Source organism: Homo sapiens, chromosome 22 (genome assembly GCF_000001405.40).
Source record: "Homo sapiens chromosome 22, GRCh38.p14 Primary Assembly".
Lineage (NCBI taxonomy): Eukaryota > Metazoa > Chordata > Mammalia > Primates > Hominidae > Homo > Homo sapiens.
This window is the reverse complement of record NC_000022.11, coordinates 35232409-35508124: the sequence shown is the minus strand read 5'-3', so window position 1 is coordinate 35508124 and position 275716 is coordinate 35232409. Positions and strand designations below refer to the sequence as shown.

Here is a 275716-nt window from a genome sequence, read left to right as displayed (position 1 = left end):
CTAGTGAAATGCACCAGGTTTTATAGATGAGCTTGAGGAGACAGTGTCTGATTTACATAGGGCCCAGAAGATTGAGCAAACCAAGTGTTCCATTTACATAGCTCACGAAGAAGCTGGCTTCCCGCCCTAATCTTTTTTTGAGGCAGAGTCTCGCTCTGTCGCCCAGGCTGGAGTGCAATGGTGTGATCCCAGCTCACTGCAACCTCCGCCTCCTGGGTTCAAGTGATTCTCCTGTCTCAACCTCCCAAGTAGCTGGGACTACAGGCACACACCACCATGCCTGGCTAAGTTTTGTATTTTCAGCAGAGACGGGTTTCGCCATGTTGGCCAGGTTGGTCTCCAACTCCTGACCTCAACTGATCCTCCCTCCTCGGCCTCCCAAAGTGCTGGGATTACAGGCGTGAGCCACTGCGCCCGCCCCCTAATCTTTTATTACACAGATGGGTCCTCTACCTGGCTGGCTCCATGTTCCCTGTTTCTTTCTGTACATGTGGTGACAAAGAAAAGGGAAAATGGAGCCTCCATGTTGAAGATACCTGGCTTCCAGATAGCCTTTTCCTATTGGCACAGCTGCCAGCATTCACCTGTGCAAGCTTCCAGCTTGCTTATCTATGTCTGCAGCTCAATTTTACAGGCTGCTCTTTGTTAGAAAAGAAATGATTTGGGGACTGCTTTTTGTTAAAAGGGAAGGCTTACCAAGGACTATCTTACCCTCACTAGCTGCCTAAATCATTTCTTTTTAGCTCCTGTATCAATGGGAGGCCTACACTGTGGGGGTATAGAGAAGCAGATGGAGTCAAACACATTCATGAGCTGGGCACGGTGGTTCACGCCTGTAACCTCAGCACTTTGAAAGACCGAGGCAGGCGGATCACCCGAGGTCAGGAGTTTGAGAACAGCCTGACCAATATGGTGAAATCCCATCTCTACTAAAAATACAAAAATTAGCCGGGTGTGTTGGCGGGTGACTGTAATCACAGCTACTCAGGAGGCTGAGGCATGAGAATCACTTGAGCCCCAGAGACGGAGGTTGCAGTGATCTGAGATTGTGCCACTGCACTCCAGCCAGGGCAACAGGGTGAGACTTCGTCTCGAAAAAGAAAAAAGAAAAAAAAAAGACATTCATGAAGTAAAACTGAGTTCTCTGGATAGCCCCTTCTGCTCTGATTCTGTCCTCGTCTTAAAGGAAGCATCTGAGACAGGAAAGAGATTTCCCTGGGGACCTTTCATCCAACGCTCCTTTGTCTCTAAAAGATGCTTGCTTTGCACTGGTGACAGAAAAAGTGGAGTCTAAAGAAAGTACGCGGGACCTGAGCAAAAATGGCAAGGGGCAGTGTTAGAGGACTCCGGCAACCTCTTCTCTCCAGAGCCGTTTCCTCTGCCTGGCAGAATCCTGGATGTGGGAGTACTCAGGGGATTCATCTACCTATAGTTGCAGGCACACGTACGGTTCACTGGTACCCATATGGCATTCCAAACGCACCCTGTCTAAGGCAACAAGAACCTCCTGCCTGCTAGCTCATAGGAAACCTCTCCCATGGAGAATGAAGCCAATTCTATGACTTGAAGTTTGGGGCAGTGTTTGTTGAACAGAATAGTTGACTTCTGTTTAAAATGCAAATACCTTTAGGAGAGACAACATATGCAGCTGAAATTCGTCCAACAAGAGTACAAAGCAACCCTTATAAACCTGTGAGCCACATGGCTCAGTTTCACAATAGGGTCATAGTCAGAGAAACACAGTTCACCAACCAAAGTAATTCCAGTTTGTCAGTTTCTCATAAACAGACACATCACCTGACCCAACAATTGCACTCAGATATTTATGCAAGAAAAATGAAAACGTATGTCCACACAAAGACTTTTACATGAATGTTCATAGCAGCCCTATTCAAAACAACCCCAAACTGAAAACGACCGCAGCATCCATCAACTAGTAAATGCATAAACAAATTGTGGTGTGCCTAGTATATTACTCAGCAATAAACAGGAACAAAGATGGACGCATGCAGCAACACGGATGACTCTCAAGTGAAAGAAGCCAGACACAAAAGGTTAATCCTTGTATGATTACATGTATGTGACATTCTGGAAAAGGACAAAACCATAGGGACAGAAATTAAATTGAGATAGGTTGAATTATCTTTAATGCAAATCAGTGGTTGCCAGGAGCAGGGGCTGGAAGAGGAACTGGAAGGAACTACAACCTATGAAATCTTTGTATAGGTTAATGGCATAACTTTGGTATGTAATTGGCTTTGTGGCTTGCTCATCTGTATCTCTCTGTATTTACATCTGTGAGTGTATATAAAGATGAATATTGCAGGTTTGTTTTTTACTGGCTCGAGTAGAGAGAGGGTGCCCTGGGCACCTCTACACCCAGCTCTCTCTCCTCTCTATTACTTGATCTCAGATAAGGATGGATTCTTCAACACTGTTACAGGAAACAGCAAACATCCTTCTAAGTAAAAGGGCATGGGGGAATTTTCAAGGTAATGGAAATGTTCTGTATCTTGACTGTGACGGTGGTTGCATGGCTGTAGGCGGTCATCAAAATTCACTGAACTGTACACCTCCAAAAGTGAATTGTACTGCATGTAAATTACACCTTGATAGACCTGACTTGGAAAAAAAAGCCCTCATGTTCCTTGCTTGTTTTTCTCACTCTGTGAAGTATGCAGTCTTTAGCCACACTTCTTTAAAGTCCCTTTTGTCTCCCACATGCTGCTTTTGTCGCCTGTCATTTTGTCCCTGCAAAAAAGGAAACTCCTCCCCCAGGTGGAGTCCACTCTCCCCACGCTCTCTGCCCTTCCCCAACCCCTGCAGTTCTGAGTCTCCCAATCCTGCACCATAAAAACCCCAAAGACAACATCTGGGTGGGAAGGCTGGAAGTCTTTTTTTTTTTTTTAAAGAACATGCTCTCTTTCTTGCTTTTATTATTATTTTTAATTGACACATAATTGTGCATATTTATGCAGCACAGTGTGATATTTCAATACACGTATATGACGCATAGTCATCAAATAAGGATAATTAGCATATACATCACCTCAAACATTTATCATTTCTTTGTGCTGGGAACATGCAAAATCTGCCTTTCTGACGAATTGGAAATATACAATAAGTTGTTAATTGCAGTCGCTCCACAGTGCTGTAGAATACTAGAACTTATTCCTCCTATCTGGATACACTTTTGTATCTGTTAACCAACCTCTGGCTGTCCTCCCATCCTACCCTTCCCTGACTCTAGTAACCATTATTCTACTCTCTACTCCTACGAGATCAACTTTTTCATCTAACACATAGCAGTAAGAACATGCAGTATTTATCTTTCTGTGCCTGGCTTATTTCACTTAACATCATGTCCTCCAAACTCATTCACATTACCGTGAATGACAAAATTTCATTATTTTTGATGGCTGAATAATATTGTGCATATATACCACGTTTTCTATTGAGGAACACTTAGTTTGAGTTCACGTCTTGGCTATTGTGAATAGTGCTGCAATAAACATGGGTGTACAGATATATCAGCAAACTGATTTCATTTCCTTTGGATAGCCACCCAATAGTGGGACTTCTGGATCATATGGCAATTCTATTTTTAGTTTTTTAAGGAACCTCCATGGTGTTTCTATAATGGCTATACTAATTTACCTTCCCACCAACAGTGTATAGAGTTTCTCTTTCTCCGCCTCCTTGCTGGTATTTGTTAATTTTGTCTTTTTAGTAATAGCCATTTTAATTGGGGTGAGATGATACCTCATTATCGTTTTGATTTGCATTTCCCTGATGATTAATGACATTAAGCATTTCTCTGATATGCTCATTGGCCATGCATATGTCTTCTTTTGAAAAATGTCTATTCAGGTTATTTGCCCTTTTTAAAATTAGATGATTTGGCTTTGTTGTTGTTATTGTTTTGCTGTTGGGTTGTTTGCATTCCTTATATATTCTGGTCTCAAACTCCTGGCCTCAAGCCATCCTCCCGTGGCCTCCCAAAGCACTGAGATTACAGGTGTGAGCCACTGCACCCAGCTTTTATATATTCTGTTTATTAATTCCTTATCAGATGAATAGTTGCAAATATTTTCTCCCATTCTGTAGGTTGTCTCTTCACTCTGTTGACTGCTTCCTTTACGTGTAGAAGCATTTTAGCTTGAGGTAATCCCATTTATCTATTTTTGCTTTTGTTGCCAGTGCCAAAAAACCTTTGCCCAGAGCGAAGTCCTCCCGAAGTGTTCCCCCAATGTTTTCTTCTAGTAGTTTTGTGGTTTCAATTCCTGCATTTAAGTCTTTAATCCATTCTGATTTGATGTTTTCTATATGGTGAGCGATCAAAGTCTAGTTTCATTTTTCTGTATATGTGTATCCAATTTTTCCAGCAGCATTCATTGAAAAGACTGTTCTTTCACCATTGAATGTTCTTGGTGCCTTTGTTGAAAATCAGCTGGCTGGTCTCAGTGGAGACTCTGCTCTGGGAGGGAGAAAGAGGTGGGACCTCATGCAAGCCGTGAAGGTGCACGGTAGGCAGCTGCAATGGTGCTGCTGTGCACCCTAAACAGGTATCTGCTGCTCATGGTCAAGGAGCACCTGGAGTTCCACCTACCAAACACTGAATGGTAATTGTCTGATGTTGAAGCTTAAATGCCTCAGGAAATAAAGTCTTTGCTTTCGTTTTTTGGAGGTCAGTTCGCCAGCAGTCAAGAAACATGGAAAGTCACCATTTTAAATTCTTGGCATTCCCTCTGAAGATATTGCAAGAGATTTAATGAAATGGACAGTCTGTGTGTGAACTATGGGATCATGCACAATCTCCCGAGGAGCTGTACAGTTCTCTTAAAAATTACCCTGTGGACAAGATGGTTCCATTTCTACATTCAGACTCTACATATAAAATAAAGATTCACACTTTTAATAAGACATTGACACAAGAAGGGAAAAATCAAGCGAATAGATGCAATTGAATGTCTGCCATCTGAAGAAAAAGTGAATTTAAAGAAACCACAACATACATTCTCTGTTTTGGAGGATCATGGTTTGGACCCAAACTGCATCCCTGAGAATCCACATAATAATTATTTTGGCAGATGGATTGCAGATGGACAGAGAGAGCTTATTGAGTCATACAGTGTCAAAAAGAGGCACTTTGTTGGAAATACAAGTATGGATGCTGGTTTGTCATTCATCATGGCTAACCACGGGAAAGTGAAAGAAAATGATATTGTCTTTGATCTGTTTGTTGAAACAGCAGTGTACTGTAAACTGGGTCTTCTCGAAACTCACTCCAACCGAATGGATAAGCTTCTGTTTAAGAAAGCAAAGGAAAGCTTTTCTGTTCCTCTTGACAACTAGTTCTTCTAGGTGGTCTCCTGATAGCATGTGCCCATTTTGGTATATATGTTTATGGGACAGACATAGACCACAACATAGTTCATGGCTTGGGAATGGCCAGTAGGAAAAAACAGATATGGAGAGCACCAGATGAAAATATTAGGGCCAATCTTTGTCAATATGGTTTACAGAAGTATGACCTTGAAGTTCTGGTTCCAGATGCATATAAACCTTCCTGGAGAAAGGGCATATATATATATATATATATATATATATATATATATATATATATATATATATATATTTTTTTTTTTTTTTTTTTTTTTTTTTTTTTGAGACAGAGTCTCACTCTTTCACCCAGGCTGGAGTGCAGTGGTGGGATCTTGGCTCACTGCAAGCTCTGCCTCCTGGGTTCACGCCATTCTCCTGCCTCAGCCTCCCGAGTAGCTGGGACTACAGGCGCCCGTATTTTGATCCTCCATATGGTATCGGAGAATCTACGAGAAGAACAGTTTCACCAAAGGAAATACCAAATGAGATAGAAAAATGTCCAGAAAGCCACATTCCTGTTTCCTTGAGTTATCATCTGAGTGATATGTTTTTTGACTTGTTAAACTTCTCAGCTGAGACCCTTGTGGTAGGTGGAAGACTGGTCTATGGGTTGCTAATGTATATACCAGAATACACTGAAGAGATGGTGCCCTGGCATCCTTGCCTGAAACTCATTAGCAACTGCGAGCAGAAGCTTTCCAGTCACACATCAAGGTGCTTGATAACAATGGAAATGGTGAAGAAATTTGAGAACTGCGACCGGTATTCACATCTGCAAAGTGATCATTTTCTGCCAATACCAAGGTCATAATTCCTTCCGTGAGAAATATTTTAGTGGGGTAACAGAAAGAATTGCCAAGGAAAAACAATCCAGCTAGGAATGAAAATTAAGATTTTGACAATGAAGAAAGGATGAGAATTTGATAGAAAAGACATGTGGATGTGAACTTTCATGTATGATCCAGACAATATGTCCTGTTTTTAAATATTTTATATAAAAAAGGTACAAAGTAAATTGAGCAATGGTTTTAAAGTTATCTTTGTTTTATAGAATTTTTTGTTGTATGTGTTACAATTCTTTTTTTTTTTTTTTTTCTTTTTTGAGATGGAGTCTCACTCTGTCGCCCAGGCTGGAGCGCAGTGGTACGATCTTAGCTCACTGCAACCTCCACCTCCCAGGTTCAAGCGATTCTCCTGCCTCAGCCTCCTGAGTAGCTGGAATTACAGGTGCATGCCACCACGCCCAGCTAATTTTTGTATTTTTAGTAGAGACGGGGTTTCCCCATGTTGGTCAGGCTGGTCTCAAACTCCTGACCTTGTGATCCACCCGCCTCAGCCTCCCAGAGTGTTGGGATTACAGGCGCGAACCACCACGCCATGTTACAGTCTTTTGGATCTTATTTAATTTATATTTGTACTTTCAAGTATTCACAGCGATTGACTCAAAACAGTTTTTTTAAACAATCTACAAAGGGAATTAATATTATTGACTTTTAAAACATATCTGCTGGATACTATAAGCAATTAATTAATAGTAGTTAAGAATTTATTCACTAAGACTGGGCACAGGGGCTCACGCCTGTAATCCCAGCACTTTGAGAGGCCAAGGCAGGCAGTTCATTTGAGATCAGGAGTTCAAGACCACCCTGGCCAAGAGGGTAAAACCCCTTCTCTACTAAAAATACAAAAACTAGCAGGGCGTGGTGGCAGGTGCCAATAGTCCCAGCTACTCAGGAGGCTGACACGCGAGAATCGCCTGAACCCGGGAGGCAGAGGTTGCAGTGGGCCGAGATCATGGCGCTGCACTCCAGCCTGGGCAACATAGTGGGACTCCATCTCAAAACAAAAAAAAAAAAAAAAAAAAAGAAAGAATTTATTCATGGGGTAGATTTGTTTAATTTGGTTTATGATTATCATCGATTTACATTGCCACTAATAAACCATACCGAGAATTTCTAAGAAAACAAAAATGAAAGAAAAAAAATCAGTTGGCTGTAAATACATGGATTTATTTCTGGGTTTTCTATTCTGTTCCATTCATCTATATATATTTTTTTATGCCAGTACCATGGTTATTTTGGTTAAGATAGCTTTGCAGTATATTTTAAAGTCAGATAGTGAGATGATTCCAACTTGCTCTTTTTGCTCAGAATTGCTTTGGCTATTTGGGATCCCCATATGAATTCTAGGATAATTTGTATATTTCTGTGAAGAATTTCATTGGTATTTTGATAGGGATAACAATTGAATCTGTAGATCACTTTTGGTAGTATGACCATTTTCACAATATTAAGTCTTCCAATTCATGAACATGTGATATGTTTCCATTTTTTGTGACCTCTTCAATTGCTTTCATCAGTGTTTTATCATTTTCCTTCTAAAGGTCTTTCACCTCCTTGGTTACTTTTATTCTTAGGTGTTTTAGGGTTTTTTGTATTAATGGTCATTGTAGTCACGTGAGATTGCTTCCTCAATTTCTTTTTTTGCTAGTTCATTGTTGGTGCATAGAAACACTACTGGTTTTTATATGCTGATTTTGTATCCTGCAATTTTACTGTATTTGCTTATCAGTTCTAAGAGTTTTTTGATGCAGCTTTTAGGGTTTTCTGTATAAAATCATGTCATCTGCAAACAAGGACAATTTGACTTCCTTCTTGCCAGTTTTGATGGCATTTATTTCTTTTTCTTGCCTAATTACTCTGGCTAAGACAAGACTAGAAGTCTTCTTGGGAGGAAGAGCCTTTGAGGAAGGGGATGATGGAGGAGCTGAGTGGGCAGAGCTGTAAGTCCTGTCTCCGACAGAACAGTACCCCCACCCCACTGAAAAAAAAAATGGTTGTGCTTACCTTTTTAAAAGTTTGGGAAACACTGGATCTGACTGATATTGCTAAAGTCCCTTTCCGTTCTGACATTCTATAGTGCAATATTGGGCTAGGGAAATGCAAAAGAGTGAATATTCATTACTTGTTCTAATTTAATTTAATCCTCACAACAGCCCTATGAAGTGAGGGTTATTTATTTTTATTTTTTGTATTTTTAGTAGAGGCTGGTTTTCGCCATGTTGGCCAGGCTGGTCTCGAACTCCTGACCTCAAGTGATCCACCTGCCTCGGCCTCCCAAAGTGATGGAATTGGAATTAAAGGAGTGAACCACCATGCCCAGCCGATTTCCATTTTTTTTTTTTTTTTTTTGACAGAGTCTCGCTCTGTTGCCCAGGCTGGAGTGCAGTAGCACGATCTTGGCTCACTGCAACCTCCGCCTCCCAGGTTCAAGTGATTCTCCTGCCTCAGCCTCCCTAGTAGCTGGGATTACAGGTATGCACCACCATGCCTGGTTAATTTTTTGTATTTTTAGTAGAGACGGGGTTTCACCGTGTTAGCCAGGATGGTCTCGATCTCCTGACCTCGTGATCTGCCCACCTGGGCCTCCCAAAGTGCTGGAATTACAGGTGTGAGCCACCGCGAGCGGCCGAAGTGAGGGTTATTTAACTCAGTTCTTCCACATGTGAAATGCAAACTCCACCATCCATGTGCTATTTAGGTCAATCAGTGGCACCCTCAGTACCTTAAGAGCGGTGCAGATAAAGTAACAGAGGGGCAGCGATTGGGGATGGTGATTTCTGGCTGGAATAAAAGCCTCCCCTTCTGGCTGGAATAAAAACATCCCCTTCCTCAAAGGCTACGGAAGAGTTCCCTTCGAGCTGAGCTTTGAAGGCTGGACAGGGAACCCACCAGGAATGGTTGTGAACAAAAGCACAAGACAGGGAAAGCCCAGGGTGAGTTCTGGGCAGCCCACGATGGCTGGTGTGTGAGTGGGGAGCTAGGGAAGGGAGAGGAGAGAGGTGAGCCTGGAGAGGCAGGTCAGAGAGGGGCTTACCTTAACCATTAAGTCCCCCTGGCAAAGAGGTGGTACAGATTCTCCGCATAAGCAGAGAGAAAGAAAGAGCACCAGCTTTCTGAAGGCAAAAGTCTGCAGAATGTCGGGCTCAGGGAGAGAAGACAGGTTTTGCCTTCTTTCCGTGTTCGCCAGGAGCAATGGCTCCAAGCCATAAGGGAGGAGGAATGAATGAATTCATGAATGAATTAAACCAGTATTTATTCACCACCTCTCAACCCCAGGGTCTGCGCCAGATGCTTTCACTCATACTAACTTATTTAATTTTCGTAATAAGCCCGTAAAGTAAGTGTTATTATTCTCAAACTCTCACTTGGCAAACATATACAGAGTGCTTATCATGCCAGAAACTTTGCTTAGCCCTGGAGAGACAGAGACGAGCAAGACCGTGGAAAGAAACGATTTAAAGCCCAAGGTTTGAATCACAATTCTGTGTTTTACTGGTTCCATGTCATTGGCTAAGATACCTCTCTGTGCCTCAGTTTTCTCATCTATAAAATGAACATCATAACAGCACCTGCCAGGGACTCTTCTAAACCCTGTTAGAAAGCTTGGCTGCCGGAATATCATGTGAACCCTCAGTTGCATCTGACTGGGTAAGGGGCGGGTGCTCTACACGTAGGCAGCCAGCCCATTGGCCACGGGCTTATGACATAGCCTATGGAAAAAGGGGTGGAGCATAACAAATTCTCTCAGTGAACTGGAAAATGCAGGGAATGAAGTCCAAGCAGAACAAAAAACAGTAATTTATTCACATGCATCCACAAAGGTTGGAAAGATAAAGCTGGGCATGGTAGCTCACGCCTGTAATCCCAATACCGTGAGAGGCTGAGGTGGGAGGATGGCTTGAGGCCAGGAGTTTTAGACCAGCCTGGGCAACATAGTGAGACCCTGTCTCTACAGAAATAAAAATAATTAGCCAGATGTGGTGGCACACACCTGTGGTCTCAGCTACTTGGGAGGCCAAGGTGGGAGGATGGCTTGTGCTCCAGAGGCTGAGGCTGCAGCGAGCGGTGATCGTGCCATCCGCTCCAGCCTGGGTGACACAGGGAGACGGTGTCTCGGGGGAATAAAGAGGTTGGAAAGAGTTACGAATGCTTCCATTTTCTAGCTTTTGAAACCCACATGGTTTGACTAGTGAAGCTGCACCTCCTACGATGTATCTGGTGCTGGACAGTGTTTAATACAGGTTCGCACCCAACGTCCCCACCATAAAGCTGCAAGCTGAATAGGCAGAAATTACTTGCCTCACTTTACAGATAAGAAAACTGAGATGCACAGAGAAAAGTGACTTTGAAGGGTCCCCAAAACCTCCCATAGTGAAGCTGGTGTGCAGATTCCAGTCTGGCTCAGCTCTGGGTCTGGGCTGTCTCCATTACTCAGGCTTCTAGTTTTTGTTTGTTTGTTTCTTTGTTTGTTTGTTTTTTGAGACTGAGTCTCACTCTGTCGCCCAGGCTGGAGTGCGGTGGTGTGATCTCGGCTCACTGCAATCTCCACCTCCTGGGTTCAAGGATTCTCCTGCCTCAGCCTCCCAGGTAGCTGGAACTGCAGGCATGCACTATCATGCCTGGCTAATTTTTTTTTTTTTTTTTTTTGTATTTTTAGTAGAGATGGGGTTTCACCATGTTAGTCAGGCTGGTCTCAAACTCCTGACCTCAGGTGATCCACCCTCCTCAGCCTCCCGAAGTGCTGGGATTACAGGCATGAGGCACCGTGCCCAGCCAGGCTTCTAGTTTCGACTGGCTCACCAGGAGTTCAAGAGGAAAGCTCGTTCACTTTGTAGTTTAATAGAAATAAAAAATCATACCTACTATAGAAAACGTTTGAGATACATTCAGGGTTGGAAATGTGGTACATTTTGTTCCAGCTTTTATTTGGTACATGGTTGAGATCCAGGCCCTGTGAACAAAACAGCCAGGGCTGCATGTCAATTCCTTGTGCCCATAGAGAGCAGATGAGATGGATGAGTAATTCGGAAAAATGGGCAGCCCCTGAGCCCTGCCAGCTTTCCTCTGGGACACCTGAGGGTCTTTTTCAGCCTGTTAACTATTTTAGAAATCCTAAGAATCATTTTTCTGTGGCTATTCCTCAAAGTGGATGTTGAGGAGTTAGGACAACTATCCAAACTGCTAAACTTGGCCTCTGAGCTCTACAAATTGGCACCTTTTTCCAACCAATCTTACATCCTATCATCCAAGTGCTGCTGAAACTCCAGCCAGGAATACGCATTCACTCTTTCAACATTTATTGAGCACCTACTATGTGCCAGGGACTGTCCTAGACGCTAGGGATAAAATGGTATCCCAGTGATATCTTGATACCATCATGGTGTCTCTATGTTCATTGAGCTTATAATTTAGAGTGAGATATAGACATTAATCAAATAATCATGCACATAAATATAAAACTGCAAACTGTAGTCTGTGAAATGAAGGTAAACTCCAGAGTGAGATGATTGATTATTAGTGAGAAACTTGGCATAATTTGTGGGTGAGTAGGTCTGGGAAGGATCGTCTGAGGAAACCATGGCTCCTTCTGAGGCCTGACACCCAGTCTCATATCCCCATCCCACTCCCACCGGACCCTGATCAAATCCCCACTGCTGAGCCTTCCCTGCAGCTGGTATTTTTGGGTTTTTTTTGTTTGTTTGTTTTATGTTTTATGTTTTTTGTTGTTTTTTTTTTCTGAGACGGAGTTTCGCTCTTGTCGCCCAGGCTGGAGTGCAATGGCAAGATCTCGGATCACTGCAACCTCCGCCTCCTGGGTTCAAGTGATTCTCCTACCTCAGCCTCCCGAGTAGCTGGGATTACAGACATGTGCCACCACGCCTGGCTATTTTTTGTATTTTTAGTAGAGACGGTGTTTCACCATGTTGGCCAGGATGGTCTCAATCTCCTGACCTCGTGATCGGCCCGCCTCAGCCTCCCGAAGCGCTGGGATTCCAGGCGTGAGCCACCGCACCCAGCCTGGAACTGGTATTTCTAACAGCCGCATCTGACCACACACTCCCCTGCTTGGAAACTGCAAAGAGTTATAACATCTTCACATGGCCCGTAAAGCCAGGGACTTCCAGACAGGATGTATAGCCTGTGCAAAACCTGGGAGTGTGACAGCCAGAGGGTGATCCCTGGGGAAGTTCCAGGAGGTGAGGCACCATCTCCAGAGAGGAGACATCCCTACCCCCATGCCCACTCCATCACTTAAGTCCAAAGAAGCTATGTCTTGAGCACGCCTCTAATCCACCCACTGTAACTCACCTCCATGGTCATGGACTCAGTCCAGGCCTCCTCATACTGGGGCTGGGTCACTGAGACAGCCTGCTCCCTTCTCTCCCTGCCTCTGGCCTTGACCTTCTCCCTGCAGTGGCCAGAGCACTCTGGACCACACTGAAGCTCTGTGGCCGCATCACTCCCCCGCATTTAAAACCCTTTGGTGGCTCCCATCACTGCCTACCACACACTGGCCTGCATTCACAGTCCTACACCCCTGGCTTTGGCTGCCCCTCTAGCCTCATCTTTGGAATCCTGACTTCCGCCATAGGAATATTCACAGCTTCCCCGTGTGCCACCATCTCGCTGGGGCCAAGCCTTTGCACTTGCTCTTCTCTTTTTGGGGATGCTCCTCTCTTTGCACCCACTCCCCTTCGGGACTCAGACCTGAGCACCCAGCCTGGGCCAGGTGCCTCCACCATTCTCCTACAGCACCCGGGGACCTTCACAACATGTATCACGATGGCTTCTCATTGCCTGGATACATGTTGGTCTTTCTAACTGGACTGTGACCTGCAGAAGGGCAGGACTGTGGCCATTGCAACATTGGATGCAATGTAGTGGCCAAAAAGGGAAGCTCTGATGGAGGGTGGTGACTGATAGGTGGGTAAATGGGTGGATGAATCTATGCCCACCTGGGAAGAAGTGTCTGATCACAGGTAGGTGATCAGACAGATAATAGATGTGTGGCGGGAAGCTGGGGTAGTATGGGTTGGTGGTAGCCTGTGTGTGCTTAGATTTGAATCTTTTCTTTTCTTTTTTTTTTTCTTTGAGACAGTCTCGCTCTGTTGCCAGGCTGGAGTGCAGTGGCACCATCTCAGCTCACTGCAACCTCCGCCTCCTGGGTTCAAGTGATTCTCCAGCGTCAGCCTCCTGAGTAGCTGAGATTACAGGCACATGCCACTACACCCAGCTCACTTTTGTCTTTTTAGTAAAGACGGGGTTTCACCATGTTGGCCAGGATGGTCTCGATCTCCTGACTTCATGAGGATTTGAATCTTAGTTCTCCCTCTTACTAATTATGTGACCTGAGGCAAGCTAGTTTACATCTCTATGCTTTAGTTTTTTTCATCTGCAAATGGAGATGATGATAATAATATCTTCCTTGTGTGGCTGCAAGGAGGATTAGATGGGTTGCTATCAACATGGTAGATGGTGCCTGGCCCTTCATACACACTCCATAAGTATGAGCTATAGCGATAATGATGAAGGATGGAGGGACGGCAAGTAAACAGGTGGGTGGGCAGAGGGGTGATGAAAGGTGCATGGGCAGGTAGATGGAGGCACATGTAACTAGGGAGTTATGGCATTGGGGGCCTTCCCCTGAGGAACTTGGAGACAGCACTGGAAAGCCAGTGGAAGTGGTTATACAGACAGGGCCTAGGGCAGCCAGAGAGGACTGGGCCAGGATGGGGCCTCCCCAACGGAGAATAGGGCTGCCAAATTCAGCACAGGAGTAGCCAAAAGAGAAGAAAGTGCTGTGCTGGGTACGTTCATCCACAAATGTGCCAAGTTGTGGTTCTGGTACCCATTCAAAAGGAGGCAGAGTGACTGGCCTGGTTGTGCAGCTGGGGAGGAGGAGAAGTGGGGTTCACACTCCAGTCTGTCTGCCTGCATAGCAGCTCCCCCTCTGCCACATCGCTGCCCCTATGTGAGATGCCATCCATTGCTGGAGCACAGACTGGTCCAGCTGTGGTCCATAGAATGTGCCTTCTCCTTCTCCCAGGGATGTCCAGGGTGGGGAGGGGGGTGCTTCTGAGAGAGAGGGAAGAAGGGGACCATTTGTCTGTGGATTGGGGAGGAGGGTGACCTGATCTTCAATGAACAGAGTTTCTGAGCTGGAAGGGACTTGAGAGATGGTACAGGTGCCAGTGTAATGGAGAAGGTGAGGAAACCAGAGCTAGACCTTGGCAGAAAATACCTATAGTTGCATTGATTAGAACCTCCTAGGAGGATCCAATAGCTCCCTTCCATAGATAAGCTGTGTGGGGGTAGGATCAGGTATTGGCTGATTGGACTGGGCCAGCTGAGAGGGGAAAACAGCCAACTTCTCAATAAAGAGGGTGGAAAGGAAGCTGAGCGGGAAACAGGTGGTCTGGTTCTCCCCGCTCCCTCACCCCGATCTGCCACTAATGTGCAAGGCTCTGGGCAAAGAGGAAAGAACTTACCTTCTGGGGAGGCCTGGTGCATGCGAGACACTGTCCATGCTCTTTCCCTGATGCAATCTCACTTTACCCCCACAGCAACCTTCATGATTGGCCCCATTTTACAGATGGGAAAACTGAGGCTAAGAGAAACAAATGACTTGCCCAAGGTTCCACTGCCAGGAAGTTGAAGAACTGCATCCAAACCCAGATGGGTCTCCAAAGTTGGTGCTATACTATACACTCAGCATGCCCCTCCCCTTTTCTGAGTCTCAGTTTCCCCGTCCATACAATAACAAGGTTTTTGATGAAACGACCTCTAAGGCTTCATCCTAGGCTGGAGTGTGCTCCTAGAGCCAACTGCACCAGCTCTTTAGTTCTAGGAGCAAGAGCAGAACACCTGCCCTGTGCCCTGTGCTGAGGATGGGAAGATCAAAAAGACCTGGTCCCTGATATCAAAGAGGGTGCAGTCCGTAGGGGACAGACAGTTACAGGGATGGTCCCAGTACCACACTGTGAGTACATGCTGAGTCTTCCCAGGGACCTAGCCCAGGACTCTCAAGAAGACAATGAAGAATGCGTGCGTACCGCAGCTCCTGAGCCCCAGGAGTGGTTAACCCTCACACGTGCACCATCCTGCACCACCCACATCGCCCTTTCACTCAGCCCCATGAGTTAGCTGAGGTGGAATCCTTCACCAGCCTCATCTTCTAGATGAGGACAAAACTGGGGCTCAGAGCAGCTTAGTAGCTGATCCAAGGTCACAGAGCTTTGGAGGAACAGAGGAATATAAGCCTATTGATTGCCTGGCCTCCTTCCACGTAACCTCCCCTCCAAATCACCTGAAACTCAGAGAAGATCTGGAAACACACAATACTCGAAACCCTGTGAGTCAAGGCTGGCAGACTCAACCACAGGGTAGACTCAAAAGACCTCCTGGAGGAGGTGGGGACTCCTGCTGGTTCCTAAAAATGGTGGGACAATTGGCTAGAGCAGAGCAGGCACCCTGGCAAAGGAATTGCATGTACAAAGACCCAGGGGCCAGAGTGAGCTTTTGAGCAGTGGTGGGAGCAGAGAATACACCTGGAGCAGGGAGCACACCAGACACAGGGAGCACACCTGGGGGAGGGAGCACACCTGAGGCAGGGAACACACCTGGGGTAGGGAGCACACCTGAGACAAAGAGCACACCTGGGGGAGGGAGCACACCTGAGACAGGGAGCACACCTGAGGGAGGGAGTACACCTGGGGGAGGGGGCACACCTGGGACAGGGAGCACACCTGAGGCAGGGAGCACACCTGGGGCAGGGAGCATTCTAGGACAGGGAGTACACTTGAGGCAGGGAGCATACCTGAGACTGGGAGCACACTAGGACAGGGAGCACACCTGGGGCAGGGAGCACACTAGGACAAGGAGCACACTTGAGACAGGGAGCACCTCTGGGGCAGGGAGCACATCCGGGGCAGGGAACACATCCGGGGCAGGGAGCACATCCGGGGCAGGGGACACATCTGGGGCAGGGGACACATCCGGGGCAGGGGACACATCCGGGGCAGGGAGCACATCCGGGGCAGGGAGCACATCCGGGGCAGGGGACACATCCGGGGCAGGGAGCACATCCGGGGCAGGGGACACATCCGGGGCAGGGAGCACATCCGGGGCAGGGGACACATCCGGGGCAGGGAGCACATCCGGGGCAGGGAGCACATCCGGGGCAGGGGACACATCCGGGGCAGGGAGCACATCCGGGGCAGGGGACACATCCGGGGCAGGGAGCACATCCGGGGCAGGGAGCACATCCGGGGCAGGGGACACATCCGGGGCAGGGGGCACATCCGGGGCAGGGAGCACATCTGGGGCAGGGAGCACATCTGGGGCAGGGGGCACGCTAGGACAGGGAGTACACTTGAGACAGGGAGCACAGCGGGGAAGAGGGAGCAGAGAACACACCTGGGGCAGAGATGACACCTGAAGCAGACACAGAGTATGCCTGGAGCAGGGAAGGTCGACCGACTGGGGATAGGGGTGGAGGGCACCTGGCTTGCCCAGGGACTTGAAAGCCAGGCTGGATTTCTAGAATATGGGAGCTGGGGGGGAGATGCAAAGGAGGGTGTGGGGGTGTACCAGGACTTTCCCTCCACTGAGTCTGGGACAGGATTTGGCAGACCTTGCTGTTTGACCTGAACGGTCACTTTTCCTTTCTGAGCTCACTCTCTCCTCAGGGGATCAGAGTCTCCAAGAGTCATGAAGTTCTGATACTTATGACTCCGAATTGGAATGACCTTCTTTTTTTTTTTTTTTTTTTTTTTTCCCAGAAGGAGTTTCACTCTAGTTACCCAGGCTGGAGTGCTGTGGTGCAGTCTTGGTTCACTGCAACCTCCGCCTCCCGGGTTCAAGCGATTATCCTGCCTCAGCTTCCCAAGTAGCTGGGATTACAGGCATGCACCACCACGCCTGGCTAATTTTGTATTTTTAATAGAGATGGGCTTTCTCCATGTTGCTCAGGCTGGTCTCGAACTCCGCCCTGAGGTGATCCCCCCGCCTCGGCCTCCCAAAGTGCTAGGATTACAGGGGTGAACCACCACGCCTGGCCTGCAATGATCTTTCTAAATCAGAAGCAGACTGAGAAGCTTGTGAGTGCCCAACCTGGGCTGAATGAGCATGAGGCAGGCAGAGGACCTGGTGTGGGGGCAACAGGGCCCTGGCTAGACAGCCTGAGGCCTCGGGACCCCTGGGAAAGGAGGGGACAGCAGGTGTGCTGGGGGATGGAGGGGACACACTCTGGACGTAGCTGTTCCAGGCTGATGGACCCTCTGCACCCAGGGGGAATTGAAATCTGGAATGGCACCCCCCAACCCTGGAAAAGTCCATCTCTCCCATGCCTGGGTTCACTCCCTGCCCATCCTCCTGGCCCAGAGTCAACGTGTTTTCTTTCCCCTTCCGTGAATACGTCCTTCCCAGCCCCTCTGGCCCTGCCTAGCCCTGACAGCTAAATCTCACCCCCAATCCTCCTGTTTCTAAGAGGTCCCTGAAAAGGGGGAATAGAACACCCATCCGTGTACTCATTCCCTCTGACAATGCTCAGGAACCACTCACCCTGGGGCTGCTCCAGGCTCCCAGACTGCTCAGAAAAAATCGGCAGGACCCTGGCCTCCCTGCAGCAGAGATGGGTGATAAATGGCAATGGAGAAGAGGTGATACGCGACCTGAAAGACAGGACAGAGCAGACGGCGGGGGGAGCAGGGCTGCTGCAACCTTAACCAGGCCTTGCCGAGACAGCGATGTCTGAGCCAAGGCTGGAAGGATATTTTTCGGGCTGGCTCTGAGTAGCAGTCATTTACTCAAGGCTCACTGTCACCCTGGGAAGCAGCTATTGTACAGAGGAGGAAACTGAGGCTCAGAGGGGGATGACATAGCCCAAGCTGAAGTGGAATGCAAGTCCATGGTTCTGAACACACACAGGGAAACACAGGGGTTGGGGCTGGAGTGAGGATGCCAGAACCCGAGTGCCTGAGCTGAATCTTGCCTTGGCCACATCTGAGCAGAGCCTCAGGTGGGCTACTTATCACCTGGGCCTCAGTTTCTCCACCCATAAAGTGCGAGGCGTGGCAGAGCCTTACTCATAGGGTAGTTGAGAAGATTGGATAATGCAATGTACATGAAGTGCCTTCACAGCACCTGGCACCAAGCAAGGGCTCCAGAAGAATGGCAGGTCCTTGTCCCCATTATCACTATTTCCACAGCACCTCATCTGCCTGACCCACATCCTAGAGCCTCCCAGTAGGGTGCCTGGCTGTGGCCTGGGCCAGCTGACAGAGCCTGTGTTGAGGGGCTGGCTGGGGGGCAGCCACTGTTGTTGATGGGCCCGTTCCCCTAGGCTCCATCTTTCCTCCTCTGCTCTCTCGCTTCTTTCTCACAGGCTGATGAAATATGGATGAGCTGGCAGTGGTACTGCTGCCAGCAGGCACCTGGCCCTTAGGGAGGGTGATGGATAGCCCTGATTACACCGGCCTGGTGGTGGAGGGTGGAGATGGAGGCAGGGAGGGAGGGCAGCCGCAGTCGATGCTTCTCAGAGCCCCGCCCCACCTCCTTCCAGGCTCCTCCAGCTGGCCTTGTCTGGCATCACCTGCCCTCCCAGGTACTGCCAGGGGTTCCAGCCCAAAGGAGATGTTGCCTGTGACACTCCTCAGTGCCTCACAGCAGCCCGTGGGGGAGAAGGGGCAGGAGTCTGTTTCCAGATGACAGACAGATGGACATGAGCCCTTAAGAGGGACGTGAGCCCTGCAGAGCCATTGGCTGTGTTGGGACCAGAAGATTTCCATTCCCCAGTGCAGTCAGTGCTCATTCCCTGCCTGTCAAAGCCTGTCCAGCTCTCAGGGGTACTGGCAATGACTTGGGATGCAACATAGCTTGGAGGATCTGAGTTCTACCTCTGGAGTCAGAGAGTCTGAGTTTGAATCCCAGCTCTGCCACTCAGGCGCCCTTGGGAAAATTAGCTAACCTCTCTCTGAGGCTCAGTTTCCCCATCTGTTAAATGGAAATGATGATCCTAGCCTACTCCTGTGAAGTGGGAGAAGCCCACCTCCCAGATCTCTGCCTGAGGCTGAGTCAGGTCTCTGAAGGATTCAGGTCATCCTCACCCACCTCTCTTTCCTCTCTCCTTCTTCCTGGAGTGCCTTTCCCCACTCTGCACCTGGTGAGCCCTGGGCTCCTGTTCAAATATCACCTCTGCTGGGAAGCTTTCCCCGCCCACCACGTTTCTCTATGGGGCTGGTCACTCCCAGTTTGGAAACACCACTAGGTCTCAGCCATCTCTGCACCACAGTCCAGGCCCACTGTGCAGCAGTCACTGGCTTGTCTGCTTCTCCCTCACAGTGGGCCCCTGGAGAGCAAGAATCCAACTCGGTCCTCCTCCTGGAGCCGCAGTGCTGGGCAGAGTGGCTGAGCAGAGCTGGGGCTCACTTGTGATGAAGAAGAAGCTTCCATGGAGGAAGCCAGGCTTTATACCTCCCACAGGTGTGGGACTTTCCTCAGGAGACTGGACATCGCGAATTGCTTTTCACAGCCTTGAGGACAGAGCAGTAATGGGGAACTCTCAGGACATATGACACAATGTGAAGAAGAGATGATTAGGCCGGCAGAGGCTCTAGGAGCCCCCTAAATCCCATCCCGCCAGCAGCTGCCTGTGTCCCCCAGGCATCAACCCTTCCGCCCTCGCCCAGTGTCCTTTACTTTCCACCATGCACATATTCCTTATTTTATTTTTGAGCCAGAGTCTCACTCTGTCACCCAGGCTGCAGTGGTGCGATCTTGGTTCACTGCAACCTCCGCTTCCCGGGTTCAAGCAATTCTCCTGCCACAGCCTCCCGAGTAGCTGGGATTACAGGCGCCCGCCACCACATCTGGCTAATCTTTTGTATTTTTAGTAGAGTCAGGGTTTCACCATGTTGGCTAGGCTGGTCTCGAACTCCTGACCTCAAGTGATCTGCCCACTTCAGCCTCCCAAAGTGCTAGAATTACAGGTGTGAGCCACTGCACCCAGCCCCTCACTTTATTTTTGCTAGACTGCTATGAGGGACCTCTCTGTGCTGAACTTTCCTGCCTCAGGGCCTTTGCACAGGCCCTTTCTTTTTCCTGGGATGCCCTTGTTTCAACTCTTTGCCTGGGCTATGTCTACTCATCCTGAGTCTTCACTGAAATATCACTTCCTCAGAGATGTCCTCCCTAGCTTTTTGGACTAGGTTGAACCTCCTCTCTGCTCCTCCAGCACCCCAAGATTTTTTCCATAGCACTTATCACAGTTTGCAATTACACATTTTATTTATCTCATTGTTGGCATCTTGACAGAATCGCAGCCAAGAGCATGGCCTTTGCAGTCAGACGGCCTGGATTACAGAGGTTTTGCCTGGCAGGAGCTGTGCGGCCCCAGCCCCATTATATCCTCTCTCCATGCTGCAGTTTCCTTATCTGTAAAATGGGTCAATAGATGTACCCACTCGAGGCACCGCTGTGAGAGTTAAATGGGCTTATACCATAAAGCACCTAGAAAAGTGCACAGCCTCTAGTGGGAGTTTTTGTTTTTGTTTTTGTTTTTTTTGAGATGGAGTCTCACTCTGTTGCCCTGGCAGGAGTGCAGTGGCATGATCTCGGCTCACTGCAACCTCCGCCTCCCGGGTTCAAGTGGTTCTCCTGCCTCAGCTTCCCAAGTAGCTGGGACTACAGGCATGTGCCACCACACCTGGCTAATTTTTTGTATTTTTAGTAGAGATGGGGTTTCACCGAGTTAGCCAGGATAGTCTCAATCTTCTGACCTCATGATCTGCCTGCCTTGGCCTCCCAAAGTGCTGGGATTACAGGCGTGAGCCACTGCGCTGGGCAGTGGGAGCTTTATATATGTCCATTTGGATTGTTACTGTCTGTCTCCTGCCTGGGGAAGCCCCATAGGGGCAGGCACTGGGCCAGTTGTGTTCACCAACTTATCCCTGACCCCTATCTTGGCACATGGCAGGAACCCAACAGTTACTGAATGAATGAATGAATCTATGAGTGGTGTAGTTAAGTACTTCCCCTAGTTTTCAGTTTTAGAATGTTTTATAATTTTAAGGGATTTTGTGGACTCCCACAGGATACTGGTTTCACTTCAAGCCTTTATTAATGGAGAAGAATAATATCATCAGGTCCCTGGGAGTTTGTGGATGAGTTTAATTACCTTTTTACTATTAGTCTCAATAGTCTTGATAGAGGCTTGAAAAAGAGTCTCCTGGAGGAGACTTGAGGATGACAGGCATATTCCTGCCAAGTTTAGAGGCTCTGGTTGGCACACACGTGGCTTCACTGGGAAAGTAGGAGTCTCGGGGTGCACACATTGGGTTTGAGGTGCCTGCAGGACATTTGGGGAGGGGTATCAAGGAGGCAGCTGGAAGCCAGGAGGGCTGGCACTAGGAATGTGGAGAACATCAGCTCAGATATGGACTTAAAGGCATGACATCACCAAGGAAGAGAGTGTGGAGGTAAGGAGGGGAGAGGGCAATGGAGAAGGCGCCTGGGTTGGTACCACTGAAACTTCAACTCTCAGAGCGGCCAGAAGCGGTGGCCCTGGAGAGACTGAGGAGTGACCCACGCAGCAGGAAGAAAACCAGGGGACTGGAGTGCCACCAAGTCAGGGTTCAGGGTCTGAGGACGGAAGGAGGAATTATCTGTGCGGCGCTGCCTCAACAGCTCTGCTAGAATTCAGCAACAGGAGGGTGGGCAGTGACTCCACCAAACAATATTAGCCACACAGGCACGGGTTGGAGACGGAAGAGGAGGGAAAGAAGTGGGGTCATTTGGCCGGCACAATGGCTCACGCCTGTAATCCCAACACTTTGGGAGGCTGAGGCAGGTGGATCACCTGAGGTCGGGAGTTCAAGACCAGCCTGACCAACATGGAGAAACCCCGTCTCTACTAAAAACACAAAATTAGCCAGGTGTGGTAGTGCATGCCTGTAATCCCAGCTACTTGGGAGGCTGAAGCAGGAGAAACACTTGAACCCTGGAGGCGGAGGTTGCAGTGAGCCAAGGTCATGCCACTGCACTCCAGCCTGGGCAACAAGAACAAAACTCCATCTCAAAAAAAAAAAGAAAGAAAAGAAAAGAAATAGGGTCATTGAGCTGCTGAGCAGTTCTGCTGAAAAAATGGGCAGTCTTTGGATGACCAGGAGGTCTCTCTTTCTCTATCTCTCTGTCCATCTCTGCCTCTCTGTCTCTTTGTGTGTCTCTCTCCAGTTGGGGGAGGTCGGATCTCCTCTGTGCACTCATGGGAACGATCCCATGAAAGAGGAGAGGTGGAGGATGCAGGAACCAGAGGCTGATGCCTTTGGAAGGCAGATGGGAGGAACTGCCCTCCTATGCCAGCCCAGGCTGTTTTGGGTATGGCAGTGGTACACAGCTGCCCTTGAAATGGGAGGGTGAATTAAGAGGATCAATGCCTGTGAAGGACCTAGCCCTGTGCTGGCATGTAGAAGATTCCCAATTAGCATCTATTCTCTTCCTTCTGCTGCCTGGGAGGCTTGGGAGTGGCTTCTCACTGGGAACTCACAGTTGCTTCATGGCTCCAGGCCTCCCGTTGGGCCCAGGGAGATGAAGGTAAGGAATGAGACCGCAGCATGCTGGCCGCTCCTGCCATCTCCCAGCCCTCCCTGTTTACTCTGGGCCTCTCTCTCCTCCCATCCATTTTGTTACCCATAGAGCAGCAACCCCACATCAGTCACTGCCGGGCCCGCTCCCCGTGGGGAAGCGCTAGTTGGAGTCTGGTTGGAACCTCCATGATGCTGACATCCCCACCATAACATTGTTATGAAACTTGATCGACTGCCAGCAGCCAGTTCCAGGATGGGCGGCCGGGCCTGCAGGCAGAGGGACAGGGCCAAGGGAACAAAGACCTCCAAAGAAGCAGATAAATTATAATTAAAGCAAGTCTAAAGGCAGATCAGAAGAAGGACCTTGCTGGCACTCCAAAACTCAGGGTAGCATCATGGGCTGTCAGAATCGCAGAGAATCCGAGTGTCTTAGAAGGCCAGAATCGGCTCTGAGTCATAGATTCTTACAGAAATACATTCTGACAGTGCTACAAGTCACTATTCTTCAAATCACAGAGCCTTGGATCTCTAAGGGATGTGAAGAGGCGGTGTGGTCTAAGGGCTAAGAAAGGTGAGTGGGGCCAGGCACGGTGGCTCATGCCTGTAAATCCCAGAACTTTGGGAGGCCAAGGTGGGCAGATCACTTGAGGTCAGGAGTTCGAGACCAGCCTGGCCAACATGGCAAAACCCCGTCTCTACTAAAAATGTAAAAATTAGTCAGGCATGGTGGCGGGCACCTGTAGTCTCAGCTACTCAGGAGGCTGAGGCAGAATTGCTTGAACCCAGGAGGTGGACATTGCAGTGAGCTGAGATCACACCATTGCACTCCAGCCTGGGTGACAAGAGCGAGACTCCATCTCAAAAAAAATAAAAAAATAAAAAATAAAGGTGAGCAGGGTACTTCCATGCCTGGATTCAATCCTGTCTTTGCCACAGATGAGCTGTGTGACCTTGGGCAAATTACTTACCTTCTCTGTGTTTCACTTCCCCCTACTGTAAAATCAAAATAAGGCAGTTGTGAGAATTCTGCAAATGCTGTTTTTGCAGACTCTTAAGCCAATATATCGCAAAATCAGTCTTCCAGTGGTCTTCAATTCTAACTTCTCATGGCAAGCATCACCTCTAGAACACTCCCAAGAGATGCCTATCACCTCTGAAAGCAGAGTTTACTGCCTCACAAGACAGCCAATTCCTCTGTACCCATCGTGGGGATTGGCTGTGCTCCCCATATTCACTCACTCCCTTCCTCAAGGCAGCACCTCAGTAAAACGTATCAGCAGTGCTACCCACCTGCACCAGCTAAGGGCTGCAGGACTCCGCCCAAGTGCTTGCTGACAGGGCATGGGTACAGAAGACCTCAATTACATACACTTAAGAATCCTCCCTTCCTCCCTCCCTCCTTTCCTCCCTTCCTCCCTCTCTCCCTCCCTCCCTCCTTTCCTCTCTCCCTCCCTTCCTCCCTTCCTTCCTCCCTTTGTTCCTTCCTTTTTCTTTCTTCCTCCCTCCCTTCCTTCCTCTCTTCTTCCCCTCCCCTCCCTCCCTCCCTCCCTTCCTTCCTTCTTTCCTTCCTTTCTTCCTCTCTCCCTCCCTTCCTCCCTTCCTTCCTCCCTCTTTCTTCCCTCCTTCCTTTTTCCTTCTTCCTCCCGTCCTTCCTCCCTCTGTCCCTCCCCTCCCCTCCCTCCATCCCTCCCTCCCTTCCTTCCTTCCTTTCTCCCTCCGTCCCTCCCTCCCTTCTTTCCTCCCCTTCCTTCCTTCCTTCCTTCCTTCCTTGCTCAGAACCAGGCTCTGTTCTAGGTACTGGGGAAAGACCATGGGCAGATCCAAAGTCCCTGTGCTTAGGGAGCTTACAGTCTCTTGGGAAAGACGTGGGTTAAATAAGCAACAGCATGGAAGGGTGAGAAGGGACGGGGGTGGGGACAAGACAGCATGCCCAGGGGCACCCCAAGTTCTGGGGTGAGGGTAGTGATTGATGAGGGGCTAAGTTCTATTCCCTTCTAGTTTTCTGTGTGACCTTGAGCACATTTCTTAGTTTCTCTGAGCCTTGCATTCTCAAATGACTGGGGGTGGGGGGAGCAGAGGCGAAGCCACAGACACTAAGAAAAGTAGCCCTGCCTACCCCACAGGAGAGTGGGAGGCCCCCAAGAGACAGTGGGGCACGCTCGGCATTGTCTGCCCTCTTCCCCACTAATCGCCTTCCTGGGTTGAATTGCACACAACGTAGGAGGCGCATCTCAATTAGCCTGAGGTGATCATGGCAGCCCTTTTCTACTCTTTTCTACTCTAGCCCTTTTCACTCATTGGTCTTGAGTGAGCCAGTTCAGAGTGATAATCACATAAAGCAGAATCTCTGGAGGGTGTGAGGAGTGGCAGTATGTTTCCAGGTGAAGATTTTCACCTCTGATGAAAGAGAAAAATCACATGAAGATTCCTTTGCTCCCTTTCCTCTCATCCTATTTTGTTTTTCTGTGCTTTTTTTTGAGACAGGGTCTCACTTTGTTGCCCAGACTGGAGTGCAGTGGCATGATCTCGGCTCACTGCAATCTCCACTCCCAGGGCTCAAGTGATTCTCCAGCCTCAGTTTCCCAAGTAGCTGGGGCTACAGGCGCCAGCCACCAATGCCCGGCTAAGTTTTGTATTGTTAAATAGACAGAGTTTCCCCATGTTGCCCAAGCTGGTCTTGAACTCCTGAGCTCAAAGCTATCTGCCCTCCTTGGCCTCTCAAAGTGCTGGGATTACAGGCATGAGCCACCATGCCTGGCCACTCTCTTCCTATTTTGGACACAGTCGTGTGAGGACGTGATGCCTGGAGCTATGGCAGCCATCTTGTGACCATAAGGTGCGAAGCCTGAGGATAAATGCCAACATGCTGAGGGTGCCAGTGTGCAAAAATTGAAAGCAGCAGGGAGGCCAATGACACTGTTAAGCTGCAGAATCAACATGAGGACAATCTAGATCCGGACATCTTCCCAAGTCAACAATAGATATCCTTAGAAGTTAAGCTACTGATAGTTGAGTTTTCGGATATTACAGCTAAGCACATCCTTCTTTGCTTTCCCTGTTCCTACTCAGCCTTCCAAAGCCAGGTAAAACCATTATCTCCTTCATACAGTCATTCAATAAATGTTTGCTGACTAACAACAAATATTTATAGAGCACGCATATGGCCTCTGCTCGGTTTTAGGTGACAGTCTAGTGGGAGAGAGACAAAAACAATAAATAAATTGATTACAAATTGCGATGAGCTTCATACATATACATTAAACAGTGGGGTGCTGGCTGGGCGCAGCGGCTCATGCCTACAATCCCAGCACTTTGGGGGGCCCAGGTGGGCAGATCACCTGAAGTCAGGAGTTCGAGACCAGCCTGGCCAACACGGTGAAACCCCGTCTACTAAAAGTACAAAATTAGCCACTTGTGGTGGTGCGCATGTGTAATCCCAGCTACTCAGGAGGCTGAGGCAGGAGAATCGCTTGAACCTGGGAGGCAGAGGTTGCAGTGAGCTGAGATCGCTCCACTGTACTCCAGCCTGGGCGACAGAGCAAGGCTCTGACTTAAATAAATAAATTAAATTAAATAAATGAGGGGGTGCTGAAATAGAGAATGACTCCTTTAGGTAGAGCAACCCCAAGCTTCCAAAGCCAGGTAAGCCATTTTCTCCTTCATACAGTCATTCAATAAATGTTTGCTGACTAACAAGAGATATTTATAGAAGACCTATATGGCCCCTGCTCGGTTTTAGGTGATAATCTAGTGGGAGAGAGACAAAATACGGTAGGAAGCCCTCTCTGAGGAGGTAACATTTAAGCAGGCACCTGAATGAGTGCAAAGTGCAGGGCGGGGCGATGTCCAGGAAGTAGGAATGAGTTGGGCCAAGCCCCAAGGGTGGACATGGCTTAGTGTGTTCGAGGAACTGGAAGAAACCCGTGTGGCGGGACAGTGGACAGCAGGGAGGAGACGATAACATTAGAGGAGGTGGAGAGAAAGCAGAGCCAGATGGCACAGCAGGACAGAGTATGGAATCTATTTTAGGGCAACGCCACCAGGAAGTGGCACGGTCTGATTTCTGTTTTAAGAAAATCCCTCCGCCTCCCACGTGGGAAACAGGCTTCCTGAATCCTTCCCGGTCTCTCCTGCCTCCCTCTGCCCTCACCTCTGTTTTAAGCCTCTGCATTTTTGCTCTCACCCCCTCCAGACCACAGTCTCCTCCCAGGATGAGATCGGGTGTAACTCGTCTCCAGCTCAGCACCCTCACTGTGGCCAGTGGGCCCCTCTTCTCCCCACGGCAGTCGACATCCGGGAAGAACTTCCAGGCACTGGGCTGGGTACCGAGGGTAATAAACTGACAATTCCATTTATGGACAGTGGCCTCATGCACCTCACAGGCCTCACACAGCAGGCAGGGGTGGGCCAGGGCCACCAGGAACCAGCCCCAGGCCTGGGGTTGCTCAAAGTTTCATAACTGTGCCCGTGTCCAAAAACAGAAGAGCCAGGCAATTCTGTCCTCCCATTAATGTCACCAAGCTGGACTTCTTCCTACCCCAGCTGCCCCCTGGCTCCCCCACCTCCTTCTTTGACGCAGTCAGGCTGTCCAGGGACAGAAGAAGAAGGACAGAAAAAGAACTCATTCCTTATCTTGGAAAGCAACGTTGAAACACCCTCACATCTCTACCAGCCCTCAGGCTTTGCGGGGAGCAGGAACTCCACCACCTCCCATAAGCTCTCTGTCCTGGGTGGCAGCTGGCAGCCTCTGCCATCAGAGCATGGCTTGTGTCATGGCTCCAGGATGTTCCAGGTGAATCAGCTCTTGGGGTCCCAAGAGAAAGAGAGATTTGGCTCAAAGTGTCTTGGTCTCTTCCCTGTGCAGCCTAGTCACATCCTTCCTCCCGACATTTATTACTCCAGACTGTGTTTCAGACACCAAGCCATAGCTTCCTGGAACACCGAGAGCCCTTGGAGATCAACTGGGGCCTGGCCAACACCCAAGGGATCCGAGCCATACCCCAGCCAGTCACGGTGGCTGAGCACAGCCACAGTTCTCAGTCGGGGGGCGGGGGCAGTAGGCGCCACAGAGCTGCATCAGCACCTCGGAGAATCTGAATCACAGCCCCCACACCCCCACTCTGTGGTCAAGACCCTCCGGCAGGATCGCTGGGCAGCGTGTGGTGAAGAGCTCAAACTCCAAGCCAAACTGCCTGGACTGGAATCTCAGTCCCCCCACTCACTAGATACGGCATCTTAGGCACGGGCCTCAGTTTCCACATCTGTAAAATGGAGATAACCTTCCAGGGTTGGATAACCCTGACCTGTGATGTGCTTAGGACAGGGCCTGGCACATAGCAAATGCTCTAAAAGAGTTGACTGTGTTGCCAATTTGTAAAATTCTGTGAGATCCTGTCTCCTTTGCCATGCCGCTGCAAGGTTATACGCAGATAAAACTTAAGTTACAATTCCGGTTTTCTTCAAGATCTGAGACATGTTAATTGTCTTTGTTTCTCGCTCTGGTAACATCTTCCCGCCGCACATATTTCCCGCCTTAAAGAGTTTAAAAGGTGATCAAAAAATCTAACACTGGCTACCCGCTTGGGACTCCTTCCACGCTGTGGAAGCTTTATACTGTCACTCTGCTTAATAAAGCATACAGCTTTTTTTTCTCTAGGAAAAAAAAAAAAAAAGAGTTGGCTGTGTTGCTATTTGCCATTGAGGCTCCTCAAGTCAAGGAAAGGTAGTGGCTCGCCCAAGGCTGCCAAGTGAGCCTGTAGCAGATCCAAAGCTGGAACCCACGTCTCCTAACTTCCAGACCAGTGCTCAGCCGCTGAGCTCACCAAGGCTTTGGATGGTCACAGGGACTTTTCTTTGCTACCTTGGAGGAAACATTTTCAAGGCATTGCGCTGCCACCCATCACCATAAACAGAGACTCACACTAGGCCAGGCGCCGTGGCCCACGCCTGTAATCCCCATACTTTGGGAGGCCAAGGAAGGCAGATCACCTGAGGTCAGGAGTTCGAGACTAGCCTGGCCAACATGGCGAAACCCCGTCTCTACTAAAAAATACAAAAACTAGCCAGGGCGTGGTAGCATGCACCTGTAATCCCAGCTACTCAGGAGGCTGAGGCAGGAGAATTGCTTGAACCCGGGAGGCGGAGGTTGCAGTGAGCCGAGATCGCACCACTGCACTCCAGCCGGGGTGACAGAGCAAGACTCCGTCTCAAAAAAAAAAAAAAAAACAAACAAACAAAAACAGAGACGCACACTGTCTCCCTGGGGACACACAGAGATTGAATCACAGAGACACAGCGTAAGTGTACACACAGTCACAGAAACACTGACATACTGAGGATCACAGAAGCACATGTGCGCACACACGCTGCACCCCACGATCCAGACCTCACCATCTTCTCTGCTCTCTTTCCTTCCTCTCCCCCTCCTTTCCCTCCGAACACGCTTATTGTGGCTGTTTTCCCAAAGTCCCCAGCCTGTCATTTGAAGGAGAGATGATGTTGGCAGCTGCTGCTGCTGCCAGCTAAAAGCCAAAACTTCTTGTTTCCAGCCTCTGATCTTGGTGTCCCAGCTCACCTGGGGAGCCAGCGGAGGCTGTGGGGTGGAGGCCTTAGCTCTGAGCCGCAAGCCTCCAACTGCAGCTGCCTTTTTCTACCCTCATTCACCCCCAGGATGTCCCAACTCAAGGGCAGCTGGGGGCTCTCGCCAAGGCCGTCTAGAGTGGGAAAGCCGGGGGTCTGCATGATCCCCACTATCAGAGCAGCTCAGCAAGACCCTCCCTCCAGAGCCCTCCAAGTTGTATAAAAGATCAATCCTCAGACTCCGACAACATCAGGGCCGCAAGGACCACTCCCAGCCATCTAATCCGGGTCCCTCCTGTTACAAATGGGGAGATGGAGGCTCAGAGAGGGGGTGAGATTTGTCCAGAGTCACACAGCAGAACCCAACTGGTGGCCAGGGCTCTAGACTCCCCACCTGGGCTTCTCCTCAGCCTCACTCTGAAGGTCGCAGCGTTGATGAAAGCCTGCCTGGGCACCAGCCTGCTGCTGACCCCATATCACTGCTCCTATAACCCCTTCTACACAGCCTCGCTGCAACTCCCAAGGCGGAGGCCGGCCAGCTCTTCTGTGACGGTCTCCAGAGTCAGAAACCTTCCCAGAGCCTGTCTTGGTGATTTATTTGCCCCTTCCTTCCTGTTTATTCAGCCCCTTGGCAAAAAGCCCAGAGGGAGAATTTATGAGAGGAGAAGGAGGGAAGTGGGGAGAGAAAGAGAGGTGGGGGGAGCAGGGGCGGGGCAGCTGGGGGAAGATGAGTATGGGCTGATAAAAGGAGGAAGAGAGTGGCTGTGTGCAGTGGCTAACACCTGTAATCCCAGCACTTTGGGAAGCTGAGGCGGGTGGATCACCTGAGGTCAGGAGTTCGAGACCAGCCTGACCAATGTGGTGAAACCCCGTCTCTACTAAAAATACAGAAATTGGCTGGCTTGGTGGTGGGTGCCTGTAATCCCAGCTACTCGGGAGGCTGAGGCAGGAGAATCACTTGAACCCAGGAGGCGGAGGTTGCGGTGAGCCAAGATCGCGTCACTGCACTCCAGCCTGGGTGACAGAGTGAGACTCCATCTCAAAAAAAAAAAAAAAAAAAGAGGGAGAGAGGAGGGAGAAGTTCAGGAAAGAACAACACAGCGTATGTTCGTGTGAGAGGAAGAGAAGACAAAACAGCACGTGAAGCCAGCGCTGGCTTTGGATGAGGGATCCGTTTGACATGGATCTACCTGCCAAGGGAAGATCCTCCTGGAGTATCCCTCAGCTGGGCTGCCAAGTGCTCCATGGGATGCCTGGAGTTGGAGAGGAGGTCCTGGGTGCCCAGGCCACTCCCAGGCAGATAGGCAGCTGGGGACACTGCACCAAGGAAGCTCCTGCCTTCCTCAAGATCCCAGTGTATTCCTTCCTTGGGCTGGTGTTCTCTGCCTCCTTCCAGGTATTCAGCAATGCTCTGGGAAGGACACAGGGTGCCTGATAGCGATTGACTGCAGCGGGGGCTCTAAAACGCTGGTTGGACACCAGGCAGGAAACAGCCAGGTCCTTGGGTTCTGACTGATTTGATGCATGGCCTTGAGCAAGATGCCCCCACTCTCTGGGCCTCAGTTTCCTCCTCTGTCCAGTGAGGGGATAGACTGGAGATAGCTAAGATGCCACCAGCTCTGACAGTCCAGGGGTTTGTGACTCTAAAGGTCATCAGCTAAATAGCATCACAGTGCAGTAGCCCCTCCTCCTGCCCAATCCCACTTCCATGCTCCGGGAATTGCAAAAGCACCCCAACATTTCATGTTCCCATGGTCTCCCCTGCTTCTGGGGGCCTGATGTCCAGGGCAGCACCAACCTCCAGCTGAAATCGGCTGCTTCTTCAAGGTTGACCTCCATCCACCCACAGAAAGCCTCATGAACACAGCAGCCTTAAGTGAAGTTTTCAAGGAGACGAAAATGGGGGGACAGGCATCTCTGTGCTCAAATGCCTTCCGATGTATGGGAGAAACGACATAATACCTAGGATAGAAATGAAGGGGGGAAGAGATGAAACCCAACTCCCCTGAGTCGATCATCATCGGACTCATGATGGGCACACGGAGGTTTATTATCCTGCTCTCGCTACCTTTGGGTATGTTTGGTAATTTCCATAATAAAACTCCAAATAACAACAAAAACTAAAAATGCGTCTTTCTGAGTCACCTATGGAATGCACAGTAGGGGAGACAAAGAAGCAACTCTTGCTCTGAAGAAACAATAATGTGATACGGTCGGTGCATTTTGAAATCTGAGGAGGCTTAGAAGAGCCTATTTCCTGGTGGTTTGCAGAGGCGGAAGCAGCGATCCAGTGGAAAACCAAATACACGGTTGCTTTCCACCCTGTTGACAAAATCATGCTTCATAGTCAAGTTAAGCTCCTTAGACCCATTCTCTAGTCTAAACTTACCCGCCCTACGCTAATGGTGCATCTTGACCAGTGTTCTTCGTCCTTTTGTTGTATACACAGCTTTTCTTTTCTTTTTTTTTTTTTTGAGACGGAATTTCACTCTTGTTGCCCAGGCTGGAGTACAATGGCGCACAATCTTGGCTCACTCCAACCTCTGCCTCCCGGGTTCAAGTGATTCTCCTGCCTGAACCTCCTGAGTAGCTGGGATTATAGACATGCACCACTACGCACAGGTAATTTTTGTATTTTTTGTAGAGACGGGGTTTCACCATGTTGGCCAGGCTGGTCTCGAACTCCTGAACTCTGGTGACCCGTCCGCCTTGGCCTCCCAAAGTGCTGGGATTACAGGCGTGAGCCACTGCACCTGGCCTCTTATTTTCAATTAAGTGTGTCCACAGAACTACTAACATAGTTTCTGAAAGGGCAAAAAAAAAAAAAGGGTAATTTTAGTCAAACAAATATTTTCATGAAGTTAAAAAAAAAAAAAGCGCACCAGTCCCCCAGTCTCCCCTCGGCTCCTGCTTCCTTTCCCCCGTCTTCTCCCCCAGTGCCTCCCCACCTGGCGCTATGCCCGGACTCTCCCCCTTGCCTTCTACACAGTGGTTTTGCCCCCTGCACAGCGGTTTCTCCCCCTTCCCTCATGCTTTGCAGCCCTTTCACACACCCAGGCCTATGACCCACACACTCGACAAGGACCCCACAAAGACTTCCCTCCCCAAGAAGAGCCGTGGGGCTACAGGATCGACACAGGCCCAGTGAGGCCAAAGTGTGGCTGGGAACAAAGGAGGCACGTCAAGGTGAGGTCCAGGCCATCTAAGCATCTATAGGGAAACATCTTGCCTTGTGGGACCAATTGCACTGGGAGCAATTTGAGGCCCAGGGCCCTCCCATGCCCAAAAGTTACCCCCAAAGTGGCTCTGCTGAGCCCACGCCTTGTTCTGCATCCTAATCCGGCACCAGAACTATATGGGAGCTAAGGACTGCCAAGGCTGGGTGCCTCATCCTGCAGAGGAGGAGTTCCCACCTAGAAAGGAAGACCCCTTGTTCAAGCTCACAGGGCAGGGTTTGTGGGGATTAGACACAAATCTGACCAGCCTCTCTCCTGCATAGAACCTTGTAGTAACTCCCACTGCCCATGGGACAAGGTCAGACGTCCTGACACACAGGCTGGCAGGACCTGCTCCTGCCACCCCATCCACCCACCTCCCACTGACCTTGCCAGCCTTGCACTGTCCCTTTTCCCCTCCGTCTTTATTCAGATGACTGTAACTCCCCCTTCTTGACTCTGCCCACGTCCTCTCTGGGCAGCGTTTCCTGACACTTGTCCACTAGCCCAAGTGGACTCCCGGGTTCCACTTGGGCAGAGCTGGGATTAAAAGTGAGACTCGGCCAGGCATAGTGGCTCATGCCTGTAATCCCAGCACTCTGGGAAGCCGAGGCAGATCACTTGAGATCAGGAGTTCGAGACCAGACTGACCAATATGGTGAAACCCCATCTCTACTAAAAATACAAAAATTAGCCAGGCATGGTGGCATGCACCTGTAGTCCCAGCTACTCGGGAGGCTGAGGCAGGAGAATTGCTTGAACCCAGGAGGCGGAGGTTGCAGTGAGCTAAGATCATGCCACCACACTCCAGTCTGGAAGACAGAGTGAGACTCTGTCTCAAAAAAAAAAAAAAAAAAATAATAATAATAATAATAATAATAAATAAAAGTGAGACTGTCCACCTCCAGAACCCACGGCCCCATCCGCTGAGCTCTGCCGCTCCAGCCAGGGAGGGAGAGCTGGCTGGAGACCCAGTTTCCTGATTCCCAAGCCCGTGCCTTCCCTCACTCCCCTGTGCTTCAGGGCAGAGGTGGGCTGCAGGTTGGATGGCGGCCACAGGGCCAGAGGAGGTTCTCCAGGAGCAGGCAGGGGTGGTCTTCCCGGTGCTCTTTGCAGAGTCCCCTAACACTCTGGTTCTTGAAAACCTCAAAGAGAAGGAAAGTCCAGAGTAGGGCTTGGGCCCGGTGGAAAGGAAGATTCTTCCCCTCCCTTCTCACCCAATACCTTTGCTTTCATGGAGCCCAGGCTGAGACCAAGTGAGGAAAGATACTTGCCCAGAGCTCCAAGGGCAGGACGGAGGCTCTGTCCCACCCTGGGTCTCAGTCCCCGCCCAGCCCTTCACTCACTCCCCTTGCCTCTGACCCATAAGGCTGACAACCCCCCTCCCCTCTCACCACCAGCCTGTCCAGGGCCCCCCTCAGCATCGCTGCTGGATGCCAGCAGGGAGAGGGCTGGAGAATGTTGTGGATCAGGACATGGACTCTGCAGCCAGCCCCAGGTCTGAAATCTGCCTTTGTCACCTATGACCTGTGTGATCTCAGGCAAGAAACATGACCTCTCTCTGCCTCTGTCTCCTTGTGTGGGAAATGGGATGATACAGTTCTGGCACATCATCAGAACACCAAACTGTTCATTGTGATCACCGGGCACCAGCACCAGCTCAGTTTTCATTCTCAGCTCAACTAGCTCATAACCTGAGTCTCTGTTTTCTCGGCTGCTAAATGGGCACAGTAACCATACTGCAAATAGCGCTGAACACGGGGACTACTGCAAATGGTACTAGACACTGGGTAGACCTTCTTAAGATGGTACTAGTGACAGGAATGCCCTTGCCCTCAGGATGCTTACAATCAAGCAAGGGCAACAGAAGAGTAACTGGCTTCTCCCTCTGCAGCCTAGTAGCTGCTTTCCTGGAGTCTCTGAGACAGTGGGGAGGAAGGCCACCAACCTGCTTGGCAGGCTTAGTAGGAACCACGTGAGCAAAGGTCTGGAAGAGAGAGGACATAACACAGTGAAAGAATAACGAAGGACATGCCTTTCTGGAGCATCTGCCCCCACAGGCCTCCTACCCTCTCCAGGTTTCTGCTAGGTGAGCTGGGAAGGACCAGAGGCAGCAGCTGTGGGTCACTGGGAGAATAAAGAAGAGGCTCATGTCCTCGTCATCTCCAAGGAGAGGCCATTAAGGAGATACTCTTGGGTAAGCAGGAGGCAAAACACACACACACACACACACACACACACACACACACACACAGAGAGAGAGAGAGAGAGAGAAAATGTAAAAGTGGGCCATGAATCTGGAGGTCTGGGACTAGCTGCTGTGTGAGCGTGGACAAGTCACCTGACCTGTCTGGATCTTGGCTTCATCTCTGTCCTGTGTGTGGTTTATGGGGAGCTGATCCATCTGCACATGTCCAGCCGGCCTGGGAGACCTCACCTTGTGGTCTGGGGCAGTTGTCCTAGGTCTCGGCAGACGTCACTTCCCAGATTTTTCCCTGTCCCCTGGGATTTGCTGCATGGGAATGCCAAGCCCTACTTCTTCAAAGCCACCGGGTCTTCCACACTGCCTGATGTTCGCCCATCCCCATCACCCAGCACCATCCTCCAGCTCGAGCAGAGGCTGGCAGGGCCCTACCCGCAGCCCCACTAGTTGGAGCGAGAACTGAAGGTGGCGGCACTCCCACTATGCACCAGGTTATTGGCAGGTATTAACTCCTTCAATCACCCCATGAGGTCACTGTTCATGTTTCCATTTTACAAATAAGGAAACAGGTTCAGAGAGGTTAAGTCACTGGCTCAAGGACACCCAGTCGGTATGTGGCTGAGCAAGCATTCCTGTTTCTGCTAAGTCAGCTGCTTGTCCTGTGCTGTGACACTCTGGGTACCAGAAGCTCACCAGGCTCCTGACCCTGCAGCTCTGAGCTGGGGAGCGAGGAGAAGGCTTGAGGCCAAGAGCATGGAGACTGTCCCAGCAGAGGCTAATGCCATGAGCATGAGCCTTACCTCCAGAAATGCCCTTCCTCCCGGTTCTTCTGAGAACCACCTCTGTAACTGCCCATTCATAGAGGAAAGAGCAAAAAACCGAGCACCCACCATTTGTCAGCTCTGTTCTGAGCACAACCTTGATGACCAACATGCATCCCTGCCTTCATGGGGATCACGGTCCAGGGTAGGAGACAAAGAAACTCAGGTCAGGAGTGCATGGAGTGTTATAGAAGAGGGGCATGGGGACTGTGGGAGCCAGAAAAGGAGTTCCTAGGCCAATCCAGAAATCAGGGAAAGCTTCCTGGAGGAAGAAATACATGTACAAATGGCTCCTCAGTGGGCTCGGACCAAGGAAGGTCTGCTTTGTTCCTTGTTATCTACCCAGGACTGAGGACAATGCCTGACAAAAGTGAACTCTCAGGAAAGAATGGCTGAAATGATTTGCTTAATTTGAAGTGATACAGTTTGGCTGTGTCCCCACCCAAATCTCATCTTGAATTGTAACTCCCACAATTCCTACGTTTAGTGGGAGGAACCTGGTGAGAGGTAATTGAATCATGGGGGTGGGTCTTTCCCATGCTGTTCTCCTGATAGTGAGTAAGTCTCACGAGATCTGATGGTTTTAAGAACGGGAGTTCCCCTGCACAAACTCTCTCTTTGCCTACTACCATCCATGTAAGATGTGACTTGCTCCTCCTTGCCTTCTGGCATGATTGTGAGGCGTCCCCAGCCATGTGGAACTGTAAGTCCATTAAACTTCTTTATTTTGTAAATTGCCCAGTCTCAGGTATGTATTTATCAGCAGTGTGAGAACAGACTAATACAGGAAGCTCCATGACAAATGACTGATGCCTTTAAGAATGTCAGGAAAATGTCTGGGATATTCGGGAACTGAGAAGGCAGTGGGGGTGGGGGTGTGTGGGTGAGCTCTGTCTTCAAAACCTGCAGGCACCACCAGCAAGAGAAAACCCACTGGACCTGGGGGACCCCAAGGGGCAAAGCCAGGACTGGTGGGAAGAGGCATATTTGGCTCCATCTCTAAGCAAGAGCATTTCAACAATCCAGCAGTTAGAAAGGCCGGGAGCTGTCTGTGAAGTTCTGAGTCCTCCGTTAGAGGGGTTTGAGCTGAGGCTGGATGGCTATCTATTAAGGATGCTGGAAAAATAAATAGATCAAAGGTCTTGGTGGGAGGCGGAGTCCGCTGAGTTTTCCAGGTCTCGTCTGTGGCTGAGTCTGAGATGTGCCTGCCCAACGGGCGACTCACTTTGTCCCCGCTAGCAGAACTCCCATTCAGGGTAGAACATCATGGCGCCCACTACAGGAGCTGAAAAGGATTGTTCTAAGCCTTTATGACTGTCCTCCTTTGTCAAAGCCTTCCCAGCCTGCTCTGCAACAGCAGCAGTCATGTGACCCAGTTCTGGCCAATGGTGTGTCTGTTGAGCAACTTCTAGAAAAGATCTTGTGTCCTCCCCACACAAGGGAGGCTGTCACCTAACCACTGTGGGGCAGCCCTTTCATCTTCCTTATGGGGATGAGGGTGAGAGTATAGGATGCCTGGCAGCCACCTTGAGACCATGAGGCAACAAACCGTAAGCTGAAAAGCACACACTCAGGACAGCAAAGGAGTGAAGTTTGGGGCAGCAAAGCTTAGCAATTCTGAGATACACCATCTTTTGATATTTGACATCTTTGAAATCAAGATGTATCTTATGATCATCATTAGGTGTTAGGGTGTACTTGGCTATTTTTTTTTAATCAATAGAGACATGGCATAGTTTAGGGATTTGTGCAATACCATGTAAATAATACATAGTGTAACCAAGAGCCCGACCAGACCTTTTCCAACTCAGCATGTGAGACATGGTCTGAGGGAAGGAAGGGAGATGAGCTCAAACATACTGAGCACCTACTATGTGCTCAGGCACTTCACAGGTGCCACCTCTCCCAATGTTCACACGCCCTGCACTTGCCCAGAGTCACTCACCCAGGAAGTGGCAGAAACAGGATGAAACGTAGATTTATTTGACTCTGAAGCTAAGGCTCCCACAGTTTGTTTGTCTCTGTCCTTGGGGCTGTGTCCTCTTCCAGTTCCGCAGCCGAGGGGCTGAGTGCAGGAGTTGTTGCCTCCTCCCCAGGCACCAGTGTCCAGATGGTTTGCAAACTGCTTGCCCCTCCGTCTCTCCTCTTCATCCTGGGGCCATGAGGAGCTGCCACAGGGCTTTTAAGAAGGGACTGACGGCTGGGCACGGTGGGTCACACCTGTAATCCCAGCATTTTGGGAGACCGAGGTGGGTGGATCACGATGTCAGGAGTTCGAGACCAGCCTGGCCAATATGGCGAAACCTCGTCTCTACTGAAAATACAAAAATTAGCTGGGTGTGGTGGCACGTGCCTGTAGTCCCAGCTACTCGGGAGGCTGAGGCAGAAGAATCGCTTGAACCCGGGAGGCGGAGGTTGCAGTGAGCCGAGATCATGCCACTGCACTCCAGCCTGGGCAAGACTCTGTCTCAAAAAAAAAAAAAAAAAAAGGAGAATGACATGGCACTAGTGACTTATTTCTCTGGGTTAAGCATGGCCCTCTCCAGCTCTCTTGCTTAAAAGACAAGGTGCTGATGCAGGGAAGTCTAACAACCCTACCCTCAGGCACAAGCATGTATCTTGTTGGGCTCCTCGAGTAGAGGAAGGATGAGGGACATGTCCCAGGGAAGGCCCCCAGGTCAGCCTCACTGGCTTCTCCAGGAGGTCAAGGGCTGGCAGAGGCCCTGCCCATCCCTCTGCCTTTACACTGACCTCCCCGCTCTGTCTTCTGCTGCTGTCACCCATGCCTTGGGCAGACCACACAGCCAGCCTGGCTACCCTGAGTCCATTCCCCTGACTTCACCTGAACAGCGGACAGCAGGAGTTGAACCTCTGAGCCTTGGATTCAGGACCGTCTGGGTTCAACTTCTGTCTCCCCCAGCTGTAGACAGGTGACCCTGGGGAGTTATTTATTCTCTCTAAACCTCAGTTTGTTTATCTGTAAAATGTGGGTAATGACACTTTACTATACAGACTTCTCGAGAGAATCAAATAAGACAAAAATATAATTGACAGAGCACCATGCTAGAGCAGAAAACTCTATAAACATCACTCTTATTTCTATTGTTGAAATTGTCCAGCAATGGTATCTGTGGAACATAAGGCTCAGAGAGGGGACATGAATTGCCCAGCACCATACAGCCAGTTGATGGCACAGCTGGAATCAGAATGTGAGTTTTTTTTCCCACTTAATAATAATAACAATAAAAATAACATTAATGGGGGCCATGTGCGGTGGCTCATGCCTGTAATCCCAGCACTTTGGGAGGCCAAGGTGGGTGGATCACCTGAGGTCAGGAGTTTGAGACCAGCCTGGCCAACATGGTGAAATCCCATCTCTACTAAAAATACAAAAATTAGCCCAGCATGATGGCGGGTGCCTGTAATCCCAGCTACTCGGGAGGCTGAGTCTGGAGAACTGCTTGAGTCTGAGAGGCAGAGGTTGCAGTGAGCCAAGATTGCGCCACTGCACTCCAGCCTGGGCGACAAAGCCAAACTCTGTCTCAAAAACAAAACAAAACAAATCATGCTGGGCGTGGTGGCTCACGCTTGTAATCCCAGCACTCTGGGAAACTGAGGTGGGTGGAGCATGAGGTCAGGAGATGGAGACCATCCTGGCTAACATGGTGAAACTCCATCTCTACTAAAAATACAAAAAATTAGCCGGGCATGGTGGCAGGCACCTGTAATTCCAGCTACTCGGGAGGCTGAGGCAGGAGAATAGCTTGAACCTGGAAGGCAGAGGTTGCAGTGAGCCAAGATTGTGCCACTGCACTCTAGCCTGGGTGACAAAGTGAGACTGTGTCTCAAAAAAAAAAAAAAAAAAAAAAAACACCACACACACACAAACAAAAACAAAACAACCGAAACAAAATAACATTAATGCCAGCTAACACTTACCAAGGGACATTCTACGTGTTTTAAGTGTGTTTTTTCATTTAATCCTTACGACTCTCTGAGATAGGTATTAGTCTTATTATAGCCATTTCATATATGAGAAAACTGAGGCACACTAAATAATTTTCCCAAAGCCACAGAGCCTCAGTGGTAAGCCCAGGATTTGAACCCAGGGAGTTCTGGCCCCAGAGTCCAGCAAGTGCTTGTTGCACATGCAACCAATTCACTAGTACATTTCCCCTGAAGACGCAAAGATGACTCTGGCAGTGTTCAGGCTCCAGACAGTGGTCTCAGACCAACCTAGCAGAGCTCATCAAAGCACACTGTGATGAGGAGGTGTCTTATCATCTCCTGCCTTCCTCATGAAAAAAAAAAAAAATGGAGTTCGCTGGGCCGTTCCAGGGCCCAGTGTCAGGCAGGACACTGGTTTCCTGAGCCTGGCATTGTGGCCCAGCACCCCAGGGCCATGCCTGGCTCTGCAGTTTCGTTTGGTGCCTACATGGAAGCTGGCCCAGGCCATGGCTCCTGTGAAAGCTGCAGGCCCGGGCATTCCCCGCAGGCAGCTGGAGAGCTGGCTGTCCAAGACAAAGGCAGCCTCTAAAGGTCAGAAGCTGCTCTGGGGCCTGGGATCTTTGCTTCCTGCTCCCAGCACAGCCTGTCCTCAGCCTGCAGGCTCCTCCTCCCAGTGCTCTCAGCCAGAAGGAAGGAGCAGGCAGATGGCACAGCCCCAGCCCTGCCTACAGCCCCCAGACGCGGAGCCCGACCCTGCCCTCCTTCTGCCAGGGGAAGGAAGTCCACTTCTTAAGCCTGGCATCCAGGGATGCTGAGGGGCTGAGATTAGAGAATTTCGGGGGGGTGATGGAACTGCTCCGTGTCTTGATTGTGGCAGTGTTTGCGTGACTTTGTTTTTCAAAACTTGTAAAACTGTGCACTGAAAAGAGGCAAATCACACCTCAAAAAAACCTAAAAGTCATATTTATAAATATAAATAAGCATAAGACTTGAAAAAAAGGAGATGGGGAAACTCTCCAGGACGTTGTTCTGGGCGGATTTCTTGAAAAATACCTCACAAGCACAGGCAACCAAAGCAAAAATGGACAAATGGGATCCCATCAAGTTAAAAAGCTTCTGCACAGCAAAGGAAACAATCAGCAAGGCGAAGAGACAGCCCACAGAAGGGGAGAAAATATTTGCAAACTATACATCTGACAAGGGATTAATAATCGAATAGATAAGGAACTCAAACAACCCTATAGGAAAAATCCTAATAACCCAGTTTTAAAATGGGCAAAAGGCTGGGCACAGTGGCTCACGCCTGTAATCCTAGCACTTTGGGAGGCCAAGGCGGGCAGAACACAAGGGCAGGAGATAGAGGCCACCCTGGCCAACACGGTGAAACCCTGTCTCTCCTAAAAATACAAAAATTAGCTGGGCATGGTGGCGCACGCCTGTAATCCCAGCTACTTGGGAGGCTGAGGCAGGAGAGTCGCTTGAACCAGGGAGTTGGAGGTTGCAGTGAGCCGAGATCGTGCCACTGCACTCCAGCCTGGCGACAGAGGGAGACTCCGTCTCAAAAAAAAAAAAAAAAAAAAAGAATGAAATCCTGTCATTTGCAACAACATGGATGAAACTGGAGGTCATTATGTTAAGTGAAGCAAGCCGGGCACAGAAAGACGAACTTCACATGTTCTCACTTATTTGTGGGAGCTAAAAATTAAAACAATTGAACCATGGAGATAGAGAGTAGAATGATGGTTATACGCTGGGAAGGGTAGTTGGGGGGCAGGGGAAAGTAGGGATGGTTAATGGGTCCAAAAATATAGTAGAAAGAATGAATAAGGCCAGGCATGGTGGCTCACACCTATAATAGCAACACTTTGGGAGGCTGAGGCAGGAGGAATTTGTGAACCCAGGAGTTCAACACCAGCCTGGGAAACATAGTAAGACCCTGTCTCTGTAAAAAATAAACAAAATTAGCCGGACATGGTGGTGCACACCTATAGTCCCAGCTACTTGGGAGGCTGAAGTGGGAGGATTGCTTGGGCCCAGGAGGTCAAGGCTGCAGTGAGCCATGATCACAGCACTGTACTCCAGCCTACGTGACAGAACAAGACCCTGTCTCAGAAAAAAAGGAATGAATAAGATCTAGTATTTGATAGCACAGCAGGGTAATTATAGCCAATAATAATTTAATTGTACATTTCAAAATAACTAACAGTATAATTGGGTTGTTTGTAACACAAAGGATAAATGCTTGAGGTAATGGATATCTCATCTACCCAGTAAATATATACACCTACTATGTACCCATAAAAATTTTTTAATTTTTTTCAATAAATAATTTAAAAAGAAAGAGCGGCCAGATGGATGGCTCATGCCTGTAATCCCAGCACTTTGGGAAGCCGAGGCAGGAGGATCACTTGAGCCCAGAAGTTTGAGACCAGCCTGGGAAACATAGCAAGAACTTGTCCCTATAAAAATAAATATATTTTTAAATTAGCCAGGCATGACTTTGGGAGGCTGAGATGGATGGATCACTTGAGGTTGGGAGTTTGAGACCAGCCTGGCCAACACAGTGAAACCTCATCTCTACAAAAAATACAAAAATTAACCTGGCATGGTGGTGTGCGCCTGTAATCCTCAGCTACTTGGGAGGCTGAGGCAGAAGAATCACTTGAACCCGGGAGGTGGAGGTTGCAGTGAGCTGAGATCGCGCCACTGCACTCCAGCCTGGACATCAGAGCGAGACTCCATCTCAAAAACAAACAAACAAAAAAACTAGCCAGATGTGGTGGCACATGTCTGTAGGCCCAGCTACTGGAATCTGTAGTCCTAGGATCACTTGAGCCCAGGAGTTCAAGGTCGCAGTGAGCTACGATGGTCCCACTGCACTCTACCCTGGGCAACAGAGCAAGACCTTGTCTCAAATAAATAAATAAAAATAAAAGGAGAAAGACCTAACACACTGAGGAGGCCGAGAGGAGCCCTGGCCACCTCGGCACTCATAGGCCCAGAAGGTCAAACACCAGCCCTGGGCTCCTGGCCACAGCCCTGCAGTGCTACTCAGGACCGCAGGGAGGACACTGAACCATAGGAATTTGAACACCTGAAGCCAGTGTTCAAAGAGGCAGCAAGACCAGGCCCCAGAATGCACGGATGCTGGCCCCAGCCACGGCCCCTGTGAAAGCTGCAGGCCCTGGCATTCACCCCAGGCAGCTGGGGAGCAGGCTTCCCAGGACAGCCTGTCCACTGTCGATTGCCTCATCCAACCCAGCCACGCATCCAAATACTCCTAGGACCCAGTCCCTTTGCCCTGCAACCAGACATCCCTCTCATCTGCTTGGGACTCTCCACCTCACTGAGCCTTTGTCATGTGTGAGGTCCCAGCTGGGTTTCTTTTCATCCCAGATAAGAGGAAAGTGGGGTCTAGAAAGGCTGAGTACCTGCCCACAGTCCCCCAGCTGATACAGAAATAAGACCGAGGCCAAGCTCCTGACCGCCATTATCCCATTAATCTTCACATCAACCTTGACGGAAACACTGTGAGTGGTCTTATTTTATAGATGAGAAAAATGACACACAGAGAGGGTAAGTTGCCCAAAGTCACACGGTAGTAAAAGGCAGAGTTGGGACTCAAACCCAGGAGACTGGCTCCAGGATACCACTCTCAGCCACTATCCTCTTATCCCCCTGAAGAGGGCAAGCTGCCACTACCTCATGCCACTGCCTAAAGAGTGTGCTTGGAGACTTTTACTGTCCTTGGTGGTCCACTGTTACCCCAGGCACCATTCTGCTAATAGTTGAGTTGGCAGAGTGGAGTAGTTGAGGCAGTCCGTGGAAGAGTGTGACTCTCCAGTGTAACCCCAGCTACAAGGGCCTCGCTTGGTTTTGCCACAGCTGAGTGAGTTTAGGAAGTTACTTCACAGCCCTGTGCCTCCAGGGGCCACACCTGTTTAAGGGATGCTGGCAGCAGCCCTACCTCTAATTAGTCATAGGTATCCAGGGCACATAACTGCACCTGGTACAGGGCAAACCTCCCCCGCAGAAGTGTTAACCAGTGTTGTCCTCACTGGCATCATCATTACTGTGTGAGGGTGGGAACAAAATACAAAACAATATGGTCTCCCTACTGCCAGAATCCAAAATAATGATCACTCAACTTCCAGGTCTCAGCAATAGCTTCCTGCCACACATGGGGCAGCTGCTCTTGTCTTGTCAACTTGATCCCAACCAAGGGACAGGGCCTCACAGCTAGACCCTGGGCCTTGCCTTCTGCAATGACCATCAAGCATCTTTCTTGGAGCCCCTTCTTTGTCCTCTGTCTGTCCCTCTATTTCCTCTGCTGTTGAAAGGGTTGGGGCAGGAGAGCACTGGAAGATTTCAGACACTGCAGGTAGGGAAGGGGAGATGGTGAGACCAGCACCGAGATCTGGTCCCAGGGTGGACTTCCCCAAAGACAGCCAGACTTGCTGTTCTACCACTTGGTGTGCTAAAATAGAGTCTGTCTTCTTCTTGACCTAGAGCACTATTACAAAAGGCTACCTTCACCGGAGCAGGACACTGTCCTATAGCATTTTGTTTAAAGCAATTATTTAATTGTTGTCTTCCAGATGGATGAGAAGAGGGCCTGTGTTTCTCTTATTCATGGCTGTGCCTTCAGGGCCTGGCACACAGCAAAAGTGAGGATAGATGAATGGATGGATGGATGAGTAAGTAAGTAGATGAATGGGTGGATGAATGGATGGGTGGATGAGCAGATGAATGGATGGATGGATGGCTGGATGGATGAGTGGATGAATGGGTAGATGGATGGATGAGTGAATGGATGGGTGGATGGGTGGATGGATAGATAACTGAGTGGGCAAATGGATAGATGGGTGGATGGGTGGATGGATGGATGAATGGATGAGTGGATGAATGGGTAGATGGATGGATGAGTGAATGGATAGGTGGATGGGTGGGTGGATAGATAACTGAGTGGGAAAATGGATAGATAGGTGGATGGGTGGATGGATGGATGGATGGATGGTGGGTGGATGGGTGGGTAGATGGATGGATGGATGGATGGATAGTGGGTGGATGGGTGGGTAGATAGATGGATGAGTGGATGGGTGGATGGATGAATCATGGGTGGATGGGTGGGTAGATCGATGGATGGATGGTGGGTGGATGGATGGATGGATGGATGGTGGGTCGATGGGTGGGTAGATGGATGGATGGTGGGTGGATGGATGGATGGATGGATGGATAGGGTAAATGATGCCCTGGAAAGGCTGGGTCTGGGGCCTCAGGGGGACCACTTGCCTTCTCTCCACCTGCTGCTCAGAACTGCAGACTTGTGACATCACCTCTACAAATCCTCTGTTGGAGGCCTTGGTTCTTATGATCCGTGGGCTAGTCCCTGAGCCCCTCAAGCAGGGCCAGAGTGGCAAACTAAAAAACCAGATCTGACAAAGGATAAAGATAGAAGGAAGGAGAAACTGGGGGTAGGGGTTGGTGGTGGGGGCAGGACAGCCCAGAACAAAGGGCTGGGAAGGCAGAGAAAGTAGTAGGTGGAGGAGAAGGGAAGGAGGGCAGGAGAGGGAGGCAAAACAGAAGCTGAAGGCAGACAGGGGGACTTGATCAAAGGAGAGGCAAATAGGGCAATCACCCGCTCCCTGTGTCCCTCTCAGGACTTTAATGAGCCTGCGCGTGGGTAAGAGCTCCACTTGGCTGACTTTCAAAGCCCTTCCTCTCCATTAGCACATCTCAGTCTCACAACATCTTTGTGGGTCGGTTTTATTATTATCCTCCCACCAGCATGGCCCCGAGGAAGGAAGACGTCAGAAGCAGCTGGCCTGGGCTCAGATTCCAGGCCTCACTCCTGGCTGGGGGACCCTGGCAGTTGTGTGGCCCCTGAGTCTCATCTTCCTTGCCTGTGAAATGGGGGGTGACAATGATGCCGTCTGGCAGGAATGTCACGAGAAGCAAACAAGAGCATGTGAGAGGGTCTGGTACCCAGGCAGGGCTGCCCATCCTCTGTCCTCCCTTCTTCCTCACTGAGCTTGGGTGCAGGCAGATGTGTGTGTGCCTGCACATCCGAACTGCCAGGAGGCTTCGGCGTGGCCCAGTGCCTGGGCCTGCCCCCACAGACTCTGGTTCCATTGATGTGGAGTAGGGCCTTGATATCAGGACTTTGTAAAACTCCCCAGGAGATTCTCGTGTGCAGCCAGAATTGGGAGGCTCTGGTCTAAGTATGTACACGTGGGTAAGACAGGAACTCTACCAGGAGACCCAAAGAACTAGTCCCATGGACGGTCTCTGGGGAGAGCAGCCAGTGGCCAGGGCCCGAGGCGGGCAGTGTGGGAAGGAGGAAGATGTTTCTCTGGATACCCTTGGGCCTTGTGAATTGAATTTTGTTCCATCTGCACGTATGACCTATCCAAAGAGTAAATTTGAATGTTTATAATCAGAAGCAAATGGGGCCGGGTACAGTGGCTCATGCTTGTAATCCCAGTACTTTGGGAGGCCAAGGCGGGTGGATCACTTGAGGTCAAGAGTTCGAGACCAGCCTGGCCAACATGGCAAAACCCCATCTCTAGTAAAAAATACAAAAATTAGCCGAGTGTGGTGGCACATGCCTGTAGTCCCCAGTACTCGGGAGGCTGAGGCAGGAGAATCACTTGAATCCAGGAGGTGGAGGCTGCAGTGAGCCGAGATCTCACCACTGCACTCCAGCCTGGGTGATACAGCGAGACTCCATCTCAAAAAATAATAAGAATAAGAATAAGCAAATGGGATTAAATTCAGCTCAACTCACTCCCAAGATTGGCAGGAAGTCCTTGATAGAAGTATTTTCAGGCCAGGTGTGGTTGGCTGTTGCCTGTAATCCCAGCACTTTGGGAGGCCAAGGCGGGTGGATCTCTTGAGCCGAGGAGTTTGAGACCAGCCTGAGCAACATAACAAAACCCCGTCTCTACTAAAAATACAAAAATTAGCCGGCTGTGGTGGTGCATGCCTGTGATCCTAGCTGCATGGGAGGCTGAGGTGGGAGGATCGCCTGAGCCTGGGAGGTCAAGGCTGCAGTGAGTTGTGATGGCACCACCCACTCTCACCTGGGTGACAGAGTGAGACCCTGTCTCAAAAAAAAAAAAGAGAGAAAGAAAAGAAAAAGAAAGAGAGAGAGGGAAGCATTTTTAGTTCCTTCCTCTTGGGTCCACGGGTCTTACAAGAACCCCAAGGTTCCCTGGTCCCTGGGAAATGGAGGTGACACTGGCCTCAGCTGTTAGGGGCTGAATTGTGTCCTGCAAAATTTCATCTGTTGAAGACCTAGGCCCCAGTACCTGAAAATAGGACTTTATTTGGAAATGGGGTCTTTAAAGTGGTAATTAAAGTCAAATGAGGTCCTTAAGGTGGGCCCTAATCCCGTAAGCCTGGTGTCCTCCTAAGAAGAGATTAGGACACAGACACACACAGAGGGACAACCAAGTGAGGACACAGGGAGAAGACGACCACCTACAAGACAAAGGCAGAGGCCTCAGAAGAAACCAACTTCGCCAACACCTTGATCTCAGACTCCTACACTCCAGAATTGTGAGACAAGAAATTCTGTTGTCTAAGCCACCGCATCCGCCTAGGCTTTCAGACAACAGTGTCTTCAGAGCATCCACCCTGTGTGCCAATTTCTCCTTTTCAGCTCTTCAAAACACAAAGTCTTGGCTAATGCCCTTCCTTCCCCGAGCAGCTGTAGGGCTAGACACCACGTAAGGACGTTTCTCAGTCTTCTTGTCTTTCTTCCTCCTTCTTCCCGCCCTCCCTTCCTTCCTTCCTAACCTTCTGCAGCCTCAGGACCCTTGCAGTTGCAACCAACCTCATTTTTGCTTGTTTCTTTTCTTTTCTTTTTTCTTTTTTTTTTTTTGAGATAGAGTCTCACTCTGTTTTTGTTTTTGTTGTTGTTGTTTTTCGAGACAGAGTCTTGCTCTGTTGCCCAGGCTGGAGTGCAGTGGTACATTCTCAACTCACTGCAACTTCTGCCTCCCGAGTTCAAGCAATTCTCCTGCCTCAGCCTCCCAAGTAGCTGGGACTACAGATGTGCACCACCACACCTGGCTAATTTTTGTATTTTTAGTAGAGACAGGGTTTCACCATGTTGGCCAGGCTGGTCTCGAACTCCTGACCTCAGGTGATCCTCCCGCCTCAGCCTCCCACAATGCTGGGATTACAGGCATGAGCCACCGTCTCCAGCAGGCTCATTAACTTTTTTACATTTTTTTTTCCTGAGACAGAGTCATGCTCTGTTGCCCAGACTGGAGTGCAGTGGCATAATCTCGGCTCACTGCAGCCTCTGCCTCCAGGGTGCAAGGGATTCCCCTGCCTCAGCCTCTCAAGTAGCTGGGACTACAGGCACGCGCCACCATGCCCGACCCTGTCACCCAGGCTGCAGTACAGTGGTGCAATCTCGGCTCACTGTAACCTCTGCCTCCCGAGTTCAAGTGATTCTTGTGCCTTGGCCTCCCGCATAGCTGGGATTACATGCGTGCGACACCACACTCAGCTAATTTTTGTATTTTTAGTAGAAATGGAGTTTCACCATGTTGGCCAGGCTGATCTTGAACTCCTGACCTCAGGTGATCCACCCACCTCAGCCTCCCAAAGTGCGCAACTAACCTCAGTTTATTTTATTTCATTATTATTATTTTGAGACTGAGTCTCTCTGTCGCCCAGGCTAGAGTGCGGCGGCATGATCCCGGGAAGAAAATAGCGGCTGAACGATCCGGCACAATAGGATGGGCAGAGCCCACTGGAGTTCCCTTAGAGTGAGCAGGAGCATAAAGCCCAGTGGCCAGAGATCTTGGGCAGAGCCCGCTGCAGGAACACAGAGATCAAAAGGAAGATAAACAGAGGACAGAACTCAGACCCAGAGTCAGACAGCACTCTGCCCAGGTCTGCGGCCACCAGCTGCAGGAGCCTGAGCACCTTCCTTAACCTCTCAGAGCCTCTTTGCTCATCCATAAAATGAGGAATAAATTATTCCTCCCTCGCAGGCGGTGCGGTGAGGATGAAATGAGAGAGGAGTTTGAGGCATGTGGCTCTGTGCACAGTTTTGTATAGAATACCTCACTTAGCCTTCCTCCGAACCTCAGTTTCCCCATCTTCGAACTGGGGGTCGCCATATTCCCTCCTCAGAGGATTGGGGTTTGATTGGAGAAGCAATGCGCAAACCACTGGAACATTTAAGACACACACACCAGAGCACCGGCATTGGTGTTCCCCACCCACCGGGAGGCATATCCCACGGGCTCTGGGACTCAGAAAGGAAATTCTCTCAGGGCCTGCAGGCTGAGGCTGAGTCTAGAAGAGCATGAGTGGCCTGGGGAAGGAATCCATTATCTGCCCAGGGTGGCCAGTGCTCAGGTGCACCCTGCACCCCCATCTCTGCACCCCACCCACACTCAGTGACATGCTGGGCGGACGGAGCAGAGTGGAGACGTCAACCTGCCTGAACATGCCAAGTGCCCACGTGAGCAGGGGGTGCTGTTATGCAGCAAGAGCCTCTTGGTCTTCCCGTCTCTTCTTTCTCTCCAGATGTTTGACCCTCAGGGACTCCTGTCTCCTACCCGGCCTGAGGTCCCAGACGGTGTGATGTGGAGTGTGGACAGGCACTCAGCCTCAGGGGTGGTGCAGACCTGGGCGTGGGGCCTTGCCCTGTCCCTTCCTGGTGGTGTGACCCCACTGGGACTCCCTCTCCTCTTCTAGGGGCTCTACTGAGTGAGGAAGGATGCTCGTCTCTGTCTGCAGGAGGCCGGGAGAGACTCCAAGGGGACCTCTCACTAAGCAATCTGAGTATAATTGAATCCTATTTTCCGCACCCTGGGAGACTGACAGTCAATGGGAACCCAGCGAGGGCCTGCTGAGATAATGAACAAGGAAGTCCTTGGAAAACTGCAGTGTGCATGCAAATGGGCCCCTATGCCAGCCTCATTCACACAGATTTTTAAACTCCTGAAAGCCGGGGCAGTCATGCTTGCTTAAAGTGAAGTAGACCCATGCATTGGGGAAGATCCTTTCCCTTCCTGGGGGCTGGAGAGGGCGACAGTGACAGGCACCCATCAGGCTCCTGGAATGCTGCAAAATAATCTGAGCATCTTCTGTGGCCTGCCCCCGCCGGCACCTGCACCCCCATCTCTGCACCCCACCCACACTCAGTGACATGCTGGGCGGAAGGAGCAGAGTGGAGATGTCAACCTGCCTGAACATGCCAAGTGCCCACGTGAGCAGGGGGTGCTGTTATGCAGCAGGAAAAGGACAGGAGTGGATGCTTCTGCCCAGAAGGGGTTCTCTTCCTCGCTGCCTCCATTTCCAAAAAGACACTGAGGTTCAGAAACTGAAGCTCAGCAAGCCCCATATACACACACAGCTTGGAAGCAGCAGAACGGTGATTCCAGCCTGAGTCACCACAATGTCCTGGCTTTGTCCCATGACAGCATGAAGCCTCCAAGTCCTCCATTTGTCCCCTCCCTCTGTCCCCCACCTCTCCCTAATCCCAGTCCCCTCACCTAGGTGGCTCTCCTACCTCCAGGCTCCCTCCACTTGGCTCCAGCCTGGACCCATCTGTGGAGGTGCCTTTTCCACAAAAAGCTTGCTTTACGTTTCTGTCCTAACTTCGCTCAAGAACCTGCTATGACTCCCTATTACTTCTAAGAATCAAGCCTGAAATTCCTAGCCAGGCACAAAAGGCTTCTTGAGCATCTGGTTCCATCTCACCTATATAGTCCCACCTGTCCTTGCCCTGCTTACAGACCCTCCTCTCCAAGTGGGCTGATCTGTCAGCCCCTCCTCTAAGAAGCCTCCCCAGCTGCACAGACCCACAATAGTTTCATCTCCTCTGAAACATATATATAGTGGGGAGAATAATGGCTCCTCAAGAAGTTCATGTCCTAATCCCTGGAGCCTGTGGATATGTTAGGTTACACAGCAAAGAGAAATTCGGGTTGCAGAGGGAATTCAGGTTGCTAATCAGCTGGCTTTATTTTTATTTTATTTTATTTTATTTTTTGAGACAGAGTCTCACTCTGTTGCCCAGGCTGGAGTGCAGTGGTGCGATCTCGGCTCACTGCAAACTCCGCCTCCTGGGTTCACGCCATTCTCCTGCCTCAGCCTCCCCAGTAGCTGGGACTACAGGTGCCCGTCACCACGCCTGGCTAATTTTTTTTGTATTTTTAGTAGAGACAAGGTTTCACCACGCTGGCCAGGTTGGTCTCGATCTCCTGACCTCGTGATCTGCCCACCTCAGCCTCCCAAAGTGGTGGGATTACAGGCGTGAGCCACCGTGTCTGGCCTCAGCTGGCTTTAAAATAGGGAGGGTATCCTGGATTCCCCTGGACCCAGTGGAAGCACAAGGCCTTTTAAAAGTGGAAGAGGGAGGCAGACAGGTCAGAGTGACGTGATGTGAGAAGGATTTGACAGGCCATCGCTGGCTCTGAAGATGGCAGGCAGCCACAACTCAAGGAGCACGGGCAGCTGGAAAGACAAGAAAACGGATTCTCAGCTAGGCACGGTGGCTCATGCCTAGAATCCCAGCACTTTGGGAGGCCAAGGCAGGAGAATCGTTTGAGCTCAGAAGTTTGAGACCAGCCTGGGCAACACAGTGAGACCCCATCTCTACAAAAAATACAAAAATTAGCCTGGCGTGGTGGCACATGCCTGTGGGCCCAGCTACTGCAGAGGCTGAGGTGAGAGGATCACTTGAGTCTGGAGGGTCCAGCCTGCAGTAAGCCGTGTTGATGCCACTGCACTCCAGCCTGGGCGACGTATAGGAACCTGTCTCAAAAAAAAAAAAAAATAGCCAGGAGCGGTGGCTCACGCCTGTACTCCCAGCATTTTGGGAGGCCGAGGCGGGTGGATCACCTGAGGTCAGGAGTTCAGGACCAGCCTGGCGAACATTTGTACTAGAAACTACAAACATTAGCTGGGCGTGGTGCTGCGCGCCTATAATCCCAGTTACCCGGGAGGCTGAGACAGGAGAATTTCTTGAACCCAGGAGGCGGAGCCAAGATCGCGCCATTGCACTCCAGCCTGGGCAACAAGAGCAAAACTCTGTCTCAAAAAAAAAAATTAAAAAAAGAAAATAAAATGGCTGGGTGCGGTGGCTCACACCTGTAATCCCAAAACTTTGGGAGGCTGAGGCAGACAGATCACTTGAGGTCAGGAGTTCGAGACCAGCCTGACCAACATGATAAAACTCAGTCACTGCAAAAAATACAAAAATTAGCCAGGCATGGTGGTGCGTGCCTGTAATCCCAGTTACTCAGGAGGCTGAGGCAGGAGAATGGCTTGAACCCAGGAGGCGGAGGTTGCAGTGAGCCAAGATAGTGCCACTGCATTCCAGCCTAGATGACAGAGTGAGGCTGTCTCAAAATTAAAAAAAAAAAAAAGAAAAAAGGAAGAAACATAAACATAAAATAAAGAAAATGGATTCTCCTCAAGAGCTCCAGAGGCACCACACCCCTGCAGACACCTTGATTCTAGCCCAACTGTATCTGTGTGAGATTTCTGATCTATAGAATTGTAAAATAATAAATTCATTTTTTTTAAGCCAATAGGTGGTAATTTGTTAAAGCAGCGATAAGAAGCTAATACACCCACCCAGAGGAAACCATACCAGCTGCCAAAATAATCTGGGGCCTGAGTCCTTTGATGAGCCACCTAACTCATTAGCCTTGATTTCTTCATCTGTAAAAGCCGAATGGCAACGTGACCTCTTAGGTCTGTCGGGAGGGCTGAGGGATGCTGAGGACGATGTAAGCCCCATGGTTCTCATTGCTGCTGAGGTGGCGCAATCACTCTGAAGACAGATATTAATGACCCCCAGGTTCTCCCTTCTGCAGATTAAAAATCCCAACTCACACCTAGTGTCATTCCTTGCATTTCTAATCACTTATAGGAAGGGCCTTGTCTTCATAAATAAGTTACCAGCATCCCAGGGCTCAGACTGTCTTCATTAAGGACTTAAAAAAAAATTATTCTTCTGGGTATATAGGTAGCTCATGTCTGTAGTCCCAGAACTTTGGGAGGCCAAGGTGGGTGGATCACTTGAGCCCAGCAGTTTGAAATCAGCCTGGGCAACATGGCAAAACACTGTCTGTACCAAAAAAAAAAAAAAAAAAAAAAAAAAAATATATATATATATATATATATATATATATATATATATTTTCACAAAATTAGCCAGGCATGGTGGTGCACACCTATAGTCCCAGCTACTCAGGAGGCTGAGGTGGGAGGATCACTTGAACCCAGGAGGTCAAGGCTGCAGTAAGCCATGATTGCACCACTGCACTCCAGCCTGGATGGCAGAGCAAGACCGTCTCAAAAAAATCATTCTTACTATTAATAATAATAGATTATTATAAATAATTATTATAAATAATCTGTTATTTTTTGTGTCTTTTGTCTCTATCTTTTATCTTTTGTCTCTATCTCTGTCTGTCTCTGTCTCTGATGCTTTTGCTTGTCCTGACAGGAGGGAGAGCTGAGGAGGGAAGAGGAGATTATTATAAATAATCTATTATTATTATAAACTATTATTATAAACTATGATTATTCCAGTAGTTCTCGACCAGGGCCAATTTTGTCTCTGGGGACATCTGTCAATGTCTGGAGACATGTTTGGTGGTCACAACTGAAGGATGCTACTGGCATCTAGTGGGTGGAGACCAGGGGTGCTACTCCACATTTTGCAAGCACAGGGAAGCCCCTTACAACGGAGACTTATCCAGGCCCAAATGTCCACAGTGCAGAGGCCGAGAAGCCAGATGTTCAGCACGTGCTAGGCTAGTTGGAGACATTTTGCATCCATGATCTCCAAACCTTACAACAACTCTGCAAGTCAGCACTGTCCGGCAGAAGGTCAGAGGCTCAGAGAGGTCAAGGAAGGTGTCCAAAATCACACAGTGGGGAAGAGGCTAAGCCAAGATTTCCTCACGGGACTCTGCCGTCTGCTCTCAAAGCCAGGGGGGCCCTCCTGACTGTGTCCACCTTCTGCAGGCTGTGGGGTGTCATGTCTGTGTCACAGGAACCTCTTGCCGATGAAGACCTTGGTGTCCAGTCTTGTCCATCCCATCAGAGCCCCTGGAAAGCTCCTACTGCCCCCGCCTGCTGCAGCCCAAAGAAGAGAGAGGGGAGGGGAGAAGGGAGGTGCTCGGAGGATGCTCTTTTCTTCAGTGGCATGTGTTTGTTTAATAGAGGGCAACAAATTTCCCCAGGACGCCCCTGTGGTGTAAATATTTACCCATCAGGAGCTCCAGGAGGACCCTGTCCTGGAGACAACGTGAAGCCTTAGAGAACGTGCAGACTTGGAAGGGGAGCAGAGGGAGCCAGGAAGGTGGTGAAGGGGAAGGCGTTGGGGAGAGGAGGAGGGAAGCAGAAAGAAGGGGAGAAACCCCTCTCCCAGCACCGACCTCACACATGCTGCCGTCTCTCTCTCATTCACTCTATCGCCGTCTCCAACTCTGTCTGTCTTTCATCTCTATCTCTGTCTGTCTCTGTCTCTGATGCTTTTGCTTGTCCTGACAGGAGGGAGAGCTGAGGAGGGAAGAGGAGAGCGGGCTGGTGGCAGCCAGGTGGAGACTTGTCCCCCGAAGTCTCCAGACACCCCTTCCTAAGTATCTCTGTCTCTGCATCCATCTCTGATTCTGCCTCTTTCCCAGGACCCACTCCCTCTCCCTCTCCCTATCTCTCTCTCTCTCTCTCTCTCTCTCTCTATATATATATATATATATATCTTTTGTCTCTATCTCTGTCTTCCTATATTTGTCCCTCTCTGTCTGTCTGTCTCTGATTCACTCTGTCATTCTCTCCTTCCCTGTCTGCCTTTTGTCTCTCTCTCTCTCCCTGTCTTTCTGTCTCTGATGCTCTGCCCTGTCTCTGTTTCTGTATATCTGTCCCTCTGTCTCTGTCTTTATCTCTCTGTCTCTATTTATGTCTCTATCTCTGTCTGTCTCTCTGATTCACTCTGTCATTCTCTCCTCTGCCTTGTCTCTATCTCTGCCCCTTTCTGTCTCTGATGCTCTACCCCATCTCTGTCTCTCTGTATCTGTCCCTCTGTCTCTTTCTCTGTCTCTGTTTCTATCTCTCTGTCCCTGTCTCTGTCTCTGTGTCTCTCTGAATCACTCTGTCAGTGTCTCCTTCTCTGTCTTTTGTCTCCATTTCTGTCCCTGTCTCTGACGCGCTTGCTCAGCCCCGTTGTCTCTGTCTCTCTATCTCTGTCCCTCTGTCTCTCTGATGTCCTGTCTGGAAACACAGACTTGTGACATAAAACAGGTGACAGCACTCAGGTCCAGGCTCTGTGAGGCCCAGTGTCTGTGCCTGGACCCAGGGAGGCTGCGTGTCTGCAGGGAGGGCAGGCCCGTGTCGTGTCAGGATGGACAGGCAGGCTGAGGTCTTCAGGGAACAGAGGGGCAGAAGCCAGGAGGGAGGAAGTGGCCAGTGAGAGCCCCTTCCCCAGACAGCAAGAGGCCGTCACCCTCCCCCTGCCCCTGAGCTGCACAGATAGCATCTCAGCCCTCAGCTTCACCCTGAGCAGCCCTCTCCATGCCTCCCAGCCTCAGTTTCCTCATCTGCAAAGCAGGGATAGCGGCACTTTCCTCTCGGGGTGGGTGAGAGTGCTCCAGAGTGACATGAAGGAAGCCGCTGGTGAGACCCACATGCAAGGCGGACGGGACACACAGGATCCTGTCCCTCTCTCTCAGGGCTGAACTCTACAGCACGTAGAGTGCTGTACAAGTGGCAGAACTATCTTGAAAATGTTCTATTTGCACAAGAACTGGCCACACTGGCACCACCACCCCAGCGGAGGAGTCGGACTGATTATTTAACACAAACTCACACACAGGGCTAACCAGGAGCTGCAGAGTCAACGAAAAGCCAGGCTTCCAGTGCCAAGGGCTTCTTTCTCACTTTACAGCTAGTACAGAAAGTGAAGTGCCCTGCCCTGCCCTGCCCGCTGCCAGACGTTTCCGCATGGTATTTCATGTAGCCCAGAGGTGACTATGATCCTTAGCGTCACTTTACCGTGGAGGAACGTGAGGCGGCCACCCACCTGTTTATTCAACACACATCTGCCGGGCACCTGCCCGGCTCCATGCTCCAGACACAAAGTGGCCGACCAGGAAGCCAGAGTCCCTGTGGCGTGGAGCCTACGTCCTACTGTAGGCAGACAACAGAAACACCACACGGTTCCAGGGTGTGACATCTGCCATAAAGAGGGTGGAGAAAAGTGGTGTGGTCGAGGCCTGCGTGGGGGTGGGGAGGGGTGGAGTGATCCAGGCAGGGGGTTCCACAGGTGCAAAGGGCTGGGTGCTGGACGAAGCTGAAGGCTGTTGGAGGACCAGGGAGGAGGGCAGAGTCTTGGAGGCCTAGGTCAAGTGATGCCCAAGCCCCCTGCAGGTAAAGGCAGGCACCAAGTTTCACCCTACTCGTTTTCTGGGTGCCTGGTTTTTACACATGGATGAGGGGAGCAGGAGAGGGAAGAAAAAAGGGCAGAAGCCAGGGGCTGAGATAGCACAGGGCAGGTGGGGGCCCAGGTGCGTCTAAGACCCTCCCACCCCATCACCCTGCAGGATCAGGCACCTGAAAGGGGATCTTGCCCCAGGGGGTCTCAGTCCCCTGCAGAAGCCACAGGGCCTGGATTCCCTGGAATCAGCCTTGTCTGTCAGATCCCAGCTGCTTTCCTTACCACCCGCAGGCCTCAGGGCTTCCCCGCCTCTCATGCTCCCTTCCTTCTCCCTAGAGAGAGGGGCTCATCCTTTTTACCCACTCAGGAACCGCTGCTAACAAAGCTGGGCGCCAGAGCCGCTGACATCATATGCTGAGGGCCCATGTCTGCTTCTGCAGGGGGACAAAGGACAGACGAGTTAACAAAGACAGGGGCAAAGTGAGGCAGTAACTGAGAGAAACCCAACCCCTGGGTCCGGCACAGAGATAAATGAGGGCACAAAGCCCCCTCTCGAGTCACCTGGTCGACCTGGAGACACTGCCAGGCTCGAGGCCCGTCTGGGGCTTGTCATGAGTCAGAGAACTCTGGAGATGGCAGATCAATAATTGTCAGAAACAACCGGCCGGCTGAGGTTAGGCTGGGGGCCTCCCCCATCTCCATGAACGCGCAGCTTGCGTTGGCAGAGCCGCCTGGCAAGGGGGCCGATCTCTTCGCCTTGCTGAGGATAATCTCCCCACACTGAGACCCGCAAAGTTTGACTTAAATGTTCCCGTTGCCTGGGCAACCTTCTCTGCTGGTTCTCCCGTCATTCTTCATCGAAAACCCTGGTAGGAACTTTTTGCTTCAATTGGAAACTTACAGTTGCCAAGGCAACCCCATCAAAGCATCCTGAGGTTGCAAGTGGGCTGTAGGTGATGGGAGGAGTCCCATCTATTGTTGGCCCAAGGTGGCTGCAGAGAGGGGAGGATGGATGGGGCAATGGTGGGTGAGGTGAACACCATTTGGGGTAGAGCATGGAGGGGAAAGAGGGAGTTTCCGGGAAAGAAAGGACAGCAGGACTCCACAAGTGCATTCATTCATTCACTTGCTTGTCCATCATTCATTCCCTTGCTCATCTACAACCACTTGAGCACTTGTTATGTGCTGGACTCTCTTTGTTTCCTGAGGGCTTGGGGGATGAAGGAGTGGGTAGACCCCTCCTCAACACACACAGCCCTCTGACATGGAAAAGCGTGAGCGGACAGAGTGCTGGTTTTGGAGTCAGATGGACCCGGGTTTTTCTCTGGATTCCCAACTCTTTCCTCATTGACAAATGGGGCATAAAAGTAGAACCACTTCTGAAGATGTAGGGAGCCCCAGACGAGGCCTCAGGTGGAGAGGACCAGTGTCAACGTGTTGCCGTGGGGACCGGGTTGTTGGTTGGATCTTCTCATTCGATGCTCCTCCTGTCTTCAGAAGTCCCTGGTCAGTGACTGTGGCTCCGGTTGGATTCTCCAGTGGGAGTGAAAGGGCCAACCCTGAAGGTGGCCATTTGGTGGCAAAAGGGTGGCAACGTAGAAACCAGGCGGAGTCAGGCGGGCGAGTCTGGGCGAGTCCTCACCCACTTAGAGACAGCGCTTCCTCCCCTGGAGTCTGTCCCAGGAGGGGAGAGGGAAAGGGACAGGGGAGGGAAAGAGAGAGGTGTGTGACCCTGGAGGGGGTCTTCCTGCGAGGGCTTTCTAGGCACGATCTCATTTAATGCCAGCAGTCCCGGGGGCAGTTTTCCTTCCCCCTGTTCTGCAGATTGGGAAACTCAAGATCAGAGAAGTGGAATAAGGTCGCCCAGAGAGGAAGCAGCCTCTCCGGAACTCAACCGTGGGCCATGTTCTTTCCAAAATCCCTCATCTAATTCTCGTGACAGTCCCAGGAGGCAGATTCCATTATCCCCATTCTGTTGATGAGAACAAATCTGAGAGGTCAGACAGCTCACCTAGGATCACACAGCTCCTATAGCACCCTTCCCTGTCTCCTTCTCAGCCCAAGGCCCAACCATCCCAGTACTGTGGGAGGCTGAGGCAGGAGGATTGCTTGAGGCCAGAAGTTTGAGACCAGCCTGGGCAACATAGCAGGACCCCATCTTTACAAAAAAAGATTTTTAATTAGCTGGGCATGGTGGTGCACACCTGTAGCCCCAGCTACTCCAGTGGCTGAGGCAGGAGGTCCACTTCAGCCCAAGAGGTTGAGGCTGCAGTGAACAGTGATTGTGTCACTGAACTCCAGCCTGGGAGACAGAGTGAGACCCTGTCTCTAAAAAAAATAAGAATAAAAATATAAATCTTAGGATGAGTAGGATTTGGCCCAAGAAAGAGGAAGGGCTTTCCAGGCAGAGCATAGAGCATAGCCAAAGCCAGTAATAGGACAGAGCAAGGTGCCGGAAAACTGCCACATGTCAGCATGGGCGGGGGCACAGAGGCCACAGCAGGGGCAGAAAGACCACGGCTGGGACAGAGGGGCCACGGCTGGGACAGAGAGGCCACAGCTGGGACAAAGAGGCCACGGTTGGGACACAGCGGCCACAATCAGGACAGAGAAGCCACGGCTGGGCAGAGAGGCCACAGCTGGAACAGAGAAGCCGCAACTGGGAAAAAGAGGCCATGGCTGGGGCAGAGAAGCCACAGCAGGGACAGAGAGGCCATGGCTGGGACAGAGAGGCCATAGCTGGGGTACTCAGCATGGACTTAAGTGCAGAGACACGATAGGGGCAAGGAGCCTGGGCCTCTGTCAGTTCCAAAGACACAGCGATTCATTTCTGCTTCGTTTCTGTGCTTGCCTAGAACGTTCTTCCCTGACTGTATGGCTGGCTCTCCTCCTCCTTCAGTTCTAGGCCTGAGTGACAGCGGCTCAGAGAAGCCAACCCTGACCAGCCCTGAGAAGCAGACGCCTCAGGGAGTCCTCATCTCAGTACCCTCGGTTTCCTGCAAAGCCCATACGGGTTGCTTTCCTGCTCCTAGTTCTTCAACCTGCCCTGCTGACAACCCCCCTTTCCTCCTGTGGCTTTGCCTCATCTCCCACCAGAGGCAGGGTGTCCTTTCCCACCACACTGATGCTGGACTTGACCATGAGGCTTGCTTTGGCCAATGGAATGTGGGCAGAAGTGAGTGTCCCAGTGCTGGGCATTACAGGTCCCCATTCACTTCTTGCCCGTCTGCCACCACCATGGGACAAACAAGTCCCAGGTGGCCCAGTGGTCCATGGATGAGAGGCCCAGGAAGCAGCCCTGGAGCTAAGCCCGGTCTAGTCACTCCATCTGTTGATCCCCACTCAACAGACAGCCTTCAGAGTGAGAATAATGCGTGTTGTTTGAAGCCACTAAACCTGGAGGGTGTTCGTTTGTGGCATTATTATGATAATAGATGACCAATGCCCAGCACTTAACACCTCCCTCAGTTCCCTCTGTCTCCTCATCGCTGTCTTCTCCCACACCAGGCTGGATGCATGCTCCTGGAGAGCCAGGACCCTTGTCTGTCTCATTCCCCATTGCATCCTCGGGGTCTGATGCCCGGCCTGGGGCACTGCGGAACTTCAGATGTGTGCTGAGTGAGTGAATGACGAATACGATGATGTTTTGTGGGGCGTTTAGCAGGAGTGGAGGGTCTGGCATGTGGTTGGGAAGATGACTCCAGCTGCTGGAAGAGGGGAGGGATGGCAGTGGGGAGGACTCTGCAGAGGGGGCCAGTGGGGAAGCTCCCACCACGGTCCAGAGGGAGACAAAGGAGGCTGGGACCCCAGAATGAGCAGAGACGAAGACATAGCTAAAGCCAACTTCGCCTTCCCGTAGGCCAGGCTCTCCACATAGCTCTCTTCGTTCGATCCTCATGACCACTGTACGAGGCAGGCGCTTTGATCATTCTTATTTTCTAGAAGAGGAAACTGAGACATAGAGAGTCCGGCCCTGAGGTCCTCATGCTGACTCCTCCCCCAAGCCCTTGTTTCCGGTCTCATTTTCAGAGTAAACATCAGCAGACATGAGACACCGCATGTGTGGGAGGAGGGGACAGTTCCCCACCTGGGGAGAAACCAGGGAAAGGGCGTTGTTGTTTCTTGTAGTTTTATCAAACCTGCTGGGTCATTCCCCTGGATTTTTTTGGGCACAATGCCAGGCCCCAGGGGCCCCGTTTCCCTGAGTGGACTCGGGGAGGCAGGATCTGTGAAGACTGAGGGGGCTAAGGGCATAAAGCAGCTTCACAAGAGCACGCTGCTGCCCGGTCTCTCCCAGCCCCGCTCCTTGCCTGCCCCAACCCGAAGGCTGTGGACGGTTTCCTCCTTAAGAGTTAATGAGCTGGCCAGGTGTGGTGGCTCACACCTGTAATCCCAGCACTTTGGGAGGCGGAGACAGGCCGATCACTTGAGGTCAGGAGTCCGAGACCAGCCCGGCCAACATGGTGACACCCTGTCTCTACTAAAAATAGATTACGGGCATGGTGATGTGTGTGCATAGTCCCAGCTACTCGGGAGGCTGAGGCAGGAGAATCCCTTGCACCCTGGAGGCAGAGGCTGCAGTGAGCCAAGATCGTGCCACTGCACTCCAGCCTGGGCAACAGAATACGACTCTGTCTCAAAAATAAATAAATAAATAAATACATAAATACATAAATAAAATAACAACAACAAAAAGTCCATAAGCCCCACACCCTTCTCCCAGGAATGAGAGAGGACTCCTTACAGATACAATCTCGGGCATCGCTAAGCCATGTGTCACTCAAACCCAGAAGGAACAAGGGGCTCTTGTGCAGGCAGCAGAACCCTCATGTGGGCTGGGAACCCCCAAACCCGTCGGGGAAGGAGCGCAGAGAGTAACACTCCCATCTGTTCCACCCTTTGCAGTTTACAAAGCACTTTCCCACACAGCTTCATGTCGAATCCTCACAGCAACACCGAGAGGGACGCAGGTTTCCCACCCAGAGCCGGGAAGCCCGAGGCTGATGCTGCACGCCCTCGGCCAGGAAGGGCCAGCAGGACCAGCCTTGGGGCTGAACCCCTGGTCTTCTAGCTGCCGTCCCTGAGCTGGTTCTGTCCTAGAGAAGCGCGGACCGCTGCCCGGAGTCGGGGCAGAGCAGACTGATGCCTTAGGGTACAGGTGATGCTGAGGCCCCCGGAGGGCTTGGCTCATGCAGGGGCCTCGTGACCCACCTGGGCAGTTGGGGCAGGACACTGGTGACCGGAGCACTTGTCTCTGCGGAGGGAACTAGAATCTCTAGAACAAACCCCCCCATTCAGAAAAGACTCTCAGAAAGGATTTGGGTGATGAAGATGCTCAGGGAACCGAGATGAGAGAAATATGAAGGTGAGGGGGTGCGGTGAGTCCAGGACTAGAGGAGAAGCCAATCTGGAAAATTCTGCGGGCAGAGTTGAGGGAGGCTTCCATTCCTCACTCCTTCCTCCCACTGCGGACGGGCAGCCACTCCCTCCTGCAGGCGCCCCGGTTGTTCCCCTCCACATGCCGTAGTGCTCACTGGGGGCATTCTGCTTGGTTGTTTCTTGTCTGCCTCGCCCACGAGACTGTGAGCTGGCCTCTGAGTCATCTGCTCGTCCACTCGCTCATTCACTTCCAGGGTGCGCAGCAGCTCTGTGTGCTGGAGGTACAGCGATGGGGGTACTAGACAAAGTCTTACATATGGCTGGTGTGAGAGACAGTGCTAGAGTCAGGAGAGAGGGCTTCCCTTTCATTTACACCTGGACACTTGGCTTCCTCTGTGGGGAATCCCAGTGCTAGAATGTTCCAGCCAGGGCCTTGTTCTAATGACCCACTTTCATAGGATCATGGCAGGGACACCTCTCCCCGCAACACCCTGACATACCCTTATTAGGGCTGCTTTGTTCCTTCTGCTCAAGACGTTACTTCCTGTTAAATTCGGATATGCCTACCAGAGGAGAACACACAGAGCCTCATCCATCATTATGCTGAGTTTTTTCATTGGGATGATTTGTTCCAGCACTCAGTACAGAGCCTGGCACAGAGAAGCACTTGCTGAACAGATAGAGACCAATCCACTCACTCTGTAAATATGGGCGCAAATGCCCACTATGTGTCAAGCACTGGGCTAAGCAGAAAGATGTGGAGATAAACCAGATGCAGTGTTGCTGACCTCAAAGAACACAGGTTGCAGTATGACCCGACTGAGAAGTACCATCTGGGAGGTCACTCCAATTTTCTGAGTATCGGGTATCAGGAAAAGTTATCTACTCAGCTGAATTGGACCAAATGCTAAAACATCTTCAAAGCATAGTCAAATGCAGGGCCGAGTGTGGTGGCTCATGCCTGTAATCCCAGCACTTTTGGAGGCCAAGGAGGGCCGATCACCTGAGGTCAGGAGATCAAGACCATCCTGGCCAACATGGTGAAACCCTATCTCTACTAAAAATACAAAAAATTAGCCAGGCATGGTGGTGGGTGCCTGTAGTCCCAGCTACTCAGGAGGCTGAGGCATGAGAATGGCGTGAACCCAGGAGGCAGAGCTTGCAGTGAGCTGAGATCGCGCCACTGCACTCCAGCCTGAGCAACAGAGTGAAACTCCATCTCAAAAAAAAAAAAAAAATACAAAAATACAAAAATTAGCTGGGTGTGGTGGTGCATGCCTATAATTCCAGCTACTCAGGAGGCTGAGACAGGAGAATCACTTGAACCCAGGAGGTAGAGGTTGTAGTGAGCCGAGATCGAGCCACTGCACTCCAGTCTGGGCAACAGAATGAGACTCCGTCTCAAAAAAAAAAAAAAAAAAAAAGCATAGTCAAATGCATCTAACACAGGTTACACTTTCCCTTAATGGCCCAGAAAGCCCATTAGGATTCTGAAACATGCCAGGGTCCGTGTCAGGAGCAGCTGCCCTCAGGTGTGTCCACCTGTGAGGTCACGCTTATTCCCATTTCACAGATGAGACAACTGAGACTCAGGAAGTTCCCATGGCTAGGAAATGGCAGAGCTGGGGAGCAACCCCAGGCTGGTGTGACCCCACAGTCTATGTTCTTTCTGGACAGCCCAGCTCTCGGTTTCCAAATAGAATGTCCACCTGGTGAGCTTCCACCTCCATCTCATTGGCCAGAAGCAGGTCACAGGGTCGCTCTGGCCGCAGAGGAGTCTGGGAGGTGAGTGCGTTCACTGGGCTGCATGAGCATAACTGGCATTCTTTAGAGAGGAAGAAGGAGAGGGGAGCATGCGTGGGCAACTTTGCTGCATCTGCCTCATTTTCTAAATTTTTTCTATAGACAGGGTCTTGCTACATCGCCCAGGCTGGTCTCAAATGCCTGGCCTCAAGCAATCCTCCCACCTCCGCCTCCCAAAGCAGTGGAATTATAGGCATGAGCCCCTGTGCCTGGCCTCTGCCTCATTTTGGATGATGATGCTTATCACTGCCATAAACGTCATCATTATTATCACGGCCATTACCTGCCTGTCTTCAGCATACTCCCAGACCCAGGCCAGCAGGGCAGCTTCCCCTACCCCTGCCCACCACGCACACAGACCCCACAGGAGGGACCTCCAAATCCCCATCTCAACCACGAGTCACAGGCCACAGGGGCTCCTCGCCAAGCTCTGGGCCGCGACAGCCCAGGAGGGATCCAGGATGTGCCCAGATGGGGTTCCCTGCCCTGCTCCTCCATCAGCCCCAGCCCCAGCAGGGCAGCTATTTTGAGAGCAGCTGGCTGCAGACAGCACCTGGTGATGGAACAGCTCTCACTCAAGTCCACAGACCCTGCCTAACGCCCTCTGCTCTCTCTCTGCTTCCCCCTTGAATTACCTGGCAGCCTTCACTCCTCAGCCTCAAGCCCCCCTCTCTCCACCTCTCTCACCCATTAATTCCTCCCCACTTCCTCTCCTCTCCCTCTCTCCCTCCTCCCCTTTCCTCTCTCTTTTCTCTGTTCTCTTCTCTCTCTCTCTCTCTCCTGCCTGTCAGTTCTAATAAATTCAGTCAACCTTTCCTGAGTCCCTCATATGACCACAGCACCAATGCTAACATGGATTGAGCCTTTACTGTCTGCCAGGCACAAGGCTCTTCCTTTGTAGCATCATCTCACTTAATCATCAAAGCCATGACAAAAGGCAGGAACTATCCCTGCTCCCATTTTACAGATAAGGAAACTGAGGCATAGAGAGGCCAAGTAAATTGCCCAAGATCACAGACCCAGTAACAGCAGGGCAGGGATTCAAACCATGTGTTCTGGCTCCTTACCCTCCAAGTCTACGGCCCACGGCCCCCTCCGAGGCCTGCACTGGGCTCAAGGGGCACCATCCTGAAGGAGGAATTCACATGCAGTGCGGGAGGCAGAGCCACAAACAAGTGCAAGCACCTGGCAGACTGGAATACACAAGAGCATCCCCTCTGGGCCCCCACTGTGCAGGAGGCTGCAGGGCTGGAAGTGGAGGAACTGTTACCAGAAGGTGGTCCAAGCAGGCTGCATTTGGAAAGGTGGAAAGGTGAGGGAGAAGTCCAGGCAGAAGGCACAGCCCAAGGGTGTGAGCAGGTTCAGGCAGGAAAAGATTCACAGGCCAGACCAGGGTGAGGCAGGCGCAGCACTGGCGTGGCCCTGAGAGGAAACCCTTGCACAAATTTTGCACCTTGACGCCAGACATGTTGGCTCATGTCTGTAATCCCAGCACTTTAGGAGGCCGAGGGGGAAGGATCGCTTGAGGCCAGGAGTTTGAGACCAGCCTGGCCAACATGGCAAAATGCTGTCTCTACTAAAAATTAAAAAAAATTAGCCAGGCGTGGTGGTGCACATCTGTATTCCCAGCTACTGGGGAGGGTGAGGTAGGAGAATCACTTGAACCTGGGAGGCGGAAGTTGCAGTGAGCTGAGATCACGCCACTGCACTCCAGCCTGGGTGACAGATCGAGATTCCATGTAAAAAAAATTTTTTTGCACCTTGGGCACCTTGCTCGCCTCACTCATGCTCATGTGGCAATCGAATGAGTGGCAGTTTAATGAGGAATGGCGAGGAAGGTGCGGGGCTGGGCTCAGGAGTGCTGAGAGGGAGAGTGTGGTCCTCAGGCTGAAAAGCAAAAGCCATCTCCATGGCTGCCCAGAGGAGGATGCAGTTTCCAGAGCTGTGAAGGGGGACCCAAAGGCCAGGGCAGGAGCTAGGACCCCGTGAGAAGGGGGCCAAGGACACGTACCCTCACTTTATCCTCCTGCCACTGTCCAATCTCCAATGTTTCCATGGCAAACCCAATGGGAAACAAACAGAGCCCACTGATGCCTCCTGTCAGGGGCAGAGTAGTGGCCTGGAAAGATGTTCATGGACAAATCCCTGAAACCTGTGAACACGGCGCCTTCCATGGCAAAGGTGCAGATGAGATCAAATTAAGATGGGGAGATTATTTGGGGATTATCAGGATGAGCCCAATGTAATCACAGTCATTAAAGAAGGAGGCAGGAGGCAGAGCCAGAGAAAGGAGAGATGGTGACAGGTCCAGAGGGTGGGAGGGAATCGGAGGGTGCTGGCTTTGAAGACGGGCTTAGAGGCCCCGAGCTAAGCAATGTGGCAGCCTCTGGAAGCTGGCAAAGGCGAGGAAACTGATTCTCCCCAGAGCTTCCAGGAAGAACCAGCCCTGCCTGCACTTTCATACTTTGACTGTAGCCCGGTGAGGCTGATTTTGAACTTCTGACCTCCAGAACCGTAAGAGAATAGAAACATAAGAGAATAAATGTGTGCTATTTTAAGCCACTGAGTTTGTGATGTTTTTTTTTTTTTCTTTTTTAGTAGCCACACTTCTCCATCCATGGATGTCGGCCCCCTAGGCCGAAGAGCAGAGAGAGAAGCGCAGACGGAGGAACCCACCACGCAAGCAGGCAGGCAGCAAGTGAGTGGTGTGTCTGGGGGTGGTGGGCCTTCCGCTGGCACTGGAGTATAATATACACGGGTGGCATGGGGTGTCAGGTGGGGCCAGGGGGTGAAGGACAGGACAGCCGGGAAACAACGCCAAGCAGGGGAGCGTGGACTTTCTCCTTGGGCAATGGGGAGCCACGGGAGTTTCCTGAGCAGGGAGTAGCTCGATCAGATTTAGATTCGACCAGATTGGTGAGGAGCTGAAAGGGAACAGGGGAGACTGGAAGGACAGAGGGAGGGACCCGTGGGATGCTGTTGCAACACGCAGGCTGGCCAATGGGAAGGGGCCTCTGAACCGGATCAAGAGGCCCGGCTTGTGGCTTTGGATCTCCTTTAGGCAGTTCTAGCCATGCCAACTCGTCCTGGCCTCACCTTCACACCCATGCCACATTCCACCTCTAGGCCTTTTGTGCTTTTTCCTTCCCTGGCCTGGGACACCCTTGCTGCTCCTCTCCATCGATCCTTCCCAGCCTTCAAGGTTCAGCTGAAGGGCACCTCTTCCAGGGAGCCTTCCCTGATAAGCCACTGAAGCCACAGGGCCTCAGGAATCACCTTGCCCAGTCCTCCTCTGCCCTTCCATCCCTCACCTCTGCCCATATACCCCCACTGCCAGGACACCCACTGCCTGGGTTCCAATCCCACTCACTCCACTTCCCAATATGTGACTTAGCCTGTGCCTGTTTCCACACCTGTAAAATAAGCACAAGGGAATCACCTACTCTATGGGGCTGTGTGAGGGATAATAGGTACTGACATAGAAGAGTACTCAGCACAGCGCCTGTAGAGGTGGTGGGGGGGCACCCAGAGAGCCTGCAAGCATCTGCTGTTCTGGTCCCCAAACCAAGAGCCCATGAGTGCGAGATTGTCCTCCCTGAGCTGAGCCCACCCTTAGCTCACTCCTCCCTCTGGCCCCAGCCCTGCCCCTAGGGCCACCAGCACACATCTAATCCATCTTCCATATAGCATCCTGTAACTCTGATGGAGACAGTGGTCATGTCCCCTGGGCTTTGCAGCCCAGTCCCTTCTCCAGCCTCTCCCAGAGGAAGCTTTCCAGACTCTTCTGCACAAACCCCTTTCCCCGCACATTCCTGCGCAGGGCCCACCTTGGACGCAAGGTCCCTTCACCATACGGTCACTGGGATCTTACTTTTTTTTTTTTTTTTTTTTGACAGAGTTTCACTCTTATTGCCCAGGCTGTAGTGCAATGGTGTGATCTCAGCTCACCGCAACCTCCGCCTCCCGGGTTCAAGCGATTCTCCTGCCTCAGACTCCCGAGTAGCTGGGACTACAGGCATGCGCCACCACACCCGGCTAATTTTGTTTTTTTAGTAAAGACGGGGTTTCTCCATGTTGGTCAGGTTGGTCTTGAACTCCTGACCTCAGGTGATTGGCCCTCCTTGGCCTCACAAAGTGCTGGGATTACAAGTGCGAGCCACCACACCCAGGCAGGATCTTACTTTTTACTGGACTCTGGGGACACTGAGGCAAAGAAGATGCATGCCTGCCTCCAGACCAGCCCCTGCCTTCCTCGGATCCTCTGGAAGCACAAGTTCCACTCTGGCCAACTGGGCCAGGATTAGGGTCAAATGGAGTTTGCATTGCTGCAGTAGAATGCTATACTGTTCTTCCTTATATCCTGTCCTTGAATGGGTTTTCTGGCCTGAATTTATGGCCCCAAGATGACTGTAAGGACATGGAAGGCAGGGTCCGTACCTCCTCCCCTCTCAACCCCTGTAGCACCTGGCATACCTAAGATATTCCAGGCAGTTCAGGGGTCACATACTCCCTAGAACCCCAGAGCCTCAAGGGGCTTCAGGGATCAGCCAGTTCAATGCTCCCATTTCAGAGATGGGTGACCTGAGGTCCAGAGAAATAACGTGGCTGGCCCAAGGCCATTTCCAACATCACTTCCTAAGGGACCTTCTGCATGCTTCCACAGCCCCAGGGGGGCCTACTGATCTGACGCAGGCTTCTTTCTCTAAGCCAAGTCCCTGTTTCTCATTATTTTTTTCACTAACATCCTTTATCACAGGGCCTACTCAAGGGTTCTTTTAAAGTCTAAGTATCATGAGATGATGTTAGGGGAAGTGCTAGGACCCCAGACTCCGCCTACAATTGATTACAAGTGTGTAAAAATGATGTCTCCATGTGAATTTGGACGAGAGAAATGGAAAATTGACAGTAGGCAACTTAAGGAAACTGCTGGGATTCTAGATGATTTTTTTTATTTCTTCCTTTCTTTTCAGGTTCACTTTCACGTTCTTCTCAGGTTCATTTCTATGTTCTGCAATCAATGTATAAGGAAGGTGGGTGCAGCCAACACTGCGTGTGCCCACTCTGCTTTGGGCACCATGCCAGGCCTGCACACTATTTGGTTGCATCTCTACAACAGTCTTGCAAAGTATTAGCATTCCCACTTTTCAGATGGGGAAAATGGGGTTCAGAGATGTTTAGAAAAATTAAATGCCCAACTTCACAGAGTTAGTAAGTGATAGAGGAAGCATTAGAACATAAGACTTCCAATTCCAAGTTTAGTGTTCTTCCCTAAAAGACAGAGTGGGGGTGGAAGGAGTGTTCTTCCCTAAAAGGCAGGGAGGGAGGAAAGGAGGGAAGAAGATAACCTAAGTATGTTACATTAACTAGTTTGTCCCTGCTACACATTGTGTTCAGTATTTGTTGGATGGATGGATGGACATGTGGGTGGATGAATGGATGAATATGTGGGCGGGTGGATGGATGGATGAATATGTGGGTGAGTGGATGGATGGGTGAATGGATTAATATGTGGGTGGATGGATGAATGAATATGTGGGTGGGTGGGTGGGTGGGTGGATGTATGGATAGATGGATGAATATGTGGGTGAATGGATGGATGAATGAATATGTGGGTAGATGGATGGATGGGTGGGTGGTTGGATGGATGAATATGCAGGTAGATGGATGGATGGATGATTGGATGGATAAATATGTGGGTGGGTGGATGGATGGATGAATATTTGGATGGATGGATGAATGGATGGATGAATTTGTGGGTGGATGGGCGGGTGAGTGGATGGATGAATGGATGGATGGATGAATATGTGAGTGGATGGATGGATGGATATGTGGGTGGATGGGTGAATGGATGAATATGTGGATGGATGGATGGATGGATGGATGAATATGTGGGTGGGTGGACGGATGAATGGATGGATGAATATGTGGATGGATGGATGGATGGATGGATGAATATGTGGGTAGATGGATGGATGAATATGTGGGTGGGTGGATGCATGGATGGATGAATGGATGGATGGATGGATGAATATGTGAGTGGATGGATGGATATGTAGATGGATGGATGGATGGATGGATGGATGGATGGATATGTGGGTGGATGGGTGAATGGATGAATATGTGGATGGACGGATGGATGGATGGATGGATGGATGGATGGATGAATATGTGGGTGGGTAGATGGATGAATGGATGGGTGAATGGATGAATATGTGGATGGATGGATGGATGGATGGATGAATATGTGGGTGGGTGGATGGATGGATGGATGGGTGAATATGTGGATGGACGGATGGATGGATGGATGAATATGTGGGTGGATGGATGGATGAATATGTGGGTGGGTGGATGCATGGATGGATGGATGGATGGATGGATGGATGGATGAATATGTGAGTGGATGGATGGATGAATATGTAGATGGATGGATGCATAGATGGATGGATGGATGGATGGATGGATGGATGGATATGTGGATGGATGGATGAATATGTGGATGGATGGATGAATATGTGGATGGATGGATGGATGGATGAATATGTGGGTGGGTGGATGGATGGATGGATGAATGGATGGATAAATATGTGGGTGGGTGAGTGGATGGATGGATGGATGGATAGATGGACGGATGAACGGATGAATAGGTGAGTGGGTGGATGGACGGATGAATATGTGGGTGGGTGGGTGGGTGGGTGGATGAATATGTGGGTGGGTGGGTGGATGGATGGATATGCATGTGGGTGGATGGATGAATGGATGGAAGTCAGACAAGCAGCAGTTCCCAGGCTAAGAGCAGGGTTATTTACACATACCCCTTTGGCATCTGTCTGAAAGGTAGGGATGGGGTTTCCTAAGAGACAATGGTCCGTGCCTGGGTCCTTCTGCCTGGAAGATCTTTACCCTTTCCCTTCCTTGCCCTCGCTTGGTGAATAGGGAGATGAAGAGGACAAGGGGAAACGACAGGCCAAACATTACCACTAACTTGCTGTGTGTCCTGGGACTAGTCACTCCCCTTCTCCTCTGGGCCTGTCTCCCTCACTAAAATGTGAAAAAATAGGACTAGATTGACACTTTCCAACCTGGCTGGTATCAGAATCCTCTGGGAAGCTTGTGAAAATGCAGATGCCCAGGCCTCAGACCCATTAAACCAGCATCAGTTTTTAACAGGCTACCCAGGTGACTCTCACAATTGGTCAGATTTGGAGATAAGGGACTAAAAGGTCCCCAGGGCCTCAGTTGTGACACCCCGACTCATGGCTAGGTATGGCCCTTTCTGTAACCCGTCTTCTTTCCCTCTTTCATCTCCTCTCTGATAGTCAGGAACCTTTCAGTTACAAGGTCAGGAGCCCGACCCACCCTAACTGAAAGGAAATCTATTTGCAGACATACAAAGAAATTCACAAAGCAGAACTGCCTTCAGGCTTAGCTGGATCCAGGGGTTCAAAGATTCTCAAGGCTGTCATTCCATCTCTCAGCTGTTTCCTCAGTGTATCAGTTTCATTCCCACGTAGGCTCTGTCTACATGGCATGATGATGGCTGCTGGCCCACCCAACTCTTGTTATGCCACCCCACAATCCTGTAGAAAGTGAGAGAACCTCTCTCTTTTGGTGTCCATGAATCAAATCTCAAAGACTGATTGGCCCAGCCTGAGTCACCTGCCCACCAGGAGCCAATCCTTAGGCCAGGGGATGGGGCATTCTGATTGGCCAGTCCAGTCACATGACCAAAGAAACCCAGTATGTTCGGGGCACTGCCCATTCCCTAGGCCTAAGCCCTGGTCAATTCCCAGCCATGGGCACTTCCTGTAAGGGGGAGGGGAGGAGAGCCCAGCATCCTCCTGGGGCTGTTCTGCATGCAGGTGTCAACTGATCACCTGCCCAGAAGTCAGAAGTTTGTGGCTGTGTTCAGAGAAATTTCTGGAGGATCCAGGCCAATGGCCTCCTCATGTCCTCTGAAGGAGGTGGCCCTAGTGACGCGAGGCTGAGTCTTGGGACCCCTCTCCATCTGGCTTTGTGAAGTCACCCTTCCATCCTCATCTGCGAACTGACTCTCCCCCTGGCAAAGCTTGGGTTTCTAGGCCCACAGATAAACGTCTTTTCTACCCACCCCATAATCCCAAGGGCACTTTGCCAGCCCCTTCTCATTTGTTTGTGAAGGTCGGGTGGGGATATGATTACAGCCAGGCTGCCTTCCTAGGACAGGGTCCTGACCCAGAATGGCCTGTGGCCCTGCCCCAATGGGTTTGGACATGGGAAGGTGATGCAGGGGCAGAAAGCCAGGGCTGGGGAGAGCTGAGCAGCTCTGCACAAGAGTGAAGGGGGGAATTGAGGGGGAGAGGGCACGAAGCCAGGGAGATGGAAAAAGGCCAGAAGCCCCGGCCCATGAGATGTGCAGGGTGCAGTGGGCGCTGGCAAAGGAGTAGAAACAGCAGGGCCCCCTCATAGAAAACGTGAAGCCCCCAGGTGCCCCTTCTGCCCAGCTTTCAATAAAGCCTTGCACATAAGAGAGGGCTTTGGTGGAAACTGAGGAAGGGGCTGAACTCCAAGCCTGGATGCTGTCACATGTAACAGCGTGTGGAGGTAGTGGCGAGGCCTGGAAGCTGCGGAAGGTCAGAGAAGCAGGAGCATGAAGCCTCTGGGGCCCATGCGGTCTGTGGGTGGGGAGGCTGTTAAGAGCTGGATCCAGGCCGGGGAGGGCAGGGGTCCCAAACACCATCTTGGACCCATCGGGGCTAGCCATTTTCCCTCCATTTTCTTTTTTTCTTTTTTTTTTTTTTTTTTTGAGACTGAGTTTTGCTCTTGTTGCCCAGGCTGGAGTGCAGTGGTGCGATCTCAGTTCACAACCTCTGCTTCCCAGGTTCAAGCGATTCTCCTGCCTCAGCCTCCCGAGTAGCTGGGATTACAGGCATGCACCACCATGCCCAGCTAATTTTTGTATTGTTAGTAGAGATGGGGTTTCTCCATGTTGATCAGGCTGGTCTTGAACTCCCGACCTCAGGTGATCCGCCCGCCTCGGCCTCCCAAAGTGCTGGGATTACAGGCGTGAGCCACCGCGCCCGGCCATTTCCTTCCATTTTCATTCAACTGGGGGAAGCACAGCAAAAAATACCCTCTCCTTTTCCCTCTCAAGCAGACATGCCCGAGAGGTTGCCCAGCAGGCCTGCAGCAGATGCAGGACTAGAACCCAGGCCTCCGCCTCCAAGGCCAAGTTAGGGAGGCTGGCAGGGGGTGCCTACTGGGTCTCCCCCTCCCTCTGCCTGCCCCTCCTGGCCAGGGTTGTGTCCCACTCAGACCCACTGTGCCAAGGCTTCAGGCGACAAGCCCACAGGACAAAGGCTGCAGCAGGAAGACCCGGGAACAAAGCTGCTGCTGTGTAGACCAAGTTCAAAAATAAGCCAGACTCCCCGAGAGTCTGGTCACCATAGCAACGGGGGAGTTGTTCTGCAGAAGCCTCCTCACTGAAAGGCCCGGTGGCCACCACCTTCTTCCTCCCCTCCCTGAGGAATCAAGTCCCACCAGCACCAGGAGGAGCCTCTGGTGTCTTCACACATGCACATGCTGTCCCACCAAGTCCCCATCGAGGCCCCACCGCGGCCCTGAGAGACAGCCAGGGTCATTGTCACTCTGCACACTGGACCCCTGGGGTTCTGAGACAGAGGTCCTCACCAGGGTCACACACAGCTCAGGTCTGTCTGCCTCCAGGTCCAGCAATGCACAGCAAATTGGGAGGCCTGTATTCAAACTCCCATCTCTCTCCCTGCCTCCCAGCCTCCTCCTCATTCCTTTTTGTTTGTTTGAGATGGAGTCTTGCTCTGTCGCCCAGGCTGGAGTGTAGTGGTGCTATCCCAGCTCACTGCAACCTCCACCTCCCGGGTTCAAGCAATTCTCCTGCCTCAGCCTCCTGAGTAACTGGGACTACAGGCACCTGCCACCATACCCAGCTAATTTTTGTATTTTAGTAGAGATGGGGTTTTGCCACGTTGGCCAGGCTGGTCTTGAACTCCTGACCTCAAGTGATCCACCCACCTCGACCTTCCAAAGTGCTGGGATTACAGGCGTGAGCCACCGCGCCCTGCCTCCTCATTCCTCTGTGCCTCAGTTTCCCCCTCCCACCCAAAGCATTGTCGGGGTAAAGATGGGGACAGTTGTGCGTCCTTCCCAGGCTATTAGTGGTGAACAGGCATGATCACCCATGAGCAGGAACTGTGGGACTCTTGTCATAATCTCCTGTCCTCAGTGTTTCATTACAGCAGTGTCCCGTGTGGCATTCACTAATAGTTCCTCCTTGTGGGGTAAAGGTGTTGTCAGACAGGCTGTGGTAGGAATGCCCAAGCTTTCTCATCCCACTTCTGGAGATAGGCCCTTTCCCGCCTGGTCACAAAAGCAGGAAATGATCTGGACCTGACCAATTGATCTTGGCATCTCATCTCTCTGGCCACTGTGATTGGTCCAGGAGATAATGACTGGCCCAAGCACAGCCAATCAGAGAGCTCCCCTGGGACCGATAAATGGATACTGAGAGAAAAAAGCTCTTTCTTGGCAGAGAGGGTGGGGAGTTCAGGTTACTGACTTGGGACTTCCATGGGGCCTTGTCCCACACAGTGTGTAGAAGATGTATCATCAGGGTTCAGTGACAGACAACGGAATCCATTCCAGCTAGTAGGGAAAAAAAGGGCTTTTTTTTTTCAAGCATATTATTACTAAGTGTCTGAGCATCCAGGAAAGCTGCCTAAAACGCTGCTGAACTGGGCTAAGATGCCAGGGCTCCTGCCTCCATCAAGAAGCTGTGGAATTCAGAAGCCACCATTACAACTGCCAGCTCCAGCATTAGGCCTGCACTCTACCACCATCCACACAGCAAAATGGATGCTTGGATGCTCCATGCCCTGCCTCTCTCCCCACGAAACTCAGTTCCAAATTCTAGTCTTGTGCGTTTGCATTCAATGGCAGGATTTCCATGCCATCAGAAACACTAGCTGCAAGAGAGTCTGGAAATGTGGTTAAGTTTCCCAGCCTCTGCAGCACGGGAAGGGATGCCACATGGAATCCCTTGAGTCCATGGGATCTTGGGGCCATTTAGTGGCTGCCCCCGACAGGGCTTGAGGGGAAGGACCTCACCACAGGCTCCAGTCCCCGGCCCAGTGCCTCTGAGGAGGGATGGGGAGGGTGGGGTAGGGGAGAATATTTCCAGCCTGTTGCACCAAATGTGCCCAGCCCTGGGTCCTGCAGATGGAAAAGTAGAAATGAAGCCTTGCTTGGCTGCTTCCCCCTCTCCTGCAGGATCCACCCCCAAGAAGGGGCAGGACGACAGAGTGGGGATATGAGGACAGAAGAGCGACTTACATACACCAACAATGGCAACACGTGGCAACCAATGCCATTAGGCATTCCCAATGAAATGAGAGACCCCCCCAAGGTCCCCAAAGGCAACCTGGGTTAGGAGAGGAGCATTGGACTAAGAGCCGAGGGGTCTGAGTTCTGACCCAGGGGAAGCCCCTAACAGACTGTTTGTGAGCATGCCACATGCCCTCTCTGAGCTGTGGTCAGAGAGGTTGCAGTCAGGGCTGTGATCTCATCTGAAGGCTGGATGGTGGTGTTAAAGATGGTGATGTTATACATGGTCTCATCTATAACATGGATGGTGACTTGATACTGCCTGGATCCTCTGGGGCTCCAAGGGTTGAAGTTCTATCATGCAAAGGGAATCAAGGGGCCAGGCCCAGTGGCTCATACCTATAGTCTCAACACTTAGGAGGTGGAGGCAGGAAGATCACTTTGAGCCCTCAAGCTTGAGGCTAGCCTGGGCAATATAGCAAGACCCTGTCTCTACAAGAAAATTAAGAAATAAGCCAGACATGGTGGTGCATGCCTGTAGTCCCAGCTACTCCAGGAGCTGAGGTGAGAGGATCCCTTGAGCCCACAAGGTTGAGGGTGCAATGGGCCATGACTGCACTACTGCACTCCAGCCTGAGCAACATTGTGAGACCCTGTCTCAAAAAACAAAGAGGATCAAGGATGATGGGACAGAGACAACCTAGGGGGTTCACCTGGGCTCCACCATCTGCCCCCGAGACACCTGCCCCCAGCAACTTTTACCCTCCCAGCTCTCCTGAGTGCCTGATTTCCTGGTCTCCCTCTAGGACCTCCCATCTCTAGCCTCACACAGCGCTGCCTGGCCCCAATCCCCAACCCCCTCCACTCTCCTCCAGCCTCTCACCCACCACCCCCCCGCACACACACACACAGAGCCAGATGAGGCTGGACCAGGCTGGAGTTGCCGAAGGGGCTGAGCAGATGGCCAGGGCCAGGGACTAGATAGTGACTGGGAATTATTCACCTGACTACATGGGCTGGTGTTAAGAGTCTGGGCCCTTGCTTTCCTCCCCAAGGAAGTTGGAGGAGATACTTCCAGACTCCACGCAGCAGCTCTCTGGTGCTTCTCCTCCCTGCTCTGCTCTACTGACAAGGAGCACGTTCTGTGTGGGGGCCGTGAACAGAACCGTCACACAGTACTTGAGCTCCCAGGGTGAGGCGCTTATGTAACTGATGCCTGCCTGCCACCTGTACTCCCCGCTAGACCCCCTGGCTTCATCTCAAAGCACAAGGCCACCCCGGTACCCACACACCAGGCCTCCATGGGGTCCCATCTCTTGAAATATCACAGAGCACTTGTTCTTTCTCACAAGGCTCTTCATGCTGGCGCTGACGTTCTTTCTGGATCTTTCTCCCCCAAGCAGGAAGAAACATGCTTTGTTCTCTGTATTCCCAGTGTCCCGGAAACCTGTGAATGCTTGGTAAATTTAGCTGAATGAACTAAAAGTATCAATAATAATAGAAACCCATAGAGAATGTAACAGGCACTAGTCTAAGAGCTCTGCATACATTCATGCATTTAATGCTCACCTCGCCCTTTATTGTAGGTACGGTCATTATCTCCATGACACAAACGGATGAATCAACAAATGCCACCACGTTCCTTCTGGGGAAAGGCACTGACCCGACAGATCAGGCCCATCACCAGGCATAAAGTGAGAGGGTGCCATGCTGAGTGTCCTCTATTATACCACCAGAAGCAGGCAGGGTGTTTCTGGAAGGAGGGCCCCCTGGAGGAGGAGAGGCACAGAGGGAACTGAAGTCTGGGTCGCTGGAGAAAACAGCCCCTTCAACTCTAAAGGAGTAGCTGGGCCTGAAGCTGGGGGGTTCCAGGAGCCAAGATCCTCAAACTCACCCATGAGTTTGAGTTTGACAGGGATGGCAGTGGGAACCTTAGGGCTGCGTGCTAGAAGCTGATGGGTTCCAGAGACCGAGTCACCCAGAAATCCCATCTAATTCTAAGATTTGATGAGTCCTATATCAGGAGGAGACAAGACCCGAGAAACTATCACTGTGGTCACCTCCAGGGTGGCTGGGGACGGTCAGAGAGAAGGGGGACTGGTTTTACTTTTGTCTTTTCACCCATGCGCTACCCATACAAAAAATAATACACGTGTATATTTGAACTGAATATTTCTAAGAGTCTAGCCTTCTAAGCCTCCAAGATTATTACAATCATTCTGAGATCCAGACTGATTCTCAGAGACTGCTGGCAAAGATTCGGGGGTTGGGCATCCGTGGGTTTGGACCCCGGCTCCGTGCATTTCTGTGCCTCAGTTTCCTGGTGTGTAACCCAGGACGAGGATACCCACTTCCGCTGGAGCATGATAACGATAACTCAGGCATCCCCCAGGATCTGTCACGCAGCAGAGCCTTTGTCCAAACAAAGCCAGTGGTGAATGCCCAGAACCAGAGGATCCTCCAGGCAGCGTCTGGGCTGCTGAGTCTGAGCCAGGGAGTTTCCAGATTCCCAGGGTAGGAGGCCGGGAAGTCCCTGGGAGCGCCTGGAGAGCTGGCCCTGCAGGCCAGGCCGGGTGGGTGCGGGAGGCTGCAGCCCCGGGCCTGGTGCTCTGGCGCCCCCTCATGGACACTGTTCTCCTCGCACCCCTGGGACAGCTGGAGAGGAGTGCCCTCATTCATCAAAAAAATTCTCCTGATTATTCAGGGTTATTTTTTTTAAAAAGACCAAAGCTAGAGACAAGGTAAGAGTCCCCACTGGTCCTTCTGTGTCCTGCATGGAAATACGACTGAAAAAAAAAAAAAAGGCTGGGTACAGTGGCTCACGCCTGTAATCCCAGGACTTTGGGAGGCCGAGGCAGGTGGATCAGGAGGTCAGGAGTTCCAGACCAGACTGGCTAGCATGGTGAAACCCCATCTCTACTAAAAATACAAAACAAAACAAAATTAGCCAGGCATGGTGGCACGCGCCTGTAGTCCCAGCTACTCGGGAGGCTGAGGCAGAAGAATTGCTTGAAACTGGCAGGCGGAGGTTGCAGTGAGCTGAGGTCGCACCACTGCACACTCTAGCCTGGGCGACAGAGCGAGACTCCATCTCAAAAAAAAAAAAAAAAGTCCCCACTGGCTGGTTTTGGGGCTCCAGGCCCAAAACACAGCATTAAGTGTTCAGAAGCTTTTGACACCTTTTGAGACACATAATGATTAACTACAGGCACTCCTGCCCAGCGGGCACCAGGTGCCCACTTCCTGGCAAAGCTCTTGTTATTTCACTGTATCTTCCTATACTCTCACTATACTCAGCCCACACTATTATCAATCCTCTTAACATCTGGGGGAACAGAGACCCAGGAAGATAAACTGAACTCAGGGCACACAGCTGGAAGTGGTGGCATTAGGTGTCACACTCAGGCCATGGACTCCGTCACCCTGTGTAAGGAGCAGTAATTTTCTCTCCCATTCTCTGCAGGCCCCTGAAAGGTACCATGCTCAATACCAGTGAACGCTGTTCAGCCCAACCTGACCACAACTCTTCCAGATGGGCTTTTATTCCCCCCATTTTTAGGGTGACCAACGGGTGTGCCTAGGGCTGAAGGGGCTCCTGGGATGCAAGACTTTCGGTGTTAACACCAGAAAAGCCCGACCCATTTTACAGACACGGAAACTGAGATTTGGAGAGGGTAATATATTCCACAGCTATTGAGCATGGAGCCCAGAAGTCTTGCTCTAGAATGAGGCCTACTGGCTGAGAAGCACTAGGCTGAGCTGGTTCTCTAAGGAAGAACAAAAAATGGCTGGGCACGGTGGCACAGGCCTGCACTTTTTGAGGCTGAGGTGGGCGGATCACCTGAGGCCAGGAGTTTGACACCAGCCTAGCCAACATGGTGAAACCCCATCTCTACTAAAAATACAAAAATTAGCCAGCTACAGTGGCGCGCGCCTGTAGTCCCAGCTACTCGGGAGCCTGGGGCAGGAGAATTGCTTGAACCAGGAGGTGGAGGTTGCAGTGAGCCAAGAGAGCAAGCCACTGCACTCCAGCCTGGGTGACAGAGCAAGACTCCATCTTAAAAAAAAAAGGAAGAACAAAAAACAAGGGCAGGAGGGGTGAGGAGGAATGGCAGGAGAGAATTCTAGAATCTCAGAGCCCGGAACAATCAATCTTGAAATCTTGAAGGCAATAATATCTCCTAAGAAGACGACCCTTGGTGGCTCACCCAGATCCTTCACTTCTGCCTCTGAGACATTGAGTCATTTCCTCAAAGTCTTGTAGCCTCAATTTCTCATCTGTAATTTGGAGATAATAACCTTAGGACCTAGCATTTCAAAAAGATTTGGCCGGGCACGGTGGCTCATGCCTATAATCCCAGAACTTTGGGAGGCCGAGGCAGGTGGATCACCTGAGGTCAGGAGATCAAGACCAGCCTGGCCAACATGGTGAAATCTTGTCTCTACTAAAAATACAAAAATTAGCCAAGCATGGTGGCAGGCACCTGTAATCCCAGCTACTTGGGAGGCTGAGGCAGGAGAATTGCTTGAACCTGGGAGGCGGAGGTTGCAGGGAGCTGAGATCATGATACTACACTCCAGCCTGGGAACAGAGCAAAATTCCGCCTCAAAAAAGAAAAAAAAAAAAAAAAAAAAAAAAAAAGGTCAAAGAAAAGAACTGGGAATACTGGCATGCGCCTGTAGTCCCAGCTACTTGGGAGGTCGAGGCAGTAGGATCGCTTGAGGTCAGGAGTTCAAGGCTGTAGTGCACTGTGACTATGCCTGTGAATAACCAGAGCTGGAGGATTCCAGACCAGACAATACAGAGAAACCCTGTCTCTAAAACAACTAGTAAGTATGAAATAGGTGGTGGTGAGCCCTGAGTAGGAGCCGGGGAGAAGTCTCCCTGACCTGGAAGACCAAGCCCGCCAACAGATGCTGGGTTGCCTCTACCTGACCACGTGCAGAAACAGGGAGCTTACTACCTTACAACACAGCCCTTCTGTTAGAGCAAGCCAATGTGTGTAGGTTTACATACGTCAATAGTAGGTTTTTTACGTATGTAAAAAACTATCTACATATGTAGATAGTTTACATATGGAACACTGAAAAAGCCTTTACCCTGGGCCTGGTGGTGTTCTGAGTGCTTTGGGGCTGTTAACTCCTTTAATCCTGGCTGGTGCAGTGGCTCACACCTGTAATCTAAGAACTTTGGGAGGCCGAGGCAGGAGGATCGATTGAGCCCAGGAGTTCCAGACCAGCATGGGCAACACAGTGAGAACCACCCCCATCTCTAAAAAAATAATAAAATAGGCCAGGTGCAGTGGCTCACACCTGTAATCCCACCACTTTGGGAGGCCAAGGTGGGCAGATCACTTGAGTTCAGGAGTTTGAAACCAGCCTAGCCAACATGGTGAAACCCCATCTCTACTAAAAATACAAAAAATTAGCTGGGTGTGGTGGTGGGCACCTGTAATCCCAGCTACTCAGGAGGCTGAGGCAGGAGAATCGCTTGATCCTGGGAGGCGGAGGTTGCAGTGAGCCGAGATCGCGCCAATGCACTCCAGCCTGGACAACAGAGTGAGACTTGGTCTCAAAAAAAAAAAAAAAAAGAGAGAGAGAGAGCGATGGGGGTCTCACTATGTTGCCCAGGCTAGTCTTGAACTCCTGGCCTCAAGTGATTCTCCTGCCTCAGCCTCCTAAAGTGCTGGGATTACAGGAATGAGCTACCACACCTGGCCCCAAGTCCATGTTCTTAACCACTGTGCTTTACTGCCTCATATTTTTAATAAAAAATGCTTGTTTTTGATCTATAAAAACAAATTAAAACCATTTTAATGTACTCTTTGGCCTCACCATAATGTCTTAAAATAAATATCTACCTTGGTTCATCCAGACTTGACACTCCTAATTAAACATTTGTGGGGGGTGGGGGGCTAGGGAGGGATAACATTAGAAGAAATACCTAATGTAGATGACGGGTTGATGGGTGCAGCAAACCACCATGGCATGTGTATACCCATGTAACAAAACTTTACGTTCTGCACATGTACCCCAAAAACAAGTATAATAAATTAAAAAAGGGAAAAAAATAAAAATAAAAAAATAAAGGCCTTGAAAGCCAAAAAAAAAAAAAATGTGTTAAATACCAAACAGACGTATTCATGTTTAAATACATATGGATAATAGTTACAACACCCAAAAACATAAAACCTTCTTCCATGAGCTGGTCTCTGGAATGCTTAACTTTCGCATTTTAGAAATTCAACATTTTTGTAATTTTGTTGCTTACAGGCAAGAGAATGGGACTTTAGGCTGCTCTTTATAAGCATTCTCTAAATAACATATTTGAAGTATGGGCCATCTTTATTTCCAATAAAGAGAAACCTAAATTGGATATAGCCTTTGCTATGTTTTCCAGCACTGGGTTTGTAAGTCCCTGTGCTCTGTGACTTTGGATCTGGTGGCTGGAAGCTCACAGGTCTGGTGAAGATCGTGTAGTTAGCATGTGTATCCTCCTCAGTGATACCTGCGCTTAGGCTTCCTGTCTGACACCAGTGGCCCACAATGGGTGCAAATTAAGTCATATGTGACTAAGGACAAGCAACATGGTCTTAGTTCCCAGATCAACAGAGGTGGTATCTGTGAACAGAGAGAGAAACCAGGTAAAAGGACTCCATCATGAGCAAGCTTGTCTGCTCTCTCCTTCCCAGACCTGGAACTGGAGAAGGGGTGGAGCGGCTCTCATAGTGGTGAGCGAAGTTGAGAGACCCATGCAGCCAGGAGTAGAGTGGGGCAGGGAACACAGCAGCAGAGGCTCGGCCTCTGCTCACACAAAAGCATGAAAAGGTGAAATCCGAGATGGCAGAGGCTGTGAGGCAGGGAAAACCACAGGCACCCAGCCCTTCCTGGGAGCACCTCCCCGGGGCCAGGCCCAGCTGCTCTGATGTCTACCCCCTCAGTTAATCCTCACAGCCACCCCTGGGTGAAAGGGCTACTGTACTGCTGTGCCCTTTCTACAGATGAAAGGAGGCTGAGGGGTGAAGTGATTTGCTCAGCAGAGAGAAATGTCCGCTGGGTCGCGGCCTGTAGCTGGTGAGGGTAGGGACAGATCTGAGAAGACAAGCCTAAGGGAGCCAGGTCACAGGTGAGTGAAGAGCTCAGCCACCCTGAGTGGCAGCACCAGCTCGGGAATCCAGCTCCCCCCCTTGCCCCACCTCCCTGCCTCTCTAGGTGTCACTGAGGCCTGACTGGAGATTCCACTAAGCCGAGCCCCAACTATTACTCAGCCTGAATGCTCCCCTCTCCTGGCCTCCCTTCAGGCTCTCTCCTCAGCCTTTGCTTTCCCCAACAAGCAGGTGTTTCCCTGGCTCAGGGGCCTCTCTTCATGCTGCTGCCCCGATCTGGAAGGAGACTGGCATGCTCTGAGCACAGCTGCTCCTCCTATGAGCCCTACCCCAACTACCACGGAAAAGCCAGTCGGACCCCCTTTGGCCTCTCAGTCCTGTGCCTGCCAGTCAGGCCACCTACCCCTGGGAACCTACCCCAGGGTCAGTCTCCCCCACCTGACTGGCACCTGCCTCCCCCAGGCCAGGACTGTCTCTGCCCAGCATCCCACTCAGGCCGAGGTCAGGGACTGCCAAGAGAGAATCTGGCAGAAAAGGTGACATGGGTGGAGTTCGGAGCCACCAGGTTTGAAGCCTGCCCTGCACTCCCTCACTGTGACACTTGACTCTCTGAGCCTCAGTTTCTCCACCTGTAAAACAGAGGTGACCACAGCAGCACCACCCACCACAGGGGTGGAGAAAAGGCCACCAGCAAAGTTGCCACTGCAGGGTGAACCTCATGAGAGTTCCACACTCCATGAACAAGCAGGACGGGAGGACCTTGGGCCTGAGATGCACGCGAGTCCCCACCTGAGCAAGATGAAAGGCTAGCAGGAACCGGAGATGCAGCCTTGGATGCAAAACCCACAGCGCGCCCAGTAAGGTTGCCACCCCACCAAGAAAACAAAAGCTGTTCCAGACACTCTCAAAATTATCAGAAAAGAAATGAGCTTTGAACGGGAGTGAGTCAGAGGAAAGCTGATTTAGCTCCTCTCATCTCTCCATTTCCCCGAACAGTATGGAATCAGAAAGGGCTTTGAGCTGCAGGAATCTTCTGCACAAAAATACATTTGTGATTCAACAATGACCAGGCGGATGCACCAAGCTTTCTTGTATTTTTAGAAAAATCAAATAATCTTACTTCAAGTTCGTGTCATTTTTACATGGCAATTACTTTTAAATACCTTATCTAATGTTCCATAGATTTCCAAATTCACGTTTTGCTTGACACTTTGTATTTCTAAATGTATTTTAAATATCAAATATTTTATTTCACTGATTTCTATTTAATTTTATGAATCCTAGCTTTTTTAAAAACACAAAACATACCAACTCAGAGTGACTTTCTGAAATTAGGCAAAGTGACCGAGGCACTTGGCAACACTCCTTCCTCCAGCATCACTGTCACTAGTGCCTTCTGTCATTCAATCCTCACAACTCAGGGTGAGGAATCCCCCCATCTCCAGTTTACTGATAAACTCAGGCACAGAAAAGTGAAATGTCTCGCCCAAGGCCACACAGTTACACGTGGCCCACCAGGAAAGAACTGGCTGGAGTCCTAGTTCCTGCCTGGTGGCCACTACATTCCCCTCACTAACAGCTGCTCACTGACCCTAAGCACAACCCTGTGAAGCAGGTTCTAGTATCAGCCTGCTTACAGATAAGGAAACTAAGGCATGGAGAGGGTCCATGAATCCAGGCAGTCTGACCGCCGCACCACGGCTCGCAGCCCCCCAATAAGTTACTGGGGAACAGGTGAGGCGGATCAAAATCACACACTTTGAGAAGCGCTTCCCCACTCCCTGGTCTCACTGGATTCCCAGCATCAAGGGAGTGGCTTTATGAGCCCCGCTAAACAGATGAAGAAACCGGAGCACTCAAGTCACGTGACTTACCCAGAAGTCTGAGTGGCAGATCCAAGTCAGAAACCCTGGCCAGTCTGCCTCCAGACCCTGTTCCCTCACACTTACCCTGCCATGAGGGCACGATGGAGGTGACAGGTCACCGAGTGCACAAACCCACAGATACCTGAACACACCGTGGCTTTATTATTAACGGATGCCAAAAGCACACTTCCCAGAACCGCGCTAGAGGCGGGCGCCCAGAGGCAGCAGGACACTACAGCTCCTTCCTCTGGGGCAGAAAGGAGGGTGCCTGGGAAGTTCGAGGGCTGCAGTGGGGAGGCAGAGGTCCCAGCAACATTGTCAATGGCAGGCAGCGGCAGGAGGGGCGAGGCGTGGGCGAGTCCATGAGTCCAGTGAGGCGGCGCGACTCACTTGAGGCGGTAGAGAACCTTGCGCTGCATGCGATGCTGGATCTCGCCGCGCCGCAGCATGAGCTGCAGCACCTTGTGGATGGCGTGCTCCGGGTATTTCTGTGGGAGCACATGGCTGGCTAACGGCACGTGCTGCCCGAGGGGACTCCGACAGAGCCCAGACATCCCCAGGCTCACGGGGAACTTTGTACTCAGGCTCCTTTGACCTAAAGGGCCCACACTTCCTGAGTGCCCACTGTGTACCAGACACTGAGGCACACGGAGGCTAAGCCACTTGCTCAAGGTCACAGCAATTAAGAGGTAGAGCTGGGACTTAAGTCCCATCTGACTCTAGAACCGAAGCTCTAAACCTTTCTCTAAGCCTCAGTCTGCGCACCTATAGAATAGACACGATACCACCCATTAAACTGCCCTGAATCAAAATGAGATGATGTACAAGGAGCGGAGACCAGAAACTAGGATTAATCCTGAGATTTTAAAGGTGACAGGTTTTCCAGAGCATCTGGGAAATCCCATCTTCTCTCTATGGGGCCAACAGTACCCTCCTCAGTGAGCCAGAAAGCTCACTCTCATGGCTCTGCCCCTTCCCACTCCATGAAACGCCCGCCAACGGGGAAAGGCACAGACGGGAAGGGCTGCGGGGAACTTGTATGGGGTTTCACCAGAATCCAACCACCTCTGCTCTCCCCTCCCCTTCGTGGGACAGAAAAAATACCCCCATCCCTGCTCCTGATGAAGATGTCCCTAGGGAAGGAATGATGGCTAGAAAAGGTCTGAGAAAGGGACAGTTGTCCATCCTACCCCCGTTCAGGGCCTGTCTGCTGAGTAAGATGCCAGTGCTGAGTGGGTGGGAACCAGCAGAAGACCTGCACCCCGTGCCGGCTCACACCCCCACTCCAAGGCAGGCTCACCTGCTTGGTGAAGTCCTTGATGATGCTGTGCTCAGACACCTGGGAGCCAATGGCAAAGCGGCGCTTGAGCTGCTTCTCGATGCGGCTCAGCATCTCCTGGTCCTCCTGGCTGGTGAAGCCCTCCACCCCTGTGGGCATGGAGAAGTGAGGCAGCCGGGGAGCTGGGACAATGGGAGTTCTTGGACAGAGACAGCCTCTAGCCCAAGGAAGAACAGCCTGAGCCAGGCCCCGAAGAGTAAGTCAGAAAAGGGCACCGAGTGTGCCAGGGTGGTGCAGGCCTGATTGAGGAGACAGGATATGGCACATGTGGGGACACTCCAGGCCAAGCACAAAGTCACAGAGGCAGGAACACACCTGTCTCATTCAAAAAGCAGCCCGGGGCCCAGCGCAGCAGAGACATGGCCAGAGTGTCACTAGGGACCAAGTCCTGCGGGCCCTTGGAGGCCACAGCAGGACTCCTTTTGTTGCTGGAGCAGATAGATTAGAGAGAGAGTTGGAAGGGGCCCATCAGTGACCCAGGAGGGAAGCCAGCCTGCCCTGGACACATCTACGAGGTGCCCTGAGGAGCCCTCGGCAACCAGGAGGCTCGTGACTTCCAATTACTGCCACAGAGGCCTTGGTGTTTCAGCTAAGGAGATGGTGGGCTCATGGTCAAGAAGTCATTGAGAGGGGAGTCTGTGAGGCAAACTCCTACATAGCCCATAAGACCCAACTCAAATTATCACCACTCCATATCACCCCTGCCCTCTGTGCCTGCAGCATCCCAGAGGCCTCCACCTGCAATGTCTCATGTGACAGCAAGTGTCTCCAGGGTAGAGGCTGAGTCTTCACCAAGGGGGACAGGAGGAACAGGCCCCACCCACCCCATTCCTCACCCAAGTGCCTCCCCATTCAAATGCACCAAACCTGCTCCCTCCTGGGGAAACTGACACTTAGCGCTGCCTCCACCTGAGCAGCTCTTCCCCCAAGGAGCCACACTGTCCCCTTCATGCAGCTCCCTGCTTGGCATCACCTCCTTGCAGAGGCCATGCCCACTCACTCCATGGGAAAGAGCACGTCCTCCTTTTCCAACACACCTGGCCCTGCCATCATCTCCCTCACTGCCTTTTTCACTACCTACACTACCTGCATTTGTTTCTCTACTGTCTATCTCTCCCCAACTAGAACGAGAATGAGAACCCAGGAGGGCCGGGACCCTGTGATTGATTGCTCTTATACTCCCAGCACCTAGAACAGTGCCTGGCAAACAGTAACACTAATGAAGTATCTGCTGGGTGAAGGAACAGATTTTCCCCAGCGTAGGTAGCCTGGCTCATGATCGGTGCCTGGGACAGTCTGTTGAAAGGCTGACCGAAACCAGACAGTATGGCTTATGGTGTGGAAAACGCTGGCCTAGGGGCCAGGAGACTTGCATTCCAGCCAAGCGACTGTGATCTTGGGCACCAGGGAAAGGCCCCTTCGAGTGTCAGCTGTCTCATTTCTAACATGGGCAGGACTGACTGCTCACCTGGCTTCCAGGGGGCAGCTGTAAGGCAAAATGCAAGAAATAACTCTGGAAGCACTGAAAATGCTGACAAGCTCTAGGAAGCAGAGCATCAACTGTTGTTCCTAGCCAGTGAGAAGGGTTATCATCAATGACCTGGGTCAAGAGGATTGTGTTCAAGGGTCTGGAGAGAAGCTGCTTCTTCCCATCTTGGAGGAAACAGCGGTGGGGAGAAAGGAGGAGAGGGGTCTTATGGCAAAAAGAAACTCAGAGAAGCTCAGCAAACTCAGAGAAGCAAGACACACACTGCAGGCCCCCAGCAGGCCAGAGCCCTGCCCACAGAGCTCCGAGCCAGGGAACCCAGATCAATTGAGACCATGGCCCCTGCATCTGCTCACCTGACAGGGTACCGGACAAGGCAGCATCCAACGTGGACACTTGGAAGAGCCGCAGGGCCTCCTCCACATCTGCCTCTGTGGCGAAGGGCTGCAGCTTCATCTTGCTGAGGGCTTCCGCGATGCGCACAATGGCCTCCAGCTGCCTGTGGGGGCAACAGCGTGCTCAGGGTAGCCTCGGTCCGCTATTCCCTTCCTCCCCAGCCAGCCCGTTACCAGGGAGGTGCTTGCCCAAAGTGGTAAGACTGTGGTGGAGACTGCTAGGTGTCCCCATAATCCATCTCCCTTTTGATCTTAGTCATAGAACTGCAATTTTTTTTTTTTTTTTTTTTTTTTGAGACAAAGTCTCGCTCTGTGGACCAGGCTGGAATGTAGTGGCATGATCATAGCTCACTGCAGCCTCGAACTCCTGGGCTCCAGTGATCCTTCCACCTCAGCCACCTGAGGAGCTGGGTCTACAGGCATGCACCACAATGCCTGGCTAATTTTTTATTTTTTGTAGAAATGGGAGTCTTGCTATGTTGCCCAGGCTGGTCTCAAACTCCTGGCCTCAAGTAATCCTCCTGCCTCAGCCTCCCAAAGTGCTAGGATCACAATGTAGGCCACTGCACCTAGCTTGGAACCCCAGTTTTTAGTCTGGCACACAGCGATCCACTAAAACACATCCCAGACATCTTTTGTACCAGGTTGTATTTGTGTGACCAATCTATGGCAGTAAGTTGTAAGTCCAAGCATTGTGTGGGACTTCATGAAGTGTCCTTTAAAAGGGAAGCTCTCTTTCCTTCCTGTCCTGCTGCCTGGAGGTGATGGCTGAAGTTCTAGCGGCCATCTCGGACTAAGAGTAAGGGGGAGCTTGAGGAGTCCTCACACCAGTCCCCATACCATCTTCCTCCAGACAGTGCTACAGAAAAGAGAAATGAACTTCCTATTTCTTTAAGCTACTTTATCTGGATTTACCATTACTTATAGCCAAATCCATTTCCAACCAGTCAGTGCTGGAGACAGGATTCAAACCAGGTAAATCCCAACTCTTACCCACTGTATTGTCTACAAAGTCACAAGAATGAACAGAGTTAGGAGCTAAAAGCACTGAGGGCCAGAGAAGGAATGTAATTTCCCTACAGTCACACAGTGGGCTAGAGGCTGGGACCCAAGACTCTTGACTCCCAGGCCTGGGTCCTTCCCTCCCTTCGGGCTTCCTACAATGGGAGAAGCCAGGCCAAATTCAGACAAGAGGGGTCTAGGTTTGCCCGGCCTTAAATCAAGAAACATGGATCATCATTGAGATCAAGGAGGCCATAGTTTATGCTCCAAAGGGACTCTTCCTGCCCAGAGCTACTATGGGCCTGTGCCAAGTGAAAAGCCTGGACCACTGCCCCTGGTTGCCAAGCACACCCTGCTGTGTAAAGCAAGCCCCATCTGCCATGGCCCAGCCCTGCCCGCCTGCTCACCGCACAGTGATGGGGATGCTGGAGCGGCGGTCACTGTCCCTCTCGTGCTGACGGGCCCCGCTCCGCATGATGATGTAGCGGTTCTTCAGTTTCTCTGCAGCCTCTGCTGACAGCCGGGGGCCACACTTCCTGCAGGACAGTGGGGAGAGGCTGGTGTGAGGCCAGGAGGGACTCTTAGGGCACCTACCCTTTCCCCCAGCCCCCTGCCAGCTTACAGACATGCACTTTCCCACCACACCACAGCTGCCCACTCATATGGGCTGGGGGACAACAATCGGAAAAGATTTAAGTGAAATCTGGCTGTGGGCAGCTGCCACAAACATCAACACTGGGGAGAAATATGGGTGCCTCTCTTAAAAAACAGGTGAAGAAAAGCCAGGCACGTCTGCAGGGTGAAAACCGCCTCTTCCCCACTGTTAGACGCTGTGTGGTGTCTTGCCACAAGGTCCCCCATACATGTAATGAACAATGGCACAATCACAGCGGCATGGAGGCCCACTGGGTGGTGGGCTTTGCAGCAGTCTCAAACTCCTCCACCCAACACATCTGAAGACACGACAAGCTGATGACACCCACAGGAGGCTTGGCGGTGACTGCAGTCCAGGGGCTGGGAGCACCTCAGACTCTCCTGGGACGGTAGGTGTGGGGAAGTCTGATCAGCATCTACCCTATCCCATCCCCTCCCCTCTAGCCCCCAGGCCAACTGACAGTCACTGATGTAGGGAAAGCCTTAGCTCAACCATCCTAAGGATGTGGAGACTGAGACCCAGAGGGAGGGAGGGAACTCCCCAAGGCTACCTGGGGACTTAGTGCAGAGGGAAGATTAGAATCCAGGGCTCCCTGACTCACAGCTGTGGGCCCAAGCCTCTCAAGACTGGGCCACACAGAGCTCAGACTTGGATGAAGACCCAGGGACTACCCACTCACCCTGGCAGAGGTGCTGAATCAGGGACCCACCAGCCCCCCACTGGTAGTGCATTCAAAGAGCCCTCAACCCCTGGGTTTTAGCTCCTTCAAAAGATCACCAAAGCGCTGTACGACAAGAATCGAAGCACTGTGGTTAAGAGCACAGCCTCTGGAGGCAAGCAGCTGGGTTCACATCCTGGCTCCACTACCTCTGGCATGTGACCTTGGGCAAGTTACTTAACTTCCTTTGCCTCAGCTTCCCCATCCATAAAGGGAAGGGAATAATAGCACACCTTACCTGGTAGGTTTTGGGGGAGGGTTATAATTTATTCATATAGAAAATACTGAATAGTAATTCAGAATGCCTGGCACAAAGAAAGTAGTGTGTAAGAGTGAGTGTGTGTGTGTGTGTGTGTGTGTACACATATATATATATTTTTTTTTTTTGAGACAGAGTCTCACTCTGTTGCCCAGGCTGAAGTGCAATGGCACGATCTCAGCTCACTGCAATCTCTGCCTCCTGGGTTCAAGCAATTCTCCTGCCTCAGCCTCCTGAGTAGCTGGGACTATAGGTGTGCACCACCACACCCGGCTAATTTTTGTATTTTTAGTAGACATGGGGTTTCGCCACGTTGGCCAGGCTGGTCTCGCACTCCTGACCTCAAGTGATCCACCTGCCTCCGCCTCCCAAAGTGCTGGGATTACAGCGTGAGCCACTGCAACCAGCCAGTACTATGTATATAATTATTATTATTGAAAATCTGTGAGAACAATCAAATTGCAGCTGCGACTCACTGAGTATTTACCCAGGGCAGGGCTATGCCAAGCACTTACTCATCATCTTGTGCAATCCTTACAAAAATCCTAGCAAACATCGATAGGCCTGGGGAAATCAAGGCTCAGAGAGGCCAACCAACTTGCCCAAAGTCATAGAGTGAAGGCAGGTATGACCCAGAGCCCATGTCTACCATGTCTACACTTCACTGCCTCCCTGCATGTCAGACTCGAGGAGGTCTTCAAGACCATCTAAATCCCACCTCCTTGGTGTGGAGGTGGGAAAACTGAAGCCAAGAGCCAGTGAGCTACGCAAGGTTAGAAGGGAGCAGAGCAGATTCAGTAGAGCTGAGAACCTCAGAACAGCAACATCTGGGCTGTTCTTCATGAGGAGGAGCAGGACCAGGGGACTGGGTTCTCTCCCACCCAGGGAAGCTGGGCAACCTCACCCCCGTGGGCCTGCGTCCAGGACTCACACTCGGCAGTAGGCAATAAACTTCTTCAGCTTGGCCAGGTCAATCTCGCCCTCCACAGCCTGTGTCTGTGTCAGTGCGCTCACGTGCAGAGTGATGACATGCTTGGCCAGCATCTGGAGAGCAGAGGGGATAATGGGTCATCCCACAGGCCGTCCCAAGCCTGAGTCCCAGCACTGAGGTGGAACAGCCAGAAAGAGCTGATGGGGCCCTGGCATCAAGGAGCCGGAAAGGGTGCTGAGATCTCAGGCGTGCTCAGCCTGTTTGCTCAGCACCAGGCCCTCGTTCTGATGGGAGCATCTGGATTCTCCTTTAGAGAGAACTTAATGCTCCTTGCTCCTCTGCCCTGGTCCATAAAGGGGTGGGTTCAGCTTGTCCACCCCGACTTGGGGCATGTATCTTGTCCACCCCAACTTGGGCATGGACATAGGATCTACCCAAGCCAATAGGAGTCTATCCTGGGACTTTTGATAGAAGTACTGGAAAAGACGGGGCCTCCTCTTTCCTGGGGGCTGTTAAGCTACAAGCTAACAGGACAAAATCTTATTTTGTCTTTGCCACCACAAGAGGAACAGCTGCCCAAGTACAAAGATTCCACCAAGGGAAGCAGAACAGAAAGGCAGAGACAGTTGTTTGAGAATCCAGATCTACCTGGGCCTTAAGCCGCCGGACTTACCAATTCTATAAACCACTATGTTTTTTTCTTTGAAAAATTTACTAACCAGAACTGAGGTTCTATTACTCATAACCCAATGTCAACTCCTCTGTTTCATATATAAGGGACTGAGGCCCAGGGAGAAACTGATTTAGCCCAAATCACACAGCTTATCACTCACGGCAGAGGCAGAGCAGGCCACAGGACTCCAGACCCTGCTTCAATCCTCTGCAGTCCACAACAACCGCCCTCTCACGTGCTCCCCAATTTCACAGCCTGACAGTCAGGACTTTGCCAGCCAAGGCCCTTGTTCTCCATTCTCCTTCCCACACAATCACAAGCCTGCCTGGAGGCAGGTCCCATGGCCACCAGCCCTGCCCCTGGACGTACCACATCCCTCTCCTCATTGTGCTCATCCTTGACGATGAAGATCATGTCGAAGCGCGACAAGATGGTGGGCATGAAGTCAATGTTGTCCTCCCCCTTCGTCTCATCCCAGCGGCCGAACACTGAGTTGGCAGCAGCCAGGACGGAGCAGCGGGAGTTCAGGGTGGTGGTGATCCCAGCCTAACAGGCGACAGACGACGAAAAGGGGGAGGAGATGGCAAAGATGCCTTCTTATATACACGTTTACACACACACACACACACACACACACACACACACACACACACACACACACACACACACACAGATTCTAGGCCTGGGCAAAGAGAACTTGGTCCCAATCAGGGCAGCCTGAGGACGGTTGGGCCACGCTGGGCTGCTGCAGGCTGGGCTCTCCATGGAGGGCCACTCACCTTGGCGATAGAGATGGTCTGCTGCTCCATGGCTTCGTGGATTGCCACACGGTCATCTTCTCGCATCTAAGTGGGGAAGAGAGAAATATCATCAGACCTACTGAAGTGAGGGAGCAGGGAGCAGTAGAAACAGGAAAACTAACAGCAGCCCTCACTCCTGAATACCAGCTCCACGCAAGGCCAATGGCAGCAACCAGGTCACCTCTAATCATGGGAACAACTGTGTGGGCTTGCCTTTCTTCTCCCCACTCTTCAGATATGGGAACTGAGGCTTGAAGAGGTTAAGCAGCTTCCCACAGTTACTAGAGTGACCGGCCCAGGGATTGAAAACATGTCTCCCAAGTCAGAGGTGATTTCTGCTGGCTGAGCACAGGAAGTCACATACCCTGGTGCCACCCACCTTTTGGCTACTACCCACCTCATCAGACTCACCTTGTCAAACTCGTCAATACAGACGACCCCACCATCGGCCAGGACCATGGCTCCGCCCTCCATGATGAAATTCCGGGACGAAGGGTCCCTCATCACCGAGGCTGTCAGTCCAGCTGCGCTGCTGCCTTTCCCAGACGTGTATACCTGGGGCAGTGGGGTGGTGTCAGGGCCCAATAACAACTCCATGCTTTGACCCCCATAAGACAAAAAGACCCACTGAGGTTGTGATTTGCCCAAGGTCACACATCAAAGCTGGCTGCAGGGTACAGAATAGGACTCAAGGCTCCAACTCAGTGCGTCTCCCTCTGGAAGGGGATGCTGCCCTGGGCCTCGGTGTGCCCAGATGTTCTCCCCGCTGAGGGCATCACATCCATGGCTCACCTAAGCCTCACCACAGCCCTGTGACACAGTCTTGTGAGGCCCAACTCACAGATGAGCAAACTGAGGCCCAGAGAAGAGGAGTTAGCCTCAGGGCTAGGATGAGGACTCCTGACTCCCAGGGAAAGCCTGCCCCCATCGTGAGTCCCTTGTCGTCTCTATATAGACCTACACGCCACATACTGCCATAGAGCCCCTGAAATTGGGAAAGTCCTAACTGAGATGTCCTTAATCGTGCAAAATACGCACGATTTCAAAGACTCAGAGCTCCTAAGAATGTAAAGTATCTCAATAATCTACATATCAAACAACATGTTGAAATGAGATTTTAGATATAGCGAGTTAAACAGAAGTAACTTCACCTGTTTTTCCTTTTTTCTTTCCCCTTCTTCCTTTTAAATTGAAACGGGGTCTTGCTATGTTGCCCAAGCTGGTCTCAAACTCCTGGGCTCAAGTGATCCTCCCACCTCAGCCTCCCAAGTAGCTGGGACTACAGGTATGCACACAACCGCACCCAGCTACTTTTTAATGTGGCTGTTAGACAATCTGAGAAGACATACATGGGTCGCATGTGCAGTTCACTATTTCTACTGGACAGTGCCAGTGTGGCAAATTTGGCACACTTCCTATCTATCCAAAGACCACCATCTCGCCCTATACAACCCCGCCACTCGGATCATGTCAGACCTTCTCTGGCTCTGATCCCCGCAGACCCATTCAACAACGCAGCAGAGGACCCAGCTCATCAGACACTTGGGTTCAATCACATCCTGCTCTAATGCTTACCAGCAGTGAGACCTGGGCCAAGACACTTACCCATTCTGTACCTGAGTTTTCTCACCCCTAACACAGGGGTAATAGTACCTGCCACACAGTTGAGGTGAAGACTAAGTAAATATATGCAAAGTACTTCAAGCAGTGTCTGGCCCTTCATTTTAGCTATTATTATTATTATTATTATTTATTATTATTATTTGAAACATGGTCTCACTCTGTCACCCAGGCTGGAGTGCAGTGGCACAATCTTGGCTCACTGCAACCTCCCCGTTCTGGGCTTAAGTGATCCTCCCACCTCAGCCTCCCAAGCAGCTGGGACCACAGGTGCATATCACGCCTGGCTAGTTATTTTGTATTTTTGGTAAAGACAGGGTTTCACCATGTTGTCCAGGCTGGTCTCAAACTCCTGAGCTCAAGCAATCCGCCCACCTCGGCCTCCCAAAGCGCTGGTATTACAGGGATGAACCACCATGCCCAGCCAGATTTTAGCTATTAATGATAACAATATCATTATTTAGCAAATGGATAAACTGACGCTCAGGGAGATTGGGTGACTTACTCAAAGCCCACAGCCAATTTCTGGCCAGGGTGAGACCCAAACCCCATCCTGACTCTCAGTACAGTGTACTCGCCCCCTGCCCCAAACCTACATACACCTGTTGGCTCCCTTCTTCCTCCCATCTCCTCGGCCATCCTGACCGCAGCCAAGAGAAAGGAGGAAGAGATTCCGGGTGAGCCAGCCCACCACAGGTGTCCTGAGGACCCAGAGGCCCTGCCCTGCAGCCTTCCTCCCTGCAAGCCAAGGTGGCAAAGGTATCCCAGGCCACTCACCCCAATGGGAGAACACTTCTCCACAAACTTCAGAAGCTGGGACTTGGCTGTCCCAGGGTCCCCTAGCATCAGCAGGTTGATGTCTCCTCGGCGAGTAAGTCCATCAGGGAGCCTGGGGGACGAAGGGTAGATGGACAAGGTGAGAATCCATGAGGGCATCGCATGTGACATCCAGTCACCAGATTGGTGGGCTGGCAGTTGACTCCCCCAACTATCATGGGCCTCAGAGTTGGTAAGAAGGTAGTGGCTGTGGCCTGAGACCCATGTTCCTACCCAGCTCTGTAGTTCCCAAACCATGGTAGGTCTTGCCTAGCAATGAGGACAGAGCTTGCCTCCCAGAAGAGGAGGGTTAAAGGAAATGGCTCTTATGGCTGTGCTCGGGTACACCCAGCATCTGAGCAACGTTCCTCCCAGCTTGAAAGAAAAGGACAGAGAGCTGCCTGTGGGCTGTGCACGGTGCGGCAGAACAAGCACCATGACAGCAGGCTCCTGGCTCCCCTGCATGTGCTGGGGAGCAAGTCCCTTTAACTCTCTATGCCTCAATTCCCTCATCTATAAAATGGGCACAACAGCTGCGTTAACAGGTTACTGTGAGGAATGACTGGGCTTCAGACACATAAAGCACTTAGAAGAATGCCTGTGCGGCCGGGTGCGGTGGCTCACGCCTGTAATCCCAGCACTTTGGGAGGCCGAGGCGGGCGGATCACGAGGTCAGGAGATCGAGACCATCCTGGCTAACACGGTGAAACCCTGTCTCTACTAAAAATACAAAAAAAATTAGCTGGGCATGGTGGCAGGCGCCTGTAGTCCCAGCTACTCGGGAGGCTGAGGCAGGAGAATGGTGTGAACCCAAGAGGCGGAGCTTGCAGTGAGCCGAGATCACACCACTGCACTCCAGCCTGGGCAACAGAGTGAGACTGTCTCAAAAAAAAAAAACAAAGAATGGCTGTGCATAGGAAGAACACAGTAAATGGCAGCTGCTAATAATATCCCTGCTACTGACCCCAAGCTCAGTGCTGAGATTTAAGTCCTGGTACCTACACGACCCTAAGCTCAGTGCTCTCCCACTGCACTTGCCAGGCCCCCAGTCTCCCCCTTGCCAGGGTCAGGGCATCGCTGAGACAGGTGCGCAGATCAGCCACTAGCCAGCTGATGGCAAGCTTGGGGGCTGGCAAAGGTGCCTGGCAGACTGAGGGGCCCAGGAAATACAAAAAAGAGTGCCCAGTCCTGATTATCCAGTAATTATCCTACTGTGAGCCCCATCATCAGCCGCCTCCCCAAACCCAAGGGAACTCAAGCCCCTACCTCTTTCGGGAGCCCCCAAAGAGCAGGCAGGCAATGGCCTTCTTCATGTCTGTGCCCCCAAAGATGGAGGGGGCGATGCTCTTGGAGATGACCTCATAGACATTTGGGAGGGCAGCCAGGCGACGGAACTCCTCCTCCTCCTGGGGGCTCACGGCCCCAGCAAAGCTGCGGCCTTGGTAGGCAAAGCAGGCGCATGAGTGAGTACAAGGGAGCTCTTCCAGCCCACTGCCCATCCTGGCACCAGCTCAGGGACCTCCCAGAAGGCAGAGCCCTTAGGGCCCTTAGGGCCAGGACAGCACAACCTATCTGAGTAAACAGAGATCCCAGCTCTCAAGCCCTCAGGAATGGGCCTGGTGTGTTCCAGGGTCCAAAGGGTGAGGGGAAGTGGGGAGAAGGGTTCTGAGCAAACAGAGGGCCAGATGGCATAGGACCTTGGAAACCACTGGAAGGTCTCCCCTTTCAGCCGAGGAGTGATATAGTGTCTTGGTCATGACAGCATCGCTCACTGGCTGCTGCAGAACAGAGAAGGTAGGGCAAGGTGGAGACGAACACTGGGGAGGATCAACGGTGATCCAGGGAGGGCTGACAAGGGCTCAGAGCAGGTGGGGAGGATGAGAAGTGGTCAGATCCTGGACACGTTTTAAAGGTGGAGCTGGCCAGAGTTCCTGAGTGATTAGATGTGGGGGATGAGAGAAAAGAGCACCAAGGGTGACTTGGGGGTTTTTGTCTGAGCAACTGAAAGGGTGAAGATGGGAAGACTGAGAGGAGCCAGTCTGAGGGTGGGGAAAGGGGAGCTTAGCTTCAGCCATGTAAAGTTCGAGATGCCTTTCAGATATGTAAGTGAACATGTCAAATCAGCAGTTGGTTATTAAAGTCTGGAACGTGGGGAGAAGCCCAGGCTAGAAATGGAAATGTGAGAGCTACTTACCTGTCAGTGGTTTTAAAGTTGTAATAATCTAGGTAGTTTGTGTAAATGTGGGGTGGGCCATGGACTGAGCCCTGGGGAAGCCACCCCTCTGAATCAATTCACTGCAGCCAGAGGGCTGAAACAAACCTGAAAACCCTCAGTGGCCCCTGCTGCCCTCAGGTGTAAGCAGGAGCTCCCCATCTCGGCACTCAAGGCCTCTTACACCACCTGGCCCCTCATCCCCTAGACTCCCACTCGGCCCTCCAGCCACTCAGTACCTTGCCCAGGCCGGGGTTTTCACCTGCTCCTGCCATCCCCTCCCGCCTGGAAGTTCTTCCACATCCACCACTCTTCAAAGCCCAGCTCAGATTAACCTCCTCCCAGAAAACCTTCCCCAAGGCCCAGCCCCGACCTCCTCCTTCTCAGACCTCCTTTAGCACCTCCTTGGAACTGCGTGACCCACAACAGCCACCACTTTACCCACATGTCCCCAGCGGTCTCACAGTTTTCTTATTTCTCCAACTAGACACTAGGCGGCTGCCTGCCTGGAACCCTGCGTTTCACTTCTCTTGTATTTCCTGTCACAGAAGTGAAGACTTGGCTTTCAGTAATTCCCCAGTGATTTGACCTCAGTCCTTCTGCCTTAATCCTGCACTTAGGCAAACACCCTCAGCCCAGGAGCCACAGCTAGGACCAATGTGTGGAAGTTCCAGGGATCACTTAATATAAAAATGAACGTTCTAATGATATGAGCAACACAAGGACATCCTGGGCTACCTCATGAAGTAACGAGCTGCCTGTTACCAGAAGTATGCAAGCACAGCCTTTTAGCAGGGCTAAGCCAGGACCCCAAAGCCAACTCACCAGAGCCATCTGTGTCCACCTGGATGCCCAGGACACGGATGTAGGAGCTTCGGATGCCCACGCCCACCCTGTCACGGCCCCTGCTGGTAGTCAGGCCAAACTTCTTGATGGAGTAGATGCCCATGATGGTAACCCTGTTCCCAGGGACGACCTTGTCACACAGGTACCTGAGAGGAGGGTAGAGGAGAAAGGAGAAAAGCTGAGATTCTGACTTGGACAGCAAGTCTCTGATTCCACCCATGCCCAGGACACGCAGGGTCCACTGCAGCATTTTTGCCACAGGCACCACATGCTGAGCTGGCTCCAGCCCCACGGAGCCCAGAGAACGGCCTCTCTCCCCACGTCACTCAGCCCATGCTCAGCTGCTTGGAGGATGGTGTTGCCCACAGTGACAGCCAAACAGAAAGGCAGGTGGTGGCCTGACTCTCGCTGAACTCGCTAACTCATTTGTACGCTGGTTTAGGAGGCTTAGTGCCAGCCCACAGAGCCCTCCAAAAGCCCCATCTCCACGTGTCTGCTGTCAGCTCACTGTGTGGTGCCCTTTAGCCTCTCAGGGCAAGACTTCCTCTTCACGCCCCCCAGCCTCCTTGAGGGGCCACTCGCCCTTTTTGCCTCTTCATGGCTCTGTGAGCTCATTTTGCCTCTGGGTTTTCATTTCCTGTTTTCAAAATGAGATGTTGAAACAGGGAAGTCTCCAAGTCCCCCAGTCAGAGACAGGGTGGTGTGGAGGGACACTTAGTCGCTGTGTGACCTCAACGAAGTCATTGCACCTCTGAGCCTAGGGGGATGACGAAGTGGCCTGCCTCTCATGTTGTGGAGTCAGGTGAGGCAGCAGACATAGAAGTGCTTTATACCATCAGGCATCACAGCTCCAGAAAAGACCATCACCGTCACTCCATGAGCCTCCAACTCCCCTCTTCCCATACCCACTTCGTAAGTTTTCAGGATTCATGAACTGCTTGGAAAATCATACATCCTGATTACGTAATCTGCATGAAGGAATTGTGCTAAACACCACATGCATTTTCAAGCAGCCCTCTGAGAGATTAAGGACTGTCCTTATCCCCATTTTACTGATGAGGAAACTGAAGCTTGACAAAGTCACATAACTTGCCCAGGGAGCAAGAGCCTGACCCCTACATACTCTGTTGCCACTAATGAAGTTAACAGAAGCTACAGATCCGCTCTCCTCAGAACATCTGCATGCAATTTCAGGATATGCAAGCCCAGGTTAGAACCCTAATCAAAGATCTCAAAACCTTCCACCCAGGTTACTATGAGGGGCCCAAGCTCAGTACCCTCTCCCCCTCAGTAGAATCTTTTTTGTTTTCCTTTTTGAGACAGGGTCTCGCTCTGTCACCCAGGCTAGAGTGGAGTGGTGTAATCACAGCTCACTGCAACCTCAACCTTCTGGGGTCAAGTGATTCTCCCACCTCAGCCTCCCAAGTAGCTGGGATTATAGGTGTCTGCCCCAACACCCAGCTAATAAATTTTTTTTTTTTAGATACAGGGTCTCAGTATGTTGCCCAGGCTGGTCTTGAACTCCTGGCCTCAAGCAATCCTCCTGTCTCAGCCGCTCCAAGTGCTGGGATTACAGGCATGAGCCACCGTGGCTGTTCAGCAGGATCTTAACAGAAAGCCTGGGGTACGCTGGGCGCAGTAGCTCACGCCTGTAATCCACGCACTCTGGGAGGCCAAGGCGGGCGGATCATGAGGTCAGGAGATCGAGACCATCCTGGCTAACAAGGTGAAACCTCATCTCTACTAAAAAATACAAAAAATTAGCTGGGCATGGTGGAGGGCGCCTGTAGTCCCAGCTACTCGGGAGGCTGAGGCCGGAGAATGGCATTAACCCAGGAGGTGGAGCTTGCAGTGAGCCGAGATCGCGCCACTGCACTCCAGCCTGGGCTACAGAGCCAGACTCCGTCTCAAAAAAAAAAAGAAAGCCTGGGGTAGGAGGTGGGGTGTCAGGCTGGGAAGAGGCTTTGCCAGCTATTGGTTATCTAGCTGTGCATCCTGGGCCTCTTATCCTAAGAAGAACACAGACTTTGGAAAGCAATGCACATAGGCTGAAAGCCCGGCTCTCCTCCACACAGGAAGTCATTTAATCTCTCCAAGTTACATTTCCTCATCTGCAAAATGGGGCTGACATGCCCCTGCAGATTATGGAAAGACGAGATGAGAGGAACTTATGGAAGCATTAGGCACAGAGCAGGTGCTCTGCAACTGGCCACCTTCTCCACCCTACTCACCCTGCTCCAGATGACCCACTCCCAACACTCGGGTTAGGGCCACAGCTGGGACATCCACCGTCGTAGATGCCCACCTCCCAGCCCGTCTGCCTCACCTGTCGCAGTAGAGCTGCATGTGTCTGGGCATCTCCCCGTGGGGGACTGCATCAGGCAGCTCCTGCAGCTTCAGGGTCTGGAAGTCCACGCATTTGCATTTGTCGGGCATGATGAAGTACGGGTCCAATGGGCATTTGGGGCGCCCAGCCTGATCTCTGTACAAGGTAAGGGAAAAGAGTCACCAAAGCTACCTGGAGAATCCAAAGGCAGGGCTCATTCATCCCAGGAGCCAGCAAGGAGACGTTGCCAGCGGCAATTTATGGGGGTCTCCAGAATAAGCTGGAGATAAGCCAGGCAGGCAACGCTGCCTGGAGGTAAGAAAGGAAGGCAACACTGACGGACCTAGCACTGGATTAAGAGTCAAGGGAACTGCTTGAGGCTGGGTCCTTCCATTAACTTGCTGAGAGGAGGCAGACAGGTCACACTCGGTCTTCTTGCAGGATCATGGTGTCCTCATGGGTGAAGAGCTAGTTCATCAATTCTCTTACTAAAGCCCCACTCAAATCCCAAGATCTTTTCCAGTGGGATTCTAGGCAGTTCTAGACCATTCTGAGGGTCTAAGCCTCTACGTATCCCTAGGTAATTATGTCATTATTCAATAGATATTATAGCAACATAAAGAAGTAAACATCATAGCAAAACCTACTATGTGTCTGACACTATTCCAGGTGCAGGGGGCACAGCACTGAACAAAAAGGTCCCTGCTCTTGTGGAGCCTAAGTTCCTATCAAGGGAGGCTGAAAAGACATACAAGCAAACAATCATATTAAAGAGTGACAGCTACATGCTGTGAAGAAAAGTAAAAAAGTAGGCAGGTGTGGGAGAGACGAGGTACGTGCACACCAAACTGAAGATGAAGGGTTGGGCAAGATGCCCCTGGTAAGGGGACATGTGAAGAGAAGCCTGAAGAAGTGAGGACACAGACTATGGTAGCTTGAGGAACAGCACTCCCAGTAGAGGAAACAGCAAGGTCAAAGGCAGTGAGACTGGGGGTAGTCAGTGTATTCCAGAAACAGGAAGGAGGCAGTGAGGCCGGGCCTGGAGAGAGGAGGGGCAGCGAGGCCTGGGGAAGCCAGGAGCAGATCGTGGTGGGCTGTGCAGGACTTGACTAAGAAGTAAATGACTGGACCACCTGAGTGTCAAGGGACACCTGGCTGCTGGGTGGAAAACAGACTGAGGGGGTGGAGGGTGGACGCGGGGGATCAGGGAGGAGGTAGCGTGCCTCTCCAAGTGAGAGATGTCAACAGCATGGAATGAGGCAGCTGTGCCACAGGTGGATGGGAAGCTGAGGAGGCACCAGCGAAGGAGCCAAGAAAGAGCAGCCAGTGAAGAGGGTGGGGTTCCTTCAGACTGGGGGCAGCAAACATTTTCTAGAAAGGGCCGGAGGATGTGCATTCCAGGTTCTGCCAGCCAAGAGGCCACATACCCTGCCTTTGTAGTGCGAAACCAGCTGTGGGCAATACTTAAATGAACGAACGTGTTCCTGGGCCATAGGGTCAGCAGGCTAGATCTGGCCTAGTGAGCAAACCATAGTTTGCTTCAGAAGATTCCAAGTAGACTCATTACCCTGGACTGCTTTTCCCTCCCAACCCTGGGTTCCCTACAACGCTGTCTGGGTATCCTGGTGAGACAGAAGTCACCAATGTAGAGGGACCCTGTTCATGGTGTCTCAGAGCCACAGGGCATCAGATCTGTGCCAATCCTAAGGGCACACCCCTGCCCAGCCCATCCCAGTGGATCTCTAGAAGCAGCTGCAGGCAGTGCTTGCTACTTGTTCTCATCCTTTCTGATCTTCACTCAGGTCACCTCCCACAGTCCCTCTGGGCCACAGACTCACGTGTTGCACTTCCTGGGCAGGGCATAGCCCTCGAGGCCAGGGCGCATGGCAATGTTGGTGAGGGTGTTGCGGCAGCTGCGGCACTGGATAGAGATGCGGGTGGCCTTGGCACGGACCGCAGAGGCCGCGATGATGATGCCAGGGATCTTCACCAGGTGTGACATCATGTCCGACTGTAATAGAGCCATCGGGAAGCTTGTTGGTTAAGGGGAGCCAGGACGCATCTGAGATATGCCAGTAAATATCCTGGGCAGGAGCCTGGAGGAGGTGGGCACAGAGCTGCAGGGAGGGCCACAGCTCTTCTGTTCCGCTCAAAAAATGCTTCCAGAGCATCCACCCAGTGCCAGGCTATCTGGACCCTGGGGTTCAGAGGAGCCTCAGGCACAGCTCCTGCTTTTAAAGACCTCGCAGCACAATTGGGGGGGGAGGTGGCAGGGCAAGAGATACACTAAGCACATTTCACTACAAAGTGGCAGGTGCCAGGAGAGAGACCTGACCCCAGCTCTGATGGCGACATCCTTGGACCTGTAGAGTACAACACAGAACAAACCTGGGAGGCAGGGGCCCACATTCTAGTTCAAGTTCTGTCAAAACCTGCTGTGTGGTCTTCTGTCTGGGTCACTTCTCTTTGAGCCTCAGTTTCCCCATCTTAATGACTATTCCCACACCGGACAATAAGGCAGTAATATTTTTTCTTTTTTCTTTTTTTTTTTTTGAGACAGAGTCTTGCTGTGTCGCCAAGGCTGGAGTGCAATGGCAGGATCTCGGCTTACTGCAACCTCCGCCTCCCGGGTTCAAGCGATTCTCCTGCCTCAGCCTCCCAAGTAGCTGGGATTACAGGTAACTGCCACCATGTCCAGCTAACTTTTTGTATTTTTAGTAGAGACGGGGTTTCACTATGTTGGCCAGGCTGGTCTCGAACTCTTGACCTCAGGCAATTCACTGGCCTCGGCCTCCCAAAATGCTGGGATTACAGGCATGAGCCACCGCGCCCGGCCGTAATGTTAATTTTTAAGTGTGATGTTATTGTAGCTATGCCTTTAAAAATGACTCTTCAAAGGCTGGGTGCAGTGGATCACGCCTGTAATACCGACACTTTGGAAGGCCGAGGCGGACGGATCACTTGAGATCGGGAGTTCGAGACCAGCCTGGCCAACATGGTGAATCCCCGTCTCTACTAAAAATACAAAAATTAGCCAGGTGTGATGGCATATGCCTGTAATCCCAGCTACTCGGGAGGCTGAGGCCGGAGAATTGCTTGAACCGGGGAAGCAGGGGTTACAGTGAGCTGAGATCATGCCACTGCACTCCATCCTGGGCGACAGAGTCAAACTCCGTCTCAAAAAAAAAGAGATTCATCTTTTAGAGATACATGGAGAAATAGTTCCAGATCAAATTATATGATGTATGGGACTTGTTTCAAAAGAACTCCAGGGCCACAGATGAAACAAGATTTGGCATCTATGGATCACCTGAGGTCAGGAGTTCGAGACCAGCCTGGCCAACATGGTGAAACCCCATCTCTACTAAAAATTAGCCGGGCGTGGTGGTGTGTGCCTGTAATTCCAACCACTTGGGGGGCTGAGGCAGGAGAATCACTTGAACCCATGAGGCGGAAGTTGCAGTGAGCTGAGATCGTGCCACTGCACTCCAGCCTGGGCAACAAGAGCAAAAACTCCATCTCAAAAAAAAAAAAAAAAAAAAATTGGCCTCTAGTTGCTAATTATTAAGCTGGGTGATGAGTACAAGAGGATTCGTTATACGATTCTCTTTATATTCTAATGTTTGAATTATCCATAATAAAAAGTAAAACATAAATTCTCAGCCGATCCACTCCTTCCTATGGCCAGCCCTTGCCCTTCACAAAGCTCCTGAGCCACTAGTGTACAGGACTGGGACAATCTCTCTCCACCTTGTCTCCGTTTCTCAATGCCCTCCTCCGGCTGAACGAGAGAACCAGACATGAGCAGAAGTTTTGCTGGGGCTCTCAAAGAAAGCAGGAAGAGGCTGTGGGAAGCAGAAGCGAGGCTGGGGAGGCGGAATTCAAGACTCCATGCCTGCATCATTACAATAAAGTGACCATCACCACCTCAACCTAGCACCTGGTCAGTCTCAGCATAGTGGATGGAGGGATGCAATGAGGGATCCAATACCACCCATAAGCGTTCTTGCCCGGTATGTGAAATCGAAACACAGTCAGGCCTTTGCATCTAACTTCCAGCTTCCAAAAATCACGGGGGGGAAGGGGTATGTTGTAACCACCCCAAGGAGGCCTTCAGATAAATCTAAAAGGCAGCACATTCTACAGGATAATGGCTCCTGCTTCTTTAGCAAATCAATAATGTATCTGTGAAAGAACTTACACCCAGAGTAAAGGAAGCTGTCCTGGATTAAAAGAGATTTAAACAACAATCCAGTACAATGCCTGGTCCTGGCTGAGACACACGAGCTGTAAGAGTCATGTGAGGTAATTTGGTCAATCTGAATCTAGACTGTATATTCAATGATACTAAGAGATCTTTGATGTTTCAGTTGAGGTGCTAATGAGACTATGTAAGAAAACTTTTTTTTTTCGGGATAAAGTGTCATGTCTGTAATTTATTTTTTATTTTTAGAGACAGGGTCTTGCTCTGTCACCCAGGCTAAAGTGCTGAGAGGCACAATCAGAGCTCACTGTAACCTCAAATTCCTAGGCCCCTTGATCCTCCCACTTCAGCCTTCCAAGTAGCCTGGACTATAGGCATATGCCAGCATACCTAGCTTTGTTTTTTTTGTTTTTTTTTTGTTTTGTTTTTTGGAGAGCCAGGGTCTCAAACTCCCGGTATCAAGCAATCTTCCTCCCTCGGCCTCCCAAAGTGCTAAGATTAGAGGCATGAGCCACTGTGCATGAATTTACTTTAAAATTCTTTAGCAAAAAAGAAAAAGGACAAAATAGGAAACAACACAAAATGTTAATTATTAAATCTGGGTGAAGCTTTATGGGATTCATTATACTACTCTCTGCTTTTGGGTGTGTAATTTTTCATAACAAAAAGCAAAAAACAACAAACGATCCTTTTGTCTCCAGGAGGAGACAGGTTCAGAAAGGTCAAGTGCCTCACTCAAGGCCACACAGCTAGCACTCAGGTCTGGCTGCATCCAAAGCCCTCTGCACCATGCAGCAGCCACTGCCCTCCGACCCACCTTCAGGCTACGAATGCTGGAAGGGCTGGCGTCCGACTTGAGCATGACCTGGATGTCCTGGAGCACCTCCTCCCCAGAAGGCCGGGGCCGGGTCACCTCATCAGCTACCTCCTTGGCAGCTTCCTCCAGCTGGAGAAAGGGAAGGGCACAGGCTATTAGTAACTGGGGCAGAGCAGCCCTGGGAAGCTCAGGGATGGGGTCCCACTCACCAGCTGCAGGTGCTCGGCTGGCTGCTTGTACAAGTAGTCGGCCAGGTCCTCATCAAAGCTGGCCAGATCCTCCATCTCCACCTCAATCCAGTACTCCCCCAGGTTGTAATGCCGCTTGAGTTCATCCCTGGAGTGGGCACATAGCAGGGTGGGGCAGGAAGGGTGCAAAGAAGAGGAAACCAACACTGGCTGAGGTGTGCCTGCACCCCTGAATCTGCCCACACCACAGCCACCATGACCTCACCATTCCTCTTCCCAAACACACATCTAATTCCAGATCATTCCATTATTTAACCCTGCAGAGGCTACTCACTGCTGGCACAGGCATGCCCTAAAGAAAGCTCCATGGAAGGGGTCCACAAGACAGTCAAAGGATGTTTCAACACCCAGGCCAGCGTGCACAAAACAACAAACCAGTTCTGTCACTGAAGGACTCCGCAGAGCCTTTAACTTCTCTTGGAAAAGAACAATGCACACAGCTCAAACTTGGGGCCCAGTGAGGTGGCTCATGCCTGTAATCCCAACACTTTAGGAAGCTGAGGAGGGTGGATTACTTGAGGCCAGGAGTTCAACACCAGCCTGGGCCACATGGCAACACCCAGTCTCTACTAAAAATACGAAGATTAGCCGGGCATGGTAGCATACGCCTGTAGTCCCAGCTACTGAGGCATGAGAATGCCTGAACCCCAGAGGTGGAGGCTGCAGTGACCAGAGATCTCGCCAGGGCACTCCAGCCTGGGCGACAGACTGAGACTCTGTCTCAAAAAAAAAAACCAAAAAGGTACCAGCCTCACCAACATGGAGAAACCCCATCTCTACTAAAAATACAAAAAAAAAAACCTAGCCGGGTGTGGTGGCGGATGCCTGTAATCCTAGCTACTTGGGGGACTGAGGCAGGAGAATCACTTGAACCCGGCAGGCAGCAGTTGCAGTGAGCCAAGATCACGCCACTGTACTCAAACCTGGGTGACAGAGCGAGACTCCATCTCAAAAAAAAAAAAACAAAAAACAAAACAACAAAAAAACTGGAGGCACCAAGGCAGCAGAAAACACATCTGCCTTATCAACCTCTAGTCAGACTGTTTTTTTTTAAATAGAGCCTGGGTTTCACTATGTTGCCCAGCCAGGTCTTGAACTCCTGGGGTCAAATGATCCATTGGCATCAGCCTCCCAAAGCGTCGGAATTACAAGCATGAGCCACTGCGTCCAGCCCAGATGCTTAGCAGAGCATCCCATGTGACTGCTGTGGCAAGAACATATTTGGGGACCACTGACCAACGCACAGGCTGTTCCCCAGCCTCGCAGTATCACAGGCCTGAGCCCCGTCTCCCTTATGTCCAGGAGCCAGTAAAATGGCCAGACTGCTACTGAAAGCCACTTGCTGTGAGGACACCCCACACCTCTACACAAGCAATTGCTCCTACCTAGACAGAAAGCTTTCTACACCTGCAACTCTGACCTTAGCTCAAAGGTCCCCTCAAACTTCAGCCCCCCGGAAAACTTCCCTAAGTCCTTTCACCTTCCTCTGTGGAGGAAATGACCACCGTGGAAGTTATCTGTTGGTCTTCACGACTCACTCCTCTGACTTAGGAGCTTCTCTAGGACAAGAAGCACGTCTTTTCATCTTTGTAGCGCAGTGCCTGGCACACAGGTGGGCAATATCAGCTGCTGCATGAGTAAGTGAAAGCAGGAATGGCTTTACCCATTTCTGGCCTGGTGAGGCCCAGAGACACTGACACCTGGAAGTCACTCAGCTAATAATGGGCCAGTGCTGAACCTGCAACCTCATGTTCTCTGCATTTTAACATTTCAGGGATAGAGGCCGGGCCTATGAGAATTCTCATGATGTCACAGGTCGTACAATCACCTAGAAGCAGGAGCCAGGTCCAGCTTCAGTGCTGCAGCCCAGCACCCAGAACAGTATCTGGCAGGCAGCAGGTGCTCAATCAATGAAGGTGCAAGACTGGTATAAATAAATGAATGAGCGAAGTGAAGTGAATCCTAACTGCCATCTTCACCTTTTACACCTACAGGGAACTTGAGTTTGTAAGGTCTCAGACATGACATGGAAGGATGATAGGAAGCAGATGAACAGGAACAAGATCTGGATAAAGAACTAAACGGTCCAAGTGGCGCTAGCTGGTTGCTGGTGGCCCACTCAACAGGTGACTCACCCAGAAGTTAACTCCAGGTACAGATAAAATACACAAAGCAGGCCGGGCACGGTGGCTCACGCCTGTAATCCCAGCACTTTGGGAGACTGAGGCGGGTGGATCACTTGAGGTCAGGAGTTCGAGAGCAGCCTGGCGAACATGGCGAAACCCCATCTCTACTAAAATTACAAAAAATTATCCGGGCGTGGTGATGGCGGGGGTAGTCCCACCTACTCGGGAGGCTGAGGCACAAGAATCGCTTGAACCCGGGAAGCGGAGGTTGCAGTGAGCCGAGATCGTGCCACTGCACTCCAGCCTGGCGACAGAGCGAGACTCCGTCTCAAAATAATAAACAAATACGTTAATAATAAAATAAAATAAAATAAAGTAAAACAAAATACACAAAGCCTTATACCAAGGCGTGAGGCTGCCGGGATGAGCCCTGTGACCCAGGACCGGCTCTTTCCCCCGTCTGGGCCCATCTGTGCCCTGACTGTCCAGGACTCTAGCAGGCTGGTAGAGGCGTGTGAGCGGCCACACTGGAACTCGAGCCCCCGGCCCCGCAGGAGCCGCACCTGTATTTGAAGGTGAAGCCCGTGCGGTCGGTGCCCACTCGGTACTGCCGCAGGAACTCCTTGAAGCGCCTCTGCAGCTGCGATTTGCGGGCCTGCCCCTCGTCGGCCTGGGCGTCGCCCCCGAAGCTGTCGCTGTAGAAAATGCCAGGATCGTCGAATCCCGACATGACTGCGCCTGGGGTGGGAACAAACGGCCAGAACAGGCTGGGGGCAGCGCCTGGCACCTCCTCCCCTCCGACGCCTGGGTCCCTGCCCTGAGTCCGGAGCAGGGGGACCCCCGGCCGCGCTCCCGGACTCCAACCCCAGTTCCCGAGAAACTCCTGTCCCACTCCAACTACACCCGGAAATCCAGATGCCTGCTGGCTCCCAGTCCCAGTCCCACTCCCACTAGCCTCACCTCTGGTTTTCCGCACTTCACAAACCAGGGGAGACAAGAACCTCCACGCTCAGCCGCCGAGTTTCGCGGGAAAAACAAGAGGCGGTGTTCGGACGCCGCAGCCGCTGCGCTCCCATTGGTTCGCCGGAGCCTCGCGGCCAGCGATTGGACCGTTCTGAGCCCTCCAGCCCCGCCGCCCGGACTGTCTGCCGAAGATGATTGGCTGCAAAGTGCATGACCTCGCCTCCTTCCGGGCTCCATTTTGTGTGCGGAACAATTTGGCGCGAAACTTCTGGCTGGGAAGGAAGTGGCGGCGCAGGACGGGGCGGACGCAAAGATGGCGGAGGGGCGGGCGCGCGGAGGACGCCTTTAGGTGGTTTCTTTTTTATTTTCTTGGTTTTTTTTTTTTTTTCCTGACGCATGGTCTCGTTGTGTTGCCGGGGATGGAGTGCAGTGGCTGGATCACGGCTTACTGTAGCCTCAACCTCTTGGGCTCAAGCAATCCTTCCGCCTCAGCCTCCCTTGTAGCGGGGACCACAGGTGTACGTGATTTTCTTAAAATATTTCATAAAGACGGAGTCTCACCATCTTGCCCAGGTCTCGAAACTCTACTCTCAAGCGACCCGCCTGCCTTGACGTCCCAAAGCACTGGGATTACTGGCGTGAGCTACCCGGCCAGGCCTGCGTGCTTTTCTTAAGCCTTCTTTTAAAGTCCTATGAAAAAAAATGACCCTTTTCATAGCCATAGGGAGAAAAAACTAGAAGTTCAGAAATGATTGGGTCCAGGTGCCCATTTTGCATTGGGAGACTGTGCCCTGTGGAGTATTCGCTTCCCGGTCGTGGGGCCCGTTCTCTGGGCCTGAGGCTCTGAGGAGCCCCTGTCCTCCAGCTGGTGGCAGGACAGGGCGATTACCGCGCGGCTCACCCGCGTCCCCGACCCGGGTTCTCGCACCCTAACACACTGCTTTTATTTGTTTATTTATTTGTTGAGAGGGAGTCTCACTCTGTCCCCCAGGATGGAGTGCAGTGGCTCAATCTCGGCTCACTGCAACTTCTGCCTCCCCGGTTCAAGCGATTCTCCTGCCTCAGCCTCCCAACTAGCTGGGACTACAGGCAGGCGCCACCATGCTCAGCTAATTTTTGTATTTTTAGTGGAGACAGGGTTTCACCATGTTGCCCACACTGGTCTCGAACTTCTGGCCTCAAGTGATCCACTCGCTTCGGCCTCCCAAAGTGCTGGAATTACAGGCGTGAGCCACCATGCCCAGACCGGCCTCATTCTGTTTAACAGCTGCTTAATTTTCTGTAGTATGGTGACAAAGACTCTCCTTGACCAAACTCTAGCCAGGTTCCTCTGGGCTCCCTTCACTTCTAAGCCTCAACCTTGATCTATAGGCACTGTGGCTCATGCCTGTAATCCTAGCACTTCAGGAGACCAAGATGAGAGGATCCCTTGAGTCCAGGAGTTGAGGCCAGCCTGGGCAACATAGCAAGATCCCGCTTCTCTAGAAATTTTTTTATAATTTTTTTTGTTTTGAGACAGAGTCTCACTCTGTTGCCCAGGCTGGAGTGCAGTGTCACGATCTCGGCTCACTGCAACTTCCACCTCCTGGGTTCAAGCAATTCTCCTGCCTCAGCTTCCCAAGTAGCTGGAATTACAGGTGTGTGCCACCACGCCTGGCTAATTTTTTGTATTTTTAGTAGAGACAGGGTTTCACCATGTTGGCCAGCCTTGAACTCCTGACCTCAGGTGATCCACCCGCCTGAGCCTTCCAAGATGCTGGGATTACAGGCATGAGCCACTGCGCCCGGCTTGAAATTTTTTTTTAATTAGCTGGGCATGGTGGAGCACACCTGTTGTCCTAGCTACTCAAGAGGCCAAGGTGGGAGGATGGCCTGAGCCCAGGAGTTTGAGACTGCAGTGAGTTTTGATTGCACCACTGCACTTCAGCCTGAGCGACAGAGCGAGACTCATCTCTAAAAAGAAAAAAAAGACAGTCCAGGCGCCGTGGCTCACACCTGTAATCCCAGCATTTTGGGAGGCTGAGGCGGGAGTTCAAGACCAGCCTGGCCAACATGGTGAAACCCTGTGTCTACTAAAAATACAAAACTTAGCCGGGCGTGGTGGCAGGCGCTTGTAATCCCAGCTACTTGGAAGCCTGAGGCAGGAGAATCGCTTGAACCTGGGAGGCGGAGGTTGCAGTGAGCCGAGATCGTGCCACTACACTCCAGTCTGGGCGACAAGAGTGAAACTTAATCTCAAAAAAAAAAAAAAAGAAAAGAAAAAAAGACTTAAACAAACACTAACAGTTTCTAACAGCTGCTAACATCTCTAAAATGACTCTAGCCAGCCCCCGCTAAGGTGCCTGCCTGAGAAAACTCAAGGCTGCTGGTAAATGTTTACCGTTTATTCCAGGCAACAACCGAGGATGTGACCTCTGTCTCCCAGGCTCTGTGGGAGGCAAAAATTCTAACTTTGATCATTGCCAACTGGCAGACACAGCTAGCCTCACTGCATTTACACTGACTTAACCTTTTGTAATATTTCACTTCCCTGACTCTACTAATCACTTGCCCACCCCTTCCTCCCTCAATCTTCCTTTATTTTTTTTATTTATTTTTTTGAGACAGGGTCTCTGTTGCCAATGCTAGAGTGCGGTGGTGCAATCACAGCTCACTGCAGCCTTGACCTCCCAGGCTCGTGCAATCCTCCCACCTCAACCTCACCACCATGCCCGGCGAATTTATTTATTCATTTGTAGAGATGGGGTTTTACCATATTGCCCAGGCTGGTCAACCTCCCTTTAAAATACCTCTATACAAATTAAAGCTGAGTTCAGTTCATACTGAACTCTCTTCCCTGTTGCAATAATCATTACTGATTAAAATCTGTCCTTACCACTTTTTTTTTTTGAGACGGATTCTCGCTTTATCACCCAGGCTGGAGTGCAGTGGCATAATTTCAGCTCACTGCAACCTCCGTTTCCCAAGTTCAAGCAGTTCTCCTGCCTCAGCCTCCTGGTAGCTGGGATTACAGGCACGCGCCACCATGCCCGGTTAATTTTTGTATTTTTAGTAGAGACAGAGTTTCACCATGTTGGTCAGGCCAGTCTCAAACTCCTGACCTCATGATCTGCCCTCCTCGGCCTCCCAAAGTGCTGGGATTACAGGCATGAGCCACCGTGCCCGGTCGTCCTTACCACTTTAACTAGTGTCTGGCTTTGTTCGACAATTGATAGGAAAAAATTATTCAGCCATTCTCCTATTAGTAAAATTCAAGATAGTTTCTCTCTCTCCCCTCCCCTCTTCCTTCCTTTCTTTGTCAGTACAATGAATATCTATTCCCCTTTCACAAATGAGGAAACTGGGCCCAGGGCAGGAGAGTCCCAGCTGCTATTGGGTTTTTGTTTTGTTTTTTTGAGACAGAGTCTTGCTCTGTTGCTAAGGCTGGAGTGCATTGGTGCGATCTCGGCTCACTGCAACCTCAGCCTCCCGGATTCAAGTGATTCTCCTGCCTCAGCCCCCGGAGTAGCTGGGATTACAGGCATGCGCCACCACTTCCAGCTAATTTTGTGGTTTTAGTAGAGGCAGGTTTTCACTGTGTTGGCCGGGCTGGTCTCAAACTCCTGGCCTCAAGAAATCCGCCTGTCTCAGCCTCCCAAAAGTGTTGGGATTATAGTCGTGAGCCACCGTGCCCAGCTCCAGCTGCTATTTGAATGCCTATGCTTTGCATACGTGACCATACGTGCTCCTGGACCTGGGTGCGCGTTGGACTCTCCTAAGGTACTTTTCAAAAATACTGATTCTAGGCTGGGTGCGGTGGCTCGCGCCTGTAATCCCAGCACTTTGGGAGTCCAAGGCGGGCGGATCACGAGGTCAGGAGATCGAGACCATCCTGGCTAACACGGTGAAACCTGTGACCTCCGTCTCCACTAAAAATACAAAAAATTAGCCGGGCATGGTGGTGGGTGCCTATAGTCCCAGCTACTCAGGAGGCTGAGGCAGGAGAATAGCGTGAACCCGGGAGGCGGAGCTTCCAGTGAGTCAAGATCGCGCCACTGCACTCCAGCCTGGGTGACAGAGCAAGACTCCGTCTCAAAAAAAAAAAAAAAAAAAAAAAAATTCTAGAGCCCCATCCCAGGTGGAGCCCTGGATTCTGTGGTTAAGTATCTCCAAGTAATTCTGATGCCACCATGCACAGACTGGTGTTTGGACACCACTGGATCCTCCCACCAGCTGTGAGAGGTATGTGTATTGTTCTCATTTTACCAGTGAACAAAATGAGCCTTGAAGTGGCATAGTCAGACTAGTGACAAAGGTCTCCTGACTTCCAGTCCTTAGGTACTGGTCCTATAAAGAAACACCTTGGCTGGGCACAGTGGCTCACACCTGTAATCCCAGCACTTTGGGAGGCCGAGGCAGGTGGATCACGAGGTCAGGAGTTCAAGACCAGCCTGGCCAACATGGTAAAACCCTGTCTCTACTAAAACTAAAAAAATTAGCCGAGTGCGGTGTCATGTGCTTATAATCCCAGCTACTTGGGAGGCTGAGGCAGGAGAATTGCTTGAACCTGGGCAGCAGAGGATGCAGCGAGCTGAAATCGCACCACTGCACTCCAGCCTGGGCAACAGAATGAGACTCCATCTCAAAAAAAAAAAAAAAAAAAAAAATACACCTTGGCCAGGCACAGTGACTCACGCCTGTAATCCCAGCACTTTGTGAAGCCAAGGTGGGAGGATCACTTTAGTTCAAGAGTTTGAGACCAGCCTGGGCAACATAGCGAAACCCCATCTCTAAAAAAAAAATACAAAAATTAACTGGGCATGGTGGTGTGCACTTGTAGCCGCAGCTACTCAGGAGGCTGAGGCCAGAGGATGGCTTAAGCCCAAGAGGTGGAGGTTGCAGTGAGCCAAGATCACACCACTGCACTCCAGTGTGGAGGACAAAGCCAGACCCTGTCTCAAAAAAAAAAAAAAAAAAAAAAAAAAAATCTTGTCCCATGCTCTGCCCAGGACACTTTCAGCAAAAGGTTTTTCACTTTCCCAGATTGGGAGGCTACATATTTAGTATTTTCTTGACTTAGGGCCATAGAAAGGGCTTGGGTTTTAGAGCTGGACAGACCTCAGTGAAATCCATCCTGACCCTCAGATAGTGGAAACACCCCCTCAACACAGGGATGACATAGATGAGGTGACTCGACAGTACAAGAATCACAAAACACTGGTCTCCTTCTTTGCATAATAGGTGCTAACTGTGTATGGCGTTGGCATTTCACTTGCATCTTGTTTGCTTCTCAGGACACATAGGTGAGTTAGGTATCACTATATTCATGTCACCAGTGATAAAATGGAGCCTCAGAGAGGTTAAGTGACTAACCTCAAAGTGGTGTAGCAGGAATTTGAACCTAAGAATTTCACTCCAGTCCCTAATAGTCACTGGACAGAAAATACAAATTTTGCCCCAGAATCTGCTCATTTCCACCAAACAGGGCAACCCCATCTTCCATAAAGTCGAGAATTGCATCAAGCAGGGTTCAACACAAATATTCGCCCACCAGCTACTTAAAGCTCACCTCCTGGGCCAGGCACGGTGGCTCACGCCTGTAATCCCAGCACCTTGGGAAGCTGAGGCAGGTGGACCAGCTGAGGTCGGGAGTTCGAGACCAGCCTGGCCAACATGGGGAAACCCCATCTCTACTAAAAATACAAAAATTAGCTGGGCATGGTGATGAACTTCTGTAATCCCAGCTACTCAGGAGGCTGAGGCAGGAGAATTGATTGAACCTGGGAGGTGGAGCTTGCAGTGAACCAAGATCACGCCACTGCACTCCAGCCTGGGTGACAGAGTGAGACTCCATCTCAAAAAAAAAAAAAAAGAAAAGAAAAGCTCACCTTCTGTATTCTCAAACAGACCAGCTCCTGCCAACCCCCTATCACCACTTCTCCTACCGAGCACGCAAGAAACCAGGGAGGAAAAGGTCAGTTCCCCAAGAATAACAAAGCCCATGAAAACTACTTCAAGCTACTATCAGACAATGTTGTTTATTATTTCACACAAAAGTTAGACCAAGGCCACAGTGCCGTTAAACACCTCCCTCCCCACCCACGCATGGCTCAAAAACCACCCCAACCCTGCTATAAAAACAACAGAACACAACAAAAATACTGCATTTGAGGCTGAGCCAGGAACAGAGTGGCTCCAACAAAAATAAGACAAAAACACAAGACACAACATCTTTTCAGGTTTGTGTAAAAATTGCCATGGCCCACGGGGAAAGTGGTCATGGCCGTGTCAACAAGGATACTTGAAACTCAGGGCTTTTGGAGGTTTGAGACAGCTGCCACATTAGGGTGTCTTCCAGGCTCTGCTGCAGGAACTGAGGATGCTGAAGGGCAGGGCTGATCCCTTCGCCCCCTCTGAAGTTTAGGCCATTGCCTGGATGTGCTTTTCGTTGGGGAAGATGCCATAGGCTCCTTCCTCCTTTCCAGAGAGAGGGACACAGTGAGAGGGCTGGAGGCCCTGAAAGCCTTCAGTGCCCACGGTAAGGAAGCCAGCCAAGAGAATTCCCTCTCTAGAAAGAAGGCCTTCCACCGGACAAAGTTCATGGCCCTGGGAGCCAGCATGCCTGCATTCACATGGCATAAAGCCCTACAGCAACTGTCGCCACCAGAAAGCTGAGTGTAAGGACCCATCGGAGAAGCGGAGCCTGGGAGCGGGTGTTGAGTGGGGGCTTCCCTCTGGGAGTCTCCACGGGGGCAGAATCTGAAAGAGAAAATGGGGCAAGGTCATTAACAGGTGGGCGTGCATCAGGGTGTCTGATGTCATAGGAAAGCAAAGCAGAGCGGCCTCAGGGTCTGTGGTACAGTCACTGCCCAACGCCAGGATTCTGCAAGACCACAGACAGGTGTCCCTCTAGCCACTGCTTGAATACCTTCAAAGACGGGCAGCTCACTACTTCTTCAAGCTGTCTGTTCTTCCCTGTGCAGCCAGGCCACATTGTGAAAACATTCTTGGGCCCAGGCGTGGTTTTCAGACTTCTGCCTGCTCCCTGTCCTCTCCTTAAACTTTGCCAGCAATTAGGTCTGAGCTGTAAATCTTCCTCTCAAACTCACACGTTTGCTAAGCATGGTGATGATGGGGCAGGAGCTAGAAAGCAGGAGCTCTGAGGTCAAAATTCAAGTTCAGTCCCATCCCTGGTTATTAAAATGTGATAGGGCCGGGCGCAGTGGCTCACGCCTGTAATCCCAGCACTTTGGGAGGCCAAGGCAGGTGGATCACGAGGTCAGGAGTTCAAGACCAGCCTGGCCAATATGGTGAAACCCCGTCTCTACTAAAAATACAAAAAATTAGCCGGGTATGGTTGCGAGTGCCAGTAATCCCAGCTACTCGGGAGGCTGAGGCAGAGAATTGCTTGAACCCAGGAGGCAGAGGTTGCAGTGAGCCAAGATTGCGCCACTGTACTCCAGCCTGGGCAACAGAGTGAGACTCCATTTCAAAAAAAAAAAAAAAAAAGATTTAAAACATGATAGGCCAGAGCCAACCATGCAACCTGGGTAGATGTGCCACCTGCCTCCTCAGGCACAGAGTGGGTGCTCCCTAGGTCTTTAGAAGCAGGACAGAGTCCAGGGCAGGTCTCTGGAGCCAGACCAGCTGGGTTTCAATCCTAGCCCCGCCCTGGGCTATGAGAAGGGCTTCCCCAGAGAAAACAGGGCCTTAGGTCTGGTGGCCCAGGGCTGCGGTCACAGGAAGTACAAGCAAGCAAGCAAGCAAGCAGGTACACTGTGACATTTACATGTGTGTTGTTCATATTAAAGGCTCCTGCTCCTTCTGATGCATTAGGGGTGCAGTTCTCAAATGTTTTGGTTCCAAAACTCCTTTATACTCAAATGCAACCAAGGATCCAAAAGAGCTTTTGTTTGTGTGAGTATAGCTATCACTATTTACAAAATTAGATATTAAAACTGAGAAATTCTTTTTCTTTTCTTTTCTTTCTTTTTTTTTTTTTTTTGAGATGGAGTCTCGCTGTCGCCCAGGATGGAGTACAGTGGTGCAATCTCGGCTCACTGCAACCTCTGCCTCCCGGACTTAGGAGATTCTCCTGCCTCAGCCTCCCGAGTAGCTGGGATTACAGGTGTGCACCATCACACCCAGCTAATTTTTATATTTTAGTAGAGATGGGGTCTCACCACATTGGCCAGGTTGGTCTCAAACTCCTTACCTCAAGTGATCCCCGTGCCTCAGCCTCCCAAAGTGCTGGGATTACAGGCATGAGCCATCGTGCCCGGCCAAAACTGAGAAATTCTTAACATACAAGAACATACAGGCACACATTCCATGAGCCATCAAATCCATGAGAGAGCATCACATGTCACATAACCTTTGGAAAATGCCAACACACATTCATGAGAAAGTGAAACTCTAATTTTCTCATTTATTTTTGGCTTTTTTAAAAAAAGCCAAAAAAAAAAAAAATCTGGGTGTGGTGGCACGTGCCTATAGTCCCAGTTACTCAGGAGGCTGAGGTGGGAGAATCCCTTGAACCTGGGAGGTTGAAGCTGCAGTGAGCTGTGATTGTGCCACTACACTCCAGACTGGGTGAAAGAGCGAGACCCTGTCTCAAAAAAAAAAAAAAAAAAAAAAAAAGGCCGGGCGCGGTGGCTCACACCTGTAATTACAGCACTTTGGGAGGCCGAGGCGGGCGGATCACAAGGTCAGGAGATCGAGACCATCCTGGCTAACACAGTGAAACCCCGTCTCTACTAAAAATACAAAAAATTAGCCAGGCATGGTGGCGGGCACCTGTAGTCCCAGCTACTCGGGAGGCTGAGGCAGGAGAATGGCGTGAACCTGGGAGGCGGAGCTTGCAGTGAGCCGAGATCATGCCACTGCACTCCAGCCTGGGTGACAGCAAGACTGTCTCAAACGAAAAAAAAAAAACCAAAAAAATAGTAGTAGTGTTATAAAAATGCTTTGTCCTCACAGACCCCGTTGAGGGGATACTAGGATTACCACCTCCCACAGCCAGGGTACCACACTTTGAGAACTGCTTCATTAGGGTGACGTCTCCCTACCCCACCAAATAGCCAAGCCCTCCGGGGTTACAAACCCCTAGCAGAGGGGTCCGTGTGGTCTGGCACAAGTGAGAAAGCCACAAGCCAGGTAGGTTAGGGTGGCACAGGAGGGGAGGCCTAATATAACCTGCCAGGAGGTAGCTAAGCCTTACCTCTTTATTGCTACCCATCCCAAAGCCACACTCCCTCCCTCAGTGTTTTAGGCTTAGTGAGGGTACATTTTGTGGAGCACTTTGGTCTTTTTGGAAGTTTCCAAGATGTTTCAGTACAGCCAGCCTTGATCGTTCTTAGGCACATGAGGGAGGGGCTCACACACAACAAGACTCAGAAGGGACATCTTCCTGTGGTGGGTTCATAGCTGGATACAGGTCCCCAACTCCCTGGCCCACATCAGGGGACCAAAGGCCTAAAAAGGAGTCTAAATTAAGGAGGCAGGAGTTTCCCATGATTTCTGAGGGGTTCTTGTGCACTTCTGAGCCAATAAGCTAGAAGTAGCTGAACCTCACTGGATTTTACGGGTGGGGAAACTGAGGTAGGGAGAAGTCTCATGGCTTGCCCAGAGCCACACGCTGAAGGTTGACCCCAGGTCCTTTTGCCTGCACTCCACTTCTCATACAAAAACACGCAGGTGGCCGGGCACAGTGACTCACGCCTGTAATCTCAGCACTTTGGGAGGCCAAGGTGGGCGGATCACCTGAGGTCAGGAGTTCGAGACCAGCCTGGCCAACATGGTGAAACCCCATCTCTACTAAACATACAAAAAAAAAATTAGCCAGGCATGGTGGTGGGCGCCTGTAATCCCAGCTACTCGGGGGGCTGAGGCAGGATAATTGCTTGAACCCGGGAGGCAGAGGTTGCAGTGAGCTGAGATCGCGCCACTGCACTCCAGCCTGGGTGAGACTCCATCTCAAACAACAACAACAACAAACATTCAGGCTGGCATGGTGGCTCGCGCCTGTAACTGCAGCATGTGGGGAGGCAGAGGCAAGAGGATTGCTTGAAGTCAGGTGTTCAAGACTGGCCTGGGCAATATAGCGAGAACCTGTCCTTACAGGGGCAGTGGGGTGGGGCAGCAGGAAACAACACCCACCACCACCAAACATTCAGAAAACAGAGGAATAGAGATACTACAGTCAGACAGCCAAGTCCCTCCATGTGTAGCCCAGAGGAAGTGCCCCTTCCTGGATGCTCTCACCTTGCACTTTGTTGCTGGCCCGCTGGCGAAGCCCTGGTGCCCGTGAGGGGCTCTGGTCCTTGGTGTCATGGGTCAGCAGCTCCTGCAACTCCTCAAAGAGCTAAAAGACAAAAGACACACATGCCTATCTCAGTGAGAGATGCTACCAGGTCCCAGCTGAAGGTAGGACCTTAAGTTGTGTTAGGAAATACTTTGGAAATAACAAGATGGTAAGAAAAATATTGGCCGGACACGGTGGTGCGCCCCTGTAATCCCAGCACTTTGGGAGGCCAAGATGGGCACATCACGGGTCAGAAGTTTGAGACCAGCCTAGCCAACATAGTGAAACCCCATCTCTAGTAAAGATACAAAAAATTAGCCGGGCGTGGTGGTGCATGCCTGTAATCCCAGCTACTCGGGAGGCTGAGGCAGGAGAAATGCTTGAACCTGGGAAGCTGAGGTTGCAGTGAGCCAAGATCGCCCCATTGCACTCCAGCCCGGGTGACAGGGCGAGACTCTGCAAGAAAGAAAGAAAAGAAAGAAAGAAAGAAAGATAGAAAGAAAGAAAGAAAGAAAGAAAGAAAGAAAGGAAGGAAGGAAGGAAGGAAGGAAGGAAGGAAGGAAGGAAGGAAGGAAGGAAGGAGAAGAAAGAAAGAAAGAAAGAAGAAAGAAAGAAAGAAAGAAAGAAGAAAGAAGAGAGAGAGAGAGAGGAGAGAGAGAGAGAGAGAGAGAGAAAAGAAAGAAAAAGAAAGAAAGAAAGAAAGAAAGAGAGAAAGAAAGAAAGAAAGAAAGAAAATTCATATCCCTTTCATCCACCTTAAGAGATAAGATGTTCCAAGCCCAATTGGCTCCCCTGCCTGCTCTTGCCCTCCCAACCGATAACAATGATCCTGGATTTAGAGTTCACTGTGGCCGCCCATGTCCTTAGCCTGTGTCTCCATGCAAAAGGCTGCGTTGCTTGTTTTGAAATAATATTAAGTGGTATCCTAGTACATGCACTCTTCTGCCGCTGCTTTCTTCTCTTGAGTTTAGATTTGTGAAATTCAGCCTTGGTGAGGTGTGCTGAATGGTATTTGTTAGCCTTGCAGATGAGGAAACTGTAGCTCCTACAGGTTAAGTGCTTTGCCCAAGGACTGATCCAGAGGTCAGGCACTAAGAGCCGTTTTTTTTTGTTTGTTTTTTGTTTTTAATACGGAGTCTCACTCTGTCTCCCAGGCTGGAGTGCAGTGGCGCGATCTCTGCTCACTGCAAGCTCCGCCTCCCGGGTTCACGCCATTCTCCTGCCTCAGCCTCCTGAGTAGCTGGGACTACAGGTGCCCACCACCATGCCCAGCTAATTTTTTTTGTATTTTCTTTTTTTTAGTAGAGATGGGGTTTCACCGTGTTAGTCAGGATGGTCTCGATCTCCTGACTTCGTGATCCACCCGCCTCGGCCTCCCAAAGTGCTGGAATTACAGGCGTGACCCACCACGCCCGGCCAGCCAAGAGCCGTTTTTTTTTGTTTTTGTTTTTGTTTTTTTGGTTTTTGAGACAGAGTCTTGCTCTGTTGCCGTTGCCCAGGCTGGAGTGCAGTAGCATAATCATGGCTTACTGCAGCCTTGACCTCCTGGGCTCAAGCAATCCTCCCACCTCAGCCTCCCAAGTAGCTGGGACTACAGGTGCACGCTACTATGTCTGGCTAATTTTTTCATGTTTTTGTAGAGATGGGGTCTCACTGTGTTGCCAGGGCTGGTCTCAAACTCCTGGGCTCAAGCCATTTTCCTGCTTTGGCCTCCCAAAGTGTTGGTATTATAGGCACGAGCCTGAGAGCCAGTTCTGATTCCAAATCCCTTTTCTTTTAAAAACATTTTTTTCCTTTAAATTTTTTTTTATTTTTTATTTTTGATAGAGACAGGGTCTCACCATGTTGCTCAGGCTGGTCTGAAACTCCTGAGCTCAAGCAATCCGCCCACCTCGGCTTCCCAAAGTGCTGGGATTACAGGCGCGAGCCACTGCACCTGGCCCTTTTCTTTTGCCTACACTTCTCTGAAAGACACAGATTTTCTTCCTCCAAGACGGACTGGATTTTCTGAAGGGGGAGGGTGGAAGGGAAAGGCCTTGTTCCGTAACAGGGGCCAGGACCAGAATCTTCTGCAATCCACGGCTGGGAGTAGGGAGCCAGGAGGGCATGACCCCGAGCCCCAGGCCCCATGGCACCTCCAGGGGGTGGCAGAGAGAGAAGGCTCTATGACATCTGGTTAGAAGGAGCCCCTCACCCCTCCACCTCTGCCCAAGAATTCATCCTTCCAGGCTTTGCGCAAACCCCACCTTCCCCCTGGATTTGAGACACTTGTAGAAAGAGGTAAACCTCTCTGGCTAGGCTGAGAGTCCCTGGAAGGCAGAGGCCACCTGTAACCCTGGGAGTGCCAACCTGGCTATACACTAGTGCACACACAACTTATACATTGCCACAGACTGTTGTCACAGAGAGCTACAACTGATTCTCATGTCCCATTATGACAGTAGTGAATGTTTGAGGGCTTCCTCTGTGCCAGACACTGCTGTGGGGACTTTACTGCTGTAAATTCACTCAAGCCTTATAAGTCTAAGATATAGGTACCATTATTATCCCTATTTTACAGATAGGGAAACTGAGGTACAGAGAGATGAAGGCATTTGCCCAAGATCACCCAGCTAGTAAGTGGCAGTGCTGGAACTCTGGTTCCCTGTGTTAACCATGACCTATAGCACCCTCCCCTACAATGAGAAGGGTCCCTTGGAGGAACAACGGGGGGAGGCAGAGGCTGCCCCAGGCTGCCCGACCCTCACCTGGATGTTGAGCAGGAACGCAGTCTTGGCCTCTTCTATCACCCTCTGCCTGACTGCGGGAGTCATCTCCAGGGAGTTCATGCGGGAGCGGTAGAGCTGCTTGAACTTGGTGGCACTGGCAATGTTGGGGAAGGTGAAGAAGGCCAGGCCCTCGCCAGAGCTGGGCAGGTCCAGGGCTTTCTGGGCAATCTTTTTGAGCACCTGGCCCCCAGACAGGTCACCCAGGTAGCGGGTGTAGGCGTGGGCCACCAGCAGCTCGGGCTCTGTGCGCCCCACCTCGTGGAGCCGCTTCACATAGCGCTGCATGGCTGGTGTGTAGGGGATGACCTCCTGCCAGCGGGGCCCGTACCAGAAGGCCAGGTCCTGCTCCAGGGCAGCCTTGCGGTGCAGCTCTTCTGGGAAGTAGACAGGGGCGAAGACTGGGCTCTCCTTGTTGCGCTCAATCTCCTCCTCCAGGGCCACATAGATGTGGTACAGGGAGGCCATCACCAGCTGAAAGCAGAGTGAGCAGGTCAGGCCGCCAGCCACATAGAAGACCCCCACCTCTGTCCGTCCCGTCCACTACTGCCTTTGGAAAGGCCCTCCTCACTTCGCAGCTGGGCTCTGACTCCTTCTGCCACCCCTCGCTACAATCCTCTTCACACAGCAGCCAGAGGGGTTTTTACAAGAGGAAAAGACGATCATGCACTTTCTCAGCCTAAAAACCTTTTACCCCACTGGGCAAAACAAGCAGCCTAATTGAATCCTTATATAAAGATCTAACAAACTGGCCCAGTGTGGTGGCTCAAACCCCTGTAATCCCTGCACTTTGGGAGGCTAAGGCTGGAGGATTGCTTAAAGCCAGGAGTCTGAGACCAGCCTGGGCAACATAGCCCAAAACCCACCTCTACAAAAAATTATTTTAAAAAACTAGCTGGCTGGGGCCAGGTGCGGTGGCTCACGCCTGTAATCCCAGCACTTTGGGAGGCCGAGGCGGGAGGATCACAAGGTCAGGACATCAAGACCATCCTGGCTAACAAGGTGAAACCCCGTCTCTATTAAAAATACAAAAAAATTAGCCGGGCGTGGTGGCGGGCGCCTGTAGTTCCAGCTACTCAGGAGGCTGAGGCAGGAGAATGGCGTGAACCCGGGAGGTGGAGCTTGCAGTGAGCTGAGATCTCGCCACTGCACTCCAGCCTGGGCAACACAGCGAAATTCTGTCTCAAAAAAATAAATAAAAATAAATAAATAAATAAATAAACTAGCCAGCTGGACGCGGTGGCTCACGCCTGTAATCCCAGCACTTTGGGAGGCTGAGGCAGGCGGATCACGAGATCAGGAGTTCGAGACCAGCCTGGCCAAGAGACCAGCCTGGGCAATATGGTGAAACCCTATCTCTACTAAAAACACAAAAATTGGCCAGGCATGGTGGCAGGCACCTATAATCCCAGCTACTCGGGAGGCTGAGTCAGGAGAATTGCTTGAACCCAGGAGGCAGTGGTTGCAGTGAGCCGAGATCACGCCATTGCGCTCCAGCCTGGGCGACAGAGCAAGACTTTGACTCAGAAAAAAAAAAAAAAAAAAAAAAGCCAGGTATGGCTGTGGGGGTGCATGCCTATAGTCCCAGCTACTCCAGAGGCGGAGGCAGGGGTATCACTTGAGCCCAGGATTTCAAGGTTGCAGTGAGCTGTGATCATATCACTGTACTCCAGCTTGGGGAACAGAGTGAGCAAGACCCTGTCTCAGAAAAAAAAAAAAAAAAAATCCAACAAAGGAATTGCTATTCCCATTTTACAGAAAAGGAAACTAAGGCTCAGAGAGGGTATGAGACATGGAGGTTGCACAGCTAGTAAGAAATGAAACTAGATTGAAGACCGGGCATTGCCAGGGACCCACCATGGCTCAGGAGAGGGGAACAGCTGAAATGAAAGTGCTTAAAGGAGATTGGCCATGTGCTTCTGGCTTTTGACCTCTGCGTAACCAACTACAGGGCACAATTCTCCTTCCTGGAGGCCTATTCTGAACCCCACCACCTCTGCATGCTGGGCTGAGGCAACAGGTCTTGAGTGTACCTTGGCTTGGGGCACTAACTCCCGTTACACATTAATACGCCCGTTTAAATTTGAAGGAGAACAAAGTTAAGACATTTAGGTTGGAGTTTCTGAGTTATTTCTGAGCCACAAACATTCAAAGCAGCTCTATTCCTTGAGGGGACAGAAAGCCAGGCAGTCTGGTACAAAAGAGCCTGGGTTTTTGAGTGTGACGGACCTGGTTCTTACCCAACTCTGCCAGTCCTTAACTGTGTGACCATGGGTGAGCCACTTGCTTTCTCTGGTCCCAGCTTCCTATCCTATCCTAGAGCAGATGATCTGAGGTCCGTGTGACTGTGCTAGCCAACTGTGCTAGTCAGTTCCCTCACCTGCCACATACTAGATGGGGCTGGTGTGAGGATTAAGTGAGAGGATCTGGGCCAGCACAGAGGGCAGCCTGGCACTTAGCGCTCACATGAGAAGGGCTGTGATAAGTGCCACGTCCACCAGCTTAATGTAAGTGAGCACTGGATTCTCTCATGGATCTTGGCGCCTCCTTAGAACCCTGTGACTTAGAGGCAAAATCCAAAGTCTAAGCTGGCTGGGGATGGGATATTCCAGCATTCACCTCCCTGCACCCACTGTCTCCAGTCACACTGCAGCAACTGGGTGTACCTCATCTTTTTAAGGGAGAGGGGAGGAGGATGAGGAAGACCCATTACAGGCCCAAGGACCCCACCCAGCCTGGAACCACAGATTAAATCTCTCCTCATTAAAGCATGTCTCGGCCGGGTGGTGGCTCACACCTCTAATCCCAGCACTTTGGGAGACCAAGACGGGTGGATCATCTGAGGTCAGGAGTTCGAGACCAGCCTGGCCAACATGGTAAAACCCTGTCTCTACTAAAAAAATACAAAAATTGGCCAGGTGTGGTGGTGGGCACCTGTAGTCCCAGCTACTTGGGAGGCTGAGGCAGGAGAATCGCTTGAACTTAGGATGCGGAGGTTTCAGGGCACCGAGATCTTGCCATTGCACTCCAGCCCGGACAACAGAGTGAGACTCTGTCTCAGATAAAATAAAATAAATAAAGCATGTCTCATGTTGGAAGTAGGGGGTGGCAGAGGGTGCAGATTGCAAAAGGGACTGGGATGAAGGTGGTGGGATATAGCTCCCTACTCCCCACCCCCACACCCTCTGTTCAACCTGAACAAGCTCTTCCCCACGCTGATGTTTTAACACCCAGTATCTTCCCGGTTCTTCATCAAGTGCTTTCCTTCTATTTGCATGAATTTCACAACAGTGCTGGGAAACAGCAAAATCAGTACCTGGCATATAGTGGGTGCTTAAGAAAACCCTGCTGTTGAAATACTCTTTTACAGATGGGGAAAACGTGGCTTAGGGAGATTAGATGAGGCACCCTCAGTCTCACTGTTAGAAAAGGGTTCTGTTAAGACTCCAACCTATATTATTCCTTATCTTCAGAGGCAAATTCGAGTTAGATCAGGAGTACAAGCTCTGAAATACAAGGAGTACAAGGCTGAAATCGGTCTTGGTTGATTTCAGCCTTTTCCACTTACTGGCTGTGTGACCTTCTGTTAGTCACTGAACCTCTCTGAGCCTTCCAGTCCTCATCTTTCTCGTCAGGGTTGAAGCACAGATTAGAAACCACGTGTACAAAATGCCCAACATGGAACCGGTGCTCAGTCAACGGCACTGCTGCCCCAGCCCCTCCACAACATTACAGAGCAGGCTGAACTTGCTGTGTGACCTTGGGTAACTCACCTTCCCTCTCTGAGCCTCAGTGTCATCATTTTTAAGATGATTCTATTGGACATGCCCATCTGGTCCCTCAGCATCCCCACTTAAACCACTGGTCTGAGCCTTGGGTCCACCCACACCTGCCACACCCTCCACCAGGGCTAGTCCCACCAAGCCACATACCTTGAAGCCGTCTCGGGTCACCTGGCCCTTCTGAAAGTTCCTCATGAACTCAGCATTCTCTGCCTGGGTGTGCACCTCCTTGGTGGCCTCCTTCAGGGCCTCTGACAAATCCTGGGGCATGCTGAGGAGGAAATGGGAAAGGTGAACACAAAGCTGGCTGGGGGTGGGGTCCTTCCCAACTGCTGAGCCTCCCACCTGTGGGCAGGCCTTCAAGAGACTCCCATCCTCATTCAGGCCACGTTCTCAATCGCTTTAAGATGCAGCCTTGTGGCTGGGCACGGTGGCTCACGCCTGTAATCCCAGCGCTTTGGGAGGCCAAGGCAGGTGGATCACCTGAGGTCAGGAGTTCGAGACCAGCCTGGCAAACATGGTGAAACCCCGTCTCTACTAAAAATACAAAAATTAGCCGGGCATGGTGGCAGGTGCCTGTAATCCCAGCAATTATGCCTGTAATTGCTTGAATCCCGGAGGCAGAGGTTGCAGTGAGCTGAGATCACACCACTGCACTCCAGACTTGGTGACAGAGAGACTCCATCTCAAAAAAAGAAAAAAAAAGAAAAAAAGGGCCAGGCATGGTGGCTCACGCCTGTAATCCTAGCACTTTGGGAGGCTGAGGCGGGCAGATCACCTGAGGCCAGGAGTTTGAGCCCAGCCTGGCCAACATGGTGAAACCCTATCTCTACTAAAAATACAAAAAAAAAAAAAAAAATAGCCGGGCATGGTAGTGGGCGCCTGTAATCCCAACTACTTGGGAGGCTGAGGCAGGAGAATCGCTTGAACCCAGGAGGCAGAGGTTGCAGTGAGCCGAGATCGCGCCACTGCACTCCAGCCTGGGCAACAGAGCAACACTCCATCTCAAAAAAAGAAAAGCAAAAAAGCAAAAAAACAAAAAAACAAAAAACAAAAAACAAATTCAGGCTGGGCATGGTGGCTCTCGCAGCTTTGTAAACACTCTTCAGTCATTAAAACACTAAATAATACAGTCCCCCAAACCAAGGGGGAAATCCTGGTACAGGTAGTTCGCAGTGGAGAGGAGGAGGAGGTACAGCATAACCCAGGAAGAAGCAGCAGCCCCATGAACCGGCATCTCCAAGTTTGTAATTGCTTTGATTGGCTTTTAGACCCAATATTTAATTCAGTTATTTTGTTAAAGTTCCAGATGCAAATCTCATGACCCCCTATCATGTTATGCTCATCATGAAGGCGTCAGGGTTAAAAAGCCTGAGAAAGTCTGCTTTAGTCAAAGAAAAAGTCTTTCTGGGAGTATTTCTGTCATGGGTCCGTATCCCTGCCTCCCCACAGAATTGTCATTTTTCCCTTTTCTCCTGCCCTGCTTCCCTGTTCTACAACACAGCTGGTCAAAGTCTCAGGAGAAATGGCACATGTCTGTAAGTCCCAGCTACTCTGGAGGCTGAGGTGGGAGGATGCTTAAGCCCAGGAGTTAAAAAAAAAAATACTAACAAATTATTGAAAGAAGGGAATGAGTGAGACCTGGAGGTGGGCAGACCAAGGTTCAAGGCCCAGTTCTGACACCAGCTAACTGAGCACTCTTGGGCATGTCGCCTCCCTGAACTGGGCTATCTGTGAGACATGGAACACCGCAGCCAGGGTGATGTCTGGCTCAGGTCCTCCGTAGCTAGTGAGGGACAGATGCCACCAAGAGAACCAAGCATGCTCCCCCAGGCTGGCAGAGCCCCAGAGATCTAGATTCAGCAGAGAGCAACTCCAAACACACCTCGAAAGTAGGATTAAAAAAAAAATTGGCTACCTCAAAGACTGGATACTCTAGGGACACTCCCATCTTGGTCACCAACCGCATACCAGGGTGCCAGGCATGTAAATTACCGTTCCTCCCTCCAACTACCCTACGGGCACAGGCAGGATCAGAACCCCGCACCTCCTGACTCCAGAGCCCAAGTTTCTGGCTCCTGGGCTCTGTCGCTGTGTGGCAGTGTCCCGGGGTGGGGCTAGGACGCAAGCAGGGTTGGGAGAGAAAGGCGCCCGTCCCGCGTCCCGCGCCCCGCGCTTGCCTGTCGGGTTGCGGACGCTCCATCCGGCCGGTGCTGGGCTCGTTCGTGCTGGCTCCGCGGGCGGCGGCTGCGCTGAGGACGCTCGAGAGGAGGCAGGCGTTGACTGCCGGAGCCGCGGCCGGTCACATTTATGCTCGGCGGGTCACGTGGGCCAGGCGGAACAGCTGATGCCCACTTTCTGGCCGGGCGTTGCAACACCCGCAGGGGCCCGCGCCCAGCCCGCCCCGGGCCAGTGTGGGGTGGAGAGGAGCAGTCATATGACCCTTGGGAAACAAAGTCTGGCCATAGGACTTTTAGAGAAAACACACACACACACACACACACACACACATACACACACACACACACACACACACACACACAAAACCTTTAAGGAAATCTGAGAAGCTGCAGGCTCTGGGTGTGATTTTGCTCCTTCCAGAGCCCCCCCTTCTGCTCCCTGTCCCCTTGGGACTTGATGCACCCCAGGCGTCCCAGAAGGTTCCAGAAAGCTGGGAGGCAGCGCTGCTCAGAGCAATAGCCTGGTGGGCAACATCAGGAACTTAGCAACCCCAGGCTCTGCTGTCTCCAGCTCCCTAAAATGTCACCTGCTGGAATCCTCTGCTGACTGCTTGCCTCCTCACACCCTCTTTAAATGTACATTTAGGATCTGTTTTTTGAGTTCCTGTCAAAAAACAGAGACTCTAGTATTTTCATGGTTCATCCCTACAACTGACCTGTGAGGGTAGATCGCTTCTATTTTACAGATGGGGAAACCGAGGCTCAGAGGGGTGCAGTGGTGTCACACATAAAGCAGGATGCCAGTGTCCAAACCCAGGGAGGAGACTAAGTCCCCGCCTGCCTCCTCCACACTCTGGCAGCACCTGGTATCCGCCTGGACTGGGACACCTGTCATACAAACTGCTTCCCTGCTGGAATGCGTGGGACACTCTTCCAGGCACATTCAGGTCTGACTTATACTCAGTGCCTGCTCAGGGCCCAGAGCAGAGCTGGCCCTTGCTGATCGCCTATTGAATCAATTCTGCATGAGGTGGACTCCTTAGAACTCGGGGGAAATAGGGTCACTGGGTGAACCCAGAGGACAAAACGAATGGACCAGATGATTCATACAGTCCTTTCCCAATACTGTGATTCTCATTCTAAGATTTTTTTTTTAAGATGGCTTTCAGGCCTGGCATGGTAGCTCACACCTGTAGTCCCAGTACTTTGGGAGGTTGAGGTGGGAAGAGCGCTTTGAGCCCAGTCGAGGTGGGAAGATTGCTTTGAGTTCGAGACTGGCCTGGGCAACATAGGGAGACCCTGTCTCTACAAAATATAAAATAAATTAGCTGGGCATGGTGGCACATGCCTGTGGTCCCAGCTACTTGGGAGGCTGAGGCTGGAGGTTCACTTGAGCCTGGGATGTAGAGGCTGGAGTGAGCTGTGACCACGCTACTGTATTCTAACCTGGGCAACAGAACAAGACGCTGTCCCTCAAAAAAAAAAAAAAACAAAAAAAAAAAAAAAAAACTTCCTGGAATTCAGCCTAGGGCCACTACAGCCCAGAGGCACTTCTGAGATTGTATTGGAAAGGATCATCCTCCCAAGGGTGAGCTAAGGGGCCTTGAAAAAAATTCCCCTTCTTCCTCTGAAGGTTCCCCGAAAACCAACCGACAAAAGTCAGGTTAAGAGGAGAAAAGACATACAAAAATGTATTGTAATGGGGTAATCACGGAAGAATGGTGACCCTGTAACCCAGTGGAGTACAGAGGCTACCCAGCCTTTTTTATAGGGGAGAAGGGAGATAGGGAATGCAGACAATTCTTTTGAAAGACAGTAAATCATTAGCAAGAAGGAATGGCCCTGGAGGTGAAAGGCCGACTTTAAGGGAAGGTGGAGGTGGAGCCGCACAGGGACAAAGGTTGTCCTAGGCAGATAAAGTCCCCCAGGTAATCTCTTGGCACTGTCCTCAGAAGAACAGGTAAATCTGTCTGGGTCTGGTGATGACTCCCAGTCTCTTTCTCTCTCCAGTGGTTGATCTTTCCTGGATATTTGATGAGATTACTAGAAAAAGGGCTTAACACTGGCCGGGCGCGGTGGCTCACACCTGTAATCCCAGCACTTTGGGAGGCTGAGGCAGGAGAATCGCTTGAACCCGGGAGGAGGAGGAGGTTGCAGTGAGCCAAGATAGTGCCACTGCACTCCAGCCTGGGTGACAAGAGCGAGACTCTGTCTCAAAGGAAAAAAAGACTTAACACAATTGCATTTCTTTTGTAAAGAAGTGTTCTTGGTCAGATAAGGAAATTCCAGAGAGCGTCTCTCCCTGTGCTTGTCGGGGGAACAAGACAAGCTTACAGGGACCTTGACTCTGAGGCAGCTCCTAAGGCCTCTCATCATGTCAAAGCACCAGTTGTCCTGGTATCACTTTCTGAGCCCCAACAGTGGCATGTAAAGCACAAAGGTGGAGACCTTGCCTACTACTTTGCTTTGTAAATTCCCAGTTCCTGGAATAGTGCCTGGTAGGTCACAGTTAATACTGAATGCATGCCTGAATGAATAGATGCTTCAAGGTCTCTTTCTGGGAAAAAATAATAATATTGTTAGGCTGTAATATTGCTGGGCTGATAGAATGGGCTGGAACCAAGCCACAATTCCAAACTGTCATTCTAACCAGCCTTTATTGAGAATTTACTATGTGCAGAGACTTCACGCGCGTGATTGCAGCCCATCCTGACAACAGCCTTGCAAGCTATTTTCATCTCTATTTTGCCCACATGAGCACTGAGGGACAAAGAGGATAAGTCATTTTCCCAAGTCATACAGTTAATGATGGAAGAGCCAGGATTCAAACTACAGCACTTTGAAGCCAGTCCCCACAGTCCTGACCACCACACTCCAACCCTTCTCACAGAGGGTCCAGGAGTTTAGGGGAGATGAGTTTGCGTGTATAGATCCAGAGTCTGTCCATTCAGCGACCCTAGAGGGTAAAACTCATGAGATCTGAACCCTTTTTATTTAACACAGGGAAGCAGGGACCCCAAGAGCAGGAGGGACTTGGCCAGGCTATGCCCCCCATTGGAAAGAGAACCTCCAGTGACCCAGGGTTCCTGGCTGCCGGTCTGGGCTTGCTTTCTTTTCTAACTGTTCTCTGGGAGCCCCAGACTTCGTTAGAACAGCCCCCCACACAGTGGGTTGCTGGGGTGCAAGAGGCCAGGCCAGAGTTGTTCTGGTCCTCTAGGCTGTCCCAGGGCTGAATTTGTGGCCCTTTCGCATGCTGATTCAGCCTCCTGACTTCCCCTTCTTTTTAGTCAAGCAACAGGATGATCCAAATGCTATTCTCTCTCCTCCTGCTGGGCCAAATAAAAGCCCCTTAAAGGTGTCCACATTCTAATCACCAGAACCTGTGAATAGGTTACCTTTTTGCTACCTTACATAGCAAAAGGATCTTGCAGAAGTGATTAAGTCAAGGATGTTGAGATGGGGAATTATCTTGGATTATCCTCTTGGGCCTTATAAGAGGGAGGCTGGATGGTTGCACATACAGAAGGTGACAAAGAAAGCAGAGGACAGAGAGAGAGACTGGGAGATGCCATGCTGCTAGCTTTGAAGATGGAGGATGAGGCTGGGCACGGTGGCTCATACCTATAATCCCAGCACTTTGGGAGGCTGAGGTGGGCTGATCACCTGAGGTCAGGAGTTCAAGACCAGCCTGACCAACATGGTGAAACCCCCATCTCTACTAAAAATACAATAATTATCCAGGCAAAAAAAGTAGAGAACTTTCTCCTGCTGGAGGCAGAAGAGATGAGGCAGATGCAGAAGTCAGAGAGATGTGAAGCATAAGAAGGCCTCGGTGGATTGCAACATTAAATCAGGGGCAGATTGAGGTGGACTTCACAGGGTGGGAGCTGGGGGACCCAGCAGGGGAAAGGCACAGACTTAGAAAAGACAAACAAGAGGCTTCTGCCGTTTTCTAGAAGTTTCACTTCCTCCTGCCTACCATTAAAGCTGCCCTTTCACCTCCCACCTAAAGAGAAGCTGAGGAGGCACTGGTGACTCAGCAAAATCTAGCAAAATCCGCCTTCCCTTTGTTTCCGCGAGTCCCCCCTCCCAAACATGACGCAGCAGAAATGCAGCTGCACGAGGGGATGAGGAAATCGCGACTCAGCATTCCCAAGGCGCCTTCAGGAAACAGAAGTGGTTTGGGCAGCAGGGAGGGGGGCGGGTCAGTGACTCGCCAGCCCCTAACAGTGAAAAACAAAGGCGAGGCCCTGGCGTGGGAGGAATCATGGGGAGGCCTCTTGGCCAAGCTGGATGGTGGCTAAGGAGAGTGAGGAGACCTTGCCTGGATATTCTCCTCAAGCAGGGGACGTCCCCAGTAAATAAGGTCACAGACGGTGTCCTGACCACACCCACACCCCACACAGACCCAGAAAGAACATGTGCTCGATTCTGCAGGGCAGGGGCTCCAGTGAGGGTCTACAGCCTAACTGCTGTGTGACAGGCTGGAAAACAGCCTTCTTCAGCAAGGAAGACAAGCCCAAGTTATTTTTTAAAAATCCATAGACTGGGCCAATTGTGGTGGCTCACGCCTGTAATCCTAGCACTCTGGGAGCTGAGGTGGGTGGATCACCTGAGGTCAGGAGTTCAAGACCAGCCTGGCCAACATGGTGAAACCCCATCTCTACTAAAAATACAAAAATTAGCCGGGCGTAGTGGCAGGTGCCCGTAATCCCAGCTACTCGGGGGAGCTGAGGCAGGAGAATCGCTTGAACCCGGGAGGTGGAGGTTGCAGTGAGCTGAGATTGCACCACTGCATTCCAGCCTGGGTGAAAGAGCAAGACTCCATCTCAAAAAAAAAAAAAAGAAAAAGAAAAAAATCCATAGGCTGAAGTGCAAAACACCGAACCCTTCTGATGCCAAAACACCCCATAAATAAGGTTGAAACCCTACCAACAGACTGGAAGGAAGTGTTTGCCACACATATAACAGACAAAAGATGAACATTCCTAATAAAAGAGCTCGCCAAAGCAATACACACACACATACGCATAATGTATATAGAATTATATAAAATTCTAGAAAATTATGCAAGCTAGTCTAATTGGATCACTGGTTACCTAGTTGAAGTGAGGGGATTACCAAGGAGTACTAGGAAACTTGAGAGTGATGAATACACCCTTTATCTTGATTGTGGAGATGCTTTCACAGGTTATAAGTTGTGTCAAAATTCATCAAATTGTATACTTTAAATATGTGCAGTTTATTGTATGCCAATTATATCTTCATGAAGCTGTAAAACAGATTCTACACAGGCTTTCCTGAAGCTCTTCTCCTCACATTATGGACCCCTCCAGGGGCCCCAGTTGCCCCCACCTCCGTCCTGACTGTGAGCTCCTTGAAGTCAGCAAGGGCCATGTCAGATTCACCTTCTTATGCCCTTAGCACAAGCCAGGCTTTCACTACATATTTAATCAACGAGGCTTAGCAAGCAGGGTGAAATTCCCTGCCTAATATCACACAGCTCACCCGGGATTTGAGGCCAAGTGTGTCTGGCTCACTCAGATTCCACAGCATCGCTGCCCTAGGAGCCCCTGGGCCCGAGGCAGCAAAGGGCATAGAATGGCAACATCTTTTCCAAACATCGTGCAGCCTCTATTAGCACGTACCCAGTGACCGAAGACCCACAGCCAGACAAGAAGGCATTCTAGCCTTTGAAGGATGCAGACTACCAGGCCAGTCTTGCCAAAATGGAGCCTGACTATACCTCCCAGATCTGGTATGCCCTGGTTCAACCTGATCAAGGTACCATTAGGATAGTATAGACTAGCTAAAGCAATAAACTCTAGGCAAAAGGACTGCAGTCAAATCCAGGATCCATGACTTCCCATCTGTGTACACTGGAACACCCTAAGCTTTTATTTCCTCATCTGACAAAATGAGGAATAATAACAGCATTGACTCAAGGGGATGTGGTGAGCATGAAATCAGTTTGATGCATGTAAGAAGCTTACAGTGAGGCTTGGCAGAGGAGGCACACGGTAAATGTTAACCGTTATGTTGGTCAGAGAGGCATCCAGCTCCCCTTTCATGATTCAGCCAGAGCCTTTTTCCTATCTAGAAATTTCTGGATGATTCTGCAGTAGGGCGGGGGTCACTAACATCCAACAAACCTTGATTTCAGTCAGGAGTTTTGAATCTCAGGTTCTTCATATTTACCTTTTTTTTTTTTAGATGGAATTTCGCTCTTGTTGCCCAGGCTGGAGTGCAATGGCACTATCTCGGCTCATTGCAACCTCTGCCTCCTGGGTTCAAGCGATTCTCCTCCCTCAGCCTCTGAGTAGTTGGGATTACAGGCATGCACCACCATGCCCAGCTAATTTGTACATTTTTAGTAGAGATAGGGTTTCACCATGTTGGCCAGGCTGGTCTCGAACTCCTGACCTTAGGTGATCCACCTGCCTTGGCCTCCCAAAGTGCTGAGATTACAGGCGTGAGCCACTGCGCTCGGCCTGTATTTACCTTTTCCTCAAAAAGTAAACTTCTCCGAAATAATTTCAAATGTCCAGAAAAGTCGCAAGCATAGTACAGAGAATTTCTATACACCTTCATCCAGATTCACCAGTTGTTAGCATTTTGTCACATTTGCTTTATCGTATTCTCTCTTGATATACTATGCATATATATTTTTGAATATATACAGATATATATATCTCCTCCTGCCTCCATCTCCTGAGTATCTAGGACTATAGGCTCATGCCGCCACACCTGGATAATTTTTTTCATTTTTAGTAGAGATGGGGTCTTGCTATTTTGCCCAGGCTGGACTCCAACTCCTGACGTCAGGGGCAGTCCTTCTGCCTTGGTGTCTCAGAGTGCTGGGATTACAGGTGTGAGCCACCATGCCTATCTACCCCCAAATTATTTAGCATGTATTATATCTGGAGTGCAGTCCCTGACATATGGTTATAAAAATCAGGAAATCTGGCTTCGATATAAATTCATTATATTGTAGAGGAGGCAAAATTTTACCTATACCCTTTTAGAGTTTTCTGCTGGGCCTGAGAATTAAACTGACATGAGACAGATTAGTAGGAGAAAAGCATACACATTTATTTAACGTACATTTACATAACACGTGAGCCGTCCTAAGGAAAAGAAGACTCAAGGAAACAGAGCCAAACACTTACATGCAGATTTGGACACAGAGTAGTAAACTGTGAAAACGTGACAAGGCAAAGTGGCGTGGGTGTGGGTTAGGGTGGTTAACTGGGTAGAGAAGAGACTAGGAAGAGCTGGCTTTAACAAGCTTTGTTTGTACAGATTTATTTTGGCTTCAACTTCCTGCCATGGATGAAAGGAATGCTAATTTTCTCCTCGTATAGAGAAAAGTCTTCCATATGGAATTTCATCTCTTGCTTTCAGGAAGAAAAAAAGAAGGTCAGAGGCTCACTGCAACCTCTGCCTCCCAGGTTCACGCAATTCTCCTACCTCAGCCTCCCTAGTAGCTGGGATTACAGGCATGCGCCACCACGCCCGGATAATTTTGTATTTTTAGTAGAGATGAGGTTTCTCCAAGTTGGTCAGGCTGGTCTCGAACTCCTGACCTCAGGTGGTCTGCCTGCCTTTGCCTCCCAAAGTGCTGGGATGACAGGCCTGAGCGACCATGCCCAACCCACAGCAACCTTTTTGCACCTGATTTTGTTTGTTTGTTTTTAAAGTGCCTTTATCCCAAAATAATCCTTTTTTTTGAGACAGAGTCTCACTCTGTTTCCCAGGCTGGAGTGTAGTGGTCTGCAACCTCAATCTCCTGGGCTCAAGCAATCCTCCTGCCTCAGCCTCCCAAGTAGCTGGGATTATAGACATGCACCACCATGCCTGGCAAATTTTTTATATTTTGTATTTTTTGTAGAGACAAGGTTTCACCACGTTGCCCAAGCTGGTCTGGAACTCCTGAGCTCAAGCAATCCCCCCACAGTGGCCTCCCCAAGTGCTGGGATTACAGGCATGTGCCACCACGCCTGGCCAGCTCAAAATAATCCTTAATCAATGAATGGGGAGTGGTGGCACACACCTGTAATCGCAGCTACTTGGGAGGCTGAGGCACGAGAATCGCTTGAACCTAGGAGGCAGAGGTTGCAGTGAGCCGAGATTGTGCCACTGCACTGCAGCTTGGGTGACAGAGACCCTGTCTCAAAATAATAATAATAATAATAATAATGATCCTTAATCCAAAGTGGCACATTTTGGGTGGCATATCCTGAACTCCTTCAATATAAAGCCTATATTCAAATGTCCCCTATTGCCCCAATAACCTCCTCTTTAGCCGTTTTACCAGTCCAGGTTCCAGCCCAAGAGGTTGCATTGCATTCACTTGTCCTGCCTCTTTGGGTTCCTCAGCCTTTGAAGTTTTTTTTTTTTTTTTTTTTTGAGGCGGAGTCTTGCTCTTTCGCCCAGGCCGGACTGCAGTGGCGCGATTTCGGCTCACTGCAAGCTCCGCCTCCCGGGTTCATGCCATTCTCCTGCCTCAGCCTCCTGAGTAGCTGGGATTACAGGCGCCCGCCACCACGCCCGGCTAATTTTTTCTATTTTTAGTAGAGATGAAGTTTCACCGTGTTAGACAAGATGATCTCGATCTCCTGACCTCGTGATCCGCCCGCCTCGGCCTCCCAAAGTGCTGGGATTACAGGCGTGAGCCACCGCGCCCGGCCTTGAAGTTTTTGAAAATGACAGGCCGGCCATTTTAACAGATGCCCCTCCATTTGAGTAGCTCCCACCTTTAGGTTGCAGCGCCCCCGCGCCCCGCTCAACAGCGATTTAAAGTGTGAAGCCCCCAGCACAGCGCCTGGCCCGTGGCAGGCCGTCGGGAGATAGAGGTTCCCTAAAACAGTGGTGCGGGGAGTAGCAAGAGGCTAGAGGAGGAGTGAGAGGAAGGGTGGAGGAGCTGCTATGGCTTCCCTAGGATTCAGGCCCCAGACGAGGCCGAGGACGTGCTGGCTGAGGCATGTCCCGACTCCAGACTCCAGCCGGACAGTCCGGACTTTGCCCCAGGGGATTAAACCTGGAGCAGCTGGAACTCTGAGGAAAACAAATCTCTAGACCGTGACTCAGCGAAAACAGACACCGGGACCGTGACTCAGCGAAAACAGATCTCGGGGCGGTGACTTAGCGAAAATAGACCTCGGGACCGTGACTCAGCAGGAAAAACACGGCCACGTGGCTCGGGAAAGGATTACTCAGCAGGGGCAGAGCGGCGCCAGATGGGCTGGGCGCGGCGAGCGGGTGGGGGGCGGGGTAAGGGGGGGTACGCCTGGGCGGGGGGGGGGGGGGCGGGTGGCATCGCGCCCCAGGCTCTGGGGACAGTGTGCCTTTCTTTAGGACCTGGCCCCTGCCTCTTCGACTCTCTAAGCTCTAAAGGGTGGTTAACAGCCTTCAGGGCTGCTGGTAGGCTTAAGTGAGCCCAGAAGTGAGCAGAAGTGAGAACTGCCTAGTAGTTGATACTCACCGGGTCCCTTAACAAAAAACCTTGAACGAATAAACAATGCCTCTGCCAATCACAGGCTCGGCAGCACCGTGGGAACTTTTTTTTTTTTTTTTTTTTGAGATGGAGTCTTGCTCTGTCACCCAGGCTGGAGTGCAGTGGCACGATCTTGGCTCACTGCAACCTCTGCCTCCTGGGTTCAAGCAATTCTCTGCCTCAGCCTCCCGAGTAGCTGGGATTACAGGCACCCATCACCATGCCCAGCTAATTTTTGTATTTTTAGTACAGATGGGGGTTTCACCATTTTGGCCAGGCAGGTCTTGAACTCCTGACCTCGTGATCCACCTGCCTCAGCCTCCCAAAGTGCTGTGATTACAGGTGTGAGCCACCGCACCCGGCCTTTTTTTTTTTTTTTTTTTTGACGAGTCTTGCTCTGTCGCCCAGGCTGGAGTGCAGTGGCGTGATTTCGGCTCACTGCAACCTGTCTCCCAGGTTCAAGCAATTTTCCTGCCTCATCCTCCCTAGTAGCTGGGATTACAGCTGTAATTATACCACATCCGGCTAATTTTTGTATTTTTTTAGTAGAGATGGGGTTTTATCATGTTGGCCAGGCTGGTCTCGAACTCCTGACCCCAGGTGATCCATCTGCCCATTATGGGAACTTCGATAGCTGCCTGGGAAGGTGGTGGTCGCTATTGAGTGATTTGAGATCTCCCTCAGCTCAATTCAGCCAATACTTGGTTGTCTTCCTGGGGCCTCAGTTTCCCCATGTTAAAAGTGGGGAATAAAGATAATTTCTCGTTCACTTAATGATATTCCCTGAGTCTATATCATCATCATCCTTGACTTATTTTTTTTTTTTTTTGCGATGGGGTCTCACTCTGTCACTCAGGCTGGAGTGCAGTGGCACGATCTCGGCTCACTGCAGCCTCCATCACCCGGGCTCAAGCGATCCTCCCACCCTAGCCTCCCAAGTAGCTAGGACCACAGGCCTGTGCCACCACGTCCACCTGGCTAATTTTTTTGTGTTTCTGATGGAGACAGGGTCTCACTATGTTGCCCAGGCTGGTCTCAAACTCCTTGGTCCCTTAAGTAATATAAAGATTTTTTTCTTTTGGAGAAAGAAGGTGCCATTTTCCCCCATTACCCAACAGGATTTGGAAGAGAGTTGCTCAGATAAGGAGATTAGCACAGAGTAGGCAGCTCTTGAACTCAAGAGGGAAATTTATAATTTTACTTGCCGCCTCCAAAGTTACCCTTGGCTTTGTCCTGTTAATGACAATGTCTGATTTGGAAGCCAGCCAGGGCAGAGAACCCCTTCAGCTCATGGCCATCAGGGGTTGGGATTCTGTCCTGGGGGGGTTCCTATGACCCTCAGGGCAGTCCCGTTTCCAGTGGCTGAGCTTGTGGCAAAGGGAACAAGCTATGTGGGGCTTTTCCCCATTTATCCCATGGGGGCAGTTTATCTGCCAGTGGCCTGGCTTCTGGCGCTGATGGCAGTTACCTAGGAGGGGATTCTGAGGGCAACCTGGGTGGGGCTGGAGGGCTTATAAAACAGCCAATAGTTGAGCCTCTCTCTGTTCCCTGCATTTCTCTGTCTCTTTATCCCTGTCCTCCTCATTCTGCTGTTGATTATAAAAGACCTGAGAAGGCTAATTTGAGGATTTCCTGCATAGAGGCACTGGATTCTTTTGGAGAAAGAAAGGCTGACTTTTGTAATTTTCTCCCAGTTCATTTTTAGGCCAAACAGTATTCAAAAGGAAAAGTGGCTTTTTGTTCCAAGATTTGGGTGATCAAACTTCCCAGTTTTTGAGAATGCAGGGGCATGTCCTGACATACGGTGACGTGATTACCCACCTGCAAAGAGAGAACAAAGCAGAAAAAAAAAACAGAAAAGAAGGCATCCTCTTATTTTCCTGTTATCCTTTCCTGAACAGGGCGTTCCTCATTCATCCTTAGGGTTTCGGAATGAACCAGTCTTACTGTGTACCCTTAACCTTGGCCCCATCTCATCATAATTACCCACTGAGAACAGAGGAGATACTGAAGTGAACCGGGGGCTCCCTCTTCATCCTTGGGGTTCCAGAATAAACCAGTTTAACCTGGCCTTCATCTGTGTTCTAATGGTCATCTGTTAGCCTGGGATCAGCCTTCATCTCTGTCCTGCGGGTATTTTTGTCTCCTGTGCCTGTGGCCTTGGGCCAGCCTATGTCCTTGTCTCCATCACCTTATAATGACCCTAGCTTGGAGCATGCTAGCAACAAAATGATTATCCATTTCTGATTCCCATTTCCCAAGTTCTTTTAGTATATGAGAAACCTGTTTTTCAGCCAGCTGCCTCAAGGGGGCTGGACTTCCTTCCCTTTGAATATGACCTTGAGGGTCTTTTTTTTTCTTTTTTTCTTTTTTCTTTTTTTTTTTTGTGACGGGGTTTCGCTCTGTTGCCCAGGCTGGAGTGCGGTGGCGCGATCTTGGGTGACTGCAAGCTCCGCCTCCCGGGTTCACACCATTCTCCTGCCTCAGCCTCCCGAGTAGCTGGGACTACAGGTGCCCGCGACCACGCCCGGCTAATTTTTTGTGTTTTTAGTAGAGACCAGGTTTCACTGTGTTAGCCAGGATGGTCTTGATCTCCTGACCTCGTGATCCGCCCTCCTCAGCCTCCCAAAGTGCTGGGATTCCAGGCTTGAGCCACCGTGCCCGGCCTGACCTTGAGGGTCTTGATGCATCTTGAGAAGGGCATGGAAGTGATTAGAGGAATAGAGGAAAATTTGTATTTGGGGTTCCTGGTCCTGCTGGGGTAACATGCAGAATGAATGCTTAAGGAGGACAGGACAATCCTTCAGTTACAGGAGGAGGTGGGAGGAAGCAAGAGGAATACTCAGGGAAAGCCTTCATCCACTTGCAAAAACAGCAGCCCTTGGATTCGAAAGGGCAACTTTTTTTTTTTTTTTTTTTTTTTTTTTGAGATGGAGCTTTGCTCTTGTTGCCCACACTGGAGTGCAATGGCCTGATCTTGGCTCATTGCAACTTCCGCCTCCCGGGAGGTGTTTGGTTGGGAGTGACCACAATGCAGGAGGTCAGGGACCCACCTGCCAAGGAAGGCAGGAAGGACCCTGGGCTCCAGGAAGAAGCCTGTTCCTTGGAGACCAGGGCAGGGAGAAGCCTCCTTGCAGGAGAGCTGGCAGGACGGGGCCCCTGGGCAGCTGGGCGTGGTCGGGGGAGTTGGCTAGGAATGGATGAGGAGAAGGTTGAGGGCAGGTTCTCCCTTTCTCTCCCTCCCAGCCGATGCCTGTAGCAGGGTCCTTCTGCCCAGAGCTCAGCCTCAGACCTGTGCAGGAAAGAGAAATGGAATTGGCTGGGAAAGCCCTCTCTGTGCCCCTGTGGAATATGGGGGAGGGATGAAGCTCAAGGTGGCTTTAGAGGCTGTTATGGGAATAACTGAATCCCCTCAAATTCATATGTTGAAACCCTAACCTGGAGTAACTCAGACTATTTGGAGATTGTATTAGGGCATTTATTTATTAATTTTATTCTTTTTTGAGATGGAGTCTCGCTCTGTCACCCAGGCTGGAGTGCAGTGGTGTGATCTCGGCTCACTGCAACCGCCGCCGAGTATCAAGTGATTCTCCTGCCTCAACCTCCCGAGTAGCTGGGATTACGGGCGCCCGCCACCATGCCTCGCTGATTTTTGTATTTTTAGGAAAGACTGGGTTTCACCATGTTGGCCAGGCTGGTCTCAAACTCCTGACCTCAGGTGATCTACCCACCTCGACCTCCCAAAGTGTTGGGATTACAGGCATGAACCACCACACCCCGCCCGTATTAGGGCCTTTAAAGAGATAATTAAATTAAAATGGGGCTGTTAGGGTGAACCCTAATCCAATATGACTGGTGTTCTTATAAGAAAAGATTAGGACACAGACAGGTACAGAAGGGAGGCCTTGTGAGGTCACAGGGAGAAGGTGGCCATCTGCAGGCTGGGGAGGGAGGCTTCTAAAGAAACCAACTGCTTGGCAAGGTGTTAGAGTGCTGGCAGCAGAGAATGGTTGGCTCATGGGTAGTAAGGGGAATTTACCAACAACAGTATAGGTTTGAAAAGGGAAGTTGTATTAGACAGAAAGAACGCTGCAGCAGAGTTCAGCGGGGCGCTTCAGCGAGAGGACTGGGCGTGCCAGGGTAGATTTTCCTTAGAGCCATTTATGGACCTTAAAGCGGGAACTTAAGGGTAATTTGGACCATGTTAGCCGCGTAGGTCACGGTACATGATTACATTTGTAAACATTTCAGTGCCTTGATGTCAGCAAGGGTTGCATGATGAGTTTCTATATGCATGCATTCCAGAGATGTAGAGAAATTCTAATTACTTATACATTTTTAAGAAAGAAGCCTGGCACCAGATGGCTGGCTTCAGATAACAGGAAAGTCTAATTACTTCTCCATTCCTCAGATAAGGAGTTCTGCCTCTGGATGGTTTGTTTGATGGCCACCAGGTGATCTTTGCTCTCATTACCAACCCTGCTAACACCTTGATCTCGGACTTCCAGTCTCCAAAAGTGTGAGAAATAAATTTCCATTATCCAAGCCCCTAGTCTGTGGTACTGTGTTACGGCGGCCCAAGCCAACTAGCACAGGGTCCCAGACTCTAAGACTGGGATTGGCTTTGAATAGAGGGGCTCATTCCAACTCTTCTTTCCTCTCTTCTCTCTTTCTCCCTTTTTATTTTGAAAAAATTTCAGACATACCAATGAGCTGAAAAGAATAGCACCATGAGGCCGGGCGCGGTGGCTCACGCCTGTAATCCCAGCACTTTGGGAGGCCGAGGCGGGCGGATCACGAGGTCAGGAGATGGAGACCATCCTGGCTAACACGGTGAAACCCCGTCTCTACTAAAAATACAAAAAATTAGCCAGGTGTGGTGGTGGGCACCTGTAGCCCCAGCTACTCAGGAGGCTGAGGCAGGAGAATGGCGTGAACCCGGGAGGCAGAGCTTGCAGTGAGCCAAGATTGCGCCACTGCACTCCAGCCTGGGTGACAGAGCGAGACTCTGGCTCAAAAAAAAAAAAAAAAAAAAAAAAAAAATTTAGCCGGGCGTGTTGGCGGGCGCCTGTAGTCCCAGCTACTCAGGAGGCTGAGGCAGGAGAATGGCATGAACCCAGGAGGCGGAGCTTGCAGTGAGCAGAGATCACGCCACTGCACTCCAGCCTGGACGACAGAGCAAGACTCCGTCTCAAAAAAAAAAAAAAAAAAAAAGAATAGAACCATGAACACACCAGTACACCCTCCACCCACATTGCCCATGGTCAGCAGTTTGCTATTTGGTTTTTCTCTTTCTCTCTTTTTTTTTCTTTTTTGTAGCATGTGTTAGAATTTCCTTAATTTGTAAGGCTGAATAATGTTTCCATGTGTGTATGTGTGTGTGTATTCATTTGTATACACACAACACATTTTGTTTATCCTTTCATCCATCAATGGACACGGGTTGCTTTTACCTTTTGGTCATTGTAAATAACGTTGCTATGCATATGGGTTCACAAATATCTGTTCATGTTCCTGTTTTCGATTCTTTTGGATGTATACCCAGAAGTGAAATTGCTTTTTTTTTTTTTGAGACAGGGTCTCACTCTGTCACCCAGGCTGGAGTGCAGTGGCACGATCTCGGCTCACTGCAATCTCCGCCTCCTGGGTTCAAGTGATTCTCCCTCCTCAACCTCCCACATAGCTGAGATTACAGGTGCCCGCCATCACACCCAGCTAATTTCGGAATTTTTAGTAGAGACAAGGTTTCACCATGTTGGCCAGGCTGGTCTCAAACCCCTGGCCTCGAGTGATCCACCCACCTTAGCCTCCCAGAGTCCTGGGATGACAGGCATGAGCCACCACGCCCAGCCTCTCACTTTCACGTTTATGTATTAATTTTTTCAGAGCCATTTGAGAGTAGGTTGTGGACATCATGACACTTCGCTCCTAAGAGCAAGGACATCAATCTATCTTATTATTTGCACATTAAGAAGATCACACAATATTCGTTACTCTCAGTCCAGTCACAATTCCTCAGTTATCTCCAAAACTGTTCTTTAGAGGTCTGCTCTCCCTTCACCCACCATCCAGTCATGTCTTTTGGGTGTGTTTCATGACTTTGACTTGAAGATTGTTTTACAGAGACAGATCAGCTGTCTTAAAAATGTCCCATATTCTAAATTTGTCTTTTTCCTCAAATTAGATTCTAGTTAACCATTTTTGGCAAGAATGCTCTATGGTGATATTAAAGCCCCTCAGTCCGGGCATGGCAGCTCACGCCTGTAATTCCAGCATTTTGGGAGGGTGAGGCGGGCGGATCATGAGGTCAGGAGTTCGAGACCAGCCTGGCCAACATGGTGAAACCCTGTCTCTACTAAAAATACAAAAAGTTAACTGGATGTGGTGGCATGTGCCTATAATCCCAGCTACTCAGGAGGCTGAGGTAGGAGAATCGCTTGAACCCAGGAGGCAGAGGTTGCAGTGAGCCAAGATTGAGCCACTGCACTCCAATCTGGGTAACAGAGCAAGACTCTATCTCAGGAAAAACAAAACCTCTCATAACGGAGGTGATGAAACCAAGGTCCAGCAAGTTGGTGGCAGAGTTTTGATGCATTTTGATACCAGATTATTATTTATTATTATTGGGCTGGGCTTGATGGCTTATGTCTGTAATCCCAGCGCTTTGGGATGCTGAGAGGGGGCAGAACGCTTTAGGCCAGGAGTTCGAGACCAGCCTGGCCAACATGGTGAAAACTCGTCTCTACTAAAAATACAAAAATTAGCTGGGTACGGGGGCATGGTGGTGCACAACTATAATCCCAACTATTCAGGAGGCTGAGGCATGAGGATTGCTTGAACCCGGGAGGCAGAGGTAGCAGTGAGCAGAGCTCGGAGCACTGTACTGCAGCCTGGGAGACAGGGAGACCCTGTTTCAAAAAAAAAAAAAAATATATATATATATATATATATATTATTTGATACAGGGTCAGCCAGGCTGTCACTCTTGTCACCCAGGCTGGGGTGCAGTAGTGCGATCTTGGCTCACTGCAACCTCCACTTCCTGGGCTCAGGTGATCCTCCCACCTCAGCCTCCTGAGTAGCTAGGACTACAGGCACGCACCACCATGCCTGGCTAATTTTTGTAATTTTTGTAGCGACGGTGTCTCACTATGTTGCCATGGCTCATCTTGAACTCCTGGGCTCAAGTGATCTGCCTGCCTTGGCCTCACAAAGTGCTAGGATTACAGGCATGACATAACGTTCCCAGACACTAGATTATTTGCTTGGATTCATGACTCACTGTTTATGTAGTAAAGGAGAAGTGCCTTTGTGTACAGCGGGAGACCCTTGCTAAACAAAGGGAAATGGGATCTTTTTTTTTTTTTGAGACAGAGTTTCGCTCTTGTCACCCAGGCTGGAGTGCAGTGGCACGATCTCTGCTCACTGCAACTTCCACCTCCCAGGTTCAATAGATTCTCCTGCCTCAGCCTCCCAAGTGGCTGTGATTATAGGCTCCTGCCACCACACCCAGCTAATTTTTGTATTTTTAGTAGAGAAGAGGTTTCATCATGTAGGCCAGGCTGGTCTCAAACTCCTGACCTCAGATGATCCACCCACCTCGGCCTCCCAAAGTGCTGGGATGACAGGCATGAGCCACCACACCTGGCTGGGATCTATTGATAGAAATGATACAGTTCCTTTCTTATAAGGCCTGGTGGCTAAAAACATCCCTAGACCTGGTTTTGAATCTCATTAATAACGGGCTGTGTGACCTGAGCAAGTCTTTCAATGTCTCTGGGGCCTCAGTTTTCTTATCTGTAAAATAGGAATAATAACAGTGAAGCTGTCTTCACAGGGTTAAGAAGAACTGAAGCTGTCCTCATAGTGTTAACAAAGATTCTGGACAGAAATATCGTTATAATTAATCAGGCTGCTCTTTGACCCACTTCCTCGTAACCGAAAGTCACGTAGCACTGGATACTGGCTGTTTGCATCTCCACTGTTCCTATTAGGATCGCTGACACTGGAATCATAAGGCTTTTTGATTAAGAATTGCTTAATGGCCAGGCGCAGTGGCTCAGGCCTGTAATCCTAGCATTTTGGGAGGCCAAGGCGCGCGGATCACCTGAGGTGGGGAGTTCGAGACCAGTCTGGCCAACATGGAGAAATCCGTCTCTACTAAAAATACAAAATTAGCTGGGCATGGTGGCGCATGCCTGTAATCCCACTACTCGGGAGGCTGAGGCAGGAGAATCACTTGAACCCGGGAGGCAGAGGTTGCGGTGAGCTGAGATCGCACCATTGCACTCCAGCCTGAGCAACAAAAGCGAAACTCCGTCTCAAAAAAAAAAAAAAAAAAAAAAAAAAAAGAATTGCTTAAGGCCAGGTGCAGAAGCTCATGCTTGTAATCCCAGCACTTTGAGAGCCCGAGGCAGGCAGATTGCTCGAGCCCAGGAGTCGGAGACCAGCCTGGGTAAGATGGCGAAACCTGGTCTCTACAAAACAATTAAAAACTTAGCCAGGCACTGTGGCACACCTGTGGTGGCAGCTACTCAGGAGACTGTGGTGGGAGGATCACTTGAGCCCAGGAAATTCAGGCTGCAGTGAGCCGAGATCACATCACTGCACTCCAGCCTGGGCAACAGAGCGAGACTCTGTCTTAAACAAACAGAAACAAATTGCTTAAGATGGCTCAATGCAGTGGCTCACGCCTGTAATCCCAGTACTTTGGAAGGCCAAGGCAGGCAGATCACTTGATCCCAGGAGTTTGAGATCAGCCTGGGCTATGTGGTGAAACCCTGACTCTACAAAAAGTACAAAAATTAGCTGGGTATGGTGGTGCCTGCCTGTAGTCTCAGCTACTAGGGAGGCTGATGCAGGAGGATCACCTCGGCTCAGGAAGGTCAAGGCTGCAGTGAGCCAAGATTGCACCACTGCACTCCAGCCAGAGATACAGTGTGAGACAGTGAGTATCTCAAAAAATAAAAAATAAAATAAAAAAGAATTAAGATGTTTTTCAGATCCCAAATTCCAGCAAAATAGCTTATGCCAAGTTAGAAGATCTTCACAGAGAAACGATGTCAGCATGAGAATACTGCTTCTTCATCTCCCTGTCTCATGATGACTTCACCCTGCACCCAGCCTAAGAGCCAATTTTAATTAGCTCCAATTTAGAGGAGGAAACAGAGGCTCAGCCGAGTACTCCATCTGGGACAGAGCCCCTTCTGTTCCCCGCAGTGGAAATTGGCAGGGCAGGAGACGTGGGTTGTGGTCCCACCTCTGCCACTCACGCTCACACCATTGGCAAGTCCCCTTTCTCTCTGACTTCAGTTTCCACACCTGCATAACAAGGAAGGGGGTGCTACGGTACCCTTAGGATAGATCCATCCCGCCCTGCTGGGCCACCTGTCACCTGGAGCACCATGCAGGCTCTGCACTGCCCAGCCAGGGCCCATTCACATGGTCCGAGTGTGGACGGCGCCCCTGCAGTTATATAACCCAGTGTCCTGAGTCCTGTGCTCCTCAGAGAGGCCTGGGATATCCATGTCTTTCCTCCTTTGTGGGGCTTGGCTCAAGTTCAAGCTCTGGGCCTGTCCCTCTCTTCCCCACCTCCACTACCTCACTCTGCCCATTCACTTTGGGGAACAGGGAAGGAGGCAGGTAGCAGAGCCAGGGCACTTTTATTTGTCAATAATTGTAAGTATAACTTTTTTTTTTTTTTTGAAATGGAGTCTCGCTCTGTCACCCAGGTTGGAGTGCAGTGGCGCAATCTCAGTTCACAGTAGCCTCTGCCTCGGGGGTTCATGTGATTCTCCTACCTCAGCCTCCTGAGTAGCTGGGATTACAGGTGCCCGCCATCACGCCCAGCTAATTTTTGTATTTTTAGTAGAGACAGAGTTTCACCATGTTGGCCAGGGTGATCTCCAACTCCTGCACTCAGAGGATCTGCCCACCTCAGCCTCCCAAAGTGCCGGGATCTAAAAATACAAAAATTAGCCAAGTGTGATGGCATGCACCTGTAGTCCCAACTACTTGGGAGGCTGAGGCAGGAGAATCACTTGAACCTGGGAGGCAGAGGTTGCAGAGAGCCAAGATTATGCTATTACACTCCAGCGTGGGTGACAGAGTGAGACTCCGTCTCAAAAAAAAAAAAAAAAAACCCCAAGAAACACAAAAAACAAAAAATTGGCTCTTGACCATCATGAGGGCCACCTGTGACAGTGTCTGTGGACCCACTGTGTCACCTGTCCAATGCTGGGAAGTGTTTGCTTCTCAAGGGCTCCCCAGCAGGCAGCTGTGAGAAAGGATCTCTATGAGGGTCCAAGGTCCTCTCTGAAGAAATTCCAGAATGTGCCCTGGACTTCTGGCGAGGCGGCATCCCCTGGGAAGGTGGCATGGGGGCGTGGTGGAAAGCCCCTGGCCTTTGGCATCAGACGGAGCTGGGTGCTGGACTCTGTACTTAACCCATATTGTGACCTCTTCACCCTGCAAAATCTCCATTTCTTTATCAGGAAAATGGGACTAATAATCCCGGCTTACCAGGGCCAGCTGAGATCAGGGGTGTAGGAGCTTCGTGTACCCAGTGTGTGGTACACAACAGGTGTTCAGCTGGGGACTCTTCTTCTCTTTTCAAGGAGAGGGCTGACTCTTGCTGAAAAATCAGTAACCACAGCTGGGCATGGTGGCTCATGCCTGAAATCCCAGCTATTTCTTGGGAGGCTGAGGCAGGAGGATTGTTTGAGGTCAGGAGTTGGAGACCAGCCTGGACAACAAAGCAAGACCCCTGTCTCGAAAAATGAATAATAATTGGGTGGGAGGGGATTGAGGGATGAGGAATTACCTACAGGGTACAATTTACGTTATTTGGGTGAAGGTTAAACTAAAAGCCCAGGCAATATATCCATGTAACAAAAATGCACTTGTGGCCGGGCGCGATGGCTCATGCCTGTAATCCCAGCACTTTGGGAGGTCGAGGCAGGCGGATCACCTGAGGTCAGGAGTGTAAGACTAGCCTGACCAACGTGGCAAAACCCCATCTCTACTAAAAATACAAAAATTAGCAGGGCGTGATGGCAGGTGCCTGTCGTCCCAGCTACTCAGGAGGCTGAGGCAGGAGAATTGCTTGAACCTGGGAGGCAGAGGCTGCAGTGAGGCGAGATTGTGCCACTGCACTCCAGCCTGGGTGACAGCGTGAGACTCTGTCTCAAGGAAAAAAAAAAAAAAGAAATGTTCAGTTTTTTAAACATTGACAATAGACTCAGTTAAAAAAAGAAAAAAAGAGCTGGGCACGGTGGCTCACGGCTGTAATCCCAGCACTTTGGGAGGCTGAGGGGGGCAGATCACGAGGTCAGATGATCGAGACCAGCCTGGCTAACACGGTGAAACCCCGTCTCTACTAAAAATACAAAAAACTAGCCAGGCGTGGTGGTGGGCGCCTGTAGTCTCAGCTACTCGGGAGGCTGAGGCAGGAGAATGGCGTGAACGCGGGAGGCAGAGCTTGCAGTGAGCGGAGATCAGGCCACTGCACTCCAGCCTGGGTGACAGAGCGAGACTCTGTCTCAAAACAAAACAAAACAAAACAAAAAAAACAAAAAACAACAACCACCCTCCACAAGACCTGACATGGCCCTGGGGCCACCACTTTGACTGCTCTGGGTTAGCTGGGTTCTCCGATCCCAGATTGCTTGGTTCCTCTGCAATTCCCGGGGCAGAGTGAGCCTCAGAGATGAGAATTCCTGCCTCCTCTTCCTGGACACATGATCACCGGTGTCAGTGGACATTCCCAGGTCACAGGCTCCCCACACACATTCTGTTCATGCCAAGAGCTCAGGGACCAGTGTCATCCTGTGCTGTGGACATTCCTAGGTCACAGGCTCCCCACACACATTCTGTTCATGCCAAGAGCTCAGGGACCAGTGTCATCCTGTGCTGTGGTCATTCCCACCTAAATGAGGGCATCTGGGGACACAGGACATCAGGGACCAGTCCTCAGGAGTTTCACAGCTGGGCTGGGGTTCATGGAGACTGGAGTCTGGCAGGTTTCCACTACCTCCCTACCTACCTACCTATCTATCCAACTAACTAACCCCTTTTCCCCTGACTATTCCCTGTGGCTGGGAGGACAAGGGCTATGACTCATTTCTCGCTACGTACATCCTCAGAGCCTAGCACACAGTAGGCCCCTAGCAAGCGAGGATGACCGCGGCTACAGCCTCTACAGAGAAAAGAGGCAGGATTTGAAGCTCTAAAAATGGAGCCCAAATTTCTGAGCTTGGGAGATGAGGCTGAACCAAAGCAAATCGGGATCAAAGGAGAGAGTGGGCCTAAGTGTTTGCCTTAACTGCCAATCAGATTTTTAAAAAAGTAACCTGCTCAAAACCACACAGCTGGTAAGTTGTGAAGCCTGAGAGATGGTGCTTGTGTGTGTGTGGTTTTTTAAATTAATTGTAGTAAAATATACATAACATTTACCATTTTGATCACTTCTTTTTTTTTTGAGACGGAGTTTCGCTCTTGTCACCCAGGCTGGAGTGCAATGGCATGATCTCAGCTCACTGCAACCTCCACCTCCCGGGTTCAAGTGATTCTCCTGCCTCAGCCTCCTGAGTAGCTGGGACTACAGGCACGCACCACCATGACCAGCTAATTTTTTGTATTTTTAGTAGAGACAGTGTTTCGCCATGTTGGCCAGGCTGGTCTCAAACTCCTGACCTCAGGTGACCCACCTGCCTCAGCCTCCCAAAGTGCTGGGATTACAGGAGTAAGCTATCACGCCTGGCCCATTTTGACCACTTCTAAGTGTAAAGTTCAGTGGCATTAAGTACATTCCCACTGTACAACCATCACCACCATCCATCTCCAGAACTTTTCCATCATCCCAGACTAAACCTCTGTACCCATTAAACAATATGCCAACTAGATTTTATAGCTTAATTTATGGATCAGTGTCGGGGGGCTGGCCAGGTGAGATGGCTCCTATTGAAGGTGGTGAGTGCCCTGTCACTGGAGGTATGCAAGCATGGGATACGGGTTGGCTGAAACAGCACCATCAGTCTGACTCTACGTGAGTCTTTATGAGGTTTTTGTTGGAGGGGGAGACAAAAAGCCTTACATATTGCTAACTAAGCTGGGAGGTTTTCCTGTGTATTTTTTTTTTTTTTTAGTATGTGTGTGTCCCAGAGGTCATGATATGACTGGCAGTTACCTGTATCAAAAACAAACTGTCCAATAGTGAGGCTTCATCATACATCACACAACCTCCCATCTTGTCAGGCCAGTCTGAGACCAGTGCCCAGGCAGGGCAACTTCCTTCTCACTCGTGCTCCTGCCATCACCTTCCAGAAACGTCTACGAGCCCCCTTCCTCCTCTGCAAGTGAGGTTGGGTTGGGGAGTGCAGTGTATGGCAATGTGGTGGACACTGTTGATTGTCTACTCAACAGCCATCTCCTCTTCCCCTAGGTAACAGAACCCCAATTTGTTTGGGATCCAGATGGAATCATAGATTTAGGGAGGGTGTGCCCAGTGCCAGAGGTGAGTCATGGTTACTCTGAGGCAGAGATTCTAAGCCATCCTGTGGTCATCCCATTCCTCTTTGCCAGCGTAATTGTGCAGGTGGATTCCATTGTGCCGGATGAATGACCAGTCAGGAAGTTAGAGTAGCTTGTCTGAGGAGGTGACACAGTAGCTGAGCCCTGAAGGATGAATGAGTTAAGTCAGGTGGCCTGTTTTAGAGGAAATAGCACATACAAAGGCCCTGTGGTCAGGGCATGAAACTTTTTTTTTTTTTTTTTGAGATGGAGTCTCACTCTGTCGCCCAGGCTGGAGTACAGTGGTGCGATCTCAGCTCAGTGCAACATCCACCTCCCAGGTTCAAGTGATTCTCCTGCCTCAGCCTCCCGAGTAGCTGGGATTACAGGCATGCACTACCACGCCCTACTAATTTTTGTATTTTTAATAGAGATAGGATTTTACCATGTTGGCCAGGCTGGTCTCGATCTCCTGACCTCGTGATCCACATGCCTCAGGCTCCCAAAATGCTGGAATTACAGGCGTGAGCCACTGTGCCCAGCCCAGCATGAAACTTTTGAGGTGGGAAAGACAGCCTGTCTGGAGTGCAGAGAACCTGAAGAATGTGGCAGGGGACAGACTCCAGGGGCCCTGGAGGCCAGGCCAGGAGGTGGGTCTTTAGCCTGAGAGCAAGTGAAAGGTTTTAGGTGTGTGTGTTGGGTTTTGGGGGTGTGGGTATTGTAAAACATGGTCGGATTTGCCCTTTGAAATATATTTTCGGCTGGGTGCAGTGGCTCATGCCTGTAATTCCAGCACTTCGGGAGGCTGAGGTGGGAGGACCACTTGAACCCAGGAGTTGGAGACCAGCCTGGGCAACACAGTGAGACCCCATCTCTGCAAAAATATTTTTTAAAAAAATGACAGCTGGGCGTGGTGGGTCACGCCTGTAATCCCAACACTTTGGGAGGCCGAGGCAGGTGGATCACCTGAGGTCAGGACTTCGAGACCATCCTGACCTCAATATGGTGAAACCCTGTCTCTACTAAAAATACAAAAATTAGCTGGGTGTGGTGGCACGCGCCTGTAGTCCCAGCTACTCGGGAGGCTGAGACAGGAGAACTGCTTGAACCCGGGAAGTGGAGGTTGCAGTGAGCCGAGATCACACCACTGCACTCCAGCCTGGGTGACAGAGCAAGACTCCCTCTAAAAAAATAATAATAAATAAAATAAATAAATAAAAATAAAAATTAGCTGGGCGTGGTGGTATGTGCCTGTAGTCCTAGGTACTCAGGAGGCTGGGTGGGAGGACCGCTTGAGCAGGGGGTAGGGGAGAGGGGACGGGGGAAGCCGAGGTTGCAGTGAGCTGCAATCATGCCGCGGCATTCCAATCTGGGCAACAGAGCACGACCCCATTTCTTTAAAAAAAAAAATGAAATGTATTTGGCAGCATGTGAAGAAGTCACTGAGGGAAGGGCAGAGTCCTCCCCTAACTTCACGTCCAGTAAAAGCCCAAAGTCCTCCTGAAGGTTCCGGCAATCCCTGGTACTTGTGTTTTCACCACTTCCCCCACCCTGCTGTCCCAGCTTCTTCCTATTTCTGCTCTGAACTGTGCTGACTCAGACATGAAACTTGCTCCTTCCCCAGTTCCCCAAAACCCTACTCTTTTTTTATTTTTTTTGAGACGGAGTCTCACTCTGTCGCCCAGGCTGGGGTGCAATGGCGCCATCTCTGCTCACTGCAACTCCACCTCCCGGGTTTGGGCAATTCTCTTGTCTCAGCCTCCCAAGTAGCTGGGATTACATGCGCCCGCCTCCACGTCTGGCTAATTTTTTGTATTTTTAGTAGAGATGAGGTTTCACCATGTTGGCCAGGCTAGTCTCGAACTCCTGACCTCAGGTGATCCATCCGTCTCTGCCGCCCAAAGTGCTGGGATTACAGGGGTGAGTCACCATGCCTGGCCCAAAACCCTACTCTTGACAAATACTTATGAGCAGAGCATTTACTAAAGATCTCAGGGCCACAGAGAGGGGTGACATTAGACAGAACCTAGAGAACAATCTAATACAGCATCTGTTCTTCCGAATCTTTTTTGGCTACTCCTCTCCCTTCCCTCCCTCTACCCCAGTAGTTGACCTCTGATCCTCCCCCAACTCTTTGCCTGGGGCCCAGTAGCTCACCCTCTCCTGCCTTCTCTCTCTTCCCTTTCCCCGTTCTTGTCTCTGTGCTCTCAGGCCCTCTTCCAGATGGCCCGGTAGGATTCACCTCCCTCTTAAGAGCAGAGCAGTCCAGCTGTCTCCAGCTCCCTCCCCAAGCTTGCAGATCCAAAGTCCCTGTGCACAAACATGGACATGAGAGAGCTTCCTTTTCTCCAACCATTGTCTTCAACCATGCCCAGCCTCCACCAGGGTCCTTTGTGACATCTTGGGTGGTTTTGCTAACTTTCTTGTCATTTTCAAGTACAAAAAAGTCCAATCTTGGCGCAGTGGCTCACACATGTAATCCCAGCACTTTGGGAGGCCGAGGTGGGTGGATTGCTTGAGCTCAGGAGTTTCAGACCAGCCTGGCCAACATGATGAAACCCTATCTCTGCTACAAACACAAAAATTAGCCAGACATAGTGGCACACGCCTGTAATCCCAGCTACTTGGGTGGCTGAGGCAGGAGAATCACTTGAACCCAGGAGGCAGAGGCTGCAGTGAGCCGAAATAGCGCCACTACACTCCAGCGTGGGTGACAGAATGAGATCCCATCTCAAAAAAAAAAAAAAAAGTCCAGTCTTGAAGTTTAATCTCACATCGAATTTGATATCCCCTCCTCCCTCCCCTTAGCACTTCAGGAGGGTATGGCCAGCTCCTTCACTCTCCCTTCCTTGCCTCTGTCTCCTGGGTCCCTGTGTTGCAGAGTTGAGGTGAGGGGATGGGAGGGCAGAGCCATGTTTACGTGGGGACGGTGCAGAAGCCAGGGTGGCCGTCGATGGAGATGCCCAATGCGTGTGAAGGCCAAGGCTGGCAGGAGCCGTGGGGGAGCCCCTGGCCAGCAGTGAGCATGGCTATCTTCAGCTCCTGCCCTTTTGGGTTGGGGTTCTGCTCCAAACAGTGGGTGGGCCCAGAGGGGCTGGGCAAACAGAGGCTGTGCTGTTAGTTCCCTCAGATGAGGCTGCCCAGGCAACTGGAGCACTTTTGGATGGAACGAGATACTGCATTGGTGTATTAAAAGTCTGATTACTGCCGGGCGCAGTGCCTCGCACCTGTAATCCCAGCACTTTGGGAGGTCGAGGTGGGTGGATCACTTGAGGTCAGGAGCTCGAGACCAGCCTAGCCAACATGGTGAGACCCCATCTCTACTAAAAATACAAAAATTAGCCAGGCGTGGTGGCATGTGTCTGTAATCCCAGCTACTTGGGAGGCTGAGGCAGGAGAATCACTTGAACCCGGGAGGCGGAGGTTGCAGTAAGCCGATATTGCGCCACTGCACTCCAGCCTGGGGGACACAGCGGGACTCTGTCTCAAAAAAAAAAAAAAAAAAAAGTCTTGATTACTGATGCCCAAAAGGGAAAAATATTAACAACTCAATGCATTGTGGAATGTTTTGTGGCCAAAAATCAAAACAAACAAAACTCTTCTAAATCCATAGTCTTGGGGAGAGACCATGATAGAAGATTTCCTTGGGGAGAGAAGGTTTTAGAACCCACTGGCCTAGTTGGTCTCTGAGGCTGAAAGTTCTGTGGGAGCCCAGAGCACGGTGCAGGGTGCTGGGGAGGGCCTTCTGAAGACAGACTTCCCAGCTGTCCTCCATTCGCCCACCTCCTGCGGGGCAGGTGCTATGGAGGACCGGGATTCTAGTTTCAGTTCTTTTACAAATTTGCTGTGTGGCCTTGGGCAAGTCTCTGCACTGGTCTGGGCCTGAGAAGGGATCCTGAGGGAGGGCCCCATCTCAGCAGCCAGCCTTCTCCCTGCAGGGGTCCAGTGGCCTCTGCAGCCTAAGTGGCTTGCAGGGCTCAGGGCTACTCATACAGATAATGTACACAGTGACTTTTCTAGCCCCAAGGCAGACCTAGGCGCAGCCCCAGGCCCAGAATAGAGTGCACTTCATCCTGATCCCCCAGGGACCTTTTCTCCCCAGAAAAGAGGACTCAATGTTTCCACTTGCCGGCTGTGTGGCTTTGGATTAGCTAGTTGACTTTTCTGACCTCACCCCCTCCTTTGTAAAATGAAGATTCTTTTTTTTTTTTTTAATTTGTATATTTTTTGAGATGGAGTCTCACTCTTGTTGCCCAGGCTGGAGTACAGTGGCGCGATTTCGGCTCACTGCAGCCTCCGCCTCCCGGGTTCAAGCGATTCTTCTGCCTCAGCCTCCCTGGTAGCTGGGATTACAGACACCCACAACCACGCCTGGCTAATTTTTGCATTTTTAGTAGAGACAGGGTTTCGCCATGTTAGCCAGGCTGGTCTTGAACTCCTGACCTCGGGTGATCCACCCACCTCGGCCTCCCAAAGTGCTGCGATTACAGGCGTGAGCCACTGCGCCTGGCTGAAGATTCATTTTTAACAGAGCTTCCAAGGGCTCCAGTGAGGGCAGGGTCCTGTGGGGAGCATGGGCAGCACCCCCATTCCTCAGTTCACCCACTTGCTTTTCCCTTTCCTAGGGGTACCCCAGGGCAGGTGCAAGGATGTCCCCGGCTTGGGTTTCGCTTCCCTCCTGCCCCTAGGCGGTCAGCTTCCTGTGCGGGCATTCAGCAGGGTGTGTGGGTGGCCGCCTCCACCCATTGGTCCCACTGAAGCTTGGGCAGTTGTTTCCCTATCGCCGCTGGTCCTGGAGGGGAGATAAACCCGGGGTCCTGCTTCCCTCTCTTGTAGATATTTGAGTTTCTTTCCTCGTATTTCTTTCCTTTTTGGAAGGAGGATTATGGAATTTGGGGGTTGATAGGGCAGAAAAGCAGAGTGCAAAGGGGCCTTACGCTCTCTTAAATCAAGCCGATTAACAGATGGGGAAACTGAGGCCCAGAGAGAGGAGAAGGCTTGCTCCAAATCAAACAGGAAGTCAGTGTCTGTGCACCGCTGGAAGCTCGGTTGGCTGACTCCTGGGCCGTGCTTGGACCTGACACAGGGGGCCCCAGGAGTCCCCACCCTCCACCCTGCACTGACTTCCCTGTGCTTGTGCGTGGGTGGGGGCTGCTTCCTCCCCGGGCAGGCTGGGCTGGCACACAGAGCCTCCTGGGCCCCTGCACCAGGTAGGGAGGCAGTACACTGGTCAGGGCAGGCCCCTCCCCTCCCTGGGCCTCCACTTCCCTGTCTGCACATTTCTCACCCGCCTCAAGAGGTCCAAGTGCCCTGCCAACCTGACTCTGACCCACTGGGGATTTGGGGCCCTGGTCAGCTTGGGTTCCTTCCCTCTGCTGGCCAGCCTGGTCCACGGTGCACAGAGGGTGCAGGGCCAGCCTGCAGCAGGGGCAGGAAGACGTCACGGGAGTCCTGAGTCAGAGGCAAGGGGTGAGGATTCGGCCCGGCGAAGCTGCTTCCTCCAGTCTCGCCCTGTACCAGGGTGGGTGGAAGTGAAACCTGCCAGCTTACCCGCTTGGGTCTGCTCTGAAAAAACAAGCGGACATGGGGACCAGGAGAGCAGCCCCAGCCCAGCTCCCAGCACCTGTATCTCCCTCCACTCTGCCGGCACCCCTGCTCGCTCCTGGTCCCATGGCTAATCCTTGGATCTAAGGCTAGGCTGCCCTAGGATGAATCTAGCCACCCTCAAACTCCCACTAGGGCAGGGGGCAGGGGGCAGGGAGTGGAGGCGGGTGTTTCATGTGGCAGCCCCTCTGAAGACACTGTGGCCACCTGCGAAAGAGCAGTGTGTCTGGGAGAATGGACCCAGGGCCTAGAGGGCAGCAGAGGGCAATACAGGGCTGCTTCGTCCCTTTGAATTCATACGTTGAATCTCTAATCCCTAGTATATCAGAATGCGATTGTATTTGGAGGTAGGACCTTTAAAGAAGTGCCAGGCACTGTGGCTCACACCTGTAATCCCAGCACTTTGGGAGGCCGAGGCGGGTGAATCACACGAGGTTGGGAGTTCGAGACCAGCCTGGCCAACATGGAGAAAACCCGTCTCTACTAAAAATACAAAATTAGCCAGGTGTGATGGCGCATGCCTGTAATCTCAGCTACTCAGGAGGCTGAGGCAGGATAATTGCTTGAACTGGGAGGCGGAGGTTGCAGTAAGCCGAGATCGCGCCATTGCACTCCAGCCTGGGCAACAAGAGTGAAACTCTGTCTCAAAAAAAAAAAAAAAAAAAGTGATTAAGGTACAATAGGTACAATAGATCATTAGGTGGACTCTAATCCTTGATGAATGCTGTCCTTATAAAAATGGGACTTTTGAACATAGAGAGATGCAGAGGGGATATGATGTGAGGCCCCAGGGAGAAGATGACCATATACAGCCACGGAGGGGCCGGAAGGAACCAACTGAACAGATGGAGTCCACGTCCTTGATGTTGAACTTCAGCCTCTAGAACTGTGAGAAAGAAGATTTCTGTGTCTAGGGGCCTGTCTGTGGGGCAGGGTGGTGGCGGTCCACGCGGAGAGGGTGGGAGGCACTGGCAGGACGGGGCAGTGGTGGCAACAGAGATTGGTTTCTGCGGGGATGGGGGGAGAGAAGGAATGAAGGACGGCGGGAAGCAGGTTTCTCACTGCTGGAGAAGGGAATTAGACATAGGGGAAGGGCGGAAAAGAGAAGGAATCTGTGGTAGAGCTGGAGTTACTGGGCGAGCTCATGATTTGTCTACACGTGGAGACAGAAACGGCAATGCACACGGATCTGAGCGTGTCGGCTGAGAAGGCGCGGGAGCAGGGGGCCCCAGCAACGGCACACCGGGGCTCTGTAAAGAGAGGGAGGGGACCGGGCTCACTTTTGCCCACCCAAAGCTCCCGTAGCTGAGCTCCCAGCTTGTCTCACCAAATCCTCCCCACAACCCTGTGAATCGGGACGTTTAAGAAGATCTGAGGCTTCCAGAGATGAAATCCCTTGTGTAGTCCCACAGCAGAGCCCGGCGGTGAAGCCAGACCCTCGGACTCCAGCTCCCAGCCCCATCACCATTGTTACTCAGCCCCACCAGTCAGAGGGCGTGTGCGCGTGTGTGTGTGCACGCGCGCGCCTGTGAGCTCGCGCGGGGCAGGAGCGGGCAGGAGCCGGCAGCACCCGCCCCTTTCTCCCGGTGTCTGTACCCGGGAGGGGCTGATTTGGCCGCGGTGGACTCCACCCTAGTGCCCCGGCAAGCCCTGTACATGCAGTGCTACTGCCATCTCGTGGTCGCCTTGAAACACTGACCCTGAGCAGGGGCCGTAGACCGTGCTCAGGACTCAGAACTGGGCCTACCTCCAGCCACCTTGGAGCGGGCAAAGGCTTCCTAAAGCGCCTACCGAGAGCCCGCAGAGCCCAATCCAGGAACGCCAGGGGGACCCTGCCGTGTTGCCAGGATCAAGACAGCCCTGACCCTCTTAGGGTTAGCAGCCCAGACCAGGAGGAAAGACAGACACAGTCCTTTGGTTCTCTCCCAGTGGGGAGTAGGGACAGACGTTATTCTGGAGCTGGGAAGGCAATACCAGAGGCAGAGCAGGGGTCCCTAGAATTACTGAGGAGTCTGAGGGGCAGGGCTCTGAGCCAGGTGTCTGGAGCAGAGGCCATTCTGGAAGGGAGCAGGGAACCATCCGTGACAATAACAACATGTACAGAGCATTGTCTACATGGCAGGTGCTGAGTTACTTGTTGGCTCAGTCAACCCTAACAACCCTATGAGGCAACGAGTGTTATCTGCCCATTTTACCAGTGAGAAAACAGAAGCACAGAAAGGTTAAGTAATTTGCCTAAGGTCACACAGCCCAGAAGTGGCCGGTCTGGGAGGTGGGTACTGACACTAGGGCAGGAGGTGGAGGGGTCGGTGTCCAGGCCCAGGGTGGGATCGTGGTGGCCCAGGGGAGCCAGGAGGGAGAGGGCTTGGTGGAGGCTCTGCAAAAGGCTTCCTCAAAGGCAGGCCTGGGGCTGCCCCCCAGGCGCCCTTTCCCCTGCCCACCAGCCCCTCCCAGCTCCACTCAACCCCTCCCCTCCATGCCCCCGGCCCAGCGCCTTCCGATGTAGCTGGGCCCAGCGGGAGCGGCGGCACCTCGTTAATCCTGCCCTGTGGTGCCAGGTGGAGGCCCTGCTCCTACCCAAGGCTCCCACCAGACAGCTGGCCCTCATTTTCTTGGGGCCAAGACTTCCTGCAGCTGTAAAGTGATCCCGCCCAGGCCTGCAGCCTCAGACAGAGCCTGCTGCCAGGGAACCCAGCCTGACTGCACTGATGAATTCCCGCCAGCGCCCCCCCCCCCAGCCCCCATGCAGCCCCAGCAGCCTTCTCTCTGAAGGAGGCCTTCAGGCAGCCTGGAACTGTTCCAGCCAGCCAAGCCGAGACCTCTGCAGGGGCCACCTCCTGCCTGGCATTCAAGGCCCTTCATGGCCCAGCCCACCCCATCTTACCTCAGCAGCCTTAGGCCGTCCTCACAGAGAGCCTCCTGGCCCTGGGCGTCCCGTCCCATCTTCTTCTTTTCACAGCGTGAAACAATGATTGAGTTTATGTCTGTCTTTCTCGTCCCTTTCCCTCCCACGTGACCCCACAGGGCTGGCACCTGGCCGCTTCACTTCTGTCTGGCGGGCACCTAGCGCTATGCTGTGTGCAGCTGGCTCCCAGGGGATGCACCCACAGGGAGGAATGAACAACCTGGCAGTTTTCACCCTTAGCACCTGAGGCCCTCCCAGCCCTGGGGGCCTTCTGTGGAAGTTTCCTTGGGTTTCCCAGCTAACACAGGGGAGAGGAGGCCTTGGCTTTGATCCTTGTAAAATCACAACTCCCCTCTAAGAGGTCCCCAGTTAAGTAGGGAGAGAATGAGGGAAGCAGGCAGTGGGGTGTGGGTGGGGCAGGCAGGTGAGGCAGCAGTGAGGAAGGTTGGGGGTCCCAGTCTTCCATTACTTAGTGTATGACCAGGCAAGTCCCTTCCTCCCTCAGCCTCAGTTTCCCCATTTGTAACTGGTGGCCAACACCATTGACCCCCTGGGGCTGTTGTGAGGTACTGAAAGGGCTGGGCCAGGGTAGGGCACCTGGCAGGAGCTCACAGATGCCCTGGATGTGGCAGAGGGAGCTTGGCCTGGACCATGAGCATCCTGATGGCGGCAGGGCCTCCCCCTCCCCTGCCTGGCACCAGTGTGCCTGCCCCCAGCTGCTTTCCTTGCCCCAACTCCATCTTGAGGGCTGGGCTGGGCCTGGTCTCCTGTATGCCCAGCTCCAGACCATACCTCAGATGGCAGGTGCTGCCTGCCCACTGCCCATGGGAATCAGTGGCTGCTCACACAGACCTCGGCCCTCTCCCAGGAGCCCAGGACCCTGTGGACCCAATTGCTTTGGCCTCACACCGTTCCCCGACCGTGTCCTGGGCCAGGAGGCTCCAACATGCCTCAGCAGTGACTCCCAGGGAGTCTGGCCTAGAGATCCCACACCTGAAAAGGTGGCACCCTAAGACCTGGGGCTCTTGAGCTGCCATGGAGGGAAGAGCTGACCCCCTGCACCTGACCTGGGGCCCAGCGTCTGGAACTGTGTGCCATGTCTTCCCAACTTAGCTTTGGTGCCTGGAAAATGGGGAGGATGCGCTTCTGCATGAGGAAATGCTGGCACATGACAACTGCATGAGCTTCCTCCTCTGAGCTGGGCGGCTCATGGAGTCCTAGTCTCCGCATCTATACATCGAGGACGCTCACTTTGCTTCTCCCAGGCTGTTGTGATGCTACGAGCCAGTGCGTAGCCCCAGGCTGTGCCTGGCACCCAGCCTCGGAAGGCCAGCATCCTCCTGTGGCCTGTGCACCCCACATGCGCACACAGTCCACACAGGTCCCCGCCCTTGTGATTAGTGTGCTCTGTGCAGGGCAGGAGCTGGCCTCATGGAACAGCAGCACGAAGGTGCCTTGAGGAGGGAGGGGTGTCAGCTGGGGAGGGCATGCATCCTCCGGGCAGGGGCGGTGGCTGGAGCCTGCCATGTGAGGTGGGAGGAGGCGGCACCTGCGTAGTGTAGCTGGGTGTTTGCTCCTGTCCTTCCGCCTGCACCATCTACAGATGCTCACCTCTCGGATGGCCCCCAGCCCTGCCCAAAGTAGTCGCTGCCTCTGTGAGGCCAAGAAGTCATTTCTGACCAGGAGACTTGACAATGCTGCTAGCAGGGTGGTTTTCTACCTTTAATTGGGGATACAAAAGGCACCTCTCCCAGTACAAGAGGATCAACCAAGAGGTGAGCCCCAGTGCTGTGGTGCCCGGCCAGAAGGAACAGAGGAAGGATGGAGGGCAAGGCAGCGGAGGGGCAGTGGGGCCCCAGCATCCCCTGAAGCCTCACCTGCAGCCTGGGGCTGATGAGATCTCGCCCACTGCGCGCAGAGTTGCAGCTTCGTACCTGGGCCGCCGCAGCTCCTCAGGGGGCCTCCACACCTCCACACCCTACCCTCAGTGGCCAGCCAAAGCCATGGGGCCCCATGCAGCAGAGCAGGGAAGGGACAAGAGGCTCGGCAGAATTTCCACTGTGGCCAGCCTCCAGCCAGGCCTCGACTGGCAGTGTGGGCTCTGAAGGGCTCCTTGGGGCATGGGCCCGGAGCAGGGTATCACTCAGTGAAGGAGAGTCACACTGGGTCAAGCAGCCAGCCAGCCAGCCAGCCTGTCCTGGGGCCTCCACTTCTCAGCAAAGTCTCATGGTCAGCTGGGGTGGGAAAGGAGGCAGAGCAGCCAGATCCCACTGCAGCGCAGACCTGTCCCCCAGTTCATCCCACTGCCTCCACACCCCCAGCCACAGCTGGGGCAGCTCCGTCTTCAAAGAGGAGGAAAAGGGGGTAACAAGCCACCCCCAAAGCAGCCTTAACACCAGAGGAGGGAGGGAGGTCCCAGCCTAAGGGTGTGAGAGCAGTGGGGACCTGGGCTGCAGGGTGCCAGACCCCACACTCATAAGGCAAACAGCATGTCATCATCTTTCTCCTGGGTCTTCTTCCGGGGCGCTGGGCCAGATGGGGGACCCGGGGGCCCCTCAGCTGAGGGGCTGGAGAGGTTGGGCAATCGGTCCGCGGCTTTGGCCCGTTCTTCCAGGAATTTGTCAAATTCTAGAGGAAGGGGAGAGGGTGAGGGTAGGCCCTGAGGCCAGAGCCCTGGGGAAAGGAGAGGGCGGGCAGGGGCGGGGACTACTACCTTCGCTGGTGACCCCCTTAGGCTCTTCCGCATCATTACCCTGGGAAGGTAGAAGGAAAGGAGGCAGAGGTTAGCCGGGCCCCCAGTACGGTCAGCCTGGGGCAGTGGTGCTGCAGCTCGGGCCCCGCTGAACCTCAGCACTGGGTCCCAGCTCAGGCTCTGCACGCCCCCACCACCCAGGTCCCAGGACCTGGACCTGGGCTCCTCCCTGAGCCGTAGGACCTTCCTTGGGTGGCACCTGACTTCCTGAGCCTTGTGTTTTCCTTCTGTAAAATGGGGGCGGGGTGGGGGCTGAAGCTAACTTGGAGGGTTGCTGGGAAGCTGAAATGGGATAACACACAGCACGCCAAGCCCAGCACCTGGTGCCCAGTGGGACCTTGATGAGTGCTGGTTCCTTTCCTTGGAGGGTCACAAGGGGTGGGTGGTCCTCACCCCTGGGGGGGAAAGGCTGACATCCAGAGGCTGAGGGCCATTCATGCTAACACTGCAAACTAGGGAGGGGGTGAGGCTTCTGCCACCAGACAGAAAGCCTGAGTCCTTGGTCTGTGGCTTAGTCCTGGGCAGAAATGGTCTCTTCACCTGCAGAAGGCGGCTTCTGGGCCTGAAGTGCCCATGTGGGCCTTGGTGCCCAGAGACGGGGTGGCAGATGCTGCGGTAGGAGCCCTGGACGGAGAAGCTGAGTCTGGCCCTGCCCCTTCTGCTCCCTGGGAGGGTGGCAGGGCTTGGGGTCCCCATGACTGGCACCCGCCCTCCTCCTCCTGGGTGCTTCCCCTTAGAGGACAGCTGCTTATCGGTCTTCTGATCTGTAAACAGGGTGGTGATGGGTTCCCTCTGCAAGTGGCTGGAGTCTTCTGAGCTACTGCAGGTAAGAGCCTGGCGCTGTTATGCTTCCTCGGTTAGCCTCTCTAGCCTGGCCTGATGTCCCTAAGGTGGGCTGACACCCACTGGGACCTCACCTTGGGAGCAGGCTCTGGGAAGCAGCCGAGAGGCTACTGTGCCCAGGACTTCTCTGGGGGGCGTGCCAAACACAAGGTGGGCAGGTGGCAGGAGATGGGGACTTTAAGTGTGCCCCTCTGCTCTCAGGGTGCTATATGCTATATAAGTCTACCCTGGCCCCATGGGTCATTTCTTGGTGAGAACAACGGGTCCTCCTGCTGTGTGGGTGAGGAGTGGGCCCCAACATACCACGTCAGTGGACAGCCACTGCTCGATGTCCTCCATGAGGCAGGCCTGGGTGACTGGGATCTGGAAGGAAGGGCAGAGGGTAAGGCAGTGCCCTAGGTGACAAGGTGGAAGACGTGCCAGCTCAGCACCCTGCAGCTGGGTGGCCCTGGGCAGCCTCCCACCCCAGCCTCAGCTGCCTAGCTGCCCGGACCCACCACTGGGCCCGCTGTGCCAGGCTGTGGGTGATGGAGGTGCAGAGCCAGGAGACTAAGCAGGGGACCAGGCTCCCAGCAGCTGGAGCAGGGCCAGGGGTCAGAGGGAGCTCCTTCCCCTTGAAGAGAAGAACCCCAGTTCCGACACACCCTTCGGGTAGGATTCTAGGCTGGAGGAGGGGCTTTGGGCAATGGCCTGGGGCAGGGGCTATGCTGCAGGTGCTCAGGAGCATCTGACAAAAGACACGCCAAGCCCAGGGTCAGACCCCAGGCATTTTCTCCAGCCGTGAAGGCTGGGATGGGGACATGGTTAGTGGGCCAGGGGTCCCCAGGTTCCATCCCCTGGTGTCTCTGCAGACGCAGATTTCATGATAGAAGGGGGCATAGCAGGGCCTGAGAGCAGAGGCGCGAAGTTAACCAGACAAGGCCAGGTGGGTAGACCCAGAGGGGCGGTGCTACAGATGGGGACATTTCACTTTCGGCCACAAAGACATGGGCTGTGCCACGATGGCTCCCACACAGGGGCAGGAGTTGGAGGCTTTCCTCTCTAACGGCTTCTGCAGGGGCAGACTCCAGTTGGAGGTCATGGGCACAGACTTCAGAGTGAGAAAGAGCTGGACCTAGCTCACCCCTTAACACAGTGTGACTCTGAGTGGGTTACTTAACTTCTCTGCGCCTGATTTCCCTCGTCCTTAGGGTGAGGCTAGCAGCAGTACTTACCGTCCAGGTGGCTGTGAGGATGAAATGGGATGTCAAAAGCTTAGCACAGGGCCTGGCATGGAGGAGATGCTCAAGAAACCAATAGGCCAGTTCCTATTTACTATTAATCAGTAATGGCACTAATAGCACTAGTTACTAGTGAGCTACTTTGGAAAAGACAGACAGAGTCTTTCCCCAACCAGGCCAGTTTGGTTTCCAAGCTCTGTCACCCAGCACCTGAGGACCCCCCAGGCAGGAGCAGAGCCCAGAGAGAAGGCAGGAGCCGACTTCCCAGCAGCAGTGGCAACAGCAAGTGCCCAGCTGTGCACACCGGCTCCGTCTCCCGCTCCGCTATCCCCATCGCCTCTTAGCTGCCAGACGGGCTACCTTGTCCTTGCCCGAGACTCAAGAGCAGGAACCGGGCACAGAGGAGCTGCGGAAGCTGGGCTGGCCGGGCCAACCCGGAAACAGCCTGAGCCCTGGGGTCCCGCAAGACCCTCAGCTGCCCCTCCTTGCTCCTCTGGGCCTTCTCCTGGGTCCCACTCCCTTGGAGAGCAGCACGGTGCCCCACGCCCATGCCTGGCAGGAGCCCTGCGAGCACCCCCAGCTTTCCGGGTGGCCGGGCCTGGCCCCTGCTCACCATGCCTTGTCTCACCATCCAGTCACTGAGGCTTTTCCCGCAGCCGCCTCCCATCTGGGTGAGAGAGAGTCACGCTGATGGCGGAGGGACGGCAGCGCCAGGGCCACTGGAGGGCGCGGCTTCTAACAGGGGTGCGCCTTTCGGGTCAGGAGGCCTGCTGCCACTTTGGGAGGCGTGTGTGTGTAGGGGTGTGTGTAGGTGTGTAAGGGTGTGTATGTAGGTGTATGAGTGTAGGTGTGTGTGTAGGTGTATGAGTGTAGGTTTGTATGTGTAGGTGTAGGTTGTGTAGGTATAGATGTATGTGGTGTGTGTAGGTGGTGTGTGTAGATGTGTGTGGTGTGTGTAGGGGTGTGTGTGCAGGTGTGTAGGTGTATGAGTGTGTAGGGGTGGTATATGCAGGGGTGTGTATGTAGGTGTATGAATGTAGGTGTGTATGTGTAGGTGTAGGTGTGGGTAGGTGTAGGTGTGTGGTGTGTGTAGGTGTGTATGTGTAGGTGTAGGGGTGTGTGTGTAGGTGTGGTGGGTGTAGATGTGTGTGTGGTGTGTGTGTAGGTGTATGAGTGTGTAGGTGTGGTGTGTGTAAGGGTGTGTGTAGGTGTATGAGTATAGGTGTGGTGTGTGTAGGTGTGGGTGTAGATGTGTGTGTGGTGTGTGTAGGGGTGTGTGTAGGTGTATGAGTGTAGGTGTGGTGTGTGTAGGTGTGTGTGGTGGGTGTAGATGTGTGTGTGGTGTGTGTAGGTGTATGAGTGTGTAGGTGTGATGTGTGTAGGGGTGTGTGTAGGTGTATGAATGTGTGTGTGTAGGTGTGTGTGGTGGGTGTAGATATGTGTGTGTGGTGTGTGTAGGGCTGTGTGTGTAGGTTTATGAGTGGAGGTGTGTGTGGAGGTGTGTGGTGGGTGTAGATGTGTGTGGTGTGTGTGTGGGGGTGTGTAGGTGTATGGGTGTGTAGGTGTGGTGTGTAGGGCTGTGTGTGTAGGTGTATGAGTGGAGGTGTGTGGAGGTGTGTGTGGTGGGTGTAGATGTGTGTGTGGTGTGTGTAGGGGTGTGTGTGTAGGCGTATGAGTGGAGGTGTGGTGTGTGTAGGTGTGGTGTGTGGAGGTGTGTGTGGTGGGTGTAGATGTGTGTGTGTGGTGTGTGTGGGTGTGTGTGGTGTATGGGTGTGTAGGTGTGGTGTGTGTAGGGCTGTGTGTAGGTGTATGAGTGGAGGTGTGGTGTGTGGAGGTGTGTGTGGTGGGTGTAGATGTGTGTGTGGTGTGGGGGTGTGTAGGTGTATGAGTGTGTAGGTGTGGTGTGTGTAGGGGTGTGTGTAGGTGTATGAGTGGAGGTATGACGTGTGGAGGTGTGTGTGGTGGGTGTAGATGTGTGTGTGGTGTGTGTAGGGGTGTGTGTAGGTGCATGAGTGTGTAGGTGTGGTGTGTGTGTAGGGGTGTCTGTGTAGGTGTATGAGTGTAGGTGTGTGTGGAGGTGTGTGTGGTGGGTGTAGATGTGTGTGTGGTGTGTGTGTAGGTCTATGGGTGGAGGTGTGGTGTGTGGAGGTGTGTGTGGTGGATGTGGCGGCTGGTGTAGAGGGATGAGGCAGGTATTGTGGTACCCACCGGGGGGTGAGCCACAACAGCTCTGGGATGCCAGCGCCCTGGGTAGGCTGAGGCAGAGCTGACAGCAAACTAAACAAAGCTTCTCAACTCTCTCCACAAGGATCCCAGAGGCTGGGCCTCAGCAACCCCAGGATAGCAGGGCAGGCGGCTGTCAGATGGTCTGGGGGCTCCCAGTAGGGTCTGACAGGCACCCAGGTTTTAGAAACATCAGTTTATCCAACCTTCTCACATTCATCCATGGCACACATGCAGTTTCCTAGGGCCCCAGAGTGGAGGGAGACGAGAGTCCTGCTCCCAGCCCGTCACCCTGTGCCTGGCTGGTTCACCCTACTCAGACCAGCATGGGGCCTGGCACATGGCACAGGGCACACAGCAGGCATGTCAGGGAGTGAAGGAACTAAAACCTGGCACACAGCATGCAATACCACCTCGTCACACGACTTGTGAGTCCTGCTCTGAATCCCAGGGCGCAAACCTGGGCTGCGCACAATTGGCACTTGATTCTGTTTCTTTTTTTTTGAGATACAGTCTTACTATGTTGCCCAGGCTGGAGTGCAGTGGTACAGTCATAGCTCACGATAACCTCAAACTCCTGGGTTTAAGTGATCCTCCCGCTTCAGCCTCCCAAGTAGCTGGCACTACAGGTACCTGCCACCGCGCCTGGTTTTGATGCTGTTTTGTACTCTGCTCTTGGGAATCATGTTCTCACGGTTTAGTGGGTGAAGGCCTTACCACCAGCCAAACTCCAGCACCCCAGGAGCAGGCATTTGCTCACAGAGTTTTAAGAAATCATACCCTGATTTGGCAGAAGTGGCTTAAATCTCCCAGGTTATCGGAGATAAATCAGTGATAACCGGTTTATCAGCTTCTCTTTGCTGCCAGTGGAGTTGTGTGGTGCGTTTCCTCCCTGTGGGCGGGCTGCAAGGTAGTGTGGGAGCCAGGACACCTGGGCTCTAGTTTTAGTCACGCCTGAATTGCTGTGTGCCCCTAGGGAAGTGAACCCTGTCTCTGGGCTGCAGCAGGAGCAGATTGGCTGGGATTGCTGCCCACTGGGTGGTGGAGTCAACCTCTGACCACGAGAGGCCAGGTGGCCTGAGAGGGGAGCTCCTACAGCAGGCTCGCGGTGTGTTGGTTCCGATGAATCCCGACACACTGGAAGCCTGAGGCTGAGGAGGGAGACACACACCTCCACTCACTCTCCTTTGCACCTTAGGGCTTTTCACAGCTCTAAGGTTACCAGCATGGCTTAGAAGCCAGGCAGAACAATACCTACGAGACCCTAGGCAGGGTATCTCCCTGTCCTCAGCCTCAGTTTTCTCATCTGTAAATGGGATGAGGACATGGCGGTACTGCGAAGCGTAAGTGCCGTAATACCGTAGTGTGTGCCAGGCACCATACCGAGGACAGTACACCTGTGGTTTCACTTAAGCTCTTCCTGGAACTCAGTTTTCTCATCTGTAAAACGGGATAATAACATACCCTAAGGGTTTCTGTGATGACTCACTAAGAGAGGGGATGCAAAGTGCTTAGTGCAGGCCTGGCCCGGAGCACAGGCTCAGCAAATGATGGCTTACACCCGAAAAAGGACTGGAGTCTCTGACTGGTGTGTGCGGTGGATGTGACACGGGTGTGCAATGTGCTGTGCTTGGTGGCAGGTCACACACCACACATGGGAGGTACTGGATTCTCTTGTTGCCCACTGGGTGGTAGAGTCAACCTCTGTCCACGAGAGGCCCAGATGGCCCACCCCAGCGTCCTCCACCTTGCCCTGTTCTGACTTGGGAATGGCTCCTGAGATGCTGGGAGACCCAGGAGCGGAGAGAGTGCCCTTGGGGGTCACGAAGACTTTGCCCACAGTGGACTGGCCTGGACGGTTTCCACAACTCGTCCCTCCCTGCTTTCCTTCTTTTCTTGAGACAGGGTCTTACTCCATTGCCCAGGCTGGAGTGTCGTAGTGCAATCTCAGCTCACCACAACCTCCACCTCCTGTGCTCAAGCGATCCTCCCACCTCAGCCTCCTGAGTAGCTGGGACTAAAGGTGTGCGCCACCATGCCCGGATAATTTTTAAATATTTTGTAGAGATGGGGTTTCCCCATGTTGCCCAGGTTGGTCTTGAACTCCTGACCTCAAGTGATCTGCCCACCTCGGCCTCCTAAAGTGCTGGGATTCCAGGTGTGAGCCACTGTGCCCGGCCCTCCCTGCTTTCCTAGCTCCATCCTGATCTTTCAGATTGGAAGTCAAGTCCCTCCTGTGCTCAAGACTTCCCCGCGGCCTCCACCTCACTTAGGATGCAATCTGCAGCGCTCCTAGCCGCGCTGAGGTCCTCTGGTCCCTGCTATATACCCATAGAGCTTCACTTCCTACCCCCAACCCCATGCTAGCCTCAGAAGTCCCCATGCTGCCTTGAGCCTCCTCTAGCCTCCTCGGCCCCAGGTCCACCACCCTCACTCCCCCGGACTCCCTGGACTCCCAGGTCCGGCTGTTTCTAACTGTCTCCCATGGGACCTGCTCTGTCTGCTCACTTGCTGGAGCAGAAATTCTCACACTGCCTGAAAAGCATCCAGATACACGTTGACATGCATGAGAGAATGGTGCTTGGAGGTCTTGCCAAAGCGTGTGGGGGTCACCCACAAAATGTGCTCGGTGCTGGACAAGTGGCTGTCACTCAACACACAGTCAAGGAACTAAACGGAATTCAAAGAGCACCCTCGCATTTCTCCCCGCTGCTTTAGGGTCCGCTCTTTTTTTTTTTTTTGAGACGGAGTCTCGCTCTGTCGCCCAGGTTGGAGTGCAGTGGCGGGATCTCGGCTCACTGCAAGCTCCGCCTCCTGGGTTCACGCCATTCTCCTGCCTCAGCCTCCCAAGTAGCTGGGACTACAGGCGCCCGCCACCACGCCCGGCTAATTTTTTGTATTTTTAGTAGAGACGGGGTTTCACCGTTTTAGCCGGGATGGTCTCGATCTCCTGACCTCGTGATCCGCCCGCCTCGGCCTCCCAAAGTGCTGGGATTACAGGCGTGAGCCACTGCGCCTGGCCAGGGTCCGCTCTTTTATTCCTCTCTGCCCACACTCCTGCAGATTAAAAGTCTCTAGAGAGGCAGAGAGGAATACTATTGAACGGGCTCTAACTCCATGTAAAGCTCCCTAAATATATCCTCTCACACTTCTATTATAAACAAGTATAGGTGCTAGGATAAGCCCCAATGTACAGATAAAGAGACTGAGGGTCAGAAAGGCCAGTCATTTGCTTAAGGACACATAGCTGGTAACTGGTAGAGCTGGAATGTGAAGCCCGGGCCACTGGTCTCCAGTTTCTTTCTTTTTTTTTTGAGATGGAGTCTTGCTCTGTCACCTAGGCTGGAGTGCAGTAGCACAATCTCTGCTCCCTGCAACTTCCACCATCTGGGTTCAAGCGATTCTCCTGCTTTAGCCTCCCGAGTAGCTGGGATTACAGGCATGTGCCACCACGCCCAGCTAATTTTTGTATTTTTAGTAGATACGGGGTTTCACCATGTTGGCCAGGCTGGTCTTGAACTCCTGACCTCAGGTGATCCACCCGCCTCAGCCTCCCGAAGTGCTGGGATTACAGGTGTGAGCCACCACGCCCGGCCTGGTCTCCAGTTTCAAGTCAGGCTCAGGTCTGAATCCTTGCTTGTGGGCTTGGGCAAATGGCCTGGCCTCTCTAGCAGTTTCCATAGCTATAAACTGGGAATAACCACACTAGCCAAAAAGAACCGACCTGACGGCCAAACGAGGAAGGGCCTGTGGACGTGCTGGGCCAGTGCTTGGCCCACAACGGCACCCAGTGGGTGAGCATTCCCTCACCTCCTTCAGGAGGGCCCCAGGGTGGCAGGATGGCCCCTCTGCTTACCGCGCCAGTGCTCTGCTGCCGGGCGTCCAGGGCTCCAGCCAGGCCGTCTGTTGCTTGGGGGGCTTCGTATTTTACCCTGAAAGAGAGACCACCAAGCCATTGGATGCTGCCCTTACCGATGGCTGATGCAAGAACGGAGCGGGCTGGGGGGCACAGATTGACGGCTCCCATCCTCCAGGCCTGCCTGGAAATGGTAAAAAGGGTCTCATTTCCTGCCTCTGGAAATTAGGATCTGACAAGTGACCTACATGACAGACAGCAGCAAAGGCTGGAGAGGTTAGGGAGGGTGTTGCTGGCCAAAGACTGAGACCAAGACCACCAATGGCTATGACCAGGATTGGCCAAACTCAGGAGACTGATAAATAGCTCCAGTGCCCGTAGGCTCATGGAGAATTCCCAGCAGACCCTTTCTTGAGCAGATCTTGTTTCCTATTTTATAGACTGTGGTTGTGTATGAGGTCGTATTTGAATGGGGGATTCCATTCTGCTGCTGAAAACACATCTATAAACTGCTGGGTGAGGTGCCATCTTGTCTTGCACTGGCTCACCAGCACAAAGATGACTCTGCCCCCACCTTGTCTCAGCAGCATGGGAGGTGGCTTGGTTACAGCTCTTCTAAATGTCCTCTGGGGGGTGCCAGCCAGCTAGGCAGGGTGGGGAGGCAGGAACTGGGAGGGCACGCAAGGCTGATGGGCTGGGAGCGGCAGAGGCTGACCCCACAGTTGCTGGGCAGATGAGGAGAGGCAAGGAAGGGTATGTTGTGTGTGAGGTTAAGTCTCCTGGGGAGCAAGAGAATAACCTGAGTGAGAGGAGAAGCTGGCTAAGGAGGAGAGGCGGCTATGGTGTCTTTCCCAGCTGCCGCAGTGGGGGTGCCCAGGGCAGGTGTTGGGGACCCAGCCCTGTTGCAGGGAAAGAGCCCTGTTATTCTCGCCCTGAACTGCCGGCAGACAGGACTTCAGCACTGGCTCAGTGCAGCTTTGAGGCAAAGAAGTAAGCCACAGAATTCTGGTCACAAAGGGAAAGGCCTGCGATTCCTGTTAGGAACAAGGCCACCTGACACGCTAGTGAAGCGGGGCTGGTCTAACTGTAGGCTTCAGGAACTGGGACTGCATCACATTTAACTCTTGCAATACCAGCTTGCTTTCTGAGGAATGGAGTAGGCTGGCACTGAAAGGGGCTTCTTGAATATGACCCCCAGTTCCCACGCAGTCATTTTGAAGAGTGCTGCTGTCTGTTCCTTCCCACCAGGGGCAGAGTTTGCTGGTGGAGTGTGACCACTAGCTGGGGCATTCCCTGGTTACACGGCTCCCATCCATGGCAAGTGGGCCAGTGACTACGGCAGGGCCCTGCTGGAGCCAACCTTAAAGCCAGTGGCGGGGGAGGTGGGGCGTCAGGTTGCTGACTTCTGACCCAGAGAAGGCCTGCTAATTGAGGGTCTGGAGGTGCTTGTTGCTGTCTCTAAGACATGCTTGGCGCATTGTGGGCAAGGCTGAAGAAGCCATGCCCAGCCCCAGAACACGCAGAAACCCATGATTTCCCTTCACTCAAAACAACTATCTGGGCCAGGTGCAGTGGCTGAAATCCCAGCACTTTGGGAGGCCAAGGCGCGCGGATCACGAGGTCAGGAGATCGAGACCATGCTGGCTAACATGGTGAAACCCCGTCTCTACTAAAAATACAAAAAATTAGCCAGGTGTGGTGGTGGGCGCCTGTAGTCCCCAGCTACTCGGGAGGCTGAGGCAGGAGAATGGCGTGAACCCAGGAGGTGGAGCTTGCACTCTGCAAGCGCCACTGCACTCCAGCCTGAGAGACAGAGCGAGACTCCGGCTCAAAAAAAAAAAAAAAAGAACTATCTGCCCTTCCTAAGCTTAGCTCCTCGCCACCCCTGCCCACACATGGCCCTGAAGCCCAGCTGTCCCTGAAGGCCATGCCTGTGGTGGTGGAGGGCCAAGCACTTCCCTGGAGGAAGCCCGCACCTCCTGCACTGGGTGGTGACCCCTGGGCTAGGGCCTGCTGCCCCCTGCCCAGTGCAGGAGGGTGGAGGGTCACTCCTTAGGTGGTCCCAGTGGGGCTGGTGGGCAGGGGCTGCACCTGGGCCACTGGGGTGACACTTGTCTAAGTGCTCCTTGTAGAGAAGGCCTCTGTGTACAGCAGCACTGACGAAGATGCGGACAAAGCGGGGGAAGGACACCCCTGCCTTTGTGAAGGCCTAGCCGAGGCGTCTCTGCTGTGGCTCGCCCAGAAGCCCTGCTACTCCTTGGCATTGAGTGGATAGGACTGGCTGCAGGAAGGCTGTGACGGTGCCAGCTGTGGTCAAGGCTGGAGCAGAAACAGCGGCTGATAAGGAGCTGGTTTCCCTGCCAGCCAGGGCAGAGCTGGTTGCAGGCTGGTGTGAAGTGGGGAGCCAGGCAGGTACAGGGAGGAGCGGGCTGGACACCAAGCTGGCAGAAAAGGCCAGTCAGGTGACCAGAGCTGGAAGATCCACCAGAAGCATTTAAGGGGGCCAGCCAGGCAGGAGAACAAAGGGAAGACGAAATGGATGCTCAGGTCCACGCCTGACCTTGCTGGATGTTTTCTGCCAGGGTGGAAACCAAGCCCTGGGGAGGGCCTGCAGGAGAACCAATGGCCTGAGAAGGTGCATGATGTCATTTCAGCTGTGCTCAGCTGAAGGCAGTTTCAAAGATGAAAATCTGATAAGAAAAAAGATCCTTCCTGTGCTCCCTCCTGCTCATGTTAGAATAAAATCAACTGCCTCTCTGTAGCCCAGTGGGCCCCACCACCCTCTCAGCATCCTGCCCCCTTCCCTGTGTGAAGAGCATCTTTCCCAGCTGCTGTGCGGGAGCCAGGGCACCTCTCTCCCGCCCTGCCTCTGAGACTTTGCACATGCTGTTCCTAGTGCCTGAAATGGCCTTCCTATCACCCAGCACCTGGTCCAGCTCTGAGTACCCTCCGCAGAGTTGCATGCTCCCTCCTCTGTGTCCACAGAGCCTGGTGCCCCCTCCAGGACAGCACTTAGCCCTTCACAGCGGTGGTCCTGGTGCATGTCACTCTCCCATGAGACTGCAGGCCCTAGAGGACAAGTTCCTTGTGTGCTTTTCCCTGTCCCCCGGAGCCTGCTCCCCAGAGGAAGGACAGCGCAACAGCATACCTCAGCCAGGCTGGTGACCAGGGCAGGCGCCAGGGTTCTCCAGTATGGCCAGCAGTGTTGCCTGCTGGGGCCTCTGTGGATGGGCGTGTCTGGCTGCAAGTCCCATCACACTCATTAGCTTGCCTTTGCAGGGTAGCCTCGGCAGCACCCCTAACTCCATGGCAACAGCTGCTGGTCCCAGGGTACCTGGGCTTAAAAGTACAGACTCTGCCCAGACTAAAGAAAGATACAGCTAACAGCCAGGGCAGCCCTAAGGACCTAGCAGGCTACAGCCTGGACCTGGATTTGTGGGTGTGGAGAGGTTATCCCTGGGCTCTCTGGAGGCCCATTGACAAAGTTCCAAAAGACACCAGAATGACCTCTAAGGAGCTGAGTGGGGTCAGTGGGAAGATCCCATAATCTAGAACTTTCCTTAGCTATAAGAATCCTGGCTGCCCACAGCTCAGCCCTGGGGGTCACAGTGGGCAAAAGGCTGAAGAAAACATCAAGCAGACTGTTCCTCTTACAAGCCTGTACGGGGCCAGTTCTCCCGCAGGTCCCGGCAAGGGGTCAGACCCTGGTGGACACACTCAGGCCACGTGCCTATGCTGCTGAAAGTACCCCCTGAAAATGCACGGTGCACAGGGAAGGGCAGAGCCCCAGCTCTGGGGCAAGGCTGACAGAACCTGCTTAATCTTCTCTGGAAATTAACGGTGGCTATGGAACAACAGAAAAAGACTTGACTTGAAAGTCCCTGAGGATTTATCAGGAAACTTCCCTGCTCCTGGAGGGCTTACTATGCGGTACACAGTGCAGGGAGGGGGGCGGGGGGTGGAGACACTGTGTTTTGGAACCAGACAGCCCTAGGCTCCTAACCTAGTGCTGCCAAATATTAGCTCCTTGACCTGGGGCAAATGAGCCTGCCCCTCTCTGTGCCTCAGTTTCCCCCTCTGATCAGACTATGTAAGATTCTGGCATACAGTGGGTCATTAGGCTCCCCCTCCCCCACCCAGCATGGCCTGTGGGGAGCGCAGTCTGTCAACTGACCACAGGGCTCCCAGGCCATGCTGGACTGACTTAGGGGATACTAAGGGCGTGCTTACTAAGCAGGGTCCGTGTGCCCTTCCTCATGGTGTGCCACCATAAAACCGGGTTCCAGAACCCCGAGAGCCACCCGAACTGCAGGGGACCAGGGCAGGGCCAGGCCACTCACTCTTTCCGTTGGTCAGCCAGTGAGCTGCCCCGTGTCAGCGCAAACATGTCAAACTCATCTTCCAGTCGACCAGAGGCCTCCAGAGACTGCAGGCCAGCTCTCACACTGCTGGAGCCCAGGTCTGCAGGGACAGAAAGGCCACGTGAAAGACCCATCCACAAGCTTGTGTGTGAGCTGCTGCTGAGCTACCTGCTGCCAGACCCAGGGCTTGGTGCTGGGGAAGTGGCACGTGTGGGTGGGGGAATGCGCGAGGCAGGCCACCTGCTGCTGGCTGTGGGGCCTTGGGCAAGCGGCTTCCTCTTCCCAGCTTTAGTTTACTCACCCCTCTTGGGGCTGCTGTGAGCGTTAGAGAACAGTCAAAACGCTATCCATTGATTCTGCTGGGGAAGTGGCTGGGCAGGAGGACAGTAATCAGATGGGTAGTCGATTTTTTCAAAAAGTATAGCATTAGTGATGCAAAATGGGGTGCTAATGATTTCCTAGGGCTTGGCATGAAGCAGACAGTAAATTATATTAAAACCTATCACAGTGATAACAGTGACAATGGCCAACTACTCAGCCAGAGTGCAACCTGGGCCTGGCATGGTCTAAGCGCTTCTCATACACGAGCTCCCTACTCCTGTTAAAGAGGAGGAAAGAGAGGCTCAGGAGGTTTAAGGAACTTGCCCAAGCTCACGCAGATGATTGAAGCCATGGAGAATTCAGTGTAGAGGGCCAATCCTAGGATGGTAGGATTTCTGAGATCCAAGGCGGCTCAGGACTTGTGGGGCTGCCAGGGGCAGTGACCCCGAGTGCCCCACCTTGCAGCAAGATTCAGCCTGGGACCCCAGCAAGGTGGGGTCCAGACTGACACTCTGCTGTGGGTATATAACAAGGGCACCCCGAAAATCTGCAGGGGTGCCCACAGTACCATAATGTACCCTCAGCTGGAGCCCTCCAAACCACACTTACTCATTCCTGCCAGCTGGGATGAGAGGTTGCCGGTGGCTGCTGGGTCAGGGCCCATGTCGATCAGGTCAGCTGCCGGCTCGGCCTCACTTGGGGCCTGGTGGGAAGGGAGATGCCCTGATCATCCCCGCTGTCTGCAGCTTCGTTCCTTTCTGCCCCAAGCACTGTGGCTTGCAGGCTTTGCCCAGGGATCTGTCACCAGGGCCCCAGGAGCTAGGACTGGGCATCAGGGAATTTCCTTCCTCCCCTCTGGCTCCAGCTCAACTGGACTCCCTGGGAGGTTGGGGAGACCCTGGGGCATCAGGTGGTGGCACAGCCTTATTTACCTTAAAGGGACAGGGACATAAAAAGTTAGAAGGGGATTTCTCTATGGGCCTGGATAAGACAGCACCACCCTGTCCAGTTTACTAGGGGAGGGAGGTGAGAATGGCACTCCTTCTTCCCATGAACAGGGCCTGATCTAGTCACAGAAAAGAAGACTTTTACCTTGGTGGTCTGGCCTGTTCGGAACCGTTCAAACCTACAAGACAGAAAAGACACGAGTTATGGAGACAGACTGAGACAGGCCCCCACACACGGCCAGGCAGAGCTTTTCAAACTGTGGGTCTCAACATCAACACGGTGGGTTATGATCAGGGTGATGACACGTCTGGTGTGCCCTGGACAGATCCAGTTCATGCCTGCTGTCCCTGGGTAACTAGCAGTGCTCCTCTTTCCCTTGCAAAAGTGTCCCAATTTGGATGATCAATTATAAGGCAACCTTAGTCATGAGTAGCATGAAACAAATAAACAGGAATAGGTTAGAACAGCAAAGAAAATAGGAATGCATGGCACGCAGTAAAGGTAAGGACTGTCTTATGAAACTTGTTTCAATTACATATTTGTGTGTGTGTATGTGTGTGTGTGTGTGTGTGTTAGTGCTCTCTTCAGTGCTGTAAGAAAGATACATGTATCTCTAATCTTGTTTTATGGAGCTACTTAGGGGCCGGTGTGATAGATCGAGAAGACTTTAGTGTGGGGTCTGTTCAAGTCGTGGCCTTGTCACTTATCACATGACCTCGGGTAAATTATGTTCCTTCTGAACTTTAGTCTGCTTGTCTAGTATCTGTAGGCACCTGCCTCCCTGAAGTGCTGAAGCCCAAATTAGGACATGGGTATAAGTGACTGCGAGCTTGAAAGCACAGTCAGATATTAAGCCTAATGACTGTGGATATCTGAGGGTACCAGCTGCTACCAGATGGGGCCCCTCAGTCACCTCACAGCCCATACCCCAAAATGGCAGGGAAGAGGCCTTTCATTCCACTGGGCCAACGAGCAGGAGAAGCTAGGCAGACGTGACCTGCAGGGTACCCCCCACTTTCCACTGATTTAGAATCAATCAGTGAGTGTCTTTTGATGGAGAAAGACACAAAAAATGAACAAGGGGCTGGAGGAGGCTGGAATAACTCATGTCAGTTATCAGACACCCTGGACTGCTAAGCGCTTTACAGACACTGTTTCATGGACTCTCACTTATGCCACAAGCCTCATTTTACAGATACAGAGGAGGTGTGATGGGCACACAATTTCTGCAGACCCAGCAATCCTTCTCCTTCTCTTTCCTTTTTTTTTTTGAGATGGAGTCTTGCTCTGTCGCCTAGGCTGGAGTGCAGTGGTGCGATCTCGGCTCATTGCAACCTCTGCCTCCTGGGTTCAAGCAATTCTCCTGCCTCAGCCTCCCAAGTAAGCTGGGATTACAGGCACCCACCACCACCTCCGGCTAATTTTTTTGTATTTTTTAGTAGAGACGGGGTTTCACCATGTTGGCCTGGCTGGTTGCAAACTCCTGGCCTCAAGTGATCCTCCCGGCTCAGCCTCCCAAAGTGCTAGGATTACAGGTGTGAGCCACTGCGCCCAGCCCTTCTCCTTCTTTTGTAATAGCACCTAAGTACTCTTTAGAGGAACTGCTCCTCCCCCATTTCACATCATCCCGGTGGGGCTGCCATCAAAGGGCCCTCTCCCATACCCCAGCTGGTAGGCACAATGAAGCTCAGCCAATCCAAGTCTCTCTTGGGGATGTGACTCTTGAACAGAATGATACAAGGTGGGCAGGTGGGTGTGGTGGCTCATGCCTGTAATACCAATGCTTTCGGAGGCCAAGGAGGGAGGACTGCTTGAGGCCAAGAGTTTGAGACTAGCCTGGGCAACACAGTGAGACCCCTGTCTCTGCAAAAAGAAAAAAAAAAAAAGAAAAGAAAATTAGCTGGGTGTGGTGGTGCATGCCTGTAGTCCCGGCTACCTGGCAGGCTGAGGTGGGAGGACTGCTTGAGCCCAGGAGGTTGAGGCTGCAGTGAGCTGTGATCATGCCACTATACTCCAGCCTGGGTGACAGAGCAAGATCGTGCCTCAAAAAAAAAAAAAAAAAAAAGGTGGACAGGTGTTTGTGGACAAGTGTTTGAGCTGATGTATTTATTGATGGCAGCACCCTGGGGAGATGGTCCAGGAATTTCTGCTCCTGAGACATCTGAGCTGCCCTGGGATCCATCTTTCTTGTTCTGTTGGGAGACATCAGTTTCACTTTTCTCTGGATTCTGAAAGCTACCCATTTAATAAAGATTATTATCCTAACAAATTCTTTTTCTGCCTAAGTTAGCCAGAAATGTTTTGTGTAGCTTGCAGCAGTGAAGTCACTTGTCTAAGGCCCCAGAACCAGGAAGTGGTGGAGTGGGCGAGGACACACCAGGCCAGTCTGGTTGCAGGGCCGTGCTCTCAGCTGTGACCTGTGACCATCTCCCAGGGCTGGACTTGGGCACAGGCAGCAGCGCTAACCCTGGAAAGGAGATACAGGGCGGCTGGAAGGAGGGGCCCTCATAAACATCCTGGAAGAAGACAGCTGAGGGCACAGGCCCTTAGGAGCCTGCCTTGTGTTTGAGAGGAGGACGAGAGAAGGCTCAGATGGCATGAGACCAGGAGAACAGGGAGGAAGGGAAGGGAGAGGGTTGGGGCAGTAGGCCAGAGGCCAGGGGAGGTGCTGGGGCTACCGTTCATGGCGCAGGAACACATTGTTGAGATTGTCATTGACGATGAGCAGCTCCTCTGTCAGCTGCTCATTGGCGATCTGAGGGATGAGCTCCAGGACCCGCTGCTGCATGGCTCGGCACGTGCGGTTGAGCTCCTGCCAGGAAAGGAAGTGAGGCAACCACAGTCACATGACTCAGAGTGAGGCCGTCTCTTTTTTTTTTTGTGAGACGGAGCTCTGTCGCCCAGGCTGGAGTGCAGTGGTGCGATCTTGGCTCACTGCAAGCTGTGTCCTGGGTTCATGCCATTCTCCTGCCTCAGCCTCCCAAGTAGCTGGGACTACAGGCGTCTGCCACCACGCCTGGCTAATTTTTTTTTTTGTAGTTTTAGTAGAGACGGGGTTTCGCCATATTAGCCAGGGTGGTCTCGATCTCCTGACCTCACGATCTGCCTGCCTCGGCCTCCCAAAGTGCTGGGATTACAGGCGTGAGCCACCGCGCCTGGCCAAGTGAGGCCATCTCTAATGCACGGGCCTCCAGCCCCTGCACAAGCCTTGGAGGAGGGTGAGGTGCCCAAACTGGACTTCAAGGTTCCACGGAACAGCTTTTTGGGTTCTACAAACATGAACTTGAACTTCACTTCCAAGTGTTAGATGCTAAAATTTAATCCACAGGAAACCATCAACATGTCCAACTGTGCTGCCGGTTTAACTTGGCTTCGTGCAGATTCCAGAATAAAGGTTGTGCCACCATCTTTGCTTAGTCAAAAAAAAACTGAGTCTGCAAAGGGGGCTGGCTGAACAAACCACAACTTCTGGGGGTATGCTGTGATTTTTGCAACCAAAGCATACAGAATGAACTAGATGACTGCAACCATTAGCCACAAACCTCGATTTCGAGTTTTTGCCTCACTTTTCTCACTGCCTGATTTTTTGTCTTTTTAAACAAACTTTTAGCTTTGGAATAATTTTAGATTTACAGAAGAGATGCAAAGATAGTACCACAAGTTCCCATATACCCTTGACCCTGGCTTCCCCTTAGTCTGGCATTTGTCAAAACTGGTAAACTACCATTAAACATTAAAACTGGTAAAATACTATTAACTAAACTGCGGACTTTATTCAGGTTTCACTAGTTTTTCCTCTAATGTCCTTTGTTTGTTCTAGGATCCTACACTGCATTTAGTTATCACGTCACCGACTTTTAACCACTAGGTGTCATATTTAAACTTATGAAAAATAAAAAAAATGGCTACACCCGGTGGCTCGTGCCTATAATCCCAGCACTTGGGGAGGCCGAGGCGGGTGGATCACCTGAGGTCAGGAGTTCAAGACCAGCCTGGCCAACAAGGTGAAACCCTGTGTCTACTAATAATACAAAAATTAGCCGGGCATGGTGGTGTATGCCTATAATCCCAGCTGCTTGGAAGGCTGAGGCAGGAGAATAGCTTGAACCCAAGAGGCAGAGGCTGCGGTGAGCCGAGATCGCGCCACTGCACTCCAGCCTGGGTGACAGAGCAAGACTCCGTCTCAAAAAAAATAAAAAAATAAAAAACCATAGCCATATGGGTTTTCATTTTTAAGATTGGTCAATTATTTCTTCAGGTACCTGCCACCAGGTGAAGGTTCCTGGGTCACGGCAGGTGCCTGGGTCCTGAGGTCCAGGGAGCTGCCCGGCATTGCCGACTGTGGCCTCACGCCAGCACGCCTTTCTCCTGGAGGCAACGCTGAGGCTCGGCACTGCCCAGTGTTTATTTTGGCTGTCATGTGGACCCTGTCCCCTGCCCCCTCCAAGGTCAGGCCTCCGGGATTTCCTCATCGCCCTTAGCACGGGGACAGGGCGGGTGCCTTTCAACATCCTGTGGGCTCCCCTCCTGCTCTTATGACCAAGCACACGGTGGCTTTGCTTCTGCTTCCCTGCTGGCCCCTCTCAAGAGCAGAAGAGCAGCACTTGGAGCCAGGCCCCCGGGTTCAAATCGCAGCTCTGCTACTTACCAGCCATATAACCCTGGACGTGTTATCTGATCTCCCTATGCCTATTTCCTGACCTGGAAAATGGGGGTGGTCAGGATTACGTGAGCGATGTGAACCAAGTGTCCACATATAGCCCGGGACACGGGAAGTGCCCAGTGCATGGGAGCTGTCCCTGCATCCACCTTGCTCAGCCTTCTGAGTCCCCAGACTGCTCACATCTCATGGCCTTGGCTTGGGGCGTGCGAGGCTGCCTGCGCAGTCTTCTCTCTTTCGGAGCCCTTACTGGGTTTCAAGTTTGTGTATTCACTGGACTCTGAGGCTACTCCTTTTCTCCCCACCCTGCACCACCAAGTGAGGACCCCTGCAGAGTCAGCTCGGTCAGGCACACAGACACGGTGGCGAGGAAGACACAGCGCTGCCCTCAAGGAGCCTGAGGCCTGGTGGACGAGCAGTAGGAACTCGAACAGTTACACGAAGCGCTCTGTCTCCTCATGGATTCTGGTGACTCCTGGGCCTTGGGGATTCCTAGCTCTCTTGGTGCCTCTATGACTGGCCTCCATGGGGAGGGTGCTTTTTGCCAAATTCAGTGTCCCTTCTGCTCCAGTGACCCCCAATCTGGGCTGGGGCCGTGGGAATACCATGTGACACCCGGGAGCAGGAACCACTAGCTCCACCTGCCTTGGCTCCCCAAGATCAGTGGCTGGCGCATCTCAAGGCTGGCACCACCCTCTCACACCTGCCTGCTGAGTCTCGGATTCTGAATGGTGTAAATCTCACCTTCCAGCTTTTTCTCAGGACCCCTTACTGGGTGCTTTACTCTGTACCAGGCACAAGCCTGCGTGTTTTTCATGCAATACCTTATTTAACTCACATCAAACTTGTGCCATGAAGGCTATTGTTAGAGCAATCTTACAGATGAGGAAACTGAGGCCAGGGGGGCTACTTTGTTCAAACCAGAAAGTGGTAGAGCTGCGATCTGATTCCAATCTGATGGCGTCCAAAGTCCCTGGTGGTAACATGTCCCCAACTGTGACCAAGGAGTATGGAGTAAGCCATGAAGACTGTCATGAGGATTGGGAAAGAATGCATGTGGGCAGCTGGGCAGGAGTCATCTGAGCCCCAGGGGGTGGTGCCACCTGCTCACCTGCAGCAGCTCCAGGTCTGCGGGCTCGGCCTGGGTGGGCACCAGCTCCGTCAGCATCTCCGACATCACCCTCACGTTCCCACTCACCATCTCCAGCTCACTGCGCAGCTTCCCAATCTGAAACACACAGTTGATCGTGGTGAGAGAAGCCAGGGTTCTGGGGCCCATGTTACTCACAGCGACAGAACCCAGTACCACCAACCCTGGGTGCAGCACCAGGGAGCCGACCTCCCAGCAGCCTCTCTAGGCAGCCTCCCTCCTGGCTCCCAAAGTGACAGCTCTGCACTAGAGGCCTGCCCCACCCCTTCTACAGACCCCTCACAGAGGCGCTACCAACCGTTACCATCTCCACACCGGAATGAGCCACCACGTGTGGCTGGAAGACTCCAGCATCTCCTGGGTCTAACACAGCAGCTAACAAGGCCCTGGAGGGTGGCTCCCCACAAGGCGGGGAGGGACGCTGCAGGCCCTCTCTCTCTCTCCCACTAGAGGACTGGGATTCTGCCCTCTCTCTCTCCTCCTAGAGGACTGGGATTCCGCCCTCTCTCCTAGAAGACTGGGATCCCCCCCTCTCTCTCCTCCTAGAGGACTGGGATCCCACCCTCTCTCCTCCTAGAGGACTGGGATCCCGCCGTCTCTCTCCTCCTAGAGGACTGGGATCCCGCCCTCTCTCCTCCTAGAGGACTGGGATTCCGTCCTCTCTCTCTCCTCCTAGAGGACTGGGATTCCACCCTCTCTCTCCTCCTAGTGGACTGGGCTTCTGCCCTCTTTCTCCTCCTAGTGGACTGGGATTTTGTCCTGTTTCTGGTCTATTTTGGTGTCCCAGGCTCATCTAAGGATAGTCCTTGCCCTGTACCCCACCTTGAATATGAAACTCAGATTTAGCACTTGTTCCAAGGGATGTGGGCAGGTTTTCAATGGTCAAAGGGTTCCAAGGAGTTGGGCTTGGGGAAACATTTTCAATAAAGCTGCAGTCTCCTCAAAGAGGTTAGCTTGTGAAAGGCCATTGGTATAAGGATCTTATGCTGTGGGACCTTGTAGGGTGTTTAATGCCCTCATGCACACTGGGAATGCCTGGGAAAAGATCAGTCTGAAAGCTTCTAAGATTTATTTGACTGAAGAACCTTTTTATGTTTTGAGAAATGCTGGTACATTCTAAATCATGTGGCTGAGTTATAGTTGATTTCAGAGTGTCACTATATACATTCATGATTGTGACAGCAGCTACCATTTATAGACTACCTAATAAGTGCCAAGCATTGAACATATATTGCTAACTTAATTTTTTACCATGGTAGACATCAATATCCCTGCTTTTATAGATGAAGAAATGGAGTGTAGAGACTAGTAGTATATCCACTATGGTTCACTGACACCTTCCAAAACCTGCAAAATGTTTGATCTATTTGGCTTACTTAATGAACACTCTTGGTATGAGTGAGTGGAAAAACTACTGATCACAAACCCCATGTATCCAAATCAGATGGGACTTAATTACAGAGGAGTCTGGGAGTAACATCACTGCACACCTGATGTCTTAACATGTCCCAAGAGACAAAAGGGGACTCTCGAATTAAACAAAGATTAGTTTTGTTTAGCAAGCACCTTCTTGCATTGGAAGTAATTAGCGTCTTAATCCACACAGATGCTAGACTTCAGAAAATTGGTTAAAATCATAACTGAGTTAGACAATCACAAGGTGGTTTTACAATTTTTTACACACCTTTAACCCACTCAGAAAAAAAAAGTGCAGCTCGCTGTCAGCACTCATTTAATTTTACATAAACATGCTCTTTGAGGCTGAAGTAAACCTGACTGATTTTCAACATGAAAATAAAACATAAAAACTGTTCTTGGAGTTATTTCTAAACAGAACTTGTCTCCAATCCTAACGTAACAGAAATGTATATGAGGTTACATTAGGATTAGAGACAAGAGTATTCTTGGGGCAAACGGGCAGTGCGTTAATAATTTTGTCCAGTTAGCAAAATTTTCTAGTAATATCTGTAACTCTGAGGGGTGATTTCATAACTTGCTATGAGAAAACAAATCATGGAAGTTTCTCTTCAAATAGGTTAGGGTGAGAATGAGTTCAAATGATACAAAAAGTGGGCAGTGGGGACGCTTATTGGGAAAGTTAAGCTTCACTTTTCTTTCCATCACACATCCGTGTCTAACTCACCAGCACACTCAGCAGCTCCACCTTTACGCTCCGCGGATGTGATGGGCCTGATGTGTGTACAACACCTTTAACGTGGGTGTCTCCACAGTGTGCAGGCCTCTGCCCCCACCCCAGCAGCCAAAAGTCTAGAATGACAAGCCCCCAGCTCTACGAGCTGGTCATGGCTGTAGAAGTCACTCAGCAGATACAGCAGCCATGGCACTCCACAAGCAGCTCATGGCCCAGTGGGCCATGAGGAGGAAGGAAGTGACATGCCCAGGGTGCCACCTGCTCTGAGGTGGGTAATCCTTCAAAGCTAGTCAGAGGGCTGGGAAAACCTGTCCCCTAGAATCTCATACTAAGCCTCAAACCTTCTTGGCTGGGTGTGGTGGCTCATGCCTGTAATCCCAGCACTTTAGGAGGCCAAGACGAGTAGATCACTTGAGCTCAGGAGTTCGAGACTAGCCTGGCCAACATGATGAAACTCCATCTCTACTAAAAATACAAAAAATTAGCTGGGCATGGTGGCTCATGCCTGTAGTCCCAGCTACTCAGGAGGCTGAGGCAGGAGAATTGCTTGAACCTGGGAGAGAGAGGTTGCAGTGAGCCTAGATGGTGCCACTGCACTCCAGCCTGGGTGACAGAGCAAGACTGTTTCAGAACAAACAAAAAAGCTTCAGACCTTCTTGAGACTTCATGGGAAGCAGCATGGTACAATGTACATATGTTTTTTATTTTTTGCACAGATGTTTGAAAACTTTTCAGGCAGAACCTCTCTTCAAATGAAGCCTTTTTTTTTTTTTTTTTTTTTTTTGAAACAGGTCTCTCTATGTTGCCCAGCCTGGTCTCAAACTCCTGGGCTCAAGCCATCCTCCTGCCTGAACCTTTGAGAAGCTAAGATCACAGACGCACGTGACCATGCCCAGCTCAAATGAAAGCTGTGAGTGTGTAAGAAACCACACAGGTGGAGCTGGCCTGAAGGGGCTGCGTACAGGACACCTCTCCATGGTGCTGTTGGAGGGCCCCGCAGAAAACACAGGTTGGAAAATGGCCAAGGTACAGGGCAGTGCCTGCCAGGAGTCAGACAGACGTGAGCTTGGATCCCAACTGTCTCTGATGACTGTGTGCTCTGGGCAAGTGAATGGACCTCTCTGAGTCTCATCGCTCAAACAGGAAGAACCACACATACCCTGTGGGCTGCTGTGAGGAAGAAGTGGAGGCTCCGTGGATGGTAAATTCTGACAGGGGGCCCTCCCTGACGTGTGTGGCCCACCTGCCTGGACCTGACGGTTCTGACCCCAGGCTCGTTTACCTGTTCCGGGGTTGGTGCTATGGGCGTGTCACCGGAGAGTATGGGCGGGGCGGGCAGAGGGGCAGCATGCTGGCCAGAGTCCTCTTGCTGGCTGGAGTCAGTGCCCACAGAATCCTGTCCTGATTGTGTCTCTGAGTTGAACACGGTCTAGTGGGAGGAAAACAGGATCAGTGAGGGCTCCTGGGAACATCAAGAGCCCAGGAAGTCAGGGGCCAGCCTGGTGATGTCTCTGGGGATGAGTCCTGCCTCCCTTCCCTTGGTTCCCGGTACGGCAGTTCTCTCACCCTCTGGGGTGTGTGGATGGGTGACAGCATGTCCAGGTCAGTCATGGGGAACTCCAGGCCTTTCCTCCGCAGGTCCTCATAGATGGTGACCACACCTGTCAGATCGGGCGAGCTGCGGAACGCGTCAGCCCAGGACTGAGAGGGGACAAGGGGACACAGCCGGTAACCACAGCTCACCTGTGAGCCTGCCCACCTGGCACTCAGACAGAGAACAGACATTCTTTCCCTGCTTTTTTTTTTTTTTTAACTACATCTGCCCTGCCCACTCCACAGCAAAGCACGCAGTTGGCAAGCCTCCCTCCCCACAGAACATCCCACCAGCCGACAACCGAGACGCCCCGAAATGAGAAGCGGAGCCTGGGACAAACACGATGGCCTCGACTCTCCACTGGGCAGGAAGCTCCTGCACTGACAGCTCTTCCTGGCCGTGCCCTGCCCTGTCCTGGCACTCACCTGGATGAGGTTGAGCACTTTGTCATGCACGATGGTGGGTGGGTTGTTCTTGGGCAGGATGGTCCTCACCAGCACACTCTCCACGAAGTCCTGGCTGGCCACCAGCACGTGGAAGCGGTGCCCGCAGTTCTTGACACAGGTTTCTAAGACCTGGAGGGCCGAGAGGTGCCGTCGAGCACCTTGGTCAGAGGAGAGGAGGTGCTCAGAACCCCCACCCTCGTGGCTCCTCCTGTGTCCCAGAGAGGAGGCCCGGGAGAGGAGATGGGACTTCCTGGAGTGAGACCCTTGAATGTGGAGGACTGGGACAATGCCAGGACTGGGGGACTTGTTTACTGGAGGGCACGGCCTAGGGTGGGCAGAGGTATGGTGTGTGGGCTGGACTTCCTTCCCTGACTGGCGTCAGTGCACGCAGAATCCCAATGCTGTCTCTGAGCTAAACATGGTCTAGAGAGAAGGGGCTCTCCAAGAGGAAATCAAGGAGCATCTGAGATGTCAATCGACTGGTGAGCCTGTGGCCCAGGGAAAAGGCACTGAACTTCCCTCCCCACTCTCCACTTCCCACTGCAGGAATTGCCTTTGCTTTTTGCTTAAGCCAATTCACCTGGATATAAATGCTGCTTGTGGAGGAGGGTGGGACAGCATTTATATCTTCCCCAGCCAAACCCATGCTGACGGCTAGGAGGCCCACGTGTGTCTGGCCGCCCTGAGATCTGGGCTGGTTCAGTGGTGTGGGCAAGACTGTTCTCAGCCACTGGTATTTATTTTACATTCATTTGCCAGAGCACCAAAGTGCCGAGCAGCACCCAACTCAGTCAGCCGGCCTCCCTGCCCCCGCGGAGGCCTGGGTTTACTGAGCTTCAATGTCACCCACAGGTCCTTTGGCCCAGGCTCTCCCTGCCAGTGGTTCTGGAGTGATGTAAGCGTCTGTTCCCATGCTGGGGGATTGGGGAGAACCTTTCCAAATGGCCTCTTGCCATTCTGCATCCGCCTGCAGTGTAGACAGGACAGTGCGTTGCCTACAGACCTTTCCAGCTCTCAAATGAGGAGCTCAGAGGAGGCTGGGAGTCCTGCTGGGTCTGAGGGGAGGTGACTTTCAGTGGACCGTAGTCCTGCCACAGGACAGACAGATGGGGCACTCACTGTGAGAGCCAGCATCACCTCGTGGAAGTTCTTATTCCCCACGATTCTCTTCTTTACTGCTCGGAGGGCATCTTTGGGACTAAGGAGGACAAGAAAAAGGGTGGGCTTAGGAATAGAGCCCCCTTACCTAACACCAGAGACCCTGGAGAGTTGGAACAGTTCTTATTGGCCCATCCTCCCTGTGCCCCACCTGTTTTGTGTATCCAGCCAGGTTCTGATCACATCAGAATCTTCCTAGCCCATTGCTTAGCAGGGACTCACAACCTGTGGCCCCTGGACCTCCAGCAGCAGAGTCACTTTGAGAAAAGATGAGAGCGTTTTGTTAAAAGTGCAGAACCTGGCCGGGCGCGGTGGCTCATGCCTGTAATCCCAGGACTTTGGGAGGCTGAGGCAGGTGGATCACTTGAGGCCAGGAGTTCAAGACCAGCCTGGCCAACATGGTGAAACCCTGTCTCTACTAAAAATACAAAAATTTGCCGGGCGTGGTGGTATGACCCTGTAATCCCAGCTACTTGGGAGGTTGAGGCGGGAGAATCGCTTGAACCCAGGAGGCAGAGGTTGCAGTGAGCCGAGATTACGCCACTGTACTCCAGCCTGGGCAACAGAGTGAGAGCCGAGATTGCGCCACTGTACTCCAGCCTGGGCGACAGAGTGAGACCCTGTCTCAAAAAAACAAAGGACATTCAAAAAAAAAAAGCAGAACCCTAGGTCCCCACCCTAGACCACCTGAACCAAATTCTCAGGGAGTGGGGCCCCTGAATCTGAATGCTTCTCATGCTCCCCAAGGGTTTCTTATGCATGCTCAAGTTTAAGAACAAATAACCTGGAGGCATAATGTTTTCATTACAAAAATAGAGATGGGGTCTTGCTATGTTGCCCAGGCTGGTCTCAAACTCCTGGGCTCAAATGATTCTCCCACCTCGGCCTCCCAATATGTTGTGATTACAGGCATGAGTCCCTGAGCCCAGCTAGCATAGTGTTCTGATGCCCCGTCCTGGCCAGCTGCTCTATCTGTCCATTTACCCTTCCATTCAAGTTTTTTTTTTTTTTCCTTCTGAGACAGAGTCTCACTCTGTCGCCCAGGCTGGAGTGCAGTGGTGCAATCACAGCTCGCTGTAGCCCGGAACTCCTGGGCTCAAGTGATCCTCCTGCCTCAGCCTCCCAAAACGCTGAGACTACCAGTGTGAGCCACCATGTCTGGCCCATTCAACTCTTATTAAGCACCCAATATGTATGTAGCACCATGCTAGGTGCTGGGGACACAGTGGCAAACAAGACCATATGGCCCTGCCTCCTCCCCACCTTGCGGGGAGATCCAAAGAAGAGCAAGGAATAAGCAGGTCCTGGAAAAAGAGCAGAGGTGAGGATGGGGGTGGTCAGAAAAGACCTCCGAGGGGGTGGTCTTGTAGTTGGGCCTTGAAAGATGGGAAGGACCACCTGGGGGGAGTGGGGGCAGAGCAGTTTGGGTCAAGGTCAGAGCCTGGACCAAGGTCTTGGGTGCAGAGGAGCTTGATGCCTTGGAGGAACTAAGAGGAGGCCACACTGAGTGTGGGGGAGGTCGGGGAGGGCTGAAGAAGCCTAGGGGTCACGGTGTTGGGAGGCCCCTGGAAGCTGGGGTGCCAGCCTGCTCTCCCTGTCCCCTCTGTGATTCCCACCATCCTCCACCCTCGGCCCTATACAGGTATACTCAGTGCTGCCCTGACTGCTCTTGTCTAAAAGCCTTTGTGCAGGGCCCCCACTTGCACCCTGAAGGCTCCTGACCTCCACATCCATGAGGTGAAGCCTCAGCTAAAATCCACCCCTTCCACAACACTTTCCCAGGTCCTCCAGTCTCCCTGGCCTGTTCTGCCATGCCACATTGAACTGGGGGCCCACCCTGGGTAGAGAAGAAGCTTGCTAGAGGGCAGGGATGGTGTTCTCTTTGGACAGCTTCCCTTCCTAGAGCCCATCACACTACTGAAGCACAAGTAACATTTCTCAGCCTGGCCAGTGGCCACTGGGACCCATCCGGCTGTCTGCCTGGCTGTCAGTGCTGACCCCATCCAGGACTAAGGCAGGAGAGCCTGGAACCCTGGCACTGGTTCTCAGCAGGAGTGAAGGCAGAGGCAAGGCTTCCTAGGGACAGAGCCTGCCTGGGGGCTAGAGCTATGGAGGCGGTCAGGCCTGCGGTGGAAGGGACACGGTGGGGAAAGGGATGGTGGCCCACCAAGGGGGGTCCTGGCCCAGAAGCCTGAGAGCAGTTTCCAACCCTTGCCTCCCTGGGCAGCCCCTCGCCCGTCCCTGGCTCCTGGTCTTGGCCTGGCCACTGACCCACGGGCTACTTCAGCGCTTTATAGTGACTTCTTTCCACCTCTTCTAGGGTGGCCTAGACACAAGGGAATCAGAATCATTCCCTGGCATGTTCCGCCATGCGCCACTGACCTGGGGGCCCACCCTGGGAGAGAAGAAGCCTCCTAGAGCGCAGGGACAGCGTCCTTGTTGGACGCCTTCTCTCCCTAGAGGGAAGCACTGGGAATCGGAAGTTCTGGCCTTGCCACTGCTGTGGGCCCATGATGTCCGGTACTCTGCTGGGAGCACAAAGTGTATGACAAGGAGGCCACAACCCAGTGGGGGAGACACTTTAGCAACGAGGCTAAGTTTAGGTGCCATGCTTGGTGAGGTCAAGGGTCATGCCTGCCTTTGATCACTGCTGGGTCCCTAGTGCCTCCTGTGTTGCCTGGAACACACAAAGTGCTCAAATAAATAGCAATGCACCTGACCGACGCCGAGCCTGTTCCTCCCATGTTTATAAGGGACATGGGGGCTTGCTGTCCCCAAGGATACTGCAGTGACTTGCAGCTGCGACGTCCATGAAGCTCCCAGGCCTGTCTAGAGGCTTGGTGAGGTTTTCTGCCTCCTGCTTTCTTTCTTCTGACCTCTGCCCACCACTCCTTCCCTCACCCTCACTCTCATGAGTCCTTGGCAAGATCAGGGAGCAGGGCTGAGGAAGACACCGGCAGGTTCCTGGCAGCCACTGCCCTCTCCTGACTGGGCCTTGACTGTGTGACTCAGATGCCCACAGCCTCCCTCCAGCTCAGAGCTGGGCACTCCCTGCCCTCCACCTGCATCCAGCCTGCGCCTCTCCACGCAAAGCCCTCCCGGGCTGAGAGGAACCCTGCACTGGCCGCGGGAGAGCTGGATGATCCCAGTGAGAACTGGAGAGGGAAAGGAGGGTCCACACTGATTTCTCAGGATGGAGGCCTCGTCTGGCAGCACTTCCTGCTGCCCACGGCTCCCACACCTCTGCCCAGCCTTCGCTGGGTTTTCCTGAGAGGACAGGGACCCTCGCATCCCCTTTCTGCTCCCTCCAGGGACTCGGGCTTATTGCTGGAAGGATCTAACAGAGCACCTTCGAGGACAAAGACCTAGAGAGGTAAAGTGACTTCCGAAGGTCACACGGCTGGTCAGTGACAACGAGTCAGACATTGGAGGCCAAGACCCCAATCCTTCCCCCACACCATGTGCCTTGGCAGGGCTCCTTGGCACTGAGCAAGACGATACCGTGACCCCAACACCAGAAACGCCCGGCAAACGCCAGTGCTGTTCAGGCTCACGGTTCAGCTTCACTTTCCCTGCCATCCTTGTGATCTCCCTTACCCTCCAGGCTGGTTTCAAATCTTAAGGAAATGGAAGTCTGTTTTTGCTCGCAGAAAAGCCGGAGTCTCTCTAGTACACACTCCCGCCTGCAGAATGCAGATGGCGCTTGGGGTCAACTTCTGATTAAGAGTCTCCAGCTTGCCTCATCCTAGGCAGATGCTGCACACAAGGCTGGGCTTCCAGATCCGTGTGGAATCTGGGCTGCCACTAAGAGAGGCGGGGTGGGGTGGCAGCCCCCAGGGGCCAGCTGTGAATTCCTACCTTGGATGGGGCTCAGGTACTAGGGGCTCAGATGGCCTCTGCAGCCAAGCGGGTTGGGTCAGACTTGGTGGCTATGGCAGCAATGGGGCTGGGGCAGGGGCTCCCTGGAAGGGTGCAGGAGTGTGCTGCGTGGTGGGATGGCCGTCTCTGCCCCCAACCTCTCCTTGGGGGGCCCTTACCCTTCCTCCGTCTCGTTGATGATGTCGCAGATCTCCATGTTGAGGGCCCAGTCCTCGCTCTGCAGGGAGCCATCTGTGGCTTTCTCTGAGAAGAAACCAGGAGTCATAAAGTCATGAGGGGGTCCTGAATGGGTAAACTCAAACCGTGGGTGGGAGAGGAGGGGGGTGCAGGGCCGGATGAGATGGGGAGGAGGAAGATGACAGACACTTCCTGGGCACAGGGCCTGGCCCTGTGTGAGACTGCTCTATACACATTGTCCCATCGTCACTAGATTCTTGTAGCCACTGAGGCCGGAGTACCTCTGCTCTTCAATGGATGAGGAAACCATGACTCTGAGTGCACCAAAGGGATGCACCAGAGGGGAATCTAGGTGGGCCTCCGTGTGCTTATTCCTGACATGACAATATGGAGACAGTGCTTTGCTTCATTTCTGTAGATAAGATGTTCTCCCTTGACTTTAGAATTATCTTTTGAGCTGGGCGCGGTGGCTCACGCCTGTAATCCCAGCACTTTGGGAGGCTGAGGTGGGTGGATCACCTGAGGTCAGGAGTTGAGACCAGCCTGACCAACATGGTGAAGCCCCGTCTTTACTAACTACAAAAAAGTAGCTGGGCATGGTGGCACATGCCTGTAATCCTGGCTACTTGGGAGGCTGAGGCAGGAGAATCGTTTGATCCCAGGAGGCGGAGGTTGCAAAGAGATTGAGCCATCACACTCCAGCCTGGACAACGAGAGCGAAACTCCATCTCCAAAACAAACAAACAAACAAGCAAAAAAGAATTATCTTTTGAGTTGGTAACCATTCACAGGATACAAAATGTAAAAGTTCTCAAGTGGTATACAATGGAGCTAGGTAAATCTATCTCTGTCCCCTGCCCCAGCCCCCTCTTCCTAGAGGCATCCCCTGTAACCAGGTTCCTCTAGAATCTCACAGAGAGCTTCTTTACCTAGGAAGCAAACGCTCCATTACTAACAGGTCACCTGGCCCTCCTGTACCCTTCTGAGGCACCCACAGAAGGGACCGATGCCGAGCCACCCAGCAGAACTACCCCAAAGAGAGGTGATGATTCATGCAAGGTACCAGCACAGTAAGGTATCAGCACGGCAAGGTATCAGCACGGTACGGGCCCAAAATAAACACTCAGCAAGTGGTGGTGGTTCTTTTTAAAAAAAGTTGAGGCGAAAGTCACATAAAATAAAACTAACCATTTTACCATGTATAATTCAGTGGCATTTGGTACACCTGTAATACTGAATACAACCACCACCACCTCTATTCAGTTCCACGAAATTTTCACTTTGTGGCAGTTCCTAGGGTAAGATTTCCAGGCCGGGAGTCGGCTGCAGAGTTCTGGAAGCCTGTCAGGGCCATGGCCGGGACCACTGGCTGCAGGTCTGCATGGTAGCAAGCACCGGGCTTGGCAGCCTTTTGTGAACTGTAGTGTGGGAGGCACTAATTGGTATTACATGAATGATGAACGCAGGAACTCGCAATGCCAGCACCTTTGTAAACGGTCTTTAGGAAAGGGAGGTGCCGCATGGCCTGTTTTCTGTTCTCTGCGCCTTCCTAGATGCTATCTTCACGCGTCAACCACGTGCACACAGGAAATTTTGTGCCCTGTTTCTTGCAGGTAACGTTCCATTACACACATCACTCTGGCTGGTATGTATTGTGACTACATGGAGGACTGTGTGATAAGACAGGCTTTGCTCCGCCTTTTAAGGGTGAGACCCTGTTCTGACACAGGGCACTACCCAAGGTTCCCTCCCCTGCAAGTGTCACATGCAAAGTACTCATCCGCCTGCTGCAGCCACCCTGCCGGCCTTGGCACACCTGCTGGCTGATGGGCCAGGCACTTGAGCACAGTGCTGCCGGCTGTCTATTATCTGTCAGGAGTGTGTGCCAGAGTAGGCATGTAGAACTTGTTATTCCACGTGATGTCACGCTGTCCTGCAAGGGAGGCTCTCTCCTCACGGCTGTGCCCCGGCTCGGGGAGGGTGGGTGACTCTTCGCTTGCTACACGGCTATTTGTAAGCCAAGCCGGTTCCAGGCACTGGGATACCATGGTGGACTCGGTGGGCATGGTCCCTGCTTTAAGGTGCCCAAAAGAAGCCACAGTGCCTGCTAAACCCAGTCTGCCGGAGGACAGAGGAGGGCAGTTTCTGCGGGACTGGACAGGGCCCTCTTCTAGCCAGGCTGGCTCAACCAACACTAAAACTGTGGCTCTGAGACCTTGGTTTTGCAATTGGCCCAACTTCAGTTCTACCCTCAGGTCCTGAGCCAGACGGATGCCAGGGTGGCCCAGGACACATGCCAGGCGGCTGAGGCAGAGGGCGGTTGCTTTACCCCTAGATCAGGCCTGGAGGAGGGGATGAGGAAAGCTCCTCTGACAGGGCTGAGAGACAGAGTTGTCCATCCTGTGAAGGTTTACTGAGTGTGGCTTCTTTGTACCACACCCCTGCCCTTGGGGGTTCCACACTTATAGAGCCACCTGGGAAGAACAGAGCGGGCCAAACAAGTGTCCCTCTGAGCAGAGGGCCGTGCCCTGCTTTGGAGGGTTTTGGGGCGGGGGTTAGTCATGTCAGTCAGTGTTAACCTACAGAACCTGCTCCTCTGCCACAGGCCACATCTCAGCAAGCCCCAGTCACACAGGCCAGAGGATTAGTGTCATCTCCCTCCCTAGCCACACCTAAAGGCCACGAAGTCCTGCCAAGTCAGCTCCCAAATCTCTGTCCATCACACCATCCCCTCTGCCACTGCCCCTGCCCCAGCCCGGCCACCATCCTCCCGCTAGACTACCGCCTCAGCTTCTTCCCTCCTCCTGCCTCCCTCCTCCCACCCATTCTCCACACTGTCCAGAAGGAACTTTCTGAAACCTGAAAATGACAGTGTCCTTCCTGCCCAAATCCTTCCGTGTCTCCCTAGTCTTCGACCTGGCCTGCATGCCCTTCCACAATAATAATATTTTAACTTCCCAAGTTATATGCCATAGAATATCAAGCAGCATTAGCTGTTCACATGAAGAATGAGATTTAATTTTAACACACTGTAAGGTGTGCATTATTGCCCTCATCTCATGAGGAAACTGAAGCACAGAGAGATCACCAACTTGCAAAGGGCACACAGAGGTAAGGGCGGGGCAGCCGCTGACGCTGTGGCGCAGGTGCCTGAGGCTTCTGTGCCATCCGCATCTCTCAGCAGGGGCGGGGAACACTGTTTTCCCAGAAGTGTCCTTCCTGACCACACAGGGAGTTGGCCCTCTCCTCCCTGAGCTCCACCGGCAGGCCTCTCAGTGGTCCCCACCATCAGATCCTCTTCTGTCCCCAGTACCCCCTGAAAACGATGGGCACCTCTCATCTCCTGGAGGAGGGAACATCAGTGTTTCAGGAGAGGCTGTGGTTGTTTTGGAAAGGCAAGTAAGTGGCTTTTAAAGGGAAGCGGGGACATTGATAAATAAGAGAAATCCCATACCCGGCAATCAGGTGGGAGCAGAAGGACCCCCCGCCCCCACCCCGTGCATGAGTCTGATGTGACCCAAGCAGTGCAGGCAAGCTCCTGAGCCATGAGTGGCAGCAGGCAGTAGTGGGCAGAGCCAATCAGAAGACGGAGGTTTTCTGCGGGGTGGGAGGGGATATGTGGCCTAAACGAGAAAGGGGAGAGGAAGAGGAGGAGGAGACAAAATCGGGACAAGGCAGATCTGAGCAATTCCAGTACAAGACAGCTGTTGGGAGGCTGTGGGACATCTGCCCAGACCATCACTTGCCAACCCCTTCTAGGTTCCTCCAGGTTCCTCCAGGTCCAGGTGTGGACAACAGGATTGCGGTGAATCATGTGGATTTCCTTCAGATGCCCACAGGGTAGGCATATTCCATCAGGGCAGAATTTTAAACCCACAGGAACCTGGCAATATTTGCTTTGTTTTTGTTCTTCACCACAGAAGTAATTCAGCTTGCTATTTTAAGAAGGGGGAATAAAAACACGGACAGTGGTTGCCAGTTACCAAGAGAATGACAACTGATTCCCCGACCTCGGAGCTGTAACCTTCAAGGGCCTCCGGGTAGCAGCTGTGCTCTTGTCTTCCAGCTCCTGACAGAACCGGGCCCTGCAATCCTCCACCTGTCATCAGGCGGCTTTGCAGTTGTTTATGGCTGGCAAGCCTGTGGCTTCGGATCACTGGGCACCTGTGCGTCCTTACAGCAGTCTGTCCTCTCCCTATTGGGTCTGGTGCAGATACCACCTCCCTGGAGGGCTCCAGATAATCTGCCTGGCATGATGGCAAGACCCACCTGCCCCTCATGGAGATGAGGGTGGAGTGGGACGAGTCTGGCCTGACCTAACTCATAGAATGTGGGCAAAGATCCAGCCCCTCTGAGTCTCTGTTTTTGCACCCGTAAAATCAGGATAAGACTGCCTGCCTCACAGGATGTTGTGACCTTGCAGCCAGACAATGTCAGTATGACATCAGGAAAGGCTAGCAATGAGTAACCGAGCTACAATGACTATGACTTGGGCCAAGAGAAAGAATGAGTAGTCACCAAAGACACGCCACACCACGGGCAGGATCAGAGATGGGGGCCATGGTATGGTATCACCCCTTTCTTTCTTTTTTTTTTTTGAGACAGTCTCGTTCTGTCACCCAGGTTGGAGTACAGTGGCACGATCTTGGCTCACTGCAACCTCTGCCTCCCGGGTTTAAGCGATTCTCCTGCCTCAGCCTCCCGAGTAGCTGGGATTACAGGTACCTGCCAACACACCTGGCTAAGTTTTGTATTTTTAGTAGAGATGGGGCTTCACCATGTTGGTCAGGCTGGTCTCGAACTCCTGACCTCAAGTGATCCACCCGCCTTGGCCTCCCAAAGTGCTGGGATTACAGGTGTGAGCCACTGCCCACTGTGTCCGGCCAGTATCACCCCTTTCCACACCAGCCTTCTGGGAAGCAGCCTGGAGCCCGCTCGCTCCCATCCTGCACATTCCAACAGTCTCATGATCACTGAGACAGCTCTGGCTCAAGCTGCCACCTCCCCAGGCCTGCACTGTCACCTCCACGCTCTACTCAAACATAACTCCAAGCACAACTTCCTCTGTTTAAACATTGTCCATCACCCTCACTGCCTGAGGATCAAAAGCCTGAACTCTCCAGGGGCTGGCGTCAGCCACAGTCAGCTGTACCCCCTTCCTCTATGTGGCTTGCCCTCTCACGCCTCTGAGCTTCTGTCTGCAATGCCATTCCTCATTCAGTCAGGCTCATCCAGTTCACATGCTCATCTGGCACTCAGCATGCACCAGGCATGGGACTAATAAGCACGTCACACCCTCAGTCACCCGTCACCACAACCTTTAAGACAGAGGATGAATAAACTCAGGGGCATGGAGAAGGCAGCAATTTGCCTGCAGTCACACAGTTTGTGAGATGCACAGCAGATTCAAAGCCAGAGAAGTCTGGTTCTCAAGTCCATATTCATAACCACGATGCTATGTGCTTCTCAAACATTCTCAACACCTGTCCAGGCTACAGGGAGACGTCAGTGAGCAAATCCAGCAAGGTCCTGCCCCAGTGGTGGTTTACAGTCCAGTGGGAGGCCACAACTGACAATTCCAAAAGGTCGTTTCCATGGCAGGAAAGACCAGGTGCTGAGACAGTGCCAGGTGTGCTGATGAAGAGGAGGAATGAGTCAGCTGAACTCCTGAACTCCCCTTGTCTTTTTTTTTTTTTTTTGAGACGGAGTCTTGTTCTGTCGCCCAGGCTGGAGTACAGTGGTGCGATCTCGGCTCACTGCAACTTCCGTCTCCTGGGTTTAAGCAATTCTCTGCCTCAGCCCCCAAAGTAGCTGGGATTACAGGCGCCCGCCTAATTTTTTTTTGTATTTTTAGTAGAGATGAGGTTTCACCACCTTGGCCAGGCTGGTCTTGAACTCCTGACCTTGTGATCCACCCGCCTCGGCCTCCCAAAGTGCTGGGATTACAGGCGTGAGCCACCGTGCCCAGCCGAACTCCCCTCATCTTCTAAGCCCCACCCAGGGTTGGCTCCTCAGTGGTGCCTCCTTCTGGGTAGACCGTGTCACTCCTCATCCTGCACCATGACAATAACAACATCATGGAGAACAATGACAGCCATCATTCAGTGAAGAAGTGTCAGCCTGTGCAGGATGCTCGGAGGACCTCCATTTGTGTCACCTCCCCACATCCCCAACTGTCGTGGGGGCAGCCAATGTGCAGAGGTTTGTGACTTGCTAGATGCAAAGCCAGGCCTGCGTGCTCCAAACTTGTGTGCTCTCCACTCTGCTCTGTCCCTGTGAAGACTGCCTCTGCCTGCCTGGGGCAGACCTTCTGGGGCCCACCTTCTGGTGCAACAGAGCAGAGGGGGGCATTACATACTTTTGGAATGACCGACTGAGGCTCTGCACTGCCTAGGTGCTCAGTTCGATGCTGACTGCCCCTGCCTACCCTGCCTTCCCAGAACAACAATCACTGTATTTCACTGATTAGCCACCAGGCTAAGGACAGAACAAGAAAGAGTCTGGCTGTTTTGAGACATCGTGGAGCTGTCAAACCCACCCTGAAACTGCCAACCTTCAGGCTTCTTGCTAGGTAAACAAAGTGCGTTGTTGTGGTGGTTTCAGACTCTGCTGGTTGCGTTTCCTGTTACCTGCAGCTCAAAGTATTCGTGATTAATATTCCTCTTTAAGGAGTGAGGTCCAGCTGCCCTGGCCTTCCCACGGGACTGCTCCGCGGTGGACAACTACGGCATGGACCTGAAGGCACCGGGCTCCACTGAAGCCCTCGGGAGCCGGCACTGAGACCTGGCCCAGTCCTTCCTCCCACTCCCACTCACCAGCTCAGCTGATCGCCCGCAGCCACCCCATCACCCTCCTCAGGCTTCTGTGCTTCTGAACACACTGCCCTTCTTCCAGGAAGAAATGTGCTCCTCCCCACCTCAACTCGTGCTCCTAAGCCCAGATCAAAGGTCAGGTCTCCTGGTGGAGTCTGCCCTGACACCCCCCACCCCGCCAGGGCCTATTCCTTCCAGCTAGCAGCCAGTAGCATTTTCCACAGACCACAACTCTAAGCACTGCTTAGTGGAGTGATTAAAATAACTCTGTTGGGCGATCTCTTTGTTTCTACATCTCTCTCTCCCAGGAGTCTGTGAGCTCTTTAAGGGTGGCGGTTATAGCTCACAAATGGACTAACTGTCTACCCCAGATGGGACCTGGGCCATGATAAACCTGCAGTACCTGTTTGCTGAATGACTGAATGAAAGATGAGGCTGTATTCACCAGCACAATAAACCTTTATAACAGTGTAAATGAAACACCTCCACACTTGGGCACTCATTGATCCCTTACTAGCTATTGTGTGGAAATCCTAATCCTTCTTCCAACTTGCAATCCTCTGAATACATTTTTTTTTTGAGACAGAGTCTCACTGTTGCCCAGGCTGGAGTGCAGTGGCACGATCTCGGCTCACTGCAACCTCCAACTACTGGGTTGAAGTTCACCTGCCTCACTCGGCCTCCCGAGTAGCTGGGACTACAGGCGTGTGCCACCATGCCCAGCTAATTTTTGTATTTTTAGTAGAGACAGGGTTTCACCACATTGGCCAGGATGGTCTCGATCTCTTGACCTCGTGATCCACCCGTCTTGGCCTCCCAAAGTGCTGGGATTACAGGCGTGAGCCACCGTGACCCTTTGAATACTTTTAAAAAGTACCACGTCCCTCCTTAATCTGTCCTCCAACATCCTCAGGACCTGTGACCACTCCACTCTGATAATGATCTCCAGAGCCTTCACCCTATTCTGACCGACCCCTCTGGATATAGGCCAGCCATGCTGTCCATCTGGAAATGCAGTGTGGGAACCCACACGCCACATTTACCTGTCCTTGCTAGATACTGTATTTCTATTACTGTACTCAGTGACTATGTGAAATTTTTATTAACCCTACCATGTGGAGCTGACTCCAATAGTTGTGGAAGATGCTCCCCCTGGGCTCACAGCATTTAGCTTTTCTAGACCCCCTTGCAGCCAGAAGTAGCCCTGGGACTTCTGGCCACAGAGATGGAAGCGGGTGTCTCTTGGGCGGCTCCTGGGGAAGGTTTTGCTTTCTTGGTAACAGAGACACAGACAGTTGGTACTTTCACCTGTGCTTCCTACCGTGAGAATGCAAGCACGAGGATGAAACCAATGTGGTCAAGAAGGTTAGGCAGAAATACAGAAGAAGCCACTACTGAACGAATTCATTCTAGATGGACACAGATGTTGTCACTCAAAGGGAAACCCAGCAGGTCTCTCAGTTCTCTCTCTTTTTTTTTTTTTTTTTGAGATGGAGTCTCACTCTGTTGCCCAGGCTGGAGTGCTGTGGCACGATCTTGGCTCACTGCAACTTCCGCCTCACCGGTTCAAGCGATTCTCCTGTCTCAGCCTCCAGGGTAGCTGGGATTACAGGCGCCCACCACCACATCCAGCTAATGTTTGTATTTTTAGTAAAGATGGGGTTTTACCATGTTGGCCAGGCTGGTCTTGAACTCCTGACCTCAGGCGATCTGCCTGTCTTGGCCTCCCAAAGTGCTGGGATTACAGGTGTGAGCCACTGCGCCTGGCCTCTTTCAGTTCTAAGGGGGAATCGGTGAGATGGAAAAGTTGGGAGGATGGGATGCAGACACAGACAAATCCTGCCCAGACTCCAGCACCTACCAGCTGTGTGAGCCTGGGTAACTCCTCGGCCTCTCTGTGCCTCAGTTCCTCCTCTACAGAATAAAGATGACCAAAGCACTCACCTTCCAGGGATGTGTGAGGAGGAGTGTATACATTTCAAGCACCAAAATAAATGCTATCCTCTACAAACATATCAACCACAACATGATTGAGAATTTCAAGCACCCCATAAGAGATTTTTAAATCACAAATATGCAGAAGCTATTTTTTTTTCAGCCAGAAACTTGTCTTGAAAACTATTTTCCAAAGGAATAACTCTTTCCAGACCCAGCGTGGAAAGTTCCATCCATCTCCTAATTTGCTGAGCCACCCTTCCTCAAAACCCTGGCTGCCTCTCCCCTGTATTTTTTTTAACCATAAACCACAAGAGAAACCCTAAAATACCTTACAGAGGGTATTGCTTCCGCAACCCACAATGTTAAAGTCGATGTAACTAACTATAGTACCTAACAAAAGGAAATGTCAGTGAGATAAAGAAAGGTTTTCTAAAACTCCCCAGGTAAGAAGTGAGGCTGTGAAGGCAGAGGCTTGAAGTGGCTGGCTGAGGTACAGATGGCATTTGTTTTCACTCCCCACTTGGGAGTGTAAAAGGTATTGCTGACAATCTGGATGGTCAGGGGTGGAGTGGGCTTTGTATTAGTCAGGGATCTCTAGAGAAAAGGAACTAGGCTGGCTGTGGTAGCTCATGCCCGTAATCCTAGCACTTTGAGAGGCCAAGGCGGGAGGATCACGAGGTCAGGAGTTCAAGACCAGCCTGGCCAACATGGTGAAACTCTGCCTCTACAAAAAATATAAAAATTAGCCAGGTGTGGTGGCACGCGCCTGTAGTCCCAGCTACTCAGGAGGCTGAGGCAGGAGAATTGCTTAAACCTGGGAGGTGGAGGTTACAGTGAGCCAAGACTGCCCCACTGCACTCCAGCCTGGGAAACAGAGTGAGACTCCGTCTCAAAAAAAAAAGAAAAAAAAAAAAAAAGAGAAAAGGAACTAGCAGAAAGAAAGAGAGAGAGAGAGAGACAGACACACACACACACACAGGAGAAAGAGCGAGCGCTTAAGGAATTGGCTTATGCAGGTGTGAAGGCTTAGCAAGTTGAAAATCTGTAGGGTGAGCTGGCAGGCTGGAGATCCAGGAAACAGATGCTGTCCAAGTGCAAGGACAAGGGGAGCCTGCTGGCCAAGTTCCCTCTTGTTCTGGGGAGGTCAGTCTTTTTCCTATTCAGGCCTTCAACTGATTGGACGAGGCCCACCCATGTTATTGAGGGCAATACGCTTTACGCGGGTCTGGTGATTTAAATGTTAATCTCATCTAAGGCATACGTTCACAGAAACATCTAAAATAATGTTTGACCAACTATCTTTCTCCCCTGGCCTAGCCAAGTTGACACATAAAGTTAACCACTACAGGGTTTATACTGCACCAACACAAACAAGTTCAAACAGTAGACCCCTCTGTCTGTCCCTAAATTCTCTGTCTGTCTCAGCCCCTGTGGTCTGGCTGGTTCTTCTCTCCCCCTCCCTTCTCCCCTGGCTCCGTCCTTCCCTTCTGGGAAGACTCCAGGCTCCGTCCTTCCCTTCTCTACCTTCCCCAGCAGGAGCGAGGCCCAGTTCCCCTCCTCAGGGCTTGCACAGTGGTTCTCCACCGCACTTTGCAGTGCTCTATCAACTTCTAAGTTTCCCGTGTCCCTTGAGGAGGAGACCTGGGGGACACAGCCGGGAAGGGGCGGAGCTGGCACCTGAACCCAGCTCTTCTGATGCGGAGACTAAGCTGTGACCCCATTTCAGGCTGCTTACGTCCCAGTGATCAAAATGAGCTACCTGGGATCATGCCAGGTGGGCTCATGGGCAAACTTAAAGACATTTTTAGAGGGACATTAAATTTTTCCTCTCCTGCATTATTTACTTTAATGCAGGATAGGAAAAAAACACGAACATCAAAGCCATGATTTCATGGATATAATTATATAGGATGAGGTCAAATTTTAACAGATAAGCTAATGAAAAGAAAACCCTACGAAAATAATAATGAAGGTGGCATGGGGGTAGACACAAATCACAAATGAGCTACATGAAAGACAGAAGTTTGGAGGGCACTGGCCTAGATCAAGATCTCCTTAGTAAGGCAGTAAAGAGTTAAACTGTCCTGAATCCCCCTGCTTCTCATGGGGTGATGGCCTCAAGCTAATTAGGAGACACTGAGGGTTTGGGTTTTTTTTTTTCTAAAACCAGAAGAGTGGAAGTCTGGGACTATACTCTTATTTCTTTGAGCTCACTAAGGGAATAAAACCTATTCACCAGTTCTATCCATAGGGGAAGGCAAAGGCCTTAATTTCCAAGTAAGAATCTGCTCCTCCCCACAGCCTGAAACCTGACCTGTCTGTGAATGTGGTGGCCACCCAGCCAGTGACCGCTCATTTGCCAGGGACACAAAGACCATCACAAAGGCTGCACTGGAGTCAGAATCTTGGGCTGGCACTTAGCTTGGCTACTAACTTAGACTGGGTCCCAGGAATGATAACACCAGTGAAAAATCACAACAGCTAATAATTACAGAGACTTCCTGTCTGGCAGGAAGTGCTTTATAGCACAACAACACGACAGCCCTATCTGATAGGTGCTATTATTATCCTCATTGTACAGACGAGGACATTGAAGAACAGAGAGGTTAAGTAACTTGCTCCTGGTAACAAAGCTGTTGAGGACTGAACCAGGACTCAGACCATTCAGTCTGACTCAAGCTCACCCTGGGCTCTACTAATATGTGTACAGCTGATACAAAGCCCTTTCTAGACAAAGCTCTGTCATCCTCAAGACAGAAACTTGGGGATCTAATGTGGGTCCTGTACTTACGGATCAGGAAACAGAAGCTTCAAGATATTAGGGCTCACATGGGCACACTGTGGGGATAAGCACCCTCAAGCATCCCCAGTGTGGGTGCTCTGGTACCCCACTTTGAGGAACAGTGTGCTCCATCATTCTGCCTCTGGCCAGCTGCTCCGATTCAGAAGTCAGCAAACTATGAACCCATATGCCAAATTCAGTCTGTTTTGTATGGTACTCGAGCTACAGATGGTCTTTATATTTTTAAATAGTTGGGAAAAAAAAAAGCTGAAGAAGAATAATATTTCATGATATGTGAAAATTACGTGAAATTCAAATTTCATTGCCCATAAATATTTTTATTTATGCACAGTCATTCTCATTCATTTACCTATGGCCTATGTAGCTGCTTTTGTGCTATAATGGCAGAACTGGGTAGTTGCAGCAGAGACCATCTGGTTCACGAAGCCACAAGTATTTACTATCTGGCCCTTTATAGAAAAAGCTCACTGACCCTGGTCTAGTCTGCTAACCAACACAGGAATCCTCTTTATAGTCGCCCTCCCCACCCCGGCTTCTGCCTTCACAGCTCCAGTGGTGGGGAGCTCACTACTGAACAAGGCAGCCAGTTCCATCTTTGCAAGGCTCTGGGGATAGCTATTTATACTGAAACCGAACTGCTTATTCCTGTAACCACACACCATGCCCTTGGAGCCCTGCACATTCAGTTCTATCAGTCCTCCCCAGCACCCATCAGTTTTTTTTTTTTTTTTGAGATTGAGTCTCACTCTGTCACCAGGCTAGAGTGCAGCGGCGTGATCTTGGCTCACTGCAACCTTCGCCTCCCAGGTTCAAGTAATTTTCCTGCCTCAGCCTCCCAAGTTGCTGGGACTACAGGCGTGTGCCACCACGTCCAGCTAATTTTTGTATTTTTAGTAGAGACAGGGTTTCACCATGTTGGCCAGGATGGTCTCAATTTCTTGACCTCGTGATCCACCCGCCTCGGCCTCCCAACGTGCTGGGATTACAGGCGTGAGCCACCGTGCCTGGCCCGCCATCAGTTTCTTTCTTCCCTCTGGCATCAACCCTTCCCTGTCCCTATATATGACCTCTGTCGTTCCTTACCAATCCTCTGGGAAGCAGAGGGAGAATGACAGCACCTCTGTGTTGCCAATAGGGGAGATGGGCAATGGAGAGGGACCGTGACATAGTTAGGAGCAGAACCAGAGCTGGAACCAGGTGTCCCGCCTCCCAGCCTGGTGTCTCCTCAACATCGCTTAAGTGTCCACTTTCCAGCCCATCATTCCCCAACTGGCCCCCAAGGGCCTGAAGTGGTCTCTCACTTCTGTGATTCCTTCCTGTGGCTCCCCCGGCTTGGCTTTTGTGGATTCAAAGACAGCTCTCTCTGACTTTTTCACTTTTCCCCTCCAGGGCTCAGTCTTCAGGCTCTGGGCTCTTCTCCCCTCACACCCAGCTCCCACCACCCCAACCACTGAGGCTCATCCCCAGGGACTGCCCATATTTACCATCTCTGTTGTTTGCAACTTACTGTTGGCAATCAGCTAGGATTTGGACTCCAAGTGCTTAGGGGTAAGCTGACAGCCAGAAATGGAAAATGGGTTTCTTGATATCTGTCTATAAAACAGAGCCAGTAGGCCGGGTGCAGTGGCTCACGCCTGTAATCCCAGCACTTTGGGAGGCCGAGGTGGGTGGTTCATGAGGTCAGGAGATCGAGACCATCCTGGCTAACACGGTGAAACCCCGTCTCTACTAAAAATACAAAAAATTAGCCAGGTGTGGTGGCGGGTGCCTGTAGTCCCAGCTACTTGGGAGGCTGAGGCAGGAGAATGGCGTGAACCCGGGAGGTGGAGCTTGCAGTGAGCCGAGATCGCGCCACTGCACTCCCGCCTGGGCGACAGAGTGAGACTCTGTCTCATAAAAAACAAAAAACAAAAAACAAAACAGATCCAGTAAGATTTGTCTGCAGAGAATATCTGGAAAGGGTTTGAAATCCTTGAAAGAAGAGGGCTGTGACAACACCAGCTGGTACAAAGGATCTGGAATCCTCTCAGCTACGGGTGCTGCCCTTGGGAAGCTCCCCTACTCATCGATGAGGGGAGGGGCCTGCAAGTGTGAGACCCATGTACATGTCCTTATCTGAGGGTAGAATAAGAGTTGTGGCTCTTGGAGGGTGGGACAGACATCAATTCAAAAGAAGCACTGGGCAGCTCGAGGCAGTGTGGTGAGGGTACAAAAGAAGACCTGGGTCTGGATTCTGACCTTGAGTGGCTGTGGAACCCTGGAAAGCGATGCTTTCTCTTAGACTGACTTTTGGTGAAATGGGAAAAAAATAGCAAAACCGCACAGGGTCACCATGAGATTAATACCCAGGACGCTAGCAGAATACCTGGCAGAGTTATTATGGTGTTTGCTCACAAAATGTTACTTTCCTTTTCTCCCTTCCTCCTTCCTGCTATGTGCCAGGCACCGTGCTAGGTGCTGAGGGTCTGGAGAAATAAGGCACAGTTCCTGCTCTCAAGAGGTTCAGCCTAGCTGTGGAGACAGACATGCACAACCACTAACAGAGTGGGACGGTGGCATATTAGTATAATGAGGGTAGAAATAATAAAAATAAGCCAAGCGTGGTGGCTCACACCTGCAATCCCAGCACTTTGGGAGGCTAAGGTGGCTGGATCACTTGAGGTCAGGAGTTCAAGACCAGCTTGGCTAACATGGTGAAACCCCATCTCTACTAAAAATACAAAAATTAGCCGGGCATGGTGGTGTGCACCTCTAATCCCAGCTACTCGGGAGGCTGAGGCAGGAGAATCACTTGAACCTGGGGGGCAGAGGTTGCAGTGAGCTGAGGCTGTGCCACTGCATTCCAGCCTTTTTTGAGACTCTGTCTCAAAAAAAAAAAAAAAAAAGAAATAATAAAAATGATGATGGTGATGATGACAGGAAGAGCTAATGTTTCCATACACTCACACTGTGCGAGACACTCTCAGAGGACTATCTTGTTTCATTCCAGCAACCACCCTGTGAGGCAGATGCTGTTAGTAACATTCTACCAAGGAGGAAGCGGAGATTCAGAGCCCAAAGTCATAGGGCAAGGGGGCCTGAGGATCTAGGATAAAGGGAGAGTAAAAGAGCAACGTCGGGCTTGGGGCAAGCCTCAGGGAGGAGGTGATGATGCCCTGTACTTTGAAGGGTGATCTGGAGCTCCTCAGTGGGGGCACAGGAGCAAGCAACCCAGGCAGAGGGACCAGCAAGCACAAAGGGGTGTGTGTGTGTGTGTGTTGGGAGGGGAGGTGGATGAGAACTTTGTGATTCCAGTGACTGACACTCATTCCTGATTAGCATCATTAGAATCACCATCTGAGGGATGTCAATTCCATATGGCTCTACAGCTCTACTATCAACAAGGGCATGGGAGTCGGCAGGCTTGAGAAGAGATGGTACTCCTGCAGCAAGGAGGGGCCTGGTTTACAGAATTATAAGCAGCTATACTGTGTCATCAGTAATCACAGCCAGGGAGCAGTACTTCCTCCGCCTCTTTATCTAAAAGAATATGGAATACTGAGGGGATTAACTCAAACTCTTAATTCTACTTTTGGAGCCTCTTCAGCTTTGGTTTAAATTTCAATGACTCAGTTTTGCTGTCAATTTACTGGGGTCTTGGATGAGTCACAGCCTCCACTTTCCCCTCTCTGGACCTTAGTCTCCGCCAGTGTAAAATGAAGGGGATGGGCTGGAACAGCATTAGCATTACCCGGGAACTCAACAGAAATTCACATTCTAGGCCGGACACGGTGGTCATGCCTGTAATCCCAGTACTTTGGGAGGCTGAGGTGGGTGGGTCACCTGTTCAGGTTTGAGACCAGCCTGGCCAACATGGAGAAACCCCATCTCTATTAAAAATACAAAATTAGTCGGGTGTGGCGGAGCGTGCCTGTAATCCCGGCTACCTTGGGAGGCTGAGGCAGGAGAATCGCTTGAACCCGGGAGGCGGAAGTTGCAGTGAGCCAAGATGGTGCCATTGCACCCCAGCCTGGGCAACAAGAGCGAAACGCAGTCTCAAAAAAAAAAAAAAAAAAAAAAGAAAAAGAAAAAGAAAAAGAAAAAAAAAGAAATTCACATTCTAGAGTCCCACCGCAGACCTGGAGAGTCAGAAACTCTGGGGTTGGGGCCCCGACATTATTTAACAAGCCCTCCTAGGAATTCTGATGAGAACCACTGGGTTAGAAGATCCCCAAGGTAAGGCTCTTTTACCTGCAAAATTCCATTTGTGCTTTAAGGTATTATGATTTAGTAGCATTCTCTTTGCACAGAAGTATTTCTTGCCCAAGAAAGGCAACGCTTCAAGGTAAGAAGAGAAGTTTGCTTTGATTAGCTGAAATCCAGAACCCAGGTGAGCTTTTCCAGAAAGCCTTAAGAGTATGTGGCTGACTTTGAAGCCAGGTCTTTTATTTACTTGTTTATTTTTAAGTAGTAAGTCTTAAACTTGGCATGTGATAAAAGCAGTGGTTTCTGTAGTCAGAGAAATATAGATGAGAGGAGAGCTGCCTTCTCTTTTCAGCTCCAAAAAACCATGACTCACTGTGGGGTGGGTGTGTGTCCGGGGAGGGCAGGGGTCCTTTGAGAGGGCAGTTCCTCTCCCTGGTTCAGGAGCTTCCTGGTGTGTAAATCCTGGACTGCCACCTCCCCCTTGGAGAGCATTGATTACAAAACCTCGGAAGAGCCACCGACAGCCACGGTGGCGATTACAACACAGAGCCGGGTCGACAAGCTTTCGTGAGGTTTCGCAAGACACTAAGAATGGAAAATATGTCTCATCTTAAAGTTTTCCCAGTCTGGACTTAAGACGAAAAGTCGTCATCAAAAAAGATGAAGAGTAATTTCACGGTAATGCGATGGTTTCTTCATGCAAGAATGCGGAACACCCAAACCATCCTCCGGAGAAGTGTGGCTGTTTGGGTGAAGGCATGTCGGTTCTCATGGTGTTGGTGCCCAAGAATGAGCACCTATGAGATCTACTGCCAAGCGATTTCCAGGGATTCCTAACCTTCACTTGGTGATCTCAGGAACAACGTGTGTGTGTAAATACATATAATATATATGTATGTGTATGTATATGTATGTTTGTATGTGTATATTTTTATATATATGTGTGCGTGTGTGTGTGTGTATGTGTATGTGTTTCAAGAGATGGGCTCTCCCTGCGTCGTCCAGGCTGGAGTACAGTGGCGCCATCAGGGCTCACTGCAGCCCTGACCTCCCAGATCCAATAAATCCTCCCAGCTCTGCCTACCGAGTGGCTGGGTGCACAGGCACGCACCACCACGCCCGGCTAATTTCTGTATTTTTTTTTTTTTTTTTTTTTGTAGAGACGGGGTCTCGCCATGTTGCCCAGGCTGGTCTCGAACTCCTGGGCTCAAGCGATCTGCCCGCCTTGGCCTCCCAAAGTGCTGGGATTACAGGCGGGAGCCACCGTGCCCAGCCCAGTGATAATAAATATTACAACTGTTTTTTTTTATATGGCACTGGCCATGTACCAGGCATTGTTCTAAGTATTTCACATTTATTAAGGAATTTAATCTTCACAACAAGCCCACGGAGGTGGGGACCATTATTGCCCGCCAACTACAGGTGAGGAAACCTCGGCCCAGGGAGGCTGCGTCACAGAACTGTGAGTATCCTGTCACCAGGGTGCAGAGAACCACGGACCAGCAGACAGGCGCCAGGTGCCCTGGGCTTGGCTTGGCCCGAGTTCCCGGCTGCCCCACCTACGGAGCACCGAGATGGGCTGACCAGGAGGGTTTGTCCGACCACTGTCTGCTCAGGTTCTGAGAGTCTGTGCGGGTCCATTTGAGGTTGGGTCGAGAAAAGAGCCCAGGCGGACACGTCCTGAGACCCGGGTCTGTGAGGCCTGGCCGCGGGCTGTCCGGCGCTGGGCCCCTCTGGCCAGTTGGCCCCAAGACGCCAAGCCCGGGGCTTCGCGGTCCTGGGAGAAGGGACTTCTAGCCCTTCTCAGGTGTCTGTGTCCGGAGGGCCCGGTGAGCCAGGAAGGAGCTGGCCAGAGCCCAGGCGGCGGGACCCAGCAGAGTGGCCCAGCCACTGCCAACCACGCAGTCCCTTTAACCACGAAAACTTTCTCCCTCGATTGGGGACCCCAGCAGACGCACATTGGCTGCGCCGTGGGCATCCGGACCCACCCTCTCTCCTTACCTACTGGCTGTCATATACATCTATCACAAGCCAAGGCTTCCTAATGGCCCAAGTTCTTGTCAATCAAGAGTGGGAGGAAAGCTGGGCGGAGCCAGGTCGGAGAGCTACACGCCAGCCTCCTTGCCCTCCCTGCCTCCGTGACTAGGCACCCGGAGGCTTCCCAGGGGACCGAAGCTGGGTGCGGAGCACCGGGGCGGAGCTGTGGGGGGCTCCAGGGACTCACCGATGCGCTGTCCCACTGGAGAGCTGAACGGGTTCCCCAGGAGAAAGTCCATTGCTGCTACCGCCGCTGCCACCAACCCCGGGAATCAGCTGACAGCAACCGCCAGCGCCACCGACCCGTCACGTGACGCACTCGGAGGCCGGCGAGGAGGCGTGGGCGGGGCGGTGGCACCGCGAAGCTCGACCACAAGCCCCGCCCTGAGACGCCAGGGTCCCGCCCCCGAGGCGGAGGGCGATGACCTCACTGCGGCTTGCTCGGCGGCGGCGGGCGTCACACACGATGTAGGGTCTGGGGTCGGGGCCCGGGAAGCGCGGTCCTCTTTAAGCCACGCCCCTGACCTTTTAGGGCGAGGTCTAAAGGACCCTTTACACATTTGGGAAACTGGGTCGTAGACCAGGGAAGTGACTTGGGTGAGTTACACAGAAGCCGAGACTCTTAGGGTCATAGCCCTTAGTCCTTGGGACCTCACTGTGACTGCACACCTACCCTGGGTGACAGCCTCTCTGGGCTGTTGTCTCCTTGTCCCGGTAAGACTCTTCCTGTTTGATGTCAAGGTCTCCCCGCTCCAAGATGCACCCTGCTCGCAGCCCAAATTATCTTACCTTAAATCAGAGGCAAGGGCAAGGGGTTTGTCATCTGTTGAGACTGAGAGGCAATTTAATGAATTGCAGCGCAATTCCCTCTAGCGCCCAGGATGGCAAAAAGCACAGATGTAGTCACGAGTGGGGCTTTAATACCCGTCTCTGCCATAAATTTACTGTGTGAGCCAAACATAGCTCCCATTTTCTCTAGATACTGGAATTAGATCAAGGACTCGTAACCATTTTTAAAAAATATTTTATTTAGGTCACAGTCTCCTTTGAGAATTTGACAAAAGCCATGAGCCTTTCTGAAGAAAAAAGGCAGCGATACAATTTTGCTTATAACCTCAGGGAGTTTCTGGGGTCCCTGAAGTACAACCGTGGACCCCAAGCTAAGAATCTCAAAGGCCTTTCCCAGCGTTGTGATTCTAATCTCTTCAGCCTTCCTGGCTGTGTGTGGTGTGTCTGCTGACACCTACACACTAGATACCTATCTATGGGTTATGACCTTTTCTTCTGGCATGTACTCCAAAAATACAATAACCATGGCCTTAGTAGTCTGGCTACTGTGGGTGCTTAAGTACTTATTGTGATGTTTGTGGTTTTTAAATCTGAAAGGCTAGTAAATTGACTGCACAAATTTTGGATGACAGAAAACCTAAATTAAGCAAGGTGTGGTGGCTCACGCCTGTAATCCCAACATTTTGGGAGGCTGAGGCAGGTGGATCACCTGAGGTCAGGCATTCAAAACAAGCCTAGCCAACATGGTAAAATGCCGTCTCTACTAAAAATACAAAAATTAGCCAGGTGTGGTGGTACACGCCTGTAGTCCCAGCTACTTGGGAGGCTGAGGCATGAGAATTGCTTGGACCCAGGGGGGCAGAGATTGCAGTGAGCTGAGATCGTGCCACTGCACTCCAGCCTGGGTGACAGAGTAAGGCTGTGTCTTAAAAAAAAAAACAAACCTAAATTAGAACTTAATCACCTCTGTAGATTCACTTGTTTGAGCAGCCATGGGGTCCGATGTCTTTACTGTACAATATAAAAACTGCTTTGAAGTGTTTCCACAACACTCATGAGACCTGTTCACAAATGCCTTTGCCCCCACGAGTCTGGATGTCCCTGGGGGCTGGGCTACTATTTCTGTTTTGCTCCCCACTATTGTCTAACCCAGTAACTAGCACATGAAAGCTTAAATAGATCTACGTTTCAGTAATGGTATTTGGAGTATAAGCGGGGAGAAGGCCATTTAAGATGACCTTCAGGTCAAGGCACTTTCCATGTCTTTCTTCACTTAACCTTATTGCTTGGTCATATGGAGTTATGTTTAGCATGAACTTCTTTTGGATTCTTCCATTAACCTTTATTTATTTATTTTTAGAGGCAAAGTCTCACTATGTTGCCCAGGCTGGTCCTTGAACTTCTGAGCTCAAGTGATCCTCCCACCTCAGCCTCCCAAAGCCCTGGGTTACAGGCATGAGCCACCATCTCTGGCCCTTCCTTTAAGCTTTTAACAAGTTCTTGTAAACTTTATTCATGGTAAAAAAAAAAAAAAAAAAAAACAAAAAAAAACAAAAACAGAGACAACTCATATGCCCCCAAACAGGAAGTGGAATCATAAACTCCATGCAGGCTGGGCACGGTGGCTCACACCTGTAATCACAGCACTTTGGGAGACCCAGGCAGGCAGATCACGAAGTCAGGAGATCAAGACCATCCTGGCTAACACGGTGAAACCCCATCTCTACTAAAAAAATAGAAAAAATTAGCTGGGCGTGGTGGTGGGCGCCGTGGTGGGCGCCTGTAGTCCCAGCTACTCGGGAGGCTGAGGCAGGAGAATGGCGTGAACCTGGTAGGCGGAGCTTGCAGTGAGCAGAGATTGCACCACTGCACTCCAGCCTGGGAGACAGAGCGAGACTCCGTCTCAAAAAAAAAAAGAAAAACAACTCCATGCAAACTGATTACTATATAGCTATTGAAACAGAAATGGAAGTATATGGATTTATTTATTTATTTATTTTTAAAGACAGAGTCTCTGTCACCCAGGCTGGCGTACAGTGGTACAACTGTAGCTCACCGTAGCCCTGATCTCCTGGGCTCAAGTGTCTTCCCACTTCAGCCTCTTGAGTAGGTGGGACTGCAGATGCATGCCACCATACCTGGCTAATATCTTTTAGTTTTTGTAGAGATGGGGTTTTGCTATATTCTCCAGGCTGGTCTCAAACACCTGGCCACAAATGATCCTCCTGACTTAGTCTCCCAAAGTGCTGGGATTACAGACACGAGCCACTGCACCTGGCCAGTATATGGATTTTATCAACATAGTAGATAGGGATGTAAATGGCAAACATTAAAGTTAGTACAAAACTGATTAAAACTGTCTTTAAAAAGTGTGCTAATAAGGAGCAAACTGATTTAGTAAAAAGTGTTTCAATTTACTTTTTAAGTGTTTTAGTAAAATTAATATCATGCCTTACTGAGGGTTAAAATGTTCAAATTTCTTAAGATTGACAGTCTGCATAAATGTAATCTATTAAATCCTTTAAGTGCTTACAGACAAAAATCAAGATACCTTGCCTTCAAAATTTAAAGACAATAGTATGACAAGAGTGAAAGCCAGCTAGATACCCGAACAATGCAAAGATCTGAGACAGCATTCCCACAATCACATTCGCTCAGGACTTGAGATAATGGAAAGCATTCTGATGAATTATAGACATGATTTAAATCTGAAAGTAGCTTGGGGTAGAAAAGAGCCTAGGGTTTGGGGTCAGCTGTTTCACTGTTCTTAATCTGCCTTTGCCATTTACTAGCAGTATAAACTTAGGAAAAGTACTTTTTCGCATCTATAAAGGGAGATAATATTCTTAAGGCTTTGGGCGGAGGATGAGTGAGACAAAGTATGCAAATCACTCTAATAGTCACTCAGTGATACGGTAGTCTCTTCCTTGCTGCCTTTCCATAAGACATTAGCCTTGTAATTAATCATATTATTTTACTATTTATGACTTTTAACACCTTGTGTTTGCACTGAAGTTTTTACCTTGAAAGGTCATATCTCCATATATTCAGTGTTCATAATGTTATTAAACATTCATGTCAGGCTGGCTGGCTGCAGGTCTACAGACAGGGAAGTGACTTTAACACTATTCTATAGATGGGACTTTGGAAGCCTATAAAGATTAAGTAACTTATCAACAGCATTACTGTAATGCTAACAGGACAGTACTGAAACATATCATTTAGCACATGATTCAGATGCAACCCTTATATAAGATTAATCAACATTTTCTTGATTTAGGCCAACACCATAATGCACATAGTTTCATTTGCCAATAAATGGAGGTGGAATTATCAGATTCACTAAATTTGCAATTTGCAAAAGAGAAAATGAGAACCTCTACAATGTAAAAGTTAATAGAAGCAGAGTAAGGAGTATATTAAGAAAATGGCTAAGATTAGAAATTTAATCTCCATTGTGGGTTGATTTTTTTCTTAAGAAAATTATGGTAGAATAGAGTGAAAAACAGGTTTTATAATTTCATAGCAACTATGATGATCATGATTAGGGAAAAGACAGCTGAGACTGGACTACAAATATTAAAAATGTGATTTTTAATAATATAAGTACAAAATTTTATTTCTTTATACAACTGTAATGGGATTTGGATCAAACCACTAGAATTTATTTAAAAAACAAAATAAAACAATGATATAAAAACTGCAAGAAGGTCTGAATCCAAAGTTTTTCCTCTAATAGTACCAAATACCACAAGGTACAGATTATTATACAAATGTGTACAAATTTTAAATACAAATACAATAGGGCTGGGTTTCAAAGGAAAACAAACAAAAAGCAGGTCCTCATCAGGATTTCATTAATGTATATAAATGACAATGCTAGGATTAATGTCTTCCTATACTATCCATGTCTTCCCCGCCCCTCCTAGATACCCTGTGTCAAACAGGAAACTTCCACAGATACAGAAGAGGCATGGTACAATGTTCTAACACATGAAATCAAGTTAAGATTTCTGTTCCTCTTGATTTTGGTTCTCAAACAATCCTGTTTCTCTGTATTCCCAATTAAATCTTAAAACTGCTCTGAGCTGAGAAAGGGATTCAGCAGCCAGACTACCTTTAAGCAACATAGCCCTGTGACAACACTGGTGGGGAGAAGGGAAGAAATTAAATAGGATGCAGATGGGCTACACTGTCCCCAAAGATTTACTTTGATGCTGTAGTGCTCTGTCAGGGCCAGGAGAAGAAAGCACAGTTAACTCAGAGCTTGGTGTTGGCAGAGAATCTCATACCAAATTTAAAAACCATCCTGAAGTGCTCAACTGTCTTCTTTCCAACTGGGAAACAAACGTCTGGTTCTCTGGAAATAAGGGCAGCTGGGGATGGTAACATTCCTCTTTATTTTACTTTCTAGACATTATTGAAGCCCATGAAGTTCTTTATAAAGAATTAGAATCCTAACACAATGATTCATTTTTGAGGTAAAATACCTTAAAATGTAGATGATTCAGAGTTTTTGGAACAGACCAGGAGGAAGGAAGGAAAGAGGGAAGGAAACAGGGAAGGAAGGAAGGAAAGAAGGGAGGGCGGAAGGGAGAAATGACAAATCTGTATCTTCCACATGCTGTTGCTGGTGGAGGCTTCTGTTATTAAATTATATATACAGAAATTTACAGGATAAATTAAAATCTAAGAGATTTTAAAGAGTTAAATACACATAATTAAAATACACATTCACACACACATAAATAAACCTACAAGAGAGTGAGTTTTGTTTTGTTTTTGCAATTCACTTACATGTGGAATGCAGAACACTGTGTATCTGCCCACCAGGGGAACTGATAAGATGAACCCAAAAATCATGCTGGGCAAAGTTTATCCATAACCACCGAGCAACTAAGCAGCACGGCTTGTGAGGACTTGGTGGCTAACTTCATGCTGCCAGTGAAAGACACCAGCACTTAATTCTGCCGACTAAAGATTCTGGGTTAGCTCAGAATGTATGGAGGTCCAACTGGTGGCATTGACAGCTTCACCCCCCAAGGTGTTTTTTGCTGCCAGGGCTCACAGAACTCCTTGGCCTCTGTTGAGGCCACCAATGGTACCAATGATTACAATAAATTTTGAGACACAGACACCTATACAGTAGGAATTGGAATGAACCCTCTACTCAATTCACCTAAGCCACTTCCATAACTATAAAGGGAACAAATTTTATCACCTCCCACCTAGGTCACTTCAAATTGAAAGGCTTTGAATTTTCAGTCAACTGGCATCTTCCCGTTATCTTTCCTATTACATTTCAGACTAAGACAGGTAAGGCAAATGGTCAGTGATGGGTCTGGAGGTCCAACTGAGCTTGGAAAATAATCACATTTTAGCTGTCCATAAAGAGATGCGCTTGGCACCCAGAACAAGCCCCCAGCCCCCAAGTTACATTGATTTTTAAGGCAGATTTATCCACCACAGGAGAAAAAAGAATCCCAAGCCTGTATTCATGCCAAAATTTCCTCTTGGCTAAACCTTTGCCATTTCATAAAATTATTAAAAGCAAAGTAGTTACAGTCTATGTATATATTGTACATTATATATATATGTATATATGTATGTATAGATATAAAAATTTAAAACCTACAGCCAGAGGCCACTGAAGGAATCTGCAACAGTCATATATACACAAACCAGCAATGGTGTAGGATAAGGTTTCTGTCCCAGGATTCTTTGCTGTCACAGTCCCGGCATGATGTAAGCAATGTTGTCTAATGTGTTTGACTGCAAAACAAAGAAAAATGTTCAACTGAAGAGTACTGTACCTTGGTTTCCTGAGAGATGTTTCTTTGTTCAAGGAGAGAGATAAGAAAAATCAAATGGAGTTAGAAAAACAGGTGAGAATGAAGACGGCATCCTGCTGTTTGTTATGCTAGGAACTTTTCTGCTGACTTCTCCCATTAATCCTCGTAAAAAAGAGGGAAACAATTCCTGTACTGTCTTTGGGTGCAGAATAGCAAACAGGAAACACAGGAATTGTAGTACCTCAAGGGCTAGAATGCTGCTTTCTTAAGTACTGTTTTGGTAAATGGCTTGTTTTCTAGTTTCAGTGAAAGTACAGCATGCATTTGATAATATAGCATCATGTTCCATGGGCCAACAGATGAAGGAAGCACTGTGTGTCACAAAGCCTTATGTGTGTCTGACAGTGCTCATTAAGGCAGGGCATCTCTGACGCCCAATGGATCTGACTCTAAAAATCCAGGGAAAACTCACCAAGACCTGTTTGGGACAGCCATTCAATTCAGGTAGTTGTGTGGTGAGACATGCCAAGGGGCCAAGGGCACAGATAATGGAATCCAGAAGCACTGACAAACTGCCAGACACAGCCACCATACCCTGAAAAGGAGAGGAGGTTGTTGCTTGAGTCACACTCCTGATGCTGTGTTCCGGCTGACTTCCTCACACAGTACTTTAAATCCTAGGCAGTTCTACTCTTATAATTTGAAACTTTACAGCAGAAATGGAAAGTTTACTTTGATAACTCTGTAAGTTGTTTAGAAAGAAAACTTTTACAGCACATTCCCATGTTCCCTTTCCGTAATCCTAGCCCATCTTCTTACCTTCTGAGTGACCTTGGGGAGTTCACATCCTTAACTTCTGTCTCCTTAACAGGAACAGTAAAAAATGCTTTACCTACTCTGGAGAGCTGTTGGTAAGATTTGTGATTATGTATGCAAAGTATATCTGTTATAAACTCGACAAATATAGCTCAGATGTGATTACTATGAGAATCCTACAACCCTGCATGTATGTAGCTTTTGATAGCTGATTATACAATTTTTCTAGGTTGAGTTGTTCACTCTCAAAGTGAATTTGGTTCAAATTTTAACATTTTATGTAATTCATATTGTCTATTTGTGATTCAAAGAGATAAGAAAGACTGTTGCTGCTGCCGAGTTCTTGTATAATCTGCTTTAACTAGAAGCAGTGTGAGAATATGTCATATTGGGAAGCAACACAGCACAGTCCTTAAGAAAATGAGCTCCGGATTCAAGACTGCCCGGGTCCAGATCCTGGCTCCACTACTCACTGTTTTGTACCTAGGCAAGTTGCTTACTATGCTGTGCCTGTAAGATACTAACAGCATCTGCAGCAGATGGGATTGAGATAATAGATATAATATACTTGGGATGGTGCTTAATACATGGTTAAGTACTCAAAAAATATCAGTAATTATGAATATTACTACCAACATCTTGATCTTCAAAACTGCATTTCTGGCTGTCTTTTGGGTCTCTCCTTTTGGATATTTCTCCATCTCAACTTCCTGTAAGGAAGAATAACCTTCCCATGCAAATCTAGCCCTCCTTTGAGCATCCATTTCTCTGCCAAAGTCACCACCATTCACATAACTGCCCAGTCTCAAGGCCTAGCCATCACTGACTCTTCCTTTCCCTCATCCTCCTTGTCAACATCTCCCCCCTATACTTTCTGAGGGCAGCAGTACAGTAAGAGGTTAAGAACCCGGACCTTGAGGTCACATTCCAAATTCAAGTCTCTATTTTACCACTTAGGGGCTAAACTCTAGAGAAAGTGACTTCACCTCTTTAAGTCTGTTTATTCTTCTGTAAAATGGGGGGAACAAATTCTGCCTCACAAAGCTGCAGTGTGAATTAAATGATATAATTCATATTAAGCACTCTGAACCAAAGCTGGGTGAGTGAGCCTTCAATAAAACATTAGTATACAGGGAAGATAATAGCTAAAACCCCAAAAATGTCAGTAATTAGTAATATTGTTCCATTTCCTTTGCCCTATATTTATTTATAGCTAATTTATCTTTGTCACATCTAGACTAGGATTATTGTTTTAACTTCTCCCCAATTCTGGTCTCTTTTCACTTCCAATCTAAAATAAAAGATATTCTCAGAGAAAAGTAAATGAGAGCTCTGATCTCATCCCTTTCCACTGTAAAAACCCCTGTAGTTCCCCAACAGTGAAGTATACACACTTCAGAATGTCTATGAAGTCCCTCTGCAATTTGGGTTCTAGCTTTAACTTTCTTAAGATACACACACACCACACGCCACACACACGCACAATTTTTATTTTTATTTTTTTTGAGACAGGGTCTCACTCTGTTGCCCAGGCTGGATGGAGTGCAGTGGTGTGATCTCGGCTCACTGCAACCTCCACCTCCCGGTTCAAGCGATTCTCCTGCCTTAGCCCCACAAGTAGCTAGGATTACAGGTGTGCACCACCACAACTGGCTAATTTTTGTATTTTTAGTAGAGATGGGGTTTTGCCATGTTGGCCAGGCTGGTCTCGAACTGCTAGCCTCAGGTGATCCTCCCACTTTGGCTCCCAGAGTCCTGGGATTACAGGAACAAGCAACAGTGCTCGGCCTCTAGCCTTAATTTTCTAACTTATGCATTGTATGTTCCAGTTTTACTGCTAAAATGATGAACATTAATTTACTACTGAACATATTATTTTGATAATTATATGTCCATTACGATGTACATTAAAAAAATAGAATATAACCCTTGAGATGTCATGAATGTCACTGTAAAAGCACAGACAAGTTTATTTAAATAAAATTATAAAGTAAGTAAAAGTATTAAGTGGTATGTGGAAATTATAAAATTGCAGAGATCTATGCAAATGATTAAATTCGGGCCAAAAGTGGATTAGAGGGAGAATGGGGAATAACTGCCAATGGGTACAGGGTTTCTTTTTTTTTTTTTTTTTTTTTTTGAGGCGGAGTCTCGCTCCGTCGCCCAGGCTGGAGTGCAGTGGCGCAATCTCGGCTCACTGCAAGCTCCGCCTCCTGGGTTCACGCCATTCTCCTGCCTCAGCCTCTCACAGGCGCCCGCCACCACGCCCAGCTAATTTTTTGTATTTTTAGTAGAGATGGGGTTTCACCACGTTTGCCAGGATGGTCTCGATCTCCTGACCTCATGATCTGCCTGCCTCGGCCTCCCAAAGTGCTGGGATTACAGGCGTGAGCCACCGCGCCTGGCTGGTACAGGGTTTCTTTTAGGGGTAACAATATGTTTTGGAATGAAATAGTAGTGATTCACAATTCTGTGAATATATTAAAAATCACTAAATTCTGCACTTTAAAAGGGTGAACTTTGTACTTACTAAACTAAATGGAAATATCTGGGAAAATTCAGAATACGCTTAAAACAAACTGTTTTTACTTCTAACTTCTTACGAAACGTAAGAATGATTAAATCTGAAAAATAAGTAAGGTCATAGAATACTTCTTCTGGAAATATCTATATCCATTCAGATATCGAGCCTATATGAAGGTGCTGAAGTTCTTTTGACTACTGCTAAAATTTTTAGAAACTAGCCAAAGAATTTAGATATAGCTTCAGCTCTTGTGGCCTTTGGCATTTTATTTGTTGAATAATTCAATTTCCACATTGAAGCAAGTGATTAGTTTTACATTCCTACACTAATTTCTTAGCTTAAAAATGGCTTTAGTAGCTTAGACTGACTTCTTTGCTGAAATGTCTTACTAGAACTTGGTGGAAAGCGGAACTACTATACTAATGAGTTAGCTAAGGGGACAATATTGTTAGAAATTGAATATGGTAATAGAAATGAAACACGACAGCTGTGCAGGTTAAGTGATTTTTGAAATTGAAGCTTAAAAGGACAAAAATCTCCCCAGGGCATATAGCACTGTATAATTTAAGTGCAGAGTAATGGAGAGCTGGGAACCTTAACTTCTCCATTTGTTACCTATTTTCAAAACAGAGGAACTCTTAATCTCCTATACAATTGAATATTCAAGACTTTGCTGGAAATGCAGAGAAAAATTCAAAGTCTCTTAGAAGGAGACAGAAGTAATCAAAACTGCTATGGAATTTGTACTCATCCTTTTTCTTGCCTTTTTGTTTTTGTTTTTTTAAAAAAGATAGGGTCTTGCTCTGTCACCCAGGCTGGAGGGCAGTGCAGCAATCATAGCTTACTGCAGCCTTTGAGCTCCTGGGCTCAAGCAATCCATCTGCCTCAGCCTTCCGAGTAGCTGGGACTACAGGTGTGCACCACCATGCCTGGCTAATTTTTTAATTTTTTGTAGAAATGGGGTCTCGCTATGTTGCCCAGGCTGCTCTCCAACTCCTGGCCTCAAGCGATCCTCCTGCCTTGGTCTCCCAAATTGCTGGGATTACAGACATGGGCCACCGTGCCCAGCCACCACTGCGTTTTTCTTTCTTTCTTTCTTTCTTTTTTGTGATGGAGTCTTGCTCTATCGCCCAGGCTGGAGTACAGTAGCGCAATCTTGACTCACTGCAACCTCTGCCTCCCAGGTTCAAGTGATTCTCTTGCCTCAGCCTCCCGAGTAGCTGGGACCACAGGTGCATGCCACCACACCTGGCTAATTTTTGTATTTTTAGTAGAGACAGGGTTTCACCATATTGGCCAGGCTGGTCTTGAACTCCTGACCTCGTGATCCGCCTGCCTCAGCCTCCCAAAGTGCTGGGATTACAGGCATAAGCCACCACGCCCGGCCCCATTTTTATTTCTTTTAAATTTTTTGAATATATGTATTTTTTGAGATGGAGTCTCACTGTGTTGACCAGGCTAGTCTCGAACTCTTGGCCTTAAGCGATTCTCCCAGGTGGGCCTCCCAAATTAGCATTACAGGCGTGAGCCACTGCGCCCAGCCTCCACTGCATTTTAAAAAAATAAAAATAAGTTACAGGGTACTCCAATTTCTTTTTGTGCCATTGTTTCAATAGGATATCATTAGTGAAACTTTGAGAGCTAACAGGTAGACTGAATATCTCTATAGATATTTCTGTTATTATCATTATATCTTCTATGTTACGCCATCCTGAGAACCTGGCATAATTTAGCATAAAGTAGATGCTCAATACATGTATGTAAAATGAGTGAATGAATCAAAATTATATGGGAAACTATATGGGAAACTGTAGTCATGCTGCTGATAGTTGTATTCACCTCAGTTTCCTGCAGACGGTGTCCAATGAGGCTTAGGGACTCTCCCAACAGCTGAAGATGAGCAGCAACATCAATGGGCTCTGTCTCAGGGGCTTTGGCTGGTGAGGCTGGTAACAGCATGGTGGTGGGTGGGGACTTCTTCTGGGGTGACAGTACTCCTACAGAAGAGGCTGAGAACAGAGCAATGAGGCAGACAGGTAAAACTTGCCTACAGCCTTGAACAACACAAAGTTGTTCTTCCTGATTTTCCCTTTTTATGAATTATACCAGGCATTAGCAAAACTGTGGCCTGTGGGCTAAATTCAGTCTATGGTCTCTTGTTTTTTATGGCCTGTGAGTTAGGAATAGTTTTACATTCTTAAAGGGCTATAGAAAAACAAAGAATATGTGACAGAGAATGCGAGAATGCATACGGCACACAAGGCCTATAATATTTACTCTCTGGACCTTTTTTTTTTTGAGATGGAGTTTTGCTCTTGTTGCCCAGGCTGGAGTGCCATGGCACGATCTCGGCTCACCGCAACCTCCACCTCCCGGGTTCAAGCAATTCTCCTGCCTCAGCCTCTCTGGTAGCTGGGATTACAGGTATGCGCCACCACGCCCGGCTAATTTTGTATTTTCAGTAGAGACGGGGTTTCTCCATGTTGGTTAGGCTGGTGTCGAACTCCTGACCTCAGGTGATCCGCCCACCTTGGCCTCCCAAAGTGCTAGGATTACAGGCATGAGCCACTGCGCCTGGTCTACTCTCTGGACCTTTAAAGAAAAAGTTTGCTGACTTCTGATTTGCATTTTCTAAATTTGAACATCTCTTTTTGGTAGCTTGTAACATTCCCAGGTAATAATACCTGGGAATCAAGGTCCACTTCTAATACTGCAAGCTTTTTTCCCAGTTTCTTAGCAAGGAAGCAAAATTCACATGCTTTAGAGAAAAGCAGGGGCGGGATGTGGTCACTACCTTTGACTTTCATGGAACCTTCTGAGCTGGATGCTTTCCTTTTCACAGTTGTGGCTTCTGCTTTGTTCTGTTTGTGCTGCAGATACTGAGCTTTTTGCTTCCAAATCTGCAATCACATCAGTGAACATTAAATTAAATTAAGAAGGACAAAATGTAAAAGGAAAAGCAGTCATGAAAGAACAAAATGGAGAAAAGAAAGGCAATAGTAAGAGGCGGGCAGACAGAGGGTTAATGCTAACTTTTAAGCTGGGGGTCACCGAACTGACTTCAGACAGCTGACTACATTAATATCTTAGTAAAGGACTATAAACATTCCTCAATGCTAATGGTCAAATCTCGGCACTGATTTTTAGATCACTCTAAGTTGAAATGTAAAATCACAGATTAAACCTCTGGCTCAATATAATGTCTATGTGGTTCTACTAACCTGCTAGTTGGCAATACCAACACAATAGCAGAATAACAATAACAAGGAAAACAAAAACTAAGGATAATCTGGGTGAAGAATGGCTGTTCATCTAGATGACATCTTGCTCCTATATGACCTTCATATCATAAGTCTCAATGATTCAGATATGACTTTTTTTTTTTTTTTTTTTTTGAGATGGAGTTTTGTTCTTGTTGCCCAAAGCTGGAGTGCAATGGTGTGATCTTGGCTCACTGCAACCTCCGCCTCCGGGGTTCAAGTGATTCTCCTGCCTCAGCCTCGCGAGTAGCTGGGATTACGGGCATGCGCCACCATGCCTGGCTAATTTTTTGTATTTTTAGTAGAAATGGGGTTTCACCATGTTAGCCAGGCTTGTCTCGAACTCCTGACCTCAGGTGATCCACCGCCTCAGCCTCCCAAAGTGCTGGAACTACAGGCGTGAGCCACCGTGCCCAGCCCAGATATGACTGTTTATCAGTGTCTTACTACCTTCTTGATAGTAGAGTACATTATTTGGTAATGGTTGATGAGGATGATGACCTTGAACCTGGTTACCTAGTAATCACATTCTCATATTTTTATTGTTTGCAGTGACTGCTAAGTGGATAACTTTCCTCAGTTCTCAGACCATGACTGATTACTAGGTGTTTGCAGTAAAGGGCTCTGATTTTAGACTTTCTTTTAACACTTTAATTACTCCTCAACTTAGGTCATCTTTTGGCTCAAATGTAACACTGCTGGAAAAAACAGACCAGGTTAGAAAAGACAGCCTTGCTATAGCTAAATCCTCATGTACAGTGAACTGGCACTAACAGTGTTAATGTCCTCTGCTAAACCATTTTCTGTTGATTTGTAATTTTCTTCACTATTTTCAGTGCTGTCTGGCTGGCTAGTCTATGGAAGAATTACATATTTTGGAAGGCGAGAAGCACTGAAAAATATGTTTGTAAGAAAATGTACTTACCAGTTTGTCTTTTTCTGGTAATTGCTTCCACACCTCAGCCAGTTTTTTACTAAGTTCCCCAAAATCTGGCATAAAAGAGTAAAACACTCAATACAGTAAAGGGTTAGCTATTAACAAAATAGAAGATTGGTGAAAGCAAAAACTGGAAAAGGGTTTTGAAGCTCATATTTAAATGTTGCAAGATGCTTTCAGAAAACCAACCCCAATCCCATCACTCTTCTTTGATTTTTTTCTATAGGGAAGGGGATGTTTTGATGGTCAGGAGACAGTCTCAACTCGTAACCCATCTACTCCCTAGGGATTTATTCCTTAAGCATCTTTCTGGTGTCTTTTTTTGAGACTGAGTCTGGCTCTGTTGCTCAGGCTGGATTGCAGTGGTGTGATCATGGCTCACAGCAGCCTCAACCACCTGGGCTCAAACCACCCTCTCACCTCTGCCTCCCAAGTAGCGGGACCACAGGCGTGGGCTACCATGCCTAGCTAATTTTTTAAAATTTTTTTCTTTTTTCTTTTTTTTGAGACGGAGTCTCGCTCTGTCGCCCAGGCTGGAGTGAAGTGGCGTGATCTCAACTCACTGCAACCTCTGCCTCCTAGGTTCAAGTGATTCTCCTGCCTCAGCCTCCGGAGTAGCTGGGATCACAGGCGTGCACCACAATGCTTGGCTAATTTTTGTATTTTTAGTAGAGACGGGGTTTCACCATGTTGGCCAGGCTGGTCTCGAACTCCTGACCTCAGGTGATCCACCCACCTCGGCCTCCCAAAGTGTTGGGATTACAGGCGTGAGCCACCACGCCCAGCTATTTTTTAAAATTATTATTTGTAGAGATGAGGTCTCGTTATGTTGCCCAAGCTGCTCTCAAACTCCTGGGCTCCAGCAATTCTCCTGCTTCAGCCTCCCAAAGTGCTGAGATTATAGGCATGAGCCACTGCATCCTGCCTCTGGTGTCTTTAATTTGATCCCACAATACAAGGCCTATCAACTTAGGTTAAAAAATATGTGTAGAATTTGAAAAAAGATGTTAGGTTTTTACCAAATTTCTGAATGATTAGAACCAAAGAAGGATTTCCCTAGAGCAGCTCAGAAGCAATCCTCTAGATGTGTAATCTTACCCTTCCATTGTATAAGAGTTTTATGCTTTATAAAGCATATTCATGTGTGCCTAACACTGCAGTCTTTTGGAGTTGGTAGGGCAGCGATTTTACACATTAGGCAAATGAAATTTGTAGCGGTTAAGTGACATGTGTCCAGGATCTCTGGTATAGTGTTTTTCTTACCTCATTAACTTCTAATACAGAGACAAATACAGTCCCTGACTTATGATGGTTTGACTTTTGATTTTTCAACTTTATAAGGATGCAAAAGCAATATGCACTCAGTAAAAACTGTACTTCTAGTACCCATACAGCCATTCTGTTTTTCACTTTCAGTACAGTATTCAATACATTACATAAGATATTCAACACTTTATTATAAAACAGGCTTTGTGTTAAATGACTTTGCCCAAGTGTATGCAAATGTAAGTGTCTTGAGCACATTTAAGGTGGGCTCAGCTAAGCTGTGATGTTCTGTAGGCTAGGTGTATTAAATGCATTTTTGACTTACAGTATTTTCAATTTTCAATGGGTTTATCAGGATGTAACACTATCATAAGTTGAAGAGCATCTTTACAACAATATAATACAAGATATCTCATTATAACTTTACATCCAAGGGCAATTTAAGGAAAAGGCCAATTGTAGAATCTTGGAAATAAACAATTGTATATTTTTGTGCATTTATGTATGTGCTTTACAACATTTATTTTTACATAGTTTCCCACCTTATCCGTTTAAGAGATATGTATAGAAAGTTCATCTCTTTTACAGATGAGATAAACTAAGGCAAAATCTAAAGTGATTTGCAGAACTGAGGAAAGAAACAAGATTTATGCTCTAATGCTACAGGAAGAAGAAATTAATCGCACTGCTTCAAGATATAAATGGAAAGCAAAAGCGCTACAGATCAGTAATGTTCTTACCTATACCTGGATGGTCAGCCACAATGGTCACGCGATACTCTTTACAGAACACCTGGTAGGCCGACATGTTCTTCTTTTTTGGCTAATGCCGCATAGAAGATACAACAGGGTAAGACTTGATTAGAACCCAGGTTTAGTAACCCTGAATCCATAGTAATAAAATAGAAGGATACCTAAACTTTTTCATCAAGGGAAGAGTTCCAAACTACTAACCAGCTTTCCTAAACAGGATAATATATATATATATATTTTTTGAGATACAGTCTCACTCTGTCGCCCAGGCTGGAGTGCAGTGGCGCAATCTTGGCTCACTATAACTTCCGCCTCCTGGGTTCAAGCGATTCTCCTGCCTCAGCCTTCTGAGTAGCTGAGATTACAGGTGCCTGCCACCACACCCGGGTAATTTTTGTATTTTTAGTAGAGATGGGGTTTCACCATGTTGGCCAGGCTGGTCTCGAACTCCTGACCTCAGGCGATCTGCCCACCTCAGCCTCCCAAAGTGCTGGGATTACAGGCTTGAGCCACCATGCCTGGCCAGGAAAATACATTTTTAATCCATGTTACTTACCACTCAGAGATGAACATCAGTTTTAATTTTAGTAGGTAAAAACCACATGCTAAATTACTTGTAAAGACCTTCCTTCTCCCTATATACAATCCCATGTTACACATTTCTTTCAGAATTAAGTGCTAAGAGAATCTTTACCACTCCTGGGGTGTCTATTTTTCTCATCTTTGAAAATCTGAACCACATAATTTCCTTTTAAACTTTGGAGCCAGAAACCCAAAAGCCAAATCTATGTTCTTTTTGCTTCTCTGGTTTTGATTTCTAATCTTGTAATTTCCCTCATCCTGCTTTTATTGTCATTTGTAGCTTCTCATTATTTGATTGTTCACATTCTTTGGGTTCAAGGTGAGAAGTGAACAAATAACTGAAGACAATTCTTTGGTAGTCACTGTCAGATGCAACGCCTTCACTTCAACAAACAGCTCTGTACTACCTGAGGCATGTTTGTTCTTCACTATATTCTGACAATGCCAAAAGGAATATATGATTTTTGAGAAACAAAATCAAATTATTTTTAAAGTCAGTTCAACAAGAAATATATAAAACAGAAGATTATATTTCTATGCATTCCATTTCACAATTATACGTGGTCTAAGGGGAAAAAGTTAAGTTTTTCCTATCTAGAAAGAGACATGCAATTAGATTCATCTATCCAAATTTCTCATTGTGAGCATGGGAAAAAATAAAGTCAGAGAAACTGTAACTTGCTGAGGGTACCACCACTAAGCTAGTAATAATACCAGACCCTGGCAGTTATAACCACAACCCAGGTAGCCCTGACTTTCAGGGCCATGCATTATGGGCCCAAGAAAGAACATATGTTGCTCCCTTACAGAAAAAGTTAACTATTTAAAATAAAGAAAGAGTTATCACTTAATAATCTTAATCTAACAAACAAATATTTTCAGTATGGCTTTCCTCCAAAACTCATCTGGAAGCATCAAAATATGATTCTCCGTCTTTCATCTACTCCTAGTCCTTTTTGGCCCTACAGTTATTAAAATGACATGAATGTGGCCGGGTGGGGTAGCTCACACCTGTAATCCAGCACTTTGGGAGGCCAAGGCGGGCAGATCACGAGGTCATCCTGGCTAACACGGTGAAACCCCGTCTCTACTAAAAATATAAAAAATTAGCCGGGCATGGTGGTGGGCGCCTGTAGTCCCAGCTACTCGGGAGGCTGAGGCAGGAGAATGGTGTGAACCCGGGAGGTGGAGCTTGCAGTAAGCCGAGATTGCACCACTGCACTCCAGCCTGGGCGACAGAGCGAGACTCCGTTTCAACAACAACAAAAAATATGACATGAATGTATGGTGCTTTAAAAGCCCTTGGGGGCTTTTGTTTGCCTTAAGAGTCAGGTTTTGTGATGAAAACCAAACCAGCCACACAGTCCTGTCTCGTAACTTCAGAGTTGTATCTTGCTTTAAACAAAGCTCGATCGTGCACTCTGCCTAGCTGCCTTAGTTCTTCATGTTGTTCCCATAAAATAACGACCCTCAAAGGACAAAGACCGAGGCTGATGGCAATAAAAAGCTTATGTGATGACTCCAACTTTAATTCCAAAAGCGATTCTGAAATCATTTGATGAATAGAAACATTCCTAGAACACCTTCCAAGGTAACTGCTTTGAATGAGATTGCACTTATTTGGAGATAAAATTTGTGGTATGTTTGTTAAATTTCATACTAATATTTTAATAATGGCTTATCTATATGCCTGACATTTGCTAGAATACATGATGAAAGAAAAATTTGTGGAAGTCTACACACTGCCAAATCTTTCCCAACTGTACAATCAATCTCACTATTAAATACTGAGAACATTAGAAAGTATATATGCTTGAGAGATTTCACAGCTTGTTTGGCCATATTATAAAACTTACAAGGAAGGTGTTTAACAACGTTTTCTCAAACACAATACTGTAAAAGGTTAATGTTCCTATTCTATAAGGCTAACTATAGCTGTCACACTAATCACAATTCTTGGCCAATATACTATAGATCCAAATTCACATACTGAAGAAAAGGGTTTCCTTCATAACTCTTATAAAGGACTTTATTCGATTATGTAGAAACTAGATTAGCGTTTATTGAGTACCTGTGCTGGGTGGTGGTAGAGCAAGTAGTTAGGAGGATAAGCTTTTGAAGCCTAGATCTAATTCTAAGGAAGTTAAGCTGCATAAAATAGTGGAAAACACATGAAATTTACAGTTTAAAGACCCACAATCTTGTCTCAGCTTCACCATATACTAATTATTGGATCCTGAATAAAACACATGGGAAGTGGATAGCTTTTCTAATATGTGATAGTAAAAGTATTTCAATGGCAATGAAGGAAAAGCAGAGACTAAGATTTCAAAGGTAGTAGAAAAAAAGTAACCCATTAAAGTATTCTACTATTCATTTATTAATAATATTTACTGAGTATCCATATGTGCCAGACACTGGGAATACAGATAAGGATCAGATGCAGAATCTAACAAATGAGGCAGTTAAATATGTCATTCTAATAAAACACAGTGCTATTATAGGGAAAGCATTGGGTGCTATGGGAACATGTAGTAGGAGTGCCTTCCCAAGTTAGGGAGTCAAAGAAAGCCTTCTGGAGGAAGTGACATTTAATCTAAACCAGAGAGTTGGGTAGATGTAGGCAGATGAAGGGTGGTTAAGAGTGTTCTAGGCAGAGGAAACAACATGGGGGCACATTCACCAAAGAAGAGAGAGGTAAGAGATGATGTTAGAAAGGCAGGCAGAGCCCATCAACTGAGGCCATGTAACCCATATTAAAGTGCATGGATTCTGTCCGGAAGATGCCATTCAAGTATTTTAAGCAGGAAGTTATATAGTCAGGGTTACACTTAAGGACTATGGAGAACAAACTGGAGAAGAACAAGAGCAAAGGCAGGAAGACCAATCAGGAGGCTGCTGCAGGAGTGCGGGGAAGGGATGAATGATGATGGCCCACAATCAAGACAGTGGGTTGGGAGAAAAGCAAATAAACTGAGAAGGAGGAAGATGTGACAGGATTTATTAGAGATAGTGTGGCAAAATGGCTTTGAAGACCAGCGAATCTGCATTAGAATCCTGACCACGCTATTTACTCGTTACGTGAATTGCTTCATTTTCCTGACATTTCGTTTCCCTACAAAACTTGGATAATACCATTTAACTCAAAGGTGGGAATTACTCCATTGGTGTGTGGCACTTCAGTAGGTACTCAATGTTATTTTTGTGGTAAGCAGAATTATAAGATGGCCCCCAAGACCCCTGCTCCTGGGTTTGCATTCCCGTAAGGGTGGGCAAGACATGGTCATATTACGTTATATGGCAAGGGGATTTTGCAGATGCACTTAAGGTCTCTAGTGAGTTGACTCTGAGTTAGTCAAAAGGGAGATTATCCTGACTGGGCCTGACCATAGCAGGTGAGCACAAAAAAGAGACAACAAGCCCAGCAAGCTATTTTGAAGACATCAACTGATTCTAAAGTTTTTATGAAGAGGCCACAGACCCAGAATGGACAAGGCAGTATTGATGAAGAACAAAGCTGAAGGACTGACACTACCCTACTTCAATATTACTATTAAGCTACAATAACCAAGACAGTGTGGCATTAGCGAAAGAATACACAAATACATCAATGGAACAGAACAGAGGGCCCAGAAACAAATCTACCTAAATAAAGTCAACGAATCTTTGACAAAGGAGCAAGGACAATACAATGAAGAAAAGATAGTATTTTCAACAAATGATGCTGGGACAATTGGATATCCACATGCCAAAAAAAAAAAAAAAAAAAAAAGGAATCTAGACACAGACCTCACCCCCTTCACAAATTAACTCAAAATAAGTCTCAGACCTAAATGTAAAGTACAAAACTATAAAACTCCCAGACAGTAACACAGGAGATGATCTTGAGCTTGGCAATTACTTTTCAGAAACAGAAACCAAAGACATAATCCATGGAAGAAGGAACTGATAAACTGGGGTTCATTAAAATTAAAAACTGCTCTGCAAAAGACACTTAAAAAAATAAAAAGACACCGGGCGCAGTGGCTCACGCCTGTAATCCCAGCACTTTGGGAGGCCGAGGTGGGCGGATCATCTGAGGTCGGGAGTTCGAGACCAACATGGAGAAACCCTGTCTCTACTAAAAATACAAAATTAGCCGGGTGTGGTGGCACATGCCTGTAATTGCAGCTACTCGGGAGGCTGAGGCAGGAGAATTGCTTGAAAACCCAGGAGACAGAGGTTGCGGTGAGCCGAGATTGTGCCATTGCACTCCAGCTTAGACAACAAGAGTGAAACTCCGTCTCAAAAAAAAAAAAAAAAAAAAAAAAAAAAAAAGACAATCCATAGACTGTGAGAAAATATTTACAAGGGGCATAGCTGATTAAGAACTATTATCCAAAAATCTCTCTCTCTTTTCTTTTAAGACAAGATCTCACTCTGTCATGCAGGCTGGAGTGCAGTGGTGCGATCATAGCTCACTACAGTCTTGAATTCCTGGATTCAACTGTTTCCCTGGCTTCAGCCTCCTGAGTAGTTAAGACTACGAGTGCGTGCCACCATGCCTGGCTAATTTTTTTTTTTTTTTTTTTTGTAGAGATGCAGTCTTGCTATGCTGCCACAGTGAGACTCCAACTTTACAAAAAATTAAAAAATTAGCTGGGTGTGGTGGTGCATGCTTGTAGCCCCAGCTACTCAGGAGGCCGAGGTGGGATAATCAATTGAGCCCAGGAGTTTGAGGCTGTAGTGAGCTAGGATTGCACCTCTGCACTCCAGCCTGGGTGACACAGTGAGACCCCATCTTAAAAAAAAATAATATTAAAAAAAAATACATAAAATTTAAAAGCCCCAGACCCCAGGTGGTGGTTTGGAAGGGGTTTAATGACATTTCTTGGGTAGACTCATTCCTAAGAATATTCAGTCACTCATTCTTTCAGGCAAGATATATTGAAGGTATTGGGAACTCAATGGCAAATGAGACAGGCCAAGATCCTTGTACGAATGGGGCTGAGATCCCATGGTACAGCCACTTTGGAAAACAGTTTGGTGGTTCTTACAAAACTAAACATTCTTAACATATAATCCATCAGCTGTGCTCCTTGGTATTTACCCAAAGGAGTTGAAAACTGATGTCCACACAAAAACCTGCACTTGGAAGTTTATAGCAGCTTCATTCATAATTGCCAAAACTTGACAGCAACCAAGACGTCTTACAATCAGTGAATGAATAAATTGTAGTAGTATATCTAGACAATGGAATATTATTCAGTGCTAACAGGAAAAAAAGAAAGGGTCGAGCCATGGAAAGACATGGAGGAAATTTAAGGACATATTACTAAGTGCAAGAAACCAATCTGAAAAGGCCAGATACTGTATGATTCCAACTATGTGGCATTCTGGAAAAGGCAAAACTATGGAGACAATAAAAAGGTCAGTGGCTGCCAGGGAGGTAATGAATAGGTGGACCACAGGATTTTTAGGGCAGTGAAAATACTCTGCCTGAGACTGTGATGGCGGATACGTGTCATGATACATTTGTCCAAACCCACAGAATGGACAATACCAATGTAAGAGGGAGCCCCAATGTAAACTATGGACTCTGGGTGATAATGATGTGTCAATGTAGGTTCATCAGTTGTAACAAATGTACTAGTCTGGTGGGGGATGGTGACAGTGTGGAAGGCTGTGCATGTGTGGGACGGGGGATATATGGGTTACCTCTGTACTTTCCTCTCAATTTTGCTAACCTAAAGCTGCTGCTGCAAAAAAATAAAATCTTAAAAGAGTTTCCTGAACAAATTTCACATGAATAGAAACCACATTGGCTGGGCGCAGTGGCTCACACCTGTAATCCCAGCACTTTGGGAGGCCAAGGCGGGCAGATCACCTGAGGTCAGCAGTTCAAGACAGCCTGGCCAATATGGTGAAACCCCATCTCTTCTAAAAACAGAAAAATTAGCCAGGCATGGTGGCATGTGCCTGTAGTCCCAGCTACTGGGGAGGCTGAGGCATGAGAATCACTTGAACCTGGAAGGCGGAGGTTGCAGTGAGCTAAGATGGTGCCATTGCCCTCCAGCCTGGGCAACATGAGTAAAAGTGTCTCAAAACAAAAACATAAACAAAAACAAAACAAAGAAAACCCTTGCATCGAACCAACATTAAGAAACACACAAATAAAATGAGACAAGAAGGCATGACAGTCTCTGGCTGGTCTCGAATTTGAAGAAAACAAATTGCTATGAGTTCTACAACTATAAGAGACTGAAAGCTGCCAACAACTTGAATGAGCTTGAGCCTCGGATGAGAACCTGGCTCTACTGGACGCCTTGATTTCAGTCTTGCGAGACCCTGAGCAGAGAACCGAGTTGAGTCCTCCAGAAGGACTTTGATCTACACAACTGTGAGACAGTAAATGGATGTTGTTTTAAATTGCTAAGCTTGTGATAATTTTTTATGCCACAAGAGAAAACTAATATGAATTATTTTCTATTCCTTATACATTTTCCAAAATAGAAGTTGTGGCACCCAAAAAGGCAATATAAGCTTTTTAAAAAATAAAAATTGTGGTGAAGGAGGATAGGGTGAAATCATTTGACCTTTATCAGACAAATAGCAGCAAGACCTTTATTTTAAAGTTTTTCATTGAAATAGCAAACCAAACTAAAAACACTATTTTAGTATTCTTCTGGTGAAGCCAGTCCTGTTTAGAGATGGTAAAGAAGTATGTTGTGGGTGCTGGATCTCCTTTACTAATTTAGTATCAGCTTTTTATCTCCTAATGTCTTAAGTGTTCTAAGGATCCTCTCTTTCAAATCCTCCTTTATTGGGCCTAAGATACAATGGAGAGGCACCACACGCACACCCAAACACATACACACCCTCGCCCATGAGTTCATGTAAAGGGTACTCGTGGCCATTTGGCGGGGTGTGGGTTAATTATTCTGGGTGTTCCACCTGCCACTCATTCCACTCTAAGAACCTATACCTTGGAGTGAGTGGGACAGGAGATATAAATCTCTTCTCCCCAGATAGTTTCTGTGTCTCTCTCAGTGTGGGCAACTCGTTACACAAGTGTGATTCTGACGTTTGTAGCTAAGGTAATTTAAAAAATGAAATAAAATCATGGTTCCTGAACAAGGCCAATGACTTCATCTGGTGGTGGAGAGAAAAATCTAGCTGCACTAGAATGACATTCTGTTGGACTGAGACTCTGTCAGCCTTCAATGTAGAGCCTTTCTAAAGGATTTTCAAGGGAAACTCTGACTACTTACACTGTTCGCCTCACGTGCTGACTTAAAACCTAACCACTGTGTAAGATGCAACTCTAGTCTGTGGACCTAAAGTTCAGATTTCAAACTTAAGGGTTAAAAATTTTCCATGGCACATTTTTCTAAATTAAAAATATACAAATAGAGGATGATCTCTATAAATACAAAACATTTCCATGAGATTCCAAATGCAAGGCCAGTAATTCCACTCTAAATTTTCTCATGAAAGAAAACATACAGGATGGCAAGATTACAGCTGGGATACACAGACCCTTCTTTAATTAATAAAATGTTAATATTTTTAAAACTTGGATACTTTATTATTAGTAGCAAATTACTTGCAACAAGTCCACTTAACTACATGTGACTCATGATGTTACCATTTTACTACCAGGATCTCCTTTTAAATATTTGATGAGGTATGTCACAGTATCAAGAATATTCAAAAAGTAACTTCTTTTTAAGCAACAGGGTCTTGCTGTGTCACCCAGGATGGAGTGCAGTGGCTCATTACGACTCACTGAAGCCTTGAACAGGTTTAAGTGATCCTCCTGCCTTGGCCTCCCAAAACTCTGGGATTACAGGTGTGTGCCACTGCTCCTGGCCCAAAATGCAACTTGTTAATGCTCTTTATAAAGTGTCCTGCTTAACTTTTTTGGGTCATAGAACTGTAAGAACCTGATGAAAATCTCATAACTCTAGTTTAAGACCCTGTTTTAAAGAATACAATATTTGGGAGTTAAAGCACAATACTGCTTATGATTCTAAAAAATGAAATTTGGTGGCTGGGCATGGTAGCTCATGCCTGTAATCCCAGCACTTTGGGAGGCCGAGGCAGGTGGATCACCTGAGGTTAGGGGTTCAAGACCAGCCTGGCCAAGGTGGTGAAACCCTGTTTCCACTAAAAAGACAAAAATTAGCTGGGTGTGGTGGTGGGCACCTGTAATTCCAGCTACCTGGGAGGGTGAGGCAGGAGAATCACTTAAACCCGGGAGGCAGAGGTTGTAGTGAGCTGAGATCGCACCATTGTACTACAGCCTGGGCGACAAGAGCGAAAATCCGTCTCAAAAAAAAAAAAAAAAAAAAAAAAAAGAAATTTGGTGATGTTAATACTACGTACGAGCCACTGTTGTAAGACCTTTACCCATAGAAATTCCCTTAAACCTCATAACAACCCTATGAAGTAAGTTCCATCATTCCTGCCAGTGTAAAAATGAAGAAACTGACATCCAGACTCACAGCTCCACGGAGTGGCAGGGCCACTAAACACAGGCAGCCTGGCTTTGGAGCCTGGACTTGTAACCATTTTACCACCTGATGCTCTTCTGAACTAACTTGACTGAGATCCCCAAATCTGATCTGGCTAAAAGGAAAACCAGCAGATAAGTAAGGTTTCTACACCAAAGTTTTTATTTTAACTACCTTGAATGAAAATCTTTCTACATGTACTCTATACTTCTGCTATCTGTCACACCACATCAATGAATATAATTTAACCACTTTCTGTATATTGAAATGAGCGTGGCTCTTGTAGTCAGAAAAACCTGGGTTCTAATTCCTGTTCCGCCATGAACAGGTATGTCCCGGGGCATGCTATTTCGTTTATTTAAGCTTATTTCTGTGAAACTGAGATGACAACACCTACACCTCATTGGGTTCTTGTGAAAATTCAGTGATACATAGTAGATAAAAAACTAGTGTAGTGCCTAGAACATACGAGGAACTCTACATGTACAGCTGTTAGGATTGTGCTTTGCCAATTCCTACTCAGTTCTCCTGCCCCTTCCTAGAAGGCCAGCCTGGCAGCAATTCTTCCTGCCTTCTACATACCTTTCGCTGACTTTGCTTCAGTCATATCAACTTCCTGGGTTTCTCTGAACATCCTGTGCCCTCTGGCGTCTCAGGGACTTCACAGATATTTTCCATTCCATGACTGAGGTGCCTACTCCTATTTTCCACCTGATAATTCCTACTTGGCCTTAAGATTTGGTTCATATGACAGCTCTCACAGGAAGCCAGCCATTCCGGGCTTTCCTTGCACTCTCTCAGTACTCCGCGCCCATGCCTCTGCTGAAGTTCAACACACCAAGTCCTTTCCAACCTTTTACTAGACTGAAAGCTCTTTGAGAGCAGACACTGTATCTTCATCTTTGTGTCCTTACTGCCTGGGAGGATTTAAGAGCAGAGTAAATATGTACTATTGAATAGCAAAGTCTCAGAACTGCGCATGAAGAGGCCAAGTGTGTATTCATGTGTGGCACCTCATCTGATTTCCACAACATCCTTGTAAGTGAAGTAGGCTGGGTGCTAATTCCCCATTTTAAGCATAAAGGAACAGAGGCAGAGAGGTCACAGGACTCATCTCACTGGTCCTTCTTTTAGTGACGATGAAGCTCTCCAATGAGCTGTAGGTTTTATAACATCTGCTTTTGCTCCTTAGAGGCCCTGTTTTCTTTCTGGTTCTTAACTATTTTCCAAATATGTGATGTAATCACAGATTTGGTTCCTAAAGGTGGGAGGTTATATTAAGGTAGGGTATTATATGCATAAAACATAGTCTCCTTGCTTAGTCTAATATGTGAAATGAGTGGCTGAAAACAAAATTTTAAAAAGATGTTTTCAAATATATTTTGTGCTTTTGAAGAACTTAAGACGTAAGCGAAAGTAACTGTAACAGCTGACATTTACTAAGCCATGCCCTGTGCTAAGCATGTTACATGCACCACCTAATTTAATCTAACCCCAATTTACAAATGAGCAGAAGTGAGAAAGCAATCTCAGGAGAACAGACCTAGTAAGTGGCAGACCAGAGTAAGAATCCAAGTCTGCTGAATTTGAGTCAAAGATCTATCATGGCACGGAGTAACCATGTCTTAAAGTTGTGGAAAGGCATGTGGCATAGTGGAAAGATTATAGCTTCTTCCTCCGTCAGTGGGGCTAATGATAATTATTAATCAAGAGTGGTAACATTCGGAAAATGCCTAGGAGAGCCTGGCACTCAATAGATGGTAGTGACTAATTTCTACCATTTATTGTTGCTGTTACTTAGCCTCAGGTTTGCCAGAGAGAGAACTAATGTAACAGCATCACAAGTCTAGTTATGTTTCAGACTTTTGTTTATTAGATCAACAATGTCTGGGTGTGCCAGGCATTAGGCTACCTGGCCCTGCCTTAGGTTTAGAGAAAATGTGCATATTTTGGAAACACACAGATAACTAAAGGCATGTCTCTGAAATGGCAACATTACGGGATATTATTTATTTATTTTCTTGAGACACAGTCTCGCTGTTGCCCAGGCTGGAGGGCAGTGGCGTGATCTTGGCTCACTGCAACCTCCGCCTCCCGGGTTCAAGCGATTCTCCTGCCTCAGCCTCCTGAGTAGCTGGGATTACAGGCACGCGCCACCACGCCTGGCTAATTTTTGTACTTTTAGTAGAGATGGGGTTTCACCAAGTTGGTCAGGCTAGTCTTGAACTCCTGACCTCATGATCCACCCACCTTGGCCTCCCAAAGTGCTGGATTACAGGTGTGAGCCACCACGCCTGGCTATTATTTTAAGTGACAAAAAAATGGGCTTTTATTTGGGGTAAAACCAAAAGTAAGGTATATTTAAAATGTAACTGTATCCTGCTCCTCCTATATAAATGAAAAGCTTCCACTGCAATGAGATGATCTTTAGTGGGAAATCATCAAGATATTACCATATAATTTCTCTACTCTTCCTTAGAATGCAGGACTCAAAACCAGTAAAACCAACCAACCAACCAAACAAAAACCACCTCCAAAACAACTGAAAGGCTACTTTTCACCCAGGAAATAGTGTAATTTCCCTTCTTTGTGTCAGTCAAAATTCTCAAGTAAGAGCCCACCGCTGCTGCGTTCACTTCCACACCGCTCACTCTTTCCTCAACCCCTGATCCAGCTCCATTCCTACCTACTGCACTTGAACTCCTTGGCCTCTCTAGCATGAGATTGTTCTACTCTTGAAACTGTTTTTCTCCTCCCTTCTGTGTTTCTCCTCCAACATAGCCGCCCCCTCTTCCTTCTCTTATATAAATGCCCCTGTATAAGTGTTCTACAAAATTCTGCTCTGAGCTCAATTTCCTCTTATCCATTTACCTATTTCATTTATCACACATGAACACCCAATTTCTCACCCAAGTTCCAGCCAAATTCTGGGTCTTGAACTTCCATTGCCACTGAGATGATTATAATATTTATTGAATGCTCACTAATGTGCTGAGCATTGTGCAAAGACAAAGTTCTCCAATGTTCTTGGTTCACAGTGCTTATGTGGGTTTTCAATGTGGTAGTTGCTTTTTACCTCTAGAGCACACACACTTGGCTTTGAAAAGATATGGCACTACTGAAAAGAATGTAACATACATTGTTGAAACTGGGAATTACTTTGAACTAGTAGTTCGTAAGGTATCTGAGAGATGTCAAGTATTGTTGTTTGTCTCAAAATGTATTTAAAATATCAAGCGTTGTCCTGGTGAGTCTGATGTGGCGTCCCAGAGCGCCTTGGCACACCGAGGCCCTGAACACTTCCGCATGTATTGCCTCATTTAATCCTCACAACCCTAGGAAGCAAGTCTGTTATCCTCAACTTAGAGATGGAGTTGTTCTGTAACTTATCCAACATCACATTGTTTGTAAGTGGGTGAATAGAGCCAGGAATTGAACTCAGGTGGGTTCCACAGCCCACGCTCTCAACGACTTAGCTATGTTGAATCTCCCGATCTCAATTAACTTATCTTCTTCTCCCAAACCAGCTATTCTTCTCACCTTCTCTATTTTTATTAGAGTCCTGGTCCTAGAATCTAAGGTAGAAGGGGTGCACAGAGGCCTTTGGCATTTCTACCAGTAGTTTCTCCAGTCTCTGCTCACTGTAGGTTGAAGAAACACTACTCCTAAATCATTCTTTTCTATCTCTGGGTGGACTTTGTCCCTGACTTTTTATTTATTTTTTTTGAGACAGGGTCTTGTCATATTGCCCAGCTGGTTGTGAACTCCTGGGTTCAAGCAATACTCCTGCCTCACCCTCCTAAGTAGCTGAAACTCAGGTGCTTGCCACCATGCCTGGCTAATTAAAAAAAAAAAAATTAAGAGGTAGAGTCTTGCTGTATCACCTAGGTTGGTCTCAAACTCTTGGGCTTGAGTGATCCCACCTCAGCCTCCCAAGTAGCTGGGATTACAGGTGCATGCCATTGCGCCTGCCTGTCCCTGACTTTTATACAGTTCTTTTTTACAGTGAAACAAAACCCAGGAAAATATATTTTTAAAAAGCTTTATAGGAATTTTTTATGCACAAATCAGGTTTAAAAACCACAGTATATACACTATAAATATTTGTTGGAGAAATAAATGATTAAATTCAGATTATGACTACTTCAGATTTTTTGGACAGCCACAATCAAAGATATTAACTCTTAATAAGGTTTTTGCTATAAATTAAAATTCATTTTTCACTAGCAACTGCTAGCCACATGGGCAAATTATAGATAAGTCCTTAACTTTGAAGAGCTTACTATTTTTCCAACGTTATCTAGGTTCAAAGCTGAAGAGATATTTCTTAGACTCATTTATGTTTCTGGCTTCCCAGATACAAGCCCACTAGGTCAGCGGTCCTCAACCTTTTTGGCACCGGGTACCGGTTTCGTGGAAAACAATTTTTCCATGGACCTGGGGCAGGGGTAGGGGCAGAGTTCGGGATAATTCAAGTGCATTCATTACATTATGCCTTTTATTTCTATTAGTATTACATTGTAACATATAATGAAATAATTATACAACTCACCATCATGTAGAATCAGTGGGAGCCCTGAGCTTATTTTCTTCCAACTAGATGGTCCCATCTGGGGGTGATGGGAGACAGTGACAGATCATCGGGCATTAGATTCTCATAAGGAACCTGCTGGGGTTTGTGCTCCTATGAGAATCTAATGCCGCTGCTAATCTGACAGGAGGTGGAGCTCAGGCAGTAATGTGAGCGACAGGGAGTGGCTGTAAATAGAGATGAAGCTTCAATGGCTTGCCCGCCACTCAACTCCTGCTATGTGGCTGGTTCCCCACAGGCCGCGGACGGCTACTGGTCTGTGGTCTGGGGACTGGGGACCCCTGCTGTAGGTAGATCTTGTCAATTTTTCCTTCAGAGCCTCTCTTGAATCAACCTCTTCAATTTTATTTCTCTCAAGCCTTTTTTTTTTCTTCTTCTCTTTAAAAGAGACAGGGTCTTGCTCTGTCAACCAGGTTAGAGTGCAGTGGCACAATCACAACTCACAGAAGCTTTGAACTCCTGGGTTCAACTGATCCTCCCACTTCAGCCTCAGGAGTAGCTGGGACTCCAGTCATGCGTCACCACACCTGGATCTTGCTAGATTGCCCAGGCCAGCCTTGAACTCTTGGACTCAAGCGATCCTCCTGTCTCTTAGATTTTCATTACTAACCTTCTGGACTATAGTAACTCCCTTGGTTATTCGTCTCTCCCTACTCTAATCCACCTTGTACAACTCTATCATTTTATTCTTATCATTTAGATCATAAATAAACCTTGCTTATAAACCCCAAACTGCCTGCTGCCAAGTCCTTTACTTTGGCATTTAAGATTCTCTACAATTTGCTCCCAACCTACCTTTTCAGTACTATGTTTTCATCCACATATTCATTCGACATATACTTACAAAGTGCTTATTAAGGACATTGAAGAGTTGAAGATACTATAAGGTGGTAAAGGAGCTTACATTCTGCCCCAAGCAGACAGTGCTGCTAAGTTAAAGAAATTGGGTGTAGCCCCTTCTATGAATTCTATTTTGTTTGTTTGTTTTGAGACAGTCTCACACTGTCACCCAGGCTGGAGTACAGTGGCACAATCTCGGCTCACTGCAGCCTCTGCCTCCCAAGTTCAAGCAATTCTCCTGCCTCTGCCTCCAGAGCAGCTGAGATTACAGGCGCATGCCACCACACCCAGATAATTTTTGTATTTTTAGTAGAAATGGGGGTTTCACCATGTTGGCCAGGCTGGTCTCCAACTCCTGACCTCAAGTGATCTACCTGCCTCTGCTTCCCAAACTGCTGGGATTACAGGTGTGAGCCACTGCACCCAGCTCCTTCTATGAATTCTAAGCATCAGTCTTCCCTTATAGTCTTTAATAAGGGAAACAGAATATGTACAAAGATAATGCCAATATAAGGAAGAAAATAAGTGCAGTAAGACAGCAAGGTAATATGGGAGTTTAGACGTTAATTCTAATGAGGGGTGTACAGAATGTCTTAGAAGAGGTGGCATTTGATTAGGTCTTGCAAAGAGGGCAGAGCTTCAATATGTAAGAAGAGGAAGGTCACTGTAAAAAATGAGCAAAGGAATAGAGGTAAGAATGTATGGGAAACAAGTCTGATTTCCATACAGTGTATGTTTAATAGACTAATAAGAGGTAAAGCTGAAAAGGGAGGATTAGGCTAAATCCAGACACTTAATGAATGTTTGGCTAAGGTTTCAACTTACCTGATATTTATTCCTTTGACAAGTATTTACTGACTGTCTACAATAGGCCAGATGGCAGGTTATACACTAGGGATAGCAAGACAGACGTGGTCCTGGTCCTCTTGGAGCTTAGAGTCTACCAAAAAAGCAGTAAGAATCCACTGAAGATGCAGAACACAGGACTGCCGTCATCAAGGTGCTACTTAAGATTAAGATTACTCTAGCATCAATGTGTGAGATTAACTGCACGGTAGAATAAAAAAAAAAGCTACTTATTACAGTAAGTGTAGAAGGGAATGAGGCCTAAGACAGTGGCAATGGTAATGGAGGAGCTAAAGGCTTGAAAGATATTAAGGAGGAAGACTATCAAGCTTAATATTTGTGCAGAAATAGTTGGAGGGGAGTAGGGAAGGGGGAAATGTAAAAGTGAACGATAAGACTGGAAAAAATCAGAACAGTTGTTGGCTCTGGGGTTGGGGATGGATTGGAGAGGGGTACAAGAGAGCTCTCTGGGATGATGGTAATGTCTGTATCTTGATAGAGGTTTGATCACACAGGTGTGTGCATCTATCAAAACTCATCACATACTCAATATCTATGCATTTCACCCTATGTAAATTTTATCTTTATGGTTTTGAGACTGAGTCTCACGCTGTCGCGCAGGCTGGACTGCAGTGGCGTGATCTTGGCTCACTGCAGCACCTGCCTCCTGGGCTCAAGCGATTCTCCTGCCTCAGCCTCCCTATATGTAAATTTCATATTTACAAATTCCTGAAAACAAATATTGAACTCAGGTTAATGATATGCAAACTGAAGTGTTTAGGGGTGAAATGTATGATACCTGCAATTTACTTTGAGATACATTAAGAAAGATAACATGGACTGGTGGATGAAAGGATGGGCAGGTATATGATAAAGCAAAAAGAAAATATTAACTGTAAACTCCTGGTGGAGGAGATACAGTTTTCATTACAGAATTCTTTCAATCCTTTTTGTCTGAAAAATTTCATAATAAAATGTTGAGAAAAGCGATAAGCATTCAGTTTTGAGTTTGGGTTGACTGGCGGGATACTGGGAATACAGAAGGTGTAGCTAGGTCATGTCAATTAGTGACATAAGGGTTTGAGGTACCCAAGGCATTCAAGTAGAAATATTTAGCAGGCAGCTGGAATTGCACAAGTAGAGTTCAGTTATAGTTATTTTACTCTGCTGCTTCCTGAACATCTCTCTGCCTCCATGCGTCCACTTCCACTGAAACCTTCTCCTTCTTCAAGCTTTCCCTGACCCTGTGCTCCGACATTCAGCACTGGATGATTAGTCCATGGCATTATCACGTCACTAGACTGGAAATTCTTAGGATAAACAGAATCTTATAAAGAACACATAGTGTTTATTTCATAAAGCAATTTTCCAAATAAACAACTGAATAAAACCTGACTTAGTATTGGAATATCCAGGTCTTTATGTTCACACTGATTCCTGGCTCAGAGGTACAGCTTTGTGGTTTTTTTGAGATAAACAGATGTGTGTGTGTATATATATATAATATATTATTTTATATATATTATATATACACACACACATACTGATAAACAGATATAGATCTACAGATAGATATAAACAGATAGATATAAGCAGACTTTCTTAAAAGGCACCCTTTATAGTGGAGAAATAACTTCCACCTCAGAGATCAAACTAAATTCCCATTCCTAGATTCTTTTCTTTTTTCTTTTGAGACAGGGAGCCTCACTCTGCTGTCCAGGCTGAAGTTGCAGTGGCAAGATTATAGCTCACTGTAGCCTCCACCTCTTGGGCTTAAGCAATCCTCTCACCTCAATCTCCTGAGTAGCTGGGACTATAGATGTGCACCCCCACACCAGGCAAATTTTTGTATTTTTTTGTAGAGACTGGGTTTCGCTATGTTGCCCAGGCCGGTCCCGAACTCTTGGGCTCAAGGGATCCACCTGCCTCAGCCTCCCAAAGTGCTGGGATTACAGGCATGAGCCACCACACCCAGCCCCAGATTCTTAATACATTTGATTTTCTCGTTCTTAGTCGCTTTTCTTCCAGATTTTATCTGACATTGCATTTTGCAGAACTATAAATAAAAAAAGAAACTTTTAATGACATAGTTATGAGACCCTAAAGTTCACTGCCAGAAACTGTTATGAGGAAAGAAATCAAACCAAGGTGACTGATTTATCATTCCTATCTCCCTAATCAACAGTGAGCTCCCTAAAGTCAACAACTATGTCCTGCTTGTGTTTTTACTTCCTGGTACTATCTACAGCATTGAGCTTGGCATACAGCAAGCACTCAGACAGTAAAAGAACATATATTCGACACTAAAAAGAATACCAGAAAGTAGCCAACACCAGCTGGTGGAAAGTCATTAGCTATTCTGTTAACTTGACTGCTCATTGTTCTACCAATTTTGATAGTCTGTTTTTAAAAATGAACTCAAAGAACACCTTTTGACATCTCCCAACTGCCCTAAGCAGACAGTGATGCTAAGTGAAAGAAATTGGGTTTAGCTCCTTCTGTGAATTCTAAGAACTAGCTGGAAAAAGCCACAGTGTAACTAAACCTATTCCTGGCACAATGGGAGAATAACTCTATTAAGAAACCCTAGGCCGGGCATGGTGGCTCATGCCTGTAATCCTAGCACTTTGGGAGGCTGAGGTGGGTGGATCACTTGAGGTCAGGAGTTTGAGACCAGCCTGGCCAACATGGTGAAACCTCGTCTCTATTAAAAATACAAAAAAAAAAAAAAAAAATTAGTCGGGTGTGGTGGCGGGTGCCTGTAATTTCAGCTACTTGGGAGGGTGAGGCTTGAACCTGGGAGGAGGAGGTTGCAGTGAGCCCAGACTGCACCACTGCACTCCAGCCTGGGCGACAGAGCGAGACTCCATCTCAAAAAAAAAAAAAAAGATTGCTTCTATATCAGACAGACTGGGCTACTGGTAATATTTTATACTTTATATCATTCCAACATATCCCCCAAACATGCTTAATTCCCAGTGGTTTACCTCAACTGCTTAACTTAAAAGTCCACTGACTACCCAGGAAGAACCTGCTTAATCTCTTACCCCCACCACACTTAAAAGATGCTTTACCTTTTCTCCTCTCTCTCTCTCTTTGTCCTTCTCTTCTTTTTTCTTTTTTTTTTCACTATGCCCATCTGTGTGGAGGCCAGGAAGTGGCAGGGGAGGTGCTGCTGCTCCAGCGTATGGGATGCTGGGAGGAGGGCCAGATGTCACTGTGACCTCTCCCACTGGCACGGCAGAAAGTCCTAAACTTCTCTTGGACTTGGAGTGTCGCTTCTCTTTATGCTTCTCCTTGTCTTTCTTCTTTTTGCTCTTCTTTGACTTCTTTTTCTTCTTGATTTCTCGGTAAGAATCATCTATCACTAACTCCCCAGCCTCTAGTTCCCCACCAGAGGATGAGTCTGATTCTACCAGAATAGGTTCAAGCCCTGAAAGATCAAGGTTAGCACTGTGGGACTCTGCGAACTGGGAGGCGTCAGACCCACAGCCTTCAGGGCCAGGAGATGAATGTGCGTCTGAGGATGACTTGTGCTTTTTCCGGGCTGTTTTCAGAAAGCTCTGTAACTCATGTCCTAGGAGTAAAGCACCCTGCTCATCCCGAGCTGATTTCTTTGAGGATTTTTTCACAGTCGCTTGTTGGGAGGGATATTGAAAAGACTCCTCATCAACAGAGCTGCTTCCCTTCTCCTTTGGTGACAGAATAAGTTTCATTTTTAAACCATCAGGCTCCCGAAGGGTCAGTGTCTCTGTGTTCACATAGAGAGGTTTCATTTTTTTCGATTTGTGGGAGCCACCATCCTCTAGGGGTAGTTCCCCACTGCTTCCACTGACTTTCTTCCTGTGGTGCTCCTTTTTACTCTCCGAATGGCTTGAAGAGCCAGAGGATTTCTCCCCAGTCTTTTTGGAGGGCTTGGAGCCTGCTGCCAGTGGGGAAGTGATAGCTTTCAACAGGTCCATAGCTGTATCAGTAGACTGTGGGCTGGACTTTTTCTTTTTCTTCTGTGACGATTCCAAAGACGAAATATCTAGAAATAATCAAGAGAAGTACTGTCAATATGATGGGAAGCAACTTCTAACAAGTTTCCTCTCTCATCAAAAGCACCTAGCTAACATGAGAAAGAGGCTAACAGGAATGATTTGAAGGGAGACCCTTTAACTGATTCCTAACATTGAGAAATGATGCCCTTGTGCTTCTTGGCTTGGTAGAGTCTGCCTCTGACCCTGGACACAGTTCTTGCCACTAAAGTTGTTTCTCTTCATTGAGTCTTCAGAAGCAACCAAAGAGCACATACCCAGAAGAACTGACTATAGCTGTGGGATTATGGGAAGTTAACAATTCAGATTGCAGACAGAGTATCATTTGTTTCTGTGTTCAGGACAAACCCATTCTGGTGAAAGTTGAGTCTCATCAGCTATGTGCATAACATAGCTAAGAAAACTGGTTCTGTGAGTGGATATATACTGGTTGAGAAGTGACCCACAGGTGCAGGCCAGAGGACTACGTATGGCAAAAGGGATGCTAGATAACAATGGGCACAAGATAAGTGGATGATTGGGGGGAGAAGGAACCTGGTACCTGGTGTATCACAAATGCAGACTGTTCTTCTATGCTGAATCCTCCAAAATACCAGCCCTCCACCTCTCTCCTCCTTCACACTGGTTTATCGGCACTCAGAACAAGAACCACTGTCCTGTTAAATAGGCCACTGAGTCAGCAACATCTGGATCCCTTTCCCCTACCCCGACTCCAAGAACCAGCGATGTGTTTATCCCACCTGTTGCCCATTCCCATCCTCACCTCCATAGTAGTAATCATCAGAGGAGTGCTTCCTCTTCTTCTTGTGTGTGTCCGTCCCCAAGAAGTAAAGTTCACTATCCTATAATTAAAGAAGAATTGACCAATAATAAGATGATGAGGCAAATGCAGTTTGTAACCACTCTTGTCTTTGATGATTTTTGATTTTGGGAAACAAAGCACAAGAAATAATAAAAATAGATGTGCATAACGTTTTATTTTTCTTTTCTCAAGTTATTAAAAAATACTTCCTTCTTCAAATATTAGGAAATATGGTAAGAAGTAGTTTAAGACTTTCCTGGCGCAGTGGCCCAGGCCTGTAATCCCAGCACTTTGGGAGGCGGAGGCAGGTGAATCATTTGAGGTCAGGAGTTTGAGACCTGCCTGGCCAACATGGTGAAACCCTGTCTCTGATAAAATACAAAAATTGGCCAGGCGTGGTGGCCCGCGCCTGTAATTCCAGCTACTCGGGAGGCTGAGGCAAGAGAAACGCTTGAACCTGGGAGTCGAAGGTTGCAGTGAGCAGAGATTGTGCCATTGCATTCAAGCCTGGGCCATGAGAGAAAAAAAAAAAAAACAAAAAAAAACTCTGCATCACCAAAAAAAAATGAGTAGTTTAAGACTTTCCTAATTTAAATTTTCAGGACTTACCTTCAACTTCTTCTTGGAAGAATTCCTGACCTGAGCAGCAATTTCTTCCTCTTCCCTTAAAAAATCTTTGTAAGAACGTTTTTTCTCTCGTTGGCTTCGGCCAGCTGCAAGTCCTATGTCCTCAAAGGTATGATCACCATCAAAACAATCTGAGAAGCACAGGTTTATTTGGGAAAGGAAATGAGAAAGTCAAGTAAGTAATGACCAAATCGTCATGCAGGTAATGCAACAGTTCCTCTATTTCCAAATTAAAACAATGTTTCAATCAAGTCCACTGAAATACAGGGCTAGACCCAGGGGAACAGAATATTTCTTGATGACCTAGCTGCAAATACAAGAATCAAACCTGAAGAAACAATGTTTCCATGCTATGCAAAGGCCCCATGTGCAACCTCAGATATGGTTTCTGAGTTGTGATTTGGTAGGAGGACACAGACTTGCAGACGAAAGGCTGAAAAGAATAAGGATTCATGTGCTGTGCTGCTCTCTGTGGGAGTCCAGGATGTGATTCCTATCCCCAGACTCCTGCACACTGGAGCTGGCAAGGACCAAGAGTGCTGCAGGGGATCACCCCAATAAACTAAGAGACTCATATTTCAGACTCTCGTGTTGGAACCCCTGTCCTGGTTTTCGTTTCCATGGGCCCAGTCTGGGGATGGCGTGGAGGCTGAGTGTCATAACAGTGCTCTGGACCATCACTTGGGAGTCCAGGCTGTGGTGCCCAGTCCTGGTCTCTATATCCATGGGCTGCAAGGATTGAAGAGGATACCCCCTTTGGAATGCTTCTCAGATTATGGGGTCATACCTTCTTTCTTCACGGAGTCATCATAAGCCATGGTGGTCCTGCAGGGCCTTTGAGAATGTGTCACTGTGTCCAGGCTCCTTCCCGTCTACAGGACCAGGTCTGAGAAACAAAGAAGGAAAACCCTCCTGTAATGCGAAATCACTGAGGAGAAGCAACCTTCCAGATGGAAATGCGCAGTGATCCAAGGGCTGACTGGAAGGGCAGCAAGAAATAAAAAGTGTCTTGTCACCTCCTCATTCTCTTTGTAAATACAGTGGGGTTGATACTGCAGGAAGTATACTAGGCTTAATTAGATTTCAGTCATGAATTAAAGTTGTCATTTGGGGAAGTATATAAAATACCTCCAATACAAAAAATATTTTCAAAATTAATGAGAATTTCTAAAATGCCAACAGGACTGACAACACTGAGACAGGGTAGAAACCAACATTAAGTTAGAGGGATAGGTTCAATCATGGTTACAACATACACAAGTAAAGCAAGATGCAGAGAAGACAGATCACATCAAACATTTGAAGACCACAAAATCCTACCAACTGGATTGGTGAAGCGGTAAAATCTATTGCATTGTAATTTAAACAGAAATGATTAACTGTATAGGGATGTTAAATATCTTTAGAGCACAATGTCTTTTGCATTTTTTGGGGGGGGCGACATGAATTTGTTCAAATTTATGTAACTGTAAAAGCAGGTACACTCCTTACATCAGTTGACCATATGACAGCTGTCACCACCACCAAGGCTTTCTTAAAGGCTAGGTGAAAATAGGGAGACATTTATCATTTGTCCACTGGTCATAAAACTTTTATGATTATTAAGACCTTCACTAATAAGAATTGCTATAATTTAAATGTTCTAGATATTGTATTTTTTATTGAATTTTTACAACCTTTTTTGGCATTTGAGTTTATATGTCCATTTTGACTTTGAAGATGACAATGCTATAAAATGCACTGTAAGGTAAAAGGATTTTTTTTTTTTTTTTTGAGATAGAGTCTTGCTCTGTTGCCCAGGCTGGAGTGCAGTGGCACGATATTGGTTCACTGCAACCTCCGCCTCCCGGGTTCAAGCGATTCTCCTGCCTCAGCCTCCCGAGTAGCTGAGATTACAGGCGCCTGCCACCGAGCCTGGCTAATTTTTGTATTTTTAGTAGAGATGGGTTTTCACTATCTTGGCCAGGCTGGTCTTGAACTCTTGACCTCGTGATCCACCCACCTCGGCCTCCCAAAGTGCTGGGATTACAGGCGTGAGCCACCGCGCCCAGCCAAGGTAAAGTTCTTTAAATGTTTTAAGAACAAGCAATTTCATAAGTCCTTCAGGAATTTTAAAATTACATATTAAATATTTTGGAAATGTTCTCATCCAATTAAGTCAGATGCTTACAAAGTTAATCTAATTGATCATTTATTTAAATTTAATTTTACCTTCATTATTATAAGGGTATTTAGAAATACTGAAGGACACTTAAATGACACATTACTAATTCCTTCAGGTAGCTGTGGACAATACTGAAGCATGGAACTTTTGTGAAAGAAAAGATGAATTTGATTAACAAGGGAGACTTTCATAAGAGTTACATTAAAAAGACTTATTTGCACAATCAGATAAAATACAATGTACATACAGGTAGGCCTAAATGGGAAAATGAAGCATTACCAAGAATGATTTATTAGATTAAGAAAAGAAACATAAAAAAGCATTTCTTCACTTCTCTGAGAAGTGAAATAAAGAATGGATTTGGTCAAAGTAAGAGAAGCTAGAGTAATGAAACTATATTAACTGGATTGTTTTAAAGTTCAATTGGAGAACTGCCTGTTCGAAGGGCCTTTTCATAGGAAACGAAGGGGACATAAGGTCAGGCCTCAGATAAAAATGTGAGGAGGCAAGATACATAATGTAGCCAGTTTTCCATGTTCCAGCATTTAAGGATGACACTTTCTCAGCGGAAACTACTGTCCTCCCCTTTCCACCCAAGTGGTGCTGACTCCAAAAGGGGTGCAGGTAGAAGGGAAATACAGGGAATTATATCAATTTATTTGAAAACAGCATATCCTCTCAATGGCACTAAAATACTGAGTTTATAAGAAAAATATATAGATTATATAGATTTTCATAGGCTGATAATGCCAAGAACCAATGGAGACCTCAAATTAAACACTTTCTGTGCATGAATTTTGGCAAAGAATATTTCAGAAATAATGGCAAAAAACTTAAATATTCAATGTCATAAATACAGTCATCAGTGTTTTGTCAACAACAAAATGCACTTGTATATGTAAGCAAAGGCTGGTCCTGAGACTTATAACAGGCCTTCCCTTTGGTAACATCAAAATCAACATAAAACAGAGTTGGGCAACCTAACAGAATAGAAATAAGTACCTCTGAAGACAGAAAGAAAGAAAGATGACTGTATCGTGGTCTCGTTACTGGCTGCTTTAAAAAACTAGTGGATTAAAAAGTTGTGAGAGGGAATAGAAAATTAGGAACTGCTTCTCAGAGGCACAGGCCAACCAAGAAAATGTGGTGTTGGCATTACATATATTAGGTCTACCACTGTTTAAATTTTCTTAAAAACACTGAAGAGCATTTTATAAATTACTGGATTAAATAACCTGAAGAAAAAAGAAGGAATGAGGCCTGAAGACACGTCCAATTCACTGAAGAACTGGGGCAGCCAAGAGCTTGAAAAACTAAAATTAAACACAACGGACTGTATCAGCCACAGCTTGGGCAGACCGATGGGCCCTGAATTTCTACGTTCTTTAAAATCAGGATATTATTGCAGCTCAGGGTTTAGTTTTGGAAAGATACCAGATAAATCTCAAGCAACAGTGTGAAAGAAAGGCAGAGTTCAGGCAACATTTATATAAGATCAGATGAACCCCTGATATTCCTTCCAGGTCTTGAATACAATCTGTGAAAATTCAGAGTTCAGGGGTAGAGAGTAGATTGTGAGGATTAATGAAAATGAATATTAGGTTTGATTTTCACATTAGAAAAGGGAGGTCATAATTACATTAAATGTTGGCAAATGTGAAACAGGTGTTAAAACCCAGTCTCAATTCAATAATTTGGGAGTTTATAAAATTCAATGTTGTCAACTCCAAGAGGCAAGAATAATTTTGTTTGTCTCAGTGTGCTAAGATATGACAACATAAGTAAAAGTTCACTATTTCATACTGTTGATACAAGTAAAAAACTGGTACCATAAAAATGTATACTTATGAAATGCACAAATTGTTAAATAGCTCTTCGGGGACTTTTCTTCAGGATATGAAAAAGGAGGGGGCAGAGTTGCTCTTTCCCTGGTAGATAAGCATACAAGTTATGTTCAGGCATAGGCCTTTGGGATGACCAAAGTAATCAGGAGGAAAAAGTCCTCAGATATAGCACTTTGTCATTTTGAAACTTCAAATTACAGTTAAAAAACAGGTTTCAGACTTTTTTTGAGGTAACTTGAGCTCCTGCAATCAACAACCTTCTTCACCCCATAATGTAAATGAGTATCGAAAAAAAGGAAACAAAGTAAGCCCCGTCACACGGACAGTAAGAGAAATTCTGAACTCCAGGTCTGTTCCAGGATGAGAGCCATGTCCAAGATTCTGCATTCTCTTCTTCCAACCACTCCTTTCAAGAACTCAAAATGCCAGTCAGTGCAGGTAAAGGAAGATGCACATCCGCCGGTTGCCAATTTCTGAAATTTTCTTGTTACTTCTACGATACAGACAAGTGATGCCTTCTCAACTTCGTCCAGGTTTCTTCCAATCTCCGAACACGGTGACTCCGAATCCTCTTGCCACTCCCTTCTCCAGGGACCTACCTAGGCAGCACTCCCAGCCCCTGCCAGCTCTGGAAGCTGCAGAGATCCCGACAGTCGGGGATGGGGATTGAATCCTCTCATTGCAGTGCAATTAAGCGGAACCACGACCACCGCACAGATTGGCTGACAACACACATTCCATAAGACCAGCAATCGAATTTTGAGAAGCCTTGTCCAATCAACAGGCTTTATTTGGGATTCAGTTTTTTACTTTGTTCTATTAGGAGGAAATATAATCAGCCACCAGCTTAGCCCTCCAAAAGAGGGGACAGAGATGTTTCTCCGCTTTTGCACGCTATAAAGTGAATCTACAAGTAGTAGTTGGTGGAGGGAAAATGGGCCTGCATGGAGAAGGCGCCCACCACGAAGGCACGGCCAAGCCGGGTTGCACGCAAGAAACACACAAAATACCAGGTGATTTACACAAACAGCCCCCAGGACCACCATTTTTGTGGTCCCCAAGGCAAACCAGTGGGATTCTCCCGGCAGTTTTGCGGCAACAGCTAGCTCAACAAAGCTCTGTGAAGAGGAAAAGAAGAAAGCTCCTCGTACTTTCTCCTGCCAGCCGCAGCCCCAGCCCTCCCGTGGCCGCGGCCACGAGCCCTTTCCCCCTGACAGCCCGAGGGACCCCCGCATCGCGGGTTCCGAGCCGCACAGCTCGACCTGAACCCGGGTTCCCGCGTCTCCGGCGGCCTCACGGCGCCCCCGAGGGCGGAGACGGCCCGGGCAGGGGGAGGGGCGGCCCGGGTCCGCAGGCCCCCGGGGCGGCCGCACGCCCCCTCCCGGCCCCGCAGCTTTCCCGCCTTCCCCGTTTGAACAGCTCCCGCCCGCCCTCCTCCTTCTGCCCGCTCCAGCCCCTTCCTGGGGGCGGCTGCGGCCGCTACTCCAGTCCCCGGCTCGGCCCCTGGGCTAGGCCGCGAAGGGCCTGGGGCACCCCAGAGGTGATGTCGCGGGCCCAGGGCGGCGGGTGGCGACGGGGCGGGGCTGCTGCCGCCTCAGGGTGGGGGCCCAGCCCGGTCTCCTGGGGTCTCCGCTCGCCGCTACCTTCACTCGGCTCGCCCGGATCCCGCCTCAACGCCGCCGATCGCCGCCATCTTGGAGAAGGAGAGAAAAGCGCGAGCGGCCAGGGAGCCTCAGTCGAGCCCAGAGCGCAGACTCGGGCTCCGGAGGGGGAATCCCGCTCGACCAAGAGCGCCGAGCGCATCGAATAAAACTCGGAGCCTGCTGAGCGCGGGAGCTGGCACTTATTTATTGAGAATTTGCTATGTCCCAGCCTTGCCCTAGAAGCTTACAAACATTATTTCACTTAATCCTCACTGTATTCCTGTCGCATTTTGCAGAAGAGAACCAGGCTGAGAGAAGTTAAGTGACGTGCCCAAGGATACACAGGTAGTTGGAATGTGAGACCGAGTATTACTCCAAGTCTTCTGATTCTGAATGCAGTGCTTTCCCCAAAATACTATGCTGTTTCTTTCAAGATATTGTTATACAGCAGTTCTCCTCTTTGCAACACCTAGATCTATGCAGATTAATAGCAGTGTGCTTATTTGGACTTCAGCATCTACATTTGAACATTTGGCATATTAGGGGTGAGGTGAAGAACTTATCTTTGTAACAATGTACAGTAAAATAATTTGCATGGCGAATCATCTACATTTTTTAGTTAGAAACAGTCTTCAGAGAGAGAGAGGAAGAGATGTCATATACAGGCGAGAACACAATTTTTCTGATTTGCCATTGAGAACTTCGACCAATGAGTAGAAATTACAGTGTATAGAACTTGGTTTGATATGAAGAAGAACGCCAGGGGCGGTGGCTCACGCCTGTAATCCCAGCACTTTGGGAGGCTGAGGTGGGTGGATCACCTGAGGTCAGGAGTTCGAGACCAGCCTGACCAATGTGGTGAAACCCCGTCTCTACTAAAAATACAAAAAATTAGCCAGGCGTGGTGGCGCGTGCCTGTAATCCCAGCTACTTAGGAGGCTGAGGCAGGAGAATCGCTTGAACCCGGGAGGCGGAGATTGCAGTGAGCCGAGATTGCGCCACTGCACTCCAGCCTGGGGGACAGAGTGAGACTCCATCTCAAAAAATATATATATATATGAAGAATAACTTATTTTTCTAGTACAGTTCAGTAGTACAATGGGCTTCCTTGTGAGTAGTGAGCTCCCTCCCACTGGAGGAGCGCTCAAGCAGAAGCTGGTGTTACTGTAAAGCAGAGAAGTTAGAGATGTAGATTGGCTTCTAGAGTTGTGAACCCCATGCAACGTAAAATCATGTGTGCAGTGTGTGTTTTCCTAGGGCCCAGGCCCCATAAAAAATTAAGAACCTCTGTCCTAGTGTATTTTCCATTGCAGAGTTGGGTGAGTGCTTGAAGACGAGGTAGTCATGAGACCAATAAAAGCAAGGTGATTTGTCTGAGACCACACTCTAATCAGTGATCAGATAAAGATGAAAAGCCAGATTGTTAGACTCTGGTTCAGTGCTCTTTTTGCTATATCATGCTCTCTCCCCCTCTGCACTGAGTAGAAGATTGATTCTGTTTCTTACAACTGTGAGATGCTGAGATGTTAAAACACCTGAGATAAAGTTGCTGAAATCATTTGCAAAATGTAACTGCAAATACTTAATAAAAGTAGCATGGCCTTTTTCTCCGCAGCTCCCATCCTACTCACCAAAAAGACAGGCAATGAGTTTCACCAAAAGGTGTTAGATTGCATTTCTGGGACACCCTGCCTGACGTTAGGCTTCCCTTTGAGGCATTTAAGAGCCCTAATGATGTATTTCCTTTTTGTTCTTCAGAGCCCTAAATCCATTGGTCAGGATGATTTCAGTTGTGACAGAAACCCATTTCCATGTGTTTCCCCAGAAGAGGGGAATTTATTGGCTCACATGATTGAAATTTCCAGTACCTGCAGACATGGTCACTTCCAGGGAGGTAACTCAAGCTGGTCCTTTGACGTGTCTGTGGTGCTCTCCTCTGTTAGCTTTATTCTCAGATTCAGGTGATGACTCCAGCAGCTCCAAGCTTCATCATCTTTCCTGCTAGCAGTGTCCCTGTGGAGGGAGGTTTTGTTTGTTTGTTTTGAGACAGGGTCTTTCTCTGTCACCCAGGCTGGAGTGCAGTGGCACGATCACAGCTCACTGCAGCTTCGACCCCCTGAGTTCAAGCAATCCTCCCACCTCAGCCCCCCAAGTAGCTGGGACCACAGGTGCATGCCACCATGCCCAGGTACTTTTTGTATTTTTTGTAGAGATGGGTTTTTTTTGTTGTTTTTTTTTTACCATGTTGCCCAGGCTGGTCTCAAGCTCCTGGACTCAAGCAATCCTCCTGCCTTGGCCTCCCAGAGTGCTGGGATTACAGATGTGAGCCACCATGCCTGGCCCTGGAAGGAGTTTCTTTTTCCCTTTTGCTTTGGCAAAAGTCATGGGATTGATTCTTATTGCCTGAATTAGATCATGTGTCCAGACAAAAAGCAATCACTATGAGTAAAGGTGTGGAGTCTGCTGCTGCTGCTGATTGGTTAAATTAGGTCATCTGCTTACCTCCAAAATTAGGTTGGGGTAGACACAAAGAAAATCAAGGGTTGCTGTCAGAAGGGTGAGTGCATGTTAGGTAGGCAAAAACAGTAGCTGTCCCCACACTCTACCACTAGCTTGGACCTAAAAGCCTTATGAGTCCTATTGGTCCCATTTCTTCTTTTAGTCCACCTGAAGATGGAGCATATCAAGTTCTTGCTCATTTTAAGCTCCTGGAGACCTGAAGTCAGATCTCTCCTCAGCCTACTCACTCAATCACAAAATGCTATTAACTTGCTCCCAGTCTTGGATCATTGCACTTCCATTTATTAAACAGATATTTATTGAAAACACAGCATGTGGCAGGTACTGTCTTAAGTGTTGGGAATAGAACAGTGAACAGAATTGAGAGTCCTTGGCCCCCAGGAGCTTACATTCCGGTTGGGTTGGGGGACACAAAATTAAGATATGAATACTACATTCAGTGATAATCAGAGGTGGAGAAAATAATGCCAGGTTGGCTACGAGAGTACCAGCAGGGGATGTGGGTAGGAACAGCTTGTTCTTTAAAACAGTAATCAGGGAGGCTTCTCTGTTGAGGTGCACACCGGAGCTAGCTCAGCCAGAAGTGGGTTGGTGGTGGGAGCCAGGAGATCATAGTTCCTTGAATGTATTCAAGTGCTTCCTCTGTACCTTGCTGGAAAAGTATTCTTTGCTGACTATCTTTCATAGTTCTCTTGCATTTTTGAAACTTGGAAAGACAGAAAAGAGGACCCTCTGGGCAGGCCTAGTCATGGTGGGGTTTGTGAATAAGAATGCCTTTTCCCATGGCAAGTGAGGATAGCATCTAGCATATGTGAAGAGGGGGCACTCCCTAAGTGTGGGGCAGTTCTCTGGTCCACCTGATCTAAGGAAAACTGCCTGGTGCCTGGCAGCAACAGGTGGGGCCTGTCAAATTGTGCTTGGTTTGGACATCTCTTTCTTCAGGCCACTTTTCTGTGCTCTTCTCTTTCCAGATGTGTTTTGAGCAGCGTCTTTGTCTTCGGTCTGATGGGAGGATGCCATCCTGGGTACATACATTAGGCCAGGGCCTTTTGCTAGAAGTGACAGGACCTAATTAAAACTACCTTAAGAGACAGGCAGAGGGACATACCACAGATTCTCAGTCTGTGTGTATGCCCTAAATTGCAAAATTAAAAAAATAAAGAGACCAGTAGAAAATATGTAACTCATGTAAAAAACAAAACAAAACAAAAACTACTCAGAGCCAGAGAGAAGCAGGCCCTCTGGACAGCTGGGTCCGGGGATTCAAATCCTTCCCTCTTAACTCTGTTCTCTCAGGCTGGCAGTCCCTAGGGGCCTGGAATCATGGCCACAGGTAGCCCAGGCTTACATCTTTATAGTCTCCTGACCAGAGAGGAAAGAGCATGTTCCCACATCAGCAACACACATACACACACACACACGCGCGCGCGCGCGCGCACAAAATCCAAGAGAAGAACTCCAATTGGCTGGGATGGGGTCATGTGATCATTCAGTATTGTGATAGTTCCTGGGATACCACAAAGTTGCAATAGGACATTAGTCCTTCTATAAAAGAAAGGGGATCTATTCTGGGAAGACAAATAATAAATGTCCCCTATGGTGAAGCAATGATACTTGTTTTCCTGCTTTTGAGCAACTTATTATCTTCTGTGTGTATGTGTGTTTTGTGGGCAATGTAAAACAAGTCTAAGTCCATAATTACTATGGTACAAATGTAAAAGAAAAATGTGCCCCAATAGATGGGCCATCTCTCATTGGGCTATTACAATAGCTTCCTAATGGATTTTTATCTTCAGGGCCCCTTCCCCACTTCGAAGTCCATCCGCCATTGCTGTCAGGATAAAGCACTGCTAACATGAGCTTATACTTCAGCTAATGACTTTTTTCTTTTTTTTTTTTTTTTTTGAGATGGAGTTTTGCTCTTGTCGCCCAGGCTGGAGTGCAGTGGCATGACCTCGGCTCACTGCAACCTCCGCCTCCCGGATTCAAGCGATTCTCCTGCCTCAGCCTCCCAAGTAGCTGGGATTACAGGTATGTGCCACCACACCCAGCTAATTTTTGTGTTTTTAGTAGAGATGGGGTTTCACATGTTGGCCAGCTGGTCTTGAACTTCTGATCTCAGGTGATCCGCCTGCCTCAGCCTCCCGAGCTGGGATTACAGGCGCGTGCCATCATGCCCAGCTAATTTCTGTATTTTTAGTAGAGATGGGGTTTCTCCATGTTGGTCAGGCTGGTCTCGAACTCTTGACCTCATGATCCACCCGCCTTGGCCTCCCAAAGTGCTGGGATTACAGGCGTGAGCCACTACGCCTGGCCACATTTTCTTGTCTCTAATGGGTCCCCCACACTCCACCACTTTTGCCAGCTCATGCATCTAGCTAGCAACATGCAGCTAGAAAGCTCCTATTTATTCTTCAAGATCTAACTTGATACTGACAGATAAATAGATAAACGTGGCATATACGTACAGTGGGATATTACTCAGTCTTAAAAAGAGGGAAATCCTGCCATCTGTGACAACATGGAAGGAGATTATTCGAAGTGAAACAAGCCCATCACAGAGGGACAAATATTGCATGATCGTGCTTCTGTGAGGTCTCTGTAATAGTCAAGCTCATAGAAACAGAGAATTCAATAGTTGCCAGGAGCTGGAGCATGGGGGAAATGGAAAGTTGTTGTCCAGTGGGTGTAAAGTTTCGGTTATGCAAGATGCATATGTTCTAGAGACCAGCTATACAACAGTTAGCAATACAGTATTGTGAACTTCAAAATATAAGAAGGCAGATCTCGTGTTTAGTGTTTTTTGTTTGTTTGTTTGTTTTTGAGACAGAGTCTCTCTCGGCCGCCTAGGCTGGAGTGCACTGACACGATCTCAGCTTACTGCAGCCTCCACCTCCTGGGTTCAAGTGAGTGTCCTGCCTTAGCCTCCCAAGTAGCTGGGATTACAGGCACGCACCACCACACCCGGCTAATTTTTGTATTTTTAATAGAGTCGGGGTTTCACCATGTTGGCCAGGCTGGTCTCTAACTCCTGACCTCAGGTGATCCACCCGCCTTGGCTTCCCGAAGTCCTGGGATTACAGGAATGAGCCAGTCACCGCACCTGACCAAAACTACCATGTTAAGTGTTTTTTTAACCACCAAAACCGAGCCAAACCAAAACACCAAAAACAAAAACAAAAGGACACATGGAAACTTTGGGAGGTGGCAGATGTGTCTATTACCTTGATTTTGATGATGGTATCATGGGTATTTGCATATGACCCAGTCATCAAGTTTTACACATTAAATATGTGCACTTCCTTGCGTATCAATTATACCTCAATAAAACTGTTTAAAAAAGATTAGATAAAGCCACGAAAATAATCTAATTTGAATGCCCCCTCTTCAAGTCATCTTATTTTCCCACACACCTGGTAACATGTATCTATTACTGCATTTCCCATATTGCATTGCAACAATCCTTTTACACACCTTGTTCCCCTGTTCCTCAAGGACAGGGCCTGTTTCTAAGTCATCTTTGTCCCTCTGGGCACATGGTGAATACAGTTTTCAAAGAATCCTTTTGATTAGATGTCACTGAATGAAGAGTGGGACAAAAAACTTTTCTTGGGACTCAGAGGAGGCAGATGAGAATTGTTTTGGAAAGTTATAGGAGTTGTAGGCCGGGCGCGGTGGCTTATGCCTGTAATCCCAGCACTTTGGGAGGCTGAGGCAGGTGGATCACGAGGTCAGGAGATCGAGACCATCCTGGCTAACATGGTGAAACCCCGTCTCTACTAAAAATACAAAAAAATTAGCCGGATGTGGTGGCAGGTGCCTGTAGTCCCAGCTACTCGGGAGGCTGAGGCAGGAGAATGGCATGAACCTAGGAGGCGGAGCTTACAGTGAGCCAAGATCGCGCCACTGCACTCTAGCCTGGGTGACAGAGCAAGACTCCGTCTCAAAAAAAAAAAAAACAGAAAGAAAGTTATAGGCATTGTATTGGCAATGGGTTTGGTTTGCCCAGTCCATCCCCCATTGTCTGTAGCAGGAAAGGCCACTGCCCAGGCTACAGGAGTGGGCAGATAACTCCAGCCAAGGTAATCATAATACATCCACTTGAGCTTTCCTGCAGGTGTTTGAAAACTTCAGAAGGAGTCAAAAGGCCCTTTGTAGCTCTCAAGTGGTGAGGATTATGAGGGGCTGCCCCAAGCCATGTGGGTAGAGACTGTGAAAATCAGAAAGACACAGAGAGAGGCTCAGAGATGCTTGGTACCTGGATCAAGTCATCCCTGAGGTCCCTGCCCCTGCCCCTGCCCCTTCAGTGTTATGTCATGTGAGCCAAGCATCTCCCCCACTCCCCTTTGTGTAAGCTGACCGGTTTGCTCCTCTGTCATTTGGAACCAAGAGGACCTCCCGGTTGATATGGTGATATGGTTTGGATGTCTTGTCCCCTCCAAATCTCATGTTGAAATGTGACCTTCATGGTTGGAGGTGGACCTAGTGGGAGGTGTTTGGGTCATGGGGGGCAGATCCCTCATGAATGGCTTGGTGCTGTGCTCCTGTAATGGGTGAGTTCTCTCTCTAGATATGCATAATGAATGAGTTCTTGCTTTACGAGTTCATGTAAGATCTGCTTGTTTAAAAGAGGCTGGAACTTCCTCCTCTCTCTCTTGCTCCAGCTCTCTGCATGTGACACGCTGACTCCCCTTCTGCCATGATTGTAAGTTTCGTCACTAGAAGCAGATGCCGACACTATGCTTCATGTACAGCCTGCAGAACTGTGAGCCAAGTAAACCCCTCTTATTTATAAATTACCCAGTCTCAAGTATTCCTTTATACAATGCAAATGAACTAGTACATGCAGCTTCAGGGAAGAGGGGGCCTTTGAGCTGGTCCTTGTCTGTGGGTTGGAATGTGGTGGGGTAGGATGGGAGGACATTCCTGATGGGAGAAACTGGGTGAAAGGAGGTAAGGAGGGTCAGTACTGCCTTGTGTCTTTGGAATGACAAGCAGTGGCATTTTCTGGTATGTGGCGTCAGTTCCTGAGAGTTCTCAGGGAAGGTTGGGAACATGCTGAGGGTTTGTACTTAACCTGGAAGGACCTGGGCCAGCCCCTACCTTCTCCTCCAGAACTGCTGCCTCTCCCTCCCATCTGTGCATTTGTATCTCATGGTGACTCTCTCCATTAAAATATTTTTTTTTCTTTTCTTTTTCTTTCTAGGGGTTTTCTGGTGAAGACCGGAAAACCTGCTAGACAAATTCTAAAATAGCAGTAACATTTTACATTTTGTCTTCCCCTTCTTTTCACAGAATAATATTTAAAAATGCGAAGATATTTCAAAGTACAAACATCCATGTACCCACCACCCAGAGTGAATACATATTAACATTATTCTACTATAATGGCTTCAGATTCTTTTTTTTAAAAAAATTGTTTTAGTTAAGAAAACACATGAACACAGTTTAGGCCCCAGATCTATCCCCAGCACCCTTCTCAGAGGAATAGAAATTGGTGTGTCTTTCCTGTCCATGTTCTGATCACCTATTTGCAGGAGAAGCAGTATAGCCCATATTTGATTACATGCAGTACAAAATATTGGTAAGAGTCAAGAAGTTAAAAAAAATTAAAAAGTTTATAAAGTAAAAAAGTTACAGTAGCAAGGTTAATTTATTATTAAAGAAAGAAAATTAAAGGCCAGGTGCAGTGGCTCACGCTTGTAATCCCAGTACTTGGGGGAGGCTGAGGTGGGTGGATTACCTGAGGTCAGGAGTTCGGGACCAGCCTGGTCAACATGGTGAAATCCCGTTTCTACTAAAAATACAAAAATTAGACAGGCGTGGTGGTAGGTGCCTGTAATTCCAGCTACTCAGGAGGCCGAGGCAGGAGAATCACTTGAATCCGGGAGGCAGAGGTTGCAGTGAGCCAAGATCGTGCCACTGCACTCCAGCCTGGGTGACAGAACAAGACTCTGCCTCAAAAAAAAAGAAAAGAAAATTATAAAAATAAATTTAGCATAGCCTAAGTGTATAGTGTTTATAAAGTCTACATTAGTGTTTAGTAATGCCCTAGGCCTTCACATTCATTTACCACTCATTCACCCAGTCACCCAGAGCAACTTCCAGTCCTGCAGGCTCCATTCATGGAAAGTGCCTGATACGGTTTGGATGTTTGTCACCTCCAAATCTCATGTTGCAATGTAATCCCCAGCATTGGATGGGGCCCGGTGGGAAGTGACTGGATCATGGGGGGGGATCCTTCATGAGTGGTTTAGCACCATCCTCTTGATGATAAGTGAGTTTTTCTTCAGCTGGTTCACTAGAGATCTGGTTGTTTAAAAGTCTGGGACCAGCCGGGTGTAGTGGCCCGTGCCTGTAATCCTAGCACTTTGGGAGGCCAAGGTGGGTGGATTGCCTGAGCTCAGGAGTTCGAGACCAGCCTGGGCAACGTGGTGAAACCCTGTCTCTACTAAAATATGAAAAATTAGCCAGGTGTGGTGGCGAGCGCCTGTAGTCCCAGCTACTCGGGAAGGTGGCAGGAGAATCACTTGAACCTGGGAGGTGTAGACTACGGTGAGCTGTGATTGCGCCACTGCACTTCAGCCTGGGTGACGGAGCGAGACTCCATCTCCAAAAAAAAAAAAAAAAAAAAAAGTCCCGACCTCCCCTGCCCATTGCTCCTGCTCTCGCCATTGCCTTCTGCCATGATTGATTGTTCACTTCCTGAGGGCACACCAGAAGCAGATGCCAGCAGCATGCTTCCTGTAAAGCCTGCAGAACCATTAGCCAATTAAACCTCCTTTCTTTACACATTACCCAGCCTCAGGTATTTCTTTGTAGCAATGAAAGAACTGGCTAACACAGTGCCCTATACGGGTGTACCATTTTGCAACCTTTTGTACTGTATTTTTATTGTACCTTTTCTATGTTTAGATATGTTTAGATACAATACAATTGTAACACAAATACCATTGTGTTACAATTGCCTACAGTATTCAGAGCAGTTACATGCTATAGACATTTGTAGCCTAGGAGCAATAGGCCATACCATGTATCCTGGGTGTGTGATAGGCTATCCCATCTAGGTTTGTGTAAGTGCACTCTCTGGTGATTGCATAACAATAAAATCACCTAATGATGCATTTCTCAGACTGTATCCCTGTTGTTAAATGACACATGATTTTGTTAACAACTTGTTTTGCTCACTTAAAATTATGTCTTTGGGAGACTTTGCTTCCAGCTAAGTTGGAGTAACAGGGACCAGATTTCCCCTGCTGCCTGGGATAATGAAAACAAACAAACAAACAAACAAACAAACCAGCAAAAAAAAGTCTAAAATGGTTTTCAGACATTATGCATCGGGCAGCACAAGGGAGTGACCTCCGAGACAGGGAGACAAACTATGGCTGCCTTGGCTTAATGCCTGGAGAGTTTCCAGAACAGTTTATTGATCTCTTTGGAGCCCCATGGTATCTCTGAGTTGAGGAGATGGAGTGGGGAGTTTGGGGAGGCCAAAGTGGCTGGCATTCACACGCAGAGCATGGAAGAGGAGAGCGCTAACTGGAAAGACAGTTCCAGCTCTTGTGAGAGTCCCTCTTGCATCTTCAGCAAATAGTGATCAGCTAATGCATGCAAAGACAGCACCCAATGCTGGAGAAGGCCACCTGAAGGACTGGAGGGAACAATCTCTGTAGCTCGTGGAGTGCTGGAACCATATGGGTTCCCATCAGCCAGGACGGACATCTGGTGGTGCACTCGGGAGTGAGGGAAATTAGCCCTAGAGTAAAGGCCTCTCTGATCCATCCAACAAGGCTTAGAAACAAACCTTGAAAGCATCAAACTGTTTTTAAGTATCTTCACTGTGTCACAGAACAAAGCTCAAGACAGTCTATAGGAATACAAATATCCAGTGCCCAAACAAGGTAAAATTCACAATACCTGGCATTCAATAAAAAAATCACCAGGCATGGAAAAAAAGCAGGAAAATGTGACCCACAATGGGAAGGAAAATCAATCCATATAGACAGACCCAGAAAAGACACAGATGACAGAATTAGAAGACAAGGACAATAAACACAGTCATTATAACTATATTCCATATGTTCAAGAAGGTGGAGGGAAGATTAAGTGTGCCGAGCAGGGACACAAAAGATGTAAAAGGAACTCAAGAAGTCATCTGGTTCCAGGAAGATGGCGTGGATGTGCTTCTTCCTGTCCTTGCTAAGTACAACTAAACACCTTGGATTTTACATACAAAACAAATGCAAGAAGATACTGCAAGGTGGGGAGAAGAAGGCAGAACAACCGGGGACCTCAGGACCTGAAGAAGTTCCCTGGGGTTTCCTTTTGCCTGATATATACCAGATGGGGTGCTGGAGGAGTGGGCAATGTGGAAGAGCCAACAGGGGCACACAAAGCCCAACAGAAGCATGCTCTTTCTAGCCAGCCACCCCCTAGCAAGACAGAGAACTTTGAGAAAATACGGCCGGGAGCGGTGGCTCACGCCTGTAATCCCAGCACTTTGGGAGGCCGAGGCAGGTGGAACACGAGGTCAGGACATTGAGACCATCCTGGCTAACACGGTGAAACCCCGCCTCTACTAAAAAAATACAAAAAATTAGCCGGGCATGGTGGGCACCTGCAGTGCCAGCTACTCAGGAGGCTGAGGCAGGAGAATGGTGTGAACCCGGGAGGCGGAGCTTGCAGTGAGCCGAGATCGTGCCACTGCACTCTATCCTGGGCGACAGAGCGAGACTCCATGTCAAGAAAAAAAAAAAGAAAATAATTGCTCCACTCCAGTCAAACACCACAGAATAGGCGGTGGACCCATACCACCTGTGCCAGCAAAGGCTGAGTGGGGAGCCCAGACTTCCACTTTCTTTGAGCACCTCAACCCTGCCCTCCTGCACCCCCTTCCCATCCCAGGTGGTGTCAGGGAAGGTCAAGAGGAAGCTGGGGCTTTCGTCCCCTTGCATAGTAATGAGGCCCCACTCTCACCCAGCCACAGTGACAGTGGAGATTATGTGGGGAGCTGCACCCAGCAGTAATTAGCCACCCCTCCCTGTTCTGGTTGGGGTGGTGTCAGAGGAGGCCAAGGAGAGAGTCAGGACTGCCACCACTGCCTGGAAGTAATGAGGTCCCCCTGGACCTGGTGTCAGTGGGACCCTGTGGGGATCAATAACAAGGCACTCCTGCCTCTCCCACCCAGGAGAGAGCAGCAGAAGCCTAGCAGAGGGCCGAAGCTCCCACTCTTGGGCAGCAGTAATGAGGAACCCCCCTCTGGTGTCAATGGTGGCAACCTGGACTTCTACCCCCAGCTAGCAGTAATGAGGCGGCAAACCCCTCTTTGCCCTGCTAGAGTGGTATCAGAAAAAGGTAACTAAACTGAAGGTTTAAGTAAGATCTAGAGTCTCCTAACATAATACCCCAAATGTGCAGATTTCAATCAAAAGGCACTCATCCTACCAAGAACCAGGAAGATCTCCAACAGAATGAAAGAAGACAATTGATAGATACCAACAGCAAGATGACAGAGACGTTACATTTATCTGTTGAAGATATTAAAGCAGCCATCATAAAGATACTTCAGTGAGCAATTATGAACGTGATTTAAAAAAAGAAAAAAATTCTTAAGAGGGCTGTAGGCAGTAAAATAAAAAACAATAATATAAATACAAAATATTATAAAAAGAGAAAAAAGATAGTCTCAGCCAAAAAAAAAAAAAATAGAAAGTTTCATAAAATAAGAGAAAAAGAAATAAATAATATATAGAAGAGCTAACAAAAAACCCAATGGATGAGCTCAACGGCAGAATGGAGGTGGAGCAGAGGAGGCGGAGGGACAAGTGAACTTGAAGACGGAATATTAGAAAATAACCAATATGGGCCGGGTGCAGTGGCTCACAGCTGTAGTCCCCGCATTTTGGGAGGCCAAGGTGGGTGGATCACGAGGTCAGGAGTTTGAGACCAGCCTGGCCAACATGGTGAAACCCCGTCTCTACTAAAAATACAAAAAGTTAGCCGGGCGTGGTGGCGGGCACCTGTAATCCCAGCTACTCGGGAGGCTGAGGCAGGAGAATCGCCTTGTTTGAAATGTTTGTTCCCCAGTGCTGTAAAGAAACTGTACTTGAACATAAATTTAATGTTCTCAGTAAGGCCATTTTTATACTTTTTATAGAAAGGGTACAGTTGCCAGCAGTTTTGTTACGAGAGTATACTGAACAAAGGAGACAGGGTCATTTATAACCTGATGCCTGACGTGTTTACCCTGCTGCTGTGTTCAGTTTCCATTGGCCGGAACGGGACCTCATATTTTGTATTTGTCCTGATTGGCTAGCAACTTAGAACTTTTAAAAGGGGCAAAGGCAGAGGAGAACAAAGAAAGGAGGAAGTAACCTGTGGAATGCTGGGAAAGGTAAAAACACCTTTAAATAAGGAAGAGGAACAGGCTATGACCCAATGCTTGTTTGGACCAGTATAAGTATGCCAGGGCAAATATTTAGGCTAAACTGTGGGAGCTAAGAACATAAAGTTCATTGATTTATTACAGCTAGCAGATATTTAAGAATGTTAGCACAGGTCTTTGAATAAATTTTGTTTTTAAGGGAAGTTACTATTTATTCTTAATTAGATGGGGAGGAATTTTTTGAAGAGAAAACTCTATTTTACGAGGAGGCAGAGGTTGCAGTGAGCCGAGATCACGCCATTGTACTCCAGCCTGGGCGACAGAGCAAGACTCCGTCTCAAAAAAAAAAAAAAGAAAAAAGAAAAAGAAATTAACCAATATGAACAATAGAAAAAAAATAGACTGAAAATAAAATGATCAGGGTCTCAGGAATTCATGGGACTACAACAAAAGATCCAACATTCCTATCATGAGTCCTAGAGAGAGGAAATAAAAGGGCAGGGCTGGAAAAGTATATGAAGAAATAATTGCTGAAAATTCCCAAATTTGGCAAAAGACATAAGCTTAAATATTCAAGAAGGTGAACAAATCTCAAAATAGATAAACCCAAAGAAATTCATTCCAAGACACATCATAACTAAACTTTTGAAAACTAAATACAAAAAAAACCTTGAAAGCAGCCAGGGAAAAATGTTTATCTTATACAAGAGAAACAACCTGAATGGGAAAAAAATTTCTCATCAGAAATCATGGAGGCCAGAAGGAAGTGGAGCAATATTTTTCAGGTGCATTAAGGAAAGAACTGTTGGCCAGGCATGGTGGCTCACACCTGTAATGCCAGCACTTTGGGAGGCCAAGGTGGGTGGTTCACTTGAGGCCAGGACTTTGAGACCAGCCTGGACAACATGGTGAAACCCTGTCTCTACTAAAAATACAAAAATTAGCCGGGCGTGGTGGCATATGCCTGTAATCCCAGCAACTTGGGAGGCCCAGCCACAAGAATTGCTTAAACCCCGGAGGTGGAGGTTGCAGTGAGCCGAGATCACACCACTGCACTCCAGCCTGGGTGGAGTGAGACAGAGTGAGACCCTGTCTCAATAACAACAACAACAACAACAATAAAAAAAGAAACAAACAAAAAAAACTCTTAAATATCTGTGACAGTTCATTTACTTACCAACTTGACTAAGGGATGCCCAGATAGCTGGTAAAGTGTTATTTCTGGGTGTGTCTGTGAATGTGTTTCTGGAAAGGATCAGCATTTCTTTTTTATTTTCTTTTAGACTGAGTTTCTTTCTTGTCACACAGGCTGGAGTGCAATGGCGTGATCTCGGCTCACTGCAACCTCCACCTCCTAGGTTCAAGCAATGCTCCTGCCTCAGCCTCCCAAGTAGTTGGGATTACTGGTGTGCGCCACCACACCTGGCTAATTTTGTATTTTTAGTAGAGACAGGGTTTCACCATGTTGGCCAGGCTGGTCTCGAACTCTGGACCTCAGGTGATCCACCCGCCTTGGCATCCCAAAGTGCTGGAATTACAAGCGTGAGCCACCGCGCCTGGCCCCATACATTCTTTTCAAGTGCCAACAGAATATATGCCAAGATGGACTACATTCTGGGCCATAAAACAAATCTCAACAAATTTAAAAGAAATCATACAGAGACAATTTTGTTCACAGACAAAAATGGAATCAAACTAGAAATTAATAATAGAAAGATAATAGTAAAATCTCCATACACTTGAAAACTAAGCAACACACTTCTGTAGAGTCTTTGAGTCAAAGAGGAAGTCTGAAAAAGATGAACAAGTACCTTAAACTGAATGAAAATGAAAACACAACATATCAAAATTTATGGGACACAGCTAAAGGCGGGCCGAGAGGGAAATATATAACACTAAATGAATACATTAGAAAAGAGGTCTAAATCAATAATTGAAGCTCCCATCTCAAGAACCTGGATAAAGAAGAGAAAACTAAATCCAAGGCAGAAGGAATAAAATAATACAAATAAGAGGCAAAATCAGTGAAGCTGGAAACAGGAAAACAATGGAGAAAATCAGTGAAGCAAAGGGCTAGTTCCTTGATAAGATCAGAGAGAGAGAGAGAGAGAGAGAGAGAGCAGATTACTATTATCAGTAATGAAACAGGAGATATCACTACAGACCTTGCAGACACCAAAAGAATAATAAGGGAGTATTTTGAACAACTCTACACACATAAATTTGACAACCTAGATGAAATAAATCAATTCTTCAAAAAACACCAACTATTTAATACCACAAATAGATCTTTTTACTAGCCCTATAGCTATTAAGGAAATCAAAATTATAATTTAAATTTAGCAGCCTAGATGAAATGGATCAATTCTTCAAAAAACACACACTATCACAAATAGATCTTTTTACTAGCCCTACAAACTATTAAGGAAACCAAAATTATAATTTGAAATTTCTCAAAAATTAAGTCTCCATGCCCAGATGATTTTGCCAGAGAATTCTCCTAAATGTTTAAAGAAGAATTTTAAAAACTCTATAAAATATCTTCCAGAAAACAGAAGAGAACACTTTCAAGTCTATTTTATGAAGCTAGTATTACCCCGAGAGCAAAACCAGAGAAGACAGTATAAAAAAGGAATCTACAGATTAATATCCCTTGTGAATATAGGCACAAACATCCTTAGTAAAATATTAGCAAGACCAGGGATCATGGCGGATGGGAGGCAGGACTAGGTTGCAGCTCCGGACAGAGCAGCGTGCTGAGGCTTGCATTGTGAATTTTAGCCCCAGGTCGACTGCAAGAACAAACCAGCAATCCTGAGAGGACCCACAGACCCTCTGAAGGAAGTGGACTGCTCCTGCAGGACCCAGGAGACACCCCAAATACTGTGAGTGCCCCAACTGCAGAAGTGGGAAAGGGAGACCCCCCTCTCCCGAACACACGCCCCCAGTGGAGAAGCTGAAGGTCTGTTTGAGGAAGTTCTTGACTTTACCTGGAGCTGAGTCAAGTTAGAGAGCTGAGCTGAGCGAAATACAGGGGTAGAGGAAGCAGCAGGGAGGCCCTGGGAGCTCAGTGGATCCCGAAGCAGCCCATTCCTGCCTGGCACCACCGGGATCCATCAGGAGGGTGGCCAGAGGAGCAGGGGGTAAAACTCCACAGGGACAAGGACTTTTCTAGATGAACTTTGTAACAATTTGAACGGGGCGAGAAGCCTGGGCCAGAACTTGGGGGAGGGCACGAATCTGGCTTGCAGACTTCTCAGGCGGGGGAAGAACTAAAGCCCTTTTCTTTCCCAGCTGGGAGGCAGAAAGCCTTGGGCAAGTCTTCAAGCTCAACTTGCCCTCCACCTGGAAACATATTTGGGGCTGTTGCGGGGGTCAAGGTGGAAGTGAGACTGACCCTTGGGTTTGCATGGGAGTTGGATAAGGCCTGTGACTGGCTTTTCCCCTCTTCCCTGACAACCTGCATGACTCAGCAGAGGCAGCCATAATCCTCCTAGGTACACAACTCCAGTGACCTGGGAATCTCACCCCCATCCCCTGTAGCAGCCACGGCAAGATCTGCCCAAGGGGAGTCTGAGCTCATACACGCCTAGCCTTGCCCCCACCTGATAGTCCTTCCCTACCCAACCTGGTAGCTGTAGACAAAGTGTGCCCAGAATTGGTTCCTTCCAGTGGGTTCTTGGTCTCGCTGACTTCAAGAATGAAGCCACGAACCCTCGCAGTGAGTGTTAACAGTTCTTAAAGATGGTGTGTCCAGAGTTTGTTCCTTCAGATGTTCAGATGTGTCTGGAGTTTCTTCCTTCTGGTGGGTTCGTGGTCTCACTGACTTCAGGAGTGAAGCCACAGACCTTTGCAGTGAGTGTTAACAGTTCTTAAAGATGGTGTGTCCAGAGTTTGTTCCTTCAGATGTTCAGATGTGTCTGGAGTTTCTTCCTTCTGGTGGGTTTGTGGTCTCACTGACTTCAGGAGTGAAGCCACAGACCTTTGCAGTGAGTGTTACAGCTCATAAAGGTAGTGCAGACCCAAAGAGTGAGCAGCAGCAAGATGTATTGTGAAGAGAGAAAGAACAAAGCTTCCACAGCATGGAAGGGGACCTGAGCGGGTTGCCACTGTTGGTTCGGTGGCCAGCTTTTATTCCCTTATTTGGCCCTGCCCACGTCCTGCTGATTGGTCCATTTTACCGAGTGCTGATTGGTGCGTTTACAAACCTTTAGCTAGACACAGAGCACTGATTGGTGTGTTTATAATCCTTTAGCTAGACAGAAAAGTTCTCCAAGTCCCCACCCGACCCAGAAGCCCAGCCGGCTTCACCTCTCAAAATGACATATAATCTTGGGAGTTCTAGGGCCCTGCCCACCACCAGTCCCTCTCCACACTACTATAGCTGATGCTTTCTGGAAAGTACCACCTCCTGGCAGGAGGCCAACCAGCACAAAAATAGATCATTAAACCATCAAAGCTAAGGACCCCCGCAGAGTCCATTGCACCTTCTGCCACCTCCACTGGAACAGGTGCTAGTATACATGGCTGAGAGACCCATAGATGGTTCACATCACAGGACTCTGTGCAGACAGCCCTCAGTCCCAGCCTAGAGCTGGGTAGACTCGCTAGGTGGCTAGACCCAGAAGAGAGGCAGCAATCACTGCAGTTCAGCTTACAGGAAGCCACATGCACAGGAAAAGTGGGAGAGTACTACATCAAGGGAACACCCCATGGGACAAAAAAGTCTGAGCAACAGCCTTCAGCCCTAGACCTTCCCTCTGACAGAGCCTACCCAAATGAGAAGGAACCAGAAAACCAACCCTGGTAATATGACAAAACAAGGCTCATCGACACCCCCCACTAAAATCACACTAGTTCACCAGCAATGGATCCAAACCAAGAGGAAATCCCTGATTTATCTGAAAAACAATTCAGGAAGTTAGCTATTAAGCTAATCGGGGAGGGACCAGAGAAAGGCAAAGCCCAATGCAAGGAAATCTAAAAAGTGATACAAGAAGTGAAGGGAGAAATATTCAAGGAAATAGATAGCCTAAAGAAAAAAACAGTAAAAAAATCAGGAAACTTTGGACATACTTTTAGAAATGCAAAATGCTCTAGAAAGTCTCAGCAATATAACTGAACAAGTAGAAGAAAGAAATTCAGAGCTTGAAGACAAGGTCTTCAAATTAACCCAATCCAACAAAGACAAAGAAAAAATAATAAGAAAATATGAACAAAGCCTCCAAGAAGTCTGGGATTGTGTTAAAGGACCAAACCTAAGAATAATCAGTGTTCCTGAGGATGAAGACAATTCTAAAAGCTTGGAAAACATATTTGGGGGAATAATCAAGGAAAACTTCCCTGGCCTTGCTAGAGACCTAGACATGCAAATACAAGAAGCACAAAGAACACCTGGGAAATTCATCACAAAAAGATCTTCGCCTAGGCACATTGTCATCAGATTATCCCAAGTTAAGACAAAGGAAAGAATCTTAAGAGCTGTGAGACAGAAGCACCGGGTAACTTATAAAGGAAAACCTGTCAGATAAACAGCAGATTTTTCAGCAGAAACTCTACAAGGTAGAAGGGATTGGGGCCCTATCTTCAGCCTTCTTAAACAAATTATCAGCCAAGAATTTTGTATCCAGTGAAACTAAGTATCATATATGAAGGACAGATACAGTCATTTTCAGACAAACAAATGCTGAGAGAATTCATCATAACCAAACCACCACTACAAGAACTGCTAAAAGGAGCTCTAAATCTTGAAACAAATCCTGGAAACACATCAAAACAGAACCTCTTTAAAGCATAAATCACACAGGACCTATAAAACAAAAATAGAAGTTTAAAAAGCACAACCGAAAAACAAACCCAAAGTATGCAGGCAACAAAGAGCATGATGCATGCAATGGTACCTCATATTTCAATACTAACATTGAATGTAAATGGCCTAAATACTCCACTTAAAAGATACAGAACCACAGAATGGATAAGAACTCACCAATTAACTATCTGCTGCCTTTAGGAGACTCACGTAACTCATAAGGACTCACGTAAACTTAAAGTAAAGGGGTGGAAAAAGGCATTTCATGCGAATGGACACCAAAAGCAAGCAGGAGTGGCTATTCTTATATCAGACAAAACAAACTTTAAAGCAACAGCGGTTAAAAGAGACAAAGAGGACATTATATAATGGTAAAAGGCCTTGTCCAACAGGAAAATATCACAATCCTATATGTATATGCATCTAACACTAGAGGTCCCAAATTTATAAAACAATTATTAATAGACCTAAGAAATGAGGTAGATAACAATACAATAAAAGTGGGGAATTTCAGTACTCCACTGACAGCACTAGATAGGTCATCAAGATAGAAAGTCAATAAAGAAACAATGGATTTAAACTATATCTTGGAACAAATGGATGTAACAGACATATACAGAACATGTCATCCAACAACTGCAGAATACACATTCTATTCAACAGCACATAGAACTTTCTCCAAGTTAGGCCATATGATAGGCCATAAAATGAGCCTCAGTAAATTTAAGAAAATTGAAATTATATCAAGCACTGTCTCAGACCACAGTGGAATAAAACTGTAAATCAAATCCAAAAGGAACCTTCAAAACCATGCAAATACATGGAAATTAAATAACCTGCTCCTGAATGAGCATTGGGTCAAAAACAAAATAAAAATGGAAATTTAAAACTTCTTCGAACTGAATGACAGTGATGACACAACCTATCAAAACCTCTGGGATACGGCTAAGGCAGTGCTAAGAGGAAAGTTCATAGCCCTAAATGCCTACATCAAAAAGTCTGAAAGAGCACAAAGAGACAATCTAAGGTCACACCTCAAGGAACTAGAGAAACAAGAAAAAACCAAACCCAAACCCAGCAGAAGAAAGGAAATAACCAAGATCAGAGCAGAACTAAATGAAATTGAAACAAACAAAAAATACAAAAGAGAAATGAAACAAAAAGCTGATTCTTTGAAAAGATAAATAAAATTGATAGACCATTAGCAAGATTACCTAAGAAAAGAAGAGAGAAAATCCAAATAACCTCACTGAGAAACGAAACAGGAGATATTACAACTGACACCACAGAAATACAAAAGATCATTCAAGGCTACTATGAACACCTTTACATGCATAAACTAGAAAATCTAGAAGGGATGGATAAATTCCTGGAGAAATACAACCCTCTTAGCTTAAATCAGGAAAAATTAGATACCCTGAACAGCCAATAACAAGCAGCAAGATTGAAACAGTAATTAAAAAATTACCAACAAAAAGAAGTCCAGGACCAGGTGGATTCACAGCAGAATTCTACCAGACATTCAAAGAAGAATTGATACCAATCCTTTTGATACCATTTCACAAGACAGAGAAAGAAGGGACCCTCCCTAATTCATTCTATGCAGCCAGCATCACCCTAGTACCAAAATCAAGAAAAGACACAACCAAAAAAGAAAACTACAGACTGAGATCCTTGATTGACATAGATGCTAGAATCCTTAACAAAATACTAGCTAACTGAATCTAACAACATATCAAAAAGATAATCCACTGTGATCAAGTGGGTTTCATACCAGGGATGCAGGGATGGTTTAACATATGCAAGTCAATAAATGTGATACACCACATTAACAGAATTAAAAACAAAAATCACATGATCATCTCAACAGATGCAGAAAAAGCATTCAACAAAATCCAGCATCCCTTTATGATTAAAACCCTCAGCAAAATCGGCATGCAAAGGCTTAATGTAATAAAAGCCATCTATGACAAACCCACAGCCAACATAATACTGAATAGGGAAAAGTTGAAAGCATTCCCTCTGAGAACAGGAACAAGACAAGGATGCCCACCTTCACCACTCCTCTTCAACATAGTACTGGAAGTCCTAGCCAGAGCAATTGGACAAGAGAAAGAAATAAAGGGCATCCAGATTGGTAAGGAGGAAGTCAAACTGTTGCTGTTTGCTAACGATATCATCAGTTACCTTGAAAACCCTAAGGGCTCCTCCAGAAAGCTCCTAGAACTGATGAAAGAATTCAGCAAAGTTTCCAATACAAGATTAATGTACACAAATCAGTAGCTCTTCTATACACCAACAGCGACCAAGCAGAGAATCAAATCAAGAACTCAACCCCTTTTACAATAGCTGAAAAGAAAGAATAAAATACTTAGGAATGAAAGACCTCTACAAGGAAAACTACACAACACTGCTGAAATAAATCATAGATAACACAAACAAATGGAAACATATCCCATGCTCATGGATGGGTAGAATCAATATTGTGAAAATGATCATACTGCCAAAAGCAATCTACAAATTCAACACAATCCCCATCAAAATACCACCATCATTCTTCACAGAGTTAGAAAAAAAATTCTAAAATTCATATGGAACCAAAAAGAGCCCACATAGCCAAAGCAAGACTAAGCAAAAAGAACAAATCTGGAGGCATCACACTACCTGATTTCAAACTATACTGTAAGGCCATAGTCACCAAAACAGTGGGGTACTTGTGCAAAAATAGGCACATAGACCAATGGAACAGAATAGAGAACCCAGAAATAAACCCAAATACTTACAGCCAACTGATCTTTGACAAAGCAAACAAGAACCTAAAGTTGGAAAAGGACAGACTTTTCAACAAATTGTGCTGGGATCATTGGCAAGCCACATGTAGGAGAATGAAACTGGATACTCATCTCCCACCTTATACAAAAATCAACTCAAGATGGATTAAGGACTTAAACCTAAGACCTGAAACTATAAAAATTCTAGAAGATACTTCAATAAAGGTGTCAAAATGTCAAAAAAGGGACTCAGATTAAATTTCTAGAGATGAAAGCTACAATGCCTGACATGAAAAATGCACTAAATGGAATTAATAGCCATTTAGACACTGAAGAAGAAAAGTTTTTTTTTTTTAGATATAGCAATAGAAACCATCCAAAATGAAACATAGAAGAAAGACCCCTAAATGAAGAATTTTAGTGAGCTGTGGGACAATTTTAATTTTAACGTAAATGTAATTTGAGTACCTGGATGAGGAGAAAGACTTGAGTGTGTAGTTGCTTCATGGCGTCAATGGTGTACTTAAGTGTGCTTTTGTGGTGGCTGGTAATAGTTTTTCGTTTCCATATTTAGCCCTCCCTTAAGGATCTCTTGTAAGGCAGGTCTGATGGTAACCTAGGAAATACCATTCTAGACATAAGCCCTGGCAAAGATTCCATGACAAAGACACCTAAAGCAATTGCAATAAAACCAAAAATGGATAAATGGAAGCTAATTAAACTAAAGGGCTTCTGCATAACCTACAGAATAGGAGAAAATATTTGCAAACTATGCATCCAACAAGGGTCTAATAACCAGAATCTATAAGGAACTTAAACAAATTAACAAGCGAAAACCAAACAACCCCATTAAAAAATGGGCAAAGGACATGAACAGACAGTTTTCAAAAGAAGATGTAACACACAGCCAACAAGCATATGAAAAAATGCTCAATATCATTAATCATTAGAGAAATGCAAATCAAAACCACAGTGAGATACTATCTCACACCCGTCAGAATGACTAATTAAAAAGCCAAAAACTAACAGATGCTGGCAAGGTTGCAGAGAAAAGGGAATGCTTATACACTGCTGGTGGGAGCGTAAATTAGTTCAGCCACTGTGGAAAGCAATTTGGAGATTTCTCAAAGAACTTAAAACAGAACTACCATTTGACGCAGCAATCTCATTACTGGGTATATACCTGTAGGAGTATAAATCATTCTACTATAAAGGTACATGTACGTATATGTTCATTACAGCATTCATTATCACAATAGCAAAGACGTGGAATCAACTTAGGTGCCCATCAATGGTAAATTGGATAAAGAAAATGTAGTACGTTTATACCATGGAATACTACACAGCCACAAAAATAACAAAATCATGTTTTTTTGCAGCAGCAGCATGGATGGAGCAAGAGGTCATTATCCTGAGAAAATCAACACAGGAACAGAAAACCAAATGCCGCATGTTCTCACTTACAAGTGGGAGCTAAACAATGAGTGCACATGGACTCAAAGAAGGGAACAGTAGACACTGGGGCCTATTTGAAGGTGTAGGGTAGGAAGAGGGTGAGGATCAAATAACTACCTATTGTGTACTATGCTTATTACCTGGGTGATGAAGTAATCTGTACACCAAACCCCTGTGACACACAATTTACCCATGTAACAATCATGCACATGTACCCTAAACCTAAAATAAAAGTTGGAAGGAAAAATAGAGAACGAATACTAAAAAAAATTTGCAGAAATAATGGGTCAAAAATTTCCAAACCCTCAAACGTAAAAACTGCATCAAGGTATATCATAATCTAATTGCTTAAAACCAATGATGAAGAGAAAATCTCAAAAAGCAGCCACAGTAAAAAGATCTATGTGTAGAAAAGAGTGAAGACTGCTGTCCTTAGAAAAGGCTACTTGTGGGTTTGGTCCTTGGCTGGTGTCTGGGAACTTGGATTCCAAGAGACAAGTTTTGTTTCCCTCTTTCCTTCTGTCTGAAGGCTGATAACTCTATTGCAATGACCAAGGATTCAGGGAATGTTAATTCTGAAGTTCTCCATTCCCTGGACCCAAGCACAGTCTCTCCTATAGAAGCCTGTTCAAATGGCAACAGCTCTGAGCCCTCACTTAATTTACTCAGAAGGGGTCCAGCTTTCTCTAGTTCCCCAAATTTTCCCAGGTGCCCAGAGGTTCTTGCGCAGTCTCAGGATTTGGCTTTCATTCTGCCTCTCCTTGCCTGAAGAACCCTTCCCTGATGACCTTGTGATTTTCAGAATATCTGCAGTGATATGGCTCCAGCAGAGCTGCCCACCTCCTGTGAGCACAGCTTCACCTTCCTCAGCTCTTTGCTTATGCTTAGTCAGGGGAGTCACCTGGCAAGCACATGATCACATGACAAACATGGTCCCCAAGTGTCCCAGGAGCTCTTCAGTGATGAGTTCCTTGAGGATGGACACCATATCTTGTCTCCAAGGCATGACCACAGTGCCAGGTGGCTGGACCATGAATGGGTTATGATGGATCAGAATTCTCTGAGGACAGAATTCTCAGGGTTGATTCCTGGTTACTTGTCCAGGCTCCTATCATCATGCCCCTTAATTCCCAGCTATCCATCCCAGGGCAAACTTCCTCCCAGGGTCTGTCCTGTCCTTTCAGCAATTGGGCTCCAGTTGAGGCTACCCCAGTCCATAAGGTGTATTTTAATAATTTAAACTTCAGAGGGGAGGGATCAGAGTTCTCTTCCCTCTTCTCTTTGGAGGAACTTATCATATGTAAAACTACGGTTGCAAATAAATAAGTAAAAAGCAAATGGTGTGATGAGGGAGGGTTGATATCCCATTACTTTCCTGCTGGTCTTTCAATTCCAGTTGCTTGCTTAGGGTCAGCTGTTTGTAAATGCTTGTTGAATGAATAAAATAGAGGAGGTTAAGATGATTAGGCTCTGTGTCTCCACCCAAATCTCATCTTGACCTGTACCCCCCAGGTGTTGAGGGAGGAATCTGGTCGGATTGAAAGGAGGTAACAGTGGAATGCCATGCACGATCTCGGATTTTCTTTTGGGTAGATGACATTATTGGGACAAGTTGGTAAAATCTAAATAAGGTTTGCAGGGTAGATAATAGTATTGAATTTATGCCAAATTCCTGATTTTGATAAGTGAATTGCAGTTATATAAGGGAATGTCCTTCTTTTTAGGAACTATGTACTGAAGATTTGGGGGCAAAAGAGGACCACATCTGCAACTAACTGGAGATGGTTCAGAAGATGATGCACACACACTCAAGCATATCGAGAGAGAAAGGGGCAGAGGACACAGAAGGCCCTGAGTTTAATGTGCATGTTTTGGGGAATTTGGAAGAAGAGCCCCTGATAATTCATCCTTCATTATTCTTGCAACTTTTCTCTAAATCTGAAATTATATTAAAATATAAAGTTAGAAGAAAACATGAAGAGTACTCACTTAGTATTCATTCATCTCACACCGACATTGTACCCTCTCCAGACATTGATCCATGAAGTGACTTTTCCTGTGATGGGCCATGAGCCAGGGATGTGCTGGGGGGAATGGGGAGATGAATAAACTCCCACCTCACTCTTTAGGGGTCTGTGGAATGGTGGATGAGACAGACACACCTTGTCTCTACCCTGCACCGTGTAACTGGGCCTTGCGTGGTCCTT

At 49.3% G+C, this 275716-nt stretch overlaps 4 protein-coding genes, 1 long non-coding RNA gene, 2 other non-coding genes and 2 pseudogenes across 29 annotated transcripts, besides 46 other annotated features; 3 read left to right on the top strand and 6 right to left on the bottom strand.

Annotated features, from left to right (window-relative positions):
- On the top strand, positions 4530 to 6496 carry TRMT112P8 (tRNA methyltransferase subunit 11-2 pseudogene 8; annotated as a pseudogene).
- Positions 29023 to 29200: a silencer, noted in NCBI's record as "fragment chr22:35874918-35875095 (GRCh37/hg19 assembly coordinates)". NCBI's record gives its function as "represses an EF-1alpha promoter that drives an FKBP-Casp9 reporter gene in an ReSE screen in HepG2 liver carcinoma cells {active_cell/tissue: HepG2}" and the evidence as "EXISTENCE:reporter gene assay evidence [ECO:0000049][PMID:32094911]".
- MCM5 (minichromosome maintenance complex component 5) lies at positions 53094 to 107985 on the bottom strand. 3 transcript variants are annotated; one of them, XM_047441366.1, is made up of 18 exons: positions 107917 to 107985; positions 107520 to 107694; positions 104792 to 104918; positions 104583 to 104711; positions 101400 to 101572; positions 99562 to 99717; positions 97215 to 97381; positions 95444 to 95615; positions 94139 to 94250; positions 92153 to 92296; positions 91721 to 91786; positions 91311 to 91487; positions 90269 to 90381; positions 88113 to 88241; positions 86665 to 86807; positions 84784 to 84911; positions 54003 to 54126; positions 53094 to 53700 (listed from the first exon to the last, which is right to left on the bottom strand). In XM_047441366.1, exons 2-17 carry the CDS (start codon positions 107684 to 107686, stop codon positions 54031 to 54033), a joined length of 2199 nt encoding a protein of 732 aa, XP_047297322.1. In that variant the 5' UTR covers positions 107687 to 107694; positions 107917 to 107985; the 3' UTR covers positions 53094 to 53700; positions 54003 to 54030. The 3 variants fall into 3 exon arrangements, with proteins under 3 accessions (XP_047297322.1, XP_006724305.1, NP_006730.2); XM_006724242.5 differs by having other exon boundaries at positions 53094 to 53697; NM_006739.4 differs by lacking the exons at positions 53094 to 53700; positions 54003 to 54126 and adding an exon at positions 82694 to 83971.
- Positions 58121 to 59086: an enhancer, noted in NCBI's record as "H3K27ac-H3K4me1 hESC enhancer chr22:35845032-35845997 (GRCh37/hg19 assembly coordinates)". NCBI's record gives its function as "activates a minimal SCP1, AML or CMV promoter by ChIP-STARR-seq in naive H9 embryonic stem cells {active_cell/tissue: H9 hESC(naive)}" and the evidence as "EXISTENCE:reporter gene assay evidence [ECO:0000049][PMID:30033119]".
- Positions 59087 to 60053: an enhancer, noted in NCBI's record as "NANOG-H3K27ac-H3K4me1 hESC enhancer chr22:35844065-35845031 (GRCh37/hg19 assembly coordinates)". NCBI's record gives its function as "activates a minimal SCP1, AML or CMV promoter by ChIP-STARR-seq in naive H9 embryonic stem cells {active_cell/tissue: H9 hESC(naive)}" and the evidence as "EXISTENCE:reporter gene assay evidence [ECO:0000049][PMID:30033119]".
- Positions 60089 to 60148: an enhancer, noted in NCBI's record as "active region_18909". NCBI's record gives its function as "activates an Ori minimal core promoter by ATAC-STARR-seq in GM12878 lymphoblastoid cells {active_cell/tissue: GM12878}" and the evidence as "EXISTENCE:reporter gene assay evidence [ECO:0000049][PMID:35858748]".
- Positions 72482 to 72983: an enhancer, noted in NCBI's record as "H3K4me1 hESC enhancer chr22:35831135-35831636 (GRCh37/hg19 assembly coordinates)". NCBI's record gives its function as "activates a minimal SCP1, AML or CMV promoter by ChIP-STARR-seq in primed H9 embryonic stem cells {active_cell/tissue: H9 hESC(primed)}" and the evidence as "EXISTENCE:reporter gene assay evidence [ECO:0000049][PMID:30033119]".
- Positions 80764 to 81269: an enhancer, noted in NCBI's record as "H3K27ac hESC enhancer chr22:35822849-35823354 (GRCh37/hg19 assembly coordinates)". NCBI's record gives its function as "activates a minimal SCP1, AML or CMV promoter by ChIP-STARR-seq in naive H9 embryonic stem cells {active_cell/tissue: H9 hESC(naive)}" and the evidence as "EXISTENCE:reporter gene assay evidence [ECO:0000049][PMID:30033119]".
- Positions 81270 to 81777: an enhancer, noted in NCBI's record as "H3K27ac-H3K4me1 hESC enhancer chr22:35822341-35822848 (GRCh37/hg19 assembly coordinates)". NCBI's record gives its function as "activates a minimal SCP1, AML or CMV promoter by ChIP-STARR-seq in primed H9 embryonic stem cells {active_cell/tissue: H9 hESC(primed)}" and the evidence as "EXISTENCE:reporter gene assay evidence [ECO:0000049][PMID:30033119]".
- Positions 81778 to 82283: an enhancer, noted in NCBI's record as "H3K27ac-H3K4me1 hESC enhancer chr22:35821835-35822340 (GRCh37/hg19 assembly coordinates)". NCBI's record gives its function as "activates a minimal SCP1, AML or CMV promoter by ChIP-STARR-seq in primed H9 embryonic stem cells {active_cell/tissue: H9 hESC(primed)}" and the evidence as "EXISTENCE:reporter gene assay evidence [ECO:0000049][PMID:30033119]".
- Positions 97477 to 97616: an enhancer, noted in NCBI's record as "active region_18908". NCBI's record gives its function as "activates an Ori minimal core promoter by ATAC-STARR-seq in GM12878 lymphoblastoid cells {active_cell/tissue: GM12878}" and the evidence as "EXISTENCE:reporter gene assay evidence [ECO:0000049][PMID:35858748]".
- Positions 97697 to 97916: an enhancer, noted in NCBI's record as "active region_18907". NCBI's record gives its function as "activates an Ori minimal core promoter by ATAC-STARR-seq in GM12878 lymphoblastoid cells {active_cell/tissue: GM12878}" and the evidence as "EXISTENCE:reporter gene assay evidence [ECO:0000049][PMID:35858748]".
- Positions 98007 to 98066: an enhancer, noted in NCBI's record as "active region_18906". NCBI's record gives its function as "activates an Ori minimal core promoter by ATAC-STARR-seq in GM12878 lymphoblastoid cells {active_cell/tissue: GM12878}" and the evidence as "EXISTENCE:reporter gene assay evidence [ECO:0000049][PMID:35858748]".
- Positions 108221 to 108380: an enhancer, noted in NCBI's record as "active region_18905". NCBI's record gives its function as "activates an Ori minimal core promoter by ATAC-STARR-seq in GM12878 lymphoblastoid cells {active_cell/tissue: GM12878}" and the evidence as "EXISTENCE:reporter gene assay evidence [ECO:0000049][PMID:35858748]".
- Positions 108391 to 108440: an enhancer, noted in NCBI's record as "active region_18904". NCBI's record gives its function as "activates an Ori minimal core promoter by ATAC-STARR-seq in GM12878 lymphoblastoid cells {active_cell/tissue: GM12878}" and the evidence as "EXISTENCE:reporter gene assay evidence [ECO:0000049][PMID:35858748]".
- HMOX1 (heme oxygenase 1) lies at positions 113918 to 127029 on the bottom strand. Its single transcript, NM_002133.3, has 5 exons — positions 126929 to 127029; positions 124899 to 125019; positions 120949 to 121440; positions 118162 to 118261; positions 113918 to 114657 (listed from the first exon to the last, which is right to left on the bottom strand). Exons 1-5 carry the CDS (start codon positions 126949 to 126951, stop codon positions 114527 to 114529), a joined length of 867 nt encoding a protein of 288 aa, NP_002124.1. The 5' UTR covers positions 126952 to 127029; the 3' UTR covers positions 113918 to 114526.
- Positions 126759 to 126928: a silencer, noted in NCBI's record as "silent region_13656". NCBI's record gives its function as "represses an Ori minimal core promoter by ATAC-STARR-seq in GM12878 lymphoblastoid cells {active_cell/tissue: GM12878}" and the evidence as "EXISTENCE:reporter gene assay evidence [ECO:0000049][PMID:35858748]".
- Positions 127229 to 127308: a silencer, noted in NCBI's record as "silent region_13655". NCBI's record gives its function as "represses an Ori minimal core promoter by ATAC-STARR-seq in GM12878 lymphoblastoid cells {active_cell/tissue: GM12878}" and the evidence as "EXISTENCE:reporter gene assay evidence [ECO:0000049][PMID:35858748]".
- Positions 130389 to 131588: an enhancer, noted in NCBI's record as "P300/CBP strongly-dependent group 1 enhancer chr22:35772530-35773729 (GRCh37/hg19 assembly coordinates)". NCBI's record gives its function as "activates an origin of replication core promoter dependent on BRD2, BRD4, P300/CBP, MED14 and CDK7 cofactors, with strong dependence on P300/CBP, by STARR-seq in HCT116 cells {active_cell/tissue: HCT116}" and the evidence as "EXISTENCE:reporter gene assay evidence [ECO:0000049][PMID:35650434]".
- Positions 130543 to 130782: an enhancer, noted in NCBI's record as "active region_18903". NCBI's record gives its function as "activates an Ori minimal core promoter by ATAC-STARR-seq in GM12878 lymphoblastoid cells {active_cell/tissue: GM12878}" and the evidence as "EXISTENCE:reporter gene assay evidence [ECO:0000049][PMID:35858748]".
- Positions 130744 to 131291: an enhancer, noted in NCBI's record as "H3K27ac hESC enhancer chr22:35772827-35773374 (GRCh37/hg19 assembly coordinates)". NCBI's record gives its function as "activates a minimal SCP1, AML or CMV promoter by ChIP-STARR-seq in naive H9 embryonic stem cells {active_cell/tissue: H9 hESC(naive)}" and the evidence as "EXISTENCE:reporter gene assay evidence [ECO:0000049][PMID:30033119]".
- Positions 154948 to 155007: an enhancer, noted in NCBI's record as "active region_18902". NCBI's record gives its function as "activates an Ori minimal core promoter by ATAC-STARR-seq in GM12878 lymphoblastoid cells {active_cell/tissue: GM12878}" and the evidence as "EXISTENCE:reporter gene assay evidence [ECO:0000049][PMID:35858748]".
- Positions 154948 to 155826: a biological region, named in NCBI's record as "H3K4me1 hESC enhancer GRCh37_chr22:35748292-35749167".
- Positions 154951 to 155826: an enhancer, noted in NCBI's record as "H3K4me1 hESC enhancer chr22:35748292-35749167 (GRCh37/hg19 assembly coordinates)". NCBI's record gives its function as "activates a minimal SCP1, AML or CMV promoter by ChIP-STARR-seq in naive H9 embryonic stem cells {active_cell/tissue: H9 hESC(naive)}" and the evidence as "EXISTENCE:reporter gene assay evidence [ECO:0000049][PMID:30033119]".
- Positions 155508 to 155647: an enhancer, noted in NCBI's record as "active region_18901". NCBI's record gives its function as "activates an Ori minimal core promoter by ATAC-STARR-seq in GM12878 lymphoblastoid cells {active_cell/tissue: GM12878}" and the evidence as "EXISTENCE:reporter gene assay evidence [ECO:0000049][PMID:35858748]".
- Positions 156644 to 157152: an enhancer, noted in NCBI's record as "H3K4me1 hESC enhancer chr22:35746966-35747474 (GRCh37/hg19 assembly coordinates)". NCBI's record gives its function as "activates a minimal SCP1, AML or CMV promoter by ChIP-STARR-seq in naive H9 embryonic stem cells {active_cell/tissue: H9 hESC(naive)}" and the evidence as "EXISTENCE:reporter gene assay evidence [ECO:0000049][PMID:30033119]".
- Positions 156958 to 157077: an enhancer, noted in NCBI's record as "active region_18900". NCBI's record gives its function as "activates an Ori minimal core promoter by ATAC-STARR-seq in GM12878 lymphoblastoid cells {active_cell/tissue: GM12878}" and the evidence as "EXISTENCE:reporter gene assay evidence [ECO:0000049][PMID:35858748]".
- Positions 157178 to 157297: a silencer, noted in NCBI's record as "silent region_13654". NCBI's record gives its function as "represses an Ori minimal core promoter by ATAC-STARR-seq in GM12878 lymphoblastoid cells {active_cell/tissue: GM12878}" and the evidence as "EXISTENCE:reporter gene assay evidence [ECO:0000049][PMID:35858748]".
- Positions 157743 to 158275: an enhancer, noted in NCBI's record as "H3K4me1 hESC enhancer chr22:35745843-35746375 (GRCh37/hg19 assembly coordinates)". NCBI's record gives its function as "activates a minimal SCP1, AML or CMV promoter by ChIP-STARR-seq in naive H9 embryonic stem cells {active_cell/tissue: H9 hESC(naive)}" and the evidence as "EXISTENCE:reporter gene assay evidence [ECO:0000049][PMID:30033119]".
- Positions 158276 to 158808: an enhancer, noted in NCBI's record as "H3K4me1 hESC enhancer chr22:35745310-35745842 (GRCh37/hg19 assembly coordinates)". NCBI's record gives its function as "activates a minimal SCP1, AML or CMV promoter by ChIP-STARR-seq in naive H9 embryonic stem cells {active_cell/tissue: H9 hESC(naive)}" and the evidence as "EXISTENCE:reporter gene assay evidence [ECO:0000049][PMID:30033119]".
- On the bottom strand, positions 160152 to 208850 carry TOM1 (target of myb1 membrane trafficking protein). 12 transcript variants are annotated; one of them, NR_024194.2, is made up of 15 exons: positions 208145 to 208231; positions 190164 to 190248; positions 186088 to 186166; positions 184948 to 185126; positions 184495 to 184629; positions 184211 to 184357; positions 180738 to 180854; positions 177645 to 177778; positions 175111 to 175144; positions 174628 to 174721; positions 173677 to 173797; positions 169337 to 169412; positions 162341 to 162400; positions 161156 to 161195; positions 160152 to 161070 (listed from the first exon to the last, which is right to left on the bottom strand). NR_024194.2 is itself a non-coding variant. In NM_001135729.2 (15 exons), exons 2-15 carry the CDS (start codon positions 190199 to 190201, stop codon positions 160916 to 160918), a joined length of 1383 nt encoding a protein of 460 aa, NP_001129201.1. In that variant the 5' UTR covers positions 190202 to 190248; positions 208747 to 208850; the 3' UTR covers positions 160152 to 160915. The 12 variants fall into 12 exon arrangements, 9 of the variants coding, with proteins under 9 accessions (NP_001129201.1, NP_001129204.1, NP_005479.1 ...); NM_001135729.2 differs by lacking the exon at positions 208145 to 208231 and adding an exon at positions 208747 to 208850 and having other exon boundaries at positions 161153 to 161195; positions 184948 to 185097; NM_001135732.2 differs by having other exon boundaries at positions 161153 to 161195; positions 184948 to 185097.
- Positions 170401 to 171310: an enhancer, noted in NCBI's record as "H3K4me1 hESC enhancer chr22:35732808-35733717 (GRCh37/hg19 assembly coordinates)". NCBI's record gives its function as "activates a minimal SCP1, AML or CMV promoter by ChIP-STARR-seq in naive H9 embryonic stem cells {active_cell/tissue: H9 hESC(naive)}" and the evidence as "EXISTENCE:reporter gene assay evidence [ECO:0000049][PMID:30033119]".
- On the top strand, positions 171326 to 171404 carry MIR6069 (microRNA 6069). The gene has a single exon (NR_106717.1). It is a non-coding gene; the product is annotated as a microRNA 6069 (primary transcript).
- On the bottom strand, positions 172367 to 172485 carry MIR3909 (microRNA 3909). Its single transcript, NR_037471.1, has one exon. It is a non-coding gene; the product is annotated as a microRNA 3909 (primary transcript).
- Positions 177265 to 177765: an enhancer, noted in NCBI's record as "H3K4me1 hESC enhancer chr22:35726353-35726853 (GRCh37/hg19 assembly coordinates)". NCBI's record gives its function as "activates a minimal SCP1, AML or CMV promoter by ChIP-STARR-seq in primed H9 embryonic stem cells {active_cell/tissue: H9 hESC(primed)}" and the evidence as "EXISTENCE:reporter gene assay evidence [ECO:0000049][PMID:30033119]".
- Positions 179255 to 179549: an enhancer, noted in NCBI's record as "tiled region #10159; HepG2 Activating DNase matched - State 5:Enh". NCBI's record gives its function as "activates a minimal TATA promoter and a strong SV40 promoter by Sharpr-MPRA in HepG2 cells {active_cell/tissue: HepG2}" and the evidence as "EXISTENCE:reporter gene assay evidence [ECO:0000049][PMID:27701403]".
- Positions 183996 to 185195: an enhancer, noted in NCBI's record as "CDK7 strongly-dependent group 2 enhancer chr22:35718923-35720122 (GRCh37/hg19 assembly coordinates)". NCBI's record gives its function as "activates an origin of replication core promoter dependent on BRD2, BRD4, P300/CBP, MED14 and CDK7 cofactors, with strong dependence on CDK7, by STARR-seq in HCT116 cells {active_cell/tissue: HCT116}" and the evidence as "EXISTENCE:reporter gene assay evidence [ECO:0000049][PMID:35650434]".
- Positions 188529 to 189029: an enhancer, noted in NCBI's record as "H3K27ac hESC enhancer chr22:35715089-35715589 (GRCh37/hg19 assembly coordinates)". NCBI's record gives its function as "activates a minimal SCP1, AML or CMV promoter by ChIP-STARR-seq in primed H9 embryonic stem cells {active_cell/tissue: H9 hESC(primed)}" and the evidence as "EXISTENCE:reporter gene assay evidence [ECO:0000049][PMID:30033119]".
- Positions 189030 to 189530: an enhancer, noted in NCBI's record as "H3K27ac hESC enhancer chr22:35714588-35715088 (GRCh37/hg19 assembly coordinates)". NCBI's record gives its function as "activates a minimal SCP1, AML or CMV promoter by ChIP-STARR-seq in primed H9 embryonic stem cells {active_cell/tissue: H9 hESC(primed)}" and the evidence as "EXISTENCE:reporter gene assay evidence [ECO:0000049][PMID:30033119]".
- Positions 189566 to 190065: an enhancer, noted in NCBI's record as "H3K4me1 hESC enhancer chr22:35714053-35714552 (GRCh37/hg19 assembly coordinates)". NCBI's record gives its function as "activates a minimal SCP1, AML or CMV promoter by ChIP-STARR-seq in primed H9 embryonic stem cells {active_cell/tissue: H9 hESC(primed)}" and the evidence as "EXISTENCE:reporter gene assay evidence [ECO:0000049][PMID:30033119]".
- Positions 190066 to 190567: an enhancer, noted in NCBI's record as "H3K4me1 hESC enhancer chr22:35713551-35714052 (GRCh37/hg19 assembly coordinates)". NCBI's record gives its function as "activates a minimal SCP1, AML or CMV promoter by ChIP-STARR-seq in primed H9 embryonic stem cells {active_cell/tissue: H9 hESC(primed)}" and the evidence as "EXISTENCE:reporter gene assay evidence [ECO:0000049][PMID:30033119]".
- Positions 194175 to 194274: an enhancer, noted in NCBI's record as "active region_18899". NCBI's record gives its function as "activates an Ori minimal core promoter by ATAC-STARR-seq in GM12878 lymphoblastoid cells {active_cell/tissue: GM12878}" and the evidence as "EXISTENCE:reporter gene assay evidence [ECO:0000049][PMID:35858748]".
- Positions 196724 to 197003: an enhancer, noted in NCBI's record as "active region_18898". NCBI's record gives its function as "activates an Ori minimal core promoter by ATAC-STARR-seq in GM12878 lymphoblastoid cells {active_cell/tissue: GM12878}" and the evidence as "EXISTENCE:reporter gene assay evidence [ECO:0000049][PMID:35858748]".
- Positions 198820 to 198889: a silencer, noted in NCBI's record as "silent region_13653". NCBI's record gives its function as "represses an Ori minimal core promoter by ATAC-STARR-seq in GM12878 lymphoblastoid cells {active_cell/tissue: GM12878}" and the evidence as "EXISTENCE:reporter gene assay evidence [ECO:0000049][PMID:35858748]".
- Positions 206566 to 207087: an enhancer, noted in NCBI's record as "H3K4me1 hESC enhancer chr22:35697031-35697552 (GRCh37/hg19 assembly coordinates)". NCBI's record gives its function as "activates a minimal SCP1, AML or CMV promoter by ChIP-STARR-seq in naive H9 embryonic stem cells {active_cell/tissue: H9 hESC(naive)}" and the evidence as "EXISTENCE:reporter gene assay evidence [ECO:0000049][PMID:30033119]".
- Positions 207498 to 207657: an enhancer, noted in NCBI's record as "active region_18897". NCBI's record gives its function as "activates an Ori minimal core promoter by ATAC-STARR-seq in GM12878 lymphoblastoid cells {active_cell/tissue: GM12878}" and the evidence as "EXISTENCE:reporter gene assay evidence [ECO:0000049][PMID:35858748]".
- Positions 207611 to 208133: an enhancer, noted in NCBI's record as "H3K27ac hESC enhancer chr22:35695985-35696507 (GRCh37/hg19 assembly coordinates)". NCBI's record gives its function as "activates a minimal SCP1, AML or CMV promoter by ChIP-STARR-seq in naive H9 embryonic stem cells {active_cell/tissue: H9 hESC(naive)}" and the evidence as "EXISTENCE:reporter gene assay evidence [ECO:0000049][PMID:30033119]".
- Positions 207611 to 208207: a biological region, named in NCBI's record as "H3K27ac hESC enhancer GRCh37_chr22:35695985-35696507".
- Positions 208058 to 208207: an enhancer, noted in NCBI's record as "active region_18896". NCBI's record gives its function as "activates an Ori minimal core promoter by ATAC-STARR-seq in GM12878 lymphoblastoid cells {active_cell/tissue: GM12878}" and the evidence as "EXISTENCE:reporter gene assay evidence [ECO:0000049][PMID:35858748]".
- Positions 208134 to 208656: an enhancer, noted in NCBI's record as "H3K27ac hESC enhancer chr22:35695462-35695984 (GRCh37/hg19 assembly coordinates)". NCBI's record gives its function as "activates a minimal SCP1, AML or CMV promoter by ChIP-STARR-seq in naive H9 embryonic stem cells {active_cell/tissue: H9 hESC(naive)}" and the evidence as "EXISTENCE:reporter gene assay evidence [ECO:0000049][PMID:30033119]".
- A 3467-nt stretch (positions 208851 to 212317) lies between the features above and the next one.
- HMGXB4 (HMG-box containing 4) lies at positions 212318 to 266589 on the bottom strand. 5 transcript variants are annotated; one of them, NR_027780.2, is made up of 12 exons: positions 250568 to 250632; positions 245704 to 245802; positions 244899 to 245047; positions 244251 to 244329; positions 244029 to 244143; positions 242522 to 243477; positions 224082 to 224163; positions 222064 to 222128; positions 220673 to 220778; positions 219718 to 219887; positions 215011 to 215133; positions 212318 to 214518 (listed from the first exon to the last, which is right to left on the bottom strand). NR_027780.2 is itself a non-coding variant. In XM_047441067.1 (12 exons), the coding sequence occupies exons 3-12, from the start codon at positions 245732 to 245734 to the stop codon at positions 214474 to 214476; spliced, it is 1806 nt and encodes a 601-aa protein (XP_047297023.1). In that variant the 5' UTR covers positions 245735 to 245802; positions 252436 to 252580; positions 266465 to 266589; the 3' UTR covers positions 212318 to 214473. The 5 variants fall into 5 exon arrangements, 4 of the variants coding, with proteins under 4 accessions (XP_047297023.1, NP_001003681.1, NP_001349901.1 ...); XM_047441067.1 differs by lacking the exons at positions 244029 to 244143; positions 250568 to 250632 and adding exons at positions 252436 to 252580; positions 266465 to 266589; NM_001003681.3 differs by lacking the exon at positions 244029 to 244143.
- LOC105373017 (uncharacterized) lies at positions 246600 to 275482 on the top strand. Of its 6 annotated transcripts, XR_007068086.1 has the most exons (5): positions 246600 to 249937; positions 250864 to 250912; positions 254996 to 255118; positions 257752 to 257861; positions 275234 to 275482. It is a non-coding gene; the product is annotated as an uncharacterized LOC105373017 (long non-coding RNA). The 6 variants fall into 6 exon arrangements; XR_938210.3 differs by lacking the exon at positions 254996 to 255118; XR_007068085.1 differs by lacking the exon at positions 246600 to 249937 and having other exon boundaries at positions 250676 to 250912.
- Positions 250073 to 250572: a silencer, noted in NCBI's record as "silent region_13652". NCBI's record gives its function as "represses an Ori minimal core promoter by ATAC-STARR-seq in GM12878 lymphoblastoid cells {active_cell/tissue: GM12878}" and the evidence as "EXISTENCE:reporter gene assay evidence [ECO:0000049][PMID:35858748]".
- Positions 250838 to 251338: an enhancer, noted in NCBI's record as "H3K27ac hESC enhancer chr22:35652780-35653280 (GRCh37/hg19 assembly coordinates)". NCBI's record gives its function as "activates a minimal SCP1, AML or CMV promoter by ChIP-STARR-seq in primed H9 embryonic stem cells {active_cell/tissue: H9 hESC(primed)}" and the evidence as "EXISTENCE:reporter gene assay evidence [ECO:0000049][PMID:30033119]".
- On the bottom strand, positions 258292 to 258353 carry RNU7-167P (RNA, U7 small nuclear 167 pseudogene; annotated as a pseudogene).
- Positions 275483 to 275716: the final 234 nt, after the last annotated feature.

What these genes read in the sequence shown, in the direction of transcription:
- HMOX1 (NM_002133.3), bottom strand. Translation starts at nt 126,951, where the DNA reads ATGGAGCGTCCGCAACCCGACAG. An exon ending in TGACCCGAGACGGCTTCAAG is followed by an intron (nt 121,441 to 124,898) that starts GTATGTGGCTTG and finishes CTCTGCTTTCAG; the next exon opens with CTGGTGATGGCCTCCCTGTA. An exon ending in GGCCAGCAACAAAGTGCAAG is followed by an intron (nt 114,658 to 118,161) that starts GTGAGAGCATCC and finishes TTTCTCTTTCAG; the next exon opens with ATTCTGCCCCCGTGGAGACT.
- TOM1 (NM_001135732.2), bottom strand. Translation starts at nt 208,196, where the DNA reads ATGGACTTTCTCCTGGGGAACCCGTTCAGCTCTCCAGTGGGACAGCGC. An exon ending in AGGTGATGCTGGCTCTCACA is followed by an intron (nt 185,098 to 186,087) that starts GTGAGTGCCCCA and finishes TCGGCCCTCCAG; the next exon opens with GTCTTAGAAACCTGTGTCAA. An exon ending in AAGTGCTCAACCTCATCCAG is followed by an intron (nt 184,630 to 184,947) that starts GTGAGTGCCAGG and finishes GTCCCCTCTCAG; the next exon opens with TCCTGGGCTGACGCGTTCCG.
- MCM5 (NM_006739.4), bottom strand. Translation starts at nt 107,686, where the DNA reads ATGTCGGGATTCGACGATCCTGGCATTTTCTACAGCGACAGCTTCGGG. An exon ending in ACAATGAGGAGAGGGATGTG is followed by an intron (nt 90,382 to 91,310) that starts GTACGTCCAGGG and finishes TCTGCTCTCCAG; the next exon opens with ATGCTGGCCAAGCATGTCAT. An exon ending in CTTGTCCGGTACCCTGTCAG is followed by an intron (nt 84,912 to 86,664) that starts GTGAGCAGATGC and finishes CCATGCCCACAG; the next exon opens with GGGTGGAGGGCTTCACCAGC.
- HMGXB4 (XM_047441067.1), bottom strand. Translation starts at nt 245,734, where the DNA reads ATGGCTTATGATGACTCCGTGAAGAAAGAAG. An exon ending in AGAGAGAGAGAGGAGAAAAG is followed by an intron (nt 224,164 to 242,521) that starts GTAAAGCATCTT and finishes ATGCGGCATTAG; the next exon opens with CCAAAAAAGAAGAACATGTC. An exon ending in GGCTGACCATCCAGGTATAG is followed by an intron (nt 222,129 to 224,081) that starts GTAAGAACATTA and finishes CTTTTATGCCAG; the next exon opens with ATTTTGGGGAACTTAGTAAA.